The 288358-nt window shown below is 45.4% G+C and overlaps 6 protein-coding genes, 2 long non-coding RNA genes and 3 pseudogenes across 10 annotated transcripts; 6 read left to right on the forward strand and 5 right to left on the reverse strand.

The window, feature by feature from the left end:
- Window positions 1-23961: 23961 nt before the first annotated feature.
- On the reverse strand, window positions 23962-96582 carry LOC142097914 (uncharacterized). The gene is made up of 2 exons (XR_012678274.1): window positions 96427-96582; window positions 23962-24141 (listed from the first exon to the last, which is right to left on the reverse strand). It is a non-coding gene; the product is annotated as an uncharacterized LOC142097914 (long non-coding RNA).
- Window positions 39572-40152, reverse strand: LOC142096984 (COP9 signalosome complex subunit 8 pseudogene; annotated as a pseudogene).
- On the forward strand, window positions 66725-67216 carry LOC142096985 (COP9 signalosome complex subunit 8 pseudogene; annotated as a pseudogene).
- LOC142097913 (uncharacterized) lies at window positions 67562-89948 on the forward strand. 2 transcript variants are annotated; one of them, XR_012678273.1, is made up of 4 exons: window positions 67562-68800; window positions 73983-74056; window positions 74727-74823; window positions 75159-75388. XR_012678273.1 is itself a non-coding variant. In XM_075180155.1 (2 exons), the coding sequence occupies exons 1-2, from the start codon at window positions 67840-67842 to the stop codon at window positions 87829-87831; spliced, it is 1794 nt and encodes a 597-aa protein (XP_075036256.1). In that variant the 5' UTR covers window positions 67562-67839; the 3' UTR covers window positions 87832-89948. The 2 variants fall into 2 exon arrangements, 1 of the variants encoding a protein (XP_075036256.1); XM_075180155.1 differs by lacking the exons at window positions 73983-74056; window positions 74727-74823; window positions 75159-75388 and adding an exon at window positions 86999-89948.
- LOC142098064 (uncharacterized) lies at window positions 78831-80933 on the reverse strand. The gene is made up of 3 exons (XM_075180509.1): window positions 80704-80933; window positions 80111-80319; window positions 78831-79747 (listed from the first exon to the last, which is right to left on the reverse strand). The coding sequence occupies exons 1-3, from the start codon at window positions 80931-80933 to the stop codon at window positions 78927-78929; spliced, it is 1260 nt and encodes a 419-aa protein (XP_075036610.1). The 3' UTR covers window positions 78831-78926.
- Window positions 82788-84957, forward strand: LOC142096986 (uncharacterized). Its single transcript, XM_075178595.1, has 2 exons — window positions 82788-84165; window positions 84749-84957. Exons 1-2 carry the CDS (start codon window positions 83709-83711, stop codon window positions 84913-84915), a joined length of 624 nt encoding a protein of 207 aa, XP_075034696.1. The 5' UTR covers window positions 82788-83708; the 3' UTR covers window positions 84916-84957.
- A 1528-nt stretch (window positions 96583-98110) lies between the features above and the next one.
- Window positions 98111-99545, forward strand: LOC142096987 (uncharacterized). Its single transcript, XR_012678078.1, has 2 exons — window positions 98111-98195; window positions 99366-99545. It is a non-coding gene; the product is annotated as an uncharacterized LOC142096987 (long non-coding RNA).
- Window positions 99546-108372: 8827 nt separating this feature from the next.
- Window positions 108373-147531, reverse strand: LOC142098522 (ras-related protein Rab-17-like; annotated as a pseudogene).
- Window positions 147532-184747: 37216 nt separating this feature from the next.
- LOC142098523 (protein kinase C delta type-like) lies at window positions 184748-189669 on the forward strand. Its single transcript, XM_075181363.1, has 4 exons — window positions 184748-184939; window positions 185846-185989; window positions 186600-186728; window positions 189331-189669. Exons 1-4 carry the CDS (start codon window positions 184748-184750, stop codon window positions 189493-189495), a joined length of 630 nt encoding a protein of 209 aa, XP_075037464.1. The 3' UTR covers window positions 189496-189669.
- A 49148-nt stretch (window positions 189670-238817) lies between these two features.
- Window positions 238818-246911, forward strand: LOC142097915 (uncharacterized). Of its 2 annotated transcripts, XM_075180158.1 has the most exons (3): window positions 238818-245423; window positions 245576-245668; window positions 246096-246911. In XM_075180158.1, exon 1 carries the CDS (start codon window positions 238825-238827, stop codon window positions 240529-240531), a length of 1707 nt encoding a protein of 568 aa, XP_075036259.1. In that variant the 5' UTR covers window positions 238818-238824; the 3' UTR covers window positions 240532-245423; window positions 245576-245668; window positions 246096-246911. The 2 variants fall into 2 exon arrangements, with proteins under 2 accessions (XP_075036259.1, XP_075036258.1); XM_075180157.1 differs by having other exon boundaries at window positions 238818-245668.
- An 18729-nt stretch (window positions 246912-265640) lies between these two features.
- LOC142098525 (ras-related protein Rab-17-like) lies at window positions 265641-284809 on the reverse strand. Its single transcript, XM_075181364.1, has 5 exons — window positions 284803-284809; window positions 283843-283994; window positions 282179-282306; window positions 275223-275314; window positions 265641-265762 (listed from the first exon to the last, which is right to left on the reverse strand). The coding sequence occupies exons 1-5, from the start codon at window positions 284807-284809 to the stop codon at window positions 265641-265643; spliced, it is 501 nt and encodes a 166-aa protein (XP_075037465.1).
- Between the last annotated feature and the right edge of the window lie 3549 nt (window positions 284810-288358).

Genomic DNA, 288358 nt, shown 5'->3' on the forward strand with positions numbered 1-288358 from the left:
TATGGAAAGCCTAGCAATAAGGGCAGGGGCGGGCTGGACAAGGGGGGCAGCGGGCACCCAGGCCGCTCAGTCTAGCGGCTGTTCAGGCCGGCCGCCTCCCCCCGTCGTAGATGCAAATCTTTTTTTATATTACAGGCGTGTTACGCGATGCGGCCGCGTCATAATGACGCGGCCACATCACGTGTCATGTGATACGGCCGCCTGTGCGCCCCCCCGGGATGATATATCCCAGCCCGCGCCTGAATGAGGGTGCACTCTAGCCCCCTTCCCCAACCAGTCACAATGTTTAATTAACAGCTCTCACGTTTAAAGGGTGTGTGTGTGTGTGTGTGTGTGTGAGTGTGTGTGTGTGTGTGTGTGTGTGTGTGTGTGTGTGTGTGTGTGTGTGTGTGTGTGAAAAGCACTAAGCTACTCTCCTACAGCAAAAAACTTGCATTGTTGCGTACACCATCGACAGAAGTGTACACTGCCTGCTCAAAGAAGTGTGACATATCTCCCGGAAGGCAGAACAGAAGTCCTGAGTTTCAGGGACAGTGCCCTAAAAGTACTACATACGTAGTGGAAGTAAATGTTATAATGAAACAAACAAATATAAAAAAATAATGTTTCAACGAAAGACAAGAATTAAAAACACACACAAAACACATATACAAGTAGAGGGGCACCTTGTCTCAGAATAGTTAGAATTAACATGTGTATCCGCATACTATTACTACCCTTAGTGAGAATATACAGTGCTACCCCCAACCTTGGCTCCATGGGAATTACCTTTGCTGCAGATTAGGGGTTGGCTAAAATCTAGTCAAGCCCAGGTGTGTCAATTGGGCATATAGATTTAGATTAAAGATTTTATAATATATATATATATATATATATATATATATATATATATATAAAAATATTATTGATACATTATTGATAAAAAGGGAACCAACAAATAAACGTTCATATTATGCCACACAGTAGTGCCCCAGTTCAATTTATGCCATAAATCATTTTATGTCGTACAGTAATGTCCCCAAATAATATTATGCCACACAATAATGTCTCCAAACAATATTATGCCACAGAGTAGTGTCCCCAAACAATATTATGCCACAGAGTAGTGTCCAAAAACAATATTATGCCACAGAGTAGTGCCCCCAAACAATATTATGCCACAGAGTAGTGTCCCCAAACAATATTATGCCACAGAGTAGTGTCCCCAAACAATATTATGCCACAGAGTAGTGTCCCCAAACAATATTATGCCACAGAGTAGTGTCCCCAAACAATATTATGCCACAGAGTAGTGTCCCCAAACAGTATTATGCCCCAGAGTAGTGTCCCCAAACAATATTATGCCACAGAGTAGTGCCCCCAAACAATATTGTGCCAGAGTACTGCCCCTAATTCATATTATACCAAGAACAGCCTACCCCCCAGGTAAAAAGGGAACATTGTGAAGTTTGAAAAAAAAAAAAAGTAAAAAAAAAAATGACAGTAAAATAAAGTAAATGTAACTTACCTCTGTTTCATCTCTTCTCTATGGTCAGCTGGGCAGGGTCCTCGCAGCTCCTGTACGCTGTCTGCATTGTAACGTCATGACATGTGCAACTCTTAAAGGTGCAGTTGACTTGCGCTTTGCAAATTTTGGACTTTGGTGGGCCCCCACCTACAAAGAAAAGGGCAGGGGCAGATTGTGAACTTAAATTTGCCCTGGGAAAAAAGCTTGAAAGTGACATCATGTAGACGGGGCCAAATAAATGTTAGGTGGGGCACAGTATGTGTTTGTGCCTGATGTATGTACCTGAGTATGTGTGTCCTTTACTTGTCGTTTCCTGACCTGTGGCTGCTAGTGTCATTAGCTTAGTTGCTGCTTGTCTGGAACATGCAAAGTTCTGAGTCCTATATGGAAAAAAAATGGGTACATGACATTTAGAAAATTCCAGCCAGCCCCCCCAACATTAAATTAATAGTATCTGCATTTAATAAATAAACCTATTACCCTACCTCCAAACAGGACTAGCAATAAATAGCATTTAAGTTTAATAAATATAACCATTTCCCACAACCATCCCTGGCATTAAATAATTCACATTTAATAAACTTAACCCCATATTCAATTAATAGCCCCAAACCAGCATTAAAGGTCCCGCCACCTCATCTTAAATTAATAGGCCACACTATTAAATTAAATTGGCCCACCATCACCCCACAAATAAAATTGCACACATTAGCTACCACCTACCTCACACCCACATTATATTACTACAAGCCCCCCTGCCCTCACCCCATTTCACTTTTAACAGCCCCCCTGTCCTCACCCCCATTACATTGCCACAAGCCCCATTGCCCACACACACATAACACACACATTACCATAACACACACACAAATTAATTTGTCATACCCACAGACACACACACATTAATACATTTATCATAAACACTGACTCACCCCCCCTCACAGACACACACTAATACATTTATCATACACACTGACACACATTCTCTCATACATATACACACATACATACACACACACACACACATTCTCTTTCATACATACAGACACATAATCTTACCTTTATTGCTTTGCTTTCTCCATGGCAATGTGGGTAGGGGGCGTGTCTGCTCTGATTGGCTGAGTGACTGTGTCAGCCAATCAGAGCATAGCAGAGGGGGTGATGGGAGACAGTGAGGAGTTCCTGCCTTAGCAGGAAACTCCTCTGCTTTACTAGCAGCACAGGCTGCTACTACACTTACCTCTCCGTGGGGGTCCTGGTGATTCTAGCCCAGCCCCTTAGCGAAAAGGGGCATGGTCATCGCACAGTGGGGCCTACCCGGGTATTTACCTGGGACCCAGTCCGAGACTGGCGTCACCTGCTGCATGAAATTAGTATCACATGCCCGACAAAGAATACAAGCTTGTGATGCTTTTTTACCCACAGTACTCTAAGGGGAATATTTATTAAACTGCGGGTTTGGAAAGTGGAGATGTTGCCTATAGCAACCAATCAGATTCTAGTTATTTATTTAGTACATTCTGCAAAATGCCAGCTAGAATCTGATTGGTTGCTATAGGCAACATCTTCACGTTTTCAAACCCACAGCTTAGTAAATATACCCCTAAATGATGTCAGGCAGAACGGGTAGTTTAAAAGATTAGCTGAAATGTCTCTAAATGCACTTGTTTATCCATTACCCATTTCAATGTGTTGTGTTACTCTCAGGATGCACAGGCTTTTGCGGAAGAAAAAAGACTGCTGTTTATGGAAACTTCAGCTATGACTGGAAGAGGAGTGAAGGAGGTGTTTGAAGCTGTGGGTGAGTTAATTCTTTAGAAGAGTATGAGTCTCCACTAATCTAGCTGTGTGTAATTACCCTGCCTTTATTAATTAAATGAGGGCTCCTTTTGTATAGAAAGGCTTATCTCTACAATTTTAGTATGTATATGTACACAATATGGACAAAAGTATTCGGACACTTGACCATTATATCAACAGGGACTGTAATGACATTGTATTCAAATACATATACTCTAATATGGAGTTGGTCCTCCTTTTGCAGCGATAACAGCTTCCACTCTTCTTGGAGGGCTTTCCACAAGATGTTAGAATGTTTCTATGGGAATTGGTGCCTATTCATGCTGTAGAGCATTTACGAGGTCAGGCACTGATGATTCCCTCACTCAGGGAATCATGCTTTGATTGGCCTTTGGCTAACAAGACTCGAGTATATAGGAGTCCGCAGTTATCTTCAATTTATGACTCCTTGAAAAAGTCTTTTTGATAAGACGAAACGCGTCGGTGATTGAGGCAACATCTGACACCTGTGAGCACTATCTGGATGTTCGGGATATCACCGGCTGGAATTTCCCCTTCACCTACGAGTGTGCTAAGGACAGATAAGCTGGCTTTTTATTTGCTTCATGTACGGGCATTTATTTTACAGAATTGCAGTGTGAAATATTGTGCTACTATTAAACTTGTGATTCTCTAGAGAACCATTGGTATCTAGTCTTTATGATATCACACTATTGTGCCATTATTTTTAGTTTGCAGACACCTGGTAGCTATCTGGTTCACGCTTGGAAGGATCATTTGACATCCAGGATCGTTTTGATTTCCAGTGTCCTCGAATGATACCATTAGAGGGATTTCCTCAGTTTATCACTTTGGCTTGAGTAATCTGAATTTCCGGTACGGGAATATCTTATTGTGGAGATTTTTCACTATGTATCACTTTTAATGCACTATGTGTCTATATATGCACTATATCCTTCCCCCTAGCGCCACCATGTAAGGTGGCACGGACCTCGCGAGGAGCGCATCTCTATGGAAGAGAGCCTCTGCGACCATTTTGTCCACCTGACATTTTATAGCCTGAGACAAGGAAGGTTCTATTGTGTCTTTAAATGTCCTCACAATCACACCTACCAGTGCACTCATTGGGACCTTCTCTTCTTGACACCTGAGAACCCTGTTCTGAAACAGCCAATCCTGTCTCTTTCTCCACTCATAACCCCTTATTTTCTTAATAGGATGTCCATGAGCTCTGTCTGATTGTGGTTGTACTGTTACAGGGGGATAGGCTTTCTGGCATTCTGGACAAGCCCTACAAAACTTTTTTACTGCCACATAAACTCCGGGCCAGTAATATCTGCGTAGAACTTTCTCCCTCATTTTACTTTGCCCTAAGTGTCTGCCACTCTCCTGCGTGTGTGCAGCTTCTAGCACTAAGGGTACACGGTTTTGTGGGACTACCAACTGTTCTACTTTTCTTCCTTTAACAGTAGTCACATGAAAAAGCACATTATGTTTAACAATATACGATGGCACACAGTCTGTCGAATTGACACGCTTTAGTATATTCCCAACATTACTAGCCAAATTAAAGATACGCTTTAAAGCTACATAATTTTTCTGTTGACATGCAAGGTTTGGCACATGTAACAGTTCTGGATATTCAGACCAGTCTATCTTGTCACCAGTAGGTAAGGTGGGCACATCTGCGATGTCACCCGCCAACACAGATTCCGTTCATCCGGTTTTCTGTGAAAGTTCTGCCATGACCCCAACGAAAGTATTCCGGCTTGGTGGCTCCCAGTGATTGAGGTTCCGACGTTGTGGTGTTTTTAGCAGATCCTTTAAGACCGGGCTTCCGACCAGTGAATCAATGGCCGGCATGTCCGGCCGGATTTGCTCACCGAGGACCTTTTTATAGAGTAGGAAGTCTCGCCCCAGAACAATTGGATACGGCAGCTTGGGCGCTATAGCAGCCACTACCTTCACAGTTTGGCCTTTTAGACTAATAGCCAAAAGAGTTCCTTTTAATCTCCTGACTATGCCATGTGTGCAGCACACATTGTAACAATCCAGTCCAGGTTTGTTACTTTTCCTGTCTGCTCTGTTTTCCTGTGGATCACATGACTCACTTCAGGGCGTGCCATTCAAACCTGCTCTATTTAAACTCAGCACTGACACCTGCTCACTGTCAGTGCAACTTGTTTGCTAACCTGTCTCCATGGACTCCTGTGCATTCCTGAACTCTCCTGTTGGATTTCCTGTGGGTGAACCTGCTTTATCAACCAAGTGCTGGTAGCACCATCTTTGGGACTCTGTTTGCAAGTATCTCTATGCATCAATTTACAAGACTTTGTTTATTATGCCAAGTGTGCAGATGCTCATCATTGTGAGATTCTGAGCTGCCATCTCACCACCTCTACTGTGTACAGAACTTAGCTGCATTGTTTCCATGTGTTGATATGTACTTATGCTCATATTCATTGAAGTACTTATTAAGCAGACCCACCGTCTTGTGTTCTTATTTTCTAAACATTGTATGGTCCTGAATCATCTAGTCACGTTCACAGGCCATTGTGGGAACCGCCCACTAGGCATGATATTATTCCAGTCCATAACACACATTAATTTTGGGCAACCCCGAGATATTGGCCCCAGCTAGAACAGAATTGGAAACCAGCGTAATATCACTCCCAGAGAAGACGACATGTACAAAAATGTTGTTCAAACGCATTGCCACTTTAAACAAAGGTGAACCACCACTTGTGAAACTCTGGCAACAGCAACGGGAAAAGACAGGCCCAGCTTGGCCAACCGAACAGTCCAATAGGTTTTGACGACTAGTGCACCTGGCTTTATAGTGACCAAGTTCTCCACACCTGAAGCACCTCCTGTCAGGCACACTTACAGCTTGACCTAAATTAGCAGCAGGGTTCCCCTTTAGGCCCTTGACTTTGGGTTTACTCACTTGGAGGCTCTCATCCTTAGTGTTCACCAAACTCCTCTGAGTGAATGTCAAGGCCACTGCTTGGTCACGTTCCTCAGCATACCTAGAGGACAGAGTTTTTTCTTCTTGGAGCAACTGTTCCAGCTTTTCATCAAGTACAAGCTTCTCCAACTTGCACTCCTCAGGCTCTCTTGCAGACTCTCTTGCTAAGAATACCTCTTGCTGAGCCAAGACAAGCTTCTGTTCTAAAGCAGCAATTTCTCTGTCTTTCTCTGCTACTATTTCATTAAGACCTTTCTCTGATTTTTCTCTTTCTTCACACACTTTTTGCAATGCATGCAACTCATTTTCCACAGATTCAAAAATCATATCTTCCTCTCTGCTGCTTTAAATTCCACACTTCTTTTATAAGACAGCAGTTTTCACCAATAAACATTTTCTCTAAAGAATCATACTCTGCCCTGGTCACATGTTCTGACAAAGGTAACACTAGGGTTGTGCAGAGAGCATGAGATTCTCCTCTCTAATTTTCCCTGTTTTCCTGTTGAGAATGTACCTCAGACACACCTGTTTGCACATTTTGCTTTTGAGACATTTTGTGCTTGTTCTTGCCCATCTTAAGGCGTAAAGACAATTTTGTACTAGCAGCTTTCAAATATCAAGCTTCACATATGTCCAGCACTTCCACAGGCAATTAGTAAAACAGGTGCATTAGTCTCCCACACAGGTAAAGCAGCAACTTCAATGCATAGGCAAAACAGCAGACTTGTGGACCACACCCAACTCACAGCTCAGTGAATAAACAAGGTATGGCACTACAAAGCCCGGCCATTTTATAAAAAAAACCAAAAACCTTTTGCTTTTCGTTTGCAAAACAAATGCTGAATAGTTCACAGTAATATTGCTTCTGTCTCTCCACAGACAAAAACAAATTGCTTGCTCAGCAATAGCAATCTCTTCACTGCAACTGACAGCATATACAGTTTAAGGTGTGATAGCAGTATTCAATCATTGCCACTCGCCACCTTTTGCGTCTGGAGGTTGGGTGGACAGCTGTGCATTGGCTGTCCTTGGCGATCCCACTTCTGACACCACTTGTAACAAAACCACACCATTCTCATGGCACTTTTGTCACCTTCTGTCGCAAGAACACCCAGCAGATATCAGCTACACAAAACTTCTTGTTTTAAATCAAATATATTTATTGTTGTCAGGATGACACCAGCAAGCATTCCCTTTTGCTTGCACCTCCTGGTGATCCTAATGCTTACAAAACATCGACCATCTCTCTACTGACTGGCCAACTAGTTCAGCATCAGTCACCCCTAACAAGAGCACAACTCAATGTTAAATACACAGGTCTACTCCCACAGGCTTGGATGACTGACAGGCAACACTCCCACCTTGTCTTTAAAGGAGGTCTCCTCAGGTGCTCTGTAACGCCTATTCAATACAGCCACCCCTATCAGCTCTGCTGCTAGCTGTGAAGACAAACACTTTAAAGCATGTAAGTAAATCACATTTTACATCCACTTTATCACATGTCTCAGACGTGTACATAACTTGACATAAGCACAGTGCTACACCTGTATATAACTTGATTTGCAGCCTTTTACCTGCAGACTGTTAGCTCCATAGCTAATTCCACTCTAAAAGGCCTTTGGAAAACCACTCCCCTTGACACAATATATATATATATATATATATCATTGTATCATGCCCACTTCCAGATAGATAAGTGAGACATGAAATTAAATGATTTTATCATTGATAGATACAGCAGTCAAGACAGTGGGGTACAAGGGAAAAATTAAAAGTGTTTGTGTGTGGGGTTTATGTACAAATCATGCATCATTCAGTACTGTTTACTGCGACTTGAGCATGTGGGAGAAATATGGCTGTGAATTCTTAACCTTGTTGCTATGATCTACCTTTTTGGTGGCTAGTGTACATTTTAGATATCCCCCTTCCCCATCAGGGTGACAAGTATACAAAGTCTACTTCACTCTTTTGAGTGGCTAGTATGCAAAGCAAATTGCACATTTATGGCACAAAGCACGCCTAGTGGCTAGTAAACAATGAGGACCTCCCATTCCTGTTGGCTATCTACAAAGAAGACCCCTCATTTCTGGTGGCTAGTAAAGAAACAAACTCCATATTTCTTATGCCTAGTATGGAAAGCAGACCTCTTATGCCTGATAGGTAGCATAGAAAGCTGTCTACCCTTTCCAATTGGTTTGTATATTTTCCCAGGGTTAGTAGCAGAAACATATCTAAGTTTCTTGTGAATAACCTCCAGTGTGCATCAGGTGTTTCCCCCACCTGTTTTTTTTTATATAGCTGCAAAGGCCATACTTGCCTTCTTTCAGTAGGCGACGTCCGGGAGAGGGGCGTGACTAATGGGCGGGAGGGGGCGGGGCACCTCAAATCGCGTCATTTTGCCCCCCACGAGTAAAATTACATTTTGTCGCGGGAGGCGGGGCCAAAATGACGCGATTCTCTGTGAATTGTCATTTTAACAAGGGAATTCGGGGATGGGGGAGAAATGCCAGCTCTCGCGGGAGCCCGGGAGACTGACCCGAATTTCAGGAGTCTCCTGGACTTTCCGGGAGAGTTGGCAAATATGGCAAAGGCCCCATTGCTGACTTACCACTGCTATTGAATTGCCCTCTACCTTGCCGACTTTGCTCTTTTTATTGAACAACAACCTAGTGATAATAACCCCATGCTATTACCAATAATAGCACAGTTTAATTCTGCAGCTGACCAGAATATATAATAGTATACTGTACATGTTTTACATTAGTTTCAGTGAATACATTTTCATATGCCATACATGCTAACAGAGGGCTTTATGGATCACTGTGCACAAATTTCTGTGCTGCACTACTAGTGCATTTATTTGTCTCACTGTGTATGAAGTGCATCTTGGATATTATGCAGGAGAATTTAAACCACCATACTTTGCTGTACTTAGTGCTCTTTACGCTCATTTGATTTGCAATGAGTCTCTTAATTTAATTTGACAGTGCCTGGAACCAGGGCAGGATTTACATTGAATCCAAAAATAAATAAAACGACTCTTCTCTGGGGAAACATATTAATGCTGAAACTGGATTAGAATATTCAAATAAAATATGGCATATGATATAAATAGAAAAATAGTGAATTGTTATCTAATGTAGTAAAGCTAATCCTAGATAAACTGAGTCACTCTTGATCCATATATAATTAAACCAAAATGATATGTTAATCAAAAGCAATCATTATTTAGTAGAACACTTGCTAGACAAACATGCAAATTATATATTCATTAAATCCAAGATTCCATTAACATAGAACAAAGATAATAAAATAGTAAATTATGTTTATATAGTTGAAACGAGTCCAAACAAATAAAGGTTCTAAAATTATTGGTACCATTAAGTACCATCATATATAGCACGATCTTAAAAGGGTGCATCCAGATGGACACTTTTTTTCTGGAGTGTGTATGAAATGCTTTGACACTTTAAATACTCATGAGCATTTTCTTTTTTAGAACACTGGAACACACTAGGTACAGGTGTGACAAAAGAGGAAAGCATTGTTTACCATGCTCCTAGATGCATTGTTAGGAAAAAATAACACCTTTGATGTTTTTTAAAAAGAGAAATCAAATGTCCTTCTGGACTTACCCTATATATTATCCTTACTGGGATCCTCTCACACCATGATTTCACCTGAATGTGGGTACAAAAGAAGACATTACTAATATAAATAAAACGGAGGCTCGGACTTGGCATGTAACATAATGCATAACCACTCCACAGAAGCACAATACTGGAATGCTTTGCCACACTGGTAAACAGTTAATCAATATGGGTAGCCACCCATTGTACTGTTGGTTTGAAAGTCTGCATTAATGACATCACTTGATATATTTGGGGAGTTCATTCTCCTTTCTCAAAAGTGAACTGACAATAGAGGTTGATTTAATATAAGGCTTTTGTGACAGTCTTAACTGGGTTTAGAGCACTGTTGGCTAACCTGTAACACTCCAGGTGTTGTGACACTACAAGTCCCAGCATGCTTTGCCAATATATCAGTGGCACACGACGCAGGGGGGGTTTCTGGGTCTCCAGAACTCCCCTCTCCGCTAACTAGGTGCCCACCATAGCGGCACTGTACTATACAACAGCCGCGGCGCTGTCAAAGAAGTGTCCACGGCGGTGATGTTTTGTATACAGCACCGCTGCGGACGTTTCTTTGAAAGCACCGCGGCTGCTGTATAGGACAGCGCTGCCGAAACGGACAACACAAGGCCCTGCACACGGAAGCATAGAATCTAAACTGACAGGAACCAAAGATGGGTGTGACGGGATTAGTACTCTGGAGGGAGAGTTGAGCAAGAGGGTAGTATGAGGAAAGAGGGAGAGGTGTACTATGGTGAGTGAAGAAGGATTAAGAAGAGGCTTGTTGAGGAGGGGACAGAGGAGGTTAGAGAGATAAAGGGTAAGCTATCCTGAACAGTTGAGTTTTGAGGGATCCTTTAACATTAGCAAACTAGGGTATAGCCTGATAGAAGTTGGGAGATTGTTCCAGAAAGGGAGGCAGCATGGGAGAAATCTTGTATGCAGAAATGAGATGTGGTAACCAGATGGGAGCTGTGCCCACTTCTAATTAGAATATAAGCTCTCATGATTAGGGCCCTCCCTACCCTTTGTTTTCATGTCTGCATTTATTTTGTCTACCTTGTATATCCCTGCTTTGTGTATGTCCCGTTTTCCCTACTGTCGCCTTACAAATCTATAATAATAATAATAATAATAATAATAATTAATTATTAACTCCCTGTAACGGTTGTTGGATAAATGGATGGAGAATCAATATGAGAAATGCAGAAAATGTCATATAATAATGAAATAGAAGTATTTGAAATAAATTTTAGGACGGTGTGTGAATTAGGCAGGAATTGGCCTATCACAGGGGATGATGGGTGTAGAGGTGAGATGAAAAAAATAATGAAGCAAGTGATGTCTAAATTGCATTGGTTGTAGCCAAGCAAATTGTATTGGAGTGTAGGTGTTGTAGTGGTAGAAGGGAGTATATGGGATGGCGAGATGTGTGAAATAGGATAATAAGTAACAGTGGATGGTGGAGGTAAAATGAGTATACAGGGGATCAGTAATCGGTAATGAACAATAGGTAAGAGTAAAACATGATGGTATAAATAAATGTGTGTGTGTATATATAAAGGAGCCAGGTGGAAATGAAATAGCACAATAGAATGCTAAGAGGGAAAATTAAGAAATATTTGAGGGGCTAATGAAATGTTATCAACTGGAAGGTTGTGGATAATGGATGGGTGTGTAAAAATTGTTATATTAAGGATATGGATATTGTATATAGAAAACAATATTAAACATGTACTACTACTACATTATCTTATTATTGCATTATTATTATCTGTAATCTCACGTTGGTTCTCCATCCTCATCGACCGTTACCTGGAGCTCATCGCACATTGCATTGTTTGGGGTATCCTACCATACCTGTACCAGAGAAACCAAACCAGTGCCTGATTAAAGGTTCAGGCCGCCCTAGGTTAATACGCTTGTAGTGTCCCCTTGCCTTCCCTGACAGGCTACAAGTAAAATCAAACGCTTCTTTAATTTAAAATCCAGCTTCCTAAACACTGTCTTCCACCAATGTGTTATCAAAACACACCTCTAGTTAGCTTTTTTTAAAAGGGTTATGGTAATCTTTGTCCTTCATTTTGTTTTCATTAAAATCAGAACTGGATAGCAGAACAGAGGCATAAATGATCATTACTAAGGGTGAAGGTATGGCCTCGTCTAACTCACTTATCCTCAATGGCTTGAACAAGGATGAACTCATTGTCTTCAGCTTTTACCATGGGAATACGTCAAGATTAAAACCTTACTATATTTTTAATTCTTGCTTTCTTTTTACTTTGGGAAACAACTATTTTGTTATATTTAAAAATGAATGTCAGTTAATACCTCTTTCTGTCACAATTTGCACCCCCAAAAGTCTTGCACCCTAGACTGCAGCCTAGTCAGTTTATTGGATAATCAGGCAACGACCAAGACCAACATGTGTAAAACAAGACATCTAACAAAAAGTTCACACCCTGAAAATCCACTATCACTCCACCCAGCACTTCACAATAACCACAAACTCAGTATCACCTGTTTACTAGTTAGCGCACACTACACTTCAGATTGGCAGAGGAGTGTTGTGTTTAGGACTCAGTGACCAAATTTATAAGTATAACTGTATTTCTCTGTAAATAGATAACACAAAAATGTGTGCTTTGTGTGAATCCTCTTTGTTTTGTTTCTGAGGACAGATATTTGGAACTTCATGACATTGGAGTACAACCACAACTGTGATTTTTAAAAAAAATATTTTATATTATCTTTTTTTTTTTATCTTAAGCGCTGCTTATCTTTTAATGCTTGCTGGATTTAATTTTCAGTATGAGTGTTTTGTTAATTTACTTGTAATCAGTTCATCAGGACACTGAAGCATGGGTGGGCACTGCTGAGCTCTTTATTCAGCCATTTGCAGACTTAGGTACATTGCACACTGCCACCACCCCCACTTCCCAGCATTCCCCATAGTCTTAGGGACCATCACTAAAGATCCAAGCTTAAACATATAAGGGAGTGTCTACAAACATTAAGCATATCTAATGCAATAAGATCACAATGAGTACCAAATATTCTGTATATTTTTGGACAATCCATCCACGTCTCTTATTCTGTACAATCATTGACAAAAATCTCACCCTAAAATTGATATTTGGTAGCACAGCCTTTGGTCAAACTAACTACATGCAAACACTTCAATAGCCATGGATGAGCTTCCTGCACCTCTCTACTGGCAGCTTGATCCACATTTCTTGTCCAAACTGCTCCAGTTTCCCCAGATTTGAAGGGTATCTTCTCCCAACTGCTGTTTTCAGATCTCTCCACTGGTGATCTATGGGATTTAGATCTTGGCTCATTGCTGGCCACTCCAGAACAGTCCAGCATATTGTCTTGAAACTGCTCCATGTTTGACTGTGGGTAAGGTTTTTTCTTTGAAAGATTAACTTTGCTCTGTGTAAAAATAGGAATGATGTACTTTACCAAAAAGTCTAATTTGGTCTCATCTGTCTACAGAACATTCTAACAAAAAGAATGTGGCTTGTTGAGGTGTGTGGTGGCAAACTCCAGTTGGGTTATCTTTTGTCTCTCCCAGCAATTAGGCCCTCCTGGGCCTCCTACCATATTACCCCCTTTCATTGAGTTGACGATGATGGGGTGTGAACTGAAACTGTGTTACCTTTTATCTGAAAGTCAGTTCAAACCAGTTTGACAGGTGATCGAAGTGCCTTTTCCACCTTCGGACAATCTCATGCTGCAATCTCCATTCAAGTTTTCATTTGTAGCTACCTCCACAGAGATTGGCTATGGTGCCATGGACCTTAAATGTCCTAATAACATTATGTACAGTGGAAACAGGAACATCAAGATCTCTGGTGGTTGATTTGTAGTCTTGAGATTTTCCGTGCTTGGCTACAATATTCTGTCTGACCTCCTCAGATAATGCTCTGGCTTTCTTTTCTCCAGGTTCATTGCAGTACACACAGTGGGCCTGATTCATTAAGGAAAGTTAAGCAAAAGTAAGCAAGTAAGGTAAAATCATGTTGCATTGAAGGGGGAGGTAAATTTAAAATGTGATGGCAGATTTATAGTTGGATAGGGCATGTCCTAGATCAATTTTAAAATTCAGTGTATAAATAAGCTATCAAGTATTTGTGTGCTACATGAAAAAAAAGCCTTATGTGCAAAATAATAAACTTTGCACCCCTTGCATTGCAACATGGTTTATCCAGAAAACTTGAGAAAGAAAACTTACTCAATTTTTTGCTTAACTTTCCTTAATGAATCAGGCCCAATGCCAAAAAAACCCAAAAAGAATGAGTCCTATTCAAGCTTGTTCAATGAGTGATTTTCATATTGCAGGCATCTGACAGTCACCACAGGTGAGTTCAGTTTCAAAGTGAAGGAGAATCACCTGCTTGAAATCTAATTGTTTTCTAACTACTTCTAAAAGGTGCCAATAATTTGAAATGCCTAATAAAAGGATTTATGTGTGGAATAAACTGCTAATTAGTGCATTTTTCTGAGTTTTGTGTTTTATTCCTCTGCAAACCAAAGAAATACAGTATGTGCATACCAAAAATATTTTTAATTTCAACAACTTTCTGGTAACAGTTGTATGTGGGATGTATTTACATGTTGTTCTGCATGCTGGGACAACAAACAATATATTCAAAGTTTCTAAGTATGCTCATAGGCTTCTTGTGGTGGTGACCTGAGCAATTAAAATGTACTATTTATTAAATGGATTGTGAGGTTTGTGAATACATGCATTATGATCTCTGTATATAAAGTGATTTAGTAATACAACATTTAGGAATATTAAATTACTTTCCACAAGGATGTTTCACTCATCTGAACATCCATCAGTGGCTCCATCTCTTTCATAGGCTTCCTTCCTTATTTGTTAGGGATTGTTCATGCGTTACACAACAAATGTTTCCTTTACACACTCATGCTTGTTTGTTGCCACTTAATGCACATACATATTTAATAGAATGGTTCTGTACTGCCTGTAAATCTTACTGATCTCTATCCTATTTCCCTTATCTCCAGCCTATGAACTACTGATTTGGGAACAGCAGAAGGAAGACAAAGAGCGCAGAAATGACACACACCTCAATGTGCAGGGCACGCATATTTCTGGTGTAATAAACACATGCTGCAAATTCCAATAAAGACTCAGCAACAACAGAGAGAAAGGCAGGGAATTGTGGACACCTGTGTTACTGTGCAAATGAGAAACATTAGTAGTGAATTAAGACAGCTTAATAAAGAACAAGTGGTGGGGGGGAATAAAGTGTAGATGGCATTAAACTGGTATGAGGAATAAGAATAATAATGAAATAGAGCAGAACGGGAAATCTGTATTTTGGGGTCTGAATACATTACATCTACTACAGAAGGAAATATAACAGAGGGATTGCATGAGACCGAGGTGATATAAACGCTGAGGGGGCTGGCAGTAGAAAAAAGTACAGGCATACCAGGAGTTAACTTATCTGGGTGGTGGTAAGAATCTGAATTACCATCAGTGGAGTCGGAAGGGGAGGAGTTTAGTTTCACAGAGGAGGCTTATAATGTATAGGTAAAGGATATGACATCCTCTTGCCGCTGGAGTTGTTAGTGAGTGAGTATCTGCTCTCTGCTGTCCTGGTGCGTATTGCTTTATACTGTTTTAATGCTGTTTTTCGGTGTTATTCTGTTACATCCTGTGTATACTGTGTAATTCTGTGTGATTCCGTTTTTATTGTGGTGCTTTTTCTTGTACTTTATTTTTGTAGCTGTGTTTTTCCCCTTTTTCCTTATATTTTCTCTTGCCCCTGCTTTCTTTGCTTTTCTCCCCTTTTCTTTGTCTCATTTCCCATTTTTCCGGTTTCTCCCCCCTCTTTCTTTCCTTTTCATTATCCCCCCCCCCCTTTTTTCTTCCATCCTCAGCCATGCTCCGTGCTAAACGGGTCCGGGTCCCCCCCCCCCATCGCCTAATAGAGGCTTCTCTCTCCTCTGCTCCCCTCCCCAAGCGGCGAGCCCAGCTCCGGGACTCGCCGCAGGCTGTAACCTCTGCCCCTTCCTCCACTATGGCATCAGGCAGGCCGGGAACAACCGCCGCTACTGCGGCGACAAAGAAAGTATCTGCGCATGCGCGGAAGTGAGCGCGCGGCCAGGGGCGTGCGAGTTCGGCCGCGCATGCGCTGTTGGGGACTGGGGTCCCGGTGGCCATTTTAGTTTTGGGCGCCTGCCATTCCCACCGCTGCCACCAATGTTTACGTTTCTGTTGATTTCCCCCCCCCCCCTGCCGGGGACCAGGTGGTCCTTGCTGCGGAGGGGGGGGAGGCTGTAGGCTCTGCCGTTGTTATCCAGGGGGCTGAAAATGCCGTAGTACCCTCCCCCACCATAACTTCTGGCTGTCAGCAGTCCCCTGATGCTGCGTTCCCCCAGGCCACTGTAAATGTTCCCCCTGGTAGTTCCTCCCATGTAACGCCGCTTGTTTCTGCCCCCCTTCCTTCCCCCCTCATTTCAGCCAAGCCCATCCAGGCCCCTGCCGCTTCCTTTTCCCAGTCCTAGCAATTTCTGCTCCCTTCTTTTCCCCCCCCTCCCTCCTCTGGGCCCCCCTTTCCCCCTCTCCTCTGCCCCTATTCTCCAGTCCCGGGTCTGTTACATTTCCCATTATCCCTCCTGTTGCTGCAGTATGTGCCACACAGTCTAGATACCGTTAGTTCAAAAAGGACGGGCGCTTTATATCCAGGGGGGCACATGCCTTTTCCTCCCAGGCGCAACCCCGGAGCACCTATGGGGCAACCATGTACGTCTGGCCCCTCCGGGCCAAGTTATTATCCTCCATGGGCAATATAGGATATGGGCCGGGTCAGGTGCCAATTACAGGCTTCCATCAGTTTCCCTTACAGTGCCAAGGGTCTGGTTCGGTCGGGGGGCCGCAGGGTCAGGGGTTTCCGAATTTTCCTTTTCCGTACTCCTACCCACCTTGGGGGTTTGCCCCACCTTATCTTCCTCCTCCCTCAGCTTATGGGCCGTATTTCTCAGGTCCCGGCTGTCCGGGTAATATTGTGCTAACATCAAGTGCTCCTTCCACAGGGGCCGCCACCCTAGGGGCGGCAGATTCGGAGGGGCTTCGGGTTCCCGCTTCCTCACCAGCAGTGATATTAGGGCCTACCGACGTGCAGCTGACGTCTGGAGGGCCTGGTTCGGGGCAGGGTGCAGCGTCCTCCCCGGCCGGTCTTCGGGTCGTTACCTGCACGACGGCAACAAGTTTACGTAGTCGGCAGCCGAGTGCAGTGGTGGCGTCTAGCCAGAGTGTTAGTGATCGGAGTTTAGTATTGCCTGCGAGTGCGGGAACCGGGGGTCCCGGGCCGGAAAGCTCTTCTGTTCCCCCATCTGCAGGTCCGCAGGGTCGTGCGAGACCGGGTCGGAGATCTGGGCGTGCTTCTTCCACGGAAGCCGCATCATTGGCCACCATCATCTGGTGTGGAAGGAGGTGGCCGTGTATTCGGTGAGCATGCCAGCGGGGGGTCTGGTTTTAGCTCCGATATAAGTTCTTCAGCCTCAGAGAGTGAGGTTCCGGCCGGGTCTGGGAGAGCAGACGCAAAGTTGGTGAGGCTCCTGAGGAGGAAGTTACAGAGTTCCCGCCGTAGAGCGGACGTTGGAGGCAGGGGGCCTTGAGAGGACGGTGGTACCTCGGGCGGTGATGTTGTGCGCTGTGCTAATACAGCGGTCCTCCGTGATATCAGGAGCAGTGTGCGCAGTAAGATACGCGCTGGTCGTTTTGTGGACATGTTTGCCATCACAAAAAAGGCTAAGGATGGCTTAATAGCAGCACGATCACGCTCTGGCGTGGGAGAGGAAGCCTATCGGCATTTTCAGAGTTGGTTGGAGGGCTTCCTAGTTTTTGCTGCATGTTACCTGGAAACCAGGCCAGCTGAGCACATGAGCGTGATTAAGTATATATACTTAATACAAGGGATGTTTACCCGATCCAGGGGTACTATGTGGAGGCGGTACGATGAGGCCTTCCGGAGGAAGCAGTATGGATTGGCATTGATGGATTTTGGGTGTAAGGATGTGGAGGTATGGTTGGATGTGACGCAGCCGAGGATGGCTGGTACGGATGAGAGCGTGGCAAGACAGAGGCAGCCCCCGGTGCGGTTTAGCCAGCCCTTTCGAGGGAAGTGTTTTGCTTTCAATGGGGGTCAATAGGAGAGAGGTGCGGCTTGCAGATTCAGACATGTGTGTTCAGTCTGCAGTGGGGGTCACCCAAGGAGAGAGTGCCCCAGGAGGAGCGGTCCTGCCACTACTGATAGAGCCGCCACCGGAGGTGTGACTCGGTAAGGCGGCATCGCCTATTATATTGGTCGAACTTGGGAAATGGCTGGGTTGGTACCCTGATAGAAGGGCTGCCGAGTTTTTATGGAATGGTTTCAATGTTGGGTTCATGTTGCCGGTGACAGGTGTGGTGCAGACTGGTACGCCTCGGAATTTGAAATCCGCCTCGGAATTACTGAGGGTAGTGCACGAGAAAGTGTGTAAGGAGGTGTCGTTGGGCAGAATGTGTGGCCCCTTTTTGGTTCCCCTGATTACTGATTTAGTTCTTTCCCTGGTGGGAGTGGTGCCAAAGAAGGATGTGGGAAAGTTTCGTCTAATTCAGCATTTATCTCACCCGCAGGGCACATCTGTGAATGATGCGATTGCAGAGTCTGAATGTTCAGTTGGTTACCAGTCCTTTGAGGATGCTTTGTTGTTGGTGCAGCAATGTGGCGCCGGTGCGCTGTTAGCTAAATTGGACATTGAATCGGCTTTTGGGTTGTTGCCCCTGCATCCGTCTTCATTTCGGTATATGGGTTTTCGGTTGTCTGATGGGTTTTACGTTGATAAATGTTTACCTATGGGGTGTTCGGTGTCATGTGCATTTTTTGAATGTTTTAGCACTTTTCTCCACTGGTGTGTTGTGGCCGGATCTGGTCATCAGAGTGTCGCCCACTACCTTGATTTTCTGTTGATTGGGCCAGCAGGTACGGCAGTGTGTCAGGACTTGTTGTTTTCTGCTTAGGCGCTGTTTAGAGTAATGGGAGTTACGGTGGCAGCGGACAAGTCGGAAGGCCCGACTGTGAGATTGTCATACCTAGGCATTGAGATTGACACGGTTGCGGGTTGTTGTAGGCTTCCAGCAGAGAAGGTGGCTAAGCTTAGGGGTGTAATTGAGACGGTCCAGGGTGAGGGTAAAGTGCAGTTGAGGCAGGTACAGTCGCTGCTTGGTCTTTTTAATTTCGCTTGTAGAGTCATTCCCATGGGGAGGGTTTTTTGTCGGAAGCTAGAGAGGGCTACTGTGGGCATTACAAAGGCAAGGCATTTTGTGAGAATGTCCAAAGAAATTAGGGATGATTTGGCTATGTGGCTTTTGTTCTTGGAACGTTTTAACGGAGTTTGCTTGTGGCCCCTGCCTGGCGCCAATAACGTGGAGTTGCAATTGTTTACTGATGCTGCTGGGTCTTCCGGTTTTGGGGCTTACTTGGATGGGGAGTGGTGTGCAGCTGCTTGGCCAGGGACTTGGCGTCAGGAGGGCCTAACGAGGAATCTCTTACTGTTGGAGTTGTTCCCCATCATTGTAGCTATAGAGTTGTGGGGGGTTGGTCTGGTTAATAGAAGTATATTGTTCTGGTGTGACAATTTGGGGGTAGTACATGCTATTAATAATCAGAGGGCTACCTCCCTTCCAGCTCTGAGGCTGTTGAGACATTTGGTTTATAGATGTCTGACTCTTAACATCACGTTTAGGGCTAGGCATGTACCGGGGGTAGATAATAGTATTGCGGATGCCTTGTCCAGGTTTGATTGGAATAAGTTTTGTTTGTTAGCCCCTCATGCGAATGTTAGTGGTGTTTCATGCCCCGATTTTTGTCTGGCAGATTATAAGGCCGGGATAGAAGAGCTCGCTAGGCGTTCAGTTGCACCTGGGATGTTGAAGAAGTATCGGGAGGCTTGGTCGTCCTGGGAGGGGTTTTGTGGATCTGATGAGGCTCGAGGTAAGACGAGGCGGCAGTGCATGCTCGCATATGTGTGGCACTGTTTTCAGGCGGGTAGATCTAAAACATATATGGTGTCTGCGTTGGCTGGTATTTCGTTTTTTTTCTGCAGGTAGTCGGGATGTTACCAAACAGGCATTGGTGCGCAAGGTTTTAAGAGGTTGGGCTAGAATTTCCCCTCCGTTAGAGGATAAACGTAGACCGATTGATAAGAGAATGCTGGTGAACCTTTTGAATGTTATCACGGTTGTGGCGACGGATGAGTTTGAGGCGGTTTTGTTTCGGCTGGCGTTCGTTATGGCTTTCTTCGGGGCTTTTAGGATATGTGAGCTGGTAGCGTCGTCTAGGACGGCAGTTGATTCGGGCTTGCTGTGTACAAGAATGTTGTGTTACAAGATGAGAGTATTGCTTGTAAAATTCATAGATCAAAGACAGATCCTTTGGGTAGGGGGAAATGGGTCACTTTGCAGCGGAACCGGGATTCGGCAGTTTGTCCAGTAGAATTGACAAGATTGTACAGGGATAGGTCTCCTGCTCCCTGTGATAATTGGCTTAGACATAGTGATGGTCTCCCCCTTACGAAGTTCCAATTTTCAGCAGTATTCAAGAGTTGCGTGGTTAGGCTTGGTTTGAGTGCATCGGACTATGGGACGCATTCCTTTAGAATTGGGGCAGCTACGGTAGCGGCAGAAGAAGGTGTGTCGGATCAGAGCATTATGGCTTTGGGTAGATGGAGGTCTAAGTGTTTTAAGAGGTATGTGAGGCCAGCAGTGGCGTTATAGGTTTAGTCAGGGCGATGTAGTAAGGCTGACCCATGGCGTTGCGTTGCTTACCTTGTTCAAAGGGAGCGCGGAGGGTTTCGCCATTTCTTTTCTCCGGGGGCCTGATTGGCGGTGGCACCCCGGGGTTTCCGGTTTTACCTCCGCATGGGTCACCCTGCTCATGCGCGAATGTGGTGTATTCCTGTTTTTCCGTATTAATCATATTATGTTTTGTCATTCATTTACATGCATTATTACTCCATATTGCAGGTGCACGGCAGGATGGGAGGAATATTTGGTTGGTCGGCCATTCATTTATTTTCTGGGCCGGTAAGAGCGGTCATGCTCATGATTTGAGCAAATTTCCCCGGGCAGAGTCAATAAGATGGATAGGTGTTAGGGAAATGCGTTGGGCGTCTTTGTTGACTATCCTAAAAGACAATGAGTGTAGGTTTGGGCGTCCTTCAGTACTTATTATCCACCTTGGGGGGGAATGACCTGGGTAAGTGGTCCAGTTTGGAGCTCATTGAGCAGATAAAATCTGATGTCGGGGCCATTAATTTACATTGGCCAACAGCCCGAATAGTTTGGTCCGACATTATCCCTAGGCGGAATTGGAGAGGGGCGGTTAAGCCAGCTCGTATTGAGAAAGCTCGTGGAAAGGTAAATCGGGTGGTGCGGAAAATCTTTCAGGAGGTAGGCGGTGGTTGCATTAGTTATCCTTCCATAAGGGCGGTTTTGACGCAGTACTATAGGCCTGACGGTGTGCACTTGTCCGATTTGGGTATGGCATATTTTTTAGAGCAGATATTTGGTTTTCTTGTTTGGCTATGAGAGGTCATTTGGTGGCGGGCTGTGGTTCCTGGTGGGAAACCTTAGCTGTGGCGGTAAGCAGCCCAAACAGCGGCCATTTTGTTACATTTAAGGCGTAGTAGGCACTCTCCCCTTAAAGGGATTGGGCAATTAGTCAGAATAGCCCTTCGGGGTTTAAGGGGCTCCGCTTAGGCGGGCGGGCCTCAGCTAATATGCCAAACGGGGGAGTTTGGCTTTTTACGCCTGGTTGGGTCCATATTAGTTTGGACGGAATTTACATCTTGTAGGTGTGGTCTGGATGCTGATTGGTCTGTTTATATTGGCCACCAATTTTCCCCATCAGGTTTCGCCTTCAATAAATTCCTGATCTTTCAAACGCCAATTCAAGTCTCTGTGTCTTTATTATAGTTTTTAAGTTACTCTGGTAAAGGTAAAAATGGTATTATATATGGTCCACCATAAGCGGTTTATAAGACATGCAAAATTATAGACCAGAAAGTAAATCAGAAAATCCACAGTCATATTACAAAAATGTGTCTTTACACTAATTTGTTTTTATTTTGGTTGGTATAAAATATTATTCCATTTCGAAAGGAGAAGAGGCAGTGCTTTCATTTTTACAAGTGATAGAATGAATGGGAAATAAAGTAAAAGAAAATGAATGAAATGACAGATGTGGATGCGTATTAAACAAGCTGGGGCTACAGTGAGAGAGTTGACCTTAGTTACTGGGGCAGAACTGTATAAATTATCCAATACTCATCTACTTGAAAACCAGCTGTAAACCCCAGAGAATATTGCACCAAAGACATATTTATTAATTTGACTGATATTTTGGTAACTTATGTATTAGGTATTTGGTAATCTTGTGGAAATCAATGCTTTGTATAACTTTCTATAAAATCATTTTTAATGCAAGTGTTGGCTGTGTATTGGTTGCCTACTATTCAAACAACTTTCAGATTGCAGAGTGACAAGTTATTACACACATATGCATATGCATATTGTAGGCATTCATGACTCAATGCAGGCTAGGTACGTCTCATTTTCTGCCCACATACAGGGCCTGATTCATTAAGGATCTTAAATGAAGAGGATCCTTATTTCAGTCTCCTGGACAAAACCATGTTACAATGGAATGGGTGCAAATGTGTGTTCTGTTTTGCACATAAGTTAAATACTGACTGTTTTTTCATGTAACACACACATATCAACTTTAAATTTCAGTGTACAAATAAGCTATCAAGTTTTTGTGTTACATGAAAAAACAGTTAGGGCTAGATTTACTAAGCTGCGGGTTTGAAAAAGTGGGGATGTTGCCTATAGCAACCAATCAGATTCTAGCTTTCATTTATTTAGTACGTTCTACAAAATGATAGCTAGCATCTGATTGGTTGCTATAAGCATCATCCCCACTTTTTCAATCTCGCAGCTTAGTAAATCTAGCCCTTAGTGTTTAACCCTTGTGCAAAACAGAACACACATTTGCACCCCTTCCATTGTAACATGGTTTTGTCCAGGAGACTGAAATAAGGATCCTCTTCATTTAAGATCCTTAATGAATCAGGCCCACAGAAACTAAATAATTCAGCATAGCATACGTTAAGATCTTCAATGAGCAATATTCTGCTTCTCTGATGCTTCAGCTTATAGGTAAGTAACCTGCAGCTATTCAGCTGTTGCACAACAGTTACTCAAACCAGCATTATATGGTAACTATAGTGATGTTTTTTTGCAGACGTGAGAAAGAGCCACAGATCAGGATTGTCACTGAAGGCTCACTGTCTACAATAGACATGCATGACCTACTGTGAACAATTACAGACAGGAAGACTCTCTAACACATGTGGGGACTCTAGACTTTAGGACAGGTAACCTATAGTAACAAGTCAGAGTCTAACTTTCATATTTTTGTACAGTTTAGACCAGCGATTTTCTTACCTTCCAGCCTTCAAAAGGGGCGCATCTCTTCCTCCTCCTCCAGTTAAGCTACTTGACCTCCATGTACTTTGCAAAATGAGGTCATATGAAGCGGAAGTTGGTTGCTACAATTTTCCTTATTCTCTGCTTTGTTATATACGATTGGATGGGGCCACAGGTTAAGGCTCAGAGGGTTACTGGTGGCCAGTAGTCCGCCTGTTGACAACCCCTGGCTTATACAATTAAAGAAAATGTCTGAGTGGTTGCTATGAGTTAGAACCACTTTTTTCTCTGCACCAGTTTTCATGAATATTCCCTATAGTATTATTTATTTGATTAAATGATTATTATTTTATATGATCTGGAAATAATAGCTAGTAGAGCACTGAAGGTGTGACCTTTCCAATGTCAGAGAGATCTCTTGACAATTTTCTAATGTGCACAGACTACCAGAGACTCCAAACTGGCAATGAGACTGAAAAATGGGCTGTACATTCCCTTCATTTATACAGTACCATAGGTAAGCAATGATTTGACACATTCACACACTTAATTTATTTTTAGTTATCATTTAGCTCAGAGCTGTCTTCTATTGGGACACTTGTCTGGCCCAGTGGTCTATACATGGACTTCCGGGTATCTTCCCAGGCAGTGCCCCTCCTACCGAAGCGACCCACTGGACGGATCCTACGGCCTGTGTACCACGATGGGTCAATGTCCGGATCTGTGACAAATAAAGCAGAATATGTATCAAAATGTAAAACTTATGTATGTCTCAATGTATTGTTTACTTTACTGTCAGTATGAACATTTATTCACATGTATATTCATGAATGTATAGTGACTGTCTGTATTTTTATGTAAGCTAAGTATAATACAACAGGTCCCTCTTTATGCAACAATGTATCACAATTAGGAATAGTAATGGTGGCCTATCATTGGCATGGTAATAATAAGGAAGCTGGAAATGGAAGGTACAGTAATGGGAGAGTTCATTTATCCGACCTGTGAAATTGATGTAGGCTGTGGTTTATGGAAACCTGGTTAGGACAGGGGCCAGCCCATCAGACACATCAGAACAGACCGGAGCTGGGTTTACTGTTTCTATTTTTGAGAGAGGATTTCACAGTGAATGTTTTTAAATTTTTATCATCTAATTGTTTTAGGGATCTTTGTTAATGTCGCTCACTGCAACTGCAAATAAAATGTACCGACCACACACACACAAGAGTTTTGAGGGAAAGCTGGACGGAATGAATGACAAATGGACATCCATGTCTATTCAGTGTTCACTCTGAATGGTCCTGTGTACTGCCAATGCTTTTTTCATAAGGTTAAGTGATCCCTATTTGCAGTCCGAATTTATGACAGGCATAATGTAGCCCTTATATATAAACAAACTGTGAGGACTGATATATACTTAGATGGTATCAAGTACACAGTGATTGTTGTATATCCTAATATCTATCACATAATAATATGAATAATGTATTTCTGTGTTCATCCTTAATTTATAAGAACTTTAAAACAGAATATTTATAGAACATGATAAAAGCAAAGCAATGATAGACTCTCTTTATGAAGCTGTCGGGATGTTGGCACTGGAGAGGTTAAGGGTGAATGAAGAGCTAACAAGAGATAAGTAGTGCAGAAGATAACTGCAGTCAGACTGAAGATTACAGACACAGCACTTAATGTTTGGACACAACTATACATAATACATGTGCTGTTATTAGGGTGTTATCTGAGCAGTGGATTATTATTATTAATATTTATATTGTCCCATCCTGTGTGGGATATATTCCATATGAGTTTAACTAGTTATCATCCACATGCCATATGTTCTGAGAAGTTTGCGCAGCTGAATGTATATTAGAGATGGGCGGGCTCGGTTCCCCGAGATCCGAATCCTACCGAATTTAGGGTATCCGAGTACCGAGCCTGCTCTCCCACCCATTCGGTTTAAAAAACGAGGCAAAATGTCATCGTGACGTATTCGTTTTTCTGAGCTCGGATCTCGCGCGATTTAAAAAGCATAAATACCAGCCTCCATAGCAATCCATCGCCACTTGACAGGGAGAGCAGGGTTAGGTCACACTGGCTATATCAGCGCAGTGATTGATTGTATTAAACAGCATTGAAAGCTTAATACCAGATTGTTACAGCAGTAAGAGGAGAAGAGAGGAGGGTTTTTTTGTTCAGTTTCTGGCACTCCAAGTGCTATTGAGGTGTCCCCCATTATTTTACAGAAATTTATCTGGCTGTGAAAAAAGTACTATATTGCAACACTTTAATAATAAATATATTTAGCACTTCCATTTGCTTTTGGGGTGTCCCCCATTATTTTGCAGAAATTTATCTGGCTGTCAAAAAAGAACTATATTGCAGCAGTGTCAAAAACTATTTGTAGCACTACAAGTGCTTTGGGCTCAGAATGGATTCAAAGCAGTCCACATATGAGCAAAATGAGCAACCCGGTTCTGTCACCAGTCCTGATGGTAGTGTTCCCAGTACGTCATCTGGGAAAGGCGATGTCAAACTACACCGTCTTTTGAAATCATCCAAAAAAACACACACCAAAAAAAAAATGACCGTGTTGAAGCGAAAACAAAATCTAACTGAGGAAAAGTTAACGGCCGATAAAAAAAATAATTGCCAACATGCCATTCTACACACGCAGTGGCAAAGAGAGAATCAGGCCTTCGCCTTTCTCTATTAGTGGCAGATCCAAAATTGTTACCGAGCCTACAAGTGGTGCACAACTACTGTTACGCGTCAAGGCCGAGCTGCAAGATAAAAGTAAGGCATTAGAGGATAATGTTTGCTCTGAATCAGAAATGACACCAATCCCTGTGGAGAGTGCATCCAACAGTGGTATGTCTAATCGTGAGCATTCTGTTTGTGTACCCATAAAGAAGGGCCCATTCAGCAGTTCTGCTGATGTGTGCCTGAACAGCCCGAGTGTAGCCGGTGATACACAAATTGAGGATGCCACTTTGGAATTAGAAGAGGATGAGGGGGAGAATTGTGTAGGCGATGAGGGCGCTAATGAGGATGTTGATGAGGATGAGGTTGTTTGTGTAAGTCCTGCACCAGTGGCAGCAGTTCTGGCACGTGACAAGAAAAAGGCCATTGTATTGCTTGGCAATAAAAAAATAAAATACACTTCTTATGTGTGGAATTATTTCTACCCAAATCCAGACAACAATTGTCTAGCCATTTGTAGTGTATGTCAAGCCACAGTCAGTCGAGGGAGGGACCTTAACCATCTTGGAACCTCGTCTATGTTACGCCATTTAACTAGAGTTCATGGGAAAGTGTTGGAAAAAGCTGAAAGTTCTTCCAAAAAAACAAAACAGCACTCCATCATCAGCTAAGAACCTCCGGTCAACGACATCCCGACGGCTACAAAATACACCCAACACACCATCCTCATCAATATCCTCAGTAGCGCTTGGAGTTAGCCCTGCATCCCACTCATTAAGGCTGGATGACTCCTGCACTCTAATTGATTCCTATGAAGAAAGCGTTAGTTCCACTGCTGCTGCTGTTGCTGCTGCTGGGGTGAATCGTTAGCCCAGAGGCAGGTCAAGAAAATGAGCAGTCCTACATTTCAGCAATTAACTGTGAAACAATCATTTGCTAGGGGAAGCAAATATGACAGCAGTCACCCAGTCGCCAAGCGAATCACAGACGCCATGGCTGCAATGTTAGTGTTAGATCTACGTCCAATCTCCACAATAAACGCAGCTGGTTTTTCACAGTTAATTCAGGTTTTGTGTCCGCGTTACAGAATTCCATCGCGACACCATTTTTCCTGTAAAGCATTTCCACAACTATACCAAAAAGTGTGTAAAAATGTAGAGAATGCTCTGAAAAATGCCATTCTGCCCACTGTCCACTTAACCACAGATATGTGGACAAGTGGAAGTGGCCAAACCAAAGACTATATGACTGTGACAGCCCATTGGGTTGGTCATTCACCTTCACCAGCAAGAACAGCAGCAGCATGTACACCACTACGTCACATTTGTCACAGGCAGGCCACTCTTTGTATCAACGACTTCACTAACAGGTATACAGCTGACAATTTGTTACGCAAACTAAGAGATGTGATTGATACATGGCTTATACCACTTGGACTCTCCCCAGGATATGTCATTTCTGCGGATACCTTGTGGCACCTAACAAATAAATGATAATAATGATAATAATAATAACGCTAACAATATAGTGCGAGCATTACAGCTGGGTGATTTCCAGCACATTCCCTGTTTTGCTCACACCATCAACTTGTTGGTGCAGAGCTTCCTACGAAATAACCGTGAGGTGCAGGAGATGCTTTCGGTGGCCCATAATATTTCAGGCCATTTCAGGCATTCAGCTACAGAATGTAGGAGATTACAGCAGCTCCAAGAGCAGTTTAACTTGCCCTGCCACCAACTTAAGCAAGAGGTGGTAGCTAGGTGGAATTCCACCCTGTACATGCTTCAGAGGATGGAGTAACAGCGCAAAGCCATCCAAGCATATTGCACAAGCCATGAAATTGTGAAAGTAGGGGGGATGTATTTCAGTATTGCACAGTGGGGAATCCTTTCAGTGCTGTGCAAGGTGCTGAAACCATTTGAAGTTGTGACGTGTGAGGTGAGTGCAGACTCTGCTAGTTTGAGCCAAGTCATTCCTTTAATAAGACTATTGGAAAAGCAGCTTGAGAAACTGAAGGAGGAGCTGAAAGCAAGCAATTCAGCAAAGTATGTTGGCCTTGTCGATCAAGTACTTCATTCGCTTTACAATGATCCTCGAGTTATTAAGATTTTGAACTCGGATTAGTACGTTTTGGCCACTGTGCTTGATCCAAGGTTTAAGACCTACATTGAGTCTTTACTTGTAAATGAGCGAGATGTGAACTGTTGCAAGGAGCTATTGCTTAGCAAGTTGGCCGCTGAACTGGGCCTCGGCTTGACTACGTGTCCTCCTTCACTTTCTCAAGCTGCTGCTGCTCTTAAAAAAATAAATTTCCAAAAAAGAAGCAGGGAAGAAGCAGGGGGCAGGCCAGAACAATTTAACATCTGGGCTGGTTTGAAGGATTTTTCTAAAAAATGTGTCACCTTGTCCATAACTCCATCCAATACGAGTATAAACATGCAAAGGATGGTGGAGGATTACTTTCAAGAGGTAATTGATATGGAAATGCCAGACAGTCCCTTTCCTTACTGGGAGGAAAAGCAGGCCATTTGGAAACCCATGTACAAACTTGCTTTGCAATACCTAAGCTGCCCACCCTCCAGTGTGTACTCTGAACGAGTATTCAGTACAGGCGGGAACTTAGTCAGTGATCGCCATAGAAGGTTACTTCCCAAAAATGTGGAGAAAATGATGTTTATAAAAATGAACTACGTCTTCTACGAGGAAGGCCTTCACCATCCAAGACATCCAAGCACTGACTGTTCTCTAATGGCGGATTCAAGTGGCGATGAATTGATAGTCTGTGATGATGACGTACACATTGATGAGGATGAGGTTGAAGATCCAGATGATGATGATAACATCTTTTTAAAACTTTCTATTTAAGTCTAGGGTTCAATCTACCCCCAAAGAGGAAAGGGACTTGGGGCATTTCCATATCACGTGCCATCTTGAAAGGTTGCTGTTTTGGCAATTTCTCATTATGCGTAGGGTGTCATACACAGACTGACCCCAAACTGCCTTTGTCCATTTCAAATAATATTGTACAGTCTATAACGGCTGATTTTTTTTGTGTTTTCTACAACTGGAGGGGGGCCTATAGAGACAGAAACCAAATTGCCTTTGTCCATTTCTTTAGATATTTAACTATAAGTGTAGTGTGTAATATACACCCAAAGACGATGGCTGCATTGCCAATATGCATAGATGGAGAGGAAGACAATCTGTTTTGTGTGTAGAATTAATGAAGGCCTACCTACCAGGAATTAAACTTTTTTTTTGATAATTTATTAGCTTTACAATTACATTACTTATCCAAGAAAGAGGTGGAGCACTACATTTGGTTATTTTAGGCCCAAAAACATTGATTTTCCAACAAAATAGCAAAACAAAACCAAAACACGCAATGGCGGATTTGCAAAACCAAAACCAAAACACAATGGTAATACAAATCCAAAACACGGGGGTCAGTGACCATCTCTAATGTATATCAACATCTTAATCATCATATATATATACATATAGATATATATAGATATGTCTCAGAGTAGTGCAGTTAGGTGTCTTAGACAGGGTCGGTGCTAGGGTCCTCGGCGCCCTAGGCACAATTTCAAATCTACCCCCCCAGCACACTGCCCCGCCCCATGGGTCTCAATGCGCCCCCCCCCTCCGGGTCTAAATGTTCCCCTCCCCTCTCTTTCCTTACCCTAAAGGTGACTCCATAAAGATACTCCTCAGTGCTGGGTCCCGTCCCTCACTGACAATGTTGGGCCATGATGGTGATGTCACGCCCGACAGTCGGGGAGGGGGAGTGGAGGAGAGAAGTCAGAGGTACGGTCCGCCCCATCAGTTGTTAGAGGGGAGGACGGCGGTCGCGATCCATGGCCCCTCGCCCCTCCCTGTGGATCTATCTGAAGCTGTGCGGCGGCCGCGGAAGGTATGCTCAGCGGTCACTGCACAGTATTATAGTACAATACTTCTGTGGCGCCCACCAGAGCCTGGCGCCCTAGGCAACTGCCTAACCTTGCCTAATGGGAGCGCCGGGCCTGGTCTTAGACATCCCCTGTCGGAGTACAGTCTCAGAGCAGTGAAGTTAGGTGTCTTGGACATCCCTGTCAGAGTACAGTCTCAGAGCAGTGAAGTTAGGTGTCTTATACCCCATTCATACTGCACCAAAATCCCGGGAGTTTGCCGGGGCGAGCTCAAACGACCCGGGTCTTGGTGCAGTATGAATGGTACAAGTCAAAAATCCCGGGTCTAAAAACCCGGATCTTCAACCCGGGATTTATCGACGGTTTATTCCCGGGTTGGACCCGGGTTGCCTGCACTATGAATGGTGCAATGATTTTTTTTTTTTTCTTCTGTGTAATAAACATTTTATTCTGTCATGTTCTTCATTAAGGGCCTTAAATATCAGGCTGCAGGGTGACAAACTTAACACCGCTGTAATTTCCATGCAGTGTCTGGAGGTAATAATCACCCTGAAGGGCATACATTACATCTTCTGTGAGGTCTCTATAAAAACCCATCAATTGTTGGAGAAATCCATTTGCCATGTCAGGATGAGGCAGGACATACGACGACTTTTACTGGTGGTAACTCATTTCCCATTACATTAAGCAGCAGTACACTGAAGGTTCCCCATGAAACCAGGGCATCGGCTGTATTCTCAAGAGTGATTTCTGATGGTTACATTGCTTCTGTCCAGCTTCAGTTACTGTGCTACGTTATTTATTTACAATAACAGGAACTTTGTGAAGCTTTGTGTATAGGGACTGTCCAGTATATGGTTAAACCAGGACCGACCTGGAAATGGAGACACCCGATTGTCCAAAATCAGTGTGACACATGCAGTATCATTGTGAAAACAACTTACAGAATGTTCCATAGGTCTGTAATTACTAGGAGGAAATGATATGCTAATATATTCCACTACTAGTAAGGAGACTTGAAAAACTCACCTCTGGAAAACTGCTATAAGAGGATGTTCCATTAAGACTTTTAAACTGCATGAGACTTAACTCAAACAAAACAGGCAACTGTAACCTATTAACGCACATTAGAGTGAATCAAAGTTAATAACTATTGCTAAACCTTCTTAAAATAGCCAACACCATTTTTGTTTTTGCCAGAGTATATCACTATGTATAGGACTGCAGGCCTTTCTGGCATCAAAGTAGTAAATAGTTCACTGAGTATGCTCTTCGTTCCACCCAATACCTTAAATAGTATAACCGCTTGTATAAAATAAAGGCTTATATAGAATAAAGACACAGAGGCTTGAGTAAGTGGCACTAAAAATATTTTTATTATAACCTAATTAAACCTGGTGGCGGAGAAAGGGCACTGAAGATCAGCTTCAGCGATACCTAACCAAGCGTGGACATGGCAATGTAGCCTTAAGTCCACCCACTTCTCTCATAACCCCACTGCTTGGCCGGCCCTAACCTGGCCTCAGAGTAAACTGCACCACACCTCACTACTCACTCCCCCTCCCTCACTGAGCCGGGCGAGGCCCCTCCCCATGGAAGGGACAAGAGTAACCGATTGCCTTGTAAGGGAACAGATATCTGCGACCAATCACGATAGAGCCGTCTATATCAGCCGCTGATCGCCGTGCCTTCCTCCCCACCAAACTGTAGACTACTAACCAGCATTATACTACCACTATAATACACTAATAGTTCTTTAAAAAATGGCGTGGGTGGGCGGGATTTTGCCAGCCAAGTGACTCCCCCAGGAAATTGCATCAGCCTACAAAGCCACAAGGACCTACCCACAACATCACTGGCCAAACCCACACCCCAAGTTAACTCTTTCCGGTAAGTGCAAACACGATTGCAACACTGTCACTATTTAATTTCGTTCGTCTAAAAGGGGACTCTCTCTTACTAAATAGTTCACTGTGTATGCTCTTCGTTCAACCCAATACCTTAAATAGTATAACCGCTTGTATAAAATAAAGGCTTATATAGAATAAAGACATAGAGGCTTGAGTAAGTGGTACTAATTTTTTTTTTATTATAACCTAATTAAACCTGGTGGCGGAGAACGGGCACTGAAGATCAGCTCCAGCGATACCTAACCAAGCATGGACATGGCTATGTAGCCTTAAGTCCACCCACTTCTCTCATAACCCCACTGTTTGGCCGGCCCTAACCTGGCCTCAGAGTAAACTGCACCACACCTCACTACTCACTTCACCTCCCTCACTGAGTCGGGCGAGGCCCCTCCCCACGGAAGGGACAAGAGTAACCGATTGCCTTGTAAGGGGACAGATACCTGCGACCAATCACGATAGAGCCGTCTATATCAGCCGCTGATCGCAGTGCCTTCCTCCCCACCAAACTGTAGACTACTAAGCAGCATTATACTACCACTATAATACACTAATAGTTCTTTAAAAAAATGGCGTGGGTGGGCGGGATTTTGCCAGCCAAGTGACTCCCCCAGGAAATTGCATCAGCCTACAAAGCCACAAGGACTTCCCCACAGCATCACTGGCCAAATCCACACCCCAAGTTAACTCTTTCCGGTAAGTACAAACACGATTGCAACACTGTCACTATTTAATTTCGTTCGTCTAAAAGGGGACTCTCTCTTACTAAATAGTTCACTGTGTATGCTCTTCGTTCCACCCAATACCTTAAATAGTATAACCGCTTGTATAAAATAAAGGCTTATATAGAATAAAGACACAGAGGCTTGAGTAAGTGGCACTAAAAATATTTTTATTATAACCTAATTAAACCTGGTGGCGGAGAACGGGCACTGAAGATCAGCTCCAGCGATACCTAACCAAGCATGGACATGGCAATGTAGCCTTAAGTCCACCCACTTCTCTCATAACCCCACTGCTTGGCCGGCCCTAACCTGGCCTCAGAGTAAACTGCACCACACCTCACTACTCACTCCACCTCCCTCACTGAGTCGGGCGAGGCCCCTCCCCACGGAAGGGACAAGAGTAACCGATTGCCTTGTAAGAGGACAGATACCTGCGACCAATCACGATAGAGCCGTCTATATCAGCCGCTGATCGCAGTGCCTTCCTCCCACGCTGCCCGCCCTAAGGGCCAAGCAGCCCGCCACCACCAAAACCGAGCACTCTCCACACCTCCAAATAAATGCTCTCCATAAAAATACGCAACCCCTCGTCCGAGAGGTGCACACCGTCTCTCCTATACAGATCCACCCTATCCGCTGTTATCTCCGGGTGATCTACTACAAAACCTCCATGGGACCTAATGACCTTCCGAAGCGCACTATTAAGTCTCCTCCCCATTATCAGTTTCTTTTTTAGAGGGATCTGTGATCGCCACGACAGCCTCGGAATCATAGCGGACCAGCCCAGAGTAATTGACGGCCATATCTTGTTAATACAATGAAGGTCCTCCCTCATCTGTATAATTAGCTCAAGGGACTTTCCCTTACCCAGGTCATTCCCCCCAGGGTGGATAACCAATATATCAGGGGCTCCCCACCGTTCAATCAGCTGTCCTAACCAGGGCAATAAACCTTCCCATAATAAACCCCGTTTACCTAACCAAAAAACCCGCCTATTTCCTATGCTGGTAAACCTCGTCTGCACCCCCGTCTGGTTAGCTGCCCAGAAAATATAAGAGTGCCCGATGATCCACACATCTCTCGCAGTAACCCCAGCATCTAAAAAAGAGACAAGAGTTAATAACTGCAATCCTTACCGGACCATCACACACAGCACGAAGGTGCACATAGGAATTTTTGACGAAGGCAGCCCATAAAAACAGGCATGGAGAATAGCTGGCAAAGGAAAAGTAAAAGGGGAGGAATGGATTAGGGTAAGGGTAAGTTACTCACACGAAGGTGAAACCCGATCAAACCCCAGAGGCACACCACTAATCAGGCCTCTGGAGAAAAAAAACGGGAGAAAGCCCTTCGCGCCCTCGCTCAACGCAACGAGCAGATAAGCCTTGAGTAACAGGGTAGGGGATAGAGGATCGAACAAACGGGCATGAAGATAAGGGTCTAGAGCTATCTGACAGTGACAAACAATAATAATGAAAGCATAAAGAGAGAAATATGCAAGAGAAACACAGAAGGCAAAATAACCACAACATTCACGTGTAACATTAATCAACTTTAAACATTAGGCCTAATGTAACTCTGATAAGCGGAGGTGGCCGCACCAATTCTAAAGGAATGTGAACTGAAAAAAGAAGGGTTAAGGCCTAGTAACTTTATCGCCTGTTTCAGGACCGCATTAAACTGATATCTGGTAAGCTGTGTTTTCTCCTTATGTATCAGGAAAATTGAGTCGGAAGGCCTAATTAGACTAAATTGGGTGGTTAATTCGACTGGACATAACTCTTTATCTTTTTGGGCCTGCAATTGCAACCAGCAACCTCTCCCCCTCTGATCCGTTTTTGATCGGGCTATCCTCACACTTAGATGATCCTTACGTATGACCACGTCTTCAGTAAGCAGACCTGCGGAGACATGGCCTGCCGCCTGCCCCACTAGCTCCGCTACCCTGAAAGCCCCAAAAAATGCAAGGCTAAAAGCAGTACGAAAAAGCAGGACCTCATACTCGTCCCGAGCCACATCCACTAAAATTCTCATAAGCTGGGCTAAAATCTGTATGGTAATCGGGTGACGCGTGTCAGTAGGGGTCAGTCTCTCTTTTGCCCATCCTTTCAGAGCCTTAGATATCAAAAAGCCTTTAGTTATGTCTACCGTGCCATTCAGCCGTGACATAAACAAAATGCCCGCCAGTGTAGAAGACATACTAGCCTTAGATGCTCCCTCACAAAACTTCAACCACATGAACTCCATCACCGCATCCCGCTGGCCTGCCTCCGACTGATCCTTGGATGCGCTGAAATGGACCCACTGCCGCCACGCTGCACGATACACCCGCAAAGTCGATTGCGCTAGCCCGCGTTCAGCTAGGCCTCTTATGCCGGCGTGATGATCTGCCAAACATAAGAGGGACAGGGAATGCTTCTGCTATCTGCTTGAGGGGCCAGTTCGCGAAATCTCCTCCATTGACATTGAGACAAGGCATCTGCTATCTCGTTGTTAACCCCGGGGACATGACGTGCATTAAAAGTTATTTCGTACTCAAAGCACCGAAGTATAAGGTGACGCAACAAAGCTATTGCCTGCGGGGAAGATGCGCTCTGGCTATTAACGGACTGAACTACCCCTAGGTTATCACACCAAAAAACAACGTGCTTGCCCCGTAGGGCGACAGCCCATAGCTCTATGGCAACAATAATCGGGAATAGCTCCAACAAAACCAAGTTCTTAACCCATCCGCTACGATGCCATGACTCTGGCCAAGCCTCTGCACACCACTGACCACCCAGGTAAGCTCCAAAGCCTTGCGATCCAGAAGCATCCGTGAAAAGCTCAAGGGTAGCGTTGTTTACCAGGGGGGTGGGCCAAATCCTTTTCCCGTTAAACTCCTTAAGAAACCTCTGTCATACCTGAAGATCATCTTTAATTTCTTCTGATAGCCGGACCGCTGCCTGGGGTTTACTCTTACCCGCTATGGTTCTTTGCAATTTGCGACAGAACACCCTGCCCATTGGAATCACTCTACAGGCAAAGTTAAAAAGCCCCAGAAGTGACTGAACTTTTTTCAATGACATGTAAGGGGAGCTAAGCGCCATCCCAATTGCCTCCCCCATTTTCTTCAACTTATCTTCCGGGAACCTACAACAACCTACTTGTGAGTCAATCTCAATGCCTAAAAAAGCTAAACAATGGGAAGGACCCTCGGTCTTATCGCTGGCAAGGGGTACTCCCATCACCGTAAAAAGGGCCTGAGCTGATTGAAGCACCTCTAAGCAACTGCTAGACTTGTCGGGACCAATAATCAAGAAATCGTCTAGGTAGTGAGCAATCCCCCTGTGACCCGTTCCAGCCTGAATGCACCAGTGAAGAAAGCTGCTAAACCTCTCGAAAAGGGCACAAGAAATTGAGCAGCCCATGGGCAGACAGCGGTCAACATAAAACCCGCCGCGGTGCCTAAAGCCCATAAACTGAAACGATTCCGGATGGAGCGGCAGCAGACGAAAAGCTAACTCTATGTCAATCTTGGCCATTAAGGCCCCTTCCCCGCACTCCTGAACTAGGGCAAGAGCATCCTCAAATGACTGATATTGGACCGCGCTGACCGCCGGGTCAATGGCGGCATTTACTGACTCACCTAATGGATAAGATAGGTGCTGAATGAGTCTGAACTTCCCCTCTGCTTTTTTGGGCACTACGCCCACCGGGACACTACCAAATTTGGAATGGGTACGTTTAAAAAAGGCCCCAACATCCTGCCTAAACGAACTTCCTTTGCAATTTTTTCGTCCCGAATCTCCGGGAATATAAAAGCTGATTTCAGATTGCGGGGCCATGGTAAATTTAATTTTTTAAAAATAGGAATTCTAAATCCAAAATGAAAACCTTCCCGAATTATGGCTGCGGCCTCGGCGTCACTGTAAAGTGACAGCCACTTATCTAAAACTTTAAGCTTAACTGGGGATTTGGCCTTGACCCGGAGCTGCTGTAACAGCCCCACGTCCTCTCCCACCCCCAACTCTGGTTCTAATACACTCTGATGCGGGGTGGAACACGCCACAGTTGGAGCAGGAGTGGCGGAATCTGCAGGCCGTCCCCCTCTGACAAGACCCTGAATTGAAAGCAAAGCACTTTCCTTTGCCGGGGAGGGTTTGCTGCGCCCTCCCCGCCCCAGGTAACCTCCTCCCTTGAGAAACCCCCTGTCGCTGACTACTTGGCCTCATGAGGTCCATCCACGTATCTATGTCTTTAAAACCTAACGGCAACTTCTCCCGCCCGTCATCTTTTTGCGAAACATCTCGTCATAATTCCTCCAAATAACTGGCCCGTCTTTTAAGAAAACGTCTGTAATTAGGTGTAGATAATTCCATACCTCAACCTGTTCCTCTGGCCTAAGATCCGTGTAAAGGGTTGCAAACACACAAAAACCTTTCACCACCTAGGGAAAGTTTTGTAACTCTCTTCCCCTTCACCGTTCCTGTCCATCGCAGCCTCAAGACCTTTTTTGCCCTCATCAGTCAAGGTAAACATATAAACGTAATACCCCTTTTTGATTTTGTCTTTGACACTAGGCCTAATGCCATATAGTAGGGCCTCATTCTCCACTCTTTCCGAGTCCCCAGCTCGCGCAACTATGTCGGGGCCTAGTGCTTGCAGAGGCCTAGCGGTCCGCTTCCCCCCTAATTGCGTCTGCAATAGTTTAATCAGTTTGCGGGGCTTGCTGCCAGAACCCGAGGATTCCTCGCTCGTTGTAGACTTCGGGGGGCTAACACCACGTGATTTGTGTGTACTAGCAGAAATGTTCTCACCTCTCTCTGTGACCTCCACTTCCGGCCCGGGTCCCGCCGGCAGCCCGACCGCCGGCCGCTCCTCCACACTTGCAGAAACGTCTCCTGTTGCCCGATCCATCGTGCCCGATGAAGATCCACCAGCGGCTGCCCCCGACTCCACAGCACGACCTTCTGTGCCTTGCACCCCCGGCTGCTGGTTCTGTGAAGCTGAAAGAAAACCGTCGTTAGTTTCGAGCATATCAACAGAGACATTCCTTACAAACTCTGCGTCTGGTGTGTTTACGCTACTAGGAACGAAAGTTGCGGAGGGGCTTGGCCTAAATCGGGTCCCACCGCGGTATCCTAAATCGTCCCTCTCAGTCCTCGGCCCCCAGCCCCCTCCTAAAATGCTACCTTCAAGTGAGTCCTGCACTTTGTGCCCATGGCCCCGACTCGTTGCCCCCAGCCGGAGACAACCGCTGCGCTACCACCTCCCTATCTCCATGACCATAATCAAAAACTTGGCTGCTCGCCCCTTCAGGGTGGGTACCATGGCCAAAATTGTCCGCCCCCATATACCTTGGTCCAGAGGACCTCCGGTAACTGCTCTCCATCATCTGCCTATTCTCTGGAGGGGATAACTGGTGACGTATCAACCCGCTCGCCGACCGTGCCGGCTGAGCGCCCGCCTGGCCCGCAGTTTCAAAACTCCGGCCCGGATGGCCCCGGGCTTCCCACCCCCTCTGTGTACCAAAATGGCCCTGCCTCCAAGGCTCCATGTCCTCCTCCCTATTACGGGCAAAAAAGTCTCTGCACTCTCTGGATGCCTCCTCCCGACCAGAAGGGGACGTGTATAGCAATCTGCGTACAGGCCTGGGCTGGGACTGAAACTGAGCCCCCCATGCAGACCCTTTAACACTGCCTGTCAAAAAGGGGCTAGGTGGGAAATACAATTGGTGAGGGGCTTGACAAAGGACTTCTGTGCCCTGTTCCCTAGCTGCCAGCACAGGGGGGGTTAATGGCAATACCAACCCTGTGCTGCAAAATCTGTTCTCACCTGCTCCCCCTGGTGGGCTAATGGCTCCACTGGCGTGTTTGAGGCCCTCATGCTGCCCCAGCGGGGGGGGTGACTGCCCCCCCACCGCTCTCACTGCCTCCCGCCCTGCTGTTTACATATGCCCCCTCCGCAGCACTACTGTGCGCCCCCCCGCCCGACAACCCGTCTCCGGCAACGGGAATGAACTCCCTCGCCGGAGGACGGGATCTGCGCATGCGCGCGCGGCTTGATGGTTTACTCTGAACCGCCGCACCGCGCGTAACGGACCCCCGCCTGCTTCGGGTCCCCGGGCAGGCTGGGGGATCACTGGCCACCAATGCAGGCTGACGCCGGCGGGAGGCACTGGCCATGCCACCGCCGGAAGACCCGCTGATCCCCAAGACCGCGCCCTCCTCTCCAATATGGCGACGGCCGTCGCCTGGAGAGGGGGAGCGGAGGCGTGCAGGCCTCACAACGGTCCTTCTAGGATGGGGCATTATAGGAACAGAAAATGGCACGGATAAGCGAGCAGGAAGGGGAGGTGGAGGGGGGAAAGGATGCTAAAGGAGGGAAAAATATAAGAAAAAGATAAGATAAATATATATATATATGAAAATGAAGAAAGGAGACAACAATCAAAGATAAAGATATATGAAAAGGAGGAAAAACGACAGAAAAGAAGCTATGAAAGAAAGCAAAAGGACATTAAAGACAAAGGAAGATAAAGTAAAAATGTATCCTTATCTTTTTCAGACGTCTTCTCTCTCCGGATTTTGCCAGCCAAGTGACTCCCCCAGGAAATTGCATCAGCCTACAAAGCCACAAGGACCTCCCCACAGCATCACTGGCCAAACCCACACCCCAAGTTAACTCTTTCCGGTAAGTGCAAACACGATTGCAACACTGTCACTATTTAATTTCGTTTGTCTAAAAGGGGACTCTCTCTTACTTAACTCCTACACAAGTCAAATTTCAAAGTCTGCCTTTTGATGCTTTCTCCCATCCTCAAACCCTTTCAGTCCTAGCGCAGCTCACAAGATGAGGAGTGTGCCTGGCCTACAAGAGTATAGTGATTGTTCAGTCGGAGGATTTAGAAGATCGGGCTATGAAGTGTGGAGAATGCCCCCTCTGCCTTACTTTTGCACATTCTTGATGTCAGGCTGGGAGGGAGCGCTAGTTCTCTAGGAAAGCCACGTAGTCGGTGAGTCTAGCCAGCTGTTGTTCGTTGGGGATCAGAGACAGGGGTGCAGAATCTGGCTTCTTCGGCATTACCATACGCGTTGCAGAATCGGCCTGCCAACCTTGTTCTAAGACACCTTTAACAGCTTCTATCACAGGAAGTCCAACAAAGGCTGCTAAATCATCAGCAGAAATTGATGTGTAAGCTTGTGACACCAGTCGAAATGCACGCTGCCGTGTTGCATCTCGTACAGCCTCCATGACTGGTTGTATGTTTTCAGACCATTGATGGGCAGCTATGGCAGCATAAATTCCTGGGAATTCTCTTTGCCAGATCCTCTGCCCCACCTCCCAAATCCAACCAAGCTCTGCACTGGCAGATTTAACAGCAGGTGGGACTCTTTTCCACAGATAGCGGGCATTATTCATGTCATTGTGCAATAGGTATAGAGATAACAGTTGACAGTAGACCTGGGGGGTAGCAATACCTCCTGGGGCCTCTAGCTCCTGCTCCTCGGCCAATGAAAACTGCTCTGGTGATGACTCCCACAAATTGCCAGGGCACAGACTTGTGCAGTATGAATGGGGTCAATCCGGGATATTCCCGGGTCCGAGGTGCAGTATGAATGGTGTTTCTGAGCTGGGACGAACCGAGCCCCGGCAAAAACCCGGCTTGAAAAACCCGGGATATTGCCGGGGCGGCAGTATGAAAGCGGTATTAGACATCCCCTGTCAGAGTACAGTCTTTGAGCAGTGCAGTTAGGGTTCTTAGACATCCCCTGTCAGAGTACAGTCTCAGAGCAGTGCAGTTAGGTGATTTAGACATCCCTGTCAGAGTACATTCTCAGAGCAGTGAAGATAGGTGTCTTAGACATCCCCTGTCAAAGTACAGTCTCAGAGCAGTGAAGTTAGGTGACTTAGACATCCCTGTCAGAGTACAGTCTCAGAACAGTGCAGTTAGGTGTCTTAGATATTTTCCCTGTCAGAGTACAGTCTCAGAGCAGCGCAGTTAGGTGTCTTGGACATCCCAGTCAGAGTACAATCTCAGATCAGTGCAGGAGTTGGCATTTAGTAACATATATTTTGCTATGATTGCATAGTCCATACAGTATATTTGTAAACACTGGCATTTACCAATATTTGTACCAAGAATTCCATTGCAATCTGTCCACTATAATTAAAAGTCTGTCAATACATACTGACAATATTCTAAAGGCTTCACACAGTAAATAGGCAAAAATAAATGGTGCATTGAGCTGTATAATAATTGCATATGTATTACTGTGAATGCAAAGCATTTTACACACATATATACTGAATAGGTGCCTATGGTATGAAAGTGTGAGCAAAGAGATATACATCGCACATCAGCTGGCTAGACATTGATAATTACTGTGTATGTCTCCGTTCATGTAGAAGACTCAAATATTGTAGTTGTTAGACCTTAAATGTGTTTATTGTCAGTGTATAAAGGGAACTAAGTGACCTACTGTGAATAGTTATAGGACAAATACATTTAGCATTTAAATCCAGATAAAGTTGAATACAGATATCCAATTAAGGGCTGTTGCATGTTTATAAAAAAAGGGTTGTTTAGTAAAAACAGTAGAGATGCTCAATGAACCCCATGTTTTGGTTTTGGATCTGCATTAACTTCGGCTTTTGGTTTTGGTTTTGGCAAACCGATCCCTTGCGTGTTTTGGTTTTAGTTTGGATTTTGGATTTTTTCGAAAAATTGCTAAAATATGCTAAATCACATAATTTTGCTCTTTTTTGTTCCTACATTATTATTAATTATTATTATTAACCCCAATAACACTAATTTCCAGTGATTTCCAGTCATTTTTTCTGTTTGTGGAAGATAAAATGAAAGGAATATTGTAACCTAATGTTACGTAATGTGGCTATGCAAGAACTTGTGAAAGCATGCCTGCCACATTACCCTGGAGCAAATGTGTAATGGGCAAATATCAAAATACAGAACCTTCAGACTGTATAAAAGTAAGGTTGAGGCCTCTAAAAAATCTGGGGCAGGTGCAGATGATGTTTATGTGCCAAAGCTGTGGTACGTTGACTTTCTGCACTTCATCCGTGAAAATGAAATTGCTCGGCAGTCCACATGCAGCCTGGATACGGACAATAGTTCTCCTACTGATGTGGTGCAGGCACATGACATACCTCCTAGTGGAAATGTAAGTAAAGTATATTTTGCAGTTGCTGTGTAACAGGTTAATTAAAGTAGAAATACATAACAATAAAGTTTGCACACATAACATGCTTATGAACAATTGTTACACAAACTCATTCTGCAATAGTACTGCACCCTCCCTGTTAAAATATATAAGGTATGCCTCCCTGTTTAATTTTGCACTGGCACTTGCATTTCTAAGCTGGCTTAACTCTAGTGGTTTCAAGTCCACTACTCTGTTTCCTCTACATTGTTGTCCTCTTATGTATGTTAACTGCGTACACAGAGAGTTTTATGTCTTAGAAAGTTATGCAGAACACAACAGGCCATCACCACTTTGTCTATATTGTCCAAATGTAGATGTCACGAAATAACAGGGATGGCGGCTAGCATAGTTTAACATATCCACGGTATTCACAAGGGACCCCCGCAAGGGAGTTTGAACTTAGCTGCAGAGGGTAAGCAGGTTGTGGTTCTGCAAGACAGTAACGGGTGTAGCGACAGTAGTAGACAGGCGCAGTCAGATGGTCCTGGTCAAAGCCGAACGAGCAGAGTGGCACACAGGGGAATCCAGAGAGAAGTCAGGTCAAACTAAGTAGTCAAACCAGCCGAGCACCAAGGTACCAAATCATAACACAGGACAAAAGTAAGGAGCAAACCGAGTCAGGACCGAGGAATACTGGATCAGAAGTAACAGGAGACGCTGAAGCAGGGAGTGAACCAATACTTTGGCACCCTAATGGTGCCAGAGGATACTATATAAACAGTATGGTGCAAACTGATTCGGCGAAGGAGATTCCGCGGCCAGTGTGTCTGACAGGTGAGCAGGGAGAGCATCCCGTGGCTAGGCAACGAAACGCGAGTGAGCTGGACATGCGCACGCACAACTTGAAAGAAAACAAGGGAGCATCCCGTTGCTAGCTAATGGGACGCGGCTGTTGGGGAAACACAGGCGTCCGCCTCCTGAACCTAGTGTCAGTGCGGAGATAGCACCTGACAGTACCCCACTCTCCTGAAGAAGAATGGTTTGAAATCTGATTCTTCAAGTACTTAGATAGCAGGGGGGGAGCATGTAGATCTTTCTTATCCACCCAGGACATCTCTTCAGGGCCATAACCCTTCCAGTGGACATGGAACTGAGTCTTGCCATGAATAAATTGTGACCCCAAGATGCGTTCAACCTCATATTCGTCGCCCAGAGCCGTCTTGATAGGAGGAGGCGGAGGCTGATAATTGGAGAATTGATTAAGGACCAGTGCTTTTAGTAAGGTGAAATGAATTATATACGCAGAGTGAAGAAGGTAGATGGAGCTTATAGGTAACCTCATTAATAATATGGCAGATGCGAAAATAAATAATATATCGAGGGGTGAATTTCATTGATGGCAGCATTAGTCTGAAGTTGCGCGTCAATATCCAGACCTTGTCCGCTACTTGAAGAACTGGAATTTTCCTATGATGACGGTCAGCAAAGAGCTTGTGCCGTTCCGAGGATTGTAGGGTTTAGACCGTACTTAAGTCCAAATTTTGCGAGAAGTCACGGACCATATCTTGAGCTGCAGGTACCAAAGCTTTCCAAAAAGTGGGAAGTACAGGGAATCTGCCAAAGATAGTAATGAAGGTAGTCACTCTGGAGGATTCATATTGATGGATATTATGTGAAAACTCTGCCCAAGGTAGATAATCACTCCAGGAGGATTGGTGATCGAGCATAAACAACGGAGGAATGTCTCCAATTCCTGGTTGACCCATTCAATTAGACCTTTGGTCTGGGGATGGTATCCTGAGGAGAATTTTAGCTTGATTACTAGATTATTGCAAAAGGATCTCTAGAATCTTGAAATAAATTGTACACCCCTATCGGAGATGATGTCCAGTGGACAACCATGGATACAAATTTTTTTTTATTGAAAAGAGTGGCTAGTTCGGCAGCATATGGCAACTTCTTAAGTGGGACGAAGTGTGCACATTTGGAGAAACGATCGACCACCACCCATATAGTGTTGAAGCCATGGCTATTGGGGAGGTCAGTAATGAAGTCCATACTGACGCATGCCCAAGGAGAGTCTGGAACAGGGAGTGGAAGAAGAAGCCCAGCTGGAGGATGCCTAGGTGTCTTGTGACGAGCACATACTCCGCAGGCTGCAACATATTTGTGAACATCAGCACTCAAGGATAGGTCTGATGTCTGAATGGCAGGAATCTGAAGGATCAAAAGACCTGGACAGGGCATCGCCACTGGAATTTCTTAACCCGCCACGATAAGTCAGAAACACCTGGAATCTAGAAAAAAAAAGTGACAAGTGGGCCTGTCTAGGGTTAAGGCATGCGGCAGACTCCAAATAAGTGAGGTTCTTATAATCCATGAACACAGTAATAGGATGGAGTGTGCCCTCAAAAGTTACCATCATTCTTCTAACGCTATCTTGATGGTCAGAATTTCCTTGTCTCCGGTGCTATAGTTGGCTTCACCGGGTCCTAGAGAGAAAACCACATGGGAAAAAGGTGCCAACGAAATTCTTCTGAGAGAGGACTGCTCCGACGCCCACAGAGAAAGCATCTACCTCTAGGAAAAACGGTTGGAGCTGGTCTGGTTGTCTCAAGACAGGAGTTGTGGCAAAAGCTTCCTTTAGAACCTCGAAGGCCAGAACTGCCTCCTGAGACCAGTTTATGGCTCGTCCACCTGTACAGGTGAGTGACGTGACACGATCAAGGAGGAGAAGTTTTTGATGAACTCCCAGTAATAATTGCTGAATCCAATAAAACGCTGAGTAGCCTTAAGGGTAGAGGATTGACGTCAATAAAGAGTGGATTCCACCTTTTTAGCATCCATTTGAATACCCTTGCCCAAGGTTATATACCCGAGGAAGGGGACCTGATGTTGTTCAAAAAGGCACTTTTCCAATTTGCAATATAGGTGATTGGTACGGAGAAGAGAGAAAACTTCTTTCACATGATCTCGATGAGAGAGTATGTTCCGAGAAAAGACCAGAATATCATCAAGGTAGACGACTACCAATTGGTACAAGTGATCTCTGAAGATTTCGTTGATGAACTCTTGAAAAACTGCAGCAGCATTACAAAGCCCAAAGGGCATCACGATGTACTCATAGTGCCCATCTCTAGTATTAAAGGCAGTTTTCCACTGGTCACCCTGGCGAATGCGAATAAGGTTATCGGCCCCTCTAAGATCAAATTTGGTGAAAATCTGGGCTCCACAGCTCCGATCAAAAAGTTCTGATATGATGAGAAGCGAATAGCAGTTTTTTACCGTAGTTGCATTCAGCTTTCTGTAGTTAATGCAGGGTCTAAAAGTACCATCCTTTTTTTTGACAAAAAAGAAACCTACACCTGCTACTGAGGAAGACTTGTGGATAAAACCAAATTCAAGATTTTCAGAGACGAGTTCCAGAAACGGTCCGTTCTCTTTCTTGTGTACGCTGCCTGTGCAAAATGTCCACCTTAACACAAAGAGAGATTAAATTGTCAAGACTAGACGGAAGCTCACGGGAGGCAAGTCATCCTTAATGCGGTCATTTAACCCCTGCCAAAAGGTAGCTATCAGGGCCTCATTTTTCCAGCAGGGTTCTGAGACCAAGGTTCGAAACTGCATGGCATATTGCCCAGCAGTAAGTGAACCTTGATGGAGAGCTAATAGGCCAGAGGAAACACGGTCCAAGCTCATCAAAGACCTTAAGAAATTTCTTAATGGAGGTGGAAGAATCCTGGAACAGAGGATCATCCCGTTCCCATAGAGAAGTTGCCCAGGCCAAAGCTTGACCAGAGAGGAGGAAAATAATATAAGCCACTTTGGTCCCCTCGGAGACTAAATTTTCCAGAGCAAGCTCAAACTGAATCGCGCACTGGTCCAGGAACCCACGACATTTCTTGGGATCGCCATCATATTTTTCCCGGCAAGGGAAAACATAGGCCTCTGGAACTAGCGGTGCTAAAAGTAGACGTGGTAGCGGCAGTAGATACCGTTATTGCTAAGACAGCTTGGCTTGGTGGAAGAGACCACTATAGGATATCTAGGCGAGATGTATTGTAGGCACTGTAAATGCTGCGCCTGATTGGAGTCTTGCTGAACTACCCTCTGGGCCAAATGGAGCAGAAGGTCTCGAGCAGAGAATTCGTCCTGTCCACTTATTATGGCTAAAGTATACTGTTACGGAATAACAGGAATAGCTGCTAACTGCTATTAGCGCAACTGAGGAAGGAGGCGTGGAGTCTAACGTACCCCTGATATTCACCAGAGAGTTTGGGCTTAGCTGCAGAGGGTACGCAGGGCACCGTTCTCCAAGACAGTCACTGGTGTAGCGACAGTAGTACACAGGCATAATCAGATGGTCCAGGTCAAAGCCAACCGAGCTACAAGGAATCAAATTGTAACACAGATGAATAGTAGGGAACAACCCGAGTTAGAACTGAGGAATACTGGATCAGAAGTAACAGGAGATGCTGGAGAAGGGAGTGAACCAATACTCTGGCATCCTATTGGTTCCAGAGGATACTATATAAACTGTATTGTGCAACCTGATAGGGTGAAGGAGATTCGACAGTCAGCGTGTCTGACAGGTGAGCGGGGAGAGCGTCCATTGCCCGACTGTTGGGGAAGCGCAAGCGTCCGTCTCCTGCACCTAGTGTCAGTGCGGAGACGGCGCCTGGCAGTAGATTTATAGCAGAATGAAAAACTCTGAATCTGTTACTGAGAATTTCAAACGCCTAGCTCATGACTGTCTATAATTAAATATCTGCCTTTCTGTAGACAGATTGCGTTGCGGGTATGGTTTCAATACATTGTTGTGCAATGTAAATGCTTCCTCAGCCACAAACACAAACTTTAGTCCATATTTGTATTACTTCCAGTCGGAATATTAAGTTCATAGTTTTTTAGCTTTGCATGGAAGGGAGTCTGTGCCAATGCACTGCCATCAGACACTTTCCCATTTTTCCCAATGTCCCTAAATAAGAATTCATAGCTCACATCCATTATGGCCATTATAATAAAAAGATCCACTTTTGGATGGGGGAATAATTCGCACATGTTTCCCATCAATGGCACTGCCGTAGTTTGGAAAATTCCATTGCCTCTCAAATTCTTCCGCAATAACTTGCCATTGATCTACCGTGGCAGGAAACTGAAACATAAAGATGTGTGAAAGAGCTACATTATATGCATTTAATGTCATACTCTTTTTTTTTTTCTAATTTTTTCATTACTGTCCTGTTACAGGATTTCATGTTGGATGTTGCTGACCAAGAAGAGACAAGTATAACAACTATTGTACAGGAAAGCCAGGTGACAGTCATCACACGTTTGACCTACCTCGAGCAACGTTAGCAAGAAAAATGAAAAGTGCTAGCAGACCGATACAAGTGGAAATGGAGTGTTTGGTGTGCAACCTCATGTGTAGGGCTACCAAGGAAGATTTGTACCCGGATACAAATATAACACCAGCAAACCACAGGCAGACACCATTGTACATATTTCGGCATACACAGATGCAGCATAGTAATATGGGAGGACAATATTTAATGCCAAAACCATACATAACTTCTACTCTTATTCCCAGCTCAAACATGCAACAGTTCAGTGGAAGTCCATCACAAATGTATAAAATCGAAGTGTTGCAATATGAACAACTATAAACTGTTTATTTGGCTGCTTTTATTGGATTGCACTTTATTTATTTTATATACAGTCATGGGCAAAAGTTTTTAGAATGACACAAGTTTCACAATGTTTGCTGCTTCAGTATTTTTAGACCTTTTTGTAAGATGTTGCTATGATTTAATGAAGTAAAATTACAAGCATTTTATAAGTGTCAAAGGCTTTTATTGACAACTACATGAAGTTCATACAAACAGTCAATATTTGCAATGTTGACCCTTCACTTGGAAGACCTCTGCAATTCGCCCTGGCATGTTGTCAGTCAACTTCTGGGCCACATACAGACTAATGGTGGTCCATTTTTGCCTAATCAATGCTTGGAACATGTCAGAATTTGTGGGTTTTTGTTTGTCCACCCGCCTCTTGAGAATTGACCACAAGTTCTCAATGGGATTAAGGTCTGTGGATTTTCCTGGACATGGACCCAAAATTTCAATATTTTGATCCCCGAGCCACTTAGTTATCACTTTTACCTTATGGCAAGGTGCTCCATTATGCTGGAAAGGCATTGTTCATCACCAAACTGCGCTTGAATGATTGGGAGAAGTTGCACTTGGAGGATGTTTTGGTGCTATTTTTTGTTCATGGCAATGTACTTAGGCAAAATTGTGAGTGAGGCCACTCCCTCTGCTGAGAAGCAACCCCACACATGAATGGTCTCAGGATGATTTACTATTGGCATGACACAGGACTGATGGTAGCGCTCACCTTTCCGTCTGACAAGTATTTTTCCAGATGCCACAAACAATCTGAAAGGGGTTTCATCAGAGAAAATGACTTTACCCCAGTCCTCAGCAGTCCAATTTCTATACGTAATGCAGAATATCAGTCTGTTACTGATAATATTCCTGGAGAGAAGTGGCTTCTTGGCTTGCCTTCTTGACACCAGGCTATCCTCCAAATGTCTTCATCTCACTGTGCGTTCAGATGCACTCACACCTGCCTGCTGCCATTCGTGAGCAAGCTCTGCATTTTTGGTGCCCTGATCCTGCAGGTGAATCAACTTTAGAAGACGGTCCTGTCGCTTGTTGGATGTTCTTGGGCGCCCTGAAGCCGTCTTCACAACTATTTAACCTCCCCCCTCGAATTTCCTGATGATCCGATAATTTAGGTGCAATCTTACTAGCAGCAATATCCTTGCCTGTGAATCTCTTTTTGTGCAAACCAATGTTGATTGCACGTGTTTAATTACAGGTAACCATGGTTAACAGAGGAAGAATAATGATTTCAAGCACCACCTTCCTTTTAAAGCTTACAGTCTGTTATTCTAACTCAATCAGCATGACAGAGTGATCTCCAGCCTTGTCCTCATCAACACTCCCAACTGTGTTAATGAGAGAATCACTGATCTGATGTCAACTGGTCCTTTTGTGGCAGGGCTGAAATACAGTGGAAATTTTATTTTTGGGATAAAGTTCATTGTCATGGCAAAGAGGGACTTTGAAATTAATTGCAATTCATCTGATCACTCTTCATGACATTATGGAGTTTTTGCAAATTGCAATCGTAAAAACTGAGGAAGCAGAAAATCAGAGTTATATAGGGAAAAAATTCTATGCAAACAGAGGGGGCCCATACCCAAGTGCTCCAGTACCGCTCGCATAAATCGGCAATTTATTTTATCAGAGGTCTGCTCGGCATCAGTGGAAAGTAAAAGCGCCTAAGGTCTGTGATAGAAAATTAATGATATCAATCATTTTGGTTGTGTTATCACATTCCTCTCTGTTAGGGACAAATCCCACTTGATAGGAATGGAGTAAATTTTGGAGGAGGAGATTCATGCGATTTGCAGTGAGTTTAGTATAACTTTACATCTCTATTCAGAATGTAGATGGGGAGATAACTTGAGCACTGAAATGGGTCCTTTCCTTCTTTAGGGATGATGGAGATGTGAGCCTCAAATGATGACTGGTGAAGAACGTTTGCCAGTTACTTCGTTAAAGGTGGACAAAATTGTCCCCTAGACGATCTGGGCCCGAGTCATTAAGGCAAGTAAGGCAATAAAAGGAGTAAATGTTCTCCGGGACAATCCATGTTACAATGCAAGCGGTGCAAATTAGTTTATTATTTTTGAACATAAGTTAAATACTGGCTTTTTTGTCATGTAGCATATAAATACTTGATAACTTTCTTTTTACACTGAAATTTAAAGTTGATCTAGGACATGCCCTAGTCCACTTTAAACCACTACCCCACTACCCTACTATAAACCTGTCCCCATATTTTAAATTTACCTCCCCCTCCAATGCAGCATGGTTTTGGACAGGTGCAAAGTTACTCTTTTTTTATGATCTGCTCTCCTTAATGACTCAGGCCCTCTATCTATAAAGATTTTATAGTAGGGGAACGAAAACCAATCTCTTCCCCAACAGTGACAGCTTAATGGATTCATTTAGTTCTTCACTAGAGAAGGGTTGCTCCAGCATCTCCTCCATGTCCTTAGTAAGCATAGGGAAATTGCTTTCTTTCAGGTATTCCCTGATGGCCTCGGCATATCCTGTTTCCATTGGGAGGGGGATATGGGACTCAAGATTATATAGGATATAATAATAACTATGGAAAGTTTTAGCAATATCTTTATCTTTAAAACACTATGTTCCCCTCTTTTCTCTAACTGAGGGAATGTAGGTCTGGACGCATAATTAAAGTACTGTAATAAAATCATATTGGGGATGTCGTCTTCTGGGATGGACGGTTGCACTTCAGCCAGAAAATCAAACAAATCCAGTGTTTCAGATTCAATAGCCTCAGCTAGTTTTATTCACCAGTTTGCAAACAGAACAAAAACAAACAAAATCCTAAACCAAACAAATGGAACTCACAGGACAAACTGCAGCTTCTCTCAGGAGACAACTTCAGCCTTTTACAGACCCCACACATGTGTACCTCCTGATTACTCTGCTGGGAGCTGCTGAGCCGAAGACCTGGACTGGGCCTTTTGTATGGAGCCCTCCCTACTCTCTCCATACAAAACACCAACTACCCTTACCAGCTTTTCCTGAAGCTGAGAAACCGAATGGTAAACTTTTCCTCAGACACAAAACAATTTCCTGGTGTTTTACAATACAAATGACAGGAATCTGGGACTAATATATCTGCCATTCACTACTTTTCCAAGAGCTTCTGTCACAGTACACTTGTGTATGACTTGAACGCTTAGCCCCACCTGAATTTTAGGTTAGGTCTACTCTAAGGGACCCATGGCTGGGTGAATCCATTTCAGCCCCCTTTCTTTTCTTTGATTTTTTTTAAAAGTTTTATTTTTGCAAGGTCATGGAATACAACCAAAAGTGAGAGTATATCTAAATAGGTATATGTAGTAAACATTGACTATGTTTACTACAAATACTAGTTCATGCTTGCCAACTCTCCCGGAATGTCCGGGAGACTCCCGCATTTTCCGAGAGTACAAACTGGTTTCAGTTAAGTCAACTGCTGCATTTCTTTATTATTTACTGCTTGTTTGCCAAGATCTGTAAATCCATTGTTCCATTTAACCTGAACTGTTACTGTTTATTTTGCCTTACCTGGATTATACTTTTCTGCAATAAACAGTTTAAAACGTTTATATCACGTGTCTGGCTCCATGGCTGTAATTAAGGAAGTGGTTTTGAACAGAACCCTAACATAATGACCAGCCAAAAAGAAAGCCTTGGAGTCATGTGGAAAAACCCTGCTTCAGATTTTACCTAGAACTCTCATTGCAATTGATTTCATTTGTTTTCTCCCTGCAAACATGTCTGCTCTACAAATGGCTGAACAGCCTCTGCTTCAGTATCTACAAACTGACATAATTCTGTTACGCTCTCAGCTGGCTCAATTTTCTGCTATACTTTTTGGACCCACTCAGGAGACTATCAGAATCTGTTTCTCTGAAATCCAATACTGTTGATTTGCTTCAGCCAACTCTGTCTGCTGCTGAAACTGTGCTGCCAGCACCTCTTAATAGTACTATGACAAATTTGCATTTAACTAACAACTACAGTGTAACAAATGCCTGGTTCACAGGTGGTCCACGCCCCCACCTGACCGAAGCAGAGCGATGGTGCAGAATAACCAACAAACTGTGTCTCTACTGCGCAAGTAATATACACTTCTTACAAGCCTGTCCTCTCCGCAGACCACGACAGCCTACCAAACCATTTTCTGTTGTTACTTCTCCGCATTCTGGATTTGTTTACACTTCACCTGTTCTGCTCCCTGGGATAAGACCCAATCTGCCAACCCCAGTTACCAGCTCTGAGGCGCCAGCTCCAGCCGCCTGCCCTGAGGTGCCAGCCTATGTCTCCTGTCCCGAGGTGCCAGCCTCTGTCTCCTGTCCCAAGGTGCCAGCCTCTGTCTCCTGTCCCGAGGTGCCAGCCTCTGTCTCCTGTCCTGAGGTGCCAGCCTCTGTCTCCTGTCCCGAGGTGCCAGCCTCTGTCTCCAGCTCTGAGGTCACATCATCTGCCTCCAGCTCTGAGGTCACATCATCTGCCTCCAGCTCTGAGGTCACATCATCTGCCTCCAGCTCTGAGGTCACATCATGTGTCTCTCTGTTCCTGGATTACCTGCATGTTTCTGGCTGCTACTACAAACTGGTTTCAGTTAAGTCATCTGCTGCATTTCTTTATTATTTACTGCTTGTTTGCCCAGATCTGGAAATCCATTGTTCCATTCACTGTTACTGTTTATTTTGCCTTACCTGGATTATACTTTTCTGCAATAAACAGTTTAAACAGTTTAAAACGTTTATATCACGTGTCTGGCTCCATGGCTGTAATTAAGGAAGTGGTTTTGAACAGAACCCTAACAGATGGCAAGTAAAGTAATAAGTGAGATGGATACAGGGGAGGAAGGAGCTCCCAATTGGGAGGAGGGGAGAGGAGATTTGTCCAGGGCCCGATCAAGGACAACATTAAAATGTCTACCAAGTATCACTGTGCCACCCGCTCAATGCATTTAAAGAATCTGGTAAAAAAAAGGCTTTTGTTTCTGGCTTGGGGCATTATTCGAGTCCAGTGTGACAGGAGCAGAGCGGATGGTGCTCTCTATAATCAGGAAGCCGCCCTCTGGTTTTGCATAAGTGTTAGTGTGCGGAAAGAGAACATTGCTATGAATCAATAAAGCCACCCCCCATTTCTTGCAGTCCACAGAGGCAAAGAAGGTTTGGAAAAACTGCTTACCCTGGAGTTGGGAGTGAACTCCAGTGAGATGCGTTTCATGTGGAAAAACAATGTCAGCTCTCTCTCTCTTCTGCAGGCTCCCAACAGCATGGTGCGTTTACGTGGGGTGTTGAGGTTGTTGACATTAACAGAGATGGTTTTTAAAGAAATGGCACTGTTGGAAAGCCAGTTCTTGAATGTAATACTAGAGGCTGAGAAAAAAGGAACAAACGATCAGTCCATCCCCGAGACAGATAATATGAATACAAGATAATAGAATGAAGAAAACCACAAAAGAGTAAATGAAAGGTGAAAACCCATTATGAAAGGAACCCAAAAAGGGATCAAAAATAGGGAGGATGAAAAATACCAGGGGAATTCTTTAGAGGAAAAAGAGCAGGAGCAGGAGCAGAACAGCAGCACCTCTGAAGGACCAAAGGCACTGCTGCCACATACAAAAAACAGGCAGAGTGTAACAACTACTGATATGTTGCTAACTCCGCACACTACTCACCGGTTAGTTATAATTGTTATTCTTTTTCCTCTAAAGAATTCCCCTGGTATTTTTCATCCTCCCTATTTTTGATCCCTTTTTGGGTTCCTTTCATAATGGGTTTTCACCTTTCATTTACTCTTTTGTGGTTTTCTTCATTCTATTATCTTGTATTCATATTATCTGTCTCGGGGATGGACTGATCGTTTGTTCCTTTTTTCTCAGCCTCTAGTATTACATTCAAGAACTGGCTTTCCAACAGTGCCATTTCTTTAAAAACCATCTCTGTTAATGTCAACAACCTCAACACCCCACGTAAACGCACCATGCTGTTGGGAGCCTGCAGAAGAGAGAGAGAGAGCTGACATTGTTTTTCCACATGAAACGCATCTCACTGGAGTTCACTCCCAACTCCAGGGTAAGCAGTTTTTCCAAACCTTCTTTGCCTCTGTGGACTGCAAGAAACGGGGGGGTGGCTTTATTGATTCATAGTAATGTTCTCTTTCCGCACACTAACACTTATGCAAAACCAGAGGGCGGCTTCCTGATTATAGAGAGCACCCTCCGCTCTGCTCCTGTCACACTGGACTCGAATAACGCCCCAAGCCAGAAACAAAAGCCTTTTTTTACCAGAATCTTTAAATGCATTGAGCGGGTGGCACAGTGATACTTGGTAGACATTTTAATGTTGTCCTTGATCAGGCCCTGGACAAATCTCCTCTCCCCTCCTCCCAATTGGGAGCTCCTTCCTCCCCTGTATCCATCTCACTTATTACTTTACTTGCCATCTGTTAGGGTTCTGTTCAAAACCACTTCCTTAATTACAGCCATGGAGCCAGACACGTGATATAAACGTTTTAAACTGTTTAAACTGTTTATTGCAGAAAAGTATAATCCAGGTAAGGCAAAATAAACAGTAACAGTGAATGGAACAATGGATTTCCAGATCTTGGCAAATAAGCAGTAAATAATAAAGAAATGCAGCAGATGACTTAACTGAAACCAGTTTGTAGTAGCAGCCAGAAACATGCAGGTAATCCAGGAACAGAGAGACACATGATGTGACCTCAGTGCTGAAGGCAGATGATGTGACCTCAGAGCTGGAGGCAGATGATGTGACCTCAGAGCTGGAGGCAGATGATGTGACCTCAGAGCTGGAGACAAAGGCTGGCACCTCGGGACAGGAGACAGAGGCTGGCACCTCAGGACAGGAGACAGAGGCTGGCACCTCGGGACAGGAGACAGAGGCTGGCACCTCGGGACAGGAGACAGAGGCTGGCACCTCACCTCGGGACAGGAGACATAGGCTGGCACCTCAGGGCAGGCGGCTGGAGCTGGCGCCTCAGAGCTGGTAACTGGGGTTGGCAGATTGGGTCTTATCCCAGGGAGCAGAACAGGTGAAGTGTAAACAAATCCAGAATGCGGAGAAGTAACAACAGAAAATGGTTTGGTAGGCTGTCGTGGTCTGCGGAGAGGACAGGCTTGTAAGAAGTGTATATTACTTGCGCAGTAGAGACACAGTTTGTTGGTTATTCTGCACCATCGCTCTGCTTCGGTCAGGTGGGGGCGTGGACCACCTGTGAACCAGGCATTTGTTACACTGTAGTTGTTAGTTAAATGCAAATTTGTCATAGTACTATTAAGAGGTGCTGGCAGCACAGTTTCAGCAGCAGACAGAGTTGGCTGAAGCAAATCAACAGTATTGGATTTCAGAGAAACAGATTCTGATAGTCTCCTGAGTGGGTCCAAAAGAATAGCAGAAAATTGAGCCAGCTGAGAGCGTAACAGAATTATGTCAGTTTGTAGATACTGAAGCAGAGGCTGTTCAGCCATTTGTAGAGCAGACATGTTTGCAGGGAGAAAACAAATGAAATCAATTGCAATGAGAGTTCCAGGTGAAATCTGAAGCAGGGTTTTTCAACATGACTCCAAGGCTTTCTTTTTGGCTGGTCATTATGTTAGGGTTCTGTTCAAAACCACTTCCTTAATTACAGCCATGGAGCCAGACACGTGATATAAACATTTTAAACTGTTTATTGCAGAAAAGTATAATCCAGGTAAGGCAAAATAAACAGTGGATTCACCCAGCCATGGGTCCCTTAGAGTAGACCTAACCTAAAATTCAGGTGGGGCTAAGCGTTCAAGTCATACACAAGTGTACTGTGACAGAAGCTCTTGGAAAAGTAGTGAATGGCAGATATATTAGTCCCAGATTCCTGTCATTTGTATTGTAAAACACCAGGGAATTGTTTTGTGTCTGAGGAAAAGTTTACCATTCGGTTTCTCAGCTTCAGGAAAAGCTGGTAAGGGTAGTTGGTGTTTTGTATGGAGAGAGTAGGGAGGGCTCCATACAAAAGGCCCAGTCCAGGTCGTCGGCTCAGCAGCTCCCAGCAGAGTAATCAGGAGGTACACATGTGTGGGGTCTGTAAAAGGCTGAAGTTGTCTCCTGAGAGAAGCTGCAGTTTGTCCTGTGAGTTCCATTTGTTTGGTTTAGGATTTTGTTTGTTTTTGTTCTGTTTGCAAACTGGTGAATAAAACTAGCTGATGCTATTGAATCTGAAACACTGGATTTGTGTGATTTTCTGGCTGAAGTGCAACCGTCCATCCCAGAAGACGACATCCCCAATATGATTTTATTACAGTACTTTAATTATTCTGTAATATCTGGATGATTTGGCCTTGTTCTGTGAAACCTTCAAAATTCAGGTTAACGCATTGTACCTGTTATTGTTAATGTTTAAATGCTATAACCCCATAGAAAGAAAAACGTAATTCTGAGAAGTACATTAGGTGCAGTTGACCAAAACCTAGTTTTGGTAGCTCATTGTGAATTCCCATATACCCATGTCCCTGAAAGCAGAAATTCTCTTTTACTGTTCACAACAAAATTATACTATTATAATGTGTTTTTTGTATATGTCGTTTGTTTGTTTCCACTCCTCCCCTTTTTCCCCTTTTGTTTCTTTCTCTGCTCCTTCCCAGGTAACTACTATCCTGGGTGCTCGGGCTACTATGCCTGATCTCAATCCCCCTGCCAGAGGTTGATACTCTGCTTCAACTTAAAATTCCTCCAGAAATATCTTCTAATGGATAAGTTACACATTTCTTCTCTTAATGCCAAAGGCCATAATATACCTGAAAAACGTTCACACATGTTAAATACCCTCTGCACTCAAAAAATTGACGGTGCATGCTTTCAAAAAACACATTTTAAACAACACTCAGCAACATCTTTACTTACCCGCCACTACCCTATGAGCTTTTTTTAACAATAACCCTGCAGGTAAAGCCAAAGGGGTGGCGATTATTTTTTTCAAAAGGTTAAATTTCAAAGACACTATAGTAACCAAATTCAGGGAAGGTAGAGGTCTTTTGGTAAAGGGCAAATTACTTGGCTAAACCTTAAGTTTTGTTAATATCTACGCCACCAAACCAGGGTCAGTCGGCTTTCTTGTCACGTACGCTAGACTTGATCGATGAGCACAAAGAGGATGTTTTAATAGTGGGTGGAGATCTTCTTTGGTCCATGGACCACCAGCAGGACACGCTGGGAAGGGGCAACAGACTGCCACTGCGAGAAGCCAAGAAAACTAGGCATATTATCAATAAGCACCAATTGATCGACTCTTTGCACTTCCTACATCCCAGTGGCAGAGACTGTACTTACTATTGCATCCGACATTCTTGCTATTCTAGAATTGATTACTTCTTTATTGAGCATAGACACTAGGGGCTAGATTTACTAACTTGCGGGTTTGAAAAAGTGGGGATGTTGCCTATAGCAACCAATCAGATTCTAGCTTTCATTTATTTAGTGCTTTCTACAAAATGACAGCTAGAATCTGATTGGTTGCTATAGGCAACATCCCCACTTTTTCAAGCCCGCAGCTAAGTAAATATAGCCCCTGGACCTTCTCCTAGATTCCCATATAGGGCATATAGTCTCAAAATCTGGGAGGCCCACAGGTGCATCATTAGAGGACAGTGTATACAATTGGAATCATTCCTTTAAAAAAAATGGAGGCTCTTAGGAAATCCCTCCTCTCCCAAATTTAATCTTTGGAGACTAAACATAAAAGTTCCCTGTCTCCAGACACCTATGTAGAAGTAGAAACTGCTCAAAAGATTTTAAATAAGCTATTAGATGTTAGAACAAACTTGGCTTTCAGAAAATGAAAAAATAGATTCCTCAGGTGGAGAAACAAACTGGGGAGACTTCTTGCTAGGCCCTTCCAAAAACAACGCGTCCAGACCTACATTCCCTCAGTTAGAGAAAAGAGGAGAACATAGTGTTTTAAAGATAAAGATATTGCTAAAACTTTCCATAGTTATTATTATATCCTATATAATCTTGAGTCCCATATCCCCCTCCCAATGGAAACAGGATATGCCGAGGCCATCAGGGAATACCTGAAAGAAAGCAATTTCCCTATGCTTACTAAGGACATGGAGGAGATGCTGGAGCAACCCTTCTCTAGTGAAGAACTAAATGAATCCATTAAGCTGTCACTGTTGGGGAAGAGCCTGGTCCGGATTGGTTTTCGTTCTCCTACTATAAAATCTTTTTAGATAGAGGGCCTGAGTCATTAAGGAGAGCAGATCATAAAAAAAGAGTAACTTTGCACCTGTCCAAAACCATGCTGCATTGGAGGGGGAGGTAAATTTAAAATATGGGGACAGGTTTATAGTAGGGTAGTGGGGTAGTGGTTTAAAGTGGACTAGGGCATGTCCTAGATCAACTTTAAATTTCAGTGTAAAAAGAAAGTTATCAAGTATTTATATGCTACATGACAAAAAAGCCAGTATTTAACTTATGTTCAAAATAATAAACTAATTTGCACCGCTTGCATTGTAACATGGATTGTCCCGGAGAACATTTACTCCTTTTATTGCCTTACTTTCCTTAATGACTCGGGCCCAGATCGTCTAGGGGACAATTTTGTCCACCTTTAACGAAGTAACTGGCAAACGTTCTTCACCAGTCATCATTTGAGGCTCACATCTCCATCATCCCTAAAGAAGGAAAGGACCCATTTCAGTGCTCAAGTTATCGCCCCATCTACATTCTGAATAGAGATGTAAAGTTATACTAAACTTATCACTAAACTCACTGCAAATCGCATGAATCTCCTCCTCCAAAATGTACTCCATTCCGATCAAGTGGGATTTGTCCCTAACAGAGAGGAATGTGATAACACAACCAAAATGATTGATATCATTAATTTTCTATCACAGACCTTAGGCGCTTTTACTTTCCACTGATGCCGAGCAGACCTCTGATAAAATAAATTGCCGATTTATGCGAGCGGTACTGGAGCACTTGGGTATGGGCCCCCTCTGTTTGCATAGAATTTTTTCCCTATATAACTCTGATTTTCTGCTTCCTCAGTTTTTACGATTGCAATTTGCAAAAACTCCATAATGTCATGAAGAGTGATCAGATGAATTGCAATTAATTTCAAAGTCCCTCTTTGCCATGACAATGAACTTTATCCCAAAAATAAAATTTCCACTGTATTTCAGCCCTGCCACAAAAGGACCAGTTGACATCAGATCAGTGATTCTCTCATTAACACAGTTGGGAGTGTTGATGAGGACAAGGCTGGAGATCACTCTGTCATGCTGATTGAGTTAGAATAACAGACTGTAAGCTTTAAAAGGAAGGTGGTGCTTGAAATCATTATTCTTCCTCTGTTAACCATGGTTACCTGTAATTAAACACGTGCAATCAACATTGGTTTGCACAAAAAGAGATTCACAGGCAAGGATATTGCTGCTAGTAAGATTGCACCTAAATTATCGGATCATCAGGAAATTCGAGGGGGGAGGTTCAATAGTTGTGAAGACGGCTTCAGGGCGCCCAAGAACATCCAACAAGCGACAGGACCGTCTTCTAAAGTTGATTCACCTGCAGGATCAGGGCACCAAAAATGCAGAGCTTGCTCACGAATGGCAGCAGGCAGGTGTGAGTGCATCTGCACGCACAGTGAGATGAAGACATTTGGAGGATAGCCTGGTGTCAAGAAGGCCAGCCAAGAAGCCACTTCTCTCCAGGAATATTATCAGTGACAGACTGATATTCTGCATTACGTATAGAAATTGGACTGCTGAGGACTGGGGTAAAGTCATTTTCTCTGATGAAACCCCTTTCAGATTGTTTGTGGCATCTGGAAAAATACTTGTCAGACGGAAAGGTGAGCGCTACCATCAGTCCTGTGTCATGCCAATAGTAAAGCATCCTGAGACCATTCATGTGTGGGGTTGCTTCTCAGCAGAGGGAGTGGCCTCACTCACAATTTTGCCTAAGTACATTGCCATGAACAAAAAATAGCACCAAAACATCCTCCAAGAGCAACTTCTCCCAATCATTCAAGCGCAGTTTGGTGATGAACAATGCCTTTCCAGCATAATGGAGCACCTTGCCATAAGGTAAAAGTGATAACTAAGTGGCTCGGGGATCAAAACATTGAAATTTTGGGTCCATGTCCAGGAAAATCCACAGACCTTAATCCCATTGAGAACTTGTGGTCAATTCTCAAGAGGCGGGTGGACAAACAAAAACCCACAAATTCTGACATGTTCCAAGCATTGATTAGGCAAAAATGGACCACCATTAGTCTGTATGTGGCCCAGAAGTTGACTGACAACATGCCAGGGCGAATTGCAGAGGTCTTCCAAAAGAAGGGTCAACATTGCAAATATTGACTGTTTGTATGAACTTCATGTAGTTGTCAATAAAAGCCTTTGACACTTATAAAATGCTTGTAATTTTACTTCAGTAAATCATAGCAACATCTTACAAAAAGGTCTAAAAATACTGAAGCAGCAAACATTGTGAAACTTGTGTCATTCTAAAAACTTAGAAAAAAAAAAAGAGTATGACATTAAATGCATATAATGTAGCTCTTTCACACATCTTTATGTTTCAGTTTCCTGCCACGGTAGATCAATGGCAAGTTATTGCGGAAGAATTTGAGAGGCAATGGAATTTTCCAAACTACGGCAGTGCCTTTGATGGGAAACATGTGCGAATTATTCCCCCATCCAAAAGTGGATCTTTTTATTATAATGGCCATAATGGATGTGAGCTATGAATTCTTATTTAGGGACATTGGGAAAAATGGGAAAGTGTCTGATGGCAGTGCATTGGCACAGACTCCCTTCCATGCAAAGCTAAAAAACTATGAACTTAATATTCCGACTGGAAGTAATACAAATATGGACTAAAGTTTGTGTTTGTGGCTGAGGAAGCATTTACATTGCATAACAATGTATTGAAACCATACCCGCAACGCAATCTGTCTACAGAAAGGCAGATATTTAATTATAGACAGTCATGAGCTAGGCGTTTGAAATTCTCAGTAACAGATTCAGAGTTTTTCATTCTGCTATAAATCTACTGTCAGGCGCCGTCTCCGCACTGACACTTGGTGCAGGAGACGGACGCTTGCGCTTCCCCAACAGTCGGGCAATGGACGCTCTCCCCGCTCACCTGTCAGACACGCTGACTGTCGAATCTCCTTCACCCTATCAGGTTGCACAATACAGTTTATATAGTATCCTCTGGAACCATTAGGATGCCAGAGTATTGGTTCACTCCCTTCTCCAGCATCTCCTGTTACTTCTGATCCAGTATTCCTCAGTTCTAACTCGGGTTGTTCCCTACTATTCATCTGTGTTACAATTTGATTCCTTGTAGCTCGGTTGGCTTTGACCTGGACCATCTGATTATGCCTGTGTACTACTGTCGCTACACCAGTGACTGTCTTGGAGAACCGTGCCCTGCGTACCCTCTGCAGCTAAGCCCAAACTCTCTGGTGAATATCAGGGGTACGTTAGACTCCACGCCTCCTTCCTCAGTTGTGCTAATAGCAGTTAGCAGCTATTCCTGTTATTCCGTAACAGTATACTTTAGCCATAATAAGTGGACAGGACGAATTCTCTGCTCGAGACCTTCTGCTCCATTTGGCCCAGAGGGTAGTTCAGCAAGACTCCAATCAAGCGCAGCTCTTACAGTGCCTACAATACATCTCGCCTAGATATCCTATAGTGGTCTCTTCCACCAAGCCAAGCTGTCTTAGCAATAACGGTATCTACTGCCGCTACCACGTCTACTTTTAGCACCCCTAGTTCCAGAGGCCTATGTTTTCCCTTGCCAGGAAAAATATGATGGCGATCCCAAGAAATGTCATGGGTTCCTGGACCAGTGCGCGATTCAGTTTGAGCTTGCTCTGGAAAATTTAGTCTCCGAGGGGACCAAAGTGGCTTATATTATTTTCCTCCTCTCTGGTCAAGCTTTTGCCTGGGCAACTTCTCTATGGGAACGGGATGTTCCTCTGTTCCAGGATTCTTCCCCCTCCATTAAGAAATTTCTTAAGGTCTTTGATGAGCCTGGACCGTGTTTCCTCTGGCCTATTAGCTCTCCATCAAGGTTCACTTACTGCTGGGCAATATGCCATGCAGTTTCGAACCTTGGTCTCAGAACCCTGCTGGAAAAATGAGGCCCTGATAGCTACCTTTTGGCAGGGGTTAAATGACCGCATTAAGGACGACTTGCCTCCCGTGAGCTTCCGTCTAGTCTTAACAATTTAATCTCTCTTTGTGTTAAGGTGGACATTTTGCACAGGCAGCGTACACAAGAAAGAGAATGGACCGTTTCTGGAACTCGTCTCTGAAAATCTTGAATTTGGTTTTATCCATAAGTCTTCCTCACCAGCAGGTGTAGGTTTCTTTTTTGTCAAAAAAAAGGATGGTACTTTTAGACCCTGCATTAACTACAGAAAGCTGAATGCAACTACGGTAAAAAACTGCTATTCGCTTCTCATCATATCAGAACTTTTTGATCGGAGCTGTGGAGCCCAGATTTTCACCAAATTTGATCTTAGAGGGGCCGATAACCTTATTCGCATTCGCCAGGGTGACCAGTGGAAAACTGCCTTTAATACTAGAGATGGGCACTATGAGTACATCGTGATGCCCTTTGGGCTTTGTAATGCTGCTGCAGTTTTTCAAGAGTTCATCAACGAAATCTTCAGAGCTCACTTGTACCAATCGGTAGTCGTCTACCTTGATGATATTCTGGTCTTTTCTCGGAACATACTCTCTCATCGAGATCATGTCAAAGAAGTTTTCTCTCTTCTCCGTACCAATCACCTATATTGCAAATTGGAAAAGTGCCTTTTTGAACAACATCAGGTCCCCTTCCTCGGGTATATAACATCGGGCAAGGGTATTCAAATGGATCCTAAAAAGGTGGAATCCACTCTTTATTGACGTCAATCCTCTACCCTAAAGGCTACTCAGCGTTTTATTGGATTCAGCAATTATTACTGGGAGTTCATCAAAAACTTCTCCTCCTTGATCGTGTCACGTCACTCACCTGTACAGGTGGACGAGCCATAAACTGGTCTCAGGAGGCAGTTCTGGCCTTCGAGGTTCTAAAGGAAGCTTTTGCCACAACTCCTGTCTTGAGACAACCAGACCAGCTCCAACCGTTTTTCCTAGAGGTAGATGCTTTCTCTGTGGGCGTCGGAGCAGTCCTCTCTCAGAAGAATTTCGTTGGCACCTTTTTCCCATGTGGTTTTCTCTCTAGGACCCGGTGAAGCCAACTATAGCACCGGAGACAAGGAAATTCTGACCATCAAGATAGCGTTAGAAGAATGATGGTAACTTTTGAGGGCACACTCCATCCTATTACTGTGTTCACGGATCATAAAAACCTCACTTATTTGGAGTCTGCCGCATGCCTTAACCCTCGACAGGCCCACCTGTCACTTTTTTTTCTAGATTACAGGTGTTTCTGACTTATCGTGGCGGGTTAAGAAATTCCAGTGGCGATGCCCTGTCCAGGTCTTTTGATCATTCAGATTCCTGCCATTCAGACCTATCCTTGAGTGCTGATGTTCACAAATATGTTGCAGCCTGCGGAGTATGTGCTCGTCACAAGACACCTAGGCATCCTCCAGCTGGGCTTCTTCTTCCACTCCCTGTTCCAGACTCTCCTTGGGCATGCGTCAGTATGGACTTCATTACTGACCTCCCCAATAGCCATGGCTTCAACACTATATGGGTGGTGGTCGATCGTTTCTCCAAATGTGCACTCTTCGTCCCACTTAAGAAGTTGCCATATGCTGCCGAACTAGCCACTCTTTTCAATAAAAAAAAATTTGTATCCATGGTTGTCCACTGGACATCATCTCCGATAGGGGTGTACAATTTATTTCAAGATTCTGGAGATCCTTTTGCAATAATCTAGTAATCAAGCTAAAATTCTCCTCAGGATACCATCCCCAGACCAAAGGTCTAATTGAATGGGTCAACCAGGAATTGGAGACATTCCTCCGTTGTTTATGCTCGATCACCAATCCTCCTGGAGTGATTATCTACCTTGGGCAGAGTTTTCACATAATATCCATCAATATGAATCCTCCAGAGTGACTACCTTCATTACTATCTTTGGCAGATTCCCTGTACTTCCCACTTTTTGGAAAGCTTTGGTACCTGCAGCTCAAGATATGGTCCGTGACTTCTCGCAAAATTTGGACTTAAGTACGGTCTAAACCCTACAATCCTCGGAACGGCACAAGCTCTTTGCTGACCGTCATTATAGGAAAATTCCAGTTCTTCAAGTAGCGGACAAGGTCTGGATATTGACGCGCAACTTCAGACTAATGCTGCCATCAATGAAATTCGCCCCTCGATATATTATTTATTTTCGCATCTGCCATATTATTAATGAGGTTACCTATAAGCTCCATCTACCTTCTTCACTCTGCGTATATAATTCATTTCACCTTACTAAAAGCACTGGTCCTTAATCAATTCTCCAATTATCAGCCTCCGCCTCCTCCTATCAAGACGGCTCTGGGCGACGAATATGAGGTTGAACGCATCTTGGGGTCACAATTTATTCATGGCAAGACTCCGTTCCATGTCCACTGGAAGGGTTATGGCCCTGAAGAGATGTCCTGGGTGGATAAGAAAGATCTACATGCTCCCCCCCTGCTATCTAAGTACTTGAAGAATCAGATTTCAAACCATTCTTCTTCAGGAGAGTGGGGTACTGTCAGGTGCTATCTCCGCACTGACACTAGGTTCAGGAGGCGGACGCCTGTGTTTCCCCAACAGCCGCATCCCATTAGCTAGCAACGGGATGCTCCCTTGTTTTCTTTCAAGTTGTGCGTGTGCATGTCCAGCTCACTCGCGTTTCGTTGCCTAGCCACGGGATGCTCTCCCTGCTCACCTGTCAGACACACTGGCCGCGGAATCTCCTTCACCCAATCAGTTTGCACCATACTGTTTATATAGTATCCTCTGGCACCATTAGGGTGCCAGAGTATTGGTTCACTCCCTGCTTCAGCGTCTCCTGTTACTTCTGATCCAGTATTCCTTGGTCCTGACTCGGTTTGCTCCTTACTTTTGTCCTGTGTTATGATTTGGTACCTTGTTGCTCGGCTGGTTCGACTACTTAGCTTGACCTGACTTCTCTCTGGATTCCCGTGTGCCACTCTGCTCGTTCGGCTTTGACCAGGACCATCTGACTACGCCTGTCTACTACTGTCGCTACACCCGTTACTGTCTTGCAGAACCGCAACCTGCTTACCCTCTGCAGCTAAGTTCAAACTCCCTTGCGGGGTTCCCTTGTGAATACCGTGGATATGTTAAACTATGCTAGCCGCCATCCCTGTTATTTCGTGACATCTACATTTGGACAATATAGACAAAGTGGTGATGGCCTGTTGTGTTCTGCATAACTTTCTAAGACATAAAACTCTCTGTGTACGCAGTTAACATACATAAGAGGACAACAATGTAGAGGAAACAGAGTAGTGGACTTGAAACCACTAGAGTTGAGCCAGCTTAGAAATGCAAGTGCCAGTGCAAAATTAAACAGGGAGGCATACCTTATATATTTTAACAGGGAGGGTGCAGTACTATTGCAGAATGAGTTTGTGTAACAATTGTTCATAAGCATGTTATGTGTGCAAACTTTATTGTTATGTATTTCTACTTTAATTAACCTGTTACACAGCAACTGCAAAATATACTTTACTTACATTTCCACTAGGAGGTATGTTATGTGCCTGCACCACATCAGTAGGAGAACTATTGTCCGTATCCAGGCTGCATGTGGACTGCCGAGCAATTTCATTTTCACGGATGAAGTGCAGAAAGTCAAAGTACCACAGCTTTGGCACATAAACATCATCTGCACCTGCCCCAGATTTTTTAGAGGCCTCAACCTTACTTTTATACAGTCTGAAGGTTCTGTATTTTGATATTTGCCCATTACACATTTGCTCCAGGGTAATGTGGCAGGCATGCTTTCACAAGTTCTTGCATAGCCACATTACGTAACATTAGGTTACAATATTCCTTTCATTTTATCTTCCACAAACAGAAAAAATGACTGGAAATCACTGGAAATTAGTGTTATTGGGGTTAATAATAATAATTAATAATAATGTAGGAACAAAAAAGAGCAAAATTATGTGATTTAGCATATTTTAGCAATTTTTCGAAAAAATCCAAAATCCAAACTAAAACCAAAACACGCAAGGGATCGGTTTTGCCAAAACCAAAACCAAAAGCCGAAGTTAATGCAGATCCAAAACCAAAACATGGGGTTCATTGAGCATCTCTACTGTTTTTACTAAATAACCCTTTTTTTATAAACATGCAACAGCCCTTAATTGGATATCTGTATTCAACTTTATCTGGATTTAAATGCTAAATGTATTTGTCCTATAACTATTCACAGTAGGTCACTTAGTTCCCTTTATACACTGACAATAAACACATTTAAGGTCTAACAACTACAATATTTGAGTCTTCTACATGAACGGAGACATACACAGTAATTATCAATGTCTAGCCAGCTGATGTGCGATGTATATCTCTTTGCTCACACTTTCATACCATAGGCACATATTCAGTATATATGTGTGTAAAATGCTTTGCATTCACAGTAATACATATGCAATTATTATACAGCTCAATGCACCATTTATTTTTGCCTATTTACTGTGTGAAGCCTTTAGAATATTGTCAGTATGTATTGACAGACTTTTAATTATAGTGGACAGATTGCAATGGAATTCTTGGTACAAATATTGGTAAATGCCAGTGTTTACAAATATACTGTATGGACTATGCAATCATAGCAAAATATATGTTACTAAATGCCAACTCCTGCACTGATCTGAGATTGTACTCTGACTGGGATGTCTAAGACACCTAACTTCACTGCTCTGAGAATGTACTCTGACAGGGATGTCTAAATCACCTAACTGCACTGCTCTGAGACTGTACTCTGACAGGGGATGTCTAAGAACCCTAACTGCACTGCTCAAAGACTGTACTCTGACAGGGGATGTCTAATACCGCTTTCATACTGCCGCCCCGGCAATATCCCGGGTTTTTCAAGCCGGGTTTTTGCCGGGGCTCGGTTCGTCCCAGCTCAGAAACACCATTCATACTGCACCTCGGACCCGGGAATATCCCGGATTGACCCCATTCATACTGCACAAGTCTGTGCCCTGGCAATTTGTGGGAGTCATCACCAGAGCAGTTTTCATTGGCCGAGGAGCAGGAGCTAGAGGCCCCAGGAGGTATTGCTACCCCCCAGGTCTACTGTCAACTGTTATCTCTATACCTATTGCACAATGACATGAATAATGCCCGCTATCTGTGGAAAAGAGTCCCACCTGCTGTTAAATCTGCCAGTGCAGAGCTTGGTTGGATTTGGGAGGTGGGGCAGAGGATCTGGCAAAGAGAATTCCCAGGAATTTATGCTGCCATAGCTGCCCATCAATGGTCTGAAAACATACAACCAGTCATGGAGGCTGTACGAGATGCAACACGGCAGCGTGCATTTCGACTGGTGTCACAAGCTTACACATCAATTTCTGCTGATGATTTAGCAGCCTTTGTAACGCGTATGGTAATGCCGAAGAAGCCAGATTCTGCACCCCTGTCTCTGATCCCCAACGAACAACAGCTGGCTAGACTCACCGACTACGTGGCTTTCCTAGAGAACTAGCGCTCCCTCCCAGCCTGACATCAAGAATGTGCAAAAGTAAGGCAGAGGGGGCATTCTCCACACTTCATAGCCCGTTCTTCTAAATCCTCCGACTGAACAATCACTACACTCCTCATCTTGGGAGCTGCGCTAGGACTGAAAGGGTTTGAGGATGGGAGAAAGCATCAAAAGGCAGACTTTGAAATTTGACTTGTGTAGGAGTTAAGTAAGAGAGAGTCCCCTTTTAGACAAACGAAATTAAATAGTGACAGTGTTGCAATCGTGTTTGCACTTACCGGAAAGAGTTAACTTGGGGTGTGGGTTTGGCCAGTGATGCTGTGGGGAGGTCCTTGTGGCTTTGTAGGCTGATGCAATTTCCTGGGGGAGTCACTTGGCTGGCAAAATCCGGAGAGAGAAGACGTCTGAAAAAGATAAGGATAAATTTTTACTTTATCTTCCTTTGTCTTTAATGTCCTTTTGCTTTCTTTCATAGCTTCTTTTCTGTCGATTTTCCTCCTTTTCATATATCTTTATCTTTGTTTGTTGTCTCCTTTCTTCATTTTCATATATATATATATATATTTATCTTATCTTTTTATTATATTTTTCCCCCCTTTAGCATCCTTTCCCCCCTCCACCTCCCCTTCCTGCTCGCTTATCCGTGCCATTTTCTGTTCCTATAATGCCCCATCCTAGAAGGACCGTTGTGAGGCCTGCACGCCTCCGCTCCCCCTCTCCAGGCGACGGCCGTCGCCATATTGGAGAGGAAGGCGCGGTCTTGGGGATCAGCGGGTCTTCCGGTGGTGGCATGGCCAGTGCCTCCCGCCGGCATCAGCCTGCATTGGTGGCCAGTGATCCCCAGCCTGCCCGGGGACCCGAAGCAGGCGGGGGTCCGTTACGCGCGGTGCGGCGGTTCAGAGTAAACCATCAAGCCGCGCGCGCATGCGCAGATCCCGTCCTCTGGCGAGGGAGGTCAATTGCGGGCCAGGCGGGCGCTCAGCCGGCACGGTCGGCGAGCGGGTTGATACATCACCAGTTATCCCCTCCAGAGAATAGGCAGATGATGGAGAGCAGTTACCGGAGGTCCTCGGGACCAAGGTATATGGGGGCGGACAATTTTGGCCATGGTACCCACCCTGAAGGGGCGAGCAGCCAAGTTTTTGATTATGGTCATGGAGATAGGGAGGTGGTAGCGCAGCGGTTGTCTCCGGCTGGGGGCAACGAGTCAGGGGGCCATGGGCGCAAAGTGCAGGACTCACTTGAAGGTAGCATTTTAGGAGGGGACTGGGGGCCGAGGACTGAGAGGGACGATTTAGGATACCGCGGTGGGACCCGATTTAGGCCAAGCCCCTCCGCAACTTTCGTTCCTAGTAGCGTAAACACACCAGACGCAGGGTTTGTAAGGAATGTCTCTGTTGATATGCTCGAAACTAACGACGGTTTTCTTTCAGCTTCACAGAACCAGCAGCCGGGGGTGCAAGGCACAGAAGGTCGTGCTGTGGAGTCGGGGGCAGCCGCTGGTGGATCTTCATCGGGCACGATGGATCGGGCAACAGGAGACGTTTCTGCAAGTGTGGAGGAGCGGCCGGCGGTCAGGCTGCCGGCGGGACCCGGGCCGGAAGTGGAGGTCACAGATGAGAGAGGTGAGAACATTTCTGCTAGTACACACAAATCACGTGGTGTTAGCCCCCCGAAGTCTACAACGAGCGAGGAATCCTCGGGTTCTGGCAGCAAGCCCCGCAAACTGATTAAACTATTGCAGACGCAATTAGGGGGAAGCGGACCGCTAGGCCTCTGCAAGCACTAGGCCCCGACATAGTTGCGCGAGCTGGGGACTCGGGAAGAGTGGAGAATGAGGCCCTACTATATAAAATTAGGCCTAGTGTCAAAGACAAAATCAAAAAGGGGTATTACGTTTATATGTTTACCTTGACTGATGAGGGCAAAAAAGGTCTTGAGGCTGCGATGGACAGGAACGGTGAAGGGGAAGAGAGTTACAAAACTTTCCCTAGGTGGTGAAAGGTTTTTGTGTGTTTGCAACCCTTTACACGGATTTTAGGCCAGAGGAACAGGTTGAGGTATGGAAGTATCTACACCTAATTACAGACGTTTTCTTAAAAGACGGGCCAGTTATTTGGAGGAATTATGACGAGATGTTTCGCAAAAAGATGACGGGGCGGGAGAAGTTGCCGTTAGGTTTTAAAGACATAGATACGTGGATGGACCTCATGAGGCCAAGTAGTCAGCGACAGGGGGTTTCTTCAAGGGAGGAGGTTACCTGGGGCGGGGAGGGCGCAGCAAACCCTCCCCGGCAAAGGAAAGTGCTTTGCTTTCAATTCAGGGTCTTGTCAGAGGGGGACGGCCTGCAGATTCCGCCACTCCTGCTCCAACTGTGGCGTGTTCCACCCCGCATCAGAGTGTATTAGAACCAGAGTTGGGGGTGGGAGAGGACGTGGGGCTGTTACAGCAGCTCCGGGTCAAGGCCAAATCCCCAGTTAAGCTTGAAGTTTTAGATAAAAGGCTGTCACTTTACAGTGACACCGAGGCCGCAGCCATAATTCGGGAAGGTTTTCATTTTGGATTTAGAATTCCTATTTTTAAAAAATTAAATTTACCATGGCCCCGAAATCTGAAATCAGCTTTTATATTCCCGGAGATTCGGGACGAAAAAATTGCAAAGGAAGTTCGTTTAGGCAGGATGTTGGGGCCTTTTTTAAACGTACCCATTCCAAATTTGGTAGTGTCCCGGTGGGCGTAGTGCCCAAAAAAGCAGAGGGGAAGTTCAGACTCATTCAGCACCTATCTTATCCATTAGGTGAGTCAGTAAATGCCGCCATTGACCCGGCGGTCAGCGCGGTCCAATATCAGTCATTTGAGGATGCTCTTGCCCTAGTTCAGGAGTGCGGGGAGGGGGCCTTAATGGCCAAGATTGACATAGAGTCAGCTTTTCGTCTGCTGCCGCTCCATCCGGAATCGTTTCAGTTTATGGGCTTTAGGCACCGCGGCGGGTTTTATGTTGACCGCTGTCTGCCCATGGGCTGCTCAATTTCTTGTGCCCTTTTCGAGAGGTTTAGCAGCTTTCTTCACTGGTGCATTCAGGCTGGAACGGGTCACAGGGGGATTGCTCACTACCTAGACGATTTCTTGATTATTGGTCCCGACAAGTTCAGCAGTTGCTTAGAGGTGCTTCAATCAGCTCAGGCCCTTTTTACGGTGATGGGAGTACCCCTTGCCAGCGATAAGACCGAGGGTCCTTCCCATTGTTTAGCTTTTTTAGGCATTGAGATTGACTCACAAGTAGGTTGTTGTAGGTTCCCGGAAGATAAGTTGAAGAAAATGGGGGAGGCAATTGGGATGGCGCTTAGCTCCCCTTACATGTCATTGAAAAAAGTTCAGTCACTTCTGGGGCTTTTTAACTTTGCCTGTAGAGTGATTCCAATGGGTAGGGTGTTCTGTCGCAAATTGCAAAGAACAATAGCGGGTAAGAGTAAACCCCAGGCAGCGGTCCGGCTATCACAAGAAATTAAAGATGATCTTCAGGTATGGCAGAGGTTTCTTAAGGAGTTTAACGGGAAAAGGATTTGGCCCACCCCCCTGGTAAACAACGCTACCCTTGAGCTTTTCACGGATGCTTCGGGATCGCAAGGCTTTGGAGCTTACCTGGGTGGTCAGTGGTGTGCAGAGGCTTGGCCAGAGTCATGGCATCGTAGCGGATGGGTTAAGAACTTGGGGCCCGATTCATCAAAATTCGCAAACGCATACGCATCTGCTAAATGGCTCTGCGCATGCGCGAAACGACGCTTAAGCAGCGCAAAACACTACATACGCTACTCAAGCACGGCAGATACAGCTCTCAAAAGGCGACTCAATCTCAAACTCCAACGCAAATAGATTTGAGATGACTGCTGACCACTTGAGAACATATGGGTGGGAATGGGCGGAGAGTAGGCGCGGACTGGGCGGAGATGAGATAGTACTTGAGTAAAGTAGGCGTTATGCTTTTTCACTTGAGAATAGTAGGCGTTCCCTCTGCCCAGATGAGTGAAACTGACGTCACTCCTGTCTCAAATCTTTCACAAAAGTTAAGGAAGGCCAGGGTCATGTTTAACTCCAATACAGCTAGCTAAAACCACTATTAAACGCCTTTAGGAGCATCTTTTGCGTTTAAAATGCAAAACGAAATATGCACAACATACATACATATCAATACAGACTGCCTGTGGCAAATTTTTTTTTTTTTTTAATTTTTTTTTTTTATTGAGCTTTTACATATCTTACAAATGTTCCATTAGTATGTTTGTGTAAATTAAGCTTGTTTTGCTTTAAATACCCCTTTCTAATCAATGCAATTCGCAAGTGCAACATGTTTGATGTTATTTTGGCCCTTTGGCCTCAATCCGGGACTGCCGGAATGCCGGAATTAGTTAGCTGGAAATAGCGCCCTCTGCTGCTTACTGCCTCTTCAGTAAAGAGGACTGCCTTTTATAGGCCTGTACACTGCTAGCCACATATCTCCTCAGCATTATGGGGAGAATCCAGGTCACAGTGCATTCCGGCTGCTGGAATGGTTGCCTCAGTGCATTCCACATTCATTCCGGCTGCCGGAATGGTTGCCTCAGTGCATTCCACATTCATTCCGGCTGCCGGAATGGTTGCCTCAGTGCATTCCACATTCATTCCGGCTGCCGGAATGGTTGCCTCAGTGCATTCCACATTCATTCCGGCTGCCGGAATGGTTGCCTCAGTGCATTCCACATTCATTCCGGCTGCCGGAATGGTTGCCTCAGTGCATTCCACATTCATTCCACTGCCGGAATGGTTGCCTCAGTGCATTTCACATTCATTCCGGCTGCCGGAATTGCTGTGCACACTGCATGGGTAATTATTTCATTTTATGTAAAATGTCTCCCAAACAATAGACTTTGTCATAAATATTTATGATAAATCTCCAACCATTCTGAACAATTACCAATATCATTAGTCTCAATATGTTACATGCCTGATTTGACAGTTGGTGATGGTGCGTTTGCAAGAACAAATAATATTAATAGACATATAATAACTCGAAAATATATTTCAGGGTTTTACACACATGATTTATGCAAATTTAAAACAAGTGTACTATTACCACAGGGACACTTTTAACAGCAACACAAATTGTCTAAGGATATTAATGATCCCTAAGAGCCGAGGGCTGGTGAGGACTCGAACCCACGTAGCAAGCTGGCAAGGTGGATTGGCTAACTGCTACACCACTGTACAAGTGGTGATGTCAAGGGAATAGAATACAAATTAAAGATGACCAGCAACTTCTAGCATAAGTTGTTTCCCTTAAAACATGGGGAAAAATGCCAATACTTGGAAATATGATACCCAGAAAGATTTGGTGCATGCAGAGTCACAATTTATGCATATCGAAATATATCCATGTTGATAAATACAAATCAAAAATAGAACATTTATTGCTCCCATTTCTACAATTTGATTTGGTGGAGCACTTAGCTTTTTCCACTGTTGCCAGTACAGAATTCACATATCTTTGAAATCCAAAGTCTTTGCCAACAACTGCTTTGCTGTGTTGTAGCTGATAACACTGTTGAACATTACATATAGCCACCTTACACACCAAAACATATACTAAGTCACAGAGTGGAATAAATACCCTCAAACTTGTAAATATACCAAGGTTAGCCACATACACGCATCATTCAGGGTTCAAACTCATTACCTTGTTGTTGCAAGCTCATTTCTTTATTCACTGAGTTATACTTCACATTGAAACACCAACACCAAACTGCACATTAACTAGTTAGCACAGCTGAATGACTGTCTTAGACCTGATAAATTGGCCATGTTGCAATTAATATGTACAGCATGATGGATAACGTGGTATTCAAATAATAACCCTAGATAAACACACACATTAATAAAAACACTGTTTTACTAAAGCAACAGGAGCTGCAAAAACGTCACCAAACAAATGCGAATTAAGCGCGTTTGCGAATCTTACGCTAAATACAAGCAGTTGCATATAGTTTTTTACTTTTAGGAGTATGCTTAATAATGTGTTTTATTAACTCAATTGGTGCTTAGGGTTGACCTGGGGCCTCGAACTTCTGCACTTAGTATTGGGGGGTGAAATACATAACCACTACACTATCGTGGCACATCTAAATGTAGCACATGCAAATGAATAATACCTCATAGAATTGTACTTAAAACTATTTTACCCATACTATTGCCACAACACTAACAGCTTAGCTCATTAATGACATCTGTAATAATCGTTATAATCTCTACTTACCTACAGAAAATAAACGTTGCTCACATGTCAGGTCACTTTTACACAAAACCACACCTGGCTAATTAGAACGCACCTGCGTGCTCCTAATGACGTGTCCGGCATACTCTCCAGCCTACTCACCTGCATTTAATTCACTAATTACAGTGTTACTTAAAAAGACCTTGCTTGGCTTTCTGTGTTGTTGGGAGATTCACAATTCTGGGTAAGTAGCCCTTAATGGTGAAATGTTTCATAATCTCTGCAGTTTATTGCTGTACCTTGCTCAACACTCATGTTTATTTGTAGGAAAAGATATTGGTGAGATACAGATAGAAAATTATGCTGAAAGGTCATAATGGTTAAGAATTTTATGTTGAAGGTTAGTGGAAAAGTCTTTAATTAGCTGCAGAGTTTGAATATTGAGGCAACTGTGTAGACTTGGGATGTGTCTCTGCATAGATACCTCTCGACTGTAGTGACACACATAAAGATTATCCATCTATATTGATTTATTTTGTACCTGTTTACCCTCCCCTCCACAGATCTTGGTCCTGGATTGTGTTTTTTGGGTGTCTAGTGATTGCTTATTGACATTCCACATTTGTCTGTGTGTGTGGTAAGTAGAAACCAGATATTGTTTTATTACATACCCCTTGTAAAAATACTTTGCATTAAGAATGTCCATACTGTTTTTTGTTTTTTTTTCTCTTTTCTTTTTCTAATACCTTTTTATTTGAAGTGTGGTTTTTCAGACCCTACCTTAAAGACACATTAACACTCTGTGCTTGAGTCATTAAGGAGAGCAAAGGATAAAAAATAAGTAAATGTTCTAGTGGACAAAGCATGTTACAATGAAAGGGGTCAATGTTGTATTTTTTTTTATTTTTTTTGGAACAAAACATAAATATCTTCACATTTAAAAGATCAGTGGTCAAATCATGTGCAAGCTTAGTCAAGGGTTGATTATCTAAGGTATGGTTATTCAAAATGGGAATATGAATAGACATGGTCTGGTGTGTTACTGAAATGGTTTCTATGTGTAATAATAGGGGAAAAACCATGCCTACCTGTATTTTACCTTTACAATGTGTGTAGAAAGTATAGCTTCATGCCTCCAAGTTTAGCCTTAATGTCTTTAGCTAAATGCACGTTAATGGGGTAGTTTAAATCAACAGCCTAATGTGGCAACATAATTGATGTTTGGTTTTTCTACAGTTTATTGATCAGCACATATAGTGTTGAAGTGCACATTATTGACACTTTATTTGTTTTTCTTATATCTACAGCCTTTAGATTACACTTGGCCTGCAGTGCTGGCTTTTCTGCCATTGCACTTCCCTTTGGAGTTGGTGGATGTTGCCATGGTGAAGGGTGTTTTCAAATGTAAGTAGTATAGTGCTATCTGCACTAAAATGTGATTGGCCAGTGAGTGTGCTCCATACAATAATGTCGTCGTTACTAAGCCTGCAATGTGTGGTTGCACAAACAAAACATATGGGCAGATGCTAGCTATGTAACATATGGGTTTGGTGTTTCAAATTAAGTCAAATAGTGCATTCAGAATCCTAGGTATAGTCCAAACACACAAGCCATTATTATACACTATAATATTACTGGCTTTTTTACACATGCCAATACATTGCTCAATCTCTTGATATCAAAATGCAAGTTGTCTGACCTAATATTGCCATATTAATTTGTTGCCTTTCGTTCAACAGGGTGTGTTGGCGTGGATTTTGGATTTGTGCAATTCGTGTCTCACTACATGTTGTTGAATTTCCCCAGAGCTCCAAGCCTGCTTATGTCTCTTCAGTCTGGCCAGATTGTTATCTCTTAATCCAAGGAATTTTTACACACACAGACCATTACCTTGTTTGCTTTGTTTTTGTCAGCACATTTGAATTCATATATGTAATAAATCTAGCCTATGCTGCAAATGTGTCAGCAATCAGTTGTCATGCCATTTTGTACCATTACTACAGTGCACTGAATAATATTTTAATACCCATAAATCCATGTGTAGTGCTTTCAAAACTATTGTGGAACAGGTTTTATTTTAAATGAATATATGAAATCTAGGTGTGGTTATTTTCTCCTTTGCCACAGATTCACCATAGCCTACAAACACGCTCAATGGGGTAAATGTATAGTTTTAGAAAATGGCTATAGTGTGGAGGTTTGTATGTGTGTTTGGTGCTTAGTAGTAAATTGTTTGGACACTTTCAGCTTTTAGAGCGAACATGTGATGTGCGTAGGAATATAGGCATCACATCACATCACATCACATCACATTACAGGTAAATGTATATAAAGAAAGCAAAAATGTTAGCAGTGTCAGGTCACACACTACCAACTTTTGGCCCTGGGCCAAATGGGATAACAATATTTTTCGCTTGTGCTAGTGGCACTTTGTTTCAAAGTGTTCCAACACCCACATGCCAGACACAAACCCCACACTAACAATTATGGGGAATGCATTAGGGCACTAAGCTAGTGGAGTCTTGCTACAAGGCCATAATACCATCACCTAGGGCCTGAATCATTAGTAATCTTCTTATCTTGTGCAAAAGGTAAGATGCTTATTGTTACGAAGAAACGGGGAGATAAGAGTGAAGCAAAGATGGATTTTCATCCTAGCGTAAGAAATTCGTCACTTATGCAGTGGCTTTTGCTTCTTATCTCCCTTTTCTGAGCATGAACAGAGTGGATTAGCTCAAGATAAGCAAAAAATGACAGATAAGATCCTTAATGAATCAGGCCCTAATTTGCTAATTGGTCAAGGCAGCTATATGTAAACTTACAGCCACCATAGATACTCCACATGAGAACTAGTTACATTAGTCTGATTACCCATTGTTAGGCAGCAGTCACTTGATATGTTTGCTGAACCTGATAATGCAGGTCTCCAATGTTATTGTGGTGTAGAAATGTGAAATTTATTCTCAAAACCATTTTCATGTAGGTTGCCCTCTGAAAGTGGAAAGTAGTGACAAATTAACATTCCACCTTTGTTTCTCTTCAAAGTGTGTCGTAATACCACCTATGTCTGTTTAAACATGCTAGTCAATGTTAACAATAATTTGCAGCATTTGTCCATGCCTTGGGCAAGGGAAGTACAAAGCCTTAATGTACAGATATCCTCCCTTTAGGATTATGGCTCCATGTTCAAATTCCTTTACCACCATCTAATCCAGGGGTGGGCAAACCTGTCCTCAAGGGCCATATCCAGTTCATGTTTTTAGGATTTGTTTAATCATGTACAGCTGAGTTAATCTATTTGGCTGGGTCAGTAATTATCCCACCTGTTTCTACAGACAGAAATCCTAAAAACATGAACTGGATATGGCCCTTGAGGACAGGTTTGGCCACCCCTGATCTAATCCAAGAGTGTTGGGCCGAGCACACAGTATTTTGAGGGATTAATGTCTGGTAGATATTGTTGATGTTTACATTGTTAGGTGAGGCATCCAGTTTTTTTGGCTTATAGAGGGTGAACGTGTGCAATGGGTACCTGTGTCTGTATTGGCAAGAAATCACAACATACCAAGCTTCAAATGATAATATGTTGCCCGTTATATAAAATTGCTTGGCCTTGCATAAATGTTTTCCAAAACTGGAAGGGAGCCAAATCCAAGTGACGTGCCCACTTTAACAATGAATGTATCAGTGTACATTACGTAAGAAACTCTAGGGTCTGTTTGTTATAATAATGTATTCAAGGTTCCAGATTGGTTTAAACTATCATGGATTGGGGGGATCAGATCATAGAGTTTGGAAAAGTCTTTACAGGATAGAGGAGTTTGGTGGACAAACTACCTCTTGGAGTCTACTTACTTGTATTATAGAGTGTGCTTCTTTGCCTGACCAAACCATATCTATACTCCAAGCTTTTTCATTTGCGTCTTACATGATTAGTCAGACACACAGCACTACATACACCCTTATAGTGTGTCAAACTGTCACGTTAGTCTGTATTTCTTGATCCGAATCAGGGACCCTTGGGATTACCTGCAGCAGGTGTGAATCTGAACAGAGCAGCCTGGATGATCTTCCTGCTCATATTCTTGCTGATTGTCCAATCTAGCAAGGGAATGAGCAGTCTGAGAATGTGGACACAAACACTGATTTTGGAATGCAGCCAGAAACACTGGGGCCAATAACTATCCACTGGAGAGAAGTGTGTTGTTCAGGCAATGAACAGATCACAGCAGCAGCTTTAAATAGTTTGTCCCAAGCAACTATTGGCTGAGCACTTAATGGGATCACAGGTGCTGAATCTGGTTGATCTGGAATGATCACCTGACTGCATCCAAGATGCCTGTGCACATGCAGCAGAATAAACAGTGTGTGTTTGATTACAAACGGAGCTGTGGAGGACGGGAATGTTGCTGACGACCAGAAGGCACCCAGGTAGCTGTGATATGACAGCGGCTGATGGGGTAAGTGCACCTAAGATCCAAATGTGAGACCCAACCTATATGTGCTTAGTGCAATAAGGTCATGAGGTTACTTGTAAATAACTGTTATGCTAAATGACGTCGAGTGTACCACACACTGTGCATTAGCACTAATCTTAAATACAAATCCCTTATTAGATTTTTAGAATTAGCACAGATTCTTACCTGTACAAAATAGTAGTTAACAATATTTGTCCTGTGCCATCATGGGAAAAAAATTTTTTAAATTTATTTGGGTTCCCTTAACACCTGTCTTTTGTGGCTCCTTTGTGTTAGGTTACAGTTTGCAAATGCAATACTTTCTTGACCGAATGATTTGCCCTACCTCTAAAGGGGCACTGTAGTTGCAGGTTGTGTTTGCAATTATTTAGTAAGGCAAATAAAGAAACACTGTGGCAAAAGCATTAAGAAGCTTACCTTGATACACCTCTTGTTTAAGTCTTCTTCAGCAAACCATGGGCCAGATTCATTCTGGAAAGGTAAGGCAAAGTAACTAAGCAAGGGCAAAGCATGTCAGTTTGGAGGGGAATGTAAACCAAAAATGTCATTGGAGATGTAATTTTGGGGTAGGAGAGGTCCTACCTGACATGAACATTTCAGTGTACAAATAAGCTATCAAGTATTTGTGCGGTACATTAGGATACAGACATTTTTTTTTTTTTCGTGCTCTAAACCTATTGCTATTTTGCACCACTTGCATTTTAAAAGGCTTTTGAGCAGCATTCAGAAATATGTATCCTTGACATCTAGGTTCATTACTCAATCAGGGCCATGGCATGGTTTTGGTCAGCACACTGATATTAGATACATATTTGTTTGAATACGTTAATGAATCAGCCAGTTTGTTTGGAGATTATACTATGGTTAGACTTGATAACAAGCATTGTTATTACAAAAAACATTATGGAATCTGCCGTAAAAAAGAAATAGACATTTCAGTAGTAGGAATTTTTTTTATTATAAAAAAAAAAAAAAATACATATTTTCGTCATATATTAAACTATATTTGTTAGGTTAAAACAATACAAATTACTTTTTCCGTGTTTTTTTAAAGCCGGTTGGACGGGAGGCTCCCCTACTCCGACTTCTTGTCACCCGTGATGTAGAGGAGTCAGAGGAACCAGGCAATGGGGCAAGGCAAGCGGGTTGTGTCCGACGAGGTGAAGGTGCAGGGTCAGGGGATGGGGATGGGGCCACGACAGGCGAGGGGGAAGTGGGCACAACGGGGGATTGGCCATAGCCACGAGCAAAGGCAAAACACATAAGACGACATAGTTCGGGATCAGGGAGGGCGGAGGCGACAGACACATCAGGGAGGGCGGAGGCGACAGACACATCAGGGAGGGCGGAGGCGACAGAAACATCAGGGAAGGCGGAGGCGACAGACACATCAGGGAGGGCGGAGGCGACAGACACATCAGGGAGGGCGGAGGCGACAGACAACTGGGTATGGGGGCTGCCGAACAAATAATCTGAGCTGGGTGAAGGGATTGTGCCGGAGGTGCGTTGGGAGTGGACATGCAAGATATCACCCAGGAGTGTTGCAATATTTGTCACTGAAGTATTTAAATTATCAATTTTGGTGGCGAGTGTCGTCAGTAAAGAGGTGTGTGTGCTCATGAAATCGGAGAATGTGTTAGTGAGACGGTCGATTTGCTGATCCGTGTGTTGGACAGTGCTTGATATGTGTGACAGGTGAACATTCTGTGCAAGAGTGACGTCTTTAAGATTTTCGGCTGCGCGTGCGAGTGTCCGCTGCCTTACATATTCAGCTGGAGCCAGCTGAGGCTCCTCCACATCACGGGCAACTTCTTCATCCACCGGTGAAGCAGGCGCCTGCTGCTCACATGCTGTAGAGAGATAAGTAAAATAAAGTAATTAGAATCAATGAGTAAGGTGCGATATTATATTGGCAAAAACATCTTACAACGCGTGATGTAGCATTGGTAAAGTGTCAGCTTCCCTTGAATGTGCTAGCAGCCCTTTCCGCTCCCCAAATACAAACATTGCCACTTATGGTCTGACATTTTAGGATGAGCCCTTCATATTGAGACCATTTGTCTTCAGTGTGTAAATGTCATTTCCTACTATGTGATAGGCAAACACATTGTGCAATTGAAGTTTACCTTCACACACACATCCTGAGAGTTGACACTTTTACTCAGACAGATACAAAGCTTTACAGACATTAAGAAAGCAAACTCATCATGTACCTAGTGGAGCGGCCTCTCCTGTTCGGGATGGGCTAGAGCCAGTGTCTATGTCGCCCACCCCAACTATCTCCACCAGGGCTATTGCAGCCCTCGCCCGCTCCTCGAGGGGTGTTAAAGTAGTACGTAGTCGAGGCCCCCCACCAGTGCCTTGAGCATGCCTGTGAAGCTCAACAAGCTTCGCTTTCAGGCGTCCTTTATAGTCTGCCCATCTGTGGAATAGACAAACATTATTGCCTCACATAGTACCTTCAACTCAAAATGACACATTTTTCAATCAAATACATTGCACGTTTGCTAATCACACCAATTTAACCTTCACATACAGTAATACAGATTTTGCTCTTTTGAAGCGCGTATAATGTGGTAAACATATTATGTCAATGTGACCAAGGGCCATGGTGTTAGTTTCTGAAAACAAAGGGCCTGATCAACAAATGCATTGGAGTCACAAGGTGGTTTCACCTCACAGGTGACTAATGCTACTATGTCACAATATCCATATTTATCTCTAGCGATATCTATATATATTATTTGACAAATACACACAGTCAGTAAAGTTAAATAGGGCTATTATTTTTAAATTTAATTCGTACCTTTTCTGTACTTCAACCTTTGTACGCTCATACGGAGATATTTCATTTATGAGCCTTGTGATTTCCTGCCAATGGGTTTGGCGCTCGCGTCCGGTTATTTGGCGGTTCCCACTGTGGAACCTCGCCAGAACCTCTTCTACCAGCACCTCCAGCTCCTCCTCTATGAAGTTGTTTTTACGCCTACTTGGCAGCCCTGGTGCCTCCACATTACTTGGGCCAGCATCAGACATATTCCTATTTCAAAGATAAGTTGTGTCTTTATAGGCAATGCACACAGTCAGGTGGTGATACAGAATCTAAGCACATTCCCCCCCTACATAAGGTACAATTTCACAAACTTCTAACTAGGTCTAAAACACATGCCCCTTATTATAATAAACATTGTGGTTTGTCTATTTAACGGCCATTTAGTTTGACCACTGCATTTTGACTGACATATTAGTCAAATACTATAGCAACATTCTCCTACTACTACTACTACTACTCTTCACTTTTCAAACCATAACATTGGTTTACAGGTTAGCAACACACCAAAATGAAGGATATCACTCAGTTGCAAACCCTATATTGTGTAATTATTATTAATATTTGGTTACAAATCAGCCAACATTTGGACCCATGTGTCCATCAATGCAATGAGCTAGTTATTATGCCGTTGAACAAGGATAAGTTTCAAAAGAACTTAGCATACTGTAGGCTACTATTGAAAACTTTACATGTTAAATGTGAGGCCAGGGGCCCTTTGCTTAGCAGTTTTTTTTACATTCCGGCCACACATATTGCAGAGCAAACAGTTTACTACATTAGGAGATAAAAATATTTTGGAACTATCCAGAAATTTCAGATAAATTCTTATACTTACTTTTCTCCAAAGTTTGGCACAAAAGACACAAATTATTTTGATAGTCAACTGGGTAATGCGTGGTATGGGCTGCGAAAAAAAAAATAAATTAATTTTTATAAGCAAGAAAAGGTAATGTGGTAAACAAAGCTAACCTCCTAATTTGAATATGGATAAGGTTCAAAAGAACTTAGCATACTGTAGGCAGAAAACTTTAGGAGAACACAAAAAAAAACAAAAAACTTTCAATCTCTGATTTAGTTTGGTACTTACTGTTTGTTGTTGGCTTCTTAGAACAATCATCCAAATGTAATGTAATGAAATCTTGACTGTGCTCTATCCAGGCTAAAAAGCGAATGAACAGGCACTAGACCAAAGCACAGGTGGGTTTAAATGGAGTGTTGAATTAATAAACCAGGTGTACACTCTTCTTCCTAATTGCGGAGCACACTGTACTCGTCTCAGTGCAGGCGCCCGCCATGTTCTTGGTGGGAGAGACAATCAGAGTCACAACACAGGTGTGTGAAAGCTCCGCGTGTGACGTGAGCACGCCCATACGTGCTCAGCGAACCAATCGGAACGCAGAGGCCCCCATTTTGTGTTATAGACATTATACCAAAATGAGGACTGCAATTTTCAGCAGGCGTGAGCTGAGAGTCCTTGCAGAGGGTATGGACAATGTACCCTCTGGACGGTATGTGTCCAACGAGGTGAAGGTGCGGGCCTATCAAAGGGTCCGCAGACGCCTCCGCCTCCGATACAACATTCGGCGGAGCACCGTTCAGCTCCAACGGCGGTGGAGCGATCTCCGGCGCCGCCAGCCCCAGCTTCTGGAGGAGCTCCGTAGGGAGATCAGAATAAGTGAGTTCTCTACTAATCGCCAAAAAAAAGTCAACATATATATATATTTGCTCTATGGCCCTGATTCATGAAGGATCCTTAACTTGAGAAACTTCTTATTTCAGTCTCCTGGACAAAACCATGTTACAATGCAAGGGGTGCAAATTAGTGTTCAGTTTTGCACATAAGTTAAATACTGACTGTTTTTTCATTTAGCACACAGATACTTGATAGATTATTTGTACACGGAAGTTTAAAGTTGATATTTGTGTGCTACATGAAAAAGCAGTCAGTATTTAATTTATGGTCAAAACAGATTACTAATTTGCACCCCTTGCATTGTAACATGGTTTTGTCCAGGAGACTGAAATAAGAAGTTTCTCAAGTTAAGGATCCATCATGAATCAGGCCCTATGTTTGTAAATATGTTCACCCTAAACACCTGACATGGCCTACATAACAATGTGCAAGCACACTATAAAGGTCATGCCCCTTCCAGTGCACCCAAAAAGCTTTGGCTCCTGTGTCCTAAATGTGTCTGCTAACCATTTACTGACCTAAATGTTTTTGTGTGACAATTCTCACCATTAAGTGTGGTTTAGGAAATCAGGCATTCTAAGTCTTGACCCGAGTGCTGTAACTTGCTAGTCTAACCTTAAAAACATTTTGGAGTGGAAGATGTGTTGTCATTATTGGGCCAAGATTTAAAAGGCACGTTTCAAATACAAAACACCTTAGTGTTTAGACTGATTTTTGCAAGCTCCCATAAGATGCAAACAGATTAGATAGTGTGCTAGATATAGCTAATCAATTATTACTTAACTGCCTATTTAGACTCTTTTAGACTGTAAGGTAGTCCCAACAAAGGGTGATTTCCAAAGTATACTCAACATTCAAAGCTTTTTGACCTCCATCCACTAATTCGGTGGTCCTGTAGAGAACTAATTGACCAGGGCCAAGGGAGTTTGATGACTTAAAAGCACCTACATGAAAAAAACATACTACGGCCAAATGTGAACAAAACCTAATTAGGCGGCCAGTAGTATGTTTGGGGAGTGTGGTAGACAACACATGCAAATATGGAGCAAGCCTCCAAACATATGTAACTATCATCAGGGAGTTGAACTCCTGACCCCAGTGCTGTGAGGCAGACGTGCTAACCACTAGACCACTGTGCTGGGCTGACAAGTCATGTGAAATGCTTTGTGTTCATCATGTTTACCTCCTTGCATTGTTAGTAGCAAATATTTATGCCTGCTGACAATGTAAAGTTGATTAAATATGTATGATCACCTGATTGTCAAAATACAATAGTTTTTTTCAAATGGTGATTGTGTTAACATGTCCTTTTGTTTATATTTCCTTTTTTCAAACAGACCGAGCACGCTGGGAACGCCGCCAACGCCGCCGGGCATTAGTCGAGGCGCAGGCAGCTGAGGAGGAGGAGGAGCAGCAGCCAGTGGCGGTGGCAGTGCCACTGTCATCGGAGGAGGAGGAGGCGGCGGTGCCAGTGGCAGTGTCGCAGGAGGAGGAGGCGGTGCCAGTGGCAGTGTCGCAGGAGGAGGAGGAGGCGGTGCCAGTGGCAGTGGCAGTGTCGGAGGAGGAGGAGGAGGCGGTGCCAGTGGCAATGGCAGTGGAGGAGCAGGAGGAGGAGGAGGCGGTGCCAGTGCCGGTGCCAGTGGCAGCAGCGGTGGAGGAGGACGAGGAGCAGGCTGACCGGGAGCCCCAGGATTTAGCGGACTCCACATCAGGCAGCCAAGAGGCAGTGGAGTTGGAAGATTGTAAGTATTTGCGATAAGTGATGGACATAGTTATACAAGATTGACATGTGCATTATACTTGTACATAATCCCTGCTGTGACATATGTTGATTAAATGGTGCCTTAAATGCCACAGGTCGAACACTTATAATATCTGCCTATACATTTTAGGCGCATTAAACACTCAAACCACAGCCATAGCCATCTTAACACATGGGCACGCAGGGCATTGGGCAAAACAATGTGGCCGCTAGCCTGGTCAACTCGTCAGTATATTAATGACTTGTTTATAAAATCTAATATACACCAAAATCGTTTGAATTCTTGTGAGTGATTGTATAGGTAGTGGCCCATGTAGTGCATAGGACCTGGGGCCAATAATGCTGGATAAGACAACCCTGTACATGGCCCTCTCCCCGTGGCTCACCAGAATTTAGTACATTGATTCGAATGCCTTCTCGATGTCTAATGTGCGTGCAAATGGTTTTGTGGCCAGAGGCCTAAGTTTTGAAAGTAATGTAACAGTAAACATCTCTAGTAAATCCTGTCTGTTTGATGAAATATGTATCCATGTATGTAATGTTTAATTTCTGATTTCTTTCAGCACCCACTGAGGAAGCTGGCAATTGGCCTCCACCACCACCCACCGCAGCAGAACTGATGGCCCACATGGGTCAAATTGTGGAGGACCTGGAAGGCCTCCACGTACATATTGGGAACATTGTAGGCAACCTGCGTTTTAAATTGGCCTACTGGGCCTCATTTCGATGATATTTTATTTATTGATGTATATGTAAATAGTTTGAAAAGATTGTTGTGTTTTAAAAATATATACCTTTATAAAAAAACAAACCTTGGTGTGTGTGTCTTTATTCATCTCATTACACAACATGTGGGTATATATAATAGTCCGAAAAGAGTAATAAAGAAAGATGTTTTGCTTATAACATCATTTGTAAAACACAAAAGGATTTCTTTAGCTGTTTGCATGTAATCCAAAAGTAACATGTGCCCTCCACGAACAAGCCACCCCTATAAGAGGTATTGCATCTGTAGGCCCTGTGTGCAAGATAAAATCCAAAAATGTCAAACGCTCTAGCTAGTTACCAATTCCCCCAAATACATATGTCATTGTAGTGATACTCCAAGGTAACGTTCAAGTATCAGAGCAAAGCCAGTGACACATTGAAGAGAACCTCTAAAGTGTACCCAGAAGTGGCGTCAATGGTGTAAGGCAGAAGTGCAAGCGAGGCAAAGGACCATGGTACTGGAGTGTGGAGAGCGGCCTGTTTGGATAAAGCTGAGTACATGACATAACGTGTACGCCATGGATCCAGATGAAAGTCTATTTGCTGACAATGTTGCAATTACCTCCAAGGAAGCTGTCACCTACAACACCCCCCCCCCTTTGTCCATTTAGAATACTCAATGTCAGCATGCACCTAATACTGTGCATGTGAAGTATAGGCCGTGAGGCTTCTTGGATTTTCCCTCCAAATAAATATTTACTTTCAATACAGTATAAATCAGAGGGCATATTTTACAATATGGTTGAGCGTGTATAACAAATGCAAAATTAAAAAAAAAAAGCATTGTGTCCCATTTCTTGTTAGGATAATGATTCCAGTCCACACATTAGTTATGGGTATGCTCAGTATTTGAACTCATGTCTGCTGTGTTGTGAGTCCAAAGTGCTAACCAGTGAGCTACCTATTTTGTGAGAAATTTGTGTGAATAATGAAGAGTAGTATTAAGTGTGAGGTGTCTGTGTAGCACGCATGCTGTATTGTTGGTGTTGTCTGTGTATTTTCATGTCTCAGGTTGGGGTAGCGGGTAGCTGTCCCCATTTGCATACAGTCATTCCTGAGTTGTAATCCAGACAGAAACCCTTCCTCTGTGTGGAGGTTGTATATACACTCTTGTGTGTATCCTTTATGGAAGAGTATGCTATGCATTCATTTTGCTGAAAAGGGAAAGATGTATTCACACCACATACATTTTAATACATTCGTTATTCATGTGTTTTTAATGTAGCCATGTGCATGCATTTTGCATACTATACGGCGACTTGAAATCGAAGAAATCCTAAACACAGATCGTGAGCAATGTGTTTTTGACAAGTGTGTATTAGGTTAATTAGTAGCAAAGGAAAAACAACCGTCCAGAGTGTTGCACATCATTGTTATTTGTCAGTGATTAATGAGTAGAGAGCTATGTCGTAAAAATAAGCCCCAGGCATTTATGTTGTGTTGTGTGTAAACAAACTGTTGGGTCCCTCCCACAGTGGGCGTGAGGTTTGCATTGCTTGGCTTATCGTCAATCAGTTGAGAGCCGTCGCTTATGCGTGTAGCATGTTTAAAGATCCGCAGGTGGGTGTGTTTTCTAACGTTTGCGCTGCTTATTTCCGTCCCTTAGACCACATGGGGGTGTGTTTTTGCTGCTTGAGGTGCTTATTTCGGTTTACGTCGCTCAAAGTATGCAACGCAGATGCGTATGCGTTTGCGAATTTTGATGAATCGGGCCCTTGGTTTTGTTGGAGCTATTCCCGATTATTGTTGCCATAGAGCTATGGGCTGTCGCCCTACGGGGCAAGCACGTTGTTTTTTGGTGTGATAACCTAGGGGTAGTTCAGTCCGTTAATAGCCAGAGCGCATCTTCCCCGCAGGCAATAGCTTTGTTGCGTCACCTTATACTTCGGTGCTTTGAGTACGAAATAACTTTTAATGCACGTCATGTCCCCGGGGTTAACAACGAGATAGCAGATGCCTTGTCTCAATGTCAATGGAGGAGATTTCCCGAACTGGCCCCTCAAGCAGATGGCAGAAGCATTCCCTGTCCCTCTTATGTTTGGCAGATCATCACGCCGGCATAAGAGGCCTAGCTGAACGCGGGCTAGCGCAATCGACTTTGCGGGTGTATCGTGCAGCGTGGCGGCAGTGGGTCCGTTTCAGCGCATCCAAGGATCAGTCGGAGGCAGGCCAGCGGGATGCGGTGATGGAGTTCATGTGGTTGAAGTTTTGTGAGGGAGCATCTAAGGCTAGTATGTCTTCTACACTGGCGGGCATTTCGTTTATGTCACGGCTGAATGGCACGGTAGACATAACTAAAGGCTTTTTGATATCTAAGGCTCTGAAAGGATGGGCAAAAGAGAGACCGACCCCTACTGACACGCGTCACCCGATTACCATACAGATTTTAGCCCAGCTTATGAGAATTTTAGTGGATGTGGCTCGGGACGAGTATGAGGTCCTGCTTTTTCGTACTGCTTTTAGCCTTGCATTTTTTGGGGCTTTCAGGGTAGCGGAGCTAGTGGGGCAGGCGGCAGGCCATGTCTCCGCAGGTCTGCTTACTGAAGACGTGGTCATACGTAAGGATCATCTAAGTGTGAGGATAGCCCGATCAAAAACGGATCAGAAGGGGAGAGGTTGCTGGTTGCAATTGCAGGCCCAAAAAGATAAAGAGTTATGTCCAGTCGAATTAACCACCCAATTTAGTCTAATTAGGCCTTCCGACTCAATTTTCCTGATACATAAGGAGAAAACACAGCTTACCAGATATCAGTTTAATGCGGTCCTGAAACAGGCGATAAAGTTACTAGGCCTTAACCCTTCTTTTTTCAGTTCACATTCCTTTAGAATTGGTGCAGCCACCTCCGCTTATCAGAGTTACATTAGGCCTAATGTTTAAAGTTGATTAATGTTACACGTGTTGTGGTTATTTTGCCTTCTGTGTTTCTCTTGCATATTTCTCTCTTTATGCTTTCATTATTATTGTTTGTCACTGTCAGATAGCTCTAGACCCTTATCTTCATGCCCGTTTGTTCGATCCTCTATCCCCTACCCTCTTACTCAAGGCTTATCTGCTCGTTGCGTTGAGCGAGGGCGCGAAGGGCTTTCTCCCGGGTTTTTTCTCCAGAGGCCTGATTAGTGGTGTGCCTCTGGGGTTTGATCGGGTTTCACCTTCGTGTGAGTAACTTACCCTTACCCTAATCCATTCCTCCCTTTTTACTTTTCCTTTGCCAGCTATTCTCCATGCCTGTTTTTATGGGCTGCCTTCGTCAAAAATTCCTATGTGCACCTTCGTGCTGTGTGTGATGGTCCGGTAAGGATTGCAGTTATTAACTCTTGTCTCTTTTTTAGATGCTGGGGTTACTGCGAGAGATGTGTGGATCATCGGGCACTCTTATATTTTCTGGACAGCTAACCAGACGGGGGTGCAGACGAGGTTTACCAGCATAGGAGATAGGCGGGTTTTTTGGTTAGGTAAACAGGGGTTTATTATGGGAAGGTTTATTGCTCTGGTTAGGACAGCTGATTGAACGGTGGGGAGCCCCTGATATATTGGTTATCCACCCTGGGGGGAATGACCTGGGTAAGGGAAAGTCCCTTGAGCTAATTATACAGATGAGGGAGGACCTTCATTGTATTAACAAGATATGGCCGTCAATTACTCTGGGCTGGTCCGCTATGATTCCGAGGCTGTCGTGGCGATCACAGATCCCTCTAAAAAAGATACTGATAATGGGGAGGAAACTTAATAGTGCGCTTCGGAAGGTCATTAGGTCCCATGGAGGTTTTGTAGTAGATCACCCGGAGATAACAGCGGATAGGGTGGATCTGTATAGGAGAGACGGTGTGCACCTCTCGGACGAGGGGTTGCGTATTTTTATGGAGAGCATTTATTTGGAGGTGTGGAGAGTGCTCGGTTTTGGTGGTGGCGGGCTGCTTGGCCCTTAGGGCCGGCAGCGTGGGAGTAAGGCACTGCGATCAGCGGCTGATATAGACGGCTCTATCGTGATTGGTCGCAGGTATCTGTCCCCTTACAAGGCAATCGGTTACTCTTGTCCCTTCCGTGGGGAGGGGCCTCGCCCGACTCAGTGAGGGAGGTGGAGTGAGTAATGAGGTGTGGTGCAGTTTACTCTGAGGCCAGGTTAGGGCCGGCCAAGCAGTGGGGTTATGAGAGAAGTGGGTGGACTTAAGGCTACATTGCCCTGTCCATGCTTGGTTAGGTATCGCTGGAGCTGATCTTCAGTGCCCGTTCTCCGCCACCAGGTTTAATTAGGTTATAATAAAAAAAAAAATAGTACCACTTACTCAAGCCTCTATGTCTTTATTCTATATAAGCCTTTATTTTATACAAGCGGTTATACTATTTAAGGTATTGGGTTGAACGAAGAGCATACACAGTGAACTATTTAGTAAGAGAGAGTCCCCTTTTAGACAAACGAAATTAAATAGTGACAGTGTTGCAATCGTGTTTGCACTTACCGGAAAGAGTTAACTTGGGGTGTGGGTTTGGCCAGTGATGTTGTGGGGAGGTCCTTGTGGCTTTGTAGGCTGATGCAATTTCCTGGGGGAGTCACTTGGCTGGCACAATCCCGCCCACCCACGCCATTTTTTAAAGAACTATTAGTGTATTATAGTGGTAGTATAATGCTGGTTAGTAGTCTACAGTTTGGTGGGGAGGAAGGCACTGCGATCAGCGGCTGATATAGACGGCTCTATCGTGATTGGTCGCAGATATCTGTTCCCTTACAAGGCAATCGGTTACTCTTGTCCCTTCCATGGGGAGGAGCCTCGCCCGGCTCAGTGAGGGAGGGGGAGTGAGTAGTGAGGTGTGGTGCAGTTTACTCTGAGGCCAGGTTAGGGCCGGCCAAGCAGTGGGGTTATGAGAGAAGTGGGTGGACTTAAGGCTACATTGCCATGTCCACGCTTGGTTAGGTATCGCTGGAGCTGATCTTCAGTGCCCTTTCTCCGCCACCAGGTTTAATTAGGTTATAATAAAAATATTTTTAGTGCCACTTACTCAAGCCTCTGTGTCTTTATTCTATATAAGCCTTTATTTTATACAAGCGGTTATACTATTTAAGGTATTGGGTGGAACGAAGAGCATACTCAGTGAACTATTTACTACTTTGATGCCAGAAAGGCCTGCAGTCCTATACATAGTGATATACTCTGGCAAAAACAAAAATGGTGTTGGCTATTTTAAGAAGGTTTAGCAATAGTTATTAACTTTGATTCACTCTAATGTGCGTTAATAGGTTACAGTTGCCTGTTTTGTTTGAGTTAAGTCTCATGCAGTGGAAAAGTCTTAATGGAACATCCTCTTATAGCAGTTTTCCAGAGGTGAGTTTTTCCAGTCTCCTTACTAGTAGTGGAATATATTAGCATATCATTTCCTCCTAGTAATTACAGACCTATGGAACATTCTGTAAGTTGTTTTCACAATGACACTGCATGTGTCACACTGATTTTCGACAATCGGGTGTCTCCATTTCCAGGTCGGTCCTGGTTTAACCATATACTGGACAGTCCCTATACACAAAGCTTCACAAAGTTCCTGTCATTGTAAATAAATAACGTAGCACAGTAACTGAAGCTGGACAGAAGCAATGTAACCATCAGAAATCACTCTTGAGAATACAGCCGATGCCCTGGTTTCATGGGGAACCTTCAGTGTACTGCTGCTTAATGTAATGGGAAATGAGTTACCACCAGTAAAAGTCGTCGTATGTCCTGCCTCATCCTGACATGGCAAATGGATTTCTCCAACAATTGATGGGTTTTTATAGAGACCTCACAGAAGATGTAATGTATGCCCTTCAGGGTGATTATTACCTCCAGACACTGCATGGAAATTACAGCGGTGTTAAGTTTGTCACCCTGCAGCCTGATATTTAAGGCCCTTAATGAAGAACATGACAGAATAAAATGTTTATTACACAGAAGAAAAAAAAAAATCATTGCACCATTCATAGTGCAGGCAACCCGGGTCCGACCCGGGAATAAACCGTCGATAAATCCCGGGTTGAAGATCCGGGTTTTTAGACCCGGGATTTTTTACTTGTACCATTCATACTGCACCAAGACCCGGGTCGTTTGAGCTCGCCCCGGCAAAATCCCGGGATTTTGGTGCAGTATGAATGGGGTATAAGACACCTAACTTCACTGCTCTGAGACTGTACTCTGACAGGGATGTCCAAGACACCTAACTTCACTGCTCTGAAACTGTACTCTGACAGGGGATGTCTAAGACCAGGCCCGGCGCTCCCATTAGGCAAGGTTAGGCAGTTGCCTAGGGCGCCAGGCTCTGGTGGGCGCCACAGAAGTATTGTACTATAATACTGTGCAGCGACCGCTGAGCATACCTTCCGCGGCCGCCGCACAGCTTCAGATAGATCCACAGGGAGGGGCGAGGGGCCATGGATCGCGACCGCCGTCCTCCCCTCTAACAACTGATGGGGCGGACCGTACCTCTGACTTCTCTCCTCCACTCCCCCTCCCCGACTGTCGGGCGTGACATCACCATCATGGCCCAACATTGTCAGTGAGGGACGGGACCCAGCACTGAGGAGTATCTTTATGGAGTCGCCTTTAGGGTAAGGAAAGAGAGGGGAGGGGAACATTTAGACCCGGAGGGGGGGGGGGGGGGGCGCATTGAGACCCATGGGGCGGGGCAGTGTGCTGGGGGGGTAGATTTGAAATTGTGCTTAGGGCGCCGAGGACCCTAGCACCGACCCTGTCTAAGACACCTAACTGAACTGCTCTGAGACATATCTATATATATCTATATGTATATATATATGATGATGAAGATGTTGATATACATTAGAGATGGTCACTGACCCCCGTGTTTTGGATTTGTATTCAGTTTTGGATCTGAATTACAATTGTGTTTTGGTTTTGCAAAACCGCCATTGCGTGTTTTGGTTTTGTTTTGCTATTTTGTTGGAAAATCAATGTTTTTAGGCCTAAAATAACCAAATTTAGTGCTCCACCTCTTTCTTGGATAAGTAATGTAATTGTAAAGCTAATAAATTATCAAAAAAAAAGTTTAATTCCTGGTAGGTAGGCCTTCATTAATTCTACACACAAACCAGATTGTCTTCCTCTCCATCTATGCATATTGGCAATGCAGCCATCGTCTTTGGGTGTATATTACACACTACACTTATAGTTAAATATCTAAAGAAATGGACAAAGGCAATTTGGTTTCTGTCTCTATAGGCCCCCCTCCAGTTGTAGAAAACACAAAAAAAATCAGCCGTTATAGACTGTACAATATTATTTGAAATGGACAAAGGCAGTTTGGGGTCAGTCTGTGTATGACACCCTACGCATAATGAGAAATTGCCAAAATAGCAACCTTTCAAGATGGCACGTGATATGGAAATGCCCCAAGTCCCTTTCCTCTTTGGGGGTAGATTGAACCCTAGACTTAAATAGAAAGTTTTAAAAAGATGTTATCATCATCATCTGGATCTTCAACCTCATCCTCATCAATGTGTACGTCATCATCACAGACTATCAATTCATCGCCACTTGAATCCGCCATTAGAGAACAGTCAGTGCTTGGATGTCTTGGATGGTGAAGGCCTTCCTCGTGGAAGATGTAGTTCATTTTTATAAACATCATTTTCTCCACATTTTTGGGAAGTAACCTTCTATGGCGATCACTGACTAAGTTCCCGCCTGTACTGAATACTCGTTCAGAGTACACACTGGAGGGTGGGCAGCTTAGGTATTGCAAAGCAAGTTTGTACATGGGTTTCCAAATGGCCTGCTTTTCCTCCCAGTAAGGAAAGGGACTGTCTGGCATTTCCATATCAATTACCTCTTGAAAGTAATCCTCCACCATCCTTTGCATGTTTATACTCGTATTGGATGGAGTTATGGACAAGGTGACACATTTTTTAGAAAAATCCTTCAAACCAGCCCAGATGTTAAATTGTTCTGGCCTGCCCCCTGCTTCTTCCCTGCTTCTTTTTTGGAAATTTAATTTTTTTAAGAGCAGCAGCAGCTTGAGAAAGTGAAGGAGGACACGTAGTCAAGCCGAGACCCAGTTCAGCGGCCAACTTGCTAAGCAATAGCTCCTTGCAACAGTTCACATCTCGCTCATTTACAAGTAAAGACTCAATGTAGGTCTTAAACCTTGGATCAAGCACAGTGGCCAAAACGTACTAATCCGAGTTCAAGATCTTAATAACTCGAGGATCATTGTAAAGCGAATGAAGTACTTGATCGACAAGGCCAACATACTTTGCTGAATTGCTTGCTTTCAGCTCCTCCTTCAGTTTCTCAAGCTGCTTTTCCAATAGTCTTATTAAAGGAATGACTTGGCTCAAACTAGCAGAGTCTGCACTCACCTCACACGTCACAACTTCAAATGGTTTCAGCACCTTGCACAGCACTGAAAGGATTCCCCACTGTGCAATACTGAAATACATCCCCCCTACTTTCACAATTTCATGGCTTGTGCAATATGCTTGGATGGCTTTGCGCTGTTACTCCATCCTCTGAAGCATGTACAGGGTGGAATTCCACCAAGCTACCACCTCTTGCTTAAGTTGCTTAAACTGCTCTTGGAGCTGCTGTAATCTCCTACATTCTGTGGCTGAATGCCTGAAATGGCCTGAAATTTTATGGGCCACCGAAAGCATCTCCTGCACCTCACGGTTATTTCGTAGGAAGCTCTGCACCAACAAGTTGGTGTGAGCAAAACAGGGAATGTGCTGGAAATCACCCAGCTGTAATGCTCGCACTATATTGTTGGCGTTATTATTATTATCATTATTATCATTTATTTGTTAGGTGCCACAAGGTATCCGCAGAAATGACATATCCTGGGGAGAGTCCAAGTGGTATAAGCCATGTATCAATCACATCTCTTAGTTTGCGTAACAAATTGTCAGCTGTATACCTGTTAGTGAAGTCGTTGATACAAAGAGTGGCCTGCCTGTGACAAATGTGACGTAGTGGTGTACATGCTGCTGCTGTTCTTGCTGGTGAAGGTGAATGACCAACCCAATGGGCTGTCACAGTCATATAGTCTTTGGTTTGGCCACTTCCACTTGTCCACATATCTGTGGTTAAGTGGACAGTGGGCAGAATAGCATTTTTCAGAGCATTCTCTACATTTTTACACACTTTTTGGTATCGTTGTGGAAATGCTTTACAGGAAAAATGGTGTCGCGATGGAATTCTGTAACGCGGACACAAACCTGAATTAACTGTGAAAAACCAGCTGCGTTTATTGTGGAGATTGGACGTAGATCTAACACTAACATTGCAGCCATGGCGTCTGTGATTCGCTTGGCGACTGGGTGACTGCTGTCATATTTGCTTCCCCTAGCAAATGATTGTTTCACAGTTAATTGCTGAAATGTAGGACTGCTCATTTTCTTGACCTGCCTCTGGGCTAACGATTCACCCCAGCAGCAGCAACAGCAGCAGCAGTGGAACTAACGCTTTCTTCATAGGAATCAATTAGAGTGCAGGAGTCATCCAGCCTTAATAAGTGGGATGCAGGGCTAACTCCAAGCGCTACTGAGGATATTGATGAGGATGGTGTGGTGGGTGTATTTTGTAGCCGTCGGGATGTCGTTGACCGGAGGGTCTTAGCTGATGATGGAGTGCTGTTTTGTTTTTTTGGAAGAACTTTCAGCTTTTTCCAACACTTTCCCATGAACTCTAGTTAAATGGCGTAACATAGACGAGGTTCCAAGATGGTTAAGGTCCCTCCCTCGACTGACTGTGGCTTGACATACACTACAAATGGCTAGACAATTGTTGTCTGGATTTGGGTAGAAATAATTCCACACATAAGAAGTGGATTTTATTTTTTTATTGCCAAGCAATACAATGGCCTTTTTCTTGTCACGTGCCAGAACTGCTGCCACTGGTGCAGGACTTACACAAACAACCTCATCCTCATCAACATCCTCATTAGCGCCCTCATCGCCTACACAATTCTCCCCCTCATCCTCTTCTAATTCCAAAGTGGCATCCTCAATTTGTGTATCACCGGCTACACTCGGGCTGTTCAGGCACACATCAGCAGAACTGCTGAATGGGCCCTTCTTTATGGGTACACAAACAGAATGCTCACGATTAGACATACCACTGTTGGATGCACTCTCCACAGGGATTGGTGTCATTTCTGATTCAGAGCAAACATTATCCTCTAATGCCTTACTTTTATCTTGCAGCTCGGCCTTGACACGTAACAGTAGTTGTGCACCACTTGTAGGCTCGGTAACAATTTTGGATCTGCCACTAATAGAGAAAGGCGAAGGCCTGATTCTCTCTTTGCCACTGCGTGTGTAGAATGGCATGTTGGCAATTTTTTTTTTTATCGGCAGTTAACTTTTCCTCAGTTAGACTTTGTTTTCGCTTCAACGCGGTCATTTTTTTTTGGTGTGTGTTTTTTTGGATGATTTCAAAAGACGGTGTAGTTTGACATCGCCTTTCCCAGATGACGTACTGGGAACACTACCATCAGGACTGGTGACAGAACCGGGTTGCTCATTTTGCTCATATGTGGACTGCTTTGAATCCATTCTGAGCCCAAAGCACTTGTAGTGCTACAAATAGTTTTTGACACTGCTGCAATATAGTTCTTTTTTGACAGCCAGATAAATTTCTGCAAAATAATGGGGGACACCTCAATAGCACTTGGAGTGCCAGAAACTGAACAAAAAAACCCTCCCCTCTCCTCCTCTTACTGCTGTAACAATCTGGTATTAAGCTTTCAATGCTGCTTAATACAATCAATCACTGTGCTGATATAGCCAGTGTGACCTAACCCTGCTCTCCCTGTCAAATGGCGATGGATTGCTATGGAGGCTGGTATTTATGCTTTTTAAATCTCGCGAGATCCGAGCTCAGAAAAACGAATACGTCACGATGACGTTTTGCCTCGTTTTCTAAACCGAATGGGTGGGAGAGCAGGCTCGGTACTCGGATACCCTAAATTCGGTAGGATTCGGATCTCGGGGAACCGAGCCCGCCCATCTCTAATATACATACAGCTGCGCAAACTTCTCAGAACATATGGCATGTGGATGATAACTAGTTAAACTCATATGGAATATATCCCACACAGGATGGGACAATATAAATATTAATAATCAGGGCTGCCAAGAGGAATTCAGGGCCCGGTACAACAAATTCATGGGGTCCCCCCTTATAGTTGAGTAAGCAAAAAAATTTTGCGCCGCCGTAATTTTTCATGTGTATGGTCGCACAATTGGGGGCGTGGCAATGCGCCGTTGGGGCGTGGCTAGCACAATAAAATCAATAGGTCCTGAATTCCGCGGAGCGTGACATTTGTCCAAGCATTCCTGACTTTCAGGACATCTAGCACCCTTGTGTAGAATAGGAAGAATGCAGTGTGCACACAAAGAGTTCAGTCTTGGCCTGCGCCCACTGGACTCACAAAACATTGACATTGTCCCTACTAGAATCACAACATTTCACACACTATGCTACTCTGTCCTACCTGTTCTTCTCACTTTTACCACATGTGGCTGCAGATTTCTTTAGTTGCGGCTTGTCTGGATCATGGAATGTTGGAGGACCTATTTGGAAAAAAAATGGCTACATTTAGAAAATTACAGTCAGCCCCACCGTTAAATCAATAACATCCATTATTAATAATTAGGCCTTCCTCCAGCCAACATTAAAATAGTATTCCCATTACCCCGCAAACAAAATAGCAGCCATTAATTAGCCACCATCTACCTCACACACACTACATTGCCAAAAGCTCTGTGCCATCACACACACATTACTGTGCCCCATTATCATCACCACACTATGCCCCCTTATGATTACACTGAGCCCTCCATGCTGCCTTTGCCCCTTTCTTTAACCCCCTGTGCCATGCTGCTTGTCCTTTTCTTTAGACCCCTGTGCCATGCTGTTTGTCCCTCTTTTCTTTAACCCCCTGTGCCATGCTGCTTTTGTCCCTTTTTTTTAACCCCTCTGTGTCATGCTGCTACTGTCCCTCTTTTTTTAACCCCTCTGTGTCATACTGCTATTGTCCCTCCTTTTCTTAACTCCTTTGTGTCATGCTGCTATTGTCCCTCTTTTTTTAACCCGTGTCATACTGCTATTGTCCCTCCTTTCTTTAACCCCTTTGTGTCATGCTGCTATTGTCCCTTCTTTTTTTAACCCCTGTGTCATACTGCTATTGTTCCTCCTTTTCTTAACCCCTTTGTGTCATACTGCTATTGTCCCTCCTTTTCTTAACTCCTTTGTGTCATGCTGCTTTTGTCCCTCTTTTTTTAACCCGTGTCATACTGCTATTGTCCCTCCTTTCTTTAACCCCTTTGTGTCATGCTGCTATTGTCCCTCTTTTTTTAACCCCTGTGTCATACTGCTATTGTCCTTCCTTTCTTTAACCCCTTTGTGTCATGCTGCTATTGTCCCTCTTTTTTAACCCCTCTGTGTCATACTGCTATTGTCCCTCCTTTCTTTAACCCCTTTGTGTAATGCTGCTATTGTCCCTCTTTTTTTAACCCGTGTCATACTGCTATTGTCCCTCCTTTCTTTAACCCCTTTGTGTCATGCTGCTATTGTCCCTCTTTTTTTAACCTGTGTCATACTGCTATTGTCCCTCCTTTCTTTAACCCCTTTGTGTCATGCTGCTATTGTCCCTTCTTTTTTTAACCCCTGTGTCATACTGCTATTGTCCCTCATTTTCTTAACCCCTTTGTGTCATACTGCTATTGTCCCTCCTTTTCTTAACTCCTTTGTGTCATGCTGCTATTGTCCCTCTTTTTTTAACCCGTGTCATACTGCTATTGTCCCTCCTTTCTTTAACCCCTTTGTGTCATGCTGCTATTGTCCCTCTTTTTTTAACCCCTGTGTCATACTGCTATTGTCCTTCCTTTCTTTAACCTCTTTGTGTCATGCTGCTATTGTCCCTCTTTTTTAACCCCTGTGTCATACTGCTATTGTCCCTCCTTTCTTTAACCCCTTTGTGTCATGTTGCTATTGTCCCTCTTTTTTTAACCCCTGTGTCATACTGCTATTGTCCCTCCTTTCTTTAACCCCTTTGTGTCATGCTGCCCCCCCCCCCGTTTTCCTCCCTTCACTTACCTTTACTTCTCTCCTCCTTCTTGTCTTCTCTGCTGCTCTGTGTTCCATTGCTCCAGACTGACTGAATGCTGGGCGTGACATGATGATGTCACACCCGGCATCCAGTCAGCCTGGAGCAATAGAGCACAGAGCAACATAGAGGAGGGATGCTGGCGCCGCAATCACGTGAGTATGGTTTTGGCTTTTTACTACCCTGCTCCCCCCACCAACGACCGAGCCCCCCCCCCCCCCCCCCCCTCTGCCGAAAAAAAGAAAAAAAAAAAAGAATGAAAAAAAAAAGTTTTGAAAAAAAAAAAATTTAAATAAAAAAAAATTGTCGGCACGAGGGCCCGGGCTCCCTGTATTATGTATAGTTGTGTCCAAACATTAAGTGCTTTGTCTGTAATCTTCAGTCTGACTGCAGTTATCTTCTGCACTACTTATCTCTTGTTAGCTCTTCATTCACCCTTAACCTCTCCAGTGCCAACATCCCGACAGCTTCATAAAGAGAGTCTATCATTGCTTTGCTTTTATCATGTTCTATAAATATTCTGTTTTAAAGTTCTTATAAATTAAGGATGAACACAGAAATACATTATTCATATTATTATGTGATAGATATTAGGATATACAACAATCACTGTGTACTTGATACCATCTAAGTATATATCAGTCCTCACAGTTTGTTTATATATAAGGGCTACATTATGCCTGTCATAAATTCGGACTGCAAATAGGGATCACTTAACCTTATGAAAAAAGCATTGGCAGTACACAGGACCATTCAGAGTGAACACTGAATAGACATGGATGTCCATTTGTCATTCATTCCGTCCAGCTTTCCCTCAAAACTCTTGTGTGTGTGGTCGGTACATTTTATTTGCAGTTGCAGTGAGCGACATTAACAAAGATCCCTAAAACAATTAGATGATAAAAATTTAAAAACATTCACTGTGAAATCGTCTCTCAAAAATAGAAACAGTAAACCCAGCTCCGGTCTGTTCTGATGTGTCTGATGGGCTGGCCCCTGTCCTAACCAGGTTTCCATAAACCACAGCCTACATCAATTTCACAGGTCGGATAAATGAACTCTCCCATTACTGTACCTTCCATTTCCAGCTTCCTTATTATTACCATGCCAATGATAGGCCACCATTACTATTCCTAATTGTGATACATTGTTGCATAAAGAGGGACCTGTTGTATTATACTTAGCTTACATAAAAATACAGACAGTCACTATACATTCATGAATATACATGTGAATAAATGTTCATACTGACAGTAAAGTAAACAATACATTGAGACATACATAAGTTTTACATTTTGATACATATTCTGCTTTATTTGTCACAGATCCGGACATTGACCCATCGTGGTACACAGGCCGTAGGATCCGTCCAGTGGGTCGCTTCGGTAGGAGGGGCACTGCCTGGGAAGATACCCGGAAGTCCATGTATAGACCACTGGGCCAGACAAGTGTCCCAATAGAAGACAGCTCTGAGCTAAATGATAACTAAAAATAAATTAAGTGTGTGAATGTGTCAAATCATTGCTTACCTATGGTACTGTATAAATGAAGGGAATGTACAGCCCATTTTTCAGTCTCATTGCCAGTTTGGAGTCTCTGGTAGTCTGTGCACATTAGAAAATTGTCAAGAGATCTCTCTGACATTGGAAAGGTCACACCTTCAGTGCTCTACTAGCTATTATTTCCAGATCATATAAAATAATAATCATTTAATCAAATAAATAATACTATAGGGAATATTCATGAAAACTGGTGCAGAGAAAAAAGTGGTTCTAACTCATAGCAACCACTCAGACATTTTCTTTAATTGTATAAGCCAGGGGTTGTCAACAGGCGGACTACTGGCCACCAGTAACCCTCTGAGCCTTAACCTGTGGCCCCATCCAATCGTATATAACAAAGCAGAGAATAAGGAAAATTGTAGCAACCAACTTCCGCTTCATATGACCTCATTTTGCAAAGTACATGGAGGTCAAGTAGCTTAACTGGAGGAGGAGGAAGAGATGCGCCCCTTTTGAAGGCTGGAAGGTAAGAAAATCACTGGTCTAAACTGTACAAAAATATGAAAGTTAGACTCTGACTTGTTACTATAGGTTACCTGTCCTAAAGTCTAGAGTCCCCACATGTGTTAGAGAGTCTTCCTGTCTGTAATTGTTCACAGTAGGTCATGCATGTCTATTGTAGACAGTGAGCCTTCAGTGACAATCCTGATCTGTGGCTCTTCCTCACGTCTGCAAAAAAACGTCACTATAGTTACCATATAATGCTGGTTTGAGTAACTGTTGTGCAACAGCTGAATAGCTGCAGGTTACTTACCTATAAGCTATAACCTGCTCATTGAAGATCTTAAAGTATGCTATGCTGAATTATTTAGTTTCTGTGGGCCTGATTCATTAAGGATCTTAAATGAAGAGGATTCTTATTTCAGTCTCCTGGACAAAACCATGTTACAATGGAAGGGGTGCAAATGTGTGTTCTGTTTTGCACAAGGGTTAAACACTAAGGGCTAGATTTACTAAGCTGCGAGATTGAAAAAGTGGGGATGATGCTTATAGCAACCAATCAGATGCTAGCTATCATTTTGTAGAACGTACTAAATAAATGAAAGCTAGAATCTGATTGGTTGCTATAGGCAACATCCCCACTTTTTCAAACCCGCAGCTTAGTAAATCTAGCCCTAACTGTTTTTTCATGTAACACACAAAAACTTGATAGCTTATTTGTACACTGAAATTTAAAGTTGAAATGTGTGTGTTACATGAAAAAACAGTCAGTATTTAACTTATGTGCAAAACAGAACACACATTTGCACCCATTCCATTGTAACCTGGTTTTGTCCAGGAGACTGAAATAAGGATCCTCTTCATTTAAGATCCTTAATGAATCAGGCCCTGTATGTGGGCAGAAAATGAGACGTACCTAGCCTGCATTGAGTCATGAATGCCTACAATATGCATATGCATATGTGTGTAATAACTTGTCACTCTGCAATCTGAAAGTTGTTTGAATAGTAGGCAACCAATACACAGCCAACACTTGCATTAAAAATGATTTTATAGAAAGTTATACAAAGCATTGATTTCCACAAGATTACCAAATACCTAATACATAAGTTACCAAAATATCAGTCAAATTAATAAATATGTCTTTGGTGCAATATTCTCTGGGGTTTACAGCTGGTTTTCAAGTAGATGAGTATTGGATAATTTATACAGTTCTGCCCCAGTAACTAAGGTCAACTCTCTCACTGTAGCCCCAGCTTGTTTAATACGCATCCACATCTGTCATTTCATTCATTTTCTTTTACTTTATTTCCCATTCATTCTATCACTTGTAAAAATGAAAGCACTGCCTCTTCTCCTTTCGAAATGGAATAATATTTTATACCAACCAAAATAAAAACAAATTAGTGTAAAGACACATTTTTGTAATATGACTGTGGATTTTCTGATTTACTTTCTGGTCTATAATTTTGCATGTCTTATAAACCGCTTATGGTGGACCATATATAATACCATTTTCACCTTTACCAGAGTAACTTACAAACTATAATAAAGACACAGAGACTTGAATTGGCGTTTGAAAGATCAGGAATTTATTGAAGGCGAAACCTGATGGGGAAAATTGGTGGCCAATATAAACAGACCAATAAGCATCCAGGCCACACCTACAAGATGTAAATTCCGTCCAAACTAATATGGACCCAACCAGGCGTAAAAAGCCAAACTCCCCCGTTTGGCATATTAGCTGAGGCCCGCCCGCCTAAGCGGAGCCCCTTAAACCCCGAAGGGCTATTCTGACTAATTGCCCAATCCCTTTAAGGGGAGAGTGCCTACTACGCCTTAAATGTAACAAAATGGCCGCTGATTGGGCTGCTTACCGCCACAGCTAAGGTTCCCCACCAGGAACCGCAGCCCGCCACCAACTGACCTCTCATAGCCAAACAATAAAACCAAATATCTGCTCTAAAAAATATGCCATATCCAAATCGGACAAGTGCACACCGTCGGGCCTATAGTACTGCGTCAAAACCGCCCTTATGGAAGGATAACTAATGCAACCACCGCCTACCTCCTGAAAGATTTTCCGCACCGCCCGATTTATCTTTCCATGAGCTTTCTCAATACGAGCTGGCTTAACCGCCCCTCTCCAATTCCGCCTAGGGATAATGTCGGACCAAACTATTCGGGCTGTTGGCCAATGTAAATTAATGGCCCCGACATCAGATTTTATCTGCTCAATTAACTCCAAACTGGACCACTTACCCAGGTCAATCCCCCCAAGGTGGATAATAAGTACTGAAGGACGCCCAAACCTACTCTCATTGTCTTTTAGGATAGTCAACAAAGACGCCCAACGCATTTCCCTAACACCTATCCATCTTATTGACTCTGCCCGGGGAAATTTGCTCAAATCATGAGCATGACCGCTCTTACCGGCCCAGAAAATAAATGAATGTCCGACCAACCAAATATTCCTCCCATCCTGCCGTGCACCTGCAATATGGAGTAATAATGCATGTAAATGAATGACAAAACATAATATGATTAATACGGAAAAACAGGAATACACCACATTCGCGCATGACGCAGGGTGACCCATGCGGAGGTAAAACCGGAAACCCCGGGGTGCCACCGCCAATCAGGCCCCCGGAGAAAAGAAATGGCGAAACCCTCCGCGCTCCCTTTGAACAAGGTAAGCAACGCAACGCCATGGGTCAGCCTTACTACATCGCCCTGACTAAGCCTATAACGCCACTGCTGGCCTAACATACCTCTTAAAACACTTAGAACTCCATCTACCCAAAGCCATAATGCTCTGATCCGACACACCTTCTTCCGCCGCTACCGTAGCTGCCCCAATTCTAAAGGAATGTGTCCCATAGTCCGATGCACTCAAACCAAGCAACTCTTGAATACTGCTGAAAATTGGAACTTCGTAAGGGGGAGACCATCACTATGTCTAAGCCAATTATCACCGGGAGCAGGAGACCTATCCCTGTACAATCTTGTCAATTCTACTGGACAAACTGCCGAATCCCGGTTCCGCTGCAAAGTGACCCATTTCCCCCTCCCCAAAGGATCTGTCTTTGATCTATGAATTTTACAAGCAATACTCTCATCTTGTACCACAACATTCTTAAACAGCAAGCCTGAATCAACTGCCGTCCTAGACGACGCTACCAGCTCACATATCCTAAAAGCCCCGAAGAAAGCCATAACGAATGCCAGCCGAAACAAAACCGCCTCAAACTCATCCGTCGCCACAAACGTGATAACATTCAAAAGGTTCACCAGCATTCTCTTATCAATCGGTCTACGTTTATCCTCTAACGGAGGGGAAATTCTAGCCCAACCTCTTAAAACCTTGCGCACCAATGCCTGTTTGGTAACACCCCGACTACCGTTAACCTGCAGAAAAAAACGAAATACCAGCCAACGCAGACACCATATATGTTTTAGATCTACCCGCCTGAAAACAGTGCCACACATATGCGAGCATGCACTGCCGCCTCGTCTTACCTCGAGCCTCATCAGATCCACAAAACCCCTCCCCAGACGACCAAGCCTCCCGATACTTCTTCAACATCCCAGGTGCAACTGAACGCCTAGCGAGCTCTTCTATCCCGGCCTTATAATCTGCCAGACAAAATCGGGGCATGAAACACCATTAACATTCGCATGAGGGGCTAACAAACGAAACTTATTTCAATCAAACCTGGACAAGGCATCCGCAATACTATTATCTACCCCCGGTACATGCCTAGCCCTAAACGTGATGTTAAGAGTAAGACATCTATAAACCAAATGTCTCAACAGCCTCAGAGCTGGAAGGGAGGTAGCCCTCTGATTATTAATAGCATGTACTACCCCCAAATTTTCACACCAGAACAATATACTTCTATTAACCAGACCAACCCCCCACAACTCTATAGCTACAATGATGGGGAACAACTCCAACAGTAAGAGATTCCTCGTTAGGCCCTCCTGACGCCAAGTCCCTGGCCAAGCAGCTGCACACCACTCCCCGTCTAAGTAAGCCCCAAAACCGGAAGACCCAGCAGCATCAGTAAACAATTGCAACTCCATGTTATTGGCGCCAGGCAGGGGCCACAAGTAAACTCCGTTAAAACGTTCCAAGAACAAAAGCCACATAGCCAAATTATCCCTAATTTCTTTGGACATTCTCACAAAATGCCTAGCCTTTGTAATGCCCACAGTAGCCCTCTCTAGCTTCCGACAAAAAACCCTCCCCATGGGAATGACTCTACAAGCGAAATTAAAAAGACCAAGCAGCGACTGTACCTGCCTCAACTGCACTTTACCCTCACCCTGGACAGTCTCAATTACACCCCTAAGCTTAGCCACCTTCTCTGCTGGAAGCCTACAACAACCCGCAACCGTGTCAATTTCAATGCCTAGGTATGACAATCTCACAGTCGGGCCTTCCGATTTGTCCGCTGCCACCGGAACTCCCATTACTCTAAACAGCGCCTGAGCAGAAAATAACAAGTCCTGACACACTGCCGTACCTGCTGGCCCAATGAACAGAAAATCATCAAGGTAGTGGGCGACACTCTGATGACCAGACCCGGCCACAACACACCAGTGGAGAAAAGTGCTAAAACATTCAAAAAATGCACATGACACCGAACACCCCATAGGTAAACATTTATCAAAGTAAAACCCATCAGACAACCGAAAACCCATATACCGAAATGAAGACGGATGCAGGAGCAACAACCCAAAAGCCGATTCAATGTCCAATTTAGCTAACAGCGCACCGGCGCCACATTGCTGCACCAACAACAAAGCATCCTCAAAGGACTGGTAACCAACTGAACATTCAGACTCTGCAATCGCATCATTCACAGATGTGCCCTGCGGGTGAGATAAATGCTGAATTAGACGAAACTTTCCCACATCCTTCTTTGGCACCACTCCCACCGGGGAAAGAACTAAATCAGTAATCGGGGGAACCAAAAAGGGGCCACACATTCTGCCCAACGACACCTCCTTACACACTTTCTCGTGCACTACCCTCGGTAATTCCGAGGCTGATTTCAAATTCCGAGGCGTACCAGTCTGCACCACACCTGTCACCGGCAACATGAACCCAACATTGAAACCATTCCATAAAAACTCGGCAGCCCTTCTATCAGGGTACCAACCCAGCCATTTCCCAAGTTCGACCAATATAATAGGCGATGCCGCCTTACCGAGTCGCGCCTCCGGTGGCGGCTCTATCAGTAGTGGCAGGACCGCTCCTCCTGGGGCACTCTCTCCTTGGGTGACCCACACTGCAGACTGAACACACATGTCCGAATCTGCAAGCCGCACCTCTCTCCCATTGACCCCCATTGAAAGCAAAACACTTCCCTCGAAAGGGCTGGCTAAACCGCACCGGGGGCTGCCTCTGTCTTTCCACGCTCACATCCGTACCAGCCATCCTCAGCTACGTCACATCCAACCATACCTCCACATCCTTACACCCAAAATCCATCAATGCCAATCCATCCTGCTTCCTCCGGAAGGCCTCATCGTACCGCCTCCACATAGTACCCCTGGATCGGGTAAACATCCCTTGTATTAAGTATATATACTTAATCACGCTCATGTGCTCAGCTGGCCTGGTTTCCAGGTAACATGCAGCAAAAACTAGGAAGCCCTCCAACCAACTCTGAAAACTCCGATAGGCTTCCTCTCCCACGCCAGAGCGTGATCGTGCTGCTATTAAGCCATCCTTAGCCTTTTTCGTGATGGCAAACATGTCCACAAAACGACCAGCGCGTATCTTACTGCGCACACTGCTCCTGATATCATGGAGGACCGCTGTATTAGCACAGCGCACAACATCACCGCCCGAGGTACCACCGTCCTCTCGAGGCCCCCCGCCTCCAACATCCGCTCTACGGCGGGAACTCTGTAACTTCCTCCTCAGGAGCCTCACCAACTTTGCGTCTGCTCTCCCAGACCCGGCCGGAACCTCACTCTCTGAGGCTGAAGAACTTATATCGGAGCTAAAACCAGACCCCCCGCTGGCATGCTCACCGAATACACGGCCACCTCCTTCCACACCAGATGGGCCCACCGTGACCAATGATGCGGCTTCCGTGGAAGAAGCACGCCCAGATCTCCGACCCGGTCTCGCACGACCCTGCGGACCTGCAGATGGGGGAACAGAAGAAGAGCTTTCCGGCCCGGGACCCCCGGTTCCCGCACTCGCAGGCAATACTAAACTCCGATCACTAACACTCTGGCTAGACGCCACCACTGTACTCGGCTGCCGACTACGTAAACTTGTTGCCGCCGTGCAGGTAACGACCCGAAGACCGGCCGGGGAGGACGCTGCACCCTGCCCCGAACCAGGCCCTCCAGACGTCAGCTGCACGTCGCTAGGCCCTAATATCACTGCTGGCGAGGAAGCGGGAACCCGAAGCCCCTCCGAATCTGCCGCCCCTAGGGTGGCGGCCCCTGTGGAAGAAGCACTTGATGTTAGCACAATATTACCCGGACAGCCGGGACCTGAGAAATACGGCCATTAGCCGAGGGAGGAGGAAAATAAGGTGGGGCAAACCCCCAAGGTGGGTAGGAGTACGGAAAAGGAAAATTCGGAAACCCATGACCCTGCGGCCCCCCGACCGAACCAGACCCTTGGCACTGTAAGGGAAACTGATGGAAGCCTGTAATTGGCACCTGACCCGGCCCATATCCCATTGCCCATGGAGGATAATAACTAGGCCCGGAGGGGCCAGACGTACATGGTTGCCCCATAGGTGCTCCGGGGTCGCGCCTGGGAGGAAAAGGCATGTGCCCCCCTGGATATAAAGCGCCCGTCCCCGTTGAACTAACGGTATCTAGACTCTGTGTGGCACATACTGCAGCAACAGGAGGGGGAATGGGAAATGTAACAGACCCGGGACTGGAGAATAGGGGCAGAGGAGGGGGGGGGGAAGGGAAAGGAACCCCAGGGGGAAAGGGGGGCCCAGAGGAGGGAGGAGGGAGGGGGGGAAAGAAGGGAGCAGAAATTGCTGGGGCTGGGAAAAGGAAGCGGCAGGGGCCTGGATGGGCTTGGCTGAAATGAGGGGGGAAGGAAGGGGGCAGAAACAAGCGGCGTTACATGGGAGGAACTATAAGGGGGAACATTTACAATGGCCTGGGGGAACGCAGCAGCAGGGGACTGCTGACAGCCAGAAGTTATGGTGGGGGAGGGTACTACGGCATTTTCAGCCCCCTGGATAACAACGGCAGAGCCTACAGCCTCCCCCCCTCCGCAGCAAGGACCACCTGGTCCCGGCGGGGGGGGGGGGATCAACAGAAACGTAAACATTGATGGCAGCGGTGGGAATGGCGGGCGCTCAAGGAAACAAAGAAACTAAAATGGCCGCCGGGACCCCAGTCCCCAACAGCGCATGCGCGGCCGAACGCGCACGCCCCTGGCCGCGCGCTCACTTCCGCGCATGCGCAGATACTTTCTTTGTCGCCGCAGTAGCGGCGGTTGTTCCCGGCCTGCCTGATGCCATAGTGGAGGAAGGGGCAGAGGGTACAGCCTGCGGCGAGTCCCGTAGCTGGGATCGCCGCTTGGGGAGGGGAGCAGAGGAGAGAGAAGCCTCTATTAGGCGATGGAGGGGGACCCGGACCCGTTTAGCACGGAGCATGGCTGAGGATGGAAGAAAAAAGGGGGGGGGATAATGAAAAGGAAAGAAAGAGGGGGGGAAACCGGAAAAATGGGAAATGAGACAAAGAAAAGGGGAGAAAAGCAAAGAAAGCAGGGGCAAGAGAAAATATAAGGAAAAAGGGGAAAAACACAGCTACAAAAATAAAGTACAAAAGAAAAAGCACCACAATAAAAACGGAATCACACAGAATTAGAAAGTATACACAGGATGTAACAGAATAACACCGAAAAACAGCATAAAAACAGTATAAAGCAATACTCACCAGGACAGCAGAGAGCAGATACTCACTAACAACTCCAGCGGCAAGAGGATGTCATATCCTTTACCTATACATTATAAGCCTCCTCTGTGAAACTAAACTCCTCCCCTTCCGACTCCACTGATTGGTAATTCAGATTCTTACCACCACCCAGATAAGTTAACTCCTGGTATGCCTGTACTTTTTTCTACTGCCAGCCCCCTCAGTGTTTATATCACCTCGGTCTCATGCAATCCCTCTGTTATATTTCCTTCTGTAGTAGATGTAATGTATTCAGACCCCAAAATACAGATTTCCCGTTCTGCTCTATTTCATTATTATTCTTATTCCTCATACCAGTTTAATGCCATCTATACTTTATTCCCCCCCACCACTTGTTCTTTATTAAGCTGTCTTAATTCACTACTAATGTTTCTCATTTGCACAGTAACACAGGTGTCCACAATTCCCTGCCTTTCTCTCTGTTGTTGCTGAGTCTTTATTGGAATTTGCAGCATGTGTTTATTACACCAGAAATATGCGTGCCCTGCACATTGAGGTGTGTGTCATTTCTGCGCTCTTTGTCTTCCTTCTGCTGTTCCCAAATCAGTAGTTCACAGGCTGGAGATAAGGGAAATAGGACAGAGATCAGTAAGATTTACAGGCAGCACAGAACCATTCTATTAAATATGTATGTGCATTAAGTGGCAACAAACTAACAAGCATGAGTGTGTAAAGGAAACATTTGTTGTGTAACGCATGAACAATCCCTAACAAATAAGGAAGGAAGCCTATGAAAGAGATGGAGCCACTGATGGATGTTCAGATGAGTGAAACAACATCCTTGTGGAAAGTAATTTAATATTCCTAAATGTTGTATTACTAAATCACTTTATATACAGAGATCATAATGCATGTATTCACAAACCTCACAATCCATTTAATAAATAGTACATTTTAATTGCTCAGGTCACCACCACAAGAAGCCTATGAGCATACTTAGAAACTTTAAATATATTGTTTGTTGTCCCAGCATGCAAAATAACATGTAAATACATCCCACATACAACTGTTACCAGAAAGTTGTTGAAATTAAAAATATTTTTGGTATGCACATACTGTATGTAGTTCTTTGGTTTGCAGAGGAATAAAACACAAAACTCAGAAAAATGCACTAATTAGCAGTTTATTCCACACATAATTCCTTAATTAGGCATTTCAAATTATTGGCACCTTTTAGAAGTAGTTAGAAAACAATTAGATTTCAAGCAGGTGATTCTCCTTCACTTTGAAACTGAACTCACCTGTGGTGACTGTCAGATGCCTGCAATATGAAAATCACTCATTGAACAAGCTTGAATAGGACTCATTCTTTTTGGTTTTTTTTGGCATTGGGCCTGATTCATTAAGGAAAGTTAAGCAAAAAATTGAGTAAGTTTTCTTTCTCAAGTTTTCTGGACAAACCATGTTGCAATGCAAGGGGTGCAAATAAGTTTATTATTTTGCACATAAGGCTTTTTTTTCATGTAGCACACAAATACTTGATAGCTTATTTATACACTAAATTTTAAAATTGATCTAGGACATGCCTTATCCAACTATAAATCTGCCATCACATTTTAAATTTACCTCCCCCTTCAATGCAACATGATTTTACCTTACTTGCTTACTTTTGCTTAACTTTCCTTAATGAATCAGGCCCGCTGTGTGTACTGCAATGAACCTGGAGAAAAGAAAGCCAGAGCATTATCTGAGGAGGTCAGACAGAATATTGTAGCCAAGCACGGAAAATCTCAAGACTACAAATCAACCACCAGAGATCTTGATGTTCCTGTTTCCACTGCACATAATGTTATTAGGACATTTAAGGTCCATGGCACCATAGCCAATCTCTGTGGAGGTAGCTACAAATGAAAACTTGAATGGAGATTGCAGCATAAGATTGTCCGAAGGTGGAAAAGGCACTTCGATCACCTGTCAAACTGGTTTGAACTGACTTTCAGATAAAAGGTAACACAGTTTCAGTTCACACCCCATCATCATCAACTCAATGAAAGGCGGTAATATGGTAGGAGGCCCAGGAGGGCCTAATTGCTGGGAGAGACAAAAGATAACCCAACTGGAGTTTGCCAGCACACACCTCAACAAGCCACATTCTTTTTGTTAGAATGTTCTGTAGACAGATGAGACCAAATTAGACTTTTTGGTAAAGTACATCATTCCTATTTTTACACAGAGCAAAGTTAATCTTTCAAAGAAAAAAACCTTACCCACAGTCAAACATGGAGCAGTTCAAGACAATATGCTGGACTGTTCTGGAGTGGCCAGCAATGAGCCAAGATCTAAATCCCATAGATCACCAGTGGAGAGATCTGAAAACAGCAGTTGGGAGAAGATACCCTTCAAATCTGGGGAAACTGGAGCAGTTTGGACAAGAAATGTGGATCAAGCTGCCAGTAGAGAGGTGCAGGAAGCTCATCCATGGCTATTGAAGTGTTTGCATGTAGTTAGTTTGACCAAAGGCTGTGCTACCAAATATCAATTTTAGGGTGAGATTTTTGTAAATGATTGTACAGAATAAGAGACGTGGATGGATTGTCCAAAAATATACAGAATATTTGGTACTCATTGTGATCTTATTGCATTAGATATGCTTAATGTTTGTAGACACTCCCTTATATGTTTAAGCTTGGATCTTTAGTGATGGTCCCTAAGACCATGGGGAATGCTGGGAAGTTGGGGTGGTGGCAGTGTGCAATGTACCTAAGTCTGCAAATGGCTGAATAAAGAGCTCAGCAGTGCCCACCCATGCTTCAGTGTCCTGATGAACTGATTACAAGTAAATTAACAAAACATGGTGTCAGAAGAAGTTTTAACTGGACTGCTAGAGCTCAGAGTGTGAAAGAATCCTGCAGAAGTCTGTAAAGCTGTGACACGCAGTGTCTGAATATCTGCCTCGTGCTCTGGTCACATCAAACAGTGAGTAACTATGGATAGGCTGTCTCCTCCAGCAGGCATGCTCATGTCTGGCAACTTGTCTGAAAACTGGAAAAGATTTAAACAAAGGTTTAATATATATCTTGCTGCATGTGGAGCTGATGCAATGGAGGATAAAACAAAGTCATCCATCTTCCTCCATGTGATAGGAGAGGATGTGCTGGACATTTATAACAGTTTTCAGTTTGCTGAAGGGCAGAATATGGTGCTATCTTCTATAATGCAAAAGTTTGAAGATTACTCTGTGCCAAGGAAAAATGTGACATATGAAAGATATAAGTTTTTCACCTGTGATCAGAAGTCTGGAGAAGGATTTGATTAGTATGTTACAGAACTGCAATCACTCAGCAAAACCTGTGAATTTGGTGATTTAAAGGACTCACTGATTAGAGATCGTATTGTCTGTGGAATACCTGATAATGGACTCAGAGAAAGATTGCTGAGAGAGCAAGACCTAACACTAGACAAAGCAATGACTATGTGCAGATCTGCAGAAATGACCAGACTACAAGCCAAACAGTTACACAAGGAATCTGATACTACTGTACATGTGGTGAAGAAAACAGAGCCAAGCAAACCACCATTCTCTAAAATGAAGCAGTCTAAAATGCAATCTAATAGGAAAATCTGCAGTAGATGTGGAAATACTCCTAAAATGTGCCCTGCTTATGGTAAAACCTGCATGAAATGTGGTGGACTTAATCACTTTGCCAAATGCTGTAGAACCAATAGTGAAACAAATAAAGTGCATGCCGTTGAACAAGCTACGTCTGAAGATTTTTTTGTGAATTGTATTGAACTTTGCAGTACAGACAAGAAAGAATGGATTGTTCCTTTAACAGTGAACGAGATTGTCATTCCCTTTAAGCTTGATACTGGTGCGCAGGTGAATTTGATATCGTTTCAAGACTATAAGACTTTTAGAGTAAAACCTAAAATTCATCCAGCCAATGTGAAAGTTACAGGCTACACTGGGGAGGAAATTCCTGTGAAAGGTACATGCCTAGTGACCCTGAGCTACAAAGGACAAAAGTTCAAAACATCTCTACTGATTGTGGATAAAGATGTACAACCAATTCTAGGATTAAATTCATGTGAGAAGCTTAACTTGATAAAGAAAGTTTTCATGGTGACATCACAAGTAGAAGATGAATGCAAATCAGTGTTTACAGAATACAGAGACATGTTTGAAGGTTTAGGTTGTCTGCCTGGTGAGCATAAGATAAATCTAGACACGCAAGTTCCTCCAGTGATACACCCTTGTAGAAAAGTGCCATTTGCGCTGAGAGAAAAACTAAAACAGGAGTTAAACCGCATGGAAGCTTTGGGTGTGATACAGAAAGTTGATGAGCCTACTGAATGGGTAAGCTCCTTAGTAATTGTTGTAAAGAAAAATGGACAACTCAGAATATGTCTGGATCCAAGAGATTTAAATAAGGCTATTAAAAGAGAACATTTCAAACTACCAACCAGAGATGAAATCATGTCACAATTTGCGGGAGCAAAATGGTTCAGTAAATTGGATGCATCTTCAGGATTCTGGCAGATGAAGCTAGATGAAGCCAGCTCAATGCTGTGTACATTTAATACCCCAGAAGGTCGATACAGATTCCTTCGACTACCATATGGGATATTGTCTGCTCCAGAAGTATATCACAAAAGGATACACATGATTTTTAAATACATTCCAGGTGTTGAAACAATGATGGATGACATTATTGTCTGGGGATCTACAAAAGAAGAACATGATTCTAGACTGAGACAAGTAATGGAACTTATCAAGAAAGTGAATCTAAAGCTGAACAAGGACAAATGTGAATTTGGTGTGAAAACACTTACCTTTATGGGTGACGTGGTCTCGGAGGAAGGTGTGAAGCCTTACCCGAGGAAAATATCAGCCATAATAAACATGGAATGTCCTAACAACAAAGACGACGTGAGAAGATTCCTAGGAATGATTACTTACTTAGGAAAGTTTATTTCTCAACTCTCCGAACAAACAGCACCTCTAAGATGGTTGTTGGACAAAAATAATGAGTGGATGTGGTCACATGAACAAGAAGAAAGTTGGCAAAACTTGAAACGGACCATCACAGAGCAACCGGTACTAAGATTCTTTGATCCTACAAAAAGAATAAGAATTTCAACAGATGACTCACAATTTGGCCTAGGCTCAGTGTTGTTACAAGAACATGAGGATACATGGCAACCGGTAATCTATGCATCAAGAGCATTGACAAGTGCTGAAACAAGATATGCTCAGATAGAAAAAGAACTTCTAGCAATCACATATGCATGTGAGCGATTTCATCAATTTGTGTATGGTCAAGAGTTTACAGTGGAAACTGACCACAAGCCATTGGTAGCTATCATGGCTAAATCGTTACATGACTGTCCCATGAGAATTCAACGAATGCTTATAAGACTACAGAAATATGATGTCCAATTGCTGTACTGTCCTGGTAAATACATGTACATTGCTGACACACTTTCCCGTGCTGTGGACAAAAGTGAAGGTTCCAAAGGTCTGATGGATAAAGAGATAGACGCATATGTTAATTTGATTGTAGCTTCTCTACCTGTGTCTCTTGCAAGACAAGAACAGATAAGAAAAGAAACAGAGACAGACATCACAATGAAAGTGTTACAAGACATCATTCTGAAAGGATGGCCAGCAGAAAAAAATGCGTGACTACTGTCTATTCATGATTATTGGATGTACCGCACTGACCTTACGGTTGTCAATGGTATTATTTACAAAGGCAATAGAATTGTTATACCTGCACGACTAAGAAAAATTATGCTGTGCAAGATACATGAAGGCAACTTAGGAGAAGAGAAATGTAAACGGAGGGTGTGTGAAGTGATGTATTGGCCAAGAATGAACCAGGACATAGCACAGACAACAGCTACATGTGAACTGTGTCTTATGTACAGACCAAAGCAACAAGTCGAGCCGCTGAGTCCTCAAGCAGTGCCAGAGAGACCATACCAGAAGGTAGGCGCAGATTTGTTTGATTGTATTGGAAAAACGCACATTGTCGTGACTGATTATTATTCTAATTACCCTGAGGTGCAGACTCTACCTACAACTACTAGTAAAGCCGTAATCAGTTGCATGAAGTCAATCTTTGCAAGGCATAGTGTTCCTATGGAAGTGTTAACCGACAATGGACCTCAGTTTTCCAGCGCTGAATTTAGACAATTTGCTGAAGAGTGGGAATTTGTCTATACAACATCGAGTCCCCACTATCCACAGTCAAATGGGTTGGTGGAAAGTTCAGTAAAAACTAGGGATGAGCGCGCTCGGATTTCTGAAATCCGAGCCCACCCGAACGTTGCGGATCCGAGTCGGATCCGAGACAGATCCGGGTATTGGCGCCAAATTCAAAAGTGAAACTGAGGCTCTGACTCATAATCCCGTTGTCGGATCTCGCGATACTCGGATCCTATAAATTCCCCGCTAGTCGCCGCCATCTTCACTCGGGCATTGATCAGGGTAGAGGGAGGGTGTGTTAGGTGGTCCTCTGTGCTGTTTAGTTCTGTGCTGTTTAGTTCTGTGCTGTTTAGTTCTGTGCTGTTTAGTGCTGTGCTGTGCTGTGCTGTTTAGTGCTGTTTAGTGCTGTGCTGTGCTGTGCTGTGCTGTGCTGTGTTCTGCAGTATCAGTCCAGTGGTGCTGTGTGCTGTGCTCTGTCCTTCTGAGGTCAGTGGTGCTGCTGGGTCCTGTGCTGTGTCCTGTTCAGTCCAGTGGTGCTGTGTCCTGTGCTCTGTGCTTCTAAGGGCATAGTTATTTCCCCAATATTCCCCTGTGTTTAAAAAAATAAAAAAAAGTTTTTTTAAAAAATACCAAAAACTACTTTAATATTTTTTAATTACCACAAAATTTTCACAACCAATCCTGCAGTATAAGCCCATTGGTACTGCAATATTACCAAGTTCACACATTCAGCAGTAAAAGTCCAGTGGTACTGCAATATTACAAAGTTTACACATTCTGCAGTATCAGTCCAGTGGTGCTGTGTCCTGTGCTCTGTCCTGCTGAGTTCCGTAGTGCTGCTGGGTCCTGTGCCGTGTCCTGTTCAGTCCAGTGGTGCTGTGTCCTGTGCTCTGTGCTTCTAAGGGCATAGTTATTTCCCCATTATTCCCAAGTTTTTAAAAAATAAAAAAAAAGTAAAAAATAATAAAAAATTTTAAAAAAAAAAAATATATAATAATTATAACCAAATTTGCAAAACCAATCCAGCATTATAAGTCCATTGGTACTGCAATATTACCAAGTTCACACATTCTGCAGTATCAGTCCAGTGGTGCTGTGTCCTGTGCTCTGTCCTGCTGAGTTCCGTAGTGCTGCTGGGTCCTGTGCCGTGTCCTGTTCAGTCCAGTGGTGCTGTGTCCTGTGCTCTGTGCTTCTAAGGGCATAGTTATTTCCCCATTATTCCCAAGTTTTTAAAAAATAAAAAAAAAGTAAAAAATAATAAAAAATTTAAAAAAAAAAAAATATATAATAATTATAACCAAATTTGCAAAACCAATCCAGCATTATAAGTCCATTGGTACTGCAATATTACCAAGTTCACACATTCTGCAGTATCAGTCCAGTGGTGCTGTGTCCTGTGCTCTGTCCTGCTGAGTTCCGTAGTGCTGCTGGGTCCTGTGCCGTGTCCTGTTCAGTCCAGTGGTGCTGTGTCCTGTGCTCTGTGCTTCTAAGGGCATAGTTATTTCCCCACTATTCCCAAGTGTTTAAAAAATTAAAAAAAAGTTATAAAAAAAAATACAAAAAAATAATTTAAATTTTTTTTAATTACAACAAAAATTTGCAAAACCAATTCTGCAGTATAAGCCCATTGGTACTGCAATATTACCAAGTTCACACATTCTGCAGTATCTTGTGCTACATATAATGGAGAGCAAAAATTTGGAGGATAAAGTAGGGAAAGATCAAGACCCACTTCCTCCTAATGCTGAAGCTGCTGCCACTAGTCATGACATAGACGATGAAATGCCATCAACGTCGTCTGGCAAGCACGATGCCCAATCTCCTAGTACAGGGCATGTAAAATCCAAAAAGCCCAAGTTCTCAAAAAACAGCAAAAAAAGAAACTTAAAATCATCTGAGGAGAAACGTAAAGTTGGCAATATGCCAATTACGACAAGTAGTGGCAAGGAACGGCTTAGGCCCTGTCCCGTGTTCATGACTAGTGGTCCAACTTCACCCAAGGATCAAAGCCCTCCTCCCCCCCCCTACAAAAAATTTAAGAGAGTTATGCTGTCAGCAACAACAACAAAACAGCAAAGAACTCTGCCTTCTAAACAGATGACATCACAAATCCCCAAGGCGAGTCCAAGGGTGTTGTTGGTTGTGAACCCTGACCTTCCCATCACTGTACGGGAAGAGGTGACTCCATCCAGCATTTGCAGCACGCCCTCTGCATATGCTGGAAGGATCACCCACAGTCCAGTTACAGATTTGGCTAATGAAGGTGTGAATGTTGTGCACTGGGAGGAGGATATTGATGTAGCTGGCGCTGAGGAGGATGTTGATGATTATGATGCAGACAGATACCAAATTGCATTTCTCAATTTCTATTTATATTCTAGATTATATAACGGCTGAAAAGTTTTCTGTTTTACTCCTAGTGGAGAGGGGATCTGATGCAGACAGATACCAAACTGCCTTTGTCCATTTCTTTGTATATTTGAATTGCTAGTTCTACAGTCTATGCAGGCTGCTTTATTTATATTCAACTACAAGTGTAGGGCGGGGGGGGGGCATAGATAGCCACCAAAGTAACGTGGTCCATTTAATTTCACTTTCTAGCTCCACAGTCTGTGCAGCCTGCTTTTTTTTATCTTCAAAGTATTTATATTTACAAGCCTTGCAATCTAAATTAACTAGAGGTAGTGACGTGGTAGAACTCCAAAAGGCAGTTTGGAAGCCCCTGTACAAACTGGCTCTATTTTTTAACTGAGTTGTCCCCCCTCCAGTGTGTACTCGGAAAGAGTTTTTAGTGCAGCGGGGAACCTGGTCAGTGAGCGGCGAAGGAGGTTGCTTCCTCACAACGTTGAAAAAATGATGTTTATAAAAATGAATAATCAATTCCTCAATGAAGTACAGCACTGCCCTCCAGACAGTACAGAGGGACTGTGGTTGTGGAGTCCAGCGGGGACGAATTGATAATGTGTGAGGAGGAGGAAGTACACACTGTAGGGGGAGAGGAATCAGAGGTTGAGGATAAGGACGACATCTTTCCTCAGTAGAGCCTGTTTAGTTTGTACAGGGAGAGATGAATTGTTTTATTGGTGTGGGGGCCCAAACAAACCAATCATTTCAGCCACAGTTGTTTGGTAGGCCCTATCGCTGAAATGATTGGTTTGTTAAAGTGTGCATGTCCTATTTCAACAACATAAGGGTGGGTGGGAGGGCCCAAGGACAATTCCATCTTGCAACTTTTTTTTTGGCATTATGTGACCATTCAACAGTCGTTTGCCATGTTCAAAAAGTAAAAGAAAATGCCAACAAATTCAATAAATTAAATCAAAAGTTAAATGCCCTGTCATTATTTAAAACAAGAGGTTTTGACGTGCTAGAATTAGTGTAGTGTTAAGATGTTATAAACACTACACTTGGAAATTGGAGGAGGTAATGTGGCCCCGGTATCAAATTGGGTACCGGGGCCACCCCACTATGCAGTCCAGATACTTGTTTGGTGGAATTCCGACACGTGGAGGGTTTTTAAATTATATTGTGGCCTCGGTACCAAATTGTGTACCGGGGCCACCACACTACGCAGTCAAGATACTTGTTTGGTGGAATTCAGACCAGTTGAGGGTTTTATTATTATATTGTGTGGACCACTCTATCTATACCACACTACAACTCTATACCACTCTATTTCCTACTTTAATTCTATTTAATTCTATTTCCTACTTTAATTCTATTACTAATTAATTACCATAAAGAGGAACAAAAAAAACCAATTTTACCAAAAGTATAATATGACTTAGACTTACAAACACTACACTTGAAAGATCGTGCCTTTAAATGAAAAAGTCAGTCTTCATTGCACGACTATGTGCAAGTGCAACAGGGACATTTTTTTGGGTTTACAAAGTCAAACAATAACACTACGACCCTGTCTGTCTGGGGTCTGTCAATGACGAATTGTCTGTAGCATGTTTGGAGGAGGTATTGTGGCCCCGGTATCAAATTGGGTACCGGGGCCACCCCACTACGCAGTCCAGATACTTGTTTGGTGGAATTCTGACACGTGGAGGGTGTATTTATTTTATTGTGGCCCCGGTATCAAATTGGGTACCGGGGCCACCCCACTATGCAGTCCAGATACTTGTTTGGTGGAATTCCGACACGTGGAGGGTTTTTAAATTATATTGTGGCCTCGGTACCAAATTGTGTACCGGGGCCACCACACTACGCAGTCAAGATAGATAGATGCGTATCATAGATAAAGTACATTCAGTGGTGTGGGGCAAATTGAAAAATATTCCAAATGCACTGACATTATCAAAAACAAGAGGTTGTCACACGCTAAAACTCCAACATGTATATGATGGAGAGGATGGAGGAGCAGCCGTATGTGTAGTGTAATGCAGACCTGTTGAAGGTTTTTTATATATTTTATTGTGGTGCCCAGTGCCCACTCCTCTACGCAGTCCAGGTACATTTATTGGTGCGAATCATAAAAGTTCAGGGTTTTTAATATATCTTGTGGTGACCCACTCCTCTACGCAGTCCAGGTACATTTATTGGTGCGATTCATAAAAGTTCAGGGTTTTTAATATATTGTGGTGACCCACTCCTCTACGCAGTCCAGGTACATTTATTGGTGCGAATCAAACAAGTTGATGGTTTTCTTATTATATATATTGTGGTGACCCACTCCTCTACGCAGTCCAGGTACATTTATTGGTGCGAATCAAACAAGTTGATGGTTTTCTTATTATATATATTGTGGTGACCCACTCCTCTACGCAGTCCAGGTACATTTATTGGTGCGAATCAAACAAGTTGATGGTTTTCTTATTATATATATTGTGGTGACCCACTCCTCTACGCAGTCCAGGTACATTTATTGGTGCGATTCATAAAAGTTCAGGGTTTTTAATATATTGTGGTGACCCACTCCTCTACGCAGTCCAGGTACATTTATTGGTGCGAATCAAACAAGTTGATGGTTTTCTTATTATATATATTGTGGTGACCCACTCCTCTACGCAGTCCAGGTACATTTATTGGTGCGATTCATAAAAGTTCAGGGTTTTTAATATATTGTGGTGACCCACTCCTCTACGCAGTCCAGGTACATTTATTGGTGCGAATCAAACCAGTTGATGGTTTTCTTATTATATATATTGTGGTGACCCACTCCTCTACGCAGTCCAGGTACATTTATTGGTGCGAATCAAACAAGTTGATGGTTTTCTTATTATATATATTGTGGTGACCCACTCCTCTACGCAGTCCAGGTACATTTATTGGTGCGATTCATAAAAGTTCAGGGTTTTTAATATATTGTGGTGACCCACTCCTCTACGCAGTCCAGGTACATTTATTGGTGCGAATCAAACCAGTTGATGGTTTTCTTATTATATATATTGTGGTGACCCACTCCTCTACGCAGTCCAGGTACATTTATTGGTGCGATTCATAAAAGTTCAGGGTTTTTAATATATTGTGGTGACCCACTCCTCTACGCAGTCCAGGTACATTTATTGGTGCGAATCAAACAAGTTGATGGTTTTCTTATTATATATATTGTGGTGACCCACTCCTCTACGCAGTCCAGGTACATTTATTGGTGCGATTCATAAAAGTTCAGGGTTTTTAATATATTGTGGTGACCCACTCCTCTACGCAGTCCAGGTACATTTATTGGTGCGATTCATAAAAGTTCAGGGTTTTTAATATATTGTGGTGACCCACTCCTCTACGCAGTCCAGGTACATTTATTGGTGCGAATCAAACAAGTTGATGGTTTTCTTATTATATATATTGTGGTGACCCACTCCTCTACGCAGTCCAGAAAGATACCTTGTTGCAACGTTTTGGACTAATAACTATATTGTGAGGTGTTCAGAATACACTGTAAATTAGTGGAAATGCTTGTTATTGAATGTTATTGAGGTTAATAATAGCCTAGGAGTGAAAATAAGCCCAAAAACTTGATTTTTAAACTTTTTATGTTTTTTTCAAAAAAAATCCGAATCCAATACCTTAAATCCGAACCGAGACCTTTCGTTAAGTGTTTTGCGAGACAAATCCGAACCTCAAAAATAACGAAAATCCGGATCCAAAACACAAAACACGAGACCTCAAAAGTCGCCGGTGCACATCCCTAGTAAAAACTGTAAAGAGTATAATGAAAAAAGCACAAGACGGCAAAGAAGATTTCTACAAAAGTCTTTTAATCTACCGCAGTACACCTTTACAGAATGGACTCTCTCCTGCACAAATGCTGATGGGAAGGAGGATTAGAGCAAATCTTCCGATAAGTGATGAACTACTTAATACGCATAACTCAGCATTGGTGAGACTGAGTAAGGTACGTCAACAGGAGAAACAGAAATGGCACCATGATAGGCGAGCAAAAAGCTTATCTGATCTAAGATCAGGTGACCAAGTCCGTCTCCGAGATCATGAGAAAGGCATTTGGATGCAGAAAGGTATTGTGCAAGCACAAGTAACACCAAGATCTTATATTGTACGTACAGATCGTGGAACAGAAGTAAGAAGAAATCGGGTCGATTTAAGATCTCAACCCAACCATAGGGATGGCAACACGACTGAAGAATACCCTTCATCTGACATGTATGATGGACTTGATAATGGTGAACAAACCATGATGGAAGAAAGGTCCAACATGGTTGACGAAACACAGACTTTGTGTGAAAGACCCAAAAGAGAAATACGCAGACCTGAAAGACTCATTGAAACGTGTTAGATGATGTTCTTAATGTTACATCGTTGAATTGTTATACTGAAGGATACAGGACTAATCTTTAAAGAAAAGAAGATGTGATGTTATTGCATTAGATATGCTTAATGTTTGTAGACACTCCCTTATATGTTTAAGCTTGGATCTTTAGTGATGGTCCCTAAGACCATGGGGAATGCTGGGAAGTGGGGGTGGGGGCAGTGTGCAATGTACCTAAGTCTGCAAATGGCTGAATAAAGAGCTCAGCAGTGCCCACCCATGCTTCAGTGTCCTGATGAACTGATTACAAGTAAATTAACAAAACACTCATACTGAAAATTAAATCCAGCAAGCATTAAAAGATAAGCGGCGCCTAAGATAAAAAAAATGATAATATAAAATATTTTTTTTAAAAATCACAATTGTGGTTGTACTCCAATGTCATGAAGTTCCAAATATCTGTCCTCAGAAACAAAACAAAGAGGATTCACACAAAGCACACATTTTTGTGTTATCTATTTACAGAGAAATACAGTTATACTTATAAATTTGGTCACTGAGTCCTAAACACAACACTCCTCTGCCAATCTGAAGTGTAGTGTGCGCTAACTAGTAAACAGGTGATACTGAGTTTGTGGTTATTGTGAAGTGCTTGGTGGAGTGATAGTGGATTTTCAGGATGTGAACTTTTTGTTAGATGTCTTGTTTTACACATGTTGGTCTTGGTCGTTGCCTGATTATCCAATAAACTGACTAGGCTGCAGTCTAGGGTGCAAGACTTTTGGGGGTGCAAATTGCGACAGAAAGAGGTATTAACTGGAATTCATTTTTAAATATAACAGAATAGTTGTTCTCCAAAGTAAAAAGAAAGCAAGAATTAAAAATATAGTAAGGTTTTAATCTTTTAATCTTGACGTATTCCCATGGTAAAAGCTGAAGACAATGAGTTCATCCTTGTTCAAGCCATTGAGGATAAGTGAGTTAGACGAGGCCATACCTTCACCCTTAGTAATGATCATTTATGCCTCTGTTCTGCTATCCAATTCTGATTTTAATGAAAACAAAATGAAGGACAAAGATTACCATAACCCTTTTAAAAAAAGCTAACTAGAGGTGTGTTTTGATAACACATTGGTGGAAGACAGTGTTTAGGAAGCTGGATTTTAAATTAAAGAAGCGTTTGATTTTACTTGTAGCCTGTCAGGGAAGGCAAGGGGACACTACAAGCGTATTAACCTAGGGCGGCCTGAACCTTTAATCAGGCACTGGTTTTGTTTCTCTGGTACAGGTATGGTAGGATACCCCAAACAATGCAATGTACGATGAGCTCCAGGTAACGGTCGATGAGGATGGAGAACCAACGTGAGATTACAGATAACAATAATGCAATAATAAGATAATGTAGTAGTAGTACATGTTTAATATTGTTTTCTATATACACAATATCCATATCCTTATATCCTTTATATAACAATTTTTACACACCCATCCATTATCCACAACCTTCCAGTTGATAACATTTCATTAGCCCCTCAAATATTTCTTAATTTTCACTCTTAGCATTCTATTGTGCTATTTCATTTCCACCTGGCTCCTTTATATATACACATTTATTTATACAATCATGTTTTACTCTTACCTATTGTTCATTACCGATTACTGATCCCCTGTATACTCATTTTACCTCCACCACCCACTGTTACTTATTATCCTATTTCACACATCTCGCCATCCCATATACTCCCTTCTACCACTACAACACCTACACTCCAATACAATTTGCTTGGCCACAACCAATGCAATTTAGACATCACTTGCTTCATCTTTTTTTCATCTCACCTCTACACCCATCATCCCCTGGGATAGGCCAATTCCTGCCTAATTCACACACCGTCCTAAAATTTATTTCAAATACTTCTATTTCATTATTATATTACATTTTCTGCATTCCTCATATTGATTCTCCATCCATTTATCCAACAACCGTTACAGGGAGTTTATTATTATTATTATTATAGATTTGTAAGGCAACAGTAGGGAAAACGGGACATACACAAAGCAGGGATAAAATAAATGCAGACATGAAAACAAAGGGTAGGGAGGGCCCTAATCATGAGAGCTTACATTCTAATTAGAAGTGGGCACAGCTCCCATCTGGTTACCACATCTGATTTCTGCATACAAGATTTCTCCCATGCTGCCTCCCTTTCTGGAACAATCTCCCACCTTCTATCAGGCTATACCCTAGTTTGCTAATGTTAAAGGATCCCTCAAAACTCAACTGTTCAGGATAGCTTACCCTTTATCTCTCTAACCTCCTCTGTCCCCTCCTCAACAAGCCTCTTCTTAATCCTTCTTCACTCACCATAGTACACCTCTCCCTCTTTCCTCATACTACCCTCTTGCTCAACTCTCCCTCCAGAGTACTAATCCCGTCACACCCATCTTTGGTTCCTGTCAGTCTGCCCCTTCCCTTTTGATTCTATGCTTCCGTGTGCAGGGCCTTGTGTTGTCCGTTTCGGCAGCGCTGTCCTATACAGCAGCCGCGGTGCTTTCAAAGAAGCGTCCGCAGCGGTGCTGTACACAAAACATCACCGCCACGGATGCTTCTTTGACAGCGCCGCGGCTGTTGTATAGTACAGTGCCGCTATGGTGGGCACCTAGTTAGCGGAGGGGGGGTACTGGAGACCCAGAAACCCCCCCTGCGTCGTGCGCCACTGATATATTGGCAAAGCATGCTGGGACTTGTAGTGTCACAACACCTGGAGTGTTACAGGTTAGCCAACAGTGCTCTAGACCCAGTTAAGACTGTCACAAAAGCCTTATATTAAATCAACCTCTACTGTCAGTTCACTTTTGAGAAATGAGAATGAACTCCCAATATATCAAGTGATGTCATTAATGCAGACTTTCAAACCAACAGTACAATGGGTGGCTACCCATATTGATTAACTGTTTACCAGTGTGGCAAAGCGTTCCAGTATTGTGCTTCTGTGGAGTGGTTATGCATTATGTTACATGCCAAGTCCGAGCCTCCGTTTTATTTATATTAGTAATGTCTTCTTTTGTACCCACATTCAGGTGAAATCATGGTGTGAGAGGATCCCAGTAAGGATAATATATAGGGTAAGTCCAGAAGGACATTTGATTTCTCTTTTTAAAAAACATCAAAGGTGTTATTTTTTCCTAACAATGCATCTAGGAGCATGGTAAACAATGCTATCCTCTTTTGTCACACCTGTACCTAGTGTGTTCCAGTGTTCTAAAAAAGAAAATGCTCATGAGTATTTAAAGTGTCAAAGCATTTCATACACACTCCAGAAAAAAAGTGTCCATCTGGATGTACCCTTTTAAGAGTGTGCTATCTATGATGGTACTTAATGGTACCAATAATTTTAGAACCTTTATTTGTTTGGACTCGTTTCGACTATATAAACATAATTTACTATTTTATTATCTTTGTTCTATGTTAATGGAATCTTGGATTTAATGAATATATAATTTGCATGTTTGTCTAGCAAGTGTTCTACTAAATAATGATTGCTTTTGATTAACATATCATTTTGGTTTAATTATATATGGTTAAAGAGTGACTCAGTTTATCTAGGATTAGCTTTACTACATTAGATAACAATTCACTATTTTTCTATTGATATCATATGCCATATTTTATTTGAATATTCTAATAATAATCCAGTTTCAGCATTAATATGTTTCCCCAGAGAAGAGTCGTTTTATTTATTTTTGGATTCAATGTAAATCCTGCCCTGGTTCAGGCACTGTCAAATTAACTTAAGAGACTCATTGCAAATCAAATGAGCGTAAAGAGCACTAAGTAGAGCAAAGTATGGTGGTTTAAATTCTCCTGCATAATATCCAAGATGCACTTCATACACAGTGAGACAAATAAATGCACTAATAGTGCAGCACAGAAATTTGTGCACAGTGATCCATAAAGCCCTCTGTTAGCATGTGTGGCATATGAAAATGTATTCACTGAAACTAATGTAAAACATGTACAGTATACTATTATATCATTGTGCTGGTTACTCGCAGGAGAGAACCATAAGGCTGGGGTACCAATTAGAGACACATGAAAGACCAAGCCTCTTAGTCCTGAGAGGACAGATTGTAAGGGACAAAGCTAAAGCCGATGGGTTGGAGATTGTAGATTCATGAGGGACGAAACAAAGGTCAATATGTTGAAGACAAAATTATGATGGACAACACTGAAGTCAATAAACAGGAAAAATGAGGACCCGTGAAGCAACGGCAGAGAAAAGGAATTCCAACTTTACTCTGCTTGAAGAGGGCCTTAGAAAAGCTGCATACACGGGTTTCCTCCTTGTCTTAATTGATTTGATCAGTAGCAAATTCCTGATTCCAGTAAGTGAAAAGAATGTGCAGTTGTCAGTGTAGATGTTGCACTGCCAACTGTTGACTATAGCTAGTATTGCTGGGGATCCTCACATGTTGTAGTTGTTCTGTACATGTCAATGTCTCAAAAATGGCCAAGAGGTTCATGGAACTTAATATATTTTCCTGACTCCTGATTATACTGGGGGAAATCCCAGTTTCATCACAACACAAAGACACTGTCCTCTGTACAGTGGCTCTAAGTTGTAACTACAGGATATATTCTGGTCAGCTGCAGGATTAAATTGTGCTATTATTGGTAATAGCATGGGGTAAAATGCACAGTGAGGAAGCTCATAGTGTTTACCATAATACCTATAACCAATAACGACACGGACACCAAAATAACGTTGGAATTAAAATATATTTATTAATATTTATTAAATGGATATATTAAACTAAAGGGCCTGAAGGCGGACGAGAGCAGGGCAGAAGGCAAAAACAAAACCAATAACGGTGGAAAGGTCAGGCCCTTGAACCACCAACCCAGGATTTACCTTATCTATTGGCCGGTGCGAAATATATGTCCAACGGCAAGACTACACCCCCCTATATAAACCGCCAGAGATAATCAACATACTGGCCCGGAGTCCCATTCACTGGACCCAACACACGTGATGACAACACCATACGAAAGGGGGGATAGTGACCTATGACATATAAACGAAGCGCCATATGCAAACTTACCAACTGCACTGCTCTCCCACCAAAGAAACGAAACCATTTAAAAAACAGCCGGGAGGGAGGGAGGAATCCGGAAACAGAGAGGGGAAAATGGATGACAACCAACACCTATATAAAACAAAACCACCCCCCTCTCTCTACCTATTGGTTCAAATATATCCAAGCCCATAGGCTAAACACCTAATCACTCACCCACGTGATTTTAACTGCGTTCAGGCTGATGGCCACACTTCTCTAAAATGCACAGTGAGGAAGCTTATAGTGTTTACCATAATACCTATAACCAATAACGACACGGACACCAAAATAACGTTGGAATTAAAATATATTTATTAATATTTATTAAATGGATATATTAAACTAAAGGGGCTGAAGGCGGACGAGAGCAGGGCAGAAGGCAAAAACAAAACCAATAACGGTGGAAAGGTCAGGCCCTTGAACCACCAACCCAGGATTTACCTTATCTATTGGCCGGTGCGAAATATATGTCCAACGGCAAGACTACACCCCCCTATATAAACCGCCAGAGATAATCAACATACTGGCCCGGAGTCCCATTCACTGGACCCAACACACGTGATGACAACACCATACGAAAGGGGGGATAGTGACCTATGACATATAAACGAAGCACCATATGCAAACTTACCAACTGCACTGCTCTCCCACCCACGCTGCAGAGATGCTATAAATGCAGCCCGCCAACCACAGCCCTAAAAATAGGCCTAAGTTTCCAAAATAACCTATCAATAAAAAAGATAATGCCCAAATCCGAAAGATGAACCCCGTCCAATCTAAATAAATGAATATATTCGGCTTTCAACAAAGGATGGGAAATAGAAAAACCTCCAGCCTGATGAAAAATCTTACTGGCCACCTGATTCACTTTACGTACCACAGATGAAATAGCCGTGGGAGGCAAATCAGACCTCCATGTCCTGCGGGGAACAATGTAGGACCAACAAAACTTTATAGACGGCCAATACTCAGAGGCCGTTAAAATGTCATCACGGATATTTATGATGAGTTCAAGTGATTTCATTTGACCAATGTCATTACCGCCTAGGTGAACCACAAGGATATCGGGGACTCCGCGAGCAGCAATCTCACAGGATAAAACCGACAAGAACTGCCTCCATCTCATACCACGATGACCTATCCAAATGATATCCGAATTCGCCGGGACCCACGGACAACAACCCGCAAACTGATGCATCCCGGCCCAGAAGATAAAGGAATGTCCGAAAAACCACACCGATATTGTTCTGGCATCAACCCCTACGAGAATAACAACTTAATAACCAAAATGTAAATGCGACAAATACATAAACAACTGAAAACTAATGAAACCACTAACCCAAAATCAGGAAGAAAACGACCCTAAACTAACCATAAGGGTGATTTTACTTCCAACATTAAATAGAACGGAAAGGAAAGGCAGCGACCCAGGTGAAGGTGAAAACCCGGTGGGAAAAAGCCCTTCACGCACCCGCAAAAAGCGGCGAGCAGCTAGCCCCTGGGTCTACCACCTGAGGAAGAAAAGCGAAGAAAAAGAAGACTGCGTACAAGGGAAGAAAACAATTGTTAAACATCAGGTCTAATGTACCTCTTGTAACAGCTAGATTTCCATCTGCCTAGTGCCTGTATAGCTAAAGTAGAAGCCCCATCTGCTGCTGCCTCTGTCGCTGCGCCAATACGAAAAGAATGTGTTCCGAATTCAGAGGGGGGAAAGCCCAGGTCCTGTAGAACCTTGGACATAATGGAGTGGAACTGAAATTTGGTCAGTGGGGAACTGTCTTTATGAACTAACCAAACTTCCGCCTGCGGGCGTGCTTCTGATAATTGATGACATAACCTAACTGGACAAATCCTATCATTGACCTGCTTTGAAAGGGTTAACCAATGGCCGACTCCCAATTGATCTGTTTTAGACCGGGCAATCCTAATTTGAACGGAATCCACATTTCTAATGACATTAGCTGCTAAAATAGCTGACCCTAATTGATTTTTTGACTGAGCAACTAGTTCCCCTACTCTCAAAGCCCCATGAAAGGCCATGGAAAAGGCAGTACTAAAAAGAGAAACTTCGAAAGCATCTATCAAAACCCCAGGCAGTGCATCTATCAAACGAGCCAATAAACGAGCGTCAATGGGCCGTCTGTGATCCCTTGGAACAGGGTGTAACCTAGCCCATCCTTTAAGGGCTTTCTTAACCAGAAAGGATTTCGTAGGATCCGATAACCCTTGAACTCTAGACATGAAAGATATTCCTGCTAATGTGGACGACATAGACGCCTTGCTAAAACCTTCCTGATAACACCGCAACATAAACTCCTCTATGTCTGAACCATTGGCCAACAATCGCCTACCAGAAATTACCAAATAATTCTCCCAGCGTTGCCACGCCAACCGGTAAGTCTTCAGCGTAGAGGGAGCTAGGGCCGCTTCAGCCAAAAATCTTAATCCGGACCGATCATCTGCCAAATATAAAATGGACAATCTATACCCACAGGATTAGCTCTCGGGGCCAGCGATCTAAACCGCACCCAGTCAAAGCGAGAAAGAGAGTCAGCAATCCCATTTTCAATACCCGGGACATGTTTAGCACGAAAATTAATGTCGTAGTCCAAGCAACGAAGAACCAAAACCCGCAGTAAATTCACTGCTGGTTTAGAAGATGCACTCTGGCGATTAATTGCCTGGACCACTCCCAAATTATCGCACCAAAAAGAAACATTATGGCCTTTGAGCTGAGAAGCCCACAACTCCAGGGACACTATAATGGGGAATAACTCCAATACCAGTAAATTTTTTATCAAATCGCTGTCAACCCACTCCTGAGGCCAGGGAGCTGCGCACCATTCGCCTTGAAAGTATGCTCCAAAACCTTTAGACCCGGAAGCATCCGTGAACAACTCTAAATCCCTGGTGGAAATAGGGGGAGGAGGCCAGATTCTAATGCCATTAAATCTTCCTAAAAAAGATGTCCAAATCAACAAATCCTGTCTGATCTCCTCTTTGAGTTTGATCAACGCATGCGGCCTGTTCATACCCGCCGTAGAAAGCTGTAGTTTTCTACAAAAAATCCTACCCATTGGAATAACCCTGCAAGTAAAGTTAAAAAGCCCTAACAGTGACTGAACTTCTTTCAATTTAAGAGAGGGGGAGGACAAAGCATTATCTATCAATCCTTTCAGCTTCATGATTTTGTCAGCTGGCAACCTACAGCAGCCCGCCCTTGTGTCTATCTCAATTCCCAGAAAGGCCAGACATGTAAGTGGACCTTCGGTTTTGTCCTGTGCTACTGGTACACCCATGACTGAGAACAGGGCCTGTGCTGAGAACAATAGATCTTTACACGTTGAGGACTCGGCCGGGCCCACAAATAAAAAATCATCAAGATAGTGAGCGATGCCCTCTTGTCCTGTCCCTGCCTGAATAGCCCAATGCAAAAAGGAACTAAAAGCTTCGAAATAGGCACATGACAGAGAACAACCCATGGGTAGACATCTATCCACGTAAAACCCTCCCTTAATTTGGAACCCCATATATTTAAAGGAATCTGGGTGAAGAGGAAGTAACCTAAAAGCGGATTCAATATCTAGTTTCGCCATGAGAGCTCCCACGCCAAAGTATCTAACCATCGATAAGGCCTCTTCAAATGATTGATAAACTACCGAGCTTATATCTTGATCAATAGCATCGTTAACCGACTCGCCCACTGGGTGCGACAGATGTTGAATTAGACGGAATTTACCCGGGACTTTTTTTGGAACAATCCCCACTGGAGAAATGACTAAATCTGATAAGGGGGGTGAGGTAAAAGGGCCGACCATGCGTCCTAGGCTAATTTCCCCGCGAATCTTTTCCTCCAGGACCTCCGGAAAAATATAAGCTGATTTTAAATTTCTCGTCGCCCTAGCTTTGACCGCTATCCTAATTGGTAACCGGAACCCGTAACGAAAACCCTCCCGAAGAAAAGAAGCCTGTTCTGCATAAGGATATAATCTAAGCCATCGTTCTAAATAATCTATACGAATAGGAGAGGGGCCCTTAACCCATATTTCCGTCACTGCCGCGGCCTCTGCCGAGACCGGGGGCACTCCTCGGACACTCTTTGGCAGAATGCGGTCCGCGGCAATACGTACAACTGTGTCGATACCTACACGATTCCCCCCGCCCACAGGACGTATTGTTAAAGGCGAAACATCTGTTCTTAACAAACTGGGGAGCACTACGTCTCCCCCCTTGCGGAAACCGATTCCCTTGTGCCCCTGGACCAAACGCTAAACTAGCCCGATTAAGTTGCATCCAAATCTCGACATCCTTTACCCCCAGTGGCATGTTAACGCGACCGTCCACCCTCTCACGAAATAACTCATCATATTTAAGCCAGGTTCCAGGTCGGTCATTAACAAACATCTCATTAATGAGGTGCATATATTTCCACACATCCTCATGAGCCTCCGGCCTCGTTTCGATATAGCAGGCCGCAAATGCACAATAACCGGTCACCCAATTTGAGAAGGTTTTATACGCTTCTTCGCCGATACCCCCTCTTTCACAAGCTGCATCTAGACCTTTTTTAGCTGCTTTCGTTATCTCGAACATGTTAACGAACCAACCCTTCCTAATCCTGTCCTTAATACTGGGCCGTAATCCTGCCAAGAGGGCCGTATTCTCACAAAGCACCATCGGGGCTTGGGGCGCTACAGACTTGACTGCCCCACCCCGTCTCCTACCCTGGGATCCAGACCTGCCAAAGTGTGTATTAAGTAACTTAATAAGCTTACGAGGACCCTCCCCCGATGAAGAGGGAGAATCCTCGTCCGTGGAGGACAATGGGGGGCTATGTGTAAGTACATGTGGAATAATAACTTCTGACAACTCACCGCTGACGACAGCTTCTGCTTGCGTTCCGGTTCCCGCCGGCCTGGAAGGACCTGATACTGCTCCGACCTCTGCGGCGTCCGCCTGCTGAACTTCCAGTCCGGTCGGATCAGCTGCTGTCCTAGCGGCTTGCGACAGGCTATCTGCTGCGGCCAGCGGCCCCTCCGCCGCTCCCGGCCCGGCACCGACCACCTGTAATGTCTGAGCTTTCATCCCTCCAACCATGGCTTGTGAATCTGAAACAAGAGGCACGTTAGAATCTGACAGTCTAGCTTGGAACCCCATAGATGAGTCTACCGCCGACAAAGAACTATTGACTCCCAAGGACACATTAACTAACCCTAAGAATCCCGGGGGGGGGGGGTCTGTTGAATGAAGCGTCTGGGTCACGCCCAGGACGAGGGGCTTCCCCCCGAAGGGGTATTAGGGGTACCGGGTAATAGTGCCTGTAGACCCCGGAGGGGATGGGGTAAGGAGGACCCTCCCCAGATCCTGACGGGAACAAAAACGGACCGCCCGCAGGTGGGTACGGCAAATCCCACGGGACCCGAGGGGGGGCAACCGCGTCTGAATGGAGGGGGGGAAGGGGGGAGGGGGGGGAAAAGGCTGTGAGGGGGGGGGACAGGCCCTGGAACCCACCCCGGCCAAGGAACCCAAACCCGGGGAAAGGATGGAAGACCCAGAAAAAAGGGGGGCGGGACCCGGAGGATCCGCCGGGCGCCCTACCCCAGCCGAAGGGACCGGAATCTCTACCTGCCAGGAACCATGTGAACCCAGCCCGGTGGCCCCGCTAACGGGGACCAAGGGAAGGGGAGGGGGGGAGGAAAATGCAACCTGGGCAGGAGGGACGGGGGAGGGGGGCTGCCCGAGGAAAATGGGAGGGAGAGGACTCCCAACCTCTAAAAACCCCACTAGAAACCAATGTAAGGGGGGGGGGGAGGGGGGGGCCGGAGTCAATGAGGGAACCACATAGTGGAGGTGGCGCTAAAGGCTCTACCTCCGCTACAGACAAGGGCTCCGCCGGAGGGAGCGGGATAAGCCCGCCAGGCTGGACCGCCTTCTGGTGCCTTCCCCTGTTGACGGAGGCTCTGGAGGAGGAGGGGGGGGGAGAGGCGCTGCGGGACCCCCTACGTGAACAGGCGGCTGCAACGGAGGAGGGGGCCCCCGCTAAACGGAGAGACGGGGAAGAAGTGAGGGGGACAGGGTCAGGACCCGCCTCGCGATACCTGGAGGGGGCACTGCGCACGCGGCTGGGGCGAGACATGGGAAAAGGAGCGGAGGCAACCTACAGAGAGAAGGAGACACTTGGAGAAAAGGAGGTAAGAGGAAAAAGGGGGAAATAACGGAAAACGGAAAACGGAAAACGGAAAACGGAGAGAGTGGAGGGGGGGGGGTAGGAAGGGGAGAGGAGGACGGAAGGAGAAAGAGGAGGAAGGAGGGAGAGAAAAAGGGGAAGAAAAAGAAATAAAGGAGGATGGAAAACACAGACAAAAACACAGACAAGACACAAAGGACAAGGACAATACACAGAGATAATACGATACCACGACGTTCACTCCAAGGCCTGAATCCACCGCACCGCTGACAGCTAGGGATCCAACTGCACAGCTAGGAATCCGGAAACAGAGAGGGGAAAAAGGATGACAACCAACACCTATATAAAACAAAACCACCCCCCTCTCTCTACCTATTGGTTCAAATATATCCAAGCCCATAGGCTAAACACCTAATCACTCACCCACGTGATTTTAACTGCGTTCAGGCTGATGGCCACACTTCTCTTATCATCACTAGGTTGTTGTTCAATTAAAAGAGCAAAGTCGGCAAGGTAGAGGGCAATTCAATAGCAGTGGTAAGTCAGCAATGGGGCCTTTGCCATCTCTCCCGGAAAGTCCGGGAGACTCCTGAAATTCGGGTCAGTCTCCCGGGCTCCCGCGAGAGCTGGCATTTCTCCCCCATCCCGGAATTCCCTTGTTAAAATGACGCAATTCACAGAGAATCGCGTCATTTTGGCCCCGCCTCCCGCGACAAAACGTCATTTTACTCGTGGGGGGGCAAAATGACGTGATTCGAGGTGCCCCGCCCCCTCCCGCCCATTAGTCACACCCCTCTCCCGGACGTCGCCTCTTGAAAGAAGGCAAGTATGGCCTTTGCAGCTATATAAAAAAACAGGTGGAGGAACCACCTCTGATGCACACTGGAGGTTATTCACAAGAAACTTACAGACATGTTTCTGCTACTAACCCTGGGAAAATATACAAGCCAATTGGAAAGGGTAGACAGCTTTCTATACTACCTATCAGGCATAAGAGGTCTGCTTGCCATACTAGGCATAAGAAATATGGAGTTTGTTTCTTTACTAGCCACCAGAAATGAGGGGTCTTTGTAGATAGCCAACAGGAATGGGAGGTCCTCATTGTTTACTAGCCACTAGACGTGCTTTGTGCCATAAATGTGTAATTTGCTTTGCATACTAGCCACTCAAAAGAGTGAAGTCAACTTTGTATACCTGTCACCCTGATGGGGGAGGGGGGATATCTAAAATGTACACTAGCCACCAAAAAGGTAGATCATAGCAACAAGATTAAGAATTCACAGCCATATTTCTCCCACATGCTCAAGTCGCAGTAAACAGTACTGAATGATGCATGATTTGTACATAAACCCCACACACAAACACACACACTTTTAATTTTTCCCTTGTACCCCACTGTCTTGACTGCTGTATCTATCAATGATACCATCATTTAATTTCATGTCTCACTTATCTATCTGGAAGGGGGCATGATACAATGATATATATATATATATATTTATATATATATATATGGTCAATTCTCGACTATGGCCTTATCTGTAAAGAGTTTGTATGTTCTCCCCGTGTTTGCGTGGGTTTCCTCCATGTGCTCCGGTTTCCTCCTACACTCCAAAAAAGACCCCATACTGGTAGGTTAATTGGCTGCTAACAAATTGACCCTAGTCTTTGTCTGTGTGTGTGTGTTAAGGAATTTAGACTGCAAGCCACAATGGGTGAATGAGTACTCTGTACAGCGCTGCGGAATTAGTGGCACTATATAAATAAATGGAGATGATGATATATATATATATATATATATATATATATATATATATATATATATATATATATATATATATATTGTGTCAAGGGGAGTGGTTTTCCACAGGCCTTTTAAAATAGAATTAGCTATGGAGCCAACAGTCTGCAGGTAAAAGACTGCAAATCAAGTTATATACAGGTGTAGCACTGTGCTTATGTTAAGTTATGTATAGGTCTGAGACATGTGATAAAGTGGATGTAAAATGTGATTTACTTACATGTTTTAAAGTGTTTGTTTCCACAGCTAGCAGCAGAGCTGATAGGGGTGGCTGTATTGAATAGGCGTTACAGAGCACCTGAGGAGACCTCCTTTAAAGACAAGGTGGGAGTGTCGCCTGTCAGTCATCCAAGCCTGTGGGAGTAGACCTGTGTATTTAACATTGAGTTGTGCTCTTGTTAGGGGTGACTGATGCTGAACTAGTTGGCCAGTCAGTAGAGAGATGGTCGATGTCTAGTAAGCATTAGGCAGGGCCATCTCTTCCATTGGGCACGATGGGCAGGTGCCCCGGGGGCCCTGCAGGCAAGGGGGGCCCATCTGAATCCTAAAGAAAAAAAAAAAATTTTTTTTATATACTTACCTTGCGGTCACATCAGCCGTGATCCGGCTCCCTCCCTGGTCCCCTCTTCCATGCTGTGCTCGCAGTGAATGCAACCACAGCACGGAAGAGGGCAGAAGAGACTCAGCGGTGCGGAAAAAAGAAGAGGATCGGACTTAAGGTAAGTTAAGGGGGCCCCTATATATATATATATATATATATATATATTTTATTTTTTTTAGGGGCCCGGTACACTGCATTGCCCGGGGGCCCATTAAGTTGTTAAGGTGGCCCTGGCATTAGGGTCACCAGGAGGTGCAAGCAAAAGGGAATGCTTGCTGGTGTCATCCTGACAGAAGAAGTGTTATTTATTGTGATGCCAACAATAAACATATTTGATTTAAAACAAGAAGTTTTCGTGTTGCTGATATCTGCTGGGTGTTCTTGCAACAGAAGGTAATAAAAGTGCCATGAGAAGGGTGCGGTTTTGTTACTATATATATATATATATATATATATATATATATATATATGAAACCCAATATTCTTTAAGCTATAAAGCGCTTCTTAAAGTGCAAATAGAATGAATAAAAATCAGAAAAAATACTTAAGTGTAATAGGCAACTCCCCAATCATCCAACACCTGTCTGCAAGTGTCATACCTAGTAAATGAAATACAAAAGACAGAGGGCGCCACACATAGTGCATTAAAAGTGATACATAGTGAAAAATCTCCACAATAAGATATTCCCGTACCGGAAATTCAGACTACTCAAGCCAAAGTGATAAACTGAGGAAATCCCTCTAATGGTATCATTCGAGGACACTGGAAATCAAAACGATCCTGGATGTCAAATGATCCTTCCAAGTGTGAACCAGATAGCTACCAGGTGTCTGCAAACTAAAAATAATGGCACAATAGTGTGATATCATAAAGACTAGATACCAATGGTTCTCTAGAGAATCACAAGTTTAATAGCAGCACAATATTTCACACTGCAATTCTGTAAAATAAATGCCCGTACATGAAGCAAATAAAAAGCCAGCTTATCTGTCCTTAGCACACTCGTAGGTGAAGGGGAAATTCCAGCCGGTGATATCCCGAACATCCAGATAGTGCTCACAGGTGTCAGATGTTGCCACAATCACCGACGCGTTTCGTGTTATCAAAAAGACTTTTTCAAGGAGTCATAAATTGAAGATAACTGCGGACTCCTATATACTCGAGTCTTGTTAGCCAAAGGCCAATCAAAGCATGATTCCCTGAGTTAGGGAATCATCAGTGCCTGACCTCGTAAATGCTCTATAGCATGAATAGGCACCAATTCCCATAGAAACATTCTAACATCTTGTGGAAAGCCCTCCAAGAAGAGTGGAAGCTGTTATCGCTGCAAAAGGAGGACCAACTCCATATTAGAGTATATTTATTTGAATACAATGTCATTACAGGCCCCGTTGATATAATGGTCAAGTGTCCGAATACTTTTGTCCATATTGTGTACATATACATACTAAAATTGTAGAGATAAGCCTATCTATACAAAAGGAGCCCTCATTTAATTGATAAAGGCAGGGTAATTACACACAGCTAGATTAGTGGAGACTCATACTCTTCTAAAGTATTAACTCACCCACAGCTTCAAACACCTCCTTCACTCCTCTTCCAGTCATAGCTGAAGTTTCCATAAACAGCAGTCTTTTTTCTTCCGCAAAAGCCTGTGCATCCTGAGAGTAACACAACACATTGAAATGGGTAATGGATAAACAAGTGCATTTAGAGACATTTCAGCTAATCTTTTAAACTACCCATTCTGCCTGACATCATTTAGGGGTATATTTACTAAGCTGTGGGTTTGAAAATGTGAAGATGTTGCCTATAGCAACCAATCAGATTCTAGCTGGCATTTTGCAGAATGTATTTTTTTTTCAACCTTCACAATGTTCCCTTTTTACCTGGGGGGTAGGCTGTTCTTGGTATAATATGAATTGGGGGCAGTACTCTGGCACAATATTGTTTGGGGGCACTACTTTGTGGCATAATATTGTTTGGGGACACTACTCTGTGGCATAATATTGTTTGGGGACACTACTCTGTGGCATAATATTGTTTGGGGGCACTACTCTGTGGCATAATATGATTTGGAGACATTATTGTGTGGCATAATATAATTTGGGGACATTACTGTGCGACATAATATGATTTATGGCATAAATTGAACTGGGGCACTACTGTGTGGCATAATATGAACGTTTATTTGTTGGTTCCATTATTATCAATAATGTATCAATAATATATATATATATATATATATATATATATATATATATATATATATATTTCTAAAATCTTTAATCTAAATCTATATGCCCAATTGACACACCTGGGCTTGACTAGATTTTGGCCAACCCCTAATCTGCAGCAAAGGTAATTCCCATGGAGCCAAGGTTGGGGGTAGCACTGTATATTCTCACTAAGGGTAGTAATAGTATGCGGATACACATGTTAATTCTAACTATTCTGAGACAAGATGCCCTTCTACTTGTATATGTGTTTTTGTGTGTGTTTTTAATTCTTGTCTTTCTTTGAAACATTATTTTTTCATATTTGTTTGTTTCATTGTAACATTTACTTCCACTACATATGTAGTGCTTTTAGGGCACTGTCCCTGAAACTCAGGACTTCTGTTCTGCCTTCCGGGAGATATGTCACACTTCTTTGAGCAGGCAGTATACACTTCTATCGATGGTGTACGCAACAATGCAAGTTTTTTGCTGTAGGAGAGTAGCTTAGTGCTTTTCACACTCTCACACACACACACACACACACCCTTTAAACGTGAGAGCTATTGATTAAACATTGTGAATGGTTGGGGAAGGGGGCTAGAGTGCACCCTCATTCAGGCGCGGGCTGGGATGTATCAGCCCGGGGGGCGCACAGGCGGCCGTATCACATGACACGTGATGCGGCCGCGTCATAATGACGGGGCCGCATCGCGTAACACGCCTGTAATATAGAAAAAATGTTTGCATCCACGATGGAGGGAGGTGGCCGGCCTGAACAGCCGCTAGACTGAGTGGCCTGGGAGCCCGCTGCCCCTCTTGTCCAGCCCGCCCCTGCCCTTATTGCTAGGCTTTCCATATTTGATGTACACATACTTTTTTCAAAACAGGACCCCAACATTCCAGGGTCCAGACAGCTACTGAGCTTAAGACATCAGCAGCAGCAGGTAGTGAACGCTGCAAGAACAGGTAAGAGAGAGCAGGAAAGTCTGCCAATTGTTCTGATTCTAGTTGGGCAAGACTGGGTGTACACTGTGCAAGCTTACAGTTTGTCTGGCAACCATTGTGAGCTCCCTACAGGTTTTAATAAAATCTGTAGTTATTTGGCCTGCATCAGATCAAGAAAGAAAACAATTACATTTTGTTTAATGTTTAATAAATGGATGAGCTGTTGAACAAGGGTTTGGGGAGTCAATTATTTAATTAAAGTTTATTTCAAATCATGAGCAAGTTATGTATTATATATATATATATATATATATATATATATATATATATATATAGTGTCTTGTGTAATAAAAAAAAATAAAAAAAATCACATCTCCAAATAGCCCCAGAACTAGCCTGGGCAGATCTCCACTATAACGGGGACAAGCACTGAGTCCTTTTGTTGTAGTGAAAATTAGCCCCAGACTCGTCTGCACGGGGCCGGTGGCTCTGGGAAGAGGAGCTGCATAACAGTGATAAACCCCCCCCCTGCCCCCTCCCCATAAGATAGGAGCGACTTTCCTGATCTCCTGGGGGGTGAAATTAGCTTTTGTCTGATAGCCCTAGAGATGCTTAGCTCTCTTAGGACCTTCCTGTCATCATGCAGCTCGCTCTTGTTCCCAACCAGTGCAATGACCAGCTCCCCACTGGAGATGTACTTCTGCAACTCTTGAAGCCAAAGCTGAGCTTTGCCAAATGTCTCCTAACAGAGAGAGAGTAGCAAAGGCAGGGGAGAAAATTGAAGAAACTGAAAATATAGTGTATGTATTATGACAGCTCATAGATTGCAACACATTCAGCAAGGTATTGCTGTGCATAACACAGTTTTTGGACCAGGCAGTTTACGAGAGGACTGCCAGTTAAATAAGGGTATTGCCTTTTTTATGGATCTGGCAAATTTAAACATAGGTGCTCCATCTGTGGGGGACCACATTTGCGCTCCATTATTTTAACAAGACTAAGCCCACTCACAGTCATGTTTAAAAAGTGTTATGAAGCATATGCTACTATATCTGTATGGTTTTATAATAATAAATTGTTGCGGCTGCTCCTTCAGTCCACTCGCTATAATTGTCACTATTAGAATTAGGTCATTGTTCTTGAAGGTGTCAAGCTAAACTTCAACATTTTGTTGTTATGATCATGCTCATTGAGAATCTTATAATATATAAGAGGCGGATGTAATGTTGGAGTTGTATTATCCAATATCTATTGAGGAAGCGAGAGCACCATGTGCAATTTGATAAGATGATCTTATGCAACAAGAAAATGTCCCTGGAACCTGTATTCAAATGTTAACAATATATATAGCACAAAGTTTCTAGTACCTTATATTATTCTCAGTTTTAATATTCTTGGCTGAACATATTCTTTATATTATTTTGTGCACAGACATTTTCCAATGTAAGCTCTTTAGTCTATGATACATTGGAGCCCAAGGTATATTTAAAGGTAAACAAATCTGTGGCTGTGTGCACTTACCTTTTAGAGGATCTAAAATTATAAATAAATTTGTGACGCGTTTCGGAGCACAGAAAACTGTGCCAGAATTGTGTTTACTCTCTTCTCCATGTACAGTATTTTGCAATATTGCTAAGAAAGTCAATATCTTAGTATAAGACTTGATCAGTGAGTGCTACCTGTTTACAATACTCATATTTGTAAATAGGAAAAATCGCTACCTGCCATGAACCTAACGTTATTCTGAACCTATTCTAAATGATACTTCTTATGAATGCTCTGGTATGCAAGAAAGAGGCTTATCAATATCGTGTTAGAGAAGGTGTCAGCTTTTTTGTTTGATAGCCTTACTCATCATCATCCTTTATTTATATAGAGCCAACATATTCGCTAGCGCTTTACATTTGGGGACAAACATAGTAAACTAATAAACAAACTGGGTAAGACAGACAAAGAGGTGAGAAGGCCCTGCTCGCAAGCTTACAATCTATTGGACAATGGGAGTTTGACACATGAGGTTACATTTGCAGTCGGCCCAGCGAGACTGCAAAGGTAAAAGTAACTCATAAGCTAAATGATCCTGTCACACAACAATGTTGGTCAAGGGGTAGTTGTATAATGGTTGGTAATAGGGTAATGTAGTGAGGTTAAGAGGGTGGTTGAGGAATATTATAAGCTTGTCTAAAGAGGTGGGTTTTCAGAGAACGCTTGAAAGCTTGTAGACCACAGGAGAGTCTTATTGTGCGAGGGAGAGAATTCCATAGAGTGGGTGCAGCCCGAAAAAAGTCCTGTAAGCGGGAATGGGATGAAGTAATGAGTGTGGATGAGAGACGCAGATCTTGTGCAGAACGGAGTTGCCGAGTTGGGAGATATATTGAGACAACAGAGGAGATGTATGTTGTATATTACTCAATATAGTTTGGTGCTTTCAGATTAGGCATCTTCTGTAAATGTCTTACTTTCTTTTGCCTATTGCTGTGGGGCAACAATTCAGTGTTTACTCTCCTTTAAATCTCATGTGGCTGGGAAGTGTTGTCTGTCTTTATAAGATGAAAAATGTTGAAAGTGGATGCAGCCATTTTGTAGACTCAGGCTCAATTTACTAACTAATGCAGTGATGGCTAACCTGTTACACTCCAGGTGTTGTGAAACTACAAGCCCCAGCATGCTTTGCCAGCTATCAGCTAGTTATCTACTGGCAAAGCATGCTGGGACTTGTAGTCTCACAACACCTGGAGTGTCATAGGTTAGCCATCACTGAACTAATGTCATGAATATTGGTTTGTCTCAGAAAATGACTGACTTCATTTGTGTAGGCAACAGGGACACATTAAGCAAGTGGAATTCAGAATACATTTATAACAATGTTAATTTCAAAGTAGACTTCTTGCTTTCTCTCCATGGTCAGTGCTGATTAAAATGTCAGTGATGTTCCAGAGTTTTCTATACCTTGGAAGTGATGTCATAAACCAATATGGCAACTCTGGCGCCACAATAGTATAGGTGGGACCCGCTCTGGTATCTCTCCTGCCCAGCCGTGTCCCTGATTTCAAAGTCTTGCCCTGGAGATAAACTCTTTGTGAGAAAAAGGCACCTGGCACATAGAGGTATATTTGTGAGGAACCATGACACAGAACGGTACACTAACATTGTAGATGGTTTTCAATCAGAATATTCAAGAGATCTAACTGACTACTTATGATTGTTTACCTGCAGTAATAATTGCTATTTAGTTTAATTTCAATTGTTATTTATTAACAATTCCATTAATTATCCTTAGTGCAGGGGCTAAAATAAAGGTAAAAAGTGATAAAAAAAAATATCAATACAATTACACATTTTACTGCATTATAATATACAAGTGATAATAATATATGTATAAATAACATCTGCATATATTATCTGTATGACCAGTTATCACTTCCACGTGCATTAGGAAAATGTGTACATTAACAGAGACAATGCAATTTATCTACAGCCTCGTGCTTTGATATAGCCACAGAATTCCTCAATGACTTCTAATTTCCCTTTAATTTACAAACTGAGCGTGATATGTTAGTGCACTAAAACAGCTCATTCTGCTCACACCTCATAACTGGGTCAGTCCCGCAAGACAGGCGTAAAGCAGTAGTATCAAGCTTTAAAAAGGGAACAAAAAGGGAACCAGGAATTTATAGACATGTAAGTCTGACTTCTGTCATTTAATGGGATTCTGAAGGATGCCATTCTGAAATATATTGCTTTCTGACTCTTGACCCCAATTATCCTGTTTGCTGCCTGGGCAGGATTTAGCTTACTGCATGTTTTTCACTGCTCTGTTTGTTCCGTCTCTGCACCACATTACTCTGCATACCTTGTGTATAGACTGTCGCTGATCTATCTCCATAGTTGCTATTGTGCTGACCTGTCATCTGGCTTAAAACACCCTCCTGCTATGCCTAGACACTATTTAACTGATGCTACTGCTCCTGCTTTGTCAGGTTCTATCAGTATTTGCTCCACACTGCCATGGCAGTTTTGACCAAACACAGGAATTACAACTTGCACATTACTTTGTGACTCTCTCCAGCCCCTAACTTCCTATAAAAGCCTGGCCAGTTCTTGTCTCCAGTGCCTGATAATTGTGCTCCTTGCCTGTGATCTAGCTCCTGTTCCAGACGCTCTTTCTACATGCTATCATCTACTACTCATGTACCGAACTCGGCTTGCCCTTGACTTTGCTTCTTCCCTAACCATTGGACCTCATTGCCTCACTGTGTACCGTACCCGGCTATGTTTGACCATTCTTATAATCTGAGTTTAAGAACTAAACTGAATCTCCAGTTGGCCAGCCTTCTTCCCTGCTACTGGGCTTCTATCCAGTCTCCGGACCGTGACAGAATAATCAGGTCTAAAATGGATCCCGCAGGAGTAGCTGCCCTAAATACTCTGAATAACGAAATAAAGAAGTTGCAAGAGCTTGCTTGCGTGTCTCAGAAAAAGAGCAGAGAACTATAAACCCTTGCTACAGCTCAGCAGGAACAAATAGCTAAATTGCAGAAAGAATTAAAAGATTATGACGCCACTGGTGCACAAATTTCGCGTCCACCATTGCCTACAAAATTCAGTGGCGACCGTCGCTTATACAGAGGCTTCTTATACCAGTCCAGCATTTCTTTTCAGATGCAACCTACACAGTTCAAAAATGATAAGATGAAGATCTTCATAATTATTTAATCTCCTGATAGGGGAAGCCCTAGTTTGGGTCTCTCCTTATATTGAGCAAGATCTGGACCATCTGAAATCTTTTACGTCTGCTATGGGGCAAGTCTTTGATGATCCTAATCGATGTGCCACTACTGAAGCTAAACTCCATAGACTGCAACAAGGAAGACGCTCTATGGCTGAGTATACCGCTGAATTTCGATGCTTTGTTGTGGACACCACATGGAATGATTCTGCAAAGCAAAGTCAGTTCCGTCGCGGCCTTTCTGAGCAAGTAAAGGATGGACTGGCCAGAGTAAACACCCCTGATGATCTGGGCGATTTTATCCAGCTGTGCATTCAGATTGATCAAGACTAAGTGAGTGGAAAGATGAAATATTAAGAGCGTTTGGTGTGAGCAGTTATTTGAATCAGTTTAGTAGACCTACAGTGTTCAAAGTCCCACCGTCAGACAATTCTAACGTCTCATTCGAACCAATGCAAATTGATGTCATTAGGAAACCACTCAGTTTTAATGAGAAACAGAGAAATCGGGATGAGAATCTTTGTTTATACTGTGGTGATCAAGGACATTATATGTTCGCTTGCCCAAATAAGATTCGCCAGACCATCGCTATGACTGACTTTAAGCAATGAGCTTCAAGGAGTCTAGTTAATCCATTTCCATCTGGCAATCACTAAATCCCTTGGCTCATGAATAAGAAGATCTTCTGCCGCAACAATCTAATTTTTTTCTCCCAATAACGCTTTCTTCTAGGTCTCTTCTAATTGGCAGTCTGACTATGCTTGACTCGGGTTCTGGTGGCAATTTCATGGATATCACCTTTGCACAGGAAAACTGTATTGAATCTAAGAGTAAACAAACTCCTGTAAATTTGGAGACTGTAGATGGATCCCCTTTGTCTTCTGGACCAGTAACTCACTAAACCATCCAGCTGCGAATGACTATTGAACCAGGGCATTAGGAGGCTATAAGCTTTCATTTGATTGCTTCACCTAAATTTCTCATAATACTGGGAATCCCCTGGCTGTCTACCCATAATCCTTCTGTCAACTGGGAAACTTGCACTTTATCCTTCCCTTCTGAGCATTGCAAACTAAACTGTCTATGTAGATCTGTGGTATCTGTAGACCAGCAGGTCACCAACCTTTCTTCTAAAGATTTTAAATTGCCTCCGCAATACAGTAAATTTTCAGATGTCTGTAATAAAAAGAATGCAGATATATTATCTCCCCATCGCCCTTATGACTGTCTTATAGAGCTGTTACCAGGATCATCAATACCTTTTGGGTGACTTTTTTCCCTATCCGAACCAGAGTTAAAATTCCTCCAGGAATTTTTGTGTGAAAACTTAAACAAAGGCTTTATTCGCCGTTCTACTTCTCCTGCTGGTGCCGCCTTATTCTTTTTCAAAAAGAAAGATTCTACCTAATGCCCCTGTATTGACTATAGGGAACTCTATAAGATTACAATCAAGAATCGTTATCCACTCCCCTTAATTCCTGAATTGTTTGAGCGGCTACAGAAGGCAAAGATCTTTACGAAGCTTGATTCGACCCGGGTTGAATGGAAAACAGCCTTCAGGACAAGATATCCATTTTGAGACTTTGGTCATGCCTTTTGGCCTATTTAGTGGCCCTGCAACTATTCAGCATTTCATCAATGACATCTTAAGAGACTTATTAGATCAATTTGTTGTTGCCTATCTGGATGACATTCTTATATTCTCCGATAATCTGGAGGAACATCGCAAACATGTCTGTACTGTCCTCGAAAGACTTCAAAGGAACCAGATGTATATCAAATTAGAATAGTATGAATTTGAACAAGCCAAGATTCAATTCTTAGGATACATAATTTCCTTTGATGGTCTGAGCAGGGATCCCAGTAAGATTGATGCAGTCATTAACTGGCCTGTACCTAAGAATGAAAAGCAAGTACAACGGTTTATTGGTTTTCCGAATTTCTACAAGAAAGTCATAAGGAACTTTTCTGGAATAGTTTCTCCTATTACGCAACTTACTAAAAAGGGCGTTCCTTTTGAATGGTTAAATGAAGCTCAAAAAGCTTTTACCCGACTTAAGACTCTTTCACATCAGCACCAATCCTGATACATCCAAATCCTGATTTACCCTTTATTGTCAAAGTTGATGCCTCTGATTCCGCAGTGGGAGCAATTCTTTCTCAACGTATCGATGAGAAGATGTTGTTGCATCCTTGTTCTTTTTTTTTCGCCAGATGACATCAGCTGAGAAAAACTATGATATTGGAAACAAGGAATTACTGGCCATCAAGTGTGCTCAGAATGGAGACACCTTCTTGAGGATTCTATCCACCCAGTGACAGTTCTTACTGATCACAGAAAATCTTGAATTTTTACGCACTGCCAAACAATTGTCCCCTAGACAGGTCAGATGGACTTTATTCTTCTCTCGCTTTAACTTCATAATTTCTTACCGACCGGGATCCAGAAATGGCAAAGCAGATGCACACTCGAGAATGTTTTCCGAGCCTCATCTAGAAGAAAACTCTGGAAAGACTATTCTACCTGAGCACAACTTCTTAGCGGAAACTGTTTCTAGGGATTTACTCTCTCTTTTGAAGAATTCTTTTTTCAGAAATCCTTCTTTAGATGTTAATTTAATTTTTCACAATGGCTGCTGGACCTTTGTGTACCCGAGTCAGTAGGAGTTGAAGTATTGAAATTGGTCCATGATTCCAATCCTGCTGGACATTTTGGAGCATACAAGACTCAAGAATTGTTGGGCCAATGTTGGCCCAATGTTTAAAAAGATGTTAAAAGATATGTTTCATCATGTCTGATATGTGCCCGAAACAAGGCTCCTCACACCTCACCACTAGGGTTGCTACAACCTCTTCCCATTTGATCCCATCCCTGGAGCTTTATGGATTTCATAGTTGATCTACCTTCTTCAAAAGGGATGACAACAATTCTTTATGATGAACTTGAAGTGGAGAAAATCTCTATACGCTATCCACAGGCACACAACAGATTAGATACTAGACGTGTGATTAACAATCGTATGCATTTTTAGGGAAGTATGGCCATTTGCACTAAGCAAACAGACTCGATCTTTACCACAGCTCTCAGCTGGCAGAGATTGGGTCTCATATTTTACTTTCAGTGGGATGTCGTTTGTGCTTTCCAGTTGCACTTTGAAAGCACATCTTGGTGTATGTTATCCAATGTAAAAAAAAGTTTCACACATCCAAAAATTCCTCATGTATTAAAGATAGTGCCAATGGCCCCTCATCTGATTATTAATTGATGAAAATAAAGGGTATTGGGGATCTGCGCTCCCTATAAATAAAAGTGAACATAATGCTGCCGTAGGGATTAGGGGATATTTATTGAAGTTTATGATTAAACTTAAGCTATCAGTAAGACTAAACTGGTAGTGTTTCAGGAGGAAAACTGCAAAAAAAAAAAAAATGGTTTCTAAAGTGGTAGGCATTTGGACTATTGATGTAGCTTTTAATCTTTGCACAGTGCACCTCCTCAGATTTTTCAAACTCTTCACACAAATAGGTGAATATTTCATCTGAGAATGCATCTTCTAAGAGCAGAGGTGTTCATCTTGAAGAAAACAAGATGGACCACCTAGGTATTTTGTGCAGTGCATCAATTGAGCGCCGCAAACGAGATCCTTAGTGTAAAAGGGGTTTGTGGCAGGATGGACCACCGATGGCACCCTGTCTGTTGTTGCTGAGAACCGGCTGGGTTTACTTTGCCATCGTCCCCTTTTGTTATACACCCCTCCTGCCGCAGTAGGAGGAGCCTGCTGCCACCTCTGGACTCCTTTATGGCATCCAGAACCACGTTCCTTCTGGGTAACTTTCGCCGCTAGTGTACTCCTGTGCTGGTACCCTTGGGCTGGTACCCCTGACCACTTACTATGGATCAGGGTGCTGTGGATCGATCCCCCTGGCCTATCACAGTGACCAGAGCTGCTGGGTAGCGGCAGAGTGGTGGTACTGGAGAGCTGGGTCAAACCTCAGACAGCCAGAAATAATCTGTAGGTCACAGGATTACAGCAATATTGAAGAAGTTGAAAAGCAGGGTCTTGAAGCAGAGAGTGATGTTTACTTTTTTCAAGTGTCGTGACAAGGACAGTTCCACTGATTAAAGGTATCAGTGGTCAGGTCAGATTGAACATCAGAATGATACATTTCAGTTTATAAGGGCTCTCTTTTTATACAGTTTTAGACACAGCCTCACAGTCTATTTTACAATCAGGATGCAATTTGTTTACCCAAAAAGTGAGGCGTTGCTTCCTCATAGTTGGACAATACACAGGGGTTTTAGATTGTGAATGGCCTGGCTGAAAAAAACTCAAAATATGCTCTATGTAGAGACTCCTAGACACAAGCCTACTGTGTCTTATGCTAAATTCAGCCTTGATTGTTCCAGAGACTGTGACCCCTCTGCTGATTTTTGTTGGACTTGTCATTTGTACTGATTTTTCTAAATTTATTGTCCATGTATTTGCTGCATCTGACTGCATACTGCCAGGCTCAAGGAATAATTATCCTCCTTATATACAAAATTGGAATGAAGTTGAATTCTAAAAATGGGCAGTTCACTGGGATCTTCATCTATTAAACTGGTGTAGCCACCTTGGTTTACAATGATGATTCCCTTTTCTTGTACTTTCATGGTTATAATACATTTCGGTATTGGCTGAGAGGTACCATTGTATTTTAGTGTAGTTTACTTGACACCCAATATCTTCCTTTTTTTAATTTTATCAATGTTTTGATGGGCATTGAGTAAACTATAATGCTTTATTATCTCACTGCTTACATTTACTATGTGGTATATACTGTCCTGCCACATAAACCAGTTGTACTGGATAATAACTTTCAAGACGGAGTTGTGGAACATAGTAGAGTAAGTTACATCCTGTAGTGGCTGCAGTCTCACGAAATTCATTCTTTACATATCTAAGAAACAGACTGGATTTTCCACATCGCTGCTCCCCAGTAACACCAGCTTGAAGACATAACCTGCTTGTTCCTCAGGGCCTGAGCTTATAGTCTGTTCCATTCCTAAAATGTGATACAGCATGGGCACAAGCTAAGCATTTCAGAACAGTACAGAGCATACTGATATGATCAGTAAATATGAAATGACACTGACACTATAAAGTTAAGCTATGCAAATGTGAGTGCCGTCGCTGGATTGGGGAGCCAATCGGCGCTCACCGATCGTCCATTTAAACTTTGGTGCCGCCGCGACCCAACCCGGGCTCACGATGGTGGGGATGTCATGATGCAGTGTTGCGATGATGTCATCGGGCGTCAGCGTGGCGGCGTCTATTTAAGACCCCCACGCCGGCAAACAGCAGTTTAGTCGGTGGCGGCGAGACTACAGAGAGGATGTCGAGGGACTGGAGCAGCGCAGAGAAGACTGGCCGGCAGCGTAGACAGAGAGCAGGGCTAAGAGCTACTCTGTCCAGTGAAGACCAAGGCCCCCTCTGGGCATCACCTCTCACCAGCCCGCACCCGCACTCTGTACCTCCTTCTTTGCCTAGCAACCATCTTTCTCCAGGCACAAGGCACGCATGGCACACCAGGCACTAGGCCTGAGCAGCAGTTAGGGGTAGCCAATGTAGGCTGTACTTTCCTTTTATGTCACACAACATGGTTATAACTTACATAGGCTTCTTAACATAATTCTAAAATGAGAAAATAATTTAATTTCCTTACATATTCCAAACAACATATTTACTCATTTTTAAATATTAAATACTACGTACAGCTTCCAGGTGCGGTCAATTTATCTAACATTTTACTTAAGGTCTGCTTCATTTGACAATTGAATAGGCAGATTATTTAAACCAATCCATTCCTCATACCAGCTTGTAAATTTGAAACATGAGAAAATTTGTAACTTAAGTGTATTATCATCATCATCATCATTTATTTATTTATATAGCGCCACTAATTACGCAGCACTGTACAGAGAACTCATTCACATCAGTCCCTGCCACATTGGAGCCTAAATTCCCTAATATAGACACACGCTCACACACATACAGAGAGGGAAACAGACAGAGACTAGGGTCAATTTTTGATAGCAGCCAATTAACCTACCAGTATGTTTTTGGAGTGTGGGAGGAAACCGGAGCACCCGGAGGAAACCCACGCAAACACAAGGAGAACATACAAATTCCACACAGATAAGGCCATGGTCGAGAATTAAACTCATGAATCCAGTGCTGTGAAGCAGAGGTGCTAACCACTAGGCCACTGTGCTGTGCTGTGTATTAGGTAGTAAATCTATAAAACCCATATTTCAAAAAAGGAGTTTACTATATTCTCCTTACACAAGGACACTCCGAGCAACAGCCGAAACAATCAAGAGTAATTTCCTACTTCCCCGCGTTATCTGAGAAGAGACCATCACAATTCACAATACAGCTGTCACGGGCACTAGGAGTCTTTACCCAGGGATCACCAGGTGGTAAGCTTACCAGAGCAATATAGATGGTAATAGTGTACTCTGGTAGCAGGGTGATCACGGAACAGGCAATAGTAGATGATGAGATGCTCAGGAAAGTCTATGACTAGCAGCACTGGTAATATGGAGGTGATAATACACGAGGAACTGTATGGACAAGGGCAAGTGGAGGTAGTCAGTGGTCTGCGTTAGCAAGTTATACCACTGCTGTAGTGAGGAGGAATGTCCAACAGAAACGAGGAGGTGATGAGAGTCAGCGGTCTGCGGATAGCAAGTGGTACCGCTGTCTGAGTGAAGGAATGGAATCCAAGTGGAGGTATCCGGGAAGTCAGTGGTCTGCGGTAGCAAGTTGTACCACTGCTATGTGAGAGGAATGGAACAGGTGATACTGGAACAGGAATCAGTGGTCTGCCTTCAGCAAGTTGTACCACTGAAAATATATGTGAGGAGGTGTACGGGGAGAGACTGCAACACAGGATGTACACGGGCACATTAAACACGATCCACAGTAATATGCACAATATATATATAAATGACTGAACAGGTCTGCAAATGTAGAAAGTCTCTGAAGTAATCCAGCACAAGGTAACACAGTCAATGATGGCAAAAGACTCAGCGGATTGCAAACTCCAGAGGAGAACCAACACAGTCCAGCAAGATATGCAATACACCAGCACAGTCAATGAGAAGTATGCATACCGTGGTTCAGAAGGCAGTCAGACAGGAGTGCAGTGATACCTGGGCGGCAGGAGGCCGACAGGATAAGAAGTCCCTGGATGTAAGAAGCAGGAGTCTAGTAGGTGCAGCGCACAGGTAAGTAGACCAACAGGGACACGAATCCAATGCTGACAGGAGGGTAGCGACCAGGGGAACCAGGAAGGCGTGGAGAGCGGATCAGCAGTAGATGGACGATAGGACTGGCAGCGGCAGCAGGACTCTGCGAACCCACGGGAGAGATGAGATGACGCTGAGGTGCACAGGAGCAGCGGATAGAAATCAGCTAGCAGTCACGATGATGAACACAGGCGAGTTGCCAGCTGGAGGCTGTAGTGCACGGAGGCAGCGGATAGGAATCAGCTCACAGTCACGATGATAAACACAGGCGAGTTGCCAGCTGGAGGCTGTAGTGCACGGAGGCAGCAGCTAGGAATCAGCTCACAGACTTGATGATGAACACAGGCGAGTTGCCAGCTGGAGGCTGTAGTGCACGGAGGCAGCAGCTAGGAATCAGCTCACAGACTTGATGATGAACACAGGCGAGTTGCCAGCTGGAGGCTGTAGCGCACGGAGGCAGCAGCTAGGAATCAGCTCACAGACTTGATGATGAACAGGTGAGTGGATAAGGAGAGAAGGCTGTAGTGCACGGAGGCAGCGGATAGGAATCAGCAAACAGTCACTATGGAATATAATAGCGTTGAAGTGGTATAGGAGACTGTAGTGCACGGAGGCAGCGGATAGGAATCAGCAAACAGTCACTATGGAATATAATAGCGTTGAAGTGGTATAGGAGACTGTAGTGCACGGAGGCAGCGGATAGGAATCAGCAGACAGTCACGATGATACAGTTGATGGTAGAAGTGGTATGGGAGACTGTAGTGCACGGAGGCAGCGGATAGGAATCAGCAAACAGTCACGATGATACAGTTGATGGTAGAAGTGGTATGGGAACCACAGTAGGAGAAGTGGTTAGGAAACCACAGAGGTAGAAGTGGTTTGGAAACCACAGGAATCAGCAGCGCTGAATACACGAGGAAACACAGGAACACCTTCAGAGACTCATGGGGAATGAGACTCCAAGATCAGGCCACGTGGTGTTGACCACAGGTGCTTAATATAGGGAGTGTTGCCTGATCTGCCAATTGAGTTAAAGGGACATACACTGAAGTATAGGAAAGGGCTGCGCATGCGCAGACCCTCAGGATGGAGGACGACCACGGTTCCTAAATGTCCGGGAAGAGGCACTCACGGTCCGGTGAGTGACAACAGCCCACTCCGGGGATAAAGGTACATAATTTAAAAGATGTGCTGATGCATAATGATAGACCTGTCTCCAAAACCTTATAATATACGGACATTTTCACATACAATGAAAAAAAGTAGCCTTTAAGCTATGACATTTCGGACAGCGGTCCGATTCAAATAAACCTATTATAAAACCTCAATGTGGGGACAGATAGCCCCTATGAACTATCTTATAAAACATTTCCCTATATGTACTTGCAGATTGGGTATTAATAGAGAATACAATTGTTTTAAAGATCATATGCAAGGTCACTTGGGGAAAGAAGTCCACCCAATAAGACAGTCCCGAACAAATTTTCGTATAGCAAACATGTTTGTAAAAGTTTGTAATGAACAGAAGTAGCTCCCCGACCTAATATTGGCGTAGCCATTACCATGTCTAATTCATTATTCCAATTGTGGATGAAAAATGTTTAATAACCAAGGAAGCATAATGTTGAGCCTGATGTACTGCAAAGACACGAGAATAGGGCAAATCAAATTTCACAATAATCTGAGCCACTGTGAGTATTTTCCTATCTTGCTGATCTACTAATGATCTTATATTAGAGATTCCCGTGATCTGCCATTTATTGAATGCATATATAGCTTTCCCCTCTTGAAGATCAAGGTTTTTATAGAATGGTAAATAGAGCGAATGAGTACAATGAAGCTCATATTTTATTCTAGTTGTATGCCACACTTACCATGTAGTAAATAATAAGGTATTATCTATACATTCTTCCAATAGATCTTGTCTAGATAAATGTAAAAAGAGATCAAACTGCACGTAGATAAAAAGGAATTATCAATTTCCAAATTGACATAAACGTTTCGGGCATTAAGCCATTTACAAACATACATAAGAATCGCAGCTTGATTGTGTATCTTTAAATTGGGGAAGTTGCTTCCCCCTCTCGATATAGGCTGTTGCAACTTAATTAAGAAAATTCTAAATCTCTTAGTTTGCCAAATGAATCAACGGAATTCCCCATCTATCGAATTTTCATCTGCGGCAGTTACCAGAACCAGCAAAAGTTGCAATGGATACAATATCTTTGGAAAAAGAGTAATTTTTATTTAATTTGCTCGACCTAAATACGACAAGGAAAGATCACTCCATCTCCTAAGTTGAGCAACAACCTCTTTATTAATGGGACAAATATTCAAAGAATAAAGATTATATATATATTCTTGGGTAGTTTAATCCCCAGATATGTCATCGAATGAGATACCCACATAAACTCAAAGACTCTACCCCATATCGGTTTGGTAATCGGCCCCAAGACCATTCCCACTGATTTTTCATTATTAACCGTGAATCCAGATACTCTCCCAAATTCTGCAAGTTTATCCAATATTGGTGGTATTGAAGAATGTGGGTCGGAAATAAACTACAATAAATCATCAGCGAAGGCTTCTACCTTTACTTCTTCCACCCCCAAACAAATACCATGAAACTCTGACATCTCTGCCAAAATTTTTAAAAGAGGGTCCAAAGCCAAATTAAAAAGCAGGGGTGATAATGGACATCCTTGCCGCATACCACAATTCCTAGTTATTGGTTCACTATTAATATTATTTACAGAAAAATATGTAATTGGATTGTTATATATATATTTAACAAACCAAACAAATTCCTCTCCAAATTGCTGATACTCAAATATAAGTTGAAGATGCTTCCATGAGATTTTATCAAATGCTTTTTCTGCGTCTATACTTAACAAAACATCGGCAATTGCATTAGTTACATGTGTTGAATTAACAACAGCTGTTATGGCCATACGTACCCCTCGTACTGAATGCTGACCTTGAGTAAAACCCAAATGATGGGATGTAATCAAACCAGGAGGAATACTTTGTAGCCTATTCACCATTATTTTAACAAAAAATTTAAAATTCTGATTTAACAAAGTAATTGGACGATAAGGTGATACCTTTTCTAGATCTTTTTTGGCTTAGGAATGAATATTGTATGTGCTTCATTAAAACGATGTAAGGGAGGTTGCTCAGCATGCAATCTGCAATACATACTAGAAAGAAACAGTAATATATTAAGATGCACGATTTTGTAATACTCCCCGCCGAGACCATCAGAACCTGGTGATTTATTAGAAGGCAAAGTCTTGACAATTGAATCGATTTCTCGTTCAGTTATCTCCTAGTTTAGAACATTACGCTGTAGTTCAGTTAGTTTAGGCATTTTAGCAGACTTTAAAAGGGAGTGATGAAGAGAGAAATCTTCTATAGCAGCCGTATATAATTTTTCATAGTATATTTTAAATTGCTGGACTATTTCTGCAGATGATATATATCTATGCCCCGAAATCGGGTCTTTAATTGCCTCCACATATTGTTTTTTTTTTTTTTTTACTTCAGTCAAATTTGCTAACACTCTACCTGCTTTATTGCCCCACCTATAGTATCTATTCCTAGAGTAATCCAATCTGGACTTTTTATTAAATGCCAAAAAGTCTTCCAAAAGTTGCCGTTCCTTCATATAAAACTTAAAGGCGGAAGATGACGGAGACCTTATATAAGCATCAAATGCAGTTTTTACATTCAAAAGATCATATTTACTTTGATATTCTCTTTTCTGCTTTGCCATGTATGCAATGATGTGGCCCTTTAGTACAACCTTAGAGGTCTCCCAAAATAATACTGTATTATTTCCACCACAAATAACAAAGAGTAAAACATTCCAGACAAAATATTGTCATTGGACATCCTATTCATTTAAATGATCTTATATGATATAACAAAGCAAATTGCACTCGATTCTCAAAATAATTATACATATTGGAGCAAATTCCCTTCGCTTTTGTGAAATAATAGTAGAAAAATTCTGAAATATCAAAATCCTTGACCCCCTCACCGTTCTTGTGGAAGGAACATAGGATCATTTCCCTCTCTGAAGTTAATAAACTTGGCAATAACTGGTCTAGGGTGACTATCTATATTTCCACGTTCTGGACCCAATCCATGGGCCCTTTCTATTGTAACACTCTTAACTTCAGATAACGCACCTAAAGCTTCAATTAATTCAATTTCCTAGAACCTTAACAAATCAGTTCCTTTCACCATTTCAGGGATATAAATAAAGCGAAGGTTACTACGGCTAGAACGATTTTCAAGATCATCTATTTTTTATATAAGCATCTCAATTGTTTTACTTTTGAGAGGAGGTTTCCACCTGTAAGGCCTCATTAAAGTCTTCAATATCACTAACTCTAGTCTCCACAGAATCCAAACGTTTGGCATTTGCTTCAATTTGTTCCACAACCATAGTAACCATAGCATGTATACCATTTAATTTCTAATCAATAAGTGGCATCAATATCAGTGATAATTCTTTCACCACTTCTGCGGATGTAGGGGAAATCAGGGATTTAGAGTTAGCTATAACTGTGCATATGTTGGCTTTTGATGAGGTTATAGGGGATTTCAATATAGGGGAGGAAGAACTTCAAGTAACCTCGGAACGGCCCTCAGAGTGCTTAGATTTTACAATTTTCACCCCAGGGTTCTTTCCCCTAGGATTCCACCCCATATATCTATCCATACCAACTAGGTGACCCAAAAGGATATTTTCACTGAGTCACGTCTCTTTATCTGATAATTTAGATAGTTAAAATAATTCAATTTAAATAGTTAAAATAATTCAATCTCCCTATATCAACATGCAATACTGCTGAAACATAAACCCCCGCCCCAAAAAATACCACGTACCACAAACAAAAATGCGCAGTCACAACAGAGAACCCCACTGTGTGTGCTGACTCAAGTCGGCACGCACACAGTGGGGGAAGACACCAGGGGTCATGACATCACCCCTGGCCCACACACAATCTCCACATGTGTGTGGGGAATCACCACACACACATTGCCGCTGTGGAGGCCGGGAGTTTCCGGGTCTGGACTATAAAAGCCAGCTCCGGGACTCCCCCTCGCTCTCTTTCTGCCTGCCCCTGGACAACGAACATTATACTACACTACACTTGGGACACACTACACGACAGACAATATACACATTATATAGGGATACACTACAGAAAATATACACATTATACTACCCTACACTACACCGGAGACACACTACACTACAGAAAATATATATTATATAGGGATACACTACACTACAGAAAATACGTTATACTACAGAAAACCTACACTAAACTACAGGATAGGATTCTATACAACAGGAACGTTCCCTATACTGCAGATAAAGAATTTGATCCAGGATCAGGGCCGGATTTACCACTAGGAAACCTAGGTAATTGCCTAGGACCCAGCGGTCCCCAGAGGGCCCTCCCAGGGCCGGCGGTTAGACCACCCTTTAAAAATGGGCCGCTACTTATGGGCCAGTGCTATATGCTTGCCCCCCGGGCTAAAGTCTGCCAGCCAGCTCCTGAATAGGGGTATATGTTATGCTAAAAACTATAGCGCTATGGATTTTTTCAAGGAGGGGGCCCCAAACCAGTGTCTTGCCTAGGGCCCCATGAGGTCTAAATCCGGCTCTGTCCAGGATACAAGGACTTGATAAGTATCATTGATAATATATATATATATATATATATATCTATAAAGCTATATGTGTGTTTGTAATGTGGATTTAACTGTTTATACACATATAACTGTGTAGCTATTGCCTGATATCTGTGATAGTTAAATCAATATTATAAATACTGATTCTAATCAAGGATACATATGTAAAGCAAGGATAGCGTAAGGAAAAAAGGTGGTGAACAGAGGGTTAATTTTATATTGATATACTATGTAATGTTGAACAACGTTATGATATATGTGTGAACTGTGAATACAAGCTTTTCTGTGTTAACAGTAAAATACATTGATTTAAAATAAATACATACATATGTTGTGAGTATTGGTTATTTATAACGAATATATACTGTGAAGTACTGCTGAGATACAGTGGTTATTGGATAAATAATTCTGTAAAGCTTGTGTTATTTAGTGTGGTCAAAAGACTGAGTAAAACAACACTGTGCAAGGAAAAGTGCCTAAAGTGCGAGTTTTAAAACGAGTGTATCTGAGAACAGAATAAGAGGATAGCATGTGTATGTTAGGCGCAACCACAGGTCTTTTTATATTGGTGAGCCTTGGCCCAACTGTTTTAATTGTGATATTTATATTAGCATATAGTAGTGAAAATTGTTATGTTGTAATCCTAATTCGGTAGAGAGGCGGGGACGAATATCACAGGTACACAAAGGAGGTGATACTTATGTGTTATTAGCGTACGCTTTTTCTGGAAAGAGGTTTGGACAGATAACATTGTTATACTTGAGACCTAGAAGAAATACAATTAATTACAGAGAATCTAGTTTAAAAGTTTCTTGGATACTCGTTGTTTTGTTTCTTTTTTTAAGAAGGAACGGTTTTTCGCACTGTGAGCGGTTGGGAGAAACGTTGATTCACATTTCAAGGTTGCAACAGTCCTTTGAAAAAGACCTGCTGAGAGGAGAAAGACGTTCCTGAACTGCAGAGGATCTTTCTGTGCGCTGCATTTTTTAAGTCTCAGAGGCTTAAGGGGACCGGTATTACTACAGTGAGAAGTAACACTGAACACAGAACAAAAAATGACTTCTGTATCTGGACAGGCGAGTATGAATTTTATTACCATTGAAAAGTTGCCAGAAAATAGTATGTTTAACCCAGTGATACCTAATAATTACAAATCTACTGAAAATTTATGGGAAACACTTTTAGAACAGGCTTATACACATGGTACGCTGTGTATTAGCAGGAGAACCGTGTTCAACAAAAAAACTAAACGTCTCCAAATGTTAGCTAAATTGGTACATGCTTATGAAGATAGTTTTTGGACATCTGAACACGCTGAGATGTTACTTAAAAACAAAAAGGGCACTGATGCAAATTGTCATTGTCAGTGCTGCATTGAAAAGGTTAAAAGTGTTTCCATACTTGAAGCACAATTTTAAGACAAAGATATTGCCAATATAGATAGTGAAAGGCAGATTTGTATGCTCAATTCCCAATTATTAGAGAGAGAAAAATATTACACAGATGTTGATAAGGAATTGGCAGAACTGTATACAGAGATCAATGTATTCAGGGATAAGGTAGCATCTAATGAAGTTCTAATTGCTGAATTACAAAGTAATTTAATCAATAGAGCACATATGATAACCAATATGCAAAAATAATCAATGAGTTATCACCCTTCTCCACAACACATAATACATCCATGCCTATAAAGCACGTATGTATAACAGATAAGAGAAGCAGTGAAACAGGGAGTACAGGACATAATATGCCCATACTTACTCCTGTGATAGATCAGAGAAATCCAATAGCCTCACTGGCTGACCCTGTAGCGTGCACATTAACTTATTCCCCAACACCCATGGGGAATGGATCTAATGGAAGTGCACAATTTTTGGATGATCAAGTTTTTGGGCTAGGCAGCGGTTGGGAAACTGTACATACCGCTCCTACACCACAAACAAGTCACAGTAATGGCACAGTAATGGCATTGAGAAGACTCAATTTCTGTTGAAAATCCATAAGGAAATTCCAATATATGATCCCATTATAGACCCTTTTACCTCCTGCGATATTTTTGAGGGGCATTATGGCAAATTTAGTGTCACCACCGGGACATCGCATGGACTTGTTTAAATTGTGGTTAACCACTCACCTCAATCAGAGGTATGCAGCAACTGGAAAAACTGCTCACAAAAATGGTCAATTTCACAATGAGGAAGAGATACTTTCTCTCCTCCAAAAATTGGCAACTGGTCATTAGGAAGTTACCCCAGAGATCCTATCTAACTTTAAACCAACCATTCACGATGAGCCATTGTTTCTATGTGGTAGGTTTGAAGCAATGTATAGAAAAGTAACCAAAGATCAAGGTACAAAAGTTCCACAAGGCATGATACGCATGTTTGTGGAAAAGTTCCCTTACGTTGGCACAGCAATTCGCTTAAGTGCGGCTAAAGAACCAATGCTTGCAGACGCAGCAATGGTTATAGAAGAGTATAGATAAGATTTGATGAAAAATAGGAAGTCGCTGAAGATCAGGGAATATGTTGTGGTAAATGGCAGATCACAAGATAACCGTTACACGACATATGGCAATGTGCACAGACAGACACATTTTCCCCCTTCAGCTCCTCCACAGGAGAAATGGGTGAATGTGCAATGTTATGCATGTCTAAAGTTTGGCCATGTAAGACGTAACTGTCCACAAGGTGTTCGTATAGAGTATATAAGGGACTCTGAACCCTTGGGCAATAACAATGGCTTTAAAAACAAGCCACACGTTAGAGAGTTAGATGAGCAAACACATACCCAGTCAAAACTGCAGCACCTGAATCAGATGCAAAAATGTGTCTCGCTTGTAAATACACATACTGGCCAAATAGGACAGTCTCATGTACAGTCACATAACTCAGTGACTCCACAGACACACTCTTTAGACACAGAACTCTTTAGAACAGGTAAACAATTGTGATGTATAGAAAGCACAAGTAGCAGTTTGCACAGCAGATGTCCCTACTGGAAATCTGGTGCAACTTGATTGAAGGTTAGGGACCCCTAAGGATCTGGCACCAATATGCAATATCATATTGGATTCCTTAGGGAGACCCCACATAATGGGCAGAATAAAAAAATAATTACTGAAAATTATGCTTGATACTGGGGCAGAAATTTAAATAACTAACTAATGTAGAACATGACTTACTACAAGACAGCCCTCAGTGTGTGGTGACTGGATTTGATCACCAACAAGGGAGGGGGTAAGAGCCCAAAGAATTGAGGAAGTCACTTTGGAAATCAAGAATTATTTCACCTTAAAAATTCCTATGTGGTATTATTCACAGAATGGCTGGATCTTAGATCTAGAAAACTGTTTGGTATAGAAGGGCCCACGAAACTCAAAGGTCTGTGTGATAAAGAAACATCACTTAGGACCACCCATACATGAAATTGGTGGAATAGTGAACATGGTTGTACACAAATGGCCAGAGGTCTCGCATAACACAGACCTTGAACCTATTGTATACAAATTCCCAGAGCTATGGGCTCCAGGGAAGAATGATTGTGGAAAGATGATTGATGTTCAGGTGGACATACAAGGACCAGATCCACCACCTAAATGCCAATATCGTTTCCCCCCTGAAGCTATGGAACCAGTGATAGATTGTGACTGATTTAGGGGTGGTCATAAAGGGAAATTCCAAGTGCAATAATCCCTTATGGCCTGTCAAGAAGGAGACTAATACCTGGGGGTAAATGTATCAAGGTCCGATTTTGCAAATCCAGCAATTTTCTTGGGAGAGTTGAAACTTGTAGATGTATGAAGCTGAGATTTCATGTAAAATCACCAGAGTTGTGCTTCTGCCAAAATCGCTATTTCTAAAATCGATAAAGATCAAATTCTCAACTTATATATATATATATATATATATATACACAACTGGGCGCTAATACAACCTAGAGAATGGGCACCAGCAGCTTAATAATGGGCTCCAGACCCATATGTAGAAATACAAACAAAAAAATAGAAAAAAGCGCTAGGTGAACCACACAAAGTATTTAATAAAAATAAAAATGCACAATAAATACACAATGGTTTATGGCCATAAACAACCCCAAGAAACACATTAAAATATATAGCATCAATGTGGGATCATATGCAAATGCAGCTGTATAAAATATCAATAGAGATAGAAGCGCTGATAGAAAAAATTCTTGGCAGATGAAAATGCACTCTCTATTCTTATTTTATTATATAGAGAAAGTGCTATATGAGTTGCAGCATAAATGTTCATAAGAGCAAGCACCTCCTAGTGTGGATAAAGTCCTTTAGTGTTCACTCAGCTCCAATAAGGCCAATTAGATGATATCATGAACTCCAAACAGGGTTGTATAGCTACAAGATGGTAACAATTCGCTATGAACAAGGAGTTCCTTTGTTATTATGTTTTGTTCAGCATGATCCACTGTTCATATTGAAAAACTCACACCAATATGTATGCCTTTAGAGCTATATTGGAGGAACCCGTGTGTATATACAACACACCTGCTGCGAAGCGCTACTCCCTTCTGTCATCCACTTAGGAAGTGACAGTGTAGCGTCTCATAGAGACAAGATATAGTGATCACTATCACTTAAAGCGTTATCTCTATTTAGCGGGAATGCCTTATGCTGAAAATTCAGCGTGGTCTGTTGTAAGCCTTCTTAATAGGTATACAGCTGCCTTTCCTTAATAATGTAGCACGATGTCTCTACTTACAAGCAGATCTGGTGTGTCTTCCTCGAAGCACTTGCAGCGTTACTTCTCTGTAAGAGGGAGTGCCTTGTGCTAGATGTTCGGCGTGGTCATTTGCAGATCTTCACGATTAACATATAGCTGATGTTGTTAGGCAAAGTGATCACGAGTAACTCCACTCGTGAGCCGATCTTATTCTATCATCCTCCAAGCGCTGCTGAACAAAAAACCCCGGGGTTGGTATGTGCCAAAAATTGAAAAGCATATATTGTCCAAAGTATAAAAATATCAATAGTGAACTGCTTAACGCGTTTCTCGGCAGATGCCGTTTCATCAGAAGCATGTTCCTATGGTTCTCAAGTCTCAGCATTTAAACCCTCCAGTCCGTTGATTCTCCAATTGGCAGCTGATTTGCACAGCGTCATCAGAGCTTGCAGATTTATTTAATAAAGCCAAAATATATTGATTCAAAGGTGCATGAGAACCTCAGTACTTGAAACAATTGGACATAAATAAAAATTTAAAAAGATCTCTGTTCATAATATAAATAACATAACCAGCAGGAATAGAAATTCCTGTATATAGATATCCACTAAATTGTAAATGTGAATCCATATATAAATTAAATAAATGTACCTAAATGACTCAGTTTCCCTACTCAAAATATGTACCAACCCACAATAGGGTGGGTACAATGAAATAAAAGGAAAAATATATAAAAATTGTATAAATAAACTAGACAAAAATACCAACATGAATGTACACACAAAATGGAATCACCCAACATGAAATCTTAGCCCATCCAATCGCCAGATCAATATCTAAGGTCTGGTTCCACTGAACCTAAACTTACATATGGAATTGTATTCATCCTGATAGAGACATTAGACTATCCCAAGAGTTAGAAAAACATGTAAAGCGACTACAACATATACAAATAGCTAAGGTCACCTACCACTTACTACATTGGTGCCAAAAAATATATATATAAATTAATGTCAAATAAATGGAATGGTGCCAACCTGACTAATACCCTTGTACCAACAATAAATGTTACATTATATTGTATCATATTTTGTTGTCCTATTTTATTATTGTATCATATTTTGTTATGTCGGTGCACCGTTAATACATATAGAGACTCAGAATTGTAAATATAAATGCGTATATTTAACATACATATATACTGGATGCACATATACGTACATACATACATAACCATTAGATATGTTGGAATAGACCAAACATATAGAACAATAACTTATAGATCGGAATGACTGAAAAAACTTTTTTGCCCTCTTAAAATACTTCAACCTATCTGTGCGGTGGGGCATAACAAAACATATCACATAGTAAGTACATCCTAAATGGATAACAAGGATACCTAACATAAGGAAACCTAAACCTCTTAAAGATTGTTAAGTTCAATACAGTCATTCAGACCACATGGTGACAACGTTTTGAGTCTGAAAATCCAATAGGCTTCTCTTCTACAGAGTATATTAAATCTGTCACCTCCCCTATTGGTAATATCAATCTGTTCGATAGCTCTAATGGTCAAACTTCCCAGATTATTTCCCTGGCATCGATTTACATGTGCTGACAGAGTATGGGTTTGTACATTTTTTATTATGTTCCGACGATGTTCTGAAAACCGCACTGCTAAAGATCTTATCGTACGGCCAACATATTGCATGCCACACTTACAACTGATCATGTAAATCACGTATGTTGATTGACAGTCTAAAACCTTTTCAATAGGATACATATCACCTGATGAAAAGGATGTAAAGACCTTAGCTCTATGTTCAGCGTATTTACATGAAATGCACCTTAATTTTCCACATCTATAGAATCCCTTATCTCTACTGAGCCATCTATCAGAATTTGGAATTTTGGCTACAGGGAAAAAAAATGGCTAGGGGCTAATTTTTCCTTGAGATTCTTAGATCTTTTAAACACTGTTATACTATCTTTCTTAATAAGATGACCTATATGCTCATCAAGCTCCAATATAGAGGCATTTCTTTTCACGATTTGTTTGATGTCCTTCGCATGGCTATTAAATTTGGTCACAAAGACCAAGGATTTATCCTCACCTTGCCACTTAGGAGGTTGTTTTAAAAGACTAGATCTATCGAGCCTTGCGACCTCCTCATATGCCTTATTCAGAACCTGACAGGGGTAACCTAATTCGACAAAAGAATCGTAGAGTTTAGCCGAGTGTATTACAAAGTCCTCTTCTCTTGAACAGTTCTTCCTCATACGGAGGAACTGACCCTTTGGAATGTTTACCTTCCAAGGTCTGTAGTGACTACTATTAAAATGTAGAAAACTACATGAGTCCACCTCTTTCGAGTAATTCTCAGTGACCACTTTCCCTTGATGGATTTTTAGAGTAATATCAAGATAATTAATAGTGGAACAGTGGTGATTACTAGTGAACTTTAATCCATACTTTAGAATTCAAATGCGTAACAAAACTAGATATAGATTGTGAATCCCCGTCCCAAATAAAGAAAAGGTCATCTATATAACGGCCATAGAGGACCAGGTTCGCCCCGAATGTCGAATCCCACACATACTCCTCCTCAAATCTTCCCATGTAGAGATTCGCATAGCTCGGGGCAAACCTGGTCCCCATAGCCGTCCCCAATATCTGTAAATAATATGTAGAATCAAATTCTCAACTGTTTGCTCCTCTGGCCAAACAAGTCTCAAATGTATGAAGCTGCGATTTAGCAAACTCTCTTTGCTTTAAACTACGCCAGATAGAACACGCTGCTTGCTAGCAGCGTGTTTTGTAAACACATCACTGTTACACTGCCTGTCATACAGCCGGAGCTGTCAAAACTGAGAGAAATAAATAAAAGGAAAAAAAAACAAAAGTGTGGAGTCCCCCCTCTATTCACTATTAACCATACTTGCCAACTCTCCCGGAATGTCGGGGAGACTCCCGAAATTCGGGTTGGTCTCACGGACTCCCGGGAGAGCTGGCATATCTCACGCATCCCGCAATTGTGGGTCTAAAATGACGCGATTCGAGCCATTTTGGTCCCGCCCCCGCAACATATTTGTCGCAAGGGGCGGGCCTAAAATGCTGCAATTGGCCAAGCCCCGCCCCCTCCTTCTAGAAACACCCCTCTCCCGGATACGACTTGCCAAATGTAGGCAAGTATGCTATTAACCCTAGTGCTGCCAGACTACTGCTGATCCCGTGAAAATCCCCGATTGTCACTGAACCAGCACTAGGCAAACCAGCCTGGGTGGGTGGCACTATAGCAGGGAGACATGCAGCAGGGTTCCCCCTGCCATAATGACATCAGACGCCAGGCTGTTCAGCGCTGGGCTGTAATCCCTAGGGAGTGGACTCTGCTGAAAAAAACAAGCAGGTCCCTCCTCTAGGGACAATCAGTGCAGTGCTGAAAGCACTAGGTCTCTTCCTACACCCCTGGACGGTGGGTGTAGGGTAATAACGGCAATTAAAGTTACAAAAAATAAACAGACGCCATTTTATTTTGTGGAACTTCAAGTCCCAGCCAGCCAGGGTGCCATAAATAGTGTGGGCATGCTGATACTTGTATAACTATAAGCACCAGCATACCCATGGCAGCCAGGGCATGTTGGCACTTGGAGAACCACAAGTGCCAACATGCCCTGACACCCACGGCTGGCTGGAGCCTGTAGTTCTACAAAAGAAAATGTTAAATAAACCACCACTCCCTCATTAAAACCACATACATTTAATAAAAATAATAAACCCACAATAAAGACAGTAAACATCCTCATTTATACCATATATTTTTATTAAAAATAATAAATGCCCTTATACTTACCACAGATGTTTTCATCTGTTGTCAGCAGCTTTTAATCCGAAAATGGCTGTCAACCAAGTCCCAAAAAATTTTGTATCCAATAATCTGGCTTGATAAAGTCCCAAATAATTTTTGTACATCCAATAGTCCCTGCTTGAAATGTCTTCTGTTCTTCTTGGACAAAAAGCCCCCCTTGCTGCTTGCAGTCTTTATTTCTTCTTGGCCAGGAGGGCCCTCCTGGCCAAGAGGAATCCATTAAAATACAGATCCAAATCCAAAACGCGCAAGGGCGGTGTTGCCAAAATAAAAACCAAAACACGAACTTAATCCAGATCCAAAACCAACACCAAAACACAGGGTTCAGTGAACATCTCTACATGGAATTATGATAGATAAAGCACCGGGCTCAGATAGCATCTATGCATACGTGTTAAGGGAAGTATAGCCATTGATAGCTCGCCATTTCCTAAATTGACAGACTCCCTCATAATCTCATATGTCACAAGATTAGTAGAAAGTGAATGTGGTGCCAATATGGGAAGTGGAGCCTGAATCAGGAAATTATAGACCTGTAAGCATGACTTCAGCCGTGGTTAAATTATTGGAGGCATATTGCGTGATGGTATTATGAAAGATATTGTAGAAAAAAAATGAGAACACGGTGTAAACATGGATTTAAAAAGGATCAACAAACAGTGTGATATATAATTGATGATACTAGGCCCAGGGGGGAAATTATGTATTTAGTTAGAGCACTGGCTGAGGGATAGAAGACAAAGCATAATTATAAACTGATCATATTGACACTGGGCTAAAGCAGTAGTGGTGTACCATACAGTAGGGATAAGTATGGCGCCCTGATCATTCAAATCTTCTCATTAAAGGCCTTGTAGATGGCCTAGATTCATCTTCGGACGCAAGTCCCTTTATGTGACATAGCTCTGAACATATTCAGAAATGGACTCTACGCCAATTAGCGTAATTGCATGCAATTCATGTCAGGATGCAAATGACACTTAGTACTGGCTACGACCTGAAAGTTGTGAACACGGCAATGTACAGTAAGGCGTGCCAACGCCGATTCAAGATCTAAGTTTCACCTAAGTACATATTTTTTAGCCGTATCATTTGCACCAGTTACAGGGCATGTGTAAAGTGTTGACTGATAGGGATGACTGTCACGGCATCTTCTTTGTAATAAAAACTACATGTAAGTGTGCCACTAGATAGCAGAGAATATGTGTTTGTAAGTAAGAGAAACTATAAAAAAACGGATTGTATGTACAGCATACATTAAAAACATACTGGTTTTTATATCCAATGTGTGTGTGTGTGTATGTGTGTGTGTGTGTATATATATATATATATATATATATATATATATTTTAAAATCAAGAAGCCAGGTGTATAAAATCAAGCACCCAGCCATGCAGTCTCCATTTGCAAACATTTGTGATACAAAATTGGTCGTTCTGAAGAGTTCAGTGACTTCAAGCATGATACTGTGATAGAATACTATCTTTGCAATAAGACAGTTGGAGAAATTTCATCCCTGCTGGATATTCCACGGTCAACTGTAAGTGATGTTATTAAGAAGTGGAAGCATTTAGGAACAACAGCAACTCGGCCACGAAGCCGAAGATCACATAAAATCGCAGAGCGGGGTCAACGACTGCTAAGGCGCATTATGCGTAAAAGTTGGCAATGCTCTGCTGATTCCATAACTGAAGAGTTCGGAACTACCACTGACATTAATGTAAGTACAAAAACTGTGCAGTGGGAGCCTAATGTAATGGTTCTCCATGGCCGAGCTGCTGCATGCAAGCCTCACATCACCAAGACCAATGCCAAGTGTCAGATGGAGTGGCGTAAAGCACACTGACACTGGACTGAGGAGAAGTGGAAACAAGTTCTGTGGGGTGACGAATCATGCTTCTTTGTTTGGCAGTCAGGTGGGCAAGTCTGGGTTTTGGGGGATGCCGGGAGAACATTACCTGCCTGACTGCATTACGCCAACTGTCAAGTTTGGTGGTGGAGGGATTATGGTATGGGGCTGTTTTTCAGGGTTTGGGCTAGGCCCTTTATCTTCAGTGAAGTGCAATTTTAATGATTCAGCATACCAAGTCATTTTGGACAATGCTATGCTTCCAAGTTTGTGGCAACAGTTTGGGGATGGCCCTTTTCTATTCCAACATGACTGTGCCCCAGTGCAAAAAAGCAAGGACTACAAAGACATGGTTTGATGAGTTTGGTGTGGAACAACTTGACTGACCTCAACTCCATCGAACACCTTTGGGATGAACTGGAACGGAGATTGCGAGCCTGGTCTTCTTATCCAACATCAGTGCCTGACTTCATAAATGTTCTACAGCATGAATGGACACAAATTGTCACATAGAAACACTCCAACATCTTCTGGAAAGCCTTTCAAGAAGAGTGGAAGCTGTTATTGCTGCAAAAGGGGGACCAACTCTATGTTAAAGTATATGTATTTAAATACAATGGGCCTGATTCATTAAGGAAAGTTAAGGAAAGGTAAGCAAGTAAGGCAAAACCATGTTGCATTGGAGGGAGAGGTAAATTTAAAATGTGATACAAGATTTAGAGTTAGGGTAGGGCATGTCCTTGATGAACTTTAAATTTCAGTGTACAAATAAGCTATCAAGTATTTGTGTGCTACATGAAAAAAAACAGACAGTATTTTCCTTATGTGCAAAATAATAAATTGATTTGCACCCCTGGCATTGCAACATGTTTTTGTCCAGAAAACTTGAGTAAGAAATTTTTTTGCTTAACTTTCCTTAATGAATCAGGCAGGCACAATGTCATTACAGTCCTGTTTGGTGTAATGCTCAAACGTCTGAATACTTTTGTCCATGTACTATATATATATATATATATATATATATATATATATATATATATATATATATATAACAACCCTAGATCACTTAATTGGGCGATTTTATATGCTTACATTGTGGTTAGCTCCTCACATAAGCTTACTATTTTTATTAGATACACAGAAATTGTCTTCTTGCACCTTTTACAGCATCTTTGTATATTTATTTTAACTGTAAGATTATATTTTCTAGTGATATTGGACATATACCTCAGTGAATTGGGATATTTTGGACAATAAAGCTGTGGTACAAGATACAATGTTCCAAGTTACAATTAAGTCTGTAAACTAAGTTTTTAACAGTAAAATCAGTAACTAATATCTATTTGTGTTCAACAGAATCACATATATATTCAGGGATCACAGTAAGTGAGTTATATATATATATATATATATATATATATATATATATATTTTCACCTAAATAGGTTGGACCTTATGACAATCAATAATATGTCACTAACCTGATTGTAAAATCATTTTCATGAATGCATCTAATGGTATGATGGATCACAGATGTAAAACATTACCAAGGGCCGCCGAGTGGGGGGTTTGGGTACTAATTACCCGGCATCGGACATGCCAGGAAGCCCGCCTGGGCCCTCAATGCCCACCTGGTTTTTTTTTTTGTTTTTGTTTTTTGTTGTTTTTTTTTAAAACCGAAATTGTATTTTATTTTGTCTTATTTGCAGCAGCAGCAGCAGCAGCATTGGGGGGTCGGTGGCCCCTTAGTTGGCGGGGGGAGCAGAGCACCTAAAAAAAAAAGACATTTTCGCGGCGCCTGTCGTCCCTCTTCCCTTCTCCCTGCTCTGTTCGATAATAAATGTCGGGCGTGAAAAGAGATGAAAGAAGCCAATACAAAGGTAAGTAAAGAAACGGTAGAATGTAGAAAAGCAGAGTGTGATGAAAAAGGAGGGAGAGAAAGGCACAGTGGGATGAAAAGGGGGGGAGAGAAAGGCACAGTGCGATGAAGGAGAGTTGGGAGCAGCATGGCACAGTGTGATGAAGGGGGGCCAGGTGAAGGGGGAAAAAAGCAGCATGAAGGGGAACAGTATGATCATAATGATGCACAGCGTGGTAATGATGAAGGGGCACAGTAATGTGTGTGTGGGGCTTGTGGAAATGTAGTGTGTGTGTGTAGGTGGTGGCTAATTAATCAGTGCTATTTTGTTTGTGGGGTGATGGTGGGGGAGTTTAATAGTGGGGACTATTAATTTAAGATGGGGTGGTTTGAGGACTATTGAATGTGCGCGTGAGTTTGGAGAGAATGAGGTCTCTTTATTAAATGTGACTATGAATTATTTAATGGCAGTGATGGTTGCGGGAAATAGGTATATTTATGAAATACAAATACTATTTACCGGCTCCGAGGGCAGTGGCAGGTGGGGAGTTTGACTTGGGCGGTACACCTGTCAACCCGTAACGCAGGTGTCCTAAGGCGACCTCAGGGAGGACAGAAACCTCCCGTGGAGCAGAAGGGCAAAATAAATCAAGAGAAAAACCACTACTACTTGAACAGTCAGGGGAAACCTTCCCCCCCAAAAAAAATATACAAGGTAATGTCAGTGGCGCACGCAGGGGGAAGTTTCTGAGTCTCCAGAAATCCACCCCCCTGCGCTAACTTAGTGCCCACCCTAGCGGCACTGTCCTATACAGCAGCCGCGGCGGACGCTTCTTTGATAGCGCCGCGGCTGCTGTATAGGACAGTGCTGCCGAAACGGAGCTGCTGCGCATGCGCGGGCACATGCGCGGCAGCTCTCTCTCGTGGGTTTTTTTTTTTGACAATCCTGCGTGCGCCCCTGAATGTGGCAGTGTATAGTTCGCAGACCCTTCCACCGCCTGCTCCACGGGAGCTTTCTGTCCTCCCTGAGCTCTCATTAGGACACCTGCATTACGGATTTGCTGGGGCTGTTTGGAGGGAGGGAAATAGGTTTATTTATTAAATGGGAATACTACTATTTTAATGTTGGGGCTGGAGGAAGGCCTAATTATTACTTGTGGGTGATATTGATTTAACGCTGGGGCTGGTTGGAATTTTCTAAATGTACCCATTTTTTTTCACAAATAGGGCCCAAAACATTCCAGGATCCCGACAAGCCGCAACTAAAGAAACCAGCAGCCACAGGTGGTGAAAGTTACAAGAACAGGTAAGAGAGAGCAGGACAGTCTGTCAAATGTTCTGATTCTAGTGGGACAATCCCAATTTTTGGTGACTGTTCTTCCCAATGAAAGGGGCAGGCTAAGTATGTGAACTCTTTATGTACACACTGCATTGCTTATATACTACACTATGGTGCTAGATGTCCTTTGTGAGCTTACCACACCCTCTCTGGTGGTTTGGTTACACCTCTCTAGTTGTTGGCCACACCCCTATAATATGAATTGGGGACTCTATTATGTGGTATGTTATAAATTGTGGGCAGGACTATTTACCACAGTATTTACTGGGCCTCTACTATGAGGGCAAAACTAAGAGGCATTATGAGGTCACTGTGCTGCTGTCCTGAAAGTCAGGACTGCTGGGACATATGTCACGCTTCGGCGAGCGGGCACTGCACACTTCTGTCTATGGTGTACACAGCAATGCAGGGTTTTTCTGTAGGAGGGTGGCCTAGCGCTTTTCACCCTCCCCAATGAGGCAAAGCCAAGCCCCCGGTGGCGCAAAATTTATTGCCATGCTCAACTATAAGTAGAGATGGGCGGGTCCGGTTTCCAGAGAACCGAACCCACCCGAACTTTGGGTATCCGAGTACCGAGCTGAGTAGCACGATACTCTCCCGCCCGCTCCGAATCCAAATCGAGGCCGAATGTCATTGTGACGTCGTCGGATCTCGTGGCTCGGTTCTCGCGATACTTCAAGATTATAAATACACGCCTCCACAGCAATCCATCGCCATTTGACAGAGGAAGAGAGCAGGGTGTAGTCACAGGCTGATTAGAGCAGGGACAGAGAATACAATATTCTTCTTCCAATTGCTGTAACAAAAATCGCTAGAGAAGAGAGGAGGATAGAGGTTTATTTTATTTTTGTAATATTTGGCACTCCCCAGTGCTTTTGGGGTGTCCCCCATAATTGTGCATAAATATTTCTGGCCGTCAAAAGTCATATTTGTCAGCAGTATCTTACGAAATAATTTTTACCACTACAAGTGCTTTGCGCTTAGAATGGATTCAAAGCAGTCCACATATGATCAGAATGAGCAACCAGGTTCTGTCACCACGCCTGATGTTAGTGTTCCCAGTACGTCATCTGGGTAAGGCGATGTCAAACTGCAGAGTGTTTCGAAATCAGTCCAAAAAACAAAATAAAAAATAAAAATTACTGTGTTGAAGCGAAAAGGAAGTGTTACTGAGCAAAAGTTAAGTGCCGATAAAAAAAAATTGCCAACATGCCATTCTACACACGCAGTGGCAAAGAGAGAATGAGGCCTTCACCTTTGGCTATTAGGGGCAGATCCCAAAAAGTTACCGAGCCTACAGTTGGTGCACAACTACTGTTACGCGTCAAAGCCGAGCTGCAAGATAACAGTAAGGCATTAGAGGATAATGTTTGCTCTGATTCACAAATGACACCAATCCCTGTGGAGAGTCCATCCAACAGTGGTATGTCTAATCGTGAGCATTCTGTTAGTGTACCCATAAGGAAGGGCCCTTTCAGCAGTTCTGCTGATGTGTACCTGAACAGCCCGAGTGTAGCCGGTGATACACAAATTGAGGATGCCACTTTGGAAATAGAAGAGGATGAGGGGAGATTTATGGAGGTGATGAGGGCGCTAATGAGGATGTTGATGATTATGATGCAGACAGATACCAAATTGCCTTTCTCAATTTCTATTTATATTCCAGATTATATAACAGCTGAATAGTTTTCTATTTTTACTCCTAGTGGAGAGGGGATCTGATGCAGACAGATACCAAACTGCCTTTGTCCATTTCTTTGTATATTCGAATTTCTAGTTCTACTGTCTATGCAGGCTGCTTTTTTTATATTCAACTACAAGTGGAGGGCGGGGGGGGGGCATAGGTAGCTACCAAAGTACTGTGGTCCATTTAATTTTACTTTCTAGCTCCACAGTCTGTGCAGGCTGCTTTTTTAATATTCAACTACAAGTGTAGGGTGTAATATACATCCAAAGACGATGGCTACATTGCCAATAATCAAAGATGAAAGAGGTAGACAACCAGGTTTGACTGTATAATTTGCAGACAAGTGTTCTCATTAAGGATGGCCTACCAGGGATTAAACTGTTTTTTTCATAATTTATTAGCTTTAGCATTACCTCACTTATCTAAGAAACTGGTGGAGCACTAAATTATGTTATTTTAGACCAAAAAAATGGTATTTTTTTCAAAAATAGCAAAACAAAACCAAAACCAAAACACGCAAGGGCGGTTTTGCAAAACCAAAACACGAAGGTAATCCAGATCCAAAACCAAAAACAAAACCAAAACACGGGGGTCAGTGACCATCTCTAACTATAAGGGGGGCCCTATGAAGTTGCAATAACAGGGCCCTGAATTCCTCTTGGCAGCCCTGACATTACCCACTTGAACCAATGACAACAGCTCACATTGGACAACACTGCTGCACATCAACCTGAGCATTGAGCAAGATTGGTCCCTCCTTTTATTGAAGTTTTACTAAATGATTGGTCCAGATCACTTTATATGCTGCTGACTACTTGAGAATTGGGTTAGCCATGAACAAGCTCAAGGAGAGAAATGCGCCTGGTTTATAAAACATGTACATAGATACAATTAGAATGGTAATACAAATTACAAGGCACTGTACCGGATCCAGAGGAAAGCATCTATTATATCTCAAGAAGGATGATAGTATTTGTGAAAGGTGACACTTCCATGACTGACTAGGTACCTGACTGGTATCTTGTCAGTGATGGAAAGTTCACCTCTCACAAGAGACTAAACTGTAAGACTCATGTTCTATGTTCACCTGTTCAATAAACATCATAATTTGCACTAACTGTTTGAATTGAGTATACTCTTTCCAATATCTAGTTGGTATTGTTATAAATGTAAAAAAAGGGTATTGAAATAAGTGGTAAACAAAATTCCATATGTAACTTAACATAAATCAATTTTAATCTTCATTGATGAACTCAACTTAATTCCCTAAATTAGGAGACCTCTATTTTATGCAGTGTCAATATCACCCATACCGCCCAACTTATGTTAAATGCACATAAACACATACAGGATAACCATATATATCACGGTGATAGTGGCAGTTAGCCGGTCACTCACAGCAGGTGCGGTGACATCACAAGATTCTATGTTGCATGGGATGTTATGAAGCTGTTGTCGGGGCAACCAAGTTGTTTACTTTCAGACCAGTGGACTACCACAGTGACAGTTGGAAGCATCCTACTTGTATTGCAGTTGTCTGAGACAAAATGTTGGATCCAGAGCGGAAAGCAAGCGCCAAAGAGGAGAAAGAGAAAGAGGATGAAGAGATTGTCCAAAAGAAGGCAGCCAAGAAGAAAAGAAGAACTTTAGACTCATCGGATGAAGACCCGAAGAAAGTGTCCATGAAGCGAAAGCACAGGAAGAAAAGTAGAAAAGTCCCATCTGGGTCAGAGAAGGAGAAACATATTCATGATGAAGCAGGTAGATACTGAAGATTCATTTACACCTCTGGACTCGTAAAGAGAGATTATTTTCATACAACCACTTAACATTGATTTTGGTGTGCTGTCCTATTGTAGACAGGTGTTGAATAACATTGCTCCAATTCAGATGTCTCATTTGACATTTGTGTGATTCAATAGAACATCTCCATATCAAAGACAAATTGCACAGTAAGAACAGATGATTTACATGGTGCCTTACAAATTACTGATACTTGCTGTACAAAACATACAATATGTAAAATGTTGGTGTAGTCCAGGGGGTACAATATTTTAGTCCAGCTATAACTCAACCCTTATTCTCAATAAGTACAAAGATTGTCATTTATAAGCATTATTGAATCTACCAGTAAGTCAATACCACCAATTTATATATTGCTGTAAGTAACTTAGCATAATTTTATTAAACCATTACGCATGTCAACATGTTAAGAATTATGTAGAGGGCGTCATTCTGGTTATTGTAGTTGGGCAAGCTATAGTGATCATATACATATATATATATATATATATATATATATATATATATATATATATATATATAGTTTGTATGTATGTATATATATATATATATATATATATATATATATAGTTTGTATGTATGTATGTGTGTATATATATATATATATATATATATATATAGTTTGTATGTATGTATGTATGTATATATATATATATATATATATATATATATATATATATATATATAATATAAATCATGTACACTACTCTTTTACAATTATATATATATATATATATATATATATATATAGATATATATATATATAGATATATATTTATACACATATATATAATATATATATATATATACATATATATGCATATATATATATATATATATATATATATATATATATATATAATTATATATATATATATATATATATATATATGTGTATATATATATATTTATATATATATATGTGTGTGTGTGTATATATATATATATATATATATATATTTGTAAAATAGTAGTGTATATAATTTAACATACAGGAATTAATATTTCAATCATTGATGTGTCAACTCTTAAATTAGAGTTATGAAGCAATATATAAAGCATTTCATCTTATTTCATCTCTTGTTATGCCCCAAGACCTACTTCCTGAGAAAAGGGCGATTCTGAACATTAGGCTGAACTTTTGTTTATTTTGTTCCATTCCAATTCCTTGTCACAGCACATAGATCACAATCATATCTCATAAATGATGTGATAATGTTTCTAGTCAACATCACTATTTACTGTGTCTTCAAATGTTCCTTACCTAACTACATAATAAATCCTCTTACCCCTTAATGTGCCCAGCCACTTATTATCATACTTTCCAACTTATGGCAACTATGATCCGGGAGCCTGCCGGGGAAGGTGGGCGTTACAGGGGCTCCAACAATCGTGTCATTTTGGCCAAATGCATTTGAACCGAATTCTGCCCACTTCTCTAGGAAGTGGGCAGATCAGGGAGATTGCCACACTCTCCCGGGAGTCTCTCGCAAAATACGGTAGTCTCCCGGACATTCCGGGAGAGTTGGCAAGTATGCCTATTATTTGTTTTCCCTCCAAAACCTAATCTGTCCATAATGAGCCCTAAACAGTCACAAACAATATCATATCAATATCCCAATCTATCTCCAGATCAAAACATAAATCTCTAAATACTATATTATATGTCCAAAAGCCACTGCTTGAACTTAATGTCCCAAACCTACTTTCAGATTAATGATCATATCCCCCAAATCATACCCATATTGACAATTGACACTTTCAACAATTTATCTTCTTAAGTACCTGGGTTATTAACACTTGCAAATGCTTTTTTTATGACAATTTTATAAAATAATACTGACTACTAACATTTTTTACTGACACATTATCAGGAAAACTTGTCTAGATCTAAAAGTAATATCAGCATCCAAAATACAATGGGTAAGGGTTTCACAGTTGTACACAATTTCAGAATCACTGGGAGGTCTATACATCAATTTGATGCGGTACAACTAAAAATGTATCGCTGCACATCACAGTGATGCACAGTTATGTGCTGCTAGGATGCATCATGCCTGGGCTACTCTGGAAGCCCCGCCGAAGTGACCCCTCTGTAACAAAGCCTTTTTTCTGCTTAGCGGCAGCGCTAACAGAAGGGAGTGCTGTGCATGCTGTTAATGCGCACAACATTAACCTTGTATCGGAGTCTGCGGAGACAGAGCGGCTTCAGCAGAATCCCTTAGGAAATGACAGGTGACACCATCCTGAGATGGCATTACCTGTCCGTGCAATGTGAAGATTAGCAAAGCTTTAAGCATTGCAGAACATCGCAGTCCCCATAAAAATCTATGGGGACTGCGATGCAGCATGGTATTAGCCTAAACTGAGGAGATTTCACAGAGGCAGTTAATGCATAACAAATACAGCCGTTTCTGCATCTTTTAAGTGGAAATTAGCTTGATACGTAGACCCCTGGGTGTCTCTTCTAGATGTATTCTTGTTGTGTTTGAAGAGGGATTATTATTACTCACATTTCTCTCGAACAATATAGCTTCTTTCTTACTGTCAGTAACCCTGGTAAGTTCTATACTGAAGTCTACACCTTTCTGCAGGGCTTTGCACATTTGAATATGGCAATTCAAGTTGCTGCTGGTTAGGCGCTGATAAGTGATTGATTTATAGTAAAAGCATTGTCATGTGACCACACACATTTGGCAAATGTTATACAAATACAAATGTTGTAGACTGAACTGTTTTTCACAGAAAGGAAATCGACCAAAATGAAGGGAGGAATTCAGTTCAGCCTATGGTCCTGTAGGAGCCTTGAGCGATGCATCTCCACAGGATGTTCAGGCAGTAAAACATCACTGATATTAGCTTGCACTTCATAGAGGGTTTTACTTACTGTAATGATGCGTGTAGGCGCACATTGCACAAAGCTCCTTCGGTGAAGATAGACACACACACAGATATGTATGTGTGCTTTTGTGTGTGTATGTTATTATTATGAATAGTATACTCCATATTATTCAACTGCACTTAGCACTCAATTATAAGTAGAATACCTAAGTATAGAAATGGAAATCTTCATATCACATAGCTGTCCCAGTTTTAGGAATTAATAGAACTGTTGGCTTAACCCATAGTCTATAATATAGTCTATAATATAAGGCAAATGTTGATATAATCTATTTTATCACTCCATTAGGAACCAGCATTGCTCAGCCCATCTGCCTCGAAGTCTCTGAAAACATCCTGAGACTTTCGTTTTGCCGTGAGCTCGGACGGGGCAGTTTTGGAAAGGTAAGTAATGATTGTTCAATAGTCACAAGGGATTTATGTATGAAGGTTGATGTTAGTAGATATGAGCAAAGCTTCATCCAAGTTTCGTATATATCATATCTTGCAGTGGAAAGGCCTCTCTGTAGATATAATCTCTCAGTTTTGCTCGACATTCAATAATCTGCAACGTATGTGAATTCTGCTTTGGGCAAATTTATAAAGTTGGGAGGACGATATTGTTAATTCATTGTGTTCTGCAGTGCATTTATGGTATAATAAGGACAGGGGCACAGCCAGGAGGGGGTTTCCTGGTCCCCAGAAACCCATGTCCTACCTGGGGTATCGTATGCTTACAGTGGCTTACCCCTCTCCCGGGACCAGACACTACTGCTTGTAGCTTGCGATCGTCTCCCAGTCAGTCCCCTGCTGTGTAAGCACAGCTCTCTGCCGGCAGTTTGGCCCCGCCCCTTCCTCCCACACGGCCAGCATGGGTGTTATGCAGGAGGCAGCAGAAGAAGAAGGTAAGAATGTGTGTGTGTGTGTGTGTGTGTGTGTGTATGTAAGTCTGTGTTTGTGTATGTGACAGCTTACATGTCTGTGTGTTTGATCCTGTGTGTTTGTGTATGTGTGTGTCTGTGCTTATCTGTGTATATGGCAGTTTACATGTCTGTGTGTATGATCCTGTGTGTGTTTGTGTATATGTGAGTCTGTGTATGGGCATACTTGCCAACTCTCCCGGAATGTCCGGGAGACTCCCGCATTTCGCATGAGTCTCACGGACTCCCGGGAGAGTGTGGCAATCTCCCGGATCTGCCCACTTCCTAGTGAAATGGGCAGAATTAGGTCCAAAACGCTGCGATTCTCTGGGAATCGGTGTTTGACCCCGCCCCCTACTGTAAAATGACGCATTTGCGTCATTACGTCACGGGGCGGGTCCAAAATGACACGAATTTTGGAGCCCTGCCCCCCATCATGCCCACCTCCCCCGACAGGCTTCCGGAAGCCAACTCTAGAAAGTTGGCAAGTATGTGCATGGGACAGTTTACATGTCTGTGTGTTTGACCCAGTGTGTGTTTGTAGCCACCCCCCTACACATACTGGACACGTCCACTGGTATCGTGGCGTGGAATCCCCCCTCCTCAAATCCTGCGTTTGCCCCTGAAGGAGATGGTTTGCACGGAGGAGGAAGAATTGTAAAGTTCATCCTCCAAACCTTTTATTAACTTAGACGTTTACCTACTTCTTTCAAAATAAGATTTGGTGTAGCAGCATTTACAACTTAAATTAACCTTGAGAGTGATAGGATATCATCTCTGTCTTTATTATAAATGTCAATTTTGTGTGTGTGATTTTTTTATTTTATTTTATACATCATGTAAAGAAATGTTTATATATAGTATATAGTGGTCGAAGTGGAAATTTAGACATGGAGGCATTAAAAATATAAGTGAATAGAATTTAATAATTTTACAATGAAGGCGTTAGGTATGATAAGTGGCGGTACGGAATACACCCCCGCTTTGACCAAAATAGATAGATAGATAGATAGATATGCGTCTGATTATAAAAATAGAGGTGAAGACTTCAGGAGTAGCAATATTTTAACTCTTTTCATCATCATCATCACCATTTATTTATATAGCGCCACTAATTCCACAGCGCTGTACAGAGAACTCACTCACATCAGTCCCTGTCCCATTGGGGCTTACAGTCTAAATTCCATAACACACACACACACACACACAGACTAGGGTCAATTTGATAGCAGAAAATTAACCTACCAGTATGTTTTTGGAATGTGGGAGGAAACCGGAGCACCCGGAGGAAACCCACGCAAACACGGGGAGAAGATTCAAACTCCTCACAGATAAGGCCATGGTCAGGAATTGAACTCATGACCCCAGTGCTGTAAGGCAGAAGTGCTAACCACGAAGACACCGTGTGATAATAGCAGGGAATACCCTGTAAATAACTGGCTTAATCTTATTTAAATAATCCTATATTAAAAATTAAAAACTGATTTTAGCACTTCAGTGCAAACTAATTGCACTTCTACTTTTAATACACACTTAACAAATACCAACCACTGTACTTATCATTGCTGCAAACTTTTGCCCACAAGACATGGTTATTGAAAGAGCGCAGGGGGCATGTACAAAGTACCCTTCCTGGACATCACTTAGAGGCTTAGCGTTGGCAATCTGAGCTTTAGATCCTTTGAGCCAAAGAACACAGGTTTAGCATACATACACTGATCAGTGACATCACTAAAAAGACTGACAAATGAGGTGAATAACATTTATTATTGTGTTACAATGGCACCTGTCCAGGTGTGGGATATAATAGGTAGTTTTGGAAGTTGATGTGTTGGATGCAGGAAAAATCGGCAAGTAAGGATATGACCAAGGCCAAATTGTGATGGCTAGACAATTGGCTCAGAGCATCCCCGAAACTGTAGGTCTTGCGGAATGTTCCTGCAGTGGTTAGTACCTACCAAAAGTGGTACAAGGAAGAACAACTGGTGAACTGGCGACACCCAAAGCTCATTGATGTGCGTGGGGAGTGAAGACTAGTCCATCTAGTCCAATCCTACACTATCCCACACTATCCTACTGTAGCAAAAATTGCTGAAAAAGTTAATGCTGGCTATTATAGAAAGATGTCAGAACACACAGTGCGTGACAGCCTCAGACCAGTAAGAGTGCCCATGCTGACCCTTGTCCACCGCCAACAGTGCCTACAATGGGCATGTGAGCGCCAGAACTGAACCTTGGCGCAATGGAAGAAGGTGACCTAGTCTGATGAATCACATTGTAATTTACATCATGTGGATGGTTGGGTGCGTGTGTGTCGTTTACCTGGGGAAGAGATGGCACCAGGATGCACTATGGGAAGAAAGCAAGCTAGCAAAGGCAGTGTGATGCTCTGGGCAATGTTCTACTGAGAAACTGTGGGTCCTAGCATTCATGTGGATGCTAATTTGACACGAAAAATCTACATAAACATTGCTGCTGACCAAATACACCCCTTCATGGCAATGGTTCTCCCTGATGGCAGTGGCCTCCTTCAGAAGGATAATGTACCCTGTCACACTGCAAAAACAGTCAAGGGGGTATATTTACTAAACTGCAGGTTTGAAAGTGTGGCGATGTTGCCTATAGCAACCAATCAGATTCTTGCTGCCATTTTGTAGAATGCACTAAATAAATGAAAGCTAGAATCTGATTGGCTTCTATAGTCAGCATCTCTACTTTTTCAAACCTTCAGTTTACTGAATATATACCCCAGGAATGGTTTGAGAAACATGACAAATAGTTTAAGGTGTTGACTTGGCCTCCAAATTCCCCAGATCTCAATCCAATCAAGCATGGGGTGTGCTGGAAAAACATGTCTGAGCCATGGAGGCCCCACCTCACAACTTACAGGATTTAAAGAATCTGCTGCTAACATCTTGGTGCCAAATACCACAAGACACCTTCAGAGGTCTTGTGGAGTTCATGATTCCATGGGTCAGAGCTGTGTTGGTGGCACAAAGGTGACCTACACAATATTAGACAGGTGGTTTAAATGTTGTAATATGAGTTGGGCAGACAAGATATAAGGGTAGACTTTGTAAAACACCCAGTAAGAAAGGCATCATAGGTAAAATTCCATGGACATATATTTGTATATATATATATGTGTGTATGTATGTGCATTGGGTGTTATAATTAAACGGGAATGTGATGGGGTTCCCGTTAATATTTTACACCAGTAGTTAGGTTCATTTAGCTAAACCATGGCAACACATGGTTAAATATTATAAAATATGTATTCCCCATTATATTACATGTAACATCTTTAAAGGGTAATGTCACAATTTCGGAAGATATTTATAAACTTTTGCACACATACTTTATTAGTCCTCTATGTTACATATGCTTTTGTCTTTATGTTTCTGTGTTCTTTATGAGTCTGACCCTGTAATGTCTCCTCTAGGTCCTGCTGGCAAAAGATTCCATTACAAGTCACCATTTGGCTGTGAAAGTCATCAGTAAGAGGGATCTGCTAGTTGAGGGCGGAGAGAGTGTGATGGTGGAGCGTAGAGTATTACAACGTGCATCTGGAAGTGCTTTCCTCGTTCATGGCTGCTTTGCTTTCCAGACCAAGGTACCGCTGTGACCACCTCCTTATTGTCAAATATTCACACAAATGCAATACAACCTCACTTGTTTCTATTGCAAATTATGTTTCTTTACTAAAACAGCAAATCTTATCTCTTACATTCCAGATAGATCCAGAATCTTTCGGGCTCATTCACATCACAATTAAGTTCCACATTCAGGTTTAGATTCCTCTCCACTGTAGTTTTGAATCTCCTGCCCTGTCCACTACTTCCGCACTGGTCAATTAGTCATTTCATTTTGAGTTTATCTGGGAATGGGCACTCACTGCACTGATATAAGGGACAAGGTAGTGGATCATGAGGATGAAATGTCCTACATTGGAAATTCAGTTACAAGCCAGCTGTCCATGACTCCTTTTATCATATAGTTGGTGATATATCATCCACCATCACTGCTGTAAAGCATTCTCCCCATTACCACTGTAGAAACACATTTCGATTCTCCCACCTGTTGTATCACATTTCCCACCCCTCCTACCTCTGTGGTAACACATTCTCTCCCCCTCACCTATCTAGTAACACATCCTATCCCCTTATCTCTAAAGTAACACATTTCTTCCCCATCCCTCGCCTGTAAAACATTCAGTCCCCTCTGTTGCAACACACTTGTTCTCTGCGCCCCTCCTGTCATGCATTTCCCTTCATATAATTTTCCAAGGCAGTGGAAATGCAAGACTATGTTTGACCGTAATACAGTGATGGTCTGGTAGCTCATTCATTCTGATTCACTGCCAGACTGACTTCACTAACATATTGATATGCTTCACTGCAGCACAGTGGGCAAACCCCTACAACTACACTGAGACTCAGTACAATGTGGGACAGGACTAATACAGGGGAAGAGTTATATTTCTTAGGTATAATAATAATAATAATGATAATAATAGGTACCCCTGCATCTGTCCTGCTGCATGTACACTGCCAGAAATGGCCTGGGGGGCCTCATGTGGCCCACAGGTTGTGTATGGCTGCTACCAATAACAGCTTGTAGTGCTAATACAGCCTCTGGAAAAATGGCTGCATTTCCTCAATTCTGTCCTGCTATTGTCTCCTAAAAGCATATTCTCCAGCTTCCTCCTTGCTGAAAGTCTGATTTGTATTACTCCATGTTCTTTATGCCTCTAATTGCCTCATCTTTCACTCTTGTATCTCCTGCCCTCCATCTGCCCTCCCAATGTCTGTCTGTTATAATCCCAAAAGGAAACAGGGAGGGAGGGAAATATTTAAAAATACATAACATATATATTTCTTTATTTATTGTTTATTTTTTCCTCCTGGCTAAGCCCACATATTTAATTATAATTCTGCTTCTACCACAAAACAGGAGCTTGTGCTACTTGGAATGGAATATGCAAGCGGCGGCGATTTCCACGACTTGCTGTGCAGGAAAGGCCCCCTTAACATCCCCAGTGCAAGGTAAATATAAGAATAATACATTATAAAAGCTACTAGATATAGGAAGGACTAGATATAGGAAGGACTAAATGCATTGATCATGGAGATAGATGGCATATTATAAATAACTATTTACACTATATTTTGCAGAAAGAGTGCTACCAATAGAAACAGGTCTTCTAAAGCATGACTCATATCTGAGTTATATCTTATAATTAGGATACAAAATTATAAGGCTGGGGTACGATAAAACAATGGTAGTAATTCCGACACCTGTCATGCCTCCAAAAAAAAGCCGGAGGAATAAAAAATCGACTTGCAAATAATTAGACTTACCTTGAAGACGACGCTGGAGATCCCCGAAGAGAGCAGCATAATGACAGGAAGGCTTTCCGATCGTAGAACTCACCGCCTCTGCTGGCCGACGTGATCACGACGTGTGTGAAGCAAGATTTAAAGCGGCAATGTGGGGTTCATTAAGGTTAAGTGGTTAAACACTTAACCGAACATTGCCGCTTTAAATTTAGCTTGACAGACGTCTGACGTGATGATGTCAGGCAGCAGAGGCGGTAAGTCCTCCAATTGGAAAGCCTTCCTGTCATTATGCTGCTGTCTTCAGGGATCTTCAGCGTCATCTTCAAGGTAAGTCTAATTATTTGCAAGTCAATTTTGTATTCTTTCTGTTTTTTTTCAGAGACATGACAGGTGTCGGAATGGTGGTAATCGTAAAAACAATTACCACCGAATTATAAGCAGTGAAAAACAGGTCGCAGTCTCAACATTAACTGACTCCTGGGTAAAGCCATCAGCATAGCCATCGTAGCTCTGTGAATTTTATTAGTTCTGGGTCCCAGATGAAAAAACTTAGCAATATTAGCATGATTGATAAAACCAGCAATATTTAAAGTTAGAGCTATGGGGCCAGTTAGTCTCTATGGCCAGACACTAAACCAGGAACTTGTATTCTCTCAAAACTAGATGCATTGAAGTGCCTGGATGAACTAAGCTAGGAATGCCCCAATCTGCCCATCTACTCCTATTAATAGTTGTGACACTCTTCAGCCTCTGCAGTTTACAAAAATCATGTGTGACACCAGCAGGGTATTTGTTAGAATGTCATTCAGTATATTATAATTACTATCAGAAGCATAAAAGTAAGAATCTCAGAACATCTGAGAATTATAACAAACAAATTGGAAAACCATAGCCTTCAAAATCACTTCCTGATAGACCATCGACCCCACTGCTCTCAGATTTATTGCCATCTAAAAAGTTCTCAAACTGAGGAGGAGTAGGAATCATTTATTGGCATGATCTTGAAAGAGGAAGACTGATGGATGTATCAGCTGAACACAAAATCCCCAAGAGGTCTCCCTTCAAATCTGCATATATGTGATACTTCTCTTTGACAGCGTTAAGTTATCAGTCATAGGGGGCCTATTTATCAAACCCTCCCTGCCCTTAAATCCACTATTATTCTTTAACATATGATTTCTGCTATTCATGCATGTTGCTATTATTGCTTTTATGTATTATAGATATATCGTTTAATGGCATTACCATTATTGGCATCTACTGTTATTTCCAATACTGTATGCTTTGTATTTTTCCTTACAAGCCTTTTATTTAATGTTTATTTAATTGTTGATTGAGGCAGGGATACATCAATGTCCTCTCCCCCTATAGCAGCTCCACACAAGACACATCACTGGGGCAAAGAAACAGTCTCTCTCCCTATATCAAACATCATATGTGTCACATACATGTCTCGGTCATGGATTATTATACTTTTGAGAATGCAGGATAAAAATCTAATGTTATTCTTGTTGTGGCTGATTGTTATAGGCTGCAGGAGCTAATACACTAAACAATTCCAGGCAGTTTATCAAGTCCAAATAGGCCAAAGATATTGCCTTACATGTGGCTACCTTTTATAGCCGATCTTAGAAGTGGTCAAATGGGTTCCATACTATAGTTTGTAACAATCCTCTGTTAATGGACATAATCATTGTCTGATTGTATTTTAGTTAATTTTTTAATTTATATACTTATTTTCTATAAACCCTTATAATGAATATATTGAATAAATAAATGTGAGACTTTCATCTAGCACACAGAACAAGAAGCATCATATTAGACAGTTGGTCAGTGTAGAAAAAAAAACAGAGGAGTTTTAAAGGATTTTAGCCATAAATTTACCATTACACTAATGCAAAATTAACTTATTTTTCTTTCCACCAGGTTCTACGCTGCTGAAATCATATGTGGGGTTCAATTCCTCCATTCTAAAGGCATAGTCCATCGGTAATTATAATGCTATAGTTTTACAGTAGTTTAATAAAGTTGTATTACAATGAATTCTAATTTCCAGATAATATATTTAATAAAAGGTCTGCTCTCTACTTTCTATCCATTGGCAAATATTTCCCTCTACAACTGACTGATAGCAGCTCTACATCCTCTATGCCATGGAAATTGGGCAGTAGAGTTTAGTACAAGCCAAGGAACAGACCATAAGCTACGTTTGGCTAGTGTTAAATTTCTTCTGAAAGTCCAAACCGTTACTAGAGTTCAGTATGGGAGTTTTAGAAGATGCGATTTAGCAATTAATAGTAAAGATTAGCAGCAGCACAGAGATGCAGTGAAAGAATATATGAGTTAGAAAGTTCTAAACTGGATACCAAGGAACATAGGCCCGGCCTGGGACAGAAGAGGGTAGTAGGCAGACCACGCTTTCATCATCAGAACACATTTGTAACTTATTTTAAATATATGTACTTTTGTTGGGTGAAAGGGCTCTGATGCCATGAGTCACACATGTCTGCCACCATTAAAAACATCACTGAGCATTTTAATTACTGGTGAATAAAAACATTTATTATAAACAATTGGAGTTGATTGAGTTTGGGCCTGTTAATAAATCAGGGTATCAGGGAGCAGCACAGGAAATGTGGTCTAGGGGAAAGGCAATCCTGTACACTAGTCACTGGAAAGGGCTCTGCACAGGGTCTCTAAGCTAGTAAATTGTGTGGGGTCACTGTGCAGGTATAATGTTCTGGTATAATGTGTGAGGACACGACTGAGTATAATGTGTGGGGGTATAAACAGTAATGGTGAGATTAGTAAATTGGGTTTGTTTATGACATTATGCTAAATCCGCTTTGAATATCAAAATGGCACTAAATGCAATCATTTTTAGAGCATTAAAAGTGATCAAAGGTTTCCAGAGTGACACTGCTAAACATACATTCAAAACTACTAATGTTTGCAATGTACATTATTAAAGTGTAATTTCATTTTGCACAACAAAATAAATCTTGTTTGTATGAAAGCATCGCTTTATGGCAAAGTGCATAGAAAGGATTTGTTTATTCACAGAGACCTCAAGCCTGAGAACATCCTAGTGACTGAAACGGGCCATTTAAAGATCGCAGACTTCGGTCTTGCAGTTGAGAACATCTATGGAGAACGAACAGCCACTAGATATGCTGGAACACCTGGCTATACTGCTCCTGAGGTGAGGCTCACAGGATTTTCCTACAGTTTACTTATGTAACCATAGATATTTTGTATAGAAGCCTAGAGAAAAGCAATGTGGCTACAAAGGGGACACTTTAGAAACAGCCTGCACATTAACTGCATCTGCAAGCTATCCAATAATGAGTAAAGCAAAGTGCGGTTTCACACAAGACCTTCCAACAGAGATTATCATTCAGTTAGCATTTTGAAGCCATTGTCATTATCCGTTACATAAATAGATGATTTTGCATATATATAATTCTCACTTCATAGTGAAACTTCAGGTGTACCCTGTTTAAGTTGTACAGTTGATATGTCTGCAGAAGACCACTGATGATCCAACAATGGAAAGAAATAGACCCCACACTCATTGTGCCCTGCTTTAGTGGTAGGGAGTCCTGGCTATAATACAGGTGATAGCTACCTATTTTGGTAGGAAAGTTTAGTTGTATTTTATTATATGTATTAAATGATATGTCTTTTAATGTCACTATTGGACACCTTTGAGAAAAAAGCACTATATAAATAAAAGTATTATTATCAGTAAATAGGAAGAAAGTGTGGGGAAAGGTAGGTGAATAAGACATAAACTATAATTAGATTCCCTAAAATGTCAGGTTCAGAATTTATAAATGATGAAAGAAATTAATAATAATAATGATAATACATTTGTAAAGTAACTGCAGCCTACCACATGAAATACAGCACATGTTTCTGTATCTACAAGTTTGTCGCACATCAATGTCCTGAATATTTTGATACTAACTAACTGAATGCCAGTATCTAATCTATTTTCATATAAACTATTATATAGAGAGTGATGGACTTGGGCAATGGGATTAAAGAACAAGAAGTAAAAATTGATTGCTAAAAATTGTAATAACTATTATCTCTCTGCCGGTAGATGCTGTCTGGTGAGGAATATAATGCCGGTGCTGATTGGTACTCATTTGGCGTCATTGTGACCCAAATGATCACTGGAAGACGTAAATATCATACCACACTATTCAAAGCACTTGGCGCAGATGTAAAGGACATCGTGAAAAAGGTAAAATACATTTTAAATTTAATATTAGAAGTTATCACAGTAAATGATGCAATTTTAATATCTATAGGCAGAAAAGTTGCTTTGGCACTTTACTTGTGAGAACTATGTACAATAACCATTGCCTTTCAAGAGTATGAACGCAACATAAAAGGCACCATGTGACACTACGATAACAGAGACCATTCCTAAAATGTGAGATAAATGATGTCTACTCATAGATGTGGCTCTAGATTTCCTGACCAGAGATATTCTTCTCTCATACACAATAGGGTACAGTAAAATACATAAAGATAAAGTACATTCCAATGAAGTTACAAGGAACACTCATACTTGCATAGAGAGATCAATATTGGGACAAATATAAAGAATGATTTGGGGTTAGATGTTCTGATTGTAGAATATTTATAATGTGAGACATACTACAGACCCCAGATATAATCTCTGTATCGACCTCCTGTAGCCATGGACAAATCATGCTATATGCCTCTGTTCCTTGCAGCAAAATGTTTGTAAATTGATTGTATTGTGTAGAAATGCAATGACTGAAAAAGTCTGTGCTCCATGCTGAGTAAATCAAAGTGCCTAAATTAAAATCAAATTACTCTTTCAGCTCCTCTGTAAAGATCAAGGCATGCGATTAGGAGTTCATGGAAACATCCGCCAGCATCCATTCTTTAAGAATGTTGACTGGGTCTCGTTGGAAGCCCTTAAGGTTGAACCCCCATACAAACCTGCACCTGTAAGTATACAGTAGAACTTGTACAAACACTTGGAGAGCCTGTAAATAAATGCTGTTCAGCATATGGTACATAAGTACAAGGCACATAGACCTACTGAGATGTAGACATGTGTACACGTGTATCAGATGGCATGCAACCATTTGACATTTCTTTTTATGCAAAAAAATGTCTGCTTTATAATTATAACAGTGAAATTTAAAATGCATGCTCAGGGCTAAAGAAAGATTACAACAAGGCACATTTGGAAGAGTTTCCTTTCACCCTCTGGAGACAAATAAGTAGAAAATACTTTATTATTACTTTAACCATACTTTCTGTTAGCTGAATTCACATATGTGAAAACATCCGCTAGCAATTTTTGTAAAGTAAATGTTTGTGCTGCACTTCATATTAAATTAATATGACAAAGGGCCTCAAGCTTCAGTGGTGTCATAAGTTGCTTTCGAAATGATGGGCTTCATTATCTTGAATGTTGGTTCAGGGCACAAATATATTTAATCTCCTGGGCATCTATTATGAAGCACAACATGTCTGCTGCACAGCACAAAACCAGCTATGAACGTACCATGTGTCTTGATTTCCATCACTGTACCTAGATTTCCATCTAGGCTTGCAGAGCAAGATGGTAATGTTAGTGGAAGACCACTAGTTTGCACAATCAGAGGACTTGTGTAGAATAAGGGAGTTTTGTACGAAGCAGGTAGTAGGCACACCAGCACACCTACATTTCCAGATCATTGCAGAAACCAGGTTATCTTTTGCACTAGCTCATCGCTGCTGATCTTTGGGTCTCATCCTAAACGTTTAATGTAACCCTTTTGTCCTTAAGTTTCATTTTGAGCTCCACATACTCAAAGTTGTCATATATAATATAGTATTTTAGAAGAAAAACTGATGAAACAATGAAAGGGGTTTTAGTAGGTCGATCATGTTTACACTTTTGCACAGTGTGCTTCTAGAGATTAATTAGTCTCTCTGCACACAGAGATACACATCTAGTTTATGGAAGCGTCTCTCTAGAGTAGTGCTCTGGTTGGAACATCCATAAGTGGTGATGGAAAATCAAGGCATTTTATAGTAAGCACTGGGAGCAATTCATAAATTATCTCCACTGTGTAATTACTTTTATCTGACCAATGGCATATAATTCACATAATGCACATGGCTGCATTAGTTTAATATATTTCCATAATAGAAAGACAGAGATCTCCCCACTAAATGTATTGGTTGTATCTGATGATCCCCTCACAAACCCATGTTGTCCTACACTTTGTAAGAACCATTTAGGAATCTGTCGTCAGAAAATAGTGATTTACAATTGTGATACAGTTTCTAGACACAGTTACAGTGTTCCCTTCCAACATTTCAACCTGTTTCAATATCTCTAACAGGTTTATTACTGTGATGTCATAATAGCTGTTCTTATTTTTTACATCACTCTGTGATACTTTTATATAAATATATGCTGCTTTCCTGTAAATAAACTCTTCTGACCTGAGTCATTAAGGGCAAAGCAGAAAAAGGAGTAAAATTGCACCTGGGCAAATTCATGTAGCATTGGAGGGGGAGGTAAATTTAAAATGTGAGGACAAATTTATAGTTGGGGAAGGGCATGTCCTAGATCAACTTTAAATTTCAGTGTAAAAATAAGCTAGCAAGTATTTGTGTGCTAGATAAAAAAAAACAGCCAGTATTTAACTTATGTGCAAAACAATAAACTAATTTACACCCATTGCATTGTACCATGGTTTGTCCCGGAGAACATTACTTATTACTATTTTTACTCCTTTTTTTGCCTTACTTTCCTTAATGACTCAGCCCTTCTTATTCTTTCAGCACCACTGTAACGCTGTAAGAGGCCAGAAAGCACATGACACAATGGGAAGATTTGTGAAATAATTTAGTCACTTCTGTAAAACTGTTGTTCTGAGCAATAACTTTCTATATTTGCGCCACTTTTATGATATCTCATTCAGCGATCTGCAGAAATGTTGCAAGAGACAAAAAATTGCTCCATTATACATAAGGAGCCTGATTCATCTTCAGACATAAGTCCCTTTGTGCGCCCTATCTTGTGTGAAATAGCTCTGAGCATGCTCAGAAATGTACCTTGCAACAGTGAATGCAATTGCATGCAATTCCTCTCTGAACACAAGTGACATTTACCACTGCCTACGACTTGAAGGGTGGAATGGGATAAGCAAGGGATGAATGAACATAGGCAATGTACAGTAAGGCCATGTTGTGGGCGTGCCAACACAGATGTGGCTCATGCAAGTCCTGGGTTTCTCTTCAGTACGTGTTTTTTAGCCACATCATTTGTACTAGCTATAGGATAGGTGTAAGTGCTGACTGATATTGACGACTATCATACAGCAGTTTACATACAGCAAGTAATATGAGATACGCTTGTATTTGAATAAAGTCAAAACTATGATCATGTTAAGTGACCGTTATTTAAACACAAGATGTGTCCGATGATGAATCAGGCCCAAACTGCTCAAAAAGAACAATTGGCAGCATCATAAATCAATCCTGTATCTACTAAAAAAAAAAAATACAGTTATAGCTAAAGTACACATTTGTTGTGCTTTTCTATAGGTAACGATTACACACTCACCCTCCAGAAAGATGGATTTAAACAGGATGGAGAAAGCAGAGGCCCAGAGACCATCAATAGCAGCCAAGGACCAGGCCATATTTAGAGGGTTCACATTTGTCACCTCCAAGTGGAAAATGCTCCCAACGGCAACGAGCCCGAGATGATAGCAATGCTGGTTAGAGCAATGGTTTCTGTATATATGTATATATGTATATATTTTATGTGTTTGAATGTTCATATCTATAAACTGCATAGGTCATATGTTTTTACCCATGTACTTAACCTTAACAGAAAGTAATTCTTATAACTTTAAAACAAGAGTAACCACACATACAATTTGTAACTTGGCATAAGATAATAGTTTATTTAGCTATACTGGTAACACCATCTGCTTATTAACCGCTGACTGCCCTCTCTCCTACCACCGCTGAGACTTCTTGCGGAGTCACAGCCCGCCAACACATAACCTCACTGCCTTACTCAACTGTGCGGAAAGTTGCTCAATAAAGATAACAGTTCCCTCATTACTCAAATGGACACCGTCTTGCCGAAACAGATGACCTTGCTCCACTCCTATTAAAGGGTGAGTGATAGACATACCCTCTAGCTCTTTTATGACTAGCGCTATGGACCTGTTTTGCTTTCTCTTGCTTATGCCCATTTTTTTATTAGGGACCGGAAATCTCGATGTGATTTGGGGAATAATATTAGACTAAAGCAAAGTGTCACTCGCCGGGTCTTCGGTTCGGTTAAACCGAGACCCGGCTCACTCACCTCTCCGCCGGCGTCCTCACTCCACCGCCTACCAACCCCTATTTAAGTCACCTTCCACTCAGATCCTCTGCCTGTTCTTGGTCCACATTTTCACCTGGGAGCTCCTTGTGGATTTACCTCCTGGTATCTCTGCAGCTCTCCCTGTCCTACTGTCTACTGCTATCCTCCACCATTCCAGTGGTAATATTCGCAGTTCGCAGATCATCTCTACCGCCTCCTGCCGTCCACTCCTGCTGTCCGTAGCTCCAGTGGTGATATTCTGCTGTCCGCAGATCATCACTGCCACCTCCTGTCGTCCACTCCTGCTTTCTGTAGCTCCAGTGGTGATATTCTGCTGTCCGCAAATCATCTCTAACGCCTCCTGGCGTCCAGTCCTGCTGTCCGCAGCTCCAATGGTAATACTCTGCTGTCCGCAGGTCATAACTGCCGCCTCTTGGCATCCAGTCCTGCTGTCCGCAGCTCCAGTGGTAATACTCTGCTGTCCGCAGATCATCACTGCTGCCTCCTGGCATCCGGTCCTGCTGTCCGCCTCTCCAGTGGTAATACTCTGTTGTCCGCAGGTCATCGCTGCCGCCTCCTGGCGTCTGGTCCTGCTGTCCGCAGCTCCAGTGGTAATACTCTACTGTCCGCAGGTCATCGCTGCCACCTCCTGGCGTCCGGTCCTGCTGTCCGCAGCTCCAGTGGTAATACTCTGCTTACCGCAGGTCATAGCTGCCGCCTCCTGGCGTCCGATCCTGCTGTCCGTATATCAAGTGGTAATAGTCTGCTGTCCGCAGGTCATCGCTGACGCCTCCTGGCGTCCGGTCCTGCTGTCCGCATATCCAGTGGTAATACTCTGCTGTCCGCAGGTCATCCCTGCCGCCTCCTGGCGTCCGTTCCTGCTGTCCGCAGCTCCAGTAGTAATACTCTGCTGTCCGTAGGTCATCGCTGCCACCTCCTGGCGTCCGGGCCTGCTGTCCGCAGCTCCAGTGGTAATACTCTGCTGTCCGCAGGTCATCGCTGCCGCCTCCTGGCGTCCGGTCCTGCTGTGCGCAGCTCCAGTGGTAATACTCTGCTGTCCGCAGGTCATCGCTGCCGCCTCCTGGCGTCCGGTCCTGCTGTCCGCAGCTCCAGTGGTAATACTCTGCTGTCTGCAGGTCATCGCTGCCGCCTCCTGGCGTCTGGTCCTGCTGTCCGCAGCTCCAGTGGTAATACTCTGCTGTCCGCATGTCATCGCTGCCGCCTCCTGGCGCCCGTTCCTGCTGTCCGCAGCTCCAGTGGTAATACTCTGCTGTCCGCAGGTCATCGCTGCCGCCTCCTGCCGTCCGGTCCTGCTGTCCGCAGCTCCAGTGTTAATACTCTGCTGTCCGCAGGTCATCGCTGCCGCCTCCTGGCGTCTGGTCCTGCTGTCCGCAGCTCCAGTGTTAATACTCTGCTGTCCGCAGGTCATCGCTGCCGCCTCCTGGCGTCCGGTCCTGCTGTGCGCAGCTCCAGTGGTAATACTCTGCTGTTTGCAGATCATCGCTGCCGCCTCCTGGCGTCCGGTCCTGCTGTCTGCAGCTGCAGTGGTAATACTCTGCTGTCCGCAGGTCATCGCTGCCGCCTCCTGGCGTCCGGTCCTGCTGTCCGCAGCTCCAGTTGTAATACTCTGCTGTCCGCAGGTCATCGCTGCCGCCTCCTGTCGTCCGGTCCTGCTGTCCGCAGCTCCAGTGGTAATACTCTGCTGTCCGCAGGTCATCGCTGCCGCCTTCTGGCGTCCGGTCCTGCTGTCCGCAGCTCCAGTGGTAATATTCTGCTGTCCGCAGGTCATCGCTGCCGCCTCCTGGCGTCCGGTCCTGCTGTGCGCAGCTCCAGTGGTAATAATCTGCTGTTTGCAGATCATCGCTGCCGCCTCCTGGCGTCCGGTCCTGCTGTCCGCAGCTGCAGTGGTAATACTCTGCTGTCCGCAGGTCATCGCTGCCGCCTCCTGGCGTCCGGTCCTGCTGTCCGCAGCTCCAGTGGTAATACTCTGCTGTCCGCAGGTCATCGCTGCCGGCTCCTGCCGTCCGGTCCTGCTGTCCGCAGCTCCAGTGTTAATACTCTGCTGTCCGCAGGTCATCGCTGCCGCCTCCTGGCGTCCGGTCCTGCTGTCCGCAGCTCCAGTGTTAATACTCTGCTGTTCGCAGGTCATCGCTGCCGCCTCCTGGCGTCCGGTCCTGCTGTCCGCAGCTCCAGTGGTAATACTCTGCTGTCCGTAGGTCATCGCTGCCGCCTCCTGGCGTCCGGTCCTGCTGTTCGCAGCTCCAGTTGTAATACTCTGCTGTCCGCAGGTCATCGCTGCCGCCTCCTGGCGTCCGGTCCTGCTGTCCGCAGCTCCAGTGGTAATACTCTGCTGTCCGCAGGTCATCGCTGCCGCCTCCTGGCGTCCGTTCCTGCTGCCCGCAGCTCCAGTGCTAATACTCTGCTGTTTGCAGGTCATCGCTGCCGCCTCCTGGTGTCCGGTCCTGCTGTCCGCAGCTCCGTGGTAATACTCTGCTGTCCGCAGCTCATCGCTGCCACCTCCTGGCGTCCGGTCCTGCTGTCCGCAGCTCCAGTGGTAATACTCTGCTGTCCGCAGGTCATCGCTGCCGCCTCCTGGCGTCCGGTCCTGCTGTCCGCAGCTCCAGTGCAAAAACTCTGCTGTCTGCAGGTCATCGCTGCCGCCTCCTGGCGTCAGGTCCTGCTGTCTGCAGCTCCAGTGGTAATACTCTGCTGTCCGCAGGTCATCCCTGCAGCCTCCTGGCGTCCGTTCCTGCTGTCCGCAGCTCCAGTGGTAATACTCTGCTGTCCGCAGGTCATCGCTACCACCTCCTGGCGTCCGGTCTTGCTGTCCGCAGCTCCACTAGTAATACTCTGCTGTGTGCAGGTCATCGCTGCCGCCTCCTGGCGTCCGGTCCTGCTGTCCGCAGCTCCAGTGGTAATACTCTGCTGTCCGCAGGTCATAGCTGCCGCCTCCTGGCGTCCGGTCCTGCTGTCCGCAGCTCCAGTGTTAATACTCTGCTGTCCGCAGGTCATCGCTGCCGCCTCCTGGCGTCCGGTCCTGCTGTCCGCAGCTCCAGTGGTAGTACTCTGCTGTCCGCAGGCAATCGCTGCCGCCTCCTGGTGTCCGGTCCTGCTGTGCGCAGCTCCAGTGGTAATACTCTGCTGTCCGCATGTCATCGCTGCCGCCTCCTGGCGCCCGTTCCTGCTGTCCGCAGCTCCAGTGGTAATACTCTGCTGTCCGCAGGTCATCGCTGCCGCCTCCTGGCATCCGGTCCTGCTGTCCGCAGCTCCAGTGTTAATACTCTGCTGTCCGCAGGTCATCGCTGCCAACTCCTGGCGTCTGGTCCTGCTGTCCGCAGCTCCAGTGTTAATACTCTGCTGTCCGCAGGTCATCGCTGCCGCCTCCTGGCGTCTGGTCCTGCTGTGCGCAGCTCCATTGGTAATACTCTGCTGTTTGCAGATCATCGCTGCCGCCTCCTGGCGTCCGGTCCTGCTGTCTGCAGCTGCAGTGGTAATACTCTGCTGTCCGCAGGTCATCGCTGCCGCCTCCTGGCGTCCGGTCCTGCTGTCCGCAGCTCCAGTGGTAATACTCTGCTGTCCGCAGGTTATCGCTGCCGCCTCCTGGCGTCCGGTCCTGCTGTCCGCAGCTCCAGTGGTAATACTCTGCTGTCCGCAGGTCATCGCTGCCGCCTCCTGGCGTCCGGTCCTGCTGTCCGCAGCTCCAGTGGTAATATTCTGCTGTCCGCAGGTCATCGCTGCCGCCTCCTGGCGTCCGGTCCTGCTGTGCGCAGCTCCAGTGGTAATACTCTGCTGTTTGCAGATCATCGCTGCCACCTCCTGGCGTCCGGTCCTGCTGTCCGCAGCTCCAGTGGTAATACTCTGCTGTCCGCAGGTCATCGCTGCCGCCTCCTGGCGTCCGGTCCTGCTGTCCGCAGCTCCAGTGGTAATACTCTGCTGTCCGCAGGTCATCGCTGCCGGCTCCTGCCGTCCGGTCCTGCTGTCCGCAGCTCCAGTGTTAATACTCTGCTGTCCGCAGGTCATCGCTGCCGCCTCCTGGCGTCCGGTCCTGCTGTCCGCAGCTCCAGTGTTAATACTCTGCTGTCCGCAGGTCATCGCTGCCGCCTCCTGGTGTCCGGTCCTGCTGTGCGCAGCTCCAGTGGTAATACTCTGCTGTTTGCAGATCATCGCTGCCGCCTCCTGGCGTCCGGTCCTGCTGTCCGCAGCGGCAGTGGTAATACTCTGCTGTCCGCAGGTCATCGCTGCCGCCTCCTGGCGTCCGTGTCCTGCTGTCCGCAGCTCCAGTGGTAATACTCTGCTGTCCGCAGGTCATCGCTGCCGCCTCCTGGCGTCCGGTCCTGCTGTCCGCAGCTCCAGTGGTAATACTCTGCTGTCCGCAGGTCATCGCTGCCGCCTCCTGGCGTCCGGTCCTGCTGTCCGCAGCGGCAGTGGTAATACTCTGCTGTCCGCAGGTCATCGCTGCCGCCTCCTGGCGTCCGTTCCTGCTGTCCGCAGCTCCAGTGGTAATACTCTGCTGTCCGCAGGTCATCGCTGCCGCCTCCTGGCGTCCGGTTCCTGCTGTCCGCAGCTCCAGTGGTAATACTCTGCTGTCCGTAGGTCATCGCTGCCGCCTCCTGGCGTCCGGTCCTGCTGTTCGCAGCTCCAGTTGTAATACTCTGCTGTCCGCAGGTCATCGCTGCCGCCTCCTGGCGTCCGGTTCCTGCTGTCCGCAGCTCCAGTGGTAATACTCTGCTGTCCGCAGGTCATCGCTGCCGCCTCCTGGCGTCCGTTCCTGCTGCCCCGCAGCTCCAGTGCTAATACTCTGCTGTTTGCAGGTCATCGCTGCCGCCTCCTGGCGTCCGTTCCTGCTGTCCGCAGCTCCAGTGTTAATACTCTGCTGTCCGCAGGTCATCGCTGCCGCCTCCTGGCGTCCGGTCCTGCTGTCTCCATATCCAGTGGTAATACTCTGCTGTCCGCAGGTCATCCCTGCCGCCTCCTAGCATCCGTTCCTGCTGTCCGCAGCTCCAGTGGTAATACTCTGCTGTCCGCAGGTCATCGCTGCCACCTCCTGGCGTCCGGTCCTGCTGTCCGCAGCTCCAGTGGTAATACTCTGCTGTCCGCAGGTCATCGCTGCCGCCTCCTGGCGTCCGGTCCTGCTGTCCACAGCTCCAGTGCAAATACTCTGCTGTCTGCAGGTCATCGCTGCCGCCTCCTGGCGGCAGGTCCTGCTGTCTGCAGCTCCAGTGGTAATACTCTGCTGTCCGCAGGTCATCCCTGCAGCCTCCTGGCGTCCGTTCCTGCTGTCCGCAGCTCCAGTGGTAATACTCTGCTGTCCGCAGGTCATCGCTACCACCTCCTGGCGTCCGGTCTTGCTGTCCGCAGCTCCAGTAGTAATACTCTGCTGTGTGCAGGTCATCGCTGCCGCCTCCTGGCGTCCGGTCCTGCTGTCCGCAGCTCCAGTGGTAATACTCTGCTGTCCGCAGGTCATAGCTGCCGCCTCCTGGCGTCCGGTCCTGCTGTCCGCAGCTCCAGTGTTAATACTCTGCTGTCCGCAGGTCATCGCTGCCGCCTCCTGGCGTCCGGTCCTGCTGTCCGCAGCTCCAGTGGTAGTACTCTGCTGTCCGCAGGCAATCGCTGCCGCCTCCTGGTGTCCGGTCCTGCTGTGCGCAGCTCCAGTGGTAATACTCTGCTGTTTGCAGATCATCGCTGCCGCCTCCTGGCGTCTGGTCCTGCTGTCCGCAGCTCCAGTGGTAATACTCTGCTGTCCGCAGGTCATCTCTGCCGCCTCCTGGCGTCCGGTCCTGCTGTCCGCAGCTCCAGTGGTAATACTCTGCTGTCCGCAGGTCATCGTTGCCGCCTCCTGGCGTCCGCTCCTGCTGTCCGCAGCTCCAGTGGTAATACTCTGCTGTCCGCAGGTCATCGCTGCCGCCTCCTGGCGTCCGGTCCTGCTGTCCGCAGCTCCAGTGGTAATACTCTGCTGTCCGCAGGTCATCTCTGCCGCCTCCTGGCGTCCGGTCCTGCTGTTCGCAGCTCCAGTGGTAATGCTCTGCTGTCCGCAGGTCATCGCTGCCGCCTCCTGGCATCCGGTCCTGCTGTCCGCAGCTCCAGTGGTAATACTCTGCTGTCCGCAGGTCATCGCTACCACCTCCTGGCGTCCAGTCTTGCTGTCTGCAGCTCCAGTGGTAATACTCTGCTGTGTGCAGGTCATCGCTGCCGCCTCCTGGCGTCCGGTCCTGCTGTCCGCAGCTCCAGTGGTAATACTCTTCTGTCCGCAGGTCATCGCTGCCGCCTCCTGGCATCCGGTCCTGCTGTGCGCAGCTCCAGTGGTAATACTCTGCTGTTTGCAGATCATCGCTGCCGCCTCCTGGCGTCCGGTCCTACTGTCCGCAGCTGCAGTGGTAATACTCTGCTGTCCGCAGGTCATCGCTGCCGCCTCCTGGCGTCCGGTCCTGCTGTCCGCAGCTCCAGTGGTAATACTCTGCTGTCCGCAGGTCATCGCTGCCGCCTCCTGGCGTCCGGTCCTGCTGTCCGCAGCTCCAGTGGTAATACTCTGCTGTCCGCAGGTCATCGCTGCCGCCTCCTGGCGTCCGGTCCTGCTGTCTGCAGCTCCAGTGGTAATACTCTGCTGTCCGCAGGTCATCCCTGCAGCCTCCTGGCGTCCGTTCCTGCTGTCCGCAGCTCCAGTGGTAATACTCTGCTGTCCGCAGGCCATCGCTACCACCTCCTGGCGTCCGGTCTTGCTGTCTGCAGCTCCAGTGGTAATACTCTGCTGTGTGCAGGTCATCGCTGCCGCCTCCTGGCGTCCGGTCCTGCTGTCCGCAGCTCCAGTGGTAATACTCTTCTGTCCGCAGGTCATCGCTGCCGCCTCCTGGCATCCAGTCCTGCTGTGCGCAGCTCCAGTGGTAATACTCTGCTGTTTGCATATCATCGCTGCCGCCTCCTGGCGTCCGGTCCTACTGTCCGCAGCTGCAGTGGTAATACTCTGCTGTCCGCAGGTCATCGCTGCCGCCTCCTGGCGTCCGGTCCTGCTGTCCGCAGCTCCAGTGGTAATACTCTGCTGTCCGCAGGTCATCGCTGCCGCCTCCTGGCGTCCGGTCCTGCTGTCCGCAGCTCCAGTGGTAATACTCTGCTGTCCGCAGGTCATCGCTGCCGCCTCCTGGCGTCCGGTCCTGCTGTCCGCAGCTCCAGTTGTAATACTCTGCTGTCCGCAGGTCATCGCTGCCGCCTCCTTGCGTCCGGTCCTGCTGTCCGCAGCTCCAGTGTTAATACTCTGCTGTCCGCAGGTCATCGCTGCCGCCTCCTGGCGTCCGGTCCTGCTGTACGCAGCTCCAGTGGTAATACTCTGCTGTCCGTAGGTCATCGCTGCCGCCTCCTGGCGTCCTGTCCTGCTGTTTGCAGCTCCAGTTGTAATACTTTGCTGTCCGCAGGTCATCGCTGCCGCCTCCTGGCGTCCGGTCCTGCTGTCCGCAGCTCCAGTGGTAATACTCTGCTGTCCGCAGGTCATCGTTGCCGCCTCCTGGCGTCCGGTCCTGCTGTCCGCATATCCAGTGGTAATACTCTGCTGTCCGCATGTCATCCCTGCCGCCTCCTGGCGTCCGGTCCTGCTGTCCGCAGCTCCAGTGGTAATACTCTGCTGTCCGCAGGTCATCGCTGCCACCTCCTGGCGTCCGGTCCTGCTGGGCGCAGCTCCAGTGGTAATGCTCTGCTGTCCGCAGGTCATCGCTGCCGCCTCCTGTCGTCCGGTCCTGCTGTGCGCAGCTCCAGTGGTAATACTCTGCTGTTTGCAGATCATCGCTGCCGCCTCCTGTCGTCCGGTCCTGCTGTCCGCAGCTCCAGTGGTAATACTCTGCTGTCCGCAGGTCATCGCTGCCGCCTCCTGGCGTCCGGTCCTGCTGTCCGCAGCTCCAGTGGTAATACTCTGCTGTCCGCAGGTCATCGCTGCCGCCTCCTGGTGTCCGGTCCTGCTGTCCGCAGCTACGTTGTAATACTCTGCTGTCCGCAGCTCATCGCTGCCACCTCCTGGCGTCCGGTCCTGCTGTCCGCAGCTCCAGTGGTAATACTCTGCTGTCTGCAGGTCATCGCTGCCGCCTCCTGGCGTCCGGTCCTGCTGTCCGCAGCTCCAGTGCAAATACTCTGCTGTCTGCAGGTCATCGCTGCCGCCTCCTGGCGTCTGGTCCTGCTGTCTGCAGCTCCAGTGGTAATACTCTGCTGTCCGCAGGTCATCCCTGCAGCCTCCTGGCGTCCGTTCCTGCTGTCCGCAGCTCCAGTGGTAATACTCTGCTGTCCGCAGGTCATCGCTACCACCTCCTGGCGTCCGGTCTTGCTGTCCGCAGCTCCAGTGGTAATACTCTGCTGTGTGCAGGTCATCGCTGCCGCCTCCTGGCGTCCGGTCCTGCTGTCCGCAGCTCCAGTGGTAATACTCTTCTGTCCGCAGGTCATCGCTGCCGCCTCCTGGCATCCGGTCCTGCTGTGCGCAGCTCCAGTGGTAATACTCTGCTGTTTGCAGATCATCGCTACCGCATCCTGGCGTCCGGTCCTACTGTCCGCAGCTGCAGTGGTAATACTCTGCTGTCCGCAGGTCATCGCTGCCGCCTCCTGGCGTCCGGTCCTGCTGTCCGCAGCTCCAGTGGTAATACTCTGCTGTCCGCAGGTCATCGCTGCCGCCTCCTGGCGTCCGGTCCTGCTGTCCGCAGCTCCAGTGGTAATACTCTGCTGTCCGCAGGTCATCGTTGCCGCCTCCTGGCGTCCGGTCCTGCTGTCTGCATATCCAGTGGTAATACTCTGCTGTCCGCAGGTCATCCCTGCCGCCTCCTGGCGTCCTGTCCTGCTGTCCGCAGCTCCAGTGGTAATACTCTGCTGTCCGCAGGTCATCGCTGCCACCTCCTGGCGTCCGGTCCTGCTGTGCGCAGCTCCAGTGGTAATGCTCTGCTGTCCGCAGGTCATCGCTGCCACCTCCTGGCGTCCGGTCCTGCTGTCCGCAGCTCCAGTGGTAATACTCTGCTGTCCGCAGGCAATCGCTGCCACCTCCTGGCGTCCGGTCCTGCTGTGCGCAGCTCCAGTGGTAATACTCTGCTGTTTGCAGATCATCGCTGCCTCCTCCTGTCGTCCGGTCCTGCTGTCCGCAGCTCCAGTGGTAATACTCTGCTGTCCGCAGGTCATCGCTGCCGCCTCCTGGCGTCCGGTCCTGCTGTCCGCAGCTCCAGTGGTAATACTCTGCTGTCCGCAGGTCATCGCTGCCGCCTCCTGGTGTCCGGTCCTGCTGTCCGCAGCTAAGTGGTAATACTCTGCTGTCCGCAGCTCATCGCTGCCACCTCCTGGCGTCCGGTCCTGCTGTCCGCAGCTCCAGTAGTAATACTCTGCTGTCCGCAGGTCATCGCTGCCGCCTCCTGGCGTCCGGTCCTGCTGTCCGCAGCTCCAGTGCAAATACTCTGCTGTCTGCAGGTCATCGCTGCCCCGCCTCCTGGCGTCTGGTCCTGCTGTCTGCAGCTCCAGTGGTAATACTCTGCTGTCCGCAGGTCATCCCTGCAGCCTCCTGGCGTCCGTTCCTGCTGTCCGCATTTCTAGTGGTAATACTCTGCTGTCCGCAGGTCATCGCTACCACCTCCTGGCGTCCGGTCTTGCTGTCCGCAGCTCCAGTGGTAATACTCTGCTGTGTGCAGGTCATCGCTGCCGCCTCCTGTCGTCCGGTCCTGCTGTCCGCAGCTCCAGTGGTAATACTCTTCTGTCCGCAGGTCATCGCTGCCGCCTCCTGGCATCCGGTCCTGCTGTGCGCAGCTCCAGTGGTAATACTCTGCTGTTTGCAGATCATCGCTGCCGCATCCTGGCGTCCGGTCCTGCTTTCCGCAGCTCCAGTGGTAATACTCTGCTGTCCGCAGGTCATCGCTGCCGCCTCCTGGCGTCCGGTCCTGCTGTCCGCAGCTCCAGTGGTAATACTCTGCTGTCCGCAGGTCATCCCTGCCGCCTCCTGGCGTCCGGTCCTGCTGTCCGCAGCTCCAGTGGTAATACTCTGCTGTCCGCAGGTCATCCTGCCGCCTCCTGGCGTCCGGTCCTGCTGTCCGCAGCTCCAGTGGTAATACTCTGCTGTCCGCAGGTCATCGCTGCCGCCTCCTGGCGTCCGGTCCTGCTGTCCGCAGCTCCAGTGGTAATACTCTGCTGTCCGTAGGTCATCGCTGCCGCCTCCTGGCGTCCGGTCCTGCTGTCCGCAGCTCCAATGGTAATACTCTGCTGTCTGCAGGTCATCGCTGCCGCCTCCTGGCGTCCGTTCCTGCTGTCCGCAGCTCCAGTGCTAATACTCTGCTGTTTGCAGGTCATCGCTGCCGCCTCCTGGCGTCCGGTCGTGCTGTCCGCAGCTCCAGTGGTAATACTCTGCTGTCCGCAGGTCATCCCTGCCGCCTCCTGGCGTCCGGTCCTCCTGTCCGCAGCTCCAATGGTAATACTCTGCTGTCTGCAGGTCATCGCTGCCGCCTCCTGGCGTCCGTTCCTGCTGTCCGCAGCTCCAGTGGTAATACTCTGCTGTCCGCAGATCATCGCTGCCGCCCTCCTGGCGTCCGGTAATGCTGTCCACAGCTCCAGTGGTAATGCTCTGCTGTCCGCATGTCATCTCTGCCGCCTCCTGGCGTCCGGTCCCTGCTGTCCGCAGCTCCAGTGGTAATACTTTGCTGTCCGGCAGCTCATCGCTGCCCGCCACCTGGCGTCCGGTCCTGCTGTCCGCAGCTCCAGTGGTAATACTTTGCTGTCCGCAGCTCATCGCTGCCGCCACCTGGCGTCCGGTCCTGCTGTCCGCAGCTCCAGTGGTAATACTCTGCTGTTTGCAGGTCATCGCTGCCCGCCTCCTGTCGTCCGGTCCCTGCTGTCCGCACCTCCAGTGTTAATACTCTGCTGTCCGCAGGTCATCGCTGCCGCCTCCTGGCGTCCGGTCCTGCTGTCCGCAGCTCCAGTGTTAGTACTCTGCTGTCCGCAGGTCATCCCTGCCGCCTCCTGGCATCCGGTAATGCTGTCCACAGCTCCAGTGGTAATGCTCTGCTGTCCCGCATGTCATCTCTGCCGCCTCCTGGCGTCCGGTCCTGCTGTCCGCACCTCAGTGTTAATACTCTGCTGTCCGCAGGTCATCGCTGCCGCCTCCTGGCGTCCGGTCCTGCTGTCCGCAGCTCCAGTGGTAGTACTCTGCTGTCCGCAGGTCATCGCTACCGCCTCCTGGCGTCCGGTCCTGCTGTCCGCAGCTCCAATGGTAATACTCTGCTGTCTGCAGGTCATCGCTGCCGCCTCCTGGCGTCCGTTCCTGCTGTCCGCAGCTCCAGTGCTAATACTCTGCTGTTTGCAGGTCATCGCTGCCGCCGCCTGGCGTTCGGTCCTGCTGTGCGCAGCTCCAGTGGTAATACTCTGCTGTTTGCAGATCATCGCTGCCGCCTCCTGGCGTCCGGTCCTGCTGTCCGCAGCTCCAGTGGTAATACTCTGCTGTCCGCATGTCATCTCTGTTGCCTCCTGGCGTCCGGTCCTGCTGTCCGCAGCTCCAGTGGTAATGCTCTGCTGTCCGCAGGTCATCGCTGCCGCCTCCTGGCGTCCGGTCCTGCTGTCCGCAGCTCCAGTGGTAATACTCTGCTGTCCGCAGGTCATCGCTGCCGCCTCCTGGCGTCCGGTCCTGCTGTCCGCTTCTCCAGTGGTAATACTCTGCTGTCCGCAGCTCATTGCTGCCGCCTACTGGCGTCCGGTCCTGCTGTCCGCAGCTCCAGTGTTAATACCTCTGCTGTCCGCAGGTCATCGCTGCCGCCTCCTGGCGTCCGGTCCTGCTGTCCGCAGCTCCAGTGGTAGTACTCTGCTGTCCGCAGGTCATCGCTGCCGCCTCCTGGCGTCCGGTCCTGCTGTCCGCAGCTCCAGTGGTAATACTCTGCTGTCCGCAGGTCATCCCTGCCGCCTCCTGGCGTCCGGTCCTGCTGTCCGCAGCTCCAGTGGTAATACTCTGCTGTCCGCAGGTCATCGCTGCCCGCCTCCTGGCGTCCGGTCCTGCTGTCCCGCAGCTCCAGTGGTAATACTCTGCTGTCCGTAGGTCATCGCTGCCGCCTCCTGGCGTCCGGTCCTGCTGTCCGCAGCTCCAATGGTAATACTCTGCTGTCTGCAAGGTCATCGCTGCCGCCTCCTGGCGTCCGTTCCTGCTGTCCGCAGCTCCAGTGCTAATACTCTGCTGTTTGCAGGTCATCGCTGCCGCCTCCTGGCGTCCGGTCGTGCTGTCCGCAGCTCCAGTGGTAATACTCTGCTGTCCGCAGGTCATCCCTGCCGCCTCCTGGCGTCCGGTCCTCCTGTCCGCAGCTCCAATGGTAATACTCTGCTGTCTGCAGGTCATCGCTGCCGCCTCCTGGCGTCCGTTCCTGCTGTCCGCAGCTCCAGTGGTAATACTCTGCTGTCCGCAGATCATCGCTGCCGCCTCCTGGCGTCCGGTAATGCTGTCCACAGCTCCAGTGGTAATGCTCTGCTGTCCGCATGTCATCTCTGCCGCCTCCTGGCGTCCGGTCCTGCTGTCCGCAGCTCCAGTGGTAATACTTTGCTGTCCGCAGCTCATCGCTGCCGCCACCTGGCGTCCGGTCCTGCTGTCCCGCAGCTCAGTGGTAATACTTTGCTGTCCGCAGCTCATCGCTGCCGCCACCCTGGCGTCCGGTCCTGCTGTCCGCAGCTCCAGTGGTAATACTCTGCTGTTTGCAGGTCATCGCTGCCGCCTCCTGTCGTCCGGTCCTGCTGTCCGCACCTCCAGTGTTAATACTCTGCTGTCCGCAGGTCATCGCTGCCGCCTCCTGGCGTCCGGTCCTGCTGTCCGCAGCTCCAGTGTTAGTACTCTGCTGTCCGCAGGTCATCCCTGCCGCCTCCTGGCATCCGGTAATGCTGTCCACAGCTCCAGTGGTAATGCTCTGCTGTCCGCATGTCATCTCTGCCGCCTCCTGGCGTCCGGTCCTGCTGTCCGCACCTCCAGTGTTAATACTCTGCTGTCCGCAGGTCATCGCTGCCGCCCTCCTGGCGTCCGGTCCTGCTGTCCGCAGCTCCAGTGGTAGTACTCTGCTGTCCGCAGGTCATCGCTACCGCCTCCTGGCGTCCGGTCCTGCTGTCCGCAGCTCCAATGGTAATACTCTGCTGTCTGCAGGTCATCGCTGCCGCCCTCCTGGCGTCCGTTCCTGCTGTCCGCAGCTCCAGTGCTAATACTCTGCTGTTTGCAGGTCATCGCTGCCGCCGCCTGGCGTTCGGTCCTGCTGTGCGCAGCTCCAGTGGTAATACTCTGCTGTTTGCAGATCATCGCTGCCGCCTCCTGGCGTCCGGTCCTGCTGTCCGCAGCTCCAGTGGTAATACTCTGCTGTCCGCATGTCATCTCTGTTGCCTCCTGGCGTCCGGTCCTGCTGTCCGCAGCTCCAGTGGTAATGCTCTGCTGTCCGCAGGTCATCGCTGCCGCCTCCTGGCGTCCGGTCCTGCTGTCCGCAGCTCCAGTGGTAATACTCTGCTGTCCGCAGGTCATCGCTGCCGCCTCCTGGCGTCCGGTCCTGCTGTCCGCTTCTCCAGTGGTAATACTCTGCTGTCCGCAGCTCATTGCTGCCGCCTACTGGCGTCCGGTCCTGCTGTCCGCAGCTCCAGTGTTAATACTCTGCTGTCCGCAGGTCATCGCTGCCGCCCTCCTGGCGTCCGGTCCTGCTGTCCGCAGCTCCAGTGGTAGTACTCTGCTGTCCGCAGGTCATCGCTGCCGCCTCCTGGTGTCCGGTCCTGCTGTGCGCAGCTCCAGTGGTAATACTCTGCTGTTTGCAGATCATCGCTGCCGCCTCCTGGCGTCCGGTCCTGCTGTCCGAAGCTGCAGTGGTAATACTCTGCTGTCCGCAGGTCATCGCTGCCGCCTCCTGGCGTCCGGTTCCTGCTGTCCGCAGCTCCAGTGGTAATACTCTGCTGTCCGCAGGTCATCGCTGCCGCCTCCTGGCGTCCGGTCCTGCTGTCTGCAGCTCCAGTGGTAATACTCTGCTGTCCGCAGGTCATCGCTGCCACCTCCTGGCGTCCGGTCCTGCTGTCCGCAGCTAAAGTTGTAATACTCTGCTGTCCGCAGGTCATCGCTGCCGCCTCCTGGCGTCCGGTCCTGCTGTCCGCAGCTCCAGTGGTAATACTCTGCTGTCTGCAGGTCATCGCTGCCGCCTCCTGGCGTCCGTTCCTGCTGTCCGCAGCTCCAGTGCTAATACTCTGCTGTTTGCAGGTCATCGCTGCCGCCTCCTGGCGTCCGTTCCTGCTGTCCGCAGCTCCAGTGTTAATACTCTGCTGTCCGCAGGTCATTGTTGCCGCCTCCTGGCGTCTGGTCCTGCTGTCTGCATATCCAGTGGTAATACTCTGCTGTCCGCAGGTCATCCCTGCCGCCTCCTGGCGTCCGTTTCTGCTGTCCGCAGCTCCAGTGGTAATACTCTGCTGTCCGCAGGTCATCGCTGTCACCTCCTGGCTTCCGGTCCTGCTGTCCGCAGCTCCAGTGGTAATACTCTGCTGTGTGCAGGTCATCGCTGCCGCCTCCTGGCGTTCGGTCCTGCTGTCCGCAGCTCCAGTGGTAATACTCTGCTGTCCGCAGGTCATAGCTGCCGCCTCCTGGCGTCCGGTCCTGCTGTCCGCAGCTGCAGTGGTAATACTCTGCTGTCCGCAGGTTATCGCTGCCGCCTCCTGGCGTCCGGTCCTGCTGTCCGCAACTCCAGTGGTAATACTCTGCTGTCCGCAGGCCATCGCTGCCGCCTCCTGGCGTCCGGTCCTGCTGTCCGCAGCTCCAGTGGTAATACTCTGCTGTCCGCAGGTCATCGCTGCCGCCTCTTGGCGTCCGGTCCTGCTGTCCGCAGCTCCAGTGGTAATACTCTGCTGTCCGCAGGTCATAGCTGCCGCCTCCTGGCGTCCGGTCCTGCTGTCCGCAGCTCCAGTGTTAATACTCTGCTGTCCGCAGGTCATCGCTGCCGCCTCCTGGCGTCCGGTCCTGCTGTCCGCAGCTCCAGTGGTAGTACTCTGCTGTCCGCAGGCAATCGCTGCCGCCTCCTGGTGTCCGGTCCTGCTGTGCGCAGCTCCAGTGGTAATACTCTGCTGTTTGCAGATCATCGCTGCCGCCTCCTGGCGTCCGGTCCTGCTGTCCGCAGCTCCAGTGGTAATACTCTGCTGTCCGCAAGTCATTCCTGCCGTCTCCAGGCGTCCGGTCCTGCTGTCCGCTTCTCCAGTGGTAATACTCTGCTGTCCGCAGCTCATTGCTGCCGCCTACTGGCGTCCGGTCCTGCTGTCCGCAGCTCCAGTGTTAATACTCTGCTGTCCGCAGGTCATCGCTGCCGCCTCCTGGCGTCCGGTCCTGCTGTCCGCAGCTCCAGTGGTAGTACTCTGCTGTCCGCAGGTCATCGCTGCCGCCTCCTGGTGTCCGGTCCTGCTGTGCGCAGCTCCAGTGGTAATACTCTGCTGTTTGCAGATCATCGCTGCCGCCTCCTGGCGTCCGGTCCTGCTGTCCGAAGCTGCAGTGGTAATACTCTGCTGTCCGCAGGTCATCGCTGCCGCCTCCTGGCGTCCGGTCCTGCTGTCCGCAGCTCCAGTGGTAATACTCTGCTGTCCGCAGGTCATCGCTGCCGCCTCCTGGCGTCCGGTCCTGCTGTCCGCAGCTCCAGTGGTAATACTCTGCTGTCCGCAGGTCATCGCTGCCGCCTCCTGGCGTCCGGTCCTGCTGTCCGCAGCTAAAGTTGTAATACTCTGCTGTCCGCAGGTCATCGCTGCCGCCACCTGGCGTCCGGTCCTGCTGTCCGCAGCTCCAGTGGTAATACTCTGCTGTCTGCAGGTTTTCGCTGCCGCCTCCTGGCGTCCGTTCCTGCTGTCCGCAGCTCCAGTGGTAATACTCTGCTGTCTGCAGGTCATCGCTGCCGCCTCCTGGCGTCCGTTCCTGCTGTCCGCAGCTCCAGTGCTAATACTCTGCTGTTTGCAGGTCATCGCTGCCGCCTCCTGGCGTCCGTTCCTGCTTTCCGCAGCTCCAGTGTTAATACTCTGCTGTCCGCAGGTCATTGTTGCCGCCTCCTGGCGTCTGGTCCTGCTGTCTGCATATCCAGTGGTAATACTCTGCTGTCCGCAGGTCATCCCTGCCGCCTCCTGGCGTCCGTTTCTGCTGTCCGCAGCTCCAGTGGTAATACTCTGCTGTCCGCAGGTCATCGCTGTCACCTCCTGGCTTCCGGTCCTGCTGTCCGCAGCTCCAGTGGTAATACTCTGCTGTGTGCAGGTCATCGCTGCCGCCTCCTGGCGTTCGGTCCTGCTGTCCGCAGCTCCAGTGGTAATACTCTGCTGTCCGCAGGTCATAGCTGCCGCCTCCTGGCGTCCGGTCCTGCTGTCCGCAGCTGCAGTGGTAATACTCTGCTGTCCGCAGGTTATCGCTGCCGCCTCCTGGCGTCCGGTCCTGCTGTCCGCAACTCCAGTGGTAATACTCTGCTGTCCGCAGGCCATCGCTGCCGCCTCCTGGCGTCCGGTCCTGCTGTCCGCAGCTCAAGTGGTAATACTCTGCTGTCCGCAGGTCATCGCTGCCGCCTCTTGGCGTCCGGTCCTGCTGTCCGCAGCTCCAGTGGTAATACTCTGCTGTCCGCAGGTCATAGCTGCCGCCTCCTGGCGTCCGGTCCTGCTGTCCGCAGCTCCAGTGTTAATACTCTGCTGTCCGCAGGTCATCGCTGCCGCCTCCTGGCGTCCGGTCCTGCTGTCCGCAGCTCCAGTGGTAGTACTCTGCTGTCCGCAGGCAATCGCTGCCGCCTCCTGGTGTCCGGTCCTGCTGTGCGCAGCTCCAGTGGTAATACTCTGCTGTTTGCAGATCATCGCTGCCGCCTCCTGGCGTCCGGTCCTGCTGTCCGCAGCTGCAGTGGTAATACTCTGCTGTCCGCAGGTTATCGCTGCCGCCTCCTGGCGTCCGGTCCTGCTGTCCGCAGCTCCAGTGGTAATACTCTGCTGTCCGCAAGTCATTCCTGCCGTCTCCAGGCGTCCGTTCATGCTGTGTGCAGCTCCAGTGGTAATACTCTGCTGTCCGCAGGTCATCGCTGCCTCCTCCTGCCGTCCAGGCCTGCTGTCCGCAGCTCCAGTGGTAATACTCTGCTGTCCGCAGGTCACCGCTGCCGCCTCCTGGCGTCCGGTCCTGCTGTCCGCAGCTCCAGTGGTAATACTCTGCTGTCCGCAGGTGATCGCTCTCTCCTCCTGGCGTCCGGTCCTGCTGTCCACAGCTCCAGTGGTAATACTCTGCTGTCCGCAGGTCATCACTGCCTCCTCCTGGCATCCGGTCCTGCTGTCCGCAGCTCCAGTTTTAATACTCTGCTGTCCGCAGGTCATCGCTCTCGCATCCTGGTGTCCGGTCCTGCTGTCCGCAGCTCCAGTGGTAATACTCTGCGCTGCCGCCTCCTGGCGTCCGGTCCTGCTGTCCGCAGCTCCAGTGGTAATACTCTGCTGTCAGCAGGTCATCGCTGCCGCATCCTGGCGTCCGGTCCTGCTGTCCGCAGCTCCAGTGGTAATACTCTGCTGTCCGTAGGTCATCTCTGCCGCCTCCTGTCGTCCGGTCCTGCTGTGCGCAGCTCCAGTGGTAATAATCTGCTGTCTGCAGGTCATCCCTGCCGCCTCCTGGCGTCCGGTCCTGCTGTGCGCAGCTCCAGTGGTAATAATCTGCTGTCCGCAGGTCATCCCTGCCGCCTCCTTGCGTCCATTCCTGCTGTCCGCAGCTCCAGTGATAACACTCTGCTGTCCGCAGGTCATCGCTGCCGCCTCCTGGCGTCCGGTCCTGCTGTCCGCAGCTCCAGTGGTAGTACTCTGCTGTCCGCAGGCAATCGCTGCCGCCTCCTGGTGTCCGGTCCTGCTGTGCGCAGCTCCAGTGGTAATACTCTGCTGTTTGCAGATCATCGCTGCCGCCTCCTGGCGTCCGGTCCTGCTGTCCGCAGCTGCAGTTGTAATACTCTGCTGTCCGCAGGTTATCGCTGCCGCCTCCTGGCGTCCGGTCCTGCTGTCCGCAGCTCCAGTGGTAATACTCTGCTGTCCGCAGGTCATTCCTGCCGTCTCCAGGCGTCCGTTCCTGCTGTGTGCAGCTCCAGTGGTAATACTCTGCTGTCCGCAGGTCATCGCTGCCTCCTCCTGCCGTCCAGGCCTGCTGTCCGCAGCTCCAGTGGTAATACTCTGCTGTCCGCAGGTCACCGCTGCCGCCTCCTGGCGTCCGGTCCTGCTGTCCGCAGCTCCAGTGGTAATACTCTGCTGTCCGCAGGTGATCGCTCTCGCCTCCTGGCGTCCGGTCCTGCTGTCCACAGCTCCAGTGGTAATACTCTGCTGTCCGCAGGTCATCACTGCCTCCTCCTGGCATCCGGTCCTGCTGTCCGCAGCTCCAGTTTTAATACTCTGCTGTCCGCAGGTCATCGCTCTCGCATCCTGGTGTCCGTTCCTGCTGTCCGCAGCTCCAGTGGTAATACTCTGCGCTGCCGCCTCCTGGCGTCCGGTCCTGCTGTCCGCAGCTCCAGTGGTAATACTCTTCTGTCAGCAGGTCATCGCTGCCGCCTCCTGGCGTCCGGTCCTGCTGTCCGCAGCTCCAGTGGTAATACTCTGCTGTCCGTAGGTCATCTCTGCCGCCTCCTGTCGTCCGGTCCTGCTGTGCGCAGCTCCAGTGGTAATACTCTGCTGTCTGCAGGTCATCGCTGCCGCCACCTGGCGTCCGTTCCTGCTGTCCGCAGCTCCAATGCTAATACTCTGCTGTTTGCAGGTCATCGCTGCCGCCTCCTGTCGTCTGTTCCTGCGGTCCGCAGCTCCAGTGTTAATACTCTGCTGTCCGCAGGTCATCGTTGCCGCCTCCTGGCGTCCGGTCCTGCTGTCTGCATATCCAGTGGTAATACTCTGCTGTCCGCAGGTCATCCATGCCGCCTCCTGGCGTCCGTTCCTGCTGTCCACAGCTCCAGTGGTAATACTCTGCTGTTTGCAGATCATCGCTGCCGCCTCCTGGCGTCCGGTCCTGCTGTCCGCAGCTCCAGTGGTAATACTCTGCTGTCCGCATGTCATCTCTGTTGCCTCCTGGCGTCCGGTCCTGCTGTCCGCAGCTCCAGTGGTAATGCTCTGCTGTCCGCAGGTCATCGCTGCCGCCTCCTGGCGTCCGGTCCTGCTGTCCGCAGCTCCAGTGGTAATACTCTGCTGTCCGCAGCTCATCGCTGCCGCCTCCTGGCGTCCGGTCCTGCTGTGCGCAGCTCCAGTGGTAATACTCTGCTGTTTGCAGATCATCGCTGCCGCCTCCTGGCGTCCGGTCCTGCTGTCCGAAGCTGCAGTGGTAATACTCTGCTGTCCGCAGGTCATCGCTGCCGCCTCCTGGCGTCCGGTCCTGCTGTCCGCAGCTGCAGTGGTAATACTCTGCTGTCCGCAGGTCATCGCTGCCGCCTCCTGGCGTCCGGTCCTGCTGTCCGCAGCTCCAGTGGTAATACTCTGCTGTCCGCAGGTCATCGCTGCCGCCTCCTGGCGTCCGGTCCTGCTGTCCGCAGCTCCAGTTGTAATACTCTGCTGTCCGCAGGTCATCGCTGCCGCCTCCTGGCGTCCGGTCCTGCTGTCCGCAGCTCCAGTGGTAATACTCTGCGCTGCTGCCTCCTGGCGTCCGGTCCTGCTGTCCGCAGCTCCAGTGGTAATACTCTTCTGTCAGCAGGTCATCGCTGCCGCCTCCTGGCGTCCGGTCCTGCTGTCCGCAGCTCCAGTGGTAATACTCTGCTGTCCGTAGGTCATCTCTGCCGCCTCCTGTCGTCCGGTCCTGCTGTGCGCAGCTCCAGTGGTAATACTCTGCTGTCTGCAGGTCATCGCTGCCGCCACCTGGCGTCCGTTCCTGCTGTCCGCAGCTCCAATGCTAATACTCTGCTGTTTGCAAGTCATCGCTGCCGCCTCCTGGCGTCCGGTCCTGCTGTCCGCAGCTCCAGTTGTAATACTCTGCTGTCCGCAGGTCATCGCTGCCTCCTCCTGCCGTCCAGGCCTGCTGTCCGCAGCTCTAGTGGTAATACTCTGCTGTCCGCAGGTCATCGCTGCCGCCTCCTGGCGTCCGTTTCTGCTGTCCGCAGCTCCAGTGGTAATACTCTGCTGTCCGCAGGTCATCGCTGCCGCCTCCTGGCGTCCGGTCCTGCTGTCCGCAGCTCCAGTTGTAATACTCTGCTATCCGCAGGTCATCGCTGCCGCCTCCTGGCGTCCGGTCCTGCTGTCCGCAGCTCCAGTGGTAATACTCTGCGCTGCCGCCTCCTGTCGTCCGTTCCTGCGGTCCGCAGCTCCAGTGTTAATACTCTGCTGTCCGCAGGTCATCGTTGCCGCCTCCTGGCGTCCGGTCCTGCTGTCTGCATATCCAGTGGTAATACTCTGCTGTCCGCAGGTCATCCCTGCCGCCTCCTGGCGTCCGTTCCTGCTGTCCACAGCTCCAGTGGTAATACTCTGCTGTCCGCAGGTCATCGCTGCCACCTCCTGGCGTCCGGTCCTGCTGTCCGCAGCTCCAGTGGTAATACTCTGCTGTCTGCAGGTTTTCGCTGCCGCCTCCTGGCGTCCGTTCCTGCTGTCCGCAGCTCCAGTGGTAATACTCTGCTGTCTGCAGGTCATCGCTGCCGCCTCCTGGCGTCCGTTCCTGCTGTCCGCAGCTCCAGTGCTAATACTCTGCTGTTTGCAGGTCATCGCTGCCGCCTCCTGGCGTCCGTTCCTGCTGTCCGCAGCTCCAGTGTTAATACTCTGCTGTCCGCAGGTCATTGTTGCCGCCTCCTGGCGTCTGGTCCTGCTGTCTGCATATCCAGTGGTAATACTCTGCTGTCCGCAGGTCATCCCTGCCGCCTCCTGGCGTCCGTTTCTGCTGTCCGCAGCTCCAGTGGTAATACTCTGCTGTCCGCAGGTCATCGCTGTCACCTCCTGGCTTCCGGTCCTGCTGTCCGCAGCTCCAGTGGTAATACTCTGCTGTGTGCAGGTCATCGCTGCCGCCTCCTGGCGTCCGGTCCTGCTGTCCGCAGCTCCAGTGGTAATACTCTGCTGTCCGCAGGTCATAGCTGCCGCCTCCTGGCGTCCGGTCCTGCTGTCCGCAGCTGCAGTGGTAATACTCTGCTGTCCGCAGGTTATCGCTGCCGCCTCCTGGCGTCCGGTCCTGCTGTCCGCAACTCCAGTGGTAATACTCTGCTGTCCGCAGGCCATCGCTGCCGCCTCCTGGCGTCCGGTCCTGCTGTCCGCAGCTCCAGTGGTAATACTCTGCTGTCCGCAGGTCATCGCTGCCGCTTCTTGGCGTCCGGTCCTGCTGTCCGCAGCTCCAGTGGTAATACTCTGCTGTCCGCAGGTCATAGCTGCCGCCTCCTGGCGTCCGGTCCTGCTGTCCGCAGCTCCAGTGTTAATACTCTGCTGTCCGCAGGTCATCGCTGCCGCCACCTGGCGTCCGGTCCTGCTGTCCGCAGCTCCAGTGGTAGTACTCTGCTGTCCGCAGGCAATCGCTGCCGCCTCCTGGTGTCCGGTCCTGCTGTGCGCAGCTCCAGTGGTAATACTCTGCTGTTTGCAGATCATCGCTGCCGCCTCCTGGCGTCCGGTCCTGCTGTCCGCAGCTGCAGTGGTAATACTCTGCTGTCCGCAGGTTATCGCTGCCGCCTCCTGGCGTCCGGTCCTGCTGTCCGCAGCTCCAGTGGTAATACTCTGCTGTCCGCAAGTCATTCCTGCCGTCTCCAGGCGTCCGTTCATGCTGTGTGCAGCTCCAGTGGTAATACTCTGCTGTCCGCAGGTCATCGCTCTCTCCTCCTGGCGTCCGGTCCTGCTGTCCACAGCTCCAGTGGTAATACTCTGCTGTCCGCAGGTCATCACTGCCTCCTCCTGGCATCCGGTCCTGCTGTCCGCAGCTCCAGTTTTAATACTCTGCTGTCCGCAGGTCATCGCTCTCGCATCCTGGTGTCCGGTCCTGCTGTCCGCAGCTCCAGTGGTAATACTCTGCGCTGCCGCCTCCTGGCGTCCGGTCCTGCTGTCCGTAGCTCCAGTGGTAATACTCTGCTGTCAGCAGGTCATCGCTGCCGCATCCTGGCGTCCGGTCCTGCTGTCCGCAGCTCCAGTGGTAATACTCTGCTGTCCGTAGGTCATCTCTGCCGCCTCCTGTCGTCCGGTCCTGCTGTGCGCAGCTCCAGTGGTAATAATCTGCTGTCTGCAGGTCATCCCTGCCGCCTCCTGGCGTCCGGTCCTGCTGTCCGCAGCTCCAGTGGTAATACTCTGCTGTCCGCAGGTGATCGCTCTCGCCTCCTGGCGTCCGGTCCTGCTGTCCACAGCTCCAGTGGTAATACTCTGCTGTCCGCAGGTCATCACTGCCTCCTCCTGGCATCCGGTCCTGCTGTCCGCAGCTCCAGTTTTAATACTCTGCTGTCCGCAGGTCATCGCTCTCGCATCCTGGTGTCCGTTCCTGCTGTCCGCAGCTCCAGTGGTAATACTCTTCTGTCAGCAGGTCATCGCTGCCGCCTCCTGGCGTCCGGTCCTGCTGTCCGCAGCTCCAGTGGTAATACTCTGCTGTCCGTAGGTCATCTCTGCCGCCTCCTGTCGTCCGGTCCTGCTGTGCGCAGCTCCAGTGGTAATAATCTGCTGTCTGCAGGTCATCCCTGCCGCCTCCTGGCGTCCGGTCCTGCTGTCCGCAGCTCCAGTGGTAATACTCTGCTGTCTGCAGGTCATCGCTGCCGCCACCTGGCGTCCGTTCCTGCTGTCCGCAGCTCCAATGCTAATACTCTGCTGTTTGCAGGTCATCGCTGCCGCCTCCTGTCGTCCGTTCCTGCGGTCCGCAGCTCCAGTGTTAATACTCTGCTGTCCGCAGGTCATCGTTGCCGCCTCCTGGCGTCCGGTCCTGCTGTCCGCAGCTCCAGTGGTAATACTCTGCTGTCCGCAGGTCATAGCTGCCGCCTCCTGGCGTCCGGTCCTGCTGTCCGCAGCTGCAGTGGTAATACTCTGCTGTCCGCAGGTTATCGCTGCCGCCTCCTGGCGTCCGGTCCTGCTGTCCGCAACTCCAGTGGTAATACTCTGCTGTCCGCAGGCCATCGCTGCCGCCTCCTGGCGTCCGGTCCTGCTGTCCGCAGCTCCAGTGGTAATACTCTGCTGTCCGCAGGTCATCGCTGCCGCTTCTTGGCGTCCGGTCCTGCTGTCCGCAGCTCCAGTGGTAATACTCTGCTGTCCGCAGGTCATAGCTGCCGCCTCCTGGCGTCCGGTCCTGCTGTCCGCAGCTCCAGTGTTAATACTCTGCTGTCCGCAGGTCATCGCTGCCGCCACCTGGCGTCCGGTCCTGCTGTCCGCAGCTCCAGTGGTAGTACTCTGCTGTCCGCAGGCAATCGCTGCCGCCTCCTGGTGTCCGGTCCTGCTGTGCGCAGCTCCAGTGGTAATACTCTGCTGTTTGCAGATCATCGCTGCCGCCTCCTGGCGTCCGGTCCTGCTGTCCGCAGCTGCAGTGGTAATACTCTGCTGTCCGCAGGTTATCGCTGCCGCCTCCTGGCGTCCGGTCCTGCTGTCCGCAGCTCCAGTGGTAATACTCTGCTGTCCGCAAGTCATTCCTGCCGTCTCCAGGCGTCCGTTCATGCTGTGTGCAGCTCCAGTGGTAATACTCTGCTGTCCGCAGGTCATCGCTCTCTCCTCCTGGCGTCCGGTCCTGCTGTCCACAGCTCCAGTGGTAATACTCTGCTGTCCGCAGGTCATCACTGCCTCCTCCTGGCATCCGGTCCTGCTGTCCGCAGCTCCAGTTTTAATACTCTGCTGTCCGCAGGTCATCGCTCTCGCATCCTGGTGTCCGGTCCTGCTGTCCGCAGCTCCAGTGGTAATACTCTGCGCTGCCGCCTCCTGGCGTCCGGTCCTGCTGTCCGTAGCTCCAGTGGTAATACTCTGCTGTCAGCAGGTCATCGCTGCCGCATCCTGGCGTCCGGTCCTGCTGTCCGCAGCTCCAGTGGTAATACTCTGCTGTCCGTAGGTCATCTCTGCCGCCTCCTGTCGTCCGGTCCTGCTGTGCGCAGCTCCAGTGGTAATAATCTGCTGTCTGCAGGTCATCCCTGCCGCCTCCTGGCGTCCGGTCCTGCTGTCCGCAGCTCCAGTGGTAATACTCTGCTGTCCGCAGGTGATCGCTCTCGCCTCCTGGCGTCCGGTCCTGCTGTCCACAGCTCCAGTGGTAATACTCTGCTGTCCGCAGGTCATCACTGCCTCCTCCTGGCATCCGGTCCTGCTGTCCGCAGCTCCAGTTTTAATACTCTGCTGTCCGCAGGTCATCGCTCTCGCATCCTGGTGTCCGTTCCTGCTGTCCGCAGCTCCAGTGGTAATACTCTTCTGTCAGCAGGTCATCGCTGCCGCCTCCTGGCGTCCGGTCCTGCTGTCCGCAGCTCCAGTGGTAATACTCTGCTGTCCGTAGGTCATCTCTGCCGCCTCCTGTCGTCCGGTCCTGCTGTGCGCAGCTCCAGTGGTAATAATCTGCTGTCTGCAGGTCATCCCTGCCGCCTCCTGGCGTCCGGTCCTGCTGTCCGCAGCTCCAGTGGTAATACTCTGCTGTCTGCAGGTCATCGCTGCCGCCACCTGGCGTCCGTTCCTGCTGTCCGCAGCTCCAATGCTAATACTCTGCTGTTTGCAGGTCATCGCTGCCGCCTCCTGTCGTCCGTTCCTGCGGTCCGCAGCTCCAGTGTTAATACTCTGCTGTCCGCAGGTCATCGTTGCCGCCTCCTGGCGTCCGGTCCTGCTGTCTGCATATCCAGTGGTAATACTCTGCTGTCCGCAGGTCATCCCTGCCGCCTCCTGGCGTCCGTTCCTGCTGTCCACAGCTCCAGTGGTAATACTCTGCTGTTTGCAGATCATCGCTGCCGCCTCCTGGCGTCCGGTCCTGCTGTCCGCAGCTCCAGTGGTAATACTCTGCTGTCCGCATGTCATCTCTGTTGCCTCCTGGCGTCCGGTCCTGCTGTCCGCAGCTCCAGTGGTAATGCTCTGCTGTCCGCAGGTCATCGCTGCCGCCTCCTGGCGTCCGGTCCTGCTGTCCGCAGCTCCAGTGGTAATACTCTGCTGTCCGCAGCTCATCGCTGCCGCCTCCTGGCGTCCGGTCCTGCTGTGCGCAGCTCCAGTGGTAATACTCTGCTGTTTGCAGATCATCGCTGCCGCCTCCTGGCGTCCGGTCCTGCTGTCCGAAGCTGCAGTGGTAATACTCTGCTGTCCGCAGGTCATCGCTGCCGCCTCCTGGCGTCCGGTCCTGCTGTCCGCAGCTGCAGTGGTAATACTCTGCTGTCCGCAGGTCATCGCTGCCGCCTCCTGGCGTCCGGTCCTGCTGTCCGCAGCTCCAGTGGTAATACTCTGCTGTCCGCAGGTCATCGCTGCCGCCTCCTGGTGTCCGGTCCTGCTGTCCGCAGCTCCAGTTGTAATACTCTGCTGTCCGCAGGTCATCGCTGCCGCCTCCTGGCGTCCGGTCCTGCTGTCCGCAGCTCCAGTGGTAATACTCTGCGCTGCCGCCTCCTGGCGTCCGGTCCTGCTGTCCGCAGCTCCAGTGGTAATACTCTTCTGTCAGCAGGTCATCGCTGCCGCCTCCTGGCGTCCGGTCCTGCTGTCCGCAGCTCCAGTGGTAATACTCTGCTGTCCGTAGGTCATCTCTGCCGCCTCCTGTCGTCCGGTCCTGCTGTGCGCAGCTCCAGTGGTAATACTCTGCTGTCTGCAGGTCATCGCTGCCGCCACCTGGCGTCCGTTCCTGCTGTCCGCAGCTCCAATGCTAATACTCTGCTGTTTGCAGGTCATCGCTGCCGCCTCCTGGCGTCCGGTCCTGCTGTCCGCAGCTCCAGTTGTAATACTCTGCTGTCCGCAGGTCATCGCTGCCTCCTCCTGCCGTCCAGGCCTGCTGTCCGCAGCTCTAGTGGTAATACTCTGCTGTCCGCAGGTCATCGCTGCCGCCTCCTGGCGTCTGTTTCTGCTGTCCGCAGCTCCAGTGGTAATACTCTGCTGTCCGCAGGTCATCGCTGCCGCCTCCTGGCGTCCGGTCCTGCTGTCCGCAGCTCCAGTTGTAATACTCTGCTGTCCGCAGGTCATCGCTGCCGCCTCCTGGCGTCCGGTCCTGCTGTCCGCAGCTCCAGTGGTAATACTCTGCGCTGCCGCCTCCTGTCGTCCGTTCCTGCGGTCCGCAGCTCCAGTGTTAATACTCTGCTGTCCGCAGGTCATCGTTGCCGCCTCCTGGCGTCCGGTCCTGCTGTCTGCATATCCAGTGGTAATACTCTGCTGTCCGCAGGTCATCCCTGCCGCCTCCTGGCGTCCGTTCCTGCTGTCCACAGCTCCAGTGGTAATACTCTGCTGTCCGCAGGTCATCGCTGCCACCTCCTGGCGTCCGGTCCTGCTGTCCGCAGCTCCAGTGGTAATACTCTGCTGTCCGCAAGCAATCGCTGCCGCCGTCTAGCGTCCGTTCCTGCTGTCCGCAGCTCCAGTGGTAATACTCTGCTCTCCGCAGGTCATCGCTGCCACCTCCTGGCGTCCGGTCCTGCTGTCCGCAGCTACAGTGGTAATACTCTGCTGTCCGTAGGTCATCGCTGCCGCCTCCTGGCGTCCGGTCCTGCTGTTCGCAGCTCCAGTTGTAATACTCTGCTGTCCGCAGGTCATCGCTGCCGCCTCCTGGCGTCCGGTCCTGCTGTCCGCAGCTCCAATGGTAATACTCTGCTATCTGCAGGTCATCGCTGCCGCCTCCTGGCGTCCGTTCCTGCTGTCCGCAGCTCCAGTGCTAATACTCTGCTGTTTGCAGGTCATCGCTGCCGCCTCCTGGCGTCCGGTCCTGCTGTGCGCAGCTCCAGTTGTAATACTCTGCTGTTTGCAGATCATCGCTGCCGCCACCTGGCGTCCGGTCCTGCTGTCCGCAGCTCCAGTGGTAATACTCTGCTGTCCGCATGTCATCTCTGTTGCCTCCTGGCGTCCGGTCCTGCTGTCCGCAGCTCCAGTGGTAATGCTCTGCTGTCCGCAGGTCATCGCTGCCACCTCCTGGCGTCCGGTCCTGCTGTCCGCAGCTCCAGTGGTAATGCTCTGCTGTCCGCAGGTCATCGCTGCCGCCTCCTGGCGTCCGGTCCTGCTGTCCGCAGCTCCAGTGGTAATACTCTGCTGTCCGCAGCTCATCGCTGCCGCCTCCTGGCGTCCGGTCCTGCTGTCCGCAGCTCCAGTGGCAATACTCTGCTGTCCGCAGCTCATCGCTGCCGCCTACTGGCGTCCGGTCCTGCTGTCCGCAGCTCCAGTGTTAATACTCTGCTGTCCGCAGGTCATCGCTGCCGCCTCCTGGCGTCCGGTCCTGCTGTCCGCAGCTCCAGTGGTAGTACTCTGCTGTCCGCAGGTCATCGCTGCCGCCTCCTGGCGTCCGGTCCTGCTGTGCGCAGCTCCAGTGGTAATACTCTGCTGTTTGCAGATCATCGCTGCCGCCTCCTGGCGTCCGGTCCTGCTGTCCGAAGCTGCAGTGGTAATACTCTGCTGTCCGCAAGTCATCGCTGCCGCCTCCTGGCGTCCGGTCCTGCTGTCCACAGCTCCAGTGGTAATACTCTGCTGTCCGCAGGTCATCGCTGCCGCCTCCTGGCGTCCGGTCCTGCTGTCCGCAGCTCCAGTGGTAATACTCTGCTGTCCGCAGGTCATCGCTGCCGCCTCCTGGCGTCCGGTCCTGCTGTCCGCAGCTCCAGTTGTAATACTCTGCTGTCCGCAGGTCATCGCTGCCGCCTCCTGGCGTCCGTTCCTGCTGTCCGCAGCTCCAGTGTTAATACTCTGCTGTCCGCAGGTCATTGTTGCCGCCTCCTGGCGTCTGGTCCTGCTGTCTGCATATCCAGTGGTAATACTCTGCTGTCCGCAGGTCATCCCTGCCGCCTCCTGGCGTCCGTTTCTGCTGTCCGCAGCTCCAGTGGTAATACTCTGCTGTCCGCAGGTCATCGCTGCCACCTCCTGGCGTCCGGTCCTGCTGTCCGCAGCTCCAGTGGTAATACTCTGCTGTGTGCAGGTCATCGCTGCCGCCTCCTGGCGTCCGGTCCTGCTGTCCGCAGCTCCAATGGTAATACTCTGCTGTCCGCAGGTCATAGCTGCCGCCTCCTGGCGTCCGGTCCTGCTGTCCGCAGCTGCAGTGGTAATACTCTGCTGTCCGCAGGTTATCGCTGCCGCCTCCTGGCGTCAGGTCCTGCTGTCCGCAACTCCAGTGGTAATACTCTGCTGTCCGCAGGCCATCGCTGCCGCCTCCTGGCGTCCGGTTCTGCTGTCCGCAGCTCCAGTGGTAATACTCTGCTGTCCGCAGGTCATCGCTGCCGCCTCCTGGCGTCCGGTCCTGCTGTCCGCAGCTCCAGTGGTAATACTCTGCTGTCCGCAGGTCATAGCTGCCGCCTCCTGGCGTCCGGTCCTGCTGTCCGCAGCTCCAGTGTTAATACTCTGCTGTCCGCAGGTCATCGCTGCCGCCTCCTGGCGTCCGGTCCTGCTGTCCGCAGCTCCAGTGGTAGTACTCTGCTGTCCGCAGGCAATCGCTGCCGCCTCCTGGTGTCCGGTCTTGCTGTGCGCAGCTCCAGTGGTAATACTCTGCTGTCCGCAGGTCATCGCTGCCGCCTCCTGGCGTCCGGTCCTGCTGTCCGCAGCTCCAGTGGTAGTACTCTGCTGTCCGCAGGTCATCGCTGCCGCCTCCTGGCGTCCGGTCCTGCTGTGCGCAGCTCCAGTGGTAATACTCTGCTGTTTGCAGATCATCGCTGCCGCCTCCTGGCGTCCGGTCCTGCTCTCTGAAGCTGCAGTGGTAATACTCTGCTGTTTGCAGATCATCGCTGCCGCCTCCTGGCGTCCGGTCCTGCTGTCCGAAGCTGCAGTGGTAATACTCTGCTGTCCGCAAGTCATCGCTGCCGCCTCCTGGCGTCCGGTCCTGCTGTCCGCAGCTCCAGTGGTAATACTCTGCTGTCCGCAGGTCATCGCTGCCGCCTCCTGGCGTCCGGTCCTGCTGTCCGCAGCTCCAGTGGTAATACTCTGCTGTCCGCAGGTCATCGCTGCCGCCTCCTGGCGTCCGGTCCTCCTGTCCGCAGCTCCAGTTGTAATACTCTGCTGTCCGCAGGTCATCGCTGCCGCCTCCTGGCGTCCGTTCCTGCTGTCCGCAGCTCCAGTGTTAATACTCTGCTGTCCGCAGGTCATTGTTGTCGCCTCCTGGCGTCTAGTCCTGCTGTCTGCATATCCAGTGGTAATACTCTGCTGTCCGCAGGTCATCCCTGCCGCCTCCTGGCGTCCGTTTCTGCTGTCCGCAGCTCCAGTGGTAATACTCTGCTGTCCGCAGGTCATCGCTGCCACCTCCTGGCGTCCGGTCCTGCTGTCCGCAGCTCCAGTGGTAATACTCTGCTGTGTGCAGGTCATCGCTGCCGCCTCCTGGCGTCCGGTCCTGCTGTCCGCAGCTCCAATGGTAATACTCTGCTGTCCGCAGGTCATAGCTGCCGCCTCCTGGCGTCCGGTCCTGCTGTCCGCAGCTGCAGTGGTAATACTCTGCTGTCCGCAGGTTATCGCTGCCGCCTCCTGGCGTCAGGTCCTGCTGTCCGCAACTCCAGTGGTAATACTCTGCTGTCCGCAGGCCATCGCTGCCGCCTCCTGGCGTCCGGTTCTGCTGTCCGCAGCTCCAGTGGTAATACTCTGCTGTCCGCAGGTCATCGCTGCCGCCTCCTGGCGTCCGGTCCTGCTGTCCGCAGCTCCAGTGGTAATACTCTGCTGTCCGCAGGTCATAGCTGCCGCCTCCTGGCGTCCGGTCCTGCTGTCCGCAGCTCCAGTGTTAATACTCTGCTGTCCGCAGGTCATCGCTGCCGCCTCCTGGCGTCCGGTCCTGCTGTCCGCAGCTCCAGTGGTAGTACTCTGCTGTCCGCAGGCAATCGCTGCCGCCTCCTGGTGTCCGGTCTTGCTGTGCGCAGCTCCAGTGGTAATACTCTGCTGTTTGCAGATCATCGCTGCCGCCTCCTGGCGTCCGGTCCTGCTGTCCGCAGCTGCAGTGGTAATACTCTGCTGTCCGCAGGTTATCGCTGCAGCCTCCTGGCGTCCGGTCCTGCTGTCCGCAGCTCCAGTGGTAATACTCTGCTGTCCGCAGGTCATTCCTGCCGTCTCCAGGCGTCCGTTCATGCTGTGTGCAGCTCCAGTGGTAATACTCTGCTGTCCGCAGGTCATCGCTGCCTCCTCCTGCCGTCCAGGCCTGCTGTCCGCAGCTCCAGTGGTAATACTCTGCTGTCCGCAGGTCACCGCTGCCGCCTCCTGGCGTCCGGTCCTGCTGTCCGCAGCTCCAGTGGTAATACTCTGCTGTCCGCAGGTGATCGCTCTCTCCTCCTGGCGTCCGGTCCTGCTGTCCACAGCTCCAGTGGTAATACTCTGCTGTCCGCAGGTCATCACTGCCTCCTCCTGGCATCCGGTCCTGCTGTCCGCAGCTCCAGTTTTAATACTCTGCTGTCCGCAGGTCATCGCTCTCGCATCCTGGTGTCCGGTCCTGCTGTCCGCAGCTCCAGTGGTAATACTCTGCGCTGCCGCCTCCTGGCGTCCGGTCCTGCTGTCCGCAGCTCCAGTGGTAATACTCTGCTGTCAGCAGGTCATCGCTGCCGCCTCCTGGCGTCCGGTCCTGCTGTCCGCAGCTCCAGTGGTAATACTCTGCTGTCCGTAGGTCATCTCTGCCGCCTCCTGTCGTCCGGTCCTGCTGTGCGCAGCTCCAGTGGTAATAATCTGCTGTCCGCAGGTCATCCCTGCCGCCTCCTGGCGTCCGGTCCTGCTGTGCGCAGCTCCAGTGGTAATAATCTGCTGTCCGCAGGTCATCCCTGCCGCCTCCTGGCGTCCATTCCTGCTGTCCGCAGCTCCAGTGATAATACTCTGCTGTCCGCAGGTCATCGCTGCCGCCTCCTGGCGTCCGGTCCTGCTGTCCGCAGCTCCAGTGTTAATACTCTGCTGTCCGCAGGTCATCGCTACCGCCTCCTGGTGTCCGGTCCTGCTGTGCGCAGCTCCAGTGGTAATACTCTGCTGTTTGCAGATCATCGCTGCCGCCTCCTGGTGTCCGGTCCTGCTGTCCGCAGCTGCAGTGGTAATACTCTGCTGTCCGCAGGTCATCGCTGCCGCCTCCTGGCGTCCGGTCCTGCTGTCCGCAGCTCCAGTGGTAATACTCTGCTGTCCGTAGGTCATCTCTGCCGCCTCCTGTCGTCCGGTCCTGCTGTGCGCAGCTCCAGTGGTAATAATTTGCTGTCTGCAGCTCATCCCTGCCGCCTCCTGGCGTCCGGTCCTGCTGTGCGCAACTCCAGTGGTAATAATCTGCTGTCCGCAGGTCATCCCTGCCGCCTCCTGTCGTCCATTCCTGCTGTCCGCAGCTCCAGTGATAATACTCTGCTGTCCGCAGGTCATCGCTACCGCCTCCTGGCGTCCGTTCCTGCTGTCCGCAGCTCCAGTAGTAATACTCTGCTGTCCGCAGGTCATCGCTGCCACCTCCTGGCGTCCGGGCCTGCTGTCCGCAGCTCCAGTGGTAATACTCTGCTGTCCGCAGGTCATCGCTGCCGCCTCCTGGCGTCCGGTCCTGCTGTGCGCAGCTCCAGTAGTAATACTCTGCTGTCCGCAGGTCATCGCTGCCACCTCCTGGCGTCCGGTCCTGCTGTCCGCAGCTCCAGTGGTAATACTCTGCTGTCCGCAGGTCATCGCTGCCGCCTCCTGGCGTCTGGTCCTGCTGTCCGCAGCTCCAGTGGTAATACTCTGCTGTCCGCAGGTCATCCCTGCCGCCCGTTCCTGCTGTCCGCAGCTCCAGTGTTAATACTCTGCTGTCCGCAGGTCATCGCTGCCGCCTCCTGGCGTCCGGTCCTGCTGTCCGCAGCTCCAGTGGTAATACTCTGCTGTCCGCAGGTCATCGCTGCCGCCTCCTGGCGTCCGGTCCTGCTGTGCACAGCTCCAGTGGTAATACTCTGCTGTCCGCAGGTCATCGCTGCCGCCTCCTGGCGTCCGGTCCTGCTGTCCGGAGCTGCAGTGGTAATACTCCACTGTCCGCAAGTCATCGCTGCCGCCTCCTGGCGTCCGGTCCTGCTGTCCGCAGCTCCAGTGGTAATACTCTGCTGTCCGCAGGTCATCGCTGCCGCCTCCTGGCGTCCGGTCCTGCTGTCCGCAGCTCCAGTGGTAATACTCAGCTGTCCGCAGGTCATCGCTGCCGCCTCCTGGCGTCCGGTTCTGCTGTCCGCAGCTCCAGTGGTAATACTCTGCTGTCCGTAGGTCATCGCTGTCGCCTCCTGGCGTCCGGTCCTGCTGTTCGCAGCTCCAGTTGTAATACTCTGCTGTCCGCAGGTCATCGCTGCCGCCTCCTGGCGTCCGGTCCTGCTGTCCGCAGCTCCAGTGGTAATACTCTGATGTCCGCAGGTAATCGCTGCCGCCTCCTCGCGTCCGGTCCTGCTATCCGCAGCTCCAGTGGTAATACTCTGCTGTCCGCATGCAATCGCTGCCGCCTCCTGGCGTCCGATCCTGCTGTGCGCAGCTCCAGTGGTAAAAATCTGCTGTCCGCAGGTCATCCCAGCCGCCTCCTGGCGTCCGGTCCTGCTGTGCGCAGCTCCAGTGGTAATAATCTGCTGTCCGCAGGTCATCCCTGCCGCCTCCTGGCGTCCGTTCCTGCTGTCCGCAGCTCCAGTGATAATACTCTGCTGTCCACAGGTCATCGCTACCACCTCCTGGCGTCCGGTCCTGCTGTCCGCAGCTCCAGTGGTAATACTCTGCTGTCCGCAGTTCACCGCTGCCGCCTCCTGGCGTCCGGTCCTGCTGTCCGCAGCTCCAGTGGTAATACTCTGCTGTCCGCAGGTGATCGCTGTCGCCTCCTGGCGTCCGGTCCTGCTGTCCGCAGCTCCAGTGGTAATACTCTGCTGTCCGCAGGTCATCGCTCTCGCCTCCTGGTGTCCGCTCCTGCTGGCCGCAGCTCCGGTGATAATACTCTGCTGTCCGCAGGTCATCGCTGCCGCCTCCTGGCGTGCGGTCCTGCTGTCCGCAGCTCTAGTGGTAATACTCTGCTGTCCGCAGGTGATCGCTGCCGCCTCCTGGCGTCCGGTCCTGCTGTCAGCAGCTCCAGTGGTAAAACTCTGCTGTTTGCAGATCATTGCTGCCGACTCCTGGCGTCCGGTCCTGCTGTCCGCAGCTCCAGTGGTAATACTCTGCTGACCGCAGGTCATCGCCGCCGCCTCCTGGCGTCCGGTCCTGCTGTCCGCAGCTCCAGTGGTAATACTCTGCTGTCCGCAGGTCATCGCTGCCGCCTCCTGGCGTCCGGTCCTGCTGTCCGCAGCTCCAGTGGTGATACTCTGCTGTCCTGCTCTCCGGAGGTCATCACTGCCGCCTCCTGGCGTCCGGTTCTGCTGTCCGCAGCTCCAGTGTTAATACTCTGCTGTTTGCAGATCATCGCTGCCGCCTCCTGGCGTCCAGTCCTGCTGTCCGCAGCACCAGTGGTAATACTCTGCTGTCCGCAGCTCATCGCTGCCGCCTCCTGGCGTCCGGTCCTGCTGTCCGCAGCTCCAGTGGTAATACTCTGCTGTCCGCAGGTCATCACTGCCGCCTCCTGGCGTCCGGTCCTGCTGTCCGCAGCTCCAGTGGTGATACTCTGCTGTCCTGCTCTCCGGAGGTCATCACTGCCGCCTCCTGGCGTCCGGTTCTGCTGTCCGCAGCTCCAGTGTTAATACTCTGCTGTCCGCAGGCAATCGCTGCCGCCTCCTGGCGTCCGGTCCTGCTGTCCGCAGCTCTAGTGGTAATACTCTGCTGTCCGCAGGCAATCGCTGCCGCCTCCTGACGTCTGGTCCTGCTGTGCGCAGCTCCAGTGGTAATACTCTGCTGTTTGCAGATCATCGCTGCCGCCTCCTGGCGTCCGGTCCTGCTGTCCGCAGCTCCAGTGGTAATACTCTGCTGTCCGCAGGTCATCGCTGCCGCCTCCTTGCGTCCGGTCCTGCTGTCCGCAGCTCCAGTGGTAATACTCTGCTGTCCGCAGGTCATCGCTGCCGCCTCCTGACGTCCGGTCCTGCTGTCCGCAGCTCCAATGGTAATACTCTGCTGTCCGCAGGTCATCGCTGCCGCCTCCTGGCGTCCGGTCCTGCTGTCCGTAGCTCCAGTGGTAATACTCTGCTGCCGCCTCCTGGCGTCCGGTCCTGCTGTCCGCAACTCCAGTGGTAATACTCTGCTGTCAGCAGGTCATCGCTGCCGCCTCCTGGCGTCCGGTCCTGCTGTCCGCAGCTCCAGTGGTAATACTCTGCTGTCCGCAGGTCATCACTGCCCCCTCCTGGCGTCCGGTCCTGCTGTCCGCAGCTCCAATGGTAATACTCTGCTGTCCGCAGGTCATCGCTGCCGCCTCCTGGCATCCGGTCCTGCTGTCCGCAGCTCCAGTGGTAATACTCTGCGCTGCCGCCTCCTGGCGTCCGGTCCTGCTGTCCGCAGCTCCAGTGGTAATACTCTGCTGTCCGCAGGTCATCGCTGCCGCCTCCTGGCGTCTGGTCCTGCTGTCCGCAGCTCCAGTGGTAATACTCTGCTGTCCGCAGCTCATCGCTGCCGCCTCCTGGCGTCCAGTCCTGCTGTCCGCAGCTCCAGTGGTAATACTCTGCTGTCCGCAGGTCAACGCTCTCGCCTCCTGGCGTCCGGTCCTTCTGACCGCAGCTCCAGTGGTAATACTCTGCTGTCCGCAGGTCATCGCTGCCGCCTCCTGGCGTCCGGTCCTGCTGTCCGCAGCTTCAGTGGTAATACTATGCTGTCCGCAGATCATCGCTGCCGCCTCCTGGCATTCGGTCCTGCTGTCCACAGCTCCAGTGGTAATAATTTGCTGTCCGCAGGTCATTGCTGCCGCCTCCTGGCGTCCGGTCCTGCTGTCCGCAGCTCCAGTGGTAATTCTTTGCTGTGTGCAAGTCATCGCTGCCGGCTCCTGGCATCCGGTCCTGCTGTCCGCAGCTCCAGTGGTAAAACTCTGCTGTTGGCAGGTCACCGCTGCAGCCTCCTGGCGTCCGTTCCTGCTGTTTGCGGCTCCAGTGTTAATACTGTGCTGTCCGCAGGTCATCACTGCCGACTCATGGCGTCCGGTCCTGCTGTCCGCAGCTCCAGAGGTAATACTCTGCTGTCCGCAGATCATCATTGCCGCCTCCTGGCGTCCGGTCCTGCTGTCCGCAGCTCCAGTGGTAATACTCTGTTGTCCACAGATTATCACTGCTGCCTACTGGCATCCGGTCCTGCTGTCTGCAGGTCATCACTTCTGCCTCCTGGCGTCCAGTCCTGCTGTCCGCAGCTCCAGTGGTAATACTCTGCTGTCCGTCATCATCTTTTCCGCCTCCTGGCGTCCGGTCTTGCTTTTCGCTGTTCATCCTCGACCATTCCTGAGGTAATGTGCTGCAGTTCCCAGACCATTTTATCTCCTCCCTTGTGTTTCTGCCATTTCCGCTGGGCATCACTCCATCACATCCGCTGAATCTGCCACTCTCCTGAGAGCCATGACCTGTGTAGCGGAAGCCACTAAGCTCATACCCTCTTGCGGGGTCCCTGGTGAAGACCAGCTGCTGTGTTAGAGTCTGCGCCTCTGGTGAGTAACCACCAATTGCAGGTTTTGGGTCTTAGAATCCTAGTTTCCCGTGACAGTAAGAACAGGTCATGACTGATCCCATCACGAAACCTTCAGCCAAAGACCTACTGCACACCTGGTCGCCCATTTGGAACAACATGATGTCATTCAGCGACAATTATTGCAGTGTTTCCAATACTTGTCGGATGGATTCTGTCACGGATCAGAGTAGAAATACAGCTGAGGAGTCATGGATAGGTGAAAAACAAACAATGTTTATTGCTGGGGAACAGTTGATGACATAATATCTTGCAGAGTTTACCAGATATACAGCTGATGCAGGTAAATAGGAGGTGAGGTAATATTCCAGACAGCATGCACAGGGAAATGCACGGATAAGTCCCAGGTACAAATAAGGAACAGGTCAGCAGATAGTATGCGGAGATAGATCCCAATGCAGCATACAATCACAGGAGCAAGGCAGGAGAAAGAATCACAAGGTGGAACCACAGGATATGACATCAGGATGACAACAATAACCAGCCCTGTGTGCTGGGAGAAACAGGTATATAAAGGGAAAAAGAGACCACACCCAGGTGCATGGAATAATTGGAGAACAGAAAGGTTAACCCTTAAAGCACAAGAAATGCACAATAGCAGCACCTCTGGACATCAGAGGTACTGCTGCAACCACATAAAAAGAACAAATACAAATAATAAAGTCCAAAATGTAGGAGCTGCCAGGCGGATCGTGACAGTACCCCCTCCCTTAAGGGCGGATTCCAGACGCCCAAATTTCCACCAATGTCTGAATTCATCAGAATCATAGTCCAGAATTGGGGACCCGGCAGAAAAGTCCTCGTCCATGGGTGGAGAGGCAAAGGAGACCATGCCAGATGGAAGTTGAAGCACCGTAGAACCTCCTTTCTTTTTACGTCCTCCTCTCTTACGGGCCTTCCTAGGAGTTGGGATCTGCGCCAACTGGGAGGAGCGCAAAGGTATCACTTGGCCAGGTGAGATGGGTGGTACTGCTGATAATGTAGAGGCACCGCAAGATGGCACTGCAGGGGTTGGAAAAAACTTTTTGATTACTGCCTCAACAAACCGTTGTAAGTCAAACAGGATGGGATCTTGGGTTTCAATAAATGGATTTGCCCATTCCAAAGCATCTCCTTTAAAATACGTAATAAGGAACAGTACCCGTCCCTTAGGGTTGTTAACAAGCTCTGGTATGGAGGGCATATAAGAGGCGGTAAATTTCAGAAGGGCACAAAGTTGGGAAATGTGCCCCTCAAAGAAAGGCAACGGCTCAGACTTAGCACCCTCAGCAACAGATGGCTCGGACTTGGCAGCAGGCTTGACAGGAGACCCGGACTGGGCAGCAGGCTTGGCAGCAGGCCCGGACTGGGCGGCTGGCTTGGCAGCAGGCCCGGACAGGGCGGCTTGCTTGGCAGCAGGCCCGGACTAGGCGGAAGGCTTGGCAGCAGGCCCAGACTCGGCGGAAGGCTTGGCAGCAGTCCCGGACTGGGCGGAAGGCTGGGCAGCAGGCCCGGACTGGGCGGCAGACTTGGGAGCAGGCCCGGACTGGGCAGAAGGCTGGGCAGCGGGCCCGGACTGGGCAGAAGGCTTGCCAGCGGGCCCGGACTGGGCGGCAGGTTTGCCAGCACTTTGAGAAGCCTGAGGGCAGACAGCACTTTGAGAAGCCTGAGGGCAGACAGCACTTTGAGAAGCCTGAGGGCAGACAGCACTTTGAGAAGCCTCAGGGCAGACAGCACTTTGAGAAGCCTCAGGGCAGACAGCACTTTGAGAAGCCTCAGGGCAGACAGCACTTTGAGAAGCCTGAGGGCAGACAGCACTTTGAGAAGCCTGAGGGCAGACAGCACTTTGAGAAGCCTGAGGGCAGACAGCACTTTGAGAAGCCTGAGGGCAGACAGCACCAAGTGGTAACTCGGGCTGGACCGCATGGACTGGCAACTCGGGCTGGACCGCATGGACTGGCAACTCGGGCTGGACCGCATGGACTGGCAACTCGGGCTGGACCGCATGGACTGGCAACTCGGGCTGGACCGCATTGACAGGCAACTCTTCTGGAGCAGACTGGAGGGACAGTACCCACTCTGGAGAAGACGGTAAGGGCAGCGCCCCCTCTGGAGAAGACGGTAAGGGCAGTGCCCCCTCTGGAGAAGACGGTAAGGGCAGCGCCCCCTCTGGAGCAGACTGGAAGGGCAGCGCCCCCTCTGGAGCAGACTGGAAGGGCAGCACCCCCTCTGGATCAGACTGGAAGGGCAGCGCCTCCTCTGGAGAAGTCTTTAAGGGCAGCGCCCCCTCTGGAGTAAACTGTAGCTCAGGAACAGAGACAGCGGCTGAAGACTCTGAACTGGAGACAGAGGCTGAAGACTCGGAACTGGACACAGTGGCAGGAGACTCGGAACTGGACACAGTGGCAGGAGACTCGGAACTGGACACAGTGGCAGGAGACTCGGAACTGGATACAGTGGCAGGAGACTCGGAACTGAACACAGTGGCAGGAGACTCGGAACTGGACACAGTGGCAGCAGGCTCAGGACCGGACACAGTGGCAGCAAGCTCAGGACCGGACACAGTGGCAGCAGGCTGCAAGCTGGAGGCAGATGATGTGACCTCAGAGCTGGAGGCTGATAATGACACCTCGGCACAGGAGACAGAGGCTGGCACCTCGGCACAGGAGACAGAGGCTGGAACCTCGACACAGGAGACAGAGGCTGGGGCCTCGACACAGGAGACAGAGGCTGGGGCCTCGACACAGGAGACAGAGGCTGGGGCCTCGGCACAGGCGGCTGGTGCTGGCGCCTCAGGACAGGCGGGTGGAGCTGGCAGATTGGGTCTCTTCCCAGAGAACAGAAATGGTGAAGCTTAAACAATTTTGGAATGCGGAGAGGAAATAACAGGAGATGGTTCAGTAAGCTGACGTGGTCTACGGATGGGACAGTCCTGCAAGAAATGTGCATTGCTGGCACAGTAGAGACACAATTTGTTTATTATTCTGCGCCGCCGCTCCTCTTCGGACAAATGGGGGCGTGGACCACCTGTGAACCGGGAATTGGTTAAGCCATAGTTCTTTGTAAATGGCAAATTGGTAGGAGCACAATTACCAGGTGCTGCTTGCCCAGATTCCACAGCAGAGAGGGTTGATGGAGAGAAATCACCTGTTTCTGCATTAGAAGAGACAGAGCCTGACAGCCTCCTGAGAGGGTCCATAAGCAGGGTAGAAAATTTAGCCAGCTGGGAGCGTAGTAGGATTATGTCCATTTGTAATGCCTGTAGCTGTGGCAATTCAAAAGCTGGTAAAGCAGACATGTTCCAAAAAATAAATGAAAAATTGATTGAAAAAAGGTCCCAGAATAAAAACTCTCACCTGACTCCTAAGCTGTTTGTGGGCTGGTTATGCTGTCACGGATCAGAGTAGAAATACAGCTGAGGAGTCATGGATAGGTGAAAAACAAACAATGTTTATTGCTGGGGAACAGTTGATGACATAATATCTTGCAGAGTTTACCAGATATACAGCTGATGCAGGTAAATAGGAGGTGAGGTAATATTCCAGACAGCATGCACAGGGAAATGCACGGATAAGTCCCAGGTACAAATAAGGAACAGGTCAGCAGATAGTATGCTGAGATAGATCCCAATGCAGCATACAATCACAGGAGCAAGGCAGGAGAAAGAATCACAAGGTGGAACCACAGGATATGACATCAGGATGACAACAATAACCAGCCCTGTGTGCTGGGAGAAACAGGTATATAAAGGGAAAAAGAGACCACACCCAGGTGCATGGAATAATTGGAGAACAGAAAGGTTAACCCTTAAAGCACAAGAAATGCACAATAGCAGCACCTCTGGACATCAGAGGTACTGCTGCAACCACATAACTATAACAAATACAAATAATAAAGTCCAAAAGGTAGGAGCTGCCAGGCGGATCGTGACAGTACCCCCTCCCTTAAGGGCAGATTCCAGACGCCCAAATTTCCACCAATGTCTGAATTCATCAGAATCATAGTCCAGAATTGGGGACCCGGCAGAAAAGTCCTCGTCCATGGGTGGAGAGGCAAAGGAGACCATGCCAGATTTTTACGTCCTCCTCTCTTACGGGCCTTCCTAGGAGTTGGGATCTGCGCCAACTGGGAGGAGCACAAAGGTATCACTTGGCCAGGTGAGATGGGTGGTACTGCTGATAATGTAGAGGCCCCGCAAGATGGCACTGCAGGGGTTGGAGAAAACTTTTCGATTACTGCCTCAACAAACCGTTGTAAGTCAAACAGGATGGGATCTTGGGTTTCAATAAATGGATTTGCCCATTCCAAAGCCTCTCCTTTAAAATACGTAATAAGGAACAGTACCCGTCCCTTAGGGTTGTTAACAAGCTCTGGTATGGAGGGCATATAAGAGGCGGCAAATTTCAGAAGGGCACAAAATTGGGAAATGTGCCCCTCAAAGAAAGGCAACGGCTCACACTTAGCACCCTCAGCAACAGATGGCTCGGACTTGGCAGCAGGCTTGACAGGAGACCCGGACTGGGCGGCAGGCTTGGCAGCAGGCTTGACAGCAGGCCCGGACTGGGCGGCTGGCTTGGCAGCAGGCCCGGACTGGGCGGCTGGCTTGGCAGCAGGCCCGGACTGGGCGGAAGGCTTGGCAGCAGGCCCGGACTGGGCGGCAGACTTGGGAGCAGGCCCGGACTGGGCGGCAGACTTGGGAGCAGGCCTGGACTGGGCGGCAGACTTGGGAGCAGGCCCGGACTGGGCAGAAGGCTGGGCAGCGGGCCCGGACTGGGCGGCAGGCTTGCCAGCACTTTGAGAAGCCTGAGGGCAGATAGCACTTTGAGAAGCCTGAGTGCAGACAGCACTTTGAGAAGCCTGAGGGCAGACAGCACTTTGAGAAGCCTGAGGGCAGACAGCACTTTGAGAAGCCTGAGGGCAGACAGCACTTTGAGAAGCCTCAGGGCAGACAGCACTTTGAGAAGCCTGAGGGCAGACAGCACTTTGAGAAGCCTGAGGGCAGACAGCACCAAGTGGTAACTCGGGCTGGACCGCATGGACTGGCAACTCAGGCTGGACCGCATGGACTGGCAACTCGGGCTGGACCGCATGGACTGGCAACTCGGGCTGGACCGCATGGACTGGCAACTCGGGCTGGACCGCATGGACTGGCAACTCGGGCTGGACTGCATGGACTGGCAACTCGGGCTGGACCGCATGGACTGGCAACTCGGGCTGGACCGCATTGACAGGCAACTCTTTTGGAGCAGACTGGAGGGACAGGACCCCCTCTGGAGAAGACGGTAAGGGCAGCGCCCCCTCTGGAGAAGACGGTAAGGGCAGCGCCCCCTCTGGAGAAGACGGTAAGGGCAGCGCCCCCTCTGGAGCAGACTGGAAGGGCAGCTCCCCCTCTGGAGCAGACTGGAAGGGCAGCGCCCCCTCTGGAGCAGACTGGAAGGGCGGCGCCCCTTTGGTGAAGTCTTTAAGGGCCGCGCCCCCTCTGGAGTAAACTGTAGCTCAGGAACAGAGACAGCAGCTGAAGACTCTGAACTGGAGACAGAGGCTGAAGACTCGGAACTGGACACAGTGGCAGGAGACTCGGAACTGGACACAGTGGCAGGAGACTCGGAACTGGACACAGTGGCAGGAGACTCGGAACTGGACACAGTGGCAGGAGACTCGGAACTGGACACAGTGGCAGGAGACTCGGAACTGGACACAGTGGCAGCAGGCTCGGGACCGGACACAGTGGCAGCAGGCTCCAAGCTGGAGGCAGATGATGTGACCTCAGAGCTGGAGGCAGAAAATGACACCTCGGCACAGGAGACAGAGGCTGGCACCTCGGCACAGGAGACAGAGGCTGGCACCTCAGCACAGGAGACAGAGGCTGGCACCTCGGCACAGGAGACAGAGGCTGGCACCTCGGCACAGGAGACAGAGGCTGGAACCTCAACACAGGAGACAGAGGCTGGAACCTCGACACAGGAGACAGAGGCTGGGGCCTCGACACAGGAGACAGAGGCTGAGGCCTCGACACAGGAGACAGAGGCTGGAACCTCGACACAGGAGACAGAGGCTGGGACCTCGGCACAGGCGGCTGGTGCTGGCGCCTCAGGACAGGCGGGTGGAGCTGGCAGATTGGGTCTCTTCCCAGAGAACAGAAATGGTGAAGCTTAAACAATTTTGGAATGCGGAGAGGAAATAACAGGAGATGGTTCAGTAAGCTGACGTGGTCTACGGATGGGACAGTCCTGCAAGAAATGTGCATTGCTGGCACAGTAGAGACACAATTTGTTTATTATTCTGCGCCGCCGCTCCTCTTTGGACAAATGGGGGCGTGGACCACCTGTGAACCGGGAATTGGTTAAGCCATAGTTCTTTGTAAATGCCAAATTGGTAGGAGCACAATTACCAGGTGCTGCTTGCCCAGATTCCACAGCAGAGAGGGTTGATGGAGAGAAATCACCTGTTTCTGCATTAGAAGAGACAGAGCCTGACAGCCTCCTGAGAGGGTCCATAAGCAGGGTAGAAAATTTAGCCAGCTGGGAGCGTAGTAGGATTTTGTCCATTTGTAATGCCTGTAGCTTAGCAATTCAAAAGCTGGTAAAGCAGACATGTTCCAAAAAATAAATGAAAAATTGATTGAAAAAAGGTCCCAGAATAAAAACTCTCACCTGACTCCTAAGCTGTTTGTGGGCTGGTTATGCTGTCACGGATCAGAGTAGAAATACAGCTGAGGTGTCATGGATATGTGAAAAACAAACAATGTTTATTGCTGGGGAACAGTTGATGACATAATATCTTGCAGAGTTTACCAGATATACAGCTGATGCAGGTAAATAGGAGGTGAGGTAATATTCCAGACAGCATGCACAGGGAAATGCACGGATAAGTCCCAGGTACAAATAAGAAACAGGTCAGCAGATAGTATGCTGAGATAGATCCCAATGCAGCATACAATCACAGGAGCAAGGCAGGAGAAAGAATCACAAGGTGGAACCACAGGATATGACATTAGGATGACAACAATAACCAGCCCTGTGTGCTGGGAGTAACAGGTATATAAAGGGAAAAAGAGACCACACCCAGGTGCATGGAATAATTGGAGAACAGAAAGGTTAACCCTTAAAGCACAAGAAATGCACAATAGCAGCACCTCTGGACATCAGAGGTACTGCTGCAACCACATAAAAAGAACAAATACAAATAATAAAGTCCAAAAGGTAGGAGCTGCCAGGCGGATCATGACAGATCCCCTCCAAACAGCAGCTTCTGCTTTACTTCCTGCCCAAAACCCCCCTGTGGCTCCCGCAGTTCCAGAGCAGCTCTCTGCAACTGTTCCCTCTTCTTTTCATCTACTCTCGCCCTCCAAATTTAATGGGGACCCGAAGTCCTGTTGGGGCTTCCTCAATACTCCATCCACTTTGAACTCCAACCTCAAAATTTTCCAACCCAGCTCTCCAAAGTGGTGTATATCATCTCTTCACTCTCCGGGCAGTCTGTGGCATGGGCCTCTCCCCAATGGGAAAGGGACGAACCGCTACTGAGTGATAGTGCCACCTTCATAGCCACTTTCCGGAGAATATTCGACGAACCCAGTCAGGTCACCTCTGTCGCCTCTAGTGTCCTTAGGCTACAGCAAGGGTCATGCTCCATAGCGCAGTATGTGATCCAGTTCCGTACGTTATCCTCGGAACTTCAGTGGAATAACGAGGCGCTGGTGGCGGCCTTCTGGCAAGGTCTATCAGATAAAATCAAAGACGTTCTAGCCTCGCAGGAGTTACCATCCTCTTTGGATACCTTAATTTCTTTGTGAATCCATGTTGACTTGAGATTCCGGGAGAGAACTACTAAGAAGGAATCTTCTTTATGCTCACCCATCAACATGGCACCTCGCTTTCAACTTCCTCTTCTTCCTGCGGAGCCCATGGAGTTGGGTTGTTCACTATTGACGCCTGAGGGGCGGGAGCGCCGCTTAAGGAATAAATTATGTTAATAATATTCTGCAGTCCGCAGATCATCACTACCGTCTCCTGGCATCCGATCTTGCTGTTCATTGTTCATCCTCCACCATTCCTATCGTAATACGCTGCAGTTCTCAGACCATTGTTTCTCCTCCCTTGTGTTTCCACTTTTTCCGCTGGGCATCACTCCATCATGACTGCGTTGCTAAACTCCGCTGAACCTGCCACTCTCCTGAGGGCCGCGACCTGCGTAGTGGAAGCCGCTAAGCCCATACCCTCTTGAGGGGATCCCTGGTGAAGACCAGCCACTGCGTTAGACTCTGCGCCTCTAGTGAGTAACCACCAATTGGCAGGTTCTGGGTCCAAGAATCCTAGTTGCCCGTGACACAAAGTAATTGAAGGCTATCTTGACCATATGGTCCGTAAATCTTCTCGTATAGCAATAAGCAGGCCTAATGACTCACCCCTGGCTAGGTCATTCCCTCCAAGGTGAATCACTAATATATCTGGTGAACGTTCATTCATAACATCGTCCTCGATCAATGGAATAAGAGGCTCCCATTACAATCCACTCTTCCCTACCCACCGTATTTTAATTGGCAAGGGGAAGGAACTGTAGTCTTGGCTAAGTGGTGTCTGGCCGACCACAACATAAAAGAATGGCCCATGATACAAATCTAGAGCTTCAATGGATTGACACCTAGGGCAATTGAAATGAAGCGATTAATACTACTTACAATTTGGAATATAAGAGGGGAGGGGATGGGGAAAGGAGTGCATGGTAACCCAAACAAAGGTAAAATCCCACAGAAACCCTGGAGGCACACCACTAATCAGGCCTTTATACAAGGAAACTATGGGAGAAAATCCCTTTGTGACCCTGCTAAAAGCGACGAGCAAACTAGCCCTGGGTTACCAGCTGGGTGACCGGGGATTCACTTTTAGGGTCTAATGTAGCTTTTGTAAGCTGCGGACTTCCAGCGCCCTAGTTGTTTAATGGCCTCTTTAGGAGCCCTAATTTGGCTGCAGCGCTAGCTGCCCCAATTCTGAACGAGTGGGTGCCATGCAGTTTAGGATCGTAACTCACTCGAGACAGGGATAACTTCAAAAGTGCATGCAATTTAAATTTCGTCAGTGGAGAGCCATAAACGTGAAATTACGTACCTCTGCCCATCTTGCACAAAGGGCCACTGGGCATATACTTTGGTCATCCCGGGCCGGTAAAAACAGCCATTGGCCCTTTCTGACTTGGTCAGTGTTGGACTTAGCAACTTCACAATGCAAATGAATATCAGTGCTAACCATGTTCCTAGCTAGCAAGGCCGCGCCATGACTATCCCTGGACTGAGCAACTAGCTCGCATACGCGGAAGGCTCCATGGAAAGCGAGGGAAAAAGCTACGCTAAAGATAATGGCTTCGAATGAATCAGTTGTTATGACCTGCAATACACCAATGATTTGCTTAAGTATCTCATTATCAATGGGTCTTCTTTTATCCTGAACTGTGGGACGGCTCTTTGCCCAGCCTTTAAAGGCTTTGGATATGAGTAATGATTTTGTGGGGTCAAACCTATTGTGTAACTGTGACATTAAAGATATTCCCGCTAGTGTCGTGGCCATGGAGGTTTTAGAAGCGCCATTATTATATTTAAACCACATAAAATCGCATATATTACCTTGTTGTTGAAAGGACCTCACCCTGTTGCCTACCCAATTTTCCCTTTGGCACCATGCTGAACGGTACGCCCTCTTGGTGGTGTTGGCCAGGGACGATTCCGCGAGTCCTCTTATGACGTTTCGATCATTTGCCAAACATAAGAAGGATAAGGGGTACCGGCTAGTTGCACATGAGGGGCTAGCTCTCTAAAGCAATGCCAGTTGAACTGCGTGAGGGAGTCAGCTATTCCGTTCTCTGTAACGGGGACATGACATACACGAAATGTGATTTTGTGAGTGAGACAGCGCAAGATTAGTTTCCGCAGAAAATTGATTGCTGGTAACGAGGTGGCAGTTTGGCTGTTAATTGCTTGCACCACTCCGAGGTTGTCACACCAAAACTCCACGTTTCCGCCGCTTAACATATGGGCCCACAGCTCCAGAGAAACCACTATAGGAAATAGTGCTAAAACTAGCAAATTCCGTACAAGATCATTGTCTTCCCAAGATGCCGGTTACTGGGCGGCGTACCAATCTCCCTGGAAGAAAGCCCCAAAATCGGTGGCACTGGAGGCATCCATGTGCAGCTTTAGGGTTGGACTAAAAACAACAGGGGCAGACAATATGCAAATCCCATTAAAACACTGCAGAAATTCCAACCAAATTCGCAAGTCTTGTTTTAACTCTGTCGCAAGGCAAACCCTAGCGTGTGGCTTAACCAAGCTGGCAGTGGCCAGCTGAAGCTTCCTACAGAATATTCTACCCATCGGTATGATGAGATAGGCAAAATTAAAGGAGCCTAAAAGGGCCTGAACACGACAAAGCGGCCTCGAAGGCGCTGAAAGTACCTTCCCGATAAAATTCGATAGCTTCTTGACCTTATCCATAGGTAACCTGCAGCACCCAGCATCTGTGTCAATCTCAATGCCCAAATAAGACAAACGGGTTGTGGGACCTTCCGTATTATCATGAGCAATTGGGAAACCCATATACTTGAACAAAGCTTGAGCTCATGATAATGTGTCACTACATGCCGGAGATAGTGCCAATACTATGAACAGGAAGTCATCTAGGTAGTGTGTTATCCCATTGTGGTCTGTCCTGGCCCGGACACAGCAGTGCAGGAAGGAGCTGAACATCTCAAAAAATGTGCATGAGATCGAACACCCCATGGGAAGGCACCTATCTATGTAGAAACCATCTGGCAGCCTAAAACCCATTAAAAGAAATGACTCAGGGTGGAGAGACAGCAGTCAAAATGCGGATTCAATATCCAGCTTCGCCAGCTGTGTCCCCTTTCCAAAATGCCTGACTAAAGCAAGGGCCTCATCAAAAAACTGATAAACTACTGAGCTATTGCTGACCTCGATGGTGTCATTGACAGAGCGCCCCTGTGGATGGGAAAGATGCTGAATTAGACAGAGTTTTCCTTTAATATTTTTAGGAACTACACCTTCTGGGGAAATTACCAAATTGGCTAATGGAGGCAATTTAAAAGGACCAACCATGTGTCCCAATCCGACTTCATTCTGAATCTTTTCTAACAATATGTCCGGCAGCAAATAAGCTGGTTGAACGGTTTTTGATGCTACCATTCTTACCTCCCTACTAAATTCATCTTAAAAGCCTTGTTTTAGGAAGTGGGACTGGGAGGCATTGGGGAATAAATTCAGCCATCTGTTCAAAACTGGAATGTTTAATGGGTGACGGGGCCTTGCCCAGAGGCTCCGGGGTTATTGCGACCCCTGCCCATTTTCCCAGAGCCACTGGGGCAGTCTTTCGCTAGGTGATCTCCTCGGCAGGTCGAGCATGTGTGCTGATACTTGCAGGAGTCTCCCCGAGAGCATGTGGAGGAGATAAATGCGAAACAGCGGTTCCTGGAGATGCGGGGAGGTCCGCGCCTCCCCACCGATGAAAACCTGGTGTCCGCTGTTGCTTGGGCATCTGTTTCGCAAGGTCTCATAAGTGCCATTCATATCTCTATGTCTTTAAATGCGAAGTGGTTCATTCGTTGGCCTGAAATCTTCCCCCTGAAACTCTCATGTCCACGCCATATTATCGACCCGTCGCAGATGGTCATTTCTGTGATAAGGTAAAGGTAGCACCATACGTCTATATTGGCCTGTGGTCTGGTCTCTAAGTAGCATCCCGCAAACATACAAAAACAATTTTACCAGTTAGGGAAACAACGAAACGCCTCTAAGCCTATACCTCCTTTGGAGCATGCTGCTATGGATTCCTTTCTCGCATTTTCTGTGAAAGAGAATGTGACAAAATGAGTTTGATAACCTTGTGAGCATGTCTCATTTCTCACATAATGTGGATTATAGTACTTTTTTTTATAGCCCATGCTGTTTGTTCCCCAGCTCACCAGACTATAACTGCATTGTCCAATAACATGTGGCTAAGGGGACATTGTAGTTCAGTGTACATATGTATATTGTTTATTGTATATTGATAACTTGAAGTAAGGTTGCTATTCATTGTCTTTAAAGTGAAGCCAGGGGGATTATGGGTAGGGATCAGGTTGCCATGTGCCTGAGTAGGAAAACTAATTAGTGTTCATTGTTCTCACCAGGCTAGTCCAGACAGGCCATCTAACAGGGGAGGTTCTCTGAAAGGACAGCTCATCTTCACTCCCCTGTCCAACACCCCCCTTCCCAGTCCAGCACTGACCAATGGTTAAGTAGAATAGACGCATGGGTTTGCCCAGGGAGGGGAAAGACTGTGGAAATTAGACCTGTGATATATAAGGAACAACTCCAGGGGGGAAGGGTGTTCATGCTTGGATTTCATTCAGGAAGGTGCAAGATGGAGTTTTGAATTGTCGTTTTCTAACTCGAGTCTATATATGCAGCTGAGAGGGATCTATGGGTCATGAAGTCTGGACAGCAGGTGACTATAATTCCTGAAGCTATTGGGGTAAGGACAGATGATGTGGTAAATCTGCCTGGCATTTATTTACTGTGTGTATATAACATTCTAGTGTTGTTTGTATGACAATAAATATACTGTTGTATTTTTATAACTGCATTTTGCCTGAGTGACCATACGAATCCTAGAAGGTACTGGGTAGCACTGGGCCAGATATACCCGGTATCTTCACATTTTTGGTGGCAAGCAGTGTCACTCAGTCCCAGGTTCTCTCTGGGTAGAGCTGCAGGGGAACTGTATCGTGATACATTCCAGGGCTCTGCAAAGCGGTTAGCACTAGAAACCAGTTACCACATTATCCCGAACTTACTCCTAAAGATTTTAAGGTAGAAAGTGTCACGAGAAGCGCTGTGGGCTTTAGGCGAGGGAAGATGCCGCCTAAGTGCCGATTTGATAAGGGGAAGCGCACCCCGCCAGAGGAGAGCGGAAGATGGAACCGTGTCTCAAAGAAAGGAAATCACAGTGAGGTAATCCCTGGAAGTAAAATGGTTGTGAGCTCTAGGAACAAGAGAGCAGATCACAGCCCAGTGTTGAAAAAGTTCCCAAAGGAAGGGATGAAGCAGTCCAGTACACCCAGGAGAAAGGTGTACTGGGACGAAGGACTGTGGGAGTGTCTGCAGGGGATATGGATGTGTTGCACCACCCCACCACAATGCAGCACATTTTGGATTATTGGGATGAGGAGTGCCCAAAGAAGAAACCAGTCTACAGGAGAAATTAGAGAACCTGTTGGATGTGTTCCTAATGTTGAAAGAGGAGGCAAGTGCCTGTAATTTTCGGGATGAACCAGAATGGGATGATTTTACACATGAAGTTATTTGTACTATGCAGAATCTGGCCAAGGGAGAATCCAGATACAACAATAATCAGCAGTACAAACCAGATGGAAATGGACTGTTACAGCACAGGGACATACCTGATAAATCCCCTGCAAATGTACTAATAGAATCTGTCTCATTAGCAGATTCTACAGATCCACTAGAGACAATGAGTATGGAGGAGCTGATAGTGGAATGCCAGATCCGGGGTGTACCTTACCTGTATGGCACGCACAGGGATATCCTCAAACATCTTTTAAAAGATCAGGAGAATCCCATCAATGCCTTCAGTGTCTATAGGAAATGGATGCTCACTTTAGGTCCCCACACACCTCTCTGGGAACAAATGCAATGTCTGCAACAGAGTTTTGAAGAAGCAGAGGATGAGGTATGGCGGCAAGGATTTACGGACACTGAAATGTGGCAGGATCAGTGTTATCGAGTGAATACTGAAAAATGCCAATTGGAATATCTTTTGTCACACTCTAAAAAAATGGCTGCTCAGTCTGTTAATCAGGGGGAGGGCCATCCCAGTGGATTATACACAGTTGCCCAAACTACTATCTTGGGGGAGACTGGAGAAGAACTGCTTGGTGAGGATGTTGTACCTCTGAAAGGATTAGGAGAAATCCTCCCATTTGGTGACTTGGATGGAGAAGAGCTACCAAGTAAGTACCATGTAGTAGCATCTTCTGATAATTTGCCAGTGTTATTGGCACCTGAGACTGTGTCTGAGTTAGAACAGAATTACAGAAAAGACCAGTTATTCACCCCTGTCGTGTCTGATTATGTTTTATCTAATGAAGTAACGCAGGATACCGTATGTGTGCTCTCCGGGGCAAGTGATGTACAGCTGTACCCAATTGTGACAGAAGAGAATCATAAACTTGCTCAACATATGATCTCAGCAGAAATCATGATTACAGACTGTATGACAAAATTAATGGGAGAGGATAATAGAATTGTAATTGCAGGGGCCACTACCATGGGGCCCTGGGAAAACTACTCCTACACCTTTCCCTATGCAGAATTGGCAGATGAGGAGATATTGACTGAGTGGGTGTCTGAGGGGGCACCAGTACAGCAAGACTCACCAGCCCCACAAGCTTTGATGCATCGCACTCAAGCTCCAAATCTGGGAATCCAGGACCCAATACCAGAGGCCTGCACTGGACCATCCACTCTGGTTTGCTGCCATGAGGACAAGTCTGTGTCAAATGAGGATTCACACTACCCTGATGCGCCAGAGGTGAGGGAAGTAGTGCAACAGTTGGGTGTGGTAGCGGGGGAGGGGAGATGCACACCAACATACTTACAGGGGCACCCACAAGTGGTTTGGGAGGGGGACAGAGGATTCCCCAGCAGCAAAGAATTAATGGAGCCCCCATGTTTGCCTGCCACTGGGCAGTTGTCCCTTGAGTGTTTGGGGGAGGGGGGATTGGATCTTTGCCATAAACAAATGGACAAGGAGCCAGAAAGTTTGCCTGCCACTTGGCAGTTTTCACTCAAATATATGGGGGAGGGGAGCATGGTCTCCAGAAACAGAGGACAGGCCAAGGGACTATTTGCAGTTGGGCAATTAAGGGTGGATAAGGCACCCAAGGGATGTTGTACTACAACTCTCCTACCATGAATGTATGCACCGGAGTGGCCCAGTTTTATTGTTGTCTCATCTTATGACACAGGGCAGCATAAACCCCCACTCCAGCTGGGTGGGATGATATCCCTGCAGCCATGGGACCCTGTGGGAGATTGAGGAACTGTGTAGTGCTGTCTACCTTGCCATCAGACCCAGGAGAAACCACAGCAGGCCAGAGATTTTGGACTTGGGGGAGAAAGGTTTACTTGTAGCAAGGGAGCCACTGGGGAACAAGGGCTAAAAAAGTAGGGGAGGTATATGTGATGAAATGAGTTTGATAACCCTGTGAGCATGTCTCATTTCTCACATAATGTGGATTATAGTACTTTTTATAGCCCATGCTGTTTGTTCCCCAGCTCACCAGACTACAACTGCATTGTCCAATAACATGTGGCTAAGGGGACATTGTAGTTCAGTGTACATATGTATATTGTTTATTGTATATTGATAACTTGAAGTAAGGTTGCTATTCATTGTCTTTAAAGTGAAGCCAGGGGGATTATGGGTAGGGATCAGGTTGCCATGTGCCTGAGTAGGAAAACTAATTAGTGTCCATTGTTCTCACCAGGCTAGTCCAGACAGGCCATCTAACAGGGGAGGTTCTCTGAAAGGACAGCTCATCTTCACTCCCCTGTCCAACCCCCCCCCCCCCCAGTCCAGCACTGACCAATGGTTAAGTAGAATAGATGCAGGGGTTTGCCCAGGGAGGGGAAAGACTGTGGAAATTAGACCTGTGATATATAAGGAACAACTCCAGTGGGGAAGGGTGTTCATGCTTGGATTTCATTCAGGAAGGTGCAAGATGGAGTTTTGAATTGTCGTTTTCTAACTCGAGTCTATATATGCAGCTGAGAGGGATCCATGGGTCATGAAGTCTGGACAGCAGGTGACTATAATTCCTGAAGCTATTGGGGTAAGGGACAGAGGATGTGGTAAATCTGCCTGGCATTTATTTACTGTGTGTATATAATATTCTAGTGTTGTTTGTATGACAATAAATATACTGTTGTATTTTTATAACTGCATTTTGCCTGAGTGACCATACGAATCCTAGAAGGTACTGGGTAGCACTGGGCCAGATATACCCGGTATCTTCACAGAGAACATATCCACGTAATAAACTTTACGAATCTTATCCCTTACGCTTGGGCGAATTAAAGTGAGAAGAACCGTGTTTTTGTTAGGAACTCCCTAGCCAGCACAATAAAACTCGGAGTCTACTCCGAAAGCCTGGTGTTCGCTGGAGCCCCTAGTGGTGGGGACAGACTTGGCCGCAGGCTGACAGAGGGTCGAGAATCGTATACTGGCTAAGGAGAACCCAAAAGTGGAGTGATTGGCGGACAGCAGCGTGGGGTTCAGGCAGAGTAAACCAAGGTCAGAGGTCACAAGCACAGGTTCGGAATCCAGGGACAAGCGAAAGGTCAGGGACACTGGCGGAGGAGCAGAATCCGGTATTCAGGCAAATGGTCAGGGTCAGAAGCGTAGCTTCAAGGTCCAGGAACAAGCGAGGGTCATACACGGAAAGTCAGTCACAGGTTTAACACCAAGCAGAGAGAGAACAAGCAGGCAGCAGAACTGTGAACAGGACGCTATAACCGGCAGTGAGGCTCTGATCTCACTGCCTTAAATAGCACTAGGAGCCAATCAGGACAGAGGAGGGTAGGGCTGAGAATCAGCCTCAAGAGGCAGCTAATTAATCACTAGCCAGAACTAGCATAGGAAATAACACAACCAGGAAGCATGTATAAAAATAAAAGTGAACAGTTTAAATCATATAGGAGCTCCCCCTGGTGTTGGAGGATGTCCCTACACTCTCCTACATCTATGCCACAAGGATAATAACAGAGCACAGAATCTAAAGCACCCGCCCGGCTGCTAGTTCACGCTAGGATGTGACATACAGCCGCTGCTCGTGACAGTTTTCACATTTAACTAACATTACCGGTCAAACAGTTCCTGGATCTGCTTGTCTATGTGAACTCTTTGCTCCTTTAAAGTACTGGATCAAAATCCTTATTAGCTTGCGCGATCCCTGCTCTGAACTGAAGAGCCCTCACTCGTTGTTGATCTAGGTGGACTGAGTGTGTGCGTTGACTGCGTGGTGCAAATTTCATGCTCACCCACTTACCCCGCTTGGCATTCCGTGTTCGCTTCTTGCGCTGCCGCCACTGTGGACTCCTGATTACTCTCCTCCGACCGTTTCTCACTGGGCCCGGGCCGAACTTCTGTATTGATTGCAGCCTGCGAAACTGAGACAGAGGAACCATTCAGCATTTCTTGAGCAACAGAGAGGTAACTCCTCTATCCTGACCTGGCAGGAGTGACAATGTCTGTAAGGCAGATTGTATCTGCTGCGGGGAAGAAATGGGCACTGTGAAACCCGGGGCTGGAGGGGTTCTTGAATCGGATATAGGGGGTAGGGGGTAGGTCTAGCTGAGGATCAGGGTAAGGATGGAACCTTCCCTTTCTGGACAGCCTTGAAGGGGGATCGTACAAATGGTGAGAACTGGGGGGTGAGTAAGGGGTGGCCCAACTGGAAGCATCGCCGGGTGAAACTGCCATGTCGTGAGGCGAGTAGGTTCGGTGCCTGCTGGCTGCAACTGAGGACCTGGGTGGGTTCAGAAAGATAGGTGGGGGAAAAGGCCAGGTTTGGGAGGTACTCGGAGGGGTGGATGATGTTTGTGGGTTTTTAGCTGATGTGCAATGTGGCCAGTTGTGTTCAATGGTAGGGGCCTGCCGGGCCATGCAAAGGGAACCCGGTCCATGTTCTCCATGTGCGTTTATTGGGGGGGCATGACCAAGGGTAAAAGGAGGCCCTCTAGATTGTGACTCAAGTGAGAATAAAAATGGGGAGTCATGAGGGGACTGTTGCTGCCTGGAAGCTTGAGGCTTTCCCTGTCTAACGGCCCATGGGGATGGTGGAGGGTCAAAAGAGAGGGACACAAGTGGTGGAGGGCGTGTGGTAGGTAACCAAGGGCCACCTTTAGTGTTCCTTCACAGGAGTGGGCTGGGGGGTGAAGGAATGTCAGTCTTAATGGATGACCTCAGGGAAAATTTTAAAATCAGGGTGCAAACTTCATTACCGAACTGGAGAGGAATCACTGTAGATGCTCTCAGGGAGTCAGCTATAGAACACGATAGAAATATAAATAAACAGAAAAAGACACGAAGTGATAGGTTAATGATGGTAAGTATCCAAGCACTAGAGGGACTGTTCACACGACCACAGTATAACAACACCTGGTTTAAGGAAAAGAAACAACATGAGTTGAAGAAGTGTTTTAGATGCACTAAAACAGGACACCTAGCAAAGGACTGTACAATGACAAGAGCGGAAGCAAAGAGACTTGGGCCACCTAAGGGGGAATTACAGAGACCCACAGAAAAGGCACACACAAGTCTCAGAGGTTTCTCAACAATAGGTCATTGTAACACTCTGTTAGTTGCAGTGGCTATATAAGTATATTTTGTTGTTATTGCTTGTTTGTTTTATGTTGTCTTGTGTTTACTTCCCTGATCGCTGGCAGAGGGTAAGGAATGAAAATATTTGTTTTCTTTGTTGTTTGAAAATAACTATCTTGTTCTTCTCTTTTCATCGATGAGGACAAACAAAAGAAATATATGCTTAGTGATTAAGGGGATTAATAGAGGAGTGGAAAAATTTCTCTTGAAAGACAAATTAACAATAGGTCATTGTAACACTCTGTTAGTTGCAGTGGCTCATGATAATTTAAATGGCTGAGACTCATTATTCAAAACAAAGTATGAGAAACTAAGGGCTAGATTTACTAACGGGCGTGTTTGATCAGCCACGCATCGCCGCATTTTTCCGGTGGGTTTGCATGTCAAACAGCCGGATTTACTAATGGGCGAGTTTCAGCTTCAAGTTGAAGCCGCCAGCGATGTCACAGCGGCTTTGAATGGAACATGGCGCTTTTGCTTTAAATCACGGCGGTTTCGTGTGATGGCGGGTTTTTTGAAAAAAGCACCTGTATCATGGCGTTTTACTATTGGCTACTTTCAATGTCAGGAGATTTGACATCACAAGCCCTATATAAAGCACTGGCTTGCCACTTTTTCTTTGATAGGGTTTTGAGGAGAAAAGAGATAGGCGCTTGGAGGATTTTGGATTGTTGAGAGTTGGTTTTGAGGGGTCTTGTGCAGCGATTTCTGATTGGGGTGTGAGTAGTCCTGTGTTCTTTTACAGTCTTGTGCCTTTATTTTCTGATTTAATTTCTATCTTGTATTTATTGTATTTGTCTAGTCCTTTGTCTCTGTTACTTGTGTGTGAGTGTGTTGTATGTGTTTCAGTAGTTAGTCTAGTTTGTCCTTTGTGTTTGTCAGTACTTCAGTGTTACTTGTTTTTGTGTATTACTTGTGATTATGGCCAGAGATAGGAGGGGCAGAGGCTGAGGAGAGGGAGATGGAGCCGGAGGGGACAGAGGAAGGTGAGGAAGGGTTAGAGGAGACAGGACAGGGCAAGAAGACAAAGTCAGGGAGAAATGTGAGATTTTCTCATGACGAGAATTGTGTGCTGGTGCACAATATTGTTCCCTGCTACAAAATAATTTTAGGGAACCTGGCAGCCCGTACTTCGCTCAGGCGGCGTCATCAATTATGGGGACAAATATGTGAGGCCGTGAACGCGGTGGGGCCATTAAAGCAGTCAGTGGCACAATGCCGCAAAAGATTTTCCGTTATAAAGAGGAGATTTAAGGAAAAATTGGCTGATGAAAGGAAGGCAGCAAGATGAACAGGTGATGGACCCCCACTTCGTGCGGAATACACCACATATGAGGAGGAGCTGCGGCAGATACTGACCTGGGAAATTGTAGAGGGGGTCAATGTGCAGGATACAGATGCACCTTCGTTTGGCCAACCAGCTGGTGAGTTATTTGCAAATTTTACTCTAACAGTTTTGCAAGTACACATGACTTATTTTAAAAATGTATTTGTTTTTTTTCTAAACACATTTTTCAAATATACTGTATATATTTCAAATGATTGTCGCTGCAAATACATTGTGTGCTTTTTATAGTACATCCAGATTCGCCTGTAAGAGACTTCACTCCGATTCCAAGGTCTACTCCTCCACCTTCTGTGAGAGATTCTGCCCCTGAAGAACAAGCAGGTGCGTGTAGTCTGTTTGGGGGAGAAACAATGGTGTTAGATGTTTTTATGTGCAAATGTTAGTGTACATGTTATATATCTTGATTTTTATATGGTTTGCAATCAAAACATCATGTACTACACAGAGGGAGAACTTAAATAATAATAGCTTACCCAAAAGCAGTCTTTTGCTGCCAGCACCATCATATATGTGTATCCAAATAATTTGCTTTTCTATCCCCCTCACCCAAACATAGTCCAAATGAGAATGTTTATTCAAAAGAAAAAAATTGCATCCTTAAGCAGGTTGCATAGGACAAGTAATCAGGAATGCAAACATTGTTAAACAATTTGTAGCTGAAAAAGATTATTCTTTTCTATCCAGTGTCCAGAATGCAATATACAAACATATTATATCCTATATACTTACCGTGATTTCTCAAACACAGGTCTGTCTTCATATCAGCCAGCTCAGCGGGAGTCCTTGAAAATGTCACCGCGCACAGCGGATGAAAGAGTGATCACCCTCCAAGTTGTTGATGCCCCTGTGTCTACCCTCCAGGAGCAATCACCTGGACCTGTAGAACAAACCGAAGAGCAGCAAACTGCACCTCCTACATTGGATACAGGGAGAGAAACGGCCCAATCAATTGAAAAATTCCAACTACTGCAATCCCAGTTCATGGACACACAAACAAGGCATATGTCGCTTATTGTGGGGCATTTGAGGCGTGCACACCGCAGTAATAGTCAGATACCTGCTGCGTTAAATCGTATTGCTACAGCTATTGAGCAATCTAGTGTAACGATGGTCCAAATGACTGGTGCTGTGGAGGCATTACACACAACTGTAAGGGAGGTGAATGCTAATGTAAATAGAATGGCAGGGCAAATTCACCATAAATTAATGTACCGTTTCCCGGTACCAATCTCATCGGCCACAACCAGTACCGCTAGCACGCCTATTAGATCAGTCCAGAGTACACATCCAAGGAGAGGTGCTCGCACCAGGGGTGGCTGAGGGAGAGGAGAGAGTGTCTCCAGAGGTGCAGATGCACCTGCCAAAAGGTGTAGGTAGCCTAATGCTTGTGGTTTATGTTTAAAATTGTTAAAAACTAATGTTTTCTATACCACACCTGTTCCATTTTGAGTCTTGATTAAATGTTTTTGCACTTTCTCAAGCCTGTTACTGCACAGGTACACGTATGTAAAAAGCCCTTTATATATTTTTATGAATGTGTATGCAATGGTCATTTTCAGTCTATGCTGACTACTGCAATAAATGTGGTTACATTTCAATGCTAACAGTCTTTCTTTGCTGCCAATTAAACAAGAGTAAACTGCTTTCAAAAAACAATGTACTAATTTCACTTACACATTGACATCTGACTGTAACTTACCAGTGACGTTCAAATTTACCACATGAGGAGTACACACTATCCTGTGTTTCAAGGTTCTAAATTCTAATAAAAAAAAATAAAAAAAACATTGCTCTCACATCAAACACATTTTATAGCAATAAATGTTTTTACTAGTATGCACTTACATGTAAAGTAGTTAGCAATGAGACGGTCTCGAATCTGCCTCCCCCTCTGTGCTCTACACATCACCAGATGGGACATGGGCCCTTACTTGTTCACCGTCTACTGCAATAATCGGTGGGCAAAGTTGATGTAAAGCCAGATTATGTAGCAGACAGCAAGCCAGCACAATATCAGATACCGTTTCAGGTGCATACATAAGCACCCCACCAGATTTATCAAGGCACCTGAACCTGGTTTTCAAGAGTCCAAAGGTACGCTCTATCACACCTCTAGTGGCTATGTGTGCCTCATTATATTTGTGCTGTGCCGGAGTCTGAGGATGCAGCAGAGGAGTCACCAGCCAGGAGCGACACTCATATCCTGAATCTCCTGCAATAAAACAAAAATGTTAGCTACCATTTTAATTGAGCATGTTGTACAGCAGTTAGCACATGTGAGGCAAATTGAACAAAGATAAGGGATATATAAAACATGGTAAATACATACCCAAAAGCCATCCCTCCGGCATTTCACCACTTTGATATTTGGCATAAAGGGTAGACTGTCTCAGGATAAAAGCATCATGACATGAACCAGGATAGCCTGCCACAACACTCATTATACGCATTTTAGCATCACACACAACCTGCACATTCAGGGAGTGGTACTGATGGCGATTAATGAAAACCTCTGCCCTGTGGTGAGGTGGTCTCAGGCCAATATGAGTGAAATCTATTGCTCCCATTACATTTGGATACCTGCGAGCCTATAGAAAGCTACCTTTCGCTCATGCCACTGTGACTCCTGGCTGGGGAAGCAGATATATCTAGGGCACACTCTTTTAAGGGCACCTAGGACCTGTCCAAAATGTCTTGAAAATGTAGGCTGAGTTATGCCAATCACTCTGGAGGACACAGATTGAAAGGAACCTGTGGCCAAATGTTGAACTGCACACAGTAGTTTGTGTAGTCCTGACACTGCATTAAAGAGCCTGGTTGTAGGCTCCAAATCATCCTTCACTTGCTCATAAAGTCTCATCAGGTTAGTACGATTGAGCCGAAACATTTGTACTACGTCCACATCAGCCAAAGAATCCAGATTCAAACGCACTGTAAATGCACGTGGAGTGCGTGCTCTGCACAGGCTCCGCGGAACAGATGCCAACTGCTGTCCATCCTCCTCCTCCTCCCGCCTTTCTGCCTCCATCAGATAAAAAGCTGCAAACATATACTGGCAAGAATGCACCACATTCCCTGCAAAAGCCATTCTCCAACAAACCCACACCTGAAAAAAATTGATGGCCCCTTTTTATAAGCATCATGATTAACTGCTGGATAATAGACTGTGATTGACTGTGATTTCTTCAAGCAGAAACACCTTTTTTTTTTGTCACATTTGGATTGCATTAACATTAAATTATGGGTTCACCATGTAATGACACATTGTGCATCTTGATTATTTTTAAGCACCATTAATATTGTTGACTTTTTGAAACAAAAACAATTTATGTAAAAATATGTTGATTTCAGAAAATAAGATGCAATCAAAAAGGAGAATTTTTTTTATTTAAAACTACCCTGAAATTACATTACACTTTGCCCATTTCCCATATACAATCCTAATGGAGCAATCATTGTACATTAAATGGTGCTTTCTCTTATGTTCTGAATGGCAAAATAGCTCAAACAGCATGCTGTTTGAGCAATCTCGCTGCTCACAAGCAGCTCTTTTATTTTGGTCATTTGAATGGCGCTTTGACAAACCCCTCAATAGTGAATCCGGCTGTTTGTATGTTTGTATGTTCAACATTGTTCAAATCGTCATGGCGATTTCTAAAGTGGTGGTTTTGGAAAAAGTAATTTCTGGCCGTTTGGACGGCGATTTTACCGTTAGTAAATCCGGCGATGGCTTAACCACCTGCAAACTCGCCGAAAATCGGTGGTTTTACCAACACGCCTGTTAGTAAATCTAGCCCTAAGGGTTCATTTTGCACTTCCCTATTGTAGTCAGGAAGTCTGTCACAAAGGTATATAGTTATGGTGATACCGAGTTCCATATGAGCTAACGATGGATGACACTGGATTGGACGGTTGACATAAGAGCCCCCAGATAAGTATGGAGAGGTCATAGTTTAGTGAATAGCTAAGAGGATTAGTGGAATAAGTAGAGCCATTTTCCAATAGTGTCCAATCCAGCTGTCATGCTTGCTTTAAAATCTCCTTTTCTGCTTGTTTTCGAATCCTTGTGTTCTTAGTATTTCTTTGCTTTCCTATTTCACAGTCTTTACTTCCCTTGTCAGTATCTCACTTTTTTCTTGTAAAGAGATACAGAAACATGAAGACATGGTCTCATTCATGGGGCTAAGACATTTGTGACATCAGACAGAGTCAGGGATACACACACTAGATTGACGTAAGTCACAGAAGCAGCTAGGGGTTTGTTTTTATGTGTATAGAAGCTACTGATTTTAAGCAGAAAGGTTTTTGTTGTGGAAATATAATTCATGTTTTATAGATTGCATATCTGCCTCTTTGTCTCCTGTGCAAAGTGTGCCTCTATATATGCACAAAGGGTGGAGACAGGGATAGCTGAAGGCTAGACATACAGATATGCATCTCTGTGTAGAACATTGCAGTAGGACTTTTGAAACAAGACATGACATAATGTGAAACACTAGAAAATGTAAAATGTTCATGTTTTATATTTTTTCACTGTTAGACAGACATGCACTGGATACTGTTATATTAGAAGAAAGTGTTATAGAGATAGACCCCTTTTGCCCTTCTCACTTAGCCAAGTAGCTGAATCTGTGGGATTTAAAATGGCATGTGAGTTGGCAGAGGGAATATCAATTGATAAACATTGGTCTTTAGTATTTTTCTAGTCTAGGGGGTGACGTTGAGGGACTGAAGAACTTTTTATAGCAATGGCAGTACATGAGTAGGACATTACATTGAGGACTTGTGACAGTGACACAGTTACCAACTAAAGTAGCTGTTAGTAAAGTCCGCACTTACACACACGACTATACATGGCTGTAACACCAGGGCAGATATGGCTGTCAAAAAGACAGCAGAGTTTTATGTGACAGCTGACAAATCTATGTTTTGTATTGTTTTTTTTTTTATTGTTTTAAACTATGTACACACACACACACAAATTAGTTAATATATGAGATTTGTGTTACCTGAAGAATCAACAGTCTAAAAGGTGAAGGGAGGTGGTCAGGAGTCTTCTGGACCCTGGAAAGATGGACAAGGTAGACCAGTAGCTTCCAGAGTGTATCTTCCAGACCAAGCTGAGGCAGCACATGGTCTGGCTCAGCTGAGTACAGAAGGTATGTGCTAGCTGGTAAGGGTATATTGGGGTGCACCAGACGTTTCTTCTCAAGCTAGTAGGAAGGCAATGTCCTGTCTTGATTGAAAGAGTGCCAGGAAGATGATACCAATAGAGCCATCCCATATCCCTCCTACAGATGGACTTTCTCCAGGTAAAACAAATCCCCGTCATCCAATTACCACTTTGCAGGATCCTCAAGTATGCACTGGGGTACCGATTAAATATATCTGGGTAAAGGTGTATTGCAATGTTTCTAATCTATTGCTGTGTCATACTCAGGGCTTTTGTTATTTGATGTGGTATCCCTAGAGTTATAAAAGGTGATAGGGATATTCATGTTATTGGTAATAACTTTATAATGTATGATCAGTGATAGTGAGTTACATACTTTTGATAAGCCACAAACCAGTGGGAAAATAAAGTAACAGTACTAGGTAGAACTAATTGAATAGAATGATGGTTGAAACTTGATTGGAGTGGCTGGTAGCTTTGGCCACTAGTCCTCCCCACTATCAAAATCACTCCTGCGCTGCCTCTTAACCTGTTGTCTTTTGAAATGTTTTTGACTTTTTCTTGTGATGAGTTTGTAACAGAGAGACTGTTCTAGACCTTTAGAGGAAAAGCAAATAGTGAGACAGCAACCGAGAACGTTCAAAACACTGTCTCCTGAGGTATTACACTAACTGTCAGGATGTTGGACTGGGAGAGTAAGTTGTGGAACTGTAATTTCCTATGCTCAGGTTGTTTGACAGACAGGTACCAAGTGTTGACGACCAGCATCACGTCCTTAAGGATAGCAGAGAGACACCGGTATCCATTCCATCCACTGCATAGGAGTCAACACCCAAAGAAGGTTCCAATTACACTCGTGAATCTGTTTTGGGAGACCACAATTGTAGTTAACAACACGTGAGCCAAGGACTTTGCAAAGACAGTTTTCCAGCATAAAGTAGTAGTTTTACCTGTTCTGTGTTTCTCTCATCTCATTCTCTTTTCGGGACAGTCAATTCTTTCAATTGTGAACAGGTGTCAGAGGCTGGTTCAGGTAGTGATATTGAGGAGTTGGGGATGAAGGAGAAGTTGGTAGCACAATCGGTCCAGCCAATTACTCTATTCAATTCAGGGGTAAAAGGAAAATTTGGAAACCATGGAGCTTGGAGAAAGTGAGATGGGCTATTGTCTGAGGAGTATTACGTCCGTAAGTACGTTGACCCCATAGTTGGAGAGAAGTACATCCAGCGATGCCAGTCCAGTAATATTCGGACTTCAGCAGGCATCCTTGAGAATGATTATCATTCTTGGGTGGGTAAGGTTTTAGACCAAACTAAGTGCTTGGTGTGCTCTCACGTGCCTCAGAGATTAAATCGAGTAGTAGTAGTTCTCTTTTCACTAATTATTCCTGAGGTACCCGAATTATGGGGTGGGAGGTCACTAGGGGAAAGGTAAAACAGCTAGGTCACTTAGTTTGAAGTCTCCCAATATTTGCCAGGCTGATCACTGTTTCACGAACAAAGAAACTTGAGTATAGGGAGACTGGGAAGAACGAACAGACAATAGCCCTCCCCACAAGTGTTAAAGAAAGGAAATGTTGATATTATTGGAATGTATATTTTAACTCAGGTTGATGATGTTATTGGTGAACATGCAGTGTTTAAATGTTGTCTGAGCTTAAAGACATGCGTTGGACAGATGAACCTGTTAGGCATAAAAATCTGTTGTAGAATATTCTATATTGTTGATACATGTTCTATTGCCCCCTTGAAGGGCATACAAAAGATTATCTCGAAGCTCCAGAGGTATATTTTCTATAGTAAAAGTAAAATTGTTTCTAGGATTATGACTCCCTTTTATAATAACCTGTCTGGGATCTACAGACAGCGTGGTCATTCACCAAGGGGGACTTACATTACAGAGCAATGAAACGTGGTACTGAGATCCTGCATATAAAATCTTAAGGTGATAGTTTATTGTACTATCAAAGGGTGGAGCTGTCAAAGTCGTATAATTGGATGAAAGAAAATATATCGATTAATATTGTTTTACCGTGCGATTGCGGTCAGTATGCCTCGTATTACGTGCCATGGCGCGATCACACGATAAAATACGCACGCATACACTTGCATTTTCACATTTATTTATTTATATATTTCATATTTATAATGGTTCAATTCCACAGTCGTTTATCAGCAGATGGTATTTGGTTTATAGTTATATTTATTATAAGGTTATATGTACACTTTGGTGATATTTAAGGTACAAGTTACAGGAAACATATCATGTTTAGTGTCATTCTAATACGCAATTTATTCGCAGACATCTGCTGCAATCGCCAAACAGAACGCACATTGCGTATGATAGTTATAGATTGTAGGGAATAAATGATTGGAATGATATTGTCTGTGTAGTGTGTAAATAGACTAGTTTAAACTGGATTCTGGGCGGGAAAATCAGAGTACATTCCCTGGAGAGCTGACCCCCACATTTGGATATTTTCGTTTGAACTGGCCTATGACCTGCATTACACTGGACCCTCTTGAAGCCTGGACCTATAGAAGCAAGCCACATCATCTGTATTGTTTTCTCTGTATCACTGAGTGTATATATACAGCTCCCTGGGACCAGCTAAGACAGTCATCACTGACCACAGTCTCCTGGACTGAAGGACTGTCTAGCTGGATCCAGCAGAGGGCTCAGTGTATGTATGTATGTATGTATGTATGTATGTATGTATGTATGTATTTGGTATCGGCTGTATTGTAATTGTTTATCTGAACTGCTAAACTTATGCTTTTGTTAAATTAATTGCTTGTGCTTTGGAACCACATAAATCGCTTAGACAAGGCTTATTGAAAAACAATGAAATTACTTTAATAGACTCACAACAGCCAAGCCCACCAGTGGCCAACCTCTAGAGACCACATCCTCACAGCTACTAGAGATCAGTCTGTTCTTTCCTTCCAGGACATAGACATTCAGCTGCTTCAGCATCTTGAACCCTCCACGATCCAAAAATGAATGGAATTGCAACCCATTACTCGGATTCTCCGCCAGCACAACATCCGCTATCACTGGAGCTTCCCATTTCAACTTCAGGTGTTTGCGGCCTCTTCCTCTCACTTTGTTAAAACAATCGTCTAAGGCCAAGAACTGCTTGCCAAGCTTGACACCCTTCCTGTGGCGCCTGCCTCACAATCTATATCTCCAAAGGATCAATGTCCAGTCCTCCCACAACCCAAGTGGTTTTATATCTCTCGCTGTTGGGCCAATTCACTACCCCTCCTTGATAGGACTTTGGCTTTTGTTGTTTATTTTTTGTTGTCTGTTCTCCATCTGTTTTTCTTTAACAGGTGGACCACTTTGAGAGAGTAGAGCGAATGGACTTTTTAGTGCCTGACGACGTTAGATGATATTTGATTTTTTGCATTGCTCTGCTTAGTATGCTATTATTCTTTTTCATGTCCCCCTTATTCCCATCCCTCCTTCACTCCTTCCCCCTCCTTTCCCCTCCTTCCTTTTCCTTCCCCTCCTTCCCCTCTGTACTCCTTCCCTCCCCTTCTCCCCATTTCCCTTACTTAATTGTTTAATGTTTTTAGTATAGTACTGTTATGATTCCTAGTGCATTCACGAAGAGCAAAGGAAGTATAAAGCAAAGTGTCTTTATTCAGGTAAATACATAAACAAAGATAACCCAAATCCACGGATAAGAACAGGTTCCAAAAGAGACTGTGTAGTAAAATGGCAGGAACAGGTATTATAAGTTTACCCCAGTCCAGAAGGCACAAGGCTGTCCAGTGAAGCAGACAGAGTTCAGGGATCAAGCAGAGATCAGATAAACAAAATCCAAATAGCCAGGCAGAGATCAAGGTCACAAGCGAATAAGCGAGGTCCAGAAGTCGAGCCAAAGGTCAGGGCAACAGGCAAATGAGCATGTTCCAGGAATCAAGCCGAGGGTCAAAACAGAAGATCAAGCAATGGAGCAAACACAGGAACAGGGCAGCAGCGGCCAGGAATAAACGGATGAACTGCACTGAGTACAGGTAAAGGCAGGTATAAGAAGCTGAGAGCCAGGTGCAGTTCTAATTGGCAAGGAGGTTAACCCCTTCAGGCATGGTGCAAGCTCAGGAGCAAAACAGCAGCACCTCTGAAGGACCAAAGGCACTGCTGCCACATACAAAAAACAGGCAGAGTGTAACAACTACTGATATGTTGCTAACTCCGCACACTACTCACCGGTTAGTTATAATTTGGTATTCTTTTTCCTCTAAAGAATTCTCCTGGTATTTTTCATCCTCCCTATTTTTGATCCCTTTTTGGGTTCCTTTCATAATGGGTTTTCACCTTTCATTTACTCTTTTGTGGTTTTCTTCCTTCTATTATCTTGTATTCATATTATCTGTTTTGGGGATGGACTGATCGTTTGTTCCTTTTTTCTCAGCCTCTAGTACTACATTCAAGAACTGGCTTTCCAACAGTGCCATTTCTTTAAAAACCATCTCTGTTAATGTCAACGACCTCAACACCCCACGTAAACGCACCATGCTGTTGGGAGCCTGCAGAAGAGAGAGAGAGCTGACATTGTTTTTCCACATGAAACGCATCTCACTGGAGTTCACTCCCAACTCCAGGGTAAGCAGTTTTTCCAAACCTTCTTTGCCTCTGTGGACTGCAAGAAACGGGGGGTGGCTTTATTGATTCATAGCAATGTTCTCTTTCCGCACACTAACACTTATGCAAAACCAGAGGGCGGCTTCCTGATTTTAGAGAGCACCCTCCGCTCTGCTCCTGTCACACTGGACTCGAATAACGCCCCAAGCCAGAAACAAAAGCCTTTTTTTACTAGAATCTTTAAATGCATTGAGCGGGTGGCACAGTGATACTTGGTAGACATTTTAATGTTGTCCTTGATCGGGCCCTGGACAAGTCTCCTGTCCCCTCCTCCCAATTGGGAGCTCCTTCCTCCCCTGTATCCATCTCATTTATTACTTTACTTGCCATCTGTTAGGGTTCTGTTCAAAACCACTTCCTTAATTACAGCCATGGAGCCAGACACGTGATATAAACGTTTTAAACTGTTTAAACTGTTTATTGCAGAAAAGTATAATCCAGGTAAGGCAAAATAAACAGTAACAGTTCAGGCTGAATGGAACAATGGATTTCCAGATCTTGGCAAACAAGCAGTAAATAATAAAGAAATGCAGCAGATGACTTAACTGAAACCAGTTTGTAGTAGCAGCCAGAAACATGCAGGTAATCCAGGAACAGAGAGACACATGATGTGACCTCAGAGCTGGAGGCAGATGATGTGACCTCAGAGCTGGAGGCAGATGATGTGGCCTCAGAGCTGGAGGCAGATGATGTGACCTCAGAGCTGGAGACAGAGGCTGGCACCTCGGGACAGGAGACAGAGGCTGGCACCTCAGGACAGGAGACAGAGGCTGGCACCTCGGGACAGGAGACAGAGGCTGGCACCTCAGGACAGGAGACAAAGGCTGGCACCTCGGGACAGGAGACATAGGCTGGCACCTCAGGGCAGGCGGCTGGAGCTGGCGCCTCAGAGCTGGTAACTGGGGTTGGCAGATTGGGTCTTATCCCAGGGAGCAGAACAGGTGAAGTGTAAACAAATCCAGAATGCGGAGAAGTAACAGAAGATGGTTTGGTAGGCTGTCGTGGTCTGTGGAGAGGACAGGCTTGTAAGAAGTGTATATTACTTGCGCAGTAGAGACACAGTTTGTTGGTTATTCTGCACCATCGCTCTGCTTCGGTCAGGTGGGGGCGTGGACCACCTGTGAACCAGGCATTTGTTACACTGTAGTTGTTAGTTAAATGCAAATTTGTCATAGTACTATTAAGAGGTGCTGGCAGCACAGTTTCAGCAGCAGACAGAGTTGGCTGAAGCAAATCAACAGTATTGGATTTCAGAGAAACAGATTCTGATAGTCTCCTGAGTGGGTCCAAAAGTATAGCAGAAAATTGAGCCAGCTGAGAGTGTAACAGAATTATGTCAGTTTGTAGATACTGAAGCAGAGACTGTTCAGCCATTTGTAGAGCAGACATGTTTGCAGGGAGAAAACAAATGAAATCAATTGCAATGAGAGTTCCAGGTGAAATCTGAAGCAGGGTTTTTCCACATGACTCCAAGGCTTTCTTTTTGGCTGGTCATTATGTTAGGGTTCTGTTCAAAACCACTTCCTTAATGACAGCCATGGAGCCAGACACGTGATATAAACGTTTTAAACTGTTTATTGCAGAAAAGTATAATCCAGGTAAGGCAAAATAAACAGTATCAGTTCAGGTTGAATGGAACAATGGATTTACAGATCTTGGCAAACAAGCAGTAAATAATAAAGAAATGCAGCAGATGACTTAACTGAAACCAGTTTGTAGTAGCAGCCAGAAACATGCAGGTAATCCAGGAACAGAGAGACACATGAGCAGGCTAGGAACATCAATGACTGTAACTATGCATATACTACCCCTGCATTGGGACATTACATTACTACACTAGTACATACTTGCCAACCTTTAATACATTTCTTCCGGGAGCTGCAAGGGGGAGGTGGGCGTATAGGGGGCGGGGCCTCAAAAATCGCGTCATTTTAGCCCCCCCCCGTGATGTAATGACGGTGAATCGCGGCATTTGAACCGATTTCTGCCCACTTCACTAGGAAGTGGGCAGATCAGGGAGATTGCCAGACTCTCACGGGAATCCGGGAGACTCTTGCAAAATGCGGGAGTCTCCCGGACATTCCGGGAGAGTTGGCAAGCACGAACTAGTATTTGTAGTAAACATAGTCAATGTTTACTACATATACCTATTTAGATATACTCTCACTTTTGGTTGTATTCCATGACCTTGCAAAAATAAAACTTTTAAAAAAAATCAAAGAAAAGAAAGGGGGCTGAAATGGATTCACCCAACCATGGGTCCCTTAGAGTAGACCTAACCTAAAATTCAGGTAGGGCTAAGCGTTCAAGTCATACACAAGTGTACTGTGACAGAAGCTCTTGGAAAAGTAGTGAATGGCAGATATATTAGTCCCAGATTCCTGTCATTTGTATTGTAAAACACCAGGGAATTGTTTTGTGTCTGAGGAAAAGTTTACCATTCGGTTTCTCAGCTTCAGGAAAAGCTGGTAAGGGTAGTTGGTGTTTTGTATGGAGAGAGTAGGGAGGGCTCCATACAAAAGGCCCAGTCCAGGTCTTCGGCTCAGCAGCTCCCAGCAGAGTAATCAGGAGGTACACATGTGTGGGGTCTGTAAAAGGCTGAAGTTGTCTCCTGAGAGAAGCTGCAGTTTGTCCTGTGAGTTCCATTTGTTTGGTTTAGGATTTTGTTTGTTTTTGTTCTGTTTGCAAACTGGTGAATAAAACTAGCTGAGGCTATTGAATCTGAAACACTGGATTTGTGTGATTTTCTGGCTGAAGTGCAACCGTCCATCCCAGAAGACGACATCCCCAATATGATTTTATTACAGTACTTTAATTATTCTGTAATATCTGGATGATTTGGCCTTGTTCTGTGAAACCTTCAAAATTCAGGTTAACGCATTGTACCTGTTATTGTTAATGTTTAAATGCTATAACCCCATAGAAAGAAAAACGTAATTCTGAGAAGTACATTAGGTGCAGTTGACCAAAACCTAGTTTTGGTAGCTCATTGTGAATTCCCATATACCCATGTTCCTGAAAGCAGAAATTCTCTTTTACTGTTCACAACAAAATGATACTATTATAATGTGTTTTTTGTATATGTCGTTTGTTTGTTTCCACTCCTCCCCTTTTCCCCTTTTGTTTCTTTCTCTGCTCCTTCCCAGGTAACTACTATCCTGGGTGCTGGGGCTACTATGCCTGATCTCAATCCCCCTGCCAGAGGTTGATACTCTGCTTCAACTTAAAATTCCTCCAGAAATATCTTCTAATGGATAAGTTACACATTTCTTCTCTTAATGCCAAAGGCCATAATATACCTGAAAAACGTTCACACATGTTAAATACCCTCTGCACTCAAAAAATTGACGGTGTATGCTTTCAAAAAACACATTTTAAACAACACTCAGCAACATCTTTACTTACCCGCCACTACCCTATGAGCTTTTTTAACAATAACCCTGCAGGTAAATCCAAAGGGGTGGCGATTATTTTTTTCAAAAGGTTACATTTCACAGACACTACAGTAACCAAATTCAGGGAAGGTAGAGGTCTTTTGGTAAAGGGCAAATTACTTGGCTAAATCTTAAATTTTGTTAATATCTACGCCACCAAACCAGGGTCAGTCGGCTTTCTTGTCACGTATGCTAGACTTGATCGATGAGCACAAAGAGGATGTTCTAATAGTGGGTGGAGATCTTCTTTGGTCCATGGACCACCAGCAGGACACGTTGGGAAGGGGCAACAGACTGCCACTGCGAGAAGCCAAGAAAACTAGGCATATTATCAATAAGCACCAATTGATCGACTCTTTGCACTTCCTACATCCCAGTGGCAGAGACTGTACTTACTATTGCATCCCACATTCTTGCTATTCCAGAATTGATTACTTCTTTATTGAGCATAGACACTAGGGGCTAGATTTACTAACCTGCGGGTTTGAAAAAGTGGGGATGTTGCCTATAGCAACCAATCAGATTCTAGCTTTCATTTATTTAGTGCTTTCTACAAAATGACAGCTAGAATCTGATTGGTTGCTATAGGCAACATCCCCACTTTTTCAAGCCCGCAGCTAAGTAAATATAGCCCCTGGACCTTCTCCTAGATTCCCATATAGGGCATATAGTCTCAAAATCTGGGAGGCCCACAGGTGCATCATTAGAGGACAGTGTATACAATTGGAATCATTCCTTAAAAAAAAATGGAGGCTCTTAGGAAATCCCTCCTCTCCCAAATTTAATCTTTGGAGACTAAACATAAAAGTTCCCTGTCTCCAAACACCTATGTAGAAGTAGAAACTGCTCAAAAGATTTTAAATAAGCTATTAGATGTTAGAACAAACTTGGCTTTCAGAAAATGAAAAAATAGATTCCTCAGGTGGGGAAACAAACTGGGGAGACTTCTTGCTAGGCCCTTCCAAAAACAGCGCGTCCAGACCTGCATTCCCTCAGTTAGAGAAAAGAGGGGAACATAGTGTTTTAAAGATAAAGATATTGCTAAAACTTTCCATAGTTATTATTATATCCTATATAATCTTGAGTCCCATATCCCCCTCCCAATGGAAACAGGATATGCCGAGGCCATCAGGGAATACCTGAAAGAAAGCAATTTCCCTATGCTTACTAAGGACATGGAGGAGATGCTGGAGCAACCCTTCTCTAGTGAAGAACTAAATGAATCCATTAAGCTGTCACTGTTGGGGAAGAGCCTGGTCCGGATTGGTTTTCGTTCTCCTACTATAAAATCTTTATAGATAGAGGGCCTGAGTCATTAAGGAGAGCAGATCATAAAAAAAGAGTAACTTTGCACCTGTCCAAAACCATGCTGCATTGGAGGGGGAGGTAAATTTAAAATATGGGGACAGGTTTATAGTAGGGTAGTGGTTTAAAGTGGACTAGGGCATGTCCTAGATCAACTTTAAATTTCAGTGTAAAAAGAAAGTTATCAAGTATTTATATGCTACATGACAAAAAAGCCAGTATTTAACTTATGTTCAAAATAATAAACTAATTTGCACCGCTTGCATTGTAACATGGATTGTCCCGGAGAACATTTACTCCTTTTATTGCCTTACTTTCCTTAATGACTCGGGCCCAGATCGTCTAGGGGACAATTTTGTCCACCTTTAACGAAGTAACTGGCAAACGTTCTTCACCAGTCAGCATTTGAGGCTCACATCTCCATCATCCCTAAAGAAGGAAAGGACCCATTTCAGTGCTCAAGTTATCGCCCCATCTACATTCTGAATAGAGATGTAAAGTTATACTAAACTTATCACTAAACTCACTGCAAATCGCATGAATCTCCTCCTCCAAAATTTACTCCATTCCGATCAAGTGGGATTTGTCCTTAACAGAGAGGAATGTGATAACACAACCAAAATGATTGATATCATTAATTTTCTATCACAGACCTTAGGCGCTTTTACTTTCCACTGATGCCGAGCAGACCTCTGATAAAATAAATTGCAGATTTATGCGAGCGGTACTGGAGCACTTGGGTATGGGCCCCCTCTGTTTGCATAGAATTTTTTCCCTATATAACTCTGATTTTCTGCTTCCTCAGTTTTTACGATTGCAATTTGCAAAAACTCCATAATGTCATGAAGAGTGATCAGATGAATTGCAATTAATTTCAAAGTCCCTCTTTGCCATGACAATGAACTTTATCCCAAAAATAAAATTTCCACTGTATTTCAGCCCTGCCACAAAAGGACCAGTTGACATCAGATCAGTGATTCTCTCATTAACACAGTTGGGAGTGTTGATGAGGACAAGGCTGGAGATCACTCTGTCATGCTGATTGAGTTAGAATAACAGACTGTAAGCTTTAAAAGGAAGGTGGTGCTTGAAATCATTATTCTTCCTCTGTTAACCATGGTTACCTGTAATTAAACACGTGCAATCAACATTGGTTTGCACAAAAAGAGATTTACAGGCAAGGATATTGCTGCTAGTAAGATTGCACCTAAATTATCGGATCATCAGGAAATTCGAGGGGGGAGGTTCAATAGTTGTGAAGACGGCTTCAGGGCGCCCAAGAACATCCAACAAGCGACAGGACCGTCTTCTAAAGTTGATTCACCTGCAGGATCAGGGCACCAAAAATGCAGAGCTTGCTCACGAATGGCAGCAGGCAGGTGTGAGTGCATCTGCACGCACAGTGAGATGAAGACATTTGGAGGATAGCCTGGTGTGAAGAAGGCCAGCCAAGAAGCCACTTCTCTCCAGGAATATTATCAGTGACAGACTGATATTCTGCATTACGTATAGAAATTGGACTGCTGAGGACTGGGGTAAAGTCATTTTCTCTGATGAAACCCCTTTCAGATTGTTTGTGGCATCTGGAAAAATACTTGTCAGACGGAAAGGTGAGCGCTACCATCAGTCCTGTGTCATGCCAATAGTAAAGCATCCTGAGACCATTCATGTGTGGGGTTGCTTCTCAGCAGAGGGAGTGGCCTCACTCACAATTTTGCCTAAGTACATTGCCATGAACAAAAAATAGCACCAAAACATCCTCCAAGAGCAACTTCTCCCAATCATTCAAGCGCAGTTTGGTGATGAACAATGCCTTTCCAGCATAATGGAGCACCTTGCCATAAGGTAAAAGTGATAACTAAGTGGCTCGGGGATCAAAACATTGAAATTTTGGGTCCATGTCCAGGAAAATCCACAGACCTTAATCCCATTGAGAACTTGTGGTCAATTCTCAAGAGGCAGGTGGACAAACAAAAACCCACAAATTCTGACAAGTTCCAAGCATTGATTAGGCAAAAATGGACCACCATTAGTCTGTATGTGGCCCAGAAGTTGACTGACAACATGCCAGGGCGAATTGCAGAGGTCTTCCTAAGGAAGGGTCAACATTGCAAATATTGACTGTTTGTATGAACTTCATGTAGTTGTCAATAAAAGCCTTTGACACTTATAAAATGCTTGTAATTTTACTTCAGTAAATCATAGCAACATCTTACAAAAAGGTCTAAAAATACTGAAGCAGCAAACATTGTGAAACTTGTGTCATTCTAAAAACTTTTGCCCATGACTGTATATAAAATAAATAAAGTGCAATCCAATAAAAGCAGCCAAATAAACAGTTTATAGTTGTTCATATTGCAACACTTCGATATTATCCATTTGTGATGGACTTCCACTGAACTGTTGCATGTTTGAGCTGGGAATAAGAGTAGAAGTTATGTATGGTTTTGGCATTAAATATTGTCCTCCCATATTACTATGCTGCATCTGTGTATGCAGAAATATGTACAATGGTGTCTGCCTGTGGTTTGCTGGTGAACAACAAAGCATCCTCAAAGGACTGGTAACCAACTGAACATTCAGACTCTGCAATCGCATCATTCAGAGATGTGCCCTGCGGGTGAGATAAATGCTGAATTAGACGAAACTTTCCCACATCCTTCTTTGGCACCACTCCCACCGGGGAAAGAACTAAATCAGTAATCGGGGGAACCAAAAAGGGGCCACACATTCTGCCCAACGACACCTCCTTACACACTTTCTCGTGCACTACCCTCTGTAATTCCGAGGCTGATTTCAAATTCCGAGGCGTACCAGTCTGCACCACACCTGTCACCGGCAACATGAACCCAACATTGAAACCATTCCATAAAAACTCGGCAGCCCTTCTATCAGGGTACCAACCCAGCCATTTCCCAAGTTCGACCAATATAATAGGCGATGCCGCCTTACCGAGTCGCGCCTCCGGTGGCGGCTCTATCAGTAGTGGCAGGACCGCTCCTCCTGGGGCACTCTCTCCTTGGGTGACCCCCACTGCAGACTGAACACTCATGTCTGAATCTGCAAGCCGCACCTCTCTCACATTGACCTCCGTTGAAAGCAAAACACTTCCCTCGAAAGGGCTGGCTAAACCGCACCGGGGGCTGCCTCTGTCTTGCCACGCTCACATCCGTACCAGCCATCCTCGGCTGCGTCACATCCAACCATACCTCCACATCCTTACACCCAAAATCCATCAATGCCAATCCATCCTGCTTCCTCCGGAAGGCCTCATCGTACCGCCTCCACATAGTACCCCTGGATCGGGTAAACATCCCTTGTATTAAGTATATATACTTAATCACGCTCATGTGCTCAGCTGGCCTGGTTTCCAGGTAACATGCAGCAAAAACTAGGAAGCCCTCCAACCAACTCTGAAAACTCCGATAGGCTTCCTCTCCCACGCCAGAGCGTGATCGTGCTGCTATTAAGCCATCCTTAGCCTTTTTCGTGATGGCAAACATGTCCACAAAACGACCAGCGCGTATCTTACTGCGCACACTGCTCCTGATATCACGGAGGACCGCTGTATTAGCACAGCGCACAACATCACCGCCCGAGGTACCACCGTCCTCTCGAGGCCCCCTGCCTCCAACGTCCGCTCTACGGCGGGAACTCTGTAACTTCCTCCTCAGGAGCCTCACCAACTTTGCGTCTGCTCTCCCAGACCCGGCCGGAACCTCACTCTCTGAGGCTGAAGAACTTATATCGGCGCTAAAACCAGACCCCCCGCTGGCATGCTCACCGAATACACGGCCACCTCCTTCCACACCAGATGATGGGCCCACCGTGGCCAATGATGCGGCTTCCGTGGAAGAAGCACGCCCAGATCTCCGACCCGGTCTCGCACGACCCTGCGGACCTGCAGATGGGGGAACAGAAGAAGAGCTTTCCGGCCCGGGACCCCCGGTTCCCGCACTCGCAGGCAATACTAAACTCCGATCACTAACACTCTGCCTAGACGCCACCACTGCACTCGGCTGCCGACTACGTAAACTTGTTGCCGTCGTGCAGGTAACGACCCGAAGACCGGCCGGGGAGGACGCAGCACCCTGCCCCGAACCAGGCCCTCCAGACGTCAGCTGCACGTCGCTAGGCCCCAATATCACTGCTGGCGAGGAAGCGGGAACCCGAAGCCCCTCCGAATCTGCCGCCCCTAGGGTGGCGGCCCCTGTGGAAGAAGCACTTGATGTTAGCACAACATTACCCGGACAGCCGGGACCTGAGAAATACGGCCCATAAGCCGAGGGAGGAGGAAGATAAGGTGGGGCAAACCCCCAAGGTGGGTAGGAGTACGGAAAAGGAAAATTGCTAGGGCTGGGAAAAGGAAGCGGCAGGGGCCTGGATGGGCTTGGCTGAAATGAGGGGGGAAGGAAGGGGGGCAGAAACAAGCGGCGTTACATGGGAGGAACTACCAGGGGGAACATTTACAGTGGCCTGGGGGAACGCAGCATCAGGGGACTGCTGACAGCCAGAAGTTATGGTGGGGGAGGGTACTACGGCATTTTCAGCCCCCTGGATAACAACGGCAGAGCCTACAGCCTCCCCCCCCTCCGCAGCAAGGACCACCTGGTCCCCGGCGGGGCGGGGGGGATCAACAGAAACGTAAACATTGGTGGCAGTGGTGGGAATGGCAGGCACTCCTTGAGCGCCCAAAACTAAAATGGCCACTGGGACCCCAGTCCCCAACAGCGCATGCGCGGCCGAACTCGCACGCCCCTGGCCGCGCGCTCGCTTCCGCGCATGCGCAGATACTTTCTTTGTCGCCGCAGTAGCGGCGGTTGTTCCCGGCCTGCCTGATGCCATAGTGGAGGAAGGGGCAGAGGTTACAGCCTGCGGCGAGTCCCTGAGCTGGGCTCGCCGCTTGGGGAGGGGAGCAGAGGAGAGAGAAGCCTCTATTAGGCGATGGGGGGGGACCCGAACCCGTTTAGCACGGAGCATGGCTGAGGATGGAAGAAAAAAGGGGGGGGGATAATGAAAAGGAAAGAAAGAGGGGGGAGAAACCGGAAAAATGGGAAATGAGACAAAGAAAAGGGGAGAAAAGCAAAGAAAGCAGGGGCAAGAGAAAATATAAGGAAAAAGGGGAAAAACACAGCTACAAAAATAAAGTACAAGAAAAAGCACCACAATAAAAACGGAATCACACAGAATTACACAGTATACACAGGATGTAATAGAATAACACCGAAAAACAGCATTAAAACTGTATAAAGCAATACTCACCAGGACAGCAGAGAGCAGATACTCACTCACTAACAGAGGATGTCATATCCTTTACCTATACATTATAAGCCTCCTCTGTGAAACTAAACTCCTCCCCTTCCGACTCCACTGATTGGTAATTCAGATTTTTACCACCACCCAGATAAGTTAACTCCTGGTATGCCTGTACTTTTTTCTACTGCCAGCCCCCTCAGCATTTATATCACCTCGGTCTCATGCAATCCCTCTGTTATATTTCCTTCTGTAGTAGATGTAATGTATTCAGACCCCAAAATACAGATTTCCCGTTCTGCTCTATTTCATTATTATTCTTATTCCTCATACCAGTTTAATGCCATCTATACTTTATTCCCCCCCACCACTTGTTCTTTATTAAGCTGTCTTAATTCACTACTAATGTTTCTCATTTGCACAGTAACACAGATGTCCACAATCCCCTGCCTTTCTCTCTGTTGTTGCTGAGTGTTTATTGGAATTTGCAGCATGTGTTTATTACACCAGAAATATGCGTGCCCTGCACATTGAGGTGTGTGTCATTTCTGCGCTCTTTGTCTTCCTTCTGCTGTTCCCAAATCAGTAGTTCATAGGCTGGAGATAAGGGAAATAGGATAGAGATCAGTAAGATTTACAGGCAGTACAGAACCATTCTATTAAATATGTATGTGCATTAAGTGGCAACAAACTAACAAGCATGAGTGTGTAAAGGAAACATTTGTTGTGTAACGCATGAACAATCCCTAACAAATAAGGAAGGAAGCCTATGAAAGAGAGATGGAGCCACTGATGGATGTTCAGATGAGTGAAACATCCTTGTGGAAAGTAATTTAATATTCCTAAATGTTGTATTACTAAATCACTTTATATACAGAGATCATAATGCATGTATTCACAAACCTCACAATCCATTTAATAAATAGTACATTTTAATTGCTCAGGTCACCACCACAAGAAGCCTATGAGCATACTTAGAAACTTTGAATATATTGTTTGTTGTCCCAGCATGCAGAATAACATGTAAATACATCCCACATACAACTGTTACCAGAAAGTTGTTGAAATTAAAAATATTTTTGGTATGCACATACTGTATGTATTTCTTTGGTTTGCAGAGGAATAAAACACAAAACTCAGAAAAATGCACTAATTAGCAGTTTATTCCACACATAAATCCTTTTATTAGGCATTTCAAATTATTGGCACCTTTTAGAAGTAGTTAGAAAACAATTAGATTTCAAGCAGGTGATTCTCCTTCACTTTGAAACTGAACTCACCTGTGGTGACTGTCAGATGCCTGCAATATGAAAATCACTCATTGAACAAGCTTGAATAGGACTCATTCTTTTTGGGTTTTTTTGGCATTGGGCCTGATTCATTAAGGAAAGTTAAGCAAAAAATTGAGTAAGTTTTCTTTCTCAAGTTTTCTGGACAAACCATGTTGCAATGCAAGGGGAGCAAAGTTTATTATTTTGCACATAAGGCTGTTTTTTCATGTAGCACACAAATACTTGATAGCTTATTTATACACTGAATTTTAAAATTGATCTAGGACATGCCCTATCCAACTATAAATCTGCCATCACATTTTAAATTTACCTCCCCCTTCAATGCAACATGATTTTACCTTACTTGCTTACTTTTGCTTAACTTTCCTTAATGAATCAGGCCCGCTGTGTGTACTGCAATGAACCTGGAGAAAAGAAAGCCAGAGCATTATCTGAGGAGGTCAGACAGAATATTGTAGCCAAGCACGGAAAATCTCAAGACTACAAATCAACCACCAGAGATCTTGATGTTCCTGTTTCCACTGTACATAATGTTATTAGGACATTAAAGGTCCATGGCACCATAGCCAATCTCTGTGGAGGTAGCTACAAATGAAAACTTGAATGGAGATTGCAGCATGAGATTGTCCGAAGGTGGAAAAGGCACTTCGATCACCTGTCAAACTGGTTTGAACTGACTTTCAGATAAAAGGTAACACAGTTTCAGTTCACACCCCATCATCGTCAACTCAATGAAAGGGGGTAATATGGTAGGAGGCCCAGGAGGGCCTAATTGCTGGGAGAGACAAAAGATAACCCAACTGGAGTTTGCCAGCACACACCTCAACAAGCCACATTCTTTTTGTTAGAATGTTCTGTAGACAGATGAGACCAAATTAGACTTTTTGGTAAAGTACATCATTCCTATTTTTACACAGAGCAAAGTTAATCTTTCAAAGGAAAAACCTTACCCACAGTCAAACATGGAGCAGTTCAAGACAATATGCTGGACTGTTCTGGAGTGGCCAGCAATGAGCCAAGATCTAAATCCCATAGATCACCAGTGGAGAAATCTGAAAACAGCAGTTGGGAGAAGACACCTTTCAAATCTGGGGAAACTGGAGCAGTTTGGACAAGAAATGTGGATCAAGCTGCCAGTAGAGAGGTGCAGGAAGCTCATCCATGGCTATTGAAGTGTTTGCATGTAGTTAGTTTGACCAAAGGCTGTGCTACCAAATATCAATTTTAGGGTGAGATTTTTGTCAATGATTGTACAGAATAAGAGACGTGGATGGATTGTCCAAAAATATATAGAATATTTGGTACTCATTGTGATCTTATTGGATTAGATATGCTTAATGTTTGTAGACACTCCCTTATATGTTTAAGCTTGGATCTTTAGTGATGGTCCCTAAGACCATGGGGAATGCTGGGAAGTGGGGGTGGGGGCAGTGTGCAATGTACCTAAGTCAGCAAATGGCTGAATAAAGAGCTCAGCAGTGCCCACCCATGCTTCAGTGTCCTGATGAACTGATTACAAGTAAATTAACAAAACACTCATACTGAAAATTAAATCCAGCAAGCATTAAAAGATAAGCGGCGCCTAAGATAAAAAAAAAAAAGAGATAATATAAAATATTTTTTTTAAAAATCACAGTTGTGGTTGTACTCCAATGTCATGAAGTTCCAAATATCTGTCCTCAGAAACAAAACAAAGAGGATTCACACAAAGCACACATTTTTGTGTTCTCTATTTACAGAGAAATACAGTTATACTTATAAATTTGGTCACTGAGTCCTAAACACAACACTCCTCTGCCAATCTGAAGTGTAGTGTGCGCTAACTAGTAAACAGGTGATACTGAGTTTGTGGTTGCTGTGAAGTGCTGGGTGGAGTGATAGTGGATTTTCAGGGTGTGAACTTTTTGTTAGATGTCTTGTTTTACACATGTTGGTCTTGGTCGTTGCCTGATTATCCAATAAACTGACTAGGCTGCAGTCTAGGGTGCAAGACTTTTGGGGGTGCAAATTGTGACAGAAAGAGGTATTAACTGACATTCATTTTTAAATATAACAAAATAGTTGTTTCCCAAAGTAAAAAGAAAGCAAGAATTAAAAATATAGTAAGGTTTTAAACTTTTAATCTTGACGTATTCCCATGGTAAAAGCTGAAGACAATGAGTTCATCCTTGTGCGAGCCCTTGAGGATAAGTGAGTTAGACGAGGCCATACCTTTACCCTTAGTAATGATCATTTATGCCTCTGTTCTGCTATCCAGTTCTGATTTTAATGAAAACAAAATGAAGGACAAAGATTGCCATAACCCTTTTAAAAAAAGCTAACTAGAGGTGTGTTTTGATAACACATTGGTGGAAGACAGTGTTTAGGAAGCTGGATTTTAAATTAAAGAAGCGTTTGATTTTACCTGTAGCCTGTCAGGGAAGGCAAGGGGACACTACACTATTAGCCTATGGCGGCCTGAACCTTTAATCAGGCACTGGTTTTGTTTCTCTGGTACAGGTATGGTAGGATACCCCAAACAATGCAATATGCGATGAGCTCCAGGTAACGGTCGATGAGGATGAAGAACCAACGTGAGATTACAGATAATAATAATGCAATAATAAGATAATGTAGTAGTAGTACATGTTTAATATTGTTTTCTATATACAATATCCATATCCTTAATATAACAATTTTTACACACCCATCCATTATCCACAACCTTCCAGTTGATAACATTTCATTAGCCCCTCAAATATTTCTTAATTTTCCCTCTTAGCATTCTATTGTGCTATTTCATTTCCACCTGGCTCCTTTATATATACACATTTATTTATACCATCATGTTTTACTCTTACCTATTGTTCATTACTGATTACTGATCCCCTGTATACTCATTTTACCTCCACCATCCATTGTTACTTATTATCCTATTCCACACATCTCGCCATCCCATATACTCCCTTCTACCACTACAACACCTACACTCCAATACAATTTGCTTGGCCACAACCAATGCAATTTAGACATCACTTGCTTCATCCTTTTTTCATCTCACCTCTACACCCATCATCCCCTGGGATAGGCCAATTCCTGCCTAATTCACACACCGTCCTAAAATTTATTTCAAATACTTCTATTTCATTATTATATTACATTTTCTGCATTTCTCATATTGATTCTCCATCCATTTATCCAACAACCGTTACAGGGAGATTATTATTATTATTATTATTATTATTATTATAGATTTGTAAGGCGACAGTAGGGAAAACGGGACATACACAAAGCAGGGATATACAAGGTAGACAAAATAAATGCAGACATGAAAACAAAGGGTAGGGAGGGCCCTAATCATGAGAGCTTACATTCTAATTAGAAGTGGGCACAGCTCCCATCTGGTTACCACATCTCATTTCTGCATACAAGATTTCTCCCATGCTGCCTCCCTTTCTGGAACAATCTCCCACCTTCTATCAGGCTATACCTTAGTTTGCTAATGTTAAAGGATCCCTCAAAACTCAACTGTTCAGGATAGCTTACCCTTTATCTCTCTAACCTCCTCTGTCCCCTCCTCAACAAGCCTCTTCTTAATCCTTCTTCACTCACCATAGTACACCTCTCCCTCTTTCCTCATACTACCCTCTTGCTCAACTCTCCCTCCAGAGTACTAATCCCGTCACACCCATCTTTGGTTCCTGTCAGTCTGCCCCTTCCTTTTAGATTCTATGCTTCCGTGTGCAGGGCCTTGTGTTGTCCGTTTCGGCAGCGCTGTCCTATACAGCAGCCGCGGTGCTTTCAAAGAAACGTCCGCAGCGGTGCTGTATACAAAACATCACCGCCGCGGACGCTTCTTTGACAGCGCCGCGGCTGTTGTATAGTACAGTGCCGCTATGGTGGGCACCTAGTTAGCGGAGAGGGGAGTTCTGGAGACCCAGAAACCCCCCCTGCGTCGTGCGCCACTGATATATTGGCAAAGCATGCTGGGACTTGTAGTGTCACAACACCTGGAGTGTTACAGGTTAGCCAATAGTGCTCTAGACCCAGTTAAGACTGTCACAAAAGCCTTATATTAAATCAACCTCTACTGTCAGTTCACTTTTGAGAAAGGAGAATGAACTCCCCAAATATATCAAGTGATGTCATTAATGCAGACTTTCAAACCAACAGTACAATGGGTGGCTACCCATATTGATTAACTGTTTACCAGTGTGGCAAAGCATTCCAGTATTGTGCTTCTGTGGAGTGGTTATGCATTATGTTACATGCCAAGTCCGAGCCTCCGTTTTATTTATATTAGTAATGTCTTCTTTTGTACCCACATTCAGGTGAAATCATGGTGTGAGAGGATCCCAGTAAGGATAATATATAGGGTAAGTCCAGAAGGACATTTGATTTCTCTTTTTAAAAAACATCAAAGGTGTTATTTTTTTCCTAACAATGCATCTAGGAGCATGGTAAACAATGCTATCCTCTTTTGTCACACCTGTACCTAGTGTGTTCCAGTGTTCTAAAAAAGAAAATGCTCATGAGTATTTAAAGTGTCAAAGCATTTCATACACACTCCAGAAAAAAAGTGTCCATCTGGATGCACCCTTTTAAGAGTGTGCTATCTATGATGGTACTTAATGGTACCAATAATTTTAGAACCTTTATTTGTTTGGACTCGTTTCAACTATATAAACATAATTTACCATTTTATTATCTTTGTTCTATGTTAATGGAATCTTGGATTTAATGAATATATAATTTGCATGTTTGTCTAGCAAGTGTTCTACTAAATAATGATTGCTTTTGATTAACATATCATTTTGGTTTAATTATATATGGATCAAGAGTGACTCAGATTATCTAGGATTAGCTTTACTACATTAGATAACAATTCACTATTTTTCTATTTATATCATATGCCATATTATATTTGAATATTCTAATAATAATCCAGTTTCAGCATTAATATGTTTCCCCAGAGAAGAGTCGTTTTATTTATTTTTGGATTCAATGTAAATCCTGCCCTGGTTCAGGCACTGTCAAATTAACTTAAGAGACTCATTGCAAATCAAATGAGCGTAAAGAGCACCAAGTACAGCAAAGTATGGTGGTTTAAATTCTCCTGCATAATATCCAAGATGCACTTCATACACAGTGAGACAAATAAATGCACTAGTAGTGCAGCACAGAAATTTGTGCACAGTGATCCATAAAGCCCTCCGTTAGCATGTATGGCATATGAAAATGTATTCACTGAAACTAATGTAAAACATGTACAGTATACTATTATATCATTGTGCTGGTTACTCGCAGGAGAGAACCATTAGACTGGGGTACCAATTAGAGACACAGCATGAACGACCAAGCCTCTTAGTCCTGAGAGGACAGATTGTAAGGGACAAAGCTAAAGCCGATGGGTTGGAGATTGTAGATTCATGAGGGACGAAACAAAGGTCAATATATTGAAGACAAAATTATGATGGACAACACTGAAGTCAATAAACAGGAAAAATGAGGACTCGTGAAGCAACGGCAGAGAAAAGGAATTCCAACTTTACTCTGCTTGAAGAGGGCCTTAGAAAAGCTGCATACATGGGTTTCCTCCTTATCTTAATTGATTTGATCAGTAGCAAATTCCTGATTCCAGTAAGTGAAAAGAATATGCAGTTGTCAGTGTAGATGTTGCACTGCCACCTGTTGACTATAGCTAGTATTGCTGGGGATCCTCACATGTTGTAGTTGTTCTGTACATGTCAATGTCTCAAAAATGGCCAAGAGGTTCATGGAACTTAATATATTTTCCTGACTCCTGATTATACTGGGGGAAATCCCAGTTTCATCACAACACAAAGACATTGTCCTCTGTACAGTGGCTCTAAGTTGTAAGTACAGGATATATTCTGGTCAGCTGCAGAATTAAACTGTGCTATTATTGGTAATAGCATGGGGTTATTATCACTAGGTTGTTGTTCAATAAAAAGAGCAAAGTCGGCAAGGTAGAGGGCAATTCAATAGCAGTGGTAAGTCAGCAATTGGGCCTTTGCCATATTTGCCAACTCTCCCGGAAAGTCCGGGAGACTCCTTAAATTCAGGTCAGTCTCCCGGGCTCCCGCGAGAGCTGGCATTTCTCCCCCATCCCCGAATTCCCTTGTTAAAATGACGCAATTCACAGAGAACCGCATCATTTTGGCCCCACCTCCCGCGACAAAACGTCATTTTACTCGTGGGGGGCAAAATGACGCGATTTGAGGTGCCCCGCTCCCTCCCGCCCATTAGTCACGCCCCTCTCCCGGACGTCGCCTACTGAAAGAAGGCAAGTATGGCCATTGCAGCTATATAAAAAAAACAGGTGGGGGAAACACCTCTGATGCACACTGGAGGTTATTCACAAGAAACTTACAGATATGTTTCTGCTACTAACCCTGGGAAAATATACAAACCAATTGGAAAGGGTAGACAGCTTTCTATACTACCTATCAGGCATAAGAAGTCTGCTTTCCATACTAGGCATAAGAAATATGGAGTTTGTTTCTTTACTAGCCACCAGAAATGAGGGGTCTTCTTTGTAGATAGCCAACAGGAATGGGAGGTCCTCATTGTTTACTAGCCACTAGGCATGCTTTGTGCCATAAATGTGCAATTTGCTTTGCATACTAGCCACTCAAAAGAGTGAAGTAGACTTTGTATACTTGTCACCCTGATGGGGGAGGGGGATATCTAAAATGTACACTAGCCACCAAAAAGGTAGATCATAGCAACAAGGTTAAGAATTCACAGCCATATTTCTCCCACATGCTCAAGTCGCAGTAAACAGTACTGAATGATGCATGATTTGTACATAAACCCCACACACAAACACTTTTAATTTTTCCCTTGTACCCCACTGTCTTGACTGCTGTATCTATCAATGATACCATCATTAAATTTCATGTCTCACTTATCTATCTGGAAGCGGGCATGATACAATGATATATATATATATATATATATATATATATATATATATATATATATATATATTGTGTCAAGGGGAGTGGTTTTCCACAGGCCTTTTAGAGTGGAAATAGCTATGGAGCTAACAGTCTGCAGGTAAAAGGCTGCAAATCAAGTTATATACAGGTGTAGCACTGTGCTTATGTTAAGTTATGTACACGTCTGAGACATGTGATAAAGTGGATGTAAAATGTGATTTACTTACATGCTTTAAAGTGTTTGTCTTCACAGCTAGCAGCAGAGCTGATAGGGGTGTCTGTATTGAATAGGCGTTACAGAGCACCTGAGGAGACCTCCTTTAAAGACAAGGTGGGAGTGCTGCCTGTCAGTCATCCAAGCCTGTGGGAGTAGACCTGTGTATTTAACATTGAGTTGTGCTCTTGTTAGGGGTGACTGATGCTGAACTAGTTGGCCAGTCAGTAGAGAGATGGTCGATGTCTAGCAAGCATTAGGGTCACCAGGAGGTGCAAGCAAAAGGGAATGCTTGCTGGTGTCATCCTGACAGAAGAAGTGTTATTTATTGTGATGCCAACAATAAATATATTTGATTTAAAACAAGAAGTTTTCGTGTTGCTGATATCTGCTGGGTGTTCTTGCAACAGAAGGTAACAAAAGTGCCATGAGAAGGGTGCGGTTTTGTTACTATATATATATATATATATATATATATATATATATATATATATATATATATGAAACCCAATATTCTTTAAGCTATAAAGCGCTTCTTAAAGTGAAAATAGAATGAATAAAAATCTGAAAAAATACTTAAGTGTAATAGGCAGCTCCCCAATCATCCAACACCTGTCTGCAAGTGTCATACCTAGTAAATGAAATACAAAAGACAGAGGGCGCCACACATAGTGCATTAAAAGTGATACATAGTGAAAAATCTCCACAATAAGATATTCCCGTACCGGAAATTCAGATTACTCAAGCCAAAGTGATAAACTGAGGAAATCCCTCTAATGGTATCATTCGAGGACACTGGAAATCAAAACGATCCTGGATGTCAAATGATCCTTCCAAGCGTGAACCAGATAGCAGATAGCTACCAGGTGTCTGCAAACTAAAAATAATGGCACAATAGTGTGATATCATAAAGACTAGATACCAATGGTTCTCTAGAGAATCACAAGTTTAATAGCAGCACAATATTTCACACTGCAATTCTGTAACATAAATGCCCGTACATGAAGCAAATAAAAAGCCAGCTTATCTGTCCTTAGCACACTCGTAGGTGAAGGGGAAATTCCAGCCGGTGATATCCCGAACATCCAGATAGTGCTCACAGGTGTCAGATGTTGCCTCAATCACCGACGCGTTTCGTCTTATCAAAAATACTTTTTCAAGGAGTCATAAATTGAAGATAACTGCGGACTCCTATATACTTGAGTCTTGTTAGCCAAAGGCCAATCAAAGCATGATTCCCTGAGTGAGGGAATCATCAGTGCCTGACCTCGTAAATGCTCTACAGCATGAATAGGCACCAACTCCCATAGAAACATTCTAACATCTTGTGGAAAGCCCTCCAAGAAGAGTGGAAGCTGTTATCGCTGCAAAAGGAGGACCAACTCCATATTAGAGTATATGTATTTGAATACAATGTCATTACAGTCCCTGTTGATATAATGGTCAAGTGTCCGAATACTTTTGTCCATATTGTGTACATATACATACTAAAATTGTAGAGCTAAGCCTATCTATACAAAAGGAGCCCTCATTTAATTGATAAAGGCAGGGTAATTACACACAGCTAGATTAGTGGAGACTCATACTCTTCTAAAGAATTAACTCACCCACAGCTTCAAACACCTCCTTCACTCCTCTTCCAGTCATAGCTGAAGTTTCCATAAACAGCAGTCTTTTTTCTTCCGCAAAAGCCTGTGCATCCTGAGAGTAACACAATACATTGAAATGGGTAATGGATAAACAAGTGCATTTAGAGACATTTCAGCTAATCTTTTAAATTACCCGTTCTGCCTGACATCATTTAGGGGTATATTTACTAAGCTGTGGGTTTGAAAATGTGAAGATGTTGCCTATAGCAACCAATCAGATTCTAGCTGGCATTTTGCAGAATGTACTAAATAAATAACTAGAATCTGATTGGTTGCTATAGGCAACATCTCCACTTTCCAAACCCGTAGTTTAATAAATATTCCCCTTAGAGTACTGTGGGTAAAAAAACATCACAAGCTTGTATTCTTTGTCGGGCATGTGATACTAATTTCATGCAGCAGGTGACGCCAGTCTCGGACTGGGTCCCAGGTAAATACCCGGGTAGGCCCCACTGTCTGATGACCATGCCCCTTTTCGCTAAGGGGCTGGGCTAGAATCACCAGGACCCCCACGGAGAGGTAAGTGTAGTAGCAGCCTGTGCTGCTAGTAAAGCAGAGGAGTTTCCTGCTAAGGCAGGAACTCCTCACTGTCTCACATCACCCCCTCTGCTATGCTCTGATTGGCTGACACAGTGACTCAGCCAATCAGAGCAGACACGCCCCCTACCCACATTGCCATGGAGAAAGCAAAGCAATAAAGGTAAGATTATGTGTCTGTATGTATGAAAGAGAATGTGTGTGTGTGTGTGTGTATGTATGTGTGTATATGTATGAGAGAATGTGTGTCAGTGTGTATGATGAATGTATTAGTGTGTGTCTGTGAGGGGGGGTGAGTCAGTGTTTATGATAAATGTATTAATGTGTGTGTGTCTGTGGGTATGACAAATTAATTTGTGTGTGTGTTATGGTAATGTGTGTGTTATGTGTGTGTGGGCAATGGAGCTTGTGGCAATGTAATGGGGGTGAGGACAGGGGGGCTGTTAAAAGTGAAATGGGGTGAGGGCATGGGGGCTTGTAGTAATATAATGTGGATGTGAGGTAGGTGGTGGCTAATGTGTGCAATTTTATTTGTGGGGTGATGGTGGGCCAATTTAATTTAATAGTGGGGCCTATTCATTTAAGATGAGGTGGCGGGACCTTTAATGCTGGTTTGGGGCTATTAATTGAATATGGGGTTAAGTTTATTAAATGTGAATTATTTAATGCCAGGGATGGTTGTGGGAAATGGTTATATTTATTAAACTTAAATGCTTTTTATTGCTAGTCCTGTTTGGAGGTAGGGTAATAGGTTTATTTATTAAATGCAGATACTATTAATTTAATGTTGGGGTGGCTGGCTGGAATTTTCTAAATGTCATGTACCCATTTTTTTTCCAGATAGGACTCAGAACTTTGCATGTTCCAGACAAGCAGCACCTAAGCTAATGACACTAGCAGCCACAGGTCAGGAAACGACAAGTAAAGGACACACATACTCAGGTACATACATCAGGCACAAACACATACTGTGCCCCACCTAACATTTATTTGGCCCCGTCTACATGATGTCACTTTCAAGCTTTTTTCCCAGGGCAAATTTAAGTTCACAATCTGCCCCTGCCCTTTTCTTTGTAGGTGGGGGCCCACCAAAGTCCAAAATTTGCAAAGCGCAAGTCAACTGCACCTTTAAGAGTTGCACATGTCATGACGTTACAATGCAGACAGCGTACAGGAGCTGCGAGGACCCTGCCCAGCTGACCATAGAGAAGAGATGAAACAGAGGTAAGTTACATTTACTTTATTTTACTGTCATTTTTTTTTTTACTTTTTTTTTTTTTCAAACTTCACAATGTTCCCTTTTTACCTGGGGGGTAGGCTGTTCTTGGTATAATATGAATTAGGGGCAGTACTCTGGCACAATATTGTTTGGGGGCACTACTCTGTGGCATAATATTGTTTGGGGACACTACTCTGGGGCATAATACTGTTTGGGGACACTACTCTGTGGCATAATATTGTTTGGGGACACTACTCTGTGGCATAATATTGTTTGGGGACACTACTCTGTGGCATAATATTGTTTGGGGGCACTACTCTGTGGCATAATATTGTTTTGGGACACTACTCTGTGGCATAATATTGTTTGGGGACACTACTCTGTGGCATAATAATGTTTAGAGACATTATTGTGTGGCATAATATAATTTGGGGACATTACTGTACGACATAATATGATTAATGGCATAAATTGAACTGGGGCACTACTGTGTGGCATAATATGAACGTTTATTTGTTGGTTCCATTATTATCAATAATGTATCAATAATATTTTTATTTATATATATATATATATATATATATATATATATATATATTATAAAATCTTTAATCTAAATCTATATGCCCAATTGACACACCTGGGCTTGACTAGATTTTAGCCAACCCCTAATCTGCAGCAAAGGTAATTCCCATGGAGCCAAGGTTGGGGGTAGCACTGTATATTCTCACTAAGGGTAGTAATAGTATGCAGATACACATGTTAATTCTAACTATTCTGAGACAAGGTGCCCCTCTACTTGTATATGTGTTTTGTGTGTGTTTTTAATTCTTGTCTTTCGTTGAAACATTATTTTTTTATATTTGTTTGTTTCATTATAACATTTACTTCCACTACGTATGTAGTACTTTTAGGGCACTGTCCCTGAAACTCAGGACTTCTGTTCTGCCTCCCGGGAGATATGTCACACTTCTTTGAGCAGGCAGTGTACACTTCTGTCGATGGTGTACGCAACAATGCAAGTTTTTTGCTGTAGGAGAGTAGCTTAGTGCTTTTCACACTCACACACACACACACACACACACACACACACACACTTTAAACGTGAGAGCTGTTAATTAAACATTGTGACTGGTTGGGGAAGGGGGCTAGAGTGCACCCTCATTCAGGCGTGGGCTGGGATATATCATCCCGGGGGGGTGCACAGGCGGCCGTATCACATGACACGTGATGACATTATGACGCGGCCGCATCCCGTAACACGCCTGTAATATAAAAAAAAAATTGCATCTACGACGGGGGGAGGCGGCCGGCCTGAACAGCCGCTAGACTGAGCGGCCTGGGTGCCCGCTGCCCCCTTGTCCAGCCCGCCCCTGCCCTTATTGCTCGGCTTTCCATATTTAATGTACACATACTTTTTTCACAACAGGACCCCAACATTCCAGGGTCCAGACAGCTACTGAGCTTAAGACATCAGCAGCAGCAGGTAGTGAACGCTGCAAGAACAGGTAAGAGAGAGCAGGAAAGTCTGCCAATTGTTCTGATTCTAGTGGGGCAAGACTTTGTCCCGATCTAAAGGGTGGGTCCTAGACTATGCACTCTTTATCTACACTGCATTTTTTATATACTACACTATGCCGCTAGCCATGCCCTTCATGGGCTGACCACTCCCCCTCTAGTGTCTGGTCTCACCTCTATGGTGGCTGGCCACACCCCCTCTGGTGGGCCTCTAGTGTTGCAGTCCCCCTGTGAGCCCTTCATGCCATAGTCCGACACTGGGTGGCTCTTATTTAAAACTACACTGTGCAAGCTTACAGTTTGTCTGGCAACCATTGTGAGCTCCCTACAGGTTTTAATAAAATCTGTAGTTATTTGGCCTGCATCAGATCAAGAAAGAAAACAATTACATTTTGTTTAATGTTTAATAAACGGATGAGCTGTTGAACAAGGGTTTGGGGAGTCAATTATTTAATTAAAGTTTATTTCAAATCATGAGCAAGTTATGTATTATATATATATTAGGGATGTGCACCGGCGACTTTTGGTGTCTCGTGTTTTGTGTTTTGGATTCGGATTTTCTCGATGTTTTGGGTTCGGATTTGTTTCGCAAAACACCTGCCAAAATGTTTTGGTTCGGATTTAAGGTTTTGGATTCGGATTTTTTTTGAAAAAAGCATAAAAAGTTCAAAAATCAAGTTTTTGGGCTTATTTTCACTCCTACGCTATTATTAACCTCAATAGCATTCAATAACAATCATTTCCACTAATTTACAGTGTATTCTGAACACCTCACAATATTGTTATTAGTCCAAAACGTTGCAACGAGGTATCTTTCTGGACTGCGTAGTGGAGTGGTCCCCACAATATAATAAGAAAACCATCAACTGGTCTTAATCGCACCAAAAAATGTACCTGGACTGCGTAGAGGAGTGGTCACCACAATATAATTTAAAAACCCTGAACTTGTATAATTCGCACCAATAAATGTATCTGGACTGCGTAGAGGAGTGGTCACCACAATATAATAAGAAAACCATCAACTGGTCTTAATCGCACCAAAAAATGTACCTGGACTGCGTAGAGGAGTGGTCACCACAATATAATTTAAAAACTCTGAACTTGTATAATTCGCACCAATAAATGTATCTGGACTGCGTAGAGGAGTGGTCACCACAATATAATAAGAAAACCATCGACTGGTCTGAATCGCACCAAAAAATGTACCTGGACTGCGTAGAGGAGTGGTCACCACAATATAATTTAAAAACCCTGAACTTGAATAATTCGCACCAATAAATGTATCTGGACTGCGTAGAGGAGTGGTCACCACAATATAATAAGAAAACCATCGACTAGTCTGAATCGCACCAAACAATGTACCTGTACTGCTTAGAGGAGTGGTACCTACAATATAATTAAAAAACCCTCCACGGGTCTGAATTCTACCAAAAAAGTTTATGGACTGCATAGTGTAATGTTCCCCACAATATTATTTAAAAATTTTGCAGCAACAGTCAACGTTGTTTAATATCTGATACACCTCTATCTGGACTGCATAGTGGAGTAGCCCCGGTACTAAATTTGGTACCGGGGCCACAATACCTCCTCCAACTTCCAAGTGTAGTGTTTATAACATATAAACACTACAGTAGTTCTAGCACGTCAATACCTCTTGTTTTAAATTATGACAGGGCATTTTACTTTTGGTTTAATTTTTTGAATTTGTTGACATTTTGTTTTACTTTTTGAACATGGCAAACAACTGTTGAATGGTCACATAATGCCAAAAAAAGACTTGCAAGATGGAATTGTCCTTGGGCCCTCCCACCCACCCTTCTGTTGTTGAAATAGGACATGCACACTTTAACAAACCAATCATTTCAGCGATAGGGCCTACCAAACAACTGTGGCTGAAATGATTGGTTGTTTGGGCCCCGACACCAAAAAAACAATTCATCTCTCCCTGTACAAACTAAACAGGCTCTACTGAGGAAAGATGTCGTCCTCATCCTCAACCTCTGATTCCTCTCCCCCTACAGTGTGTACTTCCTCCTCCTCACACATTATCAATTCATCCCCGCTGGTCTCCACAACCACAGGTCCCTCTGTACTATCTGGAGGGCAGTGCTGTACTTCATTGAGGAATTCATTATTCATTTTTATAAACATCGTTTTTTCAACGTTGTGAGGAAGCAACCTCCTTCGCCGCTAACTGACCAGGTTCCCCGCTGCACTAAAAACTCTTTCCAAGTACACACTGGAGGGGGGACAACTCCGGTAAAATAGAGCCAGTTTGTACAGGGGCTTCCAAACTGCCTTTTTTTCCTGCCAGTAACAATATGGGCTGTCTGACATGTCTATTTGGATGGTGTCAGCAAAATAATCCTCCACCATTTTTTCTATTGTGACAGCATCCAATGCAGCAACAGTAGACATGTCTGCAATGATTGGCAGGTCCTTCAGTCCGGACCAGATGTTATCAGCATCCCCGCCAGCGGGTCTTTTAGGAAAACTGAGCTTTTTCCTCGCAGCTTTATCCTCCAAATTTTTGTTTTCCATTATATGTAGCACAAGAGAGCGTACCCCTAAGCCACACACACTCGGCAAAGCCTTTAAAAATTATATGTGGCACAGGAGAGTACCACTGGACTTATACTGCAGAATTAGTAAACTTTGTAATATTGCAGTACCACTGGACTTATACTGCAGAATCAGTGAACTTTGTAATATTGCAGTTCCACTGGTGGACTTATACTGCAGAATCAGTGAACTTTGTAATATTGCAGTACCAATGGACTTATACTGCAGGATTGTTTTTGGATATTTTTTTTTAAGTTCTTTTTTTTATAATTATTTTTTGTAAAAATTTTTTATAACTTGGGAATAATGGGGAAATAACAATGCCCTTAGAAGGACAGAGCACAGGACACAGCACCACTGGACTGAACAGGACACAGCACAGGACCCAGCAGCACCACTGAACTCAGAAGGACAGAGCACAGGACACAGCACCACTGGACTGAACACGACACAGTACAGGACCCAGCAGCACCACTGAACTCAGAAGGACAGAGCACAGGACACAGCACCACTGGACTGAGCACAGCACAGCACAGCACAGGATATAGCAGGGCAGAGGACCACCTAACACAACCTCCCTCTACCCTGATCAATGCCTGAGTGAAGATGGCGGCGGCCAGCGGGGAATTTATAGAATCCGAGTATCGCGAGATCCGACAACGGGATTATGACTCGGAGCCTCGCTTTCAGTTTTGCAATTGGCGGGAATACCCGGATCTGTCTCGGATCCGGCTCGGATCGGCAAGGTTCGGATGGGCTCGGATTTCAGATATCCGAGCCCGCTCATCCCTAATATATATAGTGTCTTGTGTAATAAAAAAAAATAAAAAAAATCACATCTCCAAACAGCCCCAGAACTAGCCTGGGCAGATTTCCACTATAACGGGGACAAGCACTGAGTCCTTTTGTTGCAGTGAAAATTAGCCCCAGACTCGTCTGCGCGGGGCCGGTGACTCTGGGAAAAGGAGCTGCATAACAGTGATAACCCCCCCCCACCCCCTCCCCATAAGATAGGAGCGACTTTCCTGATCTCCTGGGGGGTGAAATTAGCTTTTGTCTGATAAACCTAGAGATGCTTAGCTCTCTTAGGACCTTCCTGTCATCATGCAGCTCGCTCTTGTTCCCAAACAGTGCAATGACCAGCTCCCCACTGGAGATGTACTTCTGCAACTCTTGAAGCCAAAGCTGAGCTTTGCCAAATGTCTCCTAACAGAGAAAGAGTAGCAAAGGCAGGGGAGAAAATTGAAGAAACTGAAAATATAGTGTATGTATTATAACAGCTCATAGATTGCAACACATTCAGCAAGGTATTGCTGTGCATAACACAGTTTTTGGACCAGGCAGTTTATGAGAGGACTGCCAGTTAAATAAGGGCATTGCCTTTTTTATGGATCTGGCAAATTTAAACATAGGTGCTCCATCTGTGGGGGACCACATTTGCGCTCCATTGTTTTAACAAGACTAAGCCCACTCACAGTCATGTTTAAAAAGTGTTATGAAGGATATGCTACTATATCTGTATGGTTTTATAATAATAAATTGTTGCGGCTGATCCTTCACTCCACTCGCTATAATTGTCACTATTAGAATTAGGTCATTGTTCTTGAAGGTGTCAAGCTAAACTTCAACATTTTGTTATTATGATCATGCTCATTGAGAATATTATAATATATAAGAGGTGGATGTAATGTTGGAGTTGTATTATCCAATATCTATTGAGGAAGCGAGAGCACCATGTGCAATTTGATAAGATGATCTTATGCAACAAGAAAATGTCCCTGGAACCTGTATTCAAATGTCAACAATATATATAGCACAAAGTATCTAGTACCTTATATTATTCTCAGTTTTAATATTCTTGGCTGAACATATTCTTTATATTATTTTGTGCACAGACATTTTCCAATGTAAGCTCTTTAGTCTATGCTACATTGGAGCCAAAGGTATATTTCAAAGGTAAGCAAATCTGTGGCTGTGTACACTTACCTTTTAGAGGATCTAAAATTATAAATAAATTTGTGACGCGTTTCGGAGCACAGAAAACTGTGCCAGAACTGTGTTTACTCTCTTCTCCATGTACAGTATTTTGCAATATTGCTAAGAAAGTCAATATCTTAGTATAAGACTTGATCAGGGAGTGCTACCTGTTTACAATACTCATATTTGTAAATAGGAAAAATCGTTACCTGCCATGAACCTAACGTTATTCTGAACCTATTCTAAATGATACTTCTTATGAATGCTCTGGTATGCAAGAAAGAGGCTTATCAATATCGTGTTAGAGAAGGTGTCAGCTATTTTGTTGGATAGCCTTACTCAATACAGTTTGGTGCTTTCAGATTAGGCATCTAGGAAACAGATAATGGTATCTTCTGTAAATGTCTTACTTTCTTTTGCCTATTGCTCTGGGGCAACAATTCAGTGTTTAGTCCCCTTTAAAGCTCATGTGGCTGGGAAGTGTTGTCTGTCTTTATAAGATAAAAAATGTTGAAAGTGGATGCAGCCATTTTGTGGACTGATGCAATACTCATGCTCAATTTACTAACTAATGACATTAGTGCCATGAATATTGGTTTGTCTCAGAAAATGACTGACTTCATAGTGTGTAGGCAACAGGGACACATTAAGCAAGTGGAATTCAGAATACATTTATAACAATGCTAATTTCAAAGTAGACTTCTTGCTTTCTCTCCATGATCAGGGCTGATTAAAATGTTGGTGATGTTCCAGAGTTTTCTATACCTTGGAAGTGATGTCATAAACCAATATGGCAAATCGGGCGCCACGATAGTATAGGTGGGACACGCTCTGGTATCTCTCCTGCCCAGCCGTGTCCCAGATTTCAAAGTCCAAAGTCCTGCCCTGAAGATAAACTCTTTGTGAGAAAAAGGCACCTGGCACATAGAGGTATATTTGTGAGGAACCATGACACAGAACGGTACACTAACATTGTAGATGGTTTTCAATCAGAATATTCAAGAGATCTAACTGACTACTTATGATTGTTTACCTGCAGTAATAATTGCTATTTAGTTTAATTTCAATTGTTATTTATTAACAATTCCATTAAATATCCTTCGTGCAGGGGCAAGTAAAATAAAGGTAAAAGGTGATAAAAAAAAAATATCAATACAATTACACAAATTACTGCATTATAATATACAAGTGATAATATTATATATATAAACATCTGCATATATTATCTGTATGACCAGTTATCAGTTCAATGTGCATTAGGAAAATGTGTACATTAATAGAGACAATGCAATTTGTTAACAGCCTCGTGCTTTGATATAGCCACAGAATTCCTCAATGACTTCTAATTTCCCTTTAATTTACAAACTGAGCGTGATATGTTAGTGCTCTAAAACAGCTCATTTTGCTCACACCTCATAACTGGGTAAGTCCCACAAGACTGGTGTAAAGCAGATGTAGTATCAATCTTTAAAAAGGGAACAATAAGGGAACCAGGAATTTATAGACATGTAAGCCTGAATTCTGTCATTTAATGGGATTCTGAAGGATGCCATTCTGAAATATATTGCATTCTTGACCCCAATTATCCTGTTTGCTGCCTGGGCAGGATTTTGCCTAATGCATGTTTTTCACTGCTCTGTTTGTTTCGTCTCTGTACCACATTACTCTGCATACCTTGTGTATAGACTGTCGCTGATCTATCTCCATAGTTGCTATTGTGCTTACCTGTCATCTGGCTTAAAACACCCTTCTGCTGTGCCTAGACACTATTTAACTGATGCTGCTTTGTCAGGTTCTATCAGTACTTGCTTCACACTGCCATTGCAGTATTGGCCAAACACTGGAATTCCTGTCTACAGAGCCTGATTATTGTGCTCCTTGCCTGAGATCTAGCTCCTGTTCCTGTTTCTCTTTCTACCTGTTATCATCTACTACTCGTGTACTGAACTCTGTTTGCCCTTGACTTCACTTCTTCGCTAACCATTGGACCTCATTGCCTCCATGTGTACCGGATTCAATTATATTCCCTATGTTCATCGATATATAGTATGTCATATATAGCCAGCAGGTGTGTCCACTCTAAATTAAGTAATTGTAGTGTAAGAATGCACTTGTAGGGTTTATAATTTATCAAAAACACTCAGGTATAGTAGTCTGACATAGACATACAAAGGAACTTAAGTAAATGTATATAGTTCCAAGGACTCAGGATTGGTACTCTAATCTAGTACCAATAAACCGTTGTATCTGCTAGCAGATATGTGTTAGAAAGGAATCCTCTGTGGTCATGTCCTAGTTAATCCCTCTCTCTTACACACTGTATGAGAGGGTACTATATATGACATACTATATCATATCGATGAACATAGGGAATATAATTGAATCCCAATAAATTGGTTTATTTTGAATCTCACTGATACAATGTCCATAATTATGGGTATCTTTCCCAATAAATCATAAGTGTCACAATTTTGTGACCACCGGCTTCCCGGAAGGGTATTTTTAATTATTTCTATCACTTATCTTTATTTTTCATCACCTCTCTATTTTAATATTCGCCGACTATGATGTTATCTGGCACATCAATTTTTAATAAATTTTCAATAAAGTTTGTTCTTAAATAAATATTTTCCAAGGGACTGGAGTGCCTCAATCAACAATCTCTTAAGGTGATTCCTTTCACCATTTCTCGGCCTATGTAATTCCCCTGCAACTTTTCAGCATTTCATCAATGACGTTTTAAGAGACTTATTAGATCAATTTGTTGTTGCCTATCTGGATATTCTTTTATTCTCCGATAATCTGGAGGAACATCGCAAATATGTCTGTACTGTCCTCGAAAGACTTCGAAGGAACCAGATGTATATCAAATTAGAAAAGTGTGAATTTGAACAAGCCAAGATTCAATTCTTAGGATACATAATTTCCCCTGATGGTCTGAGCATGGATCCCAGTAAGATTGATGCAGTCATTAACTGGCCTGTACCTAAGAACGAAAAGCAAGTACAGCGGTTTATTGGTTTTGCCAATTTCTACCAGAAACTCATAAGGAACTTACTAAGAAGGGCATTCCATTTGAATGGTTAACTGAAGCTCAAGAAGCTTTTACCCGACTTAAGACTCTTTTCACATCAGCACCAATCCTGATACATCCAAATCCTGAATTACCCATTATTGTCGAAGTTGATGCCTCTGATTCTGCAGTGGGAGCAATTCTTTCTCAACATATCGGCAAGAAGATGTCGTTGCATCCTTGTTCTTATTTTTCTCAGCAGATGACATCAGCTGAGAAAAACTATGATATTGGAAACAAGGAATTACTGGCCATCAAGTGTGCTTTTGCAGAATGGAGACACCTTCTTGAGGGTTCTATCCACCCAGTGACAATTCTTACTGATCACAGAAAATCTTGAATTTTTACGCACTGCTAAACAATTGTCCCCTAGACAGGCCAGATGGACTTTTTTCTTCTCTCGCTTTAACTTCATAATTTTTTACCGACCGGGATCCAGAAATGGCAAAGCAGATGCACTCCGGCCAGTGAAGACTAAGCGGTGCAGACGGGAAGAGTTCCAGCGGCCGCTCCTAGAAGACACTGGCGGCCAGAAGAGGACATACGCCGAGGTAGTCCGAGGTATCCCTGGACCAGGTAAGGCCCCCTGGGCACCACCTCTCCCGGGCCTGCACTCTGTACCTCCTCCTTTGCCTAGTAACCATCTTTCTCCAGGCACAAGACATGCGCGGCACACCAGGCACTAGGCCTGAGCAGCAGTTAGGGGCGCCACTGTAGGCTATTTATTTATTTATTTTTTTATTAGTTTGAAAAAAGAAAATAGAACATAATTTCCATTTATGTCGTACAACATGGTTATAACTTACATAGGCTTCTTAACATAATTCTTACATTTTCCATACAACATTTTTTACTCCTTTTTAAATATTAAATACTAAGTACAGCTTCCAGGTGTGGTCAATTTATCTAACATTTTACTTAAGGTCTACTTCATTTGACAATTGAATAGGGGGATTATTTAAACCAATCCTTTCCTCATACCAGCTTGTAAATTTGAAACATGAGAAAATTTGTAACTTAAGTGTATTAGGTAGTAAATCAATAAAGCTTTCCCATATTTTAAAAAAGGAGTTTACTTTATTTTCCTTATACAAGGTAGTCTCTAGCCAATCCATTCTAAATGCAAGAAACAATTTTGATTGAAATAAGTCTAAAGATGGTGGTTGTTCCTGTGTCCACATTTGCAGAACACTCTTCCGAGCAGTATCCAAAATAATCAAGAGTAATTTTCTTCTTCCCCGCGTTATTCGAGAAGAGACCATCACAATTCCCAATACAGCCCTCTCCGGGGATAAAGGTACATAATTTAAAAGATGTGTTGCTGCATAAAGATAGACCTGTCTCCAAAATCATCTAATATATGGGCATTTCCACATACAGTGAAAAAAAGTAGCCTTTAAGCTATGACATTTCAGACAGCGGTCCGATTCAAGTAAACCTAATTTAAAATTTCAATGTGGGGACAGATAGCCCCTATGGAATATCTTATAAAACATTTCCCTATATGTACTTGCAGATAAAGTATTAATAGAGAATACAATTGTTTTAAAGGTCATATCCAAGGTCACTTGGGGAAAGAAGTCCACCCAATAAGACAGTCCTGAACAAATTTTCATATAATCAAACGTTGTTTATAATGAACAGAAGTAGCCCCCCGACCTAATATTAGCTTAGCCATTACCATGTCTAATTCATTATTCCAATCGTGGCTGAAAATAAATAAATAAAAATCAAATTTCGCAATAATCTGAGCCACTGTGAGTATTTTCCTATCTTGCTGATCTACTAATGATCTTATATTAGAGATTCCCGTGATCTGCCATATATTGAATGGATATATAGCTTTCCCCTCTTGAAAGTCAGGGTATTATAGAATGGTAAATAGAGCGAATTAGTACAATTAAGCTCATATTTTATTCTAGTTGTATGCCACACTTTCCATGTAGTGAATAATAAGGGATTATCTATACATTCTTCCAATAGATCTTGTCTAGATAAATGTAAAAAGAAATCAAACTACATGTAGATAGAAAGGAACTATCAACTTCCAAATTGACAAAAACGTTTCGGGCATTAAGCCATTTACAAACATAACTAAGAATCGCAGCTTGATTGTGTATCTTCAAAATGGGAAAGTTGATAACCCCTCTCGATATAGGCTGTTTCAATTTATTTAAGCCAATTCTAGATCTCTTAGATTTGCAAATG

Source organism: Mixophyes fleayi, chromosome 7 (assembly GCF_038048845.1).
Source record: "Mixophyes fleayi isolate aMixFle1 chromosome 7, aMixFle1.hap1, whole genome shotgun sequence".
In the NCBI taxonomy this organism is placed as follows: domain Eukaryota; kingdom Metazoa; phylum Chordata; class Amphibia; order Anura; family Limnodynastidae; genus Mixophyes; species Mixophyes fleayi.

Coding starts and splice junctions, on each gene's coding strand:
- LOC142097913 (XM_075180155.1), top strand. CDS start 67,840: ATGCCCCATCCTAGAAGGACCGTTGTGAGGCCTGCACGCCTCCGCTCC. Junction 68,801..86,998: donor GGAGGTCACAGATGAGAGAG/GTGAGAACATTT, acceptor TATGTTTGGCAG/ATCATCACGCCGGCATAAGA.
- LOC142098064 (XM_075180509.1), bottom strand. CDS start 80,933: ATGTCTGATGCTGGCCCAAGTAATGTGGAGGCACCAGGGCTGCCAAGT. Junction 80,320..80,703: donor AAGGTTGAAGTACAGAAAAG/GTACGAATTAAA, acceptor TCTATTCCACAG/ATGGGCAGACTATAAAGGAC. Junction 79,748..80,110: donor AGGAGAGGCCGCTCCACTAG/GTACATGATGAG, acceptor ATCTCTCTACAG/CATGTGAGCAGCAGGCGCCT.
- LOC142096986 (XM_075178595.1), top strand. CDS start 83,709: ATGGTGATTGTGTTAACATGTCCTTTTGTTTATATTTCCTTTTTTCAA. Junction 84,166..84,748: donor GGCAGTGGAGTTGGAAGATT/GTAAGTATTTGC, acceptor GATTTCTTTCAG/CACCCACTGAGGAAGCTGGC.
- LOC142098523 (XM_075181363.1), top strand. CDS start 184,748: ATGAAAGCATCGCTTTATGGCAAAGTGCATAGAAAGGATTTGTTTATT. Junction 184,940..185,845: donor CTGGCTATACTGCTCCTGAG/GTGAGGCTCACA, acceptor CTCTGCCGGTAG/ATGCTGTCTGGTGAGGAATA. Junction 186,729..189,330: donor CCCCATACAAACCTGCACCT/GTAAGTATACAG, acceptor GCTTTTCTATAG/GTAACGATTACACACTCACC.
- LOC142097915 (XM_075180157.1), top strand. CDS start 238,825: ATGTTGAAAGAGGAGGCAAGTGCCTGTAATTTTCGGGATGAACCAGAA.
- LOC142098525 (XM_075181364.1), bottom strand. Junction 282,307..283,842: donor TTTATGACATCACTTCCAAG/GTATAGAAAACT, acceptor TTTCTCTGTTAG/GAGACATTTGGCAAAGCTCA. Junction 265,763..275,222: donor GGAGGTGTTTGAAGCTGTGG/GTGAGTTAATTC, acceptor CCTTATCTCCAG/CCTATGAACTACTGATTTGG.